This window comes from Callorhinus ursinus, unplaced genomic scaffold, assembly GCF_003265705.2.
Source record: "Callorhinus ursinus isolate GAN/ISIS: 27379988/994484 unplaced genomic scaffold, GSC_fseal_2.0 scaffold49, whole genome shotgun sequence".
Classification (NCBI taxonomy): domain Eukaryota; kingdom Metazoa; phylum Chordata; class Mammalia; order Carnivora; family Otariidae; genus Callorhinus; species Callorhinus ursinus.
In genome coordinates this window covers 4115829-4404186 of record NW_027397111.1, presented here as the reverse complement: position 1 = coordinate 4404186, position 288358 = coordinate 4115829, and the positions used below count along the sequence as shown (strand labels likewise).

General features: G+C 43.4%; 3 protein-coding genes and 1 long non-coding RNA gene across 19 annotated transcripts; 2 read left to right on the top strand and 2 right to left on the bottom strand.

Annotated features, from left to right (window-relative positions):
* The first annotated feature begins 7351 nt into the window (after positions 1–7351).
* LOC141370894 (uncharacterized) lies at positions 7352–46805 on the top strand. 2 transcript variants are annotated; one of them, XR_012375374.1, is made up of 3 exons: positions 7352–7803; positions 8840–9014; positions 46631–46805. It is a non-coding gene; the product is annotated as an uncharacterized lncRNA (long non-coding RNA). The 2 variants fall into 2 exon arrangements; XR_012375375.1 differs by lacking the exon at positions 46631–46805 and adding an exon at positions 44970–45179.
* Positions 46806–73469: 26664 nt separating this feature from the next.
* On the top strand, positions 73470–174315 carry BMAL1 (basic helix-loop-helix ARNT like 1). 9 transcript variants are annotated; one of them, XM_073882889.1, is made up of 24 exons: positions 73470–73608; positions 103333–103405; positions 103898–104019; positions 138762–138890; positions 141654–141778; positions 142652–142804; positions 143352–143372; positions 145093–145131; positions 145448–145489; positions 146804–146961; positions 148758–148837; positions 152755–152842; positions 153413–153477; positions 154825–154942; positions 156578–156727; positions 159186–159432; positions 160522–160628; positions 161956–162106; positions 162992–163080; positions 164597–164705; positions 167298–167391; positions 171005–171107; positions 171791–173012; positions 173053–174315. In XM_073882889.1, the coding sequence occupies exons 6-23, from the start codon at positions 142665–142667 to the stop codon at positions 171949–171951; spliced, it is 1962 nt and encodes a 653-aa protein (XP_073738990.1). In that variant the 5' UTR covers positions 73470–73608; positions 103333–103405; positions 103898–104019; positions 138762–138890; positions 141654–141778; positions 142652–142664; the 3' UTR covers positions 171952–173012; positions 173053–174315. The 9 variants fall into 9 exon arrangements, with proteins under 9 accessions (XP_073738990.1, XP_025749948.1, XP_025749946.1 ...); XM_025894163.2 differs by lacking the exons at positions 103898–104019; positions 152755–152842 and having other exon boundaries at positions 153385–153477; positions 159189–159432; XM_025894161.2 differs by lacking the exons at positions 103898–104019; positions 152755–152842 and having other exon boundaries at positions 153385–153477.
* BTBD10 (BTB domain containing 10) lies at positions 173248–251273 on the bottom strand. 7 transcript variants are annotated; one of them, XM_073882893.1, is made up of 10 exons: positions 250446–250628; positions 235359–235501; positions 227254–227411; positions 194329–194522; positions 191493–191778; positions 189142–189244; positions 187054–187174; positions 179823–180020; positions 177168–177278; positions 173248–174369 (listed from the first exon to the last, which is right to left on the bottom strand). In XM_073882893.1, exons 3-10 carry the CDS (start codon positions 227352–227354, stop codon positions 174059–174061), a joined length of 1425 nt encoding a protein of 474 aa, XP_073738994.1. In that variant the 5' UTR covers positions 227355–227411; positions 235359–235501; positions 250446–250628; the 3' UTR covers positions 173248–174058. The 7 variants fall into 7 exon arrangements, with proteins under 7 accessions (XP_073738994.1, XP_025749956.1, XP_025749957.1 ...); XM_025894171.2 differs by lacking the exon at positions 235359–235501 and adding an exon at positions 228061–228291; XM_025894172.2 differs by lacking the exon at positions 235359–235501.
* A 20874-nt stretch (positions 251274–272147) lies between these two features.
* On the bottom strand, positions 272148–281838 carry PTH (parathyroid hormone). The gene is made up of 3 exons (XM_073883029.1): positions 281772–281838; positions 272529–272619; positions 272148–272409 (listed from the first exon to the last, which is right to left on the bottom strand). The coding sequence occupies exons 2-3, from the start codon at positions 272612–272614 to the stop codon at positions 272148–272150; spliced, it is 348 nt and encodes a 115-aa protein (XP_073739130.1). The 5' UTR covers positions 272615–272619; positions 281772–281838.
* Between the last annotated feature and the right edge of the window lie 6520 nt (positions 281839–288358).

The window sequence follows — 288358 nt, the reverse complement described above, 5'->3', positions numbered from 1 at the left end:
TTAAGGGCTGAAGGCACCAGGCTGTAGAGAGGGAAGGAAAAAGAGTGGGAGGTTAGCGGTAATATTACCAGTGTCTGCTTCCCCTGAAATCCAGGAAAGAGTAAAAGGTGACTCCTTTGTTCCTCTTCCTGTGTTGACTATGGGGGCAATAAAATCACAGGAACTGTGTGACCCTGTAGCCATGCTTAAAACTGCCAGCATCTGTGAACACAGAGGCAAGAATATGCAATGCGGAAAAGTCTGTTCAACAAATGGTGCTGGGAAACTGGACAGCAAAATGCAGAAGAATGAAACCCGACCACTTTCTTACACCATACGCACACATAAACTCAAAATGGATTAAAGACCTAAAGGTGAGACCTGAAACCATAAAAACCCTGGAAGAAAACATAGGCAGTAATTTTTCTGACATGGGCTGTAGCAACATTTTCCTAGATATGTCTCCTGAGGCAAGGAAAACAGAAGCAAAAATGAACTATTGGGACTTCATCAAAATAAAAGTCTTCTGCACAGTGAAGGAAACAACAAACAAAACTAAAAGACAACCTACTGAATGGGAGAGGATATTTGCAAATGACATATCTGATAAATGGTTAGTATCCAAATTTATATAAAAAAAAACTTCTACAACTCAACAGCCAAAAAACAAATAATCCAATTTAAAAATGGGCAGAAGACATGAACAGACATTTCTCCAAAGACATGCAGATGACCAACAGACACATGAGAAGATGCTCAAAAAAAAAAAAAAAAAGATGCTTAACATCACTCAGCATCAGGGAAATGCAAATCTAAACTACAGTGAGAGATCACCTCACACCTGTCAGAATGGCTAAAATCAAAATCATAAGAAACAACAAGTGTTGGGGAGGATGTGGAGAAAGGGGAACACTCTTACACTGTTGGTGGGAATGCAAACTGATGCAGCCACTGTGGAAACAGTATGTATGGATTTCCCTTTAAAAGTTAAAAATAGGGGCACCTGGGTGGCTCAGTCATTAAGCGTCTGCCTTCGGCTCAGGTCGTGATCCCAGGGTCGTGGGATCGAGCCCCGCATCGGGCTCCCTGCCCGGCGGGAAGCCTACTTCTCCCTCTGCCTCTGCCCCTGCTTGTGTTCCCTCTCTCGCTGTGTCTCTCTCTGTCAAATAAATAAACAAAATACTTTTAAAAAAAAGTTAAAAATAGAACGACCCTACAATCCAGTAATCACACTATTGGGTATTTACCCAAAAAACACAAAAACACTAATTCGAAAGGATTATATGCACCCTTATGTTTATCGCAGCATTATTTACAATAGCCAAAATATGGAAGCAACCTAAATGTCCACCGATAGATGAATGGATAAAGGGGATATGGTATATATATATACACACACACATATATGGAATATTACTCCCTTATTCCATATATATATGGAATATATATATAAAATGGAATATTACTCAGCCATAAAAAAGAATGAAATCTTGCCATTTGCAACAACATGGATGGAGCTAGAGAGTATAATGCTAAGTGAAATAAGTCAGAGAAAGACAAATACCATATTTCACTCATATGTGGAAACTAAGAAACAAAACAAACGAGCATAGGAAAAGAAAGAGAGAAAGGAAAAAACCCAAGAAATAAACTCTTAACTGTAGAGAACAAACTGACGGTCATCAGAGGGGAGGGGGGGCCTGGGTGAAACAGGTGATGGGGGATTAAAGAGCACACTTATCTTGATGAGCACAGGGTAATGTATAGAACTGTTGAATCATTGTATTGTACCTGAAACTAATATAACAGGGTATGTTAACTACTCTGGAATTAAAAGACTTAATGAAATAAAATTTTTTAAAAATGAAGATAAAATTAATTTATTCATTAAAGAAAACCCCACCCTGCCAGCCTCTAGGCAGGCACATTCTATTTGCATTACTCTACACGCACATTGTGTGCAAGCAGCAGAGCTCCGCTGCCCTGCCCTTCCTGTTCTCAGGCTTCTTTGGCTAAATTTAAAAAAGGCTCTGGCAGAGACTGCTTGCGCACACCAGTATCCACACCCCCCTCTTCCTCCTGGGCATACACCAAAACTACACTTCCCAGCCTGCCTTGCAGTTAAGTGGGGACTTGTGACTTGCACAATGGAATGTGAGCAGAAGGGAGACCACTCACCGGTCCGACCCCTGAACCCTCCCCTACGTGATACTCACTCTCTTGCTCCATCTGCTGGCTGCACGAAGAGGATGCCAACAGCCCTGGCAGGTGCAGCCTTAGGATGAATATAGCCTGAATCACTCCAGAGGTCCCTTGCCCTGCCTATCGCTAGGTGAGAAATAAACGTGTTCATTATGTAAAATGTTTGGGGCTGTTTGTCGCTGCGTCTGTGTCTTTCCAGATCCTGGAGTCTCTTCCCAGTCTCCGCCTGGCTTTAGAACTCCAGGCTCTCCGACGCCTCCCATTTTCCTTCTGGCCCACTCAGGTAACTAATGGAGCATAAAATCTAGGGCGATGAGGTGAGATGAGAGTGGAAATCCGTTCCAGACATGTAAATGAGGCTTCCTGGCCTAGAAATTCTACTCATAGGAATTTTTCCTGAGAAGATTAATCAGCAGAAGCAAAAAGATGTTCATTGAAGCAGTAAGCATACTAACAAAATAATTAGAACCTGCCTAAATATTCAGCCATGGAGGAAAAGGTTAGTAAATTATGATCAATTCACTCAACTAAAGGTAATGAAGTAATTCAACGTGACGATTAGGAAGTCTGTATAACAAGATGGAAATTTTATTAACGCACTGTTAGGCCCAAAATGCAGATCATAAATTGTGTTTTCACAATAGTTAGAGCAAGAGTTAGTAATACATAAAATTACATATGCCTGTGGATAAGACAAGCAGGAACAAGAAAATCAAAACAACTTGATTTGTCAGGATGCTTCAAATACGGGTGTGCTTTTTCTTTAATTTCTGTAACTGGTAATGCATTTTTAATGGTCTTTATGCATAAAATTAAATTAAGCTTTTTCCCAAAAGGATATTAGTAATGGGTTGGATGAGATGGTTATCAAATCATAGTAATTCATGGAGCATTATTTTCCTAGTAGGTATTTACAGAAAGCCTGAGGATCTATCTTCAGATGGAGAGACCTGTTGGTTTCTGTTTTTACTTCCTGGAAATGAAGCACCATTTTAGGTCATTGGGGCAGAAATAAGGCTCAAGGATCATTCAGTTGCCTGAACTACTCAGTAACACAGGAAAAAAAAACCCAAAAAACTAAGTCCTAAGTTCTCAGTCCAGCCAATAAGACTTCTCAAGCTAGCCACTTCCTACTGGTCAGGGAACCAGAAACACCTTTCTGGATATTTTAAGCGGAAGGGATTCAGTCCAGAGAAGTTAGTGCTTGCGGAACAGTCGAAAGGGGCTGAAGGGGCAGAAGTCAGGGGAAGCCATGGCCGGCTCGGAGACTTCCTTCTGGGTCTCAGAAGCAGGAAATCACTGCAGACAAAGGAAACCAGCAATGATCCAGCTGGCTGCAGCCCCAGGGCCAGGGATCCCCAGAGGCAAACCCGGACCTCTGAAATGCCTCACATCTGCTCAAGCCACACACCTGCTCGTTACTGCCAGAGGAACAACACGATGGCCTCCACCTACTGTCCACATTCCAAATCTTGCACAAGTACCTCTGATGAGTGGAATCTGACACAGAACCCTGGCGAGAGATTCTGGAATATTCTAGTACCTAGGCTTCCAGCCCTCACACTACAGGGTAGAGTGGCTGAAATGGGGAACGGTGGTCGGCTGCCAATAGACAATCGAGCACAACTGTCCTGGCAGTAAGAAGAACTCAACCTCCAACCCCTCCGACCCAAGAATGGTGCAAAGAAAGCTTTCTTGACCTTCAGGACCTTAAAATAAAAGCCCTTTGCTTAGATCTCAGACAGAAAATAGGGTGTACCCTACCGTTTCCCTTCCCTCCTATTAGTGCAGGGCTAACCTTATGGTCAGAATTTCCACAGCTCTTGGGTCTTCCCATGAAGAAAAGAGTGGATGCAAAGACCGATGTTGTTCTGTGGACCCACCCTGGCTGGCCGGTCACCATGGGGTCACTGACCTCAGCTCAGGACTTGGATGAAAAAGCAAGGTTTGGTCTGACCCGTTCTCTCTGAGATGATTGGAAATGTCGACCACAATAACTCCACTCCTGGCTTTATTTGAACAAGTGGTTATTCATGGGAATCTGCACTTTTTTTAAATCGGAGATGGGAATAGGGGTGTATCTGGTTAGTCAGCACATAGCCCAGATCGTGCTCGGTGATGATGGCCACTGCCCCAGATTGTGCTTATGTTTGATTCCTTCTTAGAAATGCTCAGACAGGGCCGCCTGGGTGGCTCAGTCGTTAAGCATCTGCTCAGGTCACGATCCCAGGGTCCTGGGATTTAGTCCCGCATCGGGCTCCCTGCTCCGCGGGAAGCCTGCTTCTCCCTCTCCCACTCCCCCTGCATGTGTTCCCTCTCTCGCTGTGTCTCTCTCTGTCAAATAAATAAATAAAATCTTTAAAAAAAAAAAAAAAAGAAAGAAATGCTCAGACACTTTGTCCAGAAAAGTAAAGCAATACCATCATAGCTAATATCCCTGAAAGCTGACTTATGCAAGGTAAAGTGCTGAGTATTCTACGTGTGTTTTATCTCATTAATTTTGGAAACAACCTTAAGATAGGCACTATTGTCAGATCCGTTTGAGAATATGGACGCTTTCACCATTTGCCCACGATCCTACAGCAGGTGGAGTTTCACCGATCTCCTTTGAGTTTGTGCAACAGGATTTTGGGGCTTCTTTTCACTTCCCCCCATATATTTGCCTGACAGGGCGCTTTCCAAAGCCAATGGGAACTTAAGGTTCACTAACACTATCCACTGATACAGTCAGGAAAACAGTAATAGGTTACTAGCAGTAAGACGCATTTCTGTGCACAGTGAGGGAGGGGTAGGGTAGATCCTCAGTTCATCTCATCTTATTCTAGACTAGGAGCTCCAGGAGGGAGACAAGACCTGAGCCTCCATCCAGCTGAGGTTAAATACAAGAAGAAGATTGTGATAAACTTCATGCCGTCCAGACTCAACAGAATTCGAAAGTAATTCCTAGTGGGCTGGAAATGCAGGTGTTAGAACATGAAGTCTGCTCAACACAGTCCTTGATGTCCTGAAGCCCTCCACTGACCACGCAGGCACCATCAGGGGTGGGGTGGGGGGTGCGTATGTGGTGCTGCTGTATTCCTTTGCTCCTCTCCCCACATGCACATGCATATGTACTACCGCAGCCCTGATGGGGCCGGGCCCCAGCCCTTGGGGTGGAGAGGCTGCATTGCACCCTAGTCCATGGGCATGGTGTTCCCGTGAGTTGTGTAGTCCACAGCCTGGGGCTGCCAGGGTGGCTTCATTCAGGGAGGCGTCCAGATTGGCTAACCAGACCGGCAGCCACACACTGGCATCTGTCCTTCTCATCTGTCTAGGATAGTTCATCGTGGATGTGTCCAGAATCCTTCCTGGAGCTACACCCACAGAGAAGAAAAGCTCATTCCCAGGGAGAGCCCCACGCCAGCTGAAGAGAGGCTGGCTGATTCGATGTCCCAGGAGAAATGATGAAAGGCAACTTGGGAGTCTCCCCCTAACCAGGGGTGGAAGAACAAAAAATGGCATCCTCGCCCTCAGGTACAGCCGGAACCCCGTGGAAGCCACATGTGCGGATGGCCGATGTCTTTTCCTCCCAGGTCGGCGACCTGATGTGCTATTCATCATGGAGACAACTCCTCCTGGCTGCCCCGCGGTGACATTCATATTCGGACCTGGAATTGGGTTCTGTGCTTATAGAGGGGTGGGGTGCACCAGCAGTTAGAACCGGGGCGGGGGGGGGGTACTCAGGCCTAGAGCCATGACACTACAAGAAAGGGCGCAAGTTCCATGGTGCAGGGCCAAGCCTGGCCACGGCAGAGACACAGGGTGCAGACACTTGTCTCTTGCACCTCTGTCCCCAGCGCACGCTGCATTCAGCCCGAGCCCCGGTCTGAACACGCCATGCTCCCTCCTGCTTCCTCTTGGTGTTCTCCCGCCGAGTGCCTTTGCCTCCTGTCTGCCTGCTCAGCTGCTTCCAGCTCTGTGAAGGCTTTCCTGATACTTCCCCGCCCCACCCCAGCCCGGTAAGGGCTCTCCGCTCTGGGTCCCCACAGCACCAGCCACAGACCCCCTCACCAGCAGCTATCACATTGCTGTAATTATTTTAAATGCCTGTCTCCCCTGCTAATCTGCGAGCTCCCTGGGGCAAGGGCCGTGTTCTATTCATCTTTCCACCCTTTGCATGGAGCCTGACATAATAGGCGTTCAAAAAGTCAAGTGAATGAATTCAAGAAAAAATTTCCTTGGATTCAGCTGAAAAGGCAATTGCAATAATTTGAATTGTGCAATTTCCATTGTGTCGTCTTTGAAAAACAGTTTCACTTTTCCTCCTACTACAGATGACTCATTCCTGGGGCAGATAACGCGTTTCTGAGGCACAGAACTTCACTACCTCAGATCTTTTGAAAACCTGTTTATGAGTGTTCCTAAAGACAAGAACATGACGAGCTTTTGTACTCCTTCACCTTGGTGTTGAGTGATGGCATACTAGAGATGTTTTGGAACCCCTTTGACTCCTGCAAAACATCCAAAGAGGACTGGGTGGGTGGGTAATAAAAATAAACTCACATTAGTTACATATACTGAGTGCTGAGTTAATAAACGGTGGTGAGTGTTGGACACTTGGCGAAGTGACTGGTGTCCCTGAGCTCATTCAGTCCACACATAGAACCTGATGAGGTGGGCACGACGGGTCTCCCTCCAGACGAGGAAACTGAGAATCGGGAAATGTAGGTCACTCACAGGAAAGTGGCAGAGGCAGGGTTTGAGCTCAGGTCTGACTCCAGCATGGCGCTATTTACCAAGGACACCCCTTTTCCTTCTAGACTGAGTAGAGAAGGCACACACTGGACTTGGGCCACATAGCACTCCTGCCCAGGCATTCCTGGTAGACAGAGGTGAAGACAAACATCTGCCCCACATGAAACTCACGTGATAACCAGCCAGCTCCATCCAACCGCCCCTCTCTGGCCACACACAGGGGCATAAAGACCCTTTTCCGCTAGGAGCTAAGATTCTAGCTCGCTGCTTAATGACAACGTACTGCTCCTTGTCCCAGCAGCACCATGGCAACAAGTAACATTGGCTCAAGAATCGAATGGGAGAAGTGTTGCCTAGCAACAGAGTAGTAGAGAGAGCTTTAGGATTCTGGAGGCCTGAGTTCTAGTTCTGGTCCTCACTACCTGGGGCACTGTGGGCAAGACCCCAACTCCTCTGAGCTTTGGTTCATCATCATCTATAAAACGGGGACAATACCAGCAGTGTTAGAGGGTGGTGGCTATGGCCACGTAAAAAACAGATCACTCTATGCCTGTACGATCGTCAGGATCGTTCTTTTAGGGAACAAAACATGCACATGGATTAAACCAGACAGGGAAAGATTTGAGGGACTCACTAGCTTACATGACTTACGTAAGCTACTCTAAAAGGAGTATACATTGGTAGAAACATTTTAAAAAGTCATTAAGTAATGTCAGATAAAAGTTTAGGTGTAGTTACCCTTTGACTCAGCAACTTCCCTCCTAGGAAATCCCTGCACATGTCTATAAAGATAGACATACAAGGTGAAAAACTGCAAACCACCTCAAATGTCCACTAAAGAGGGATAGGATGGATCAACACAAACGAACACTGTGCAGAAGATAAAAGGTAGGTCTTGATTCACCAACATGGAGAGATGTCTAAAATACAATGTTTGGAGAAATGAAAGTAAGTCATAGACACACACGAATATCCATCCACAAATACACACAGAAAAAGGCATTTCAAAAATCCTGAAAGGGGACGCCTGGGTGGCTCAGTTGGTGAAGCGTCTGCCTTCTGCTCAGGTCATGATCCCGGGGTCCTGAGATGGAGCCCGGCATCAGGCTCCCTGCTCAGCGGGGAGCTTCTCCCACGGCCTGCCGCTCCCCCTGCTTGCACGGTCCCTCTCTCTCTGACAAATAAATAAAATCTTAAAAAAAAAAAAAACTAAAAGGATCTATAACAAACTGTTAATACTAGTTATCGACTTCTTGCTGCTCCCAGAACAGGCTGTAGATATTTGGCCTCCCCAGTTTTGCAACTTGCCAGGTTTTGTTTTTTCTGTTTTGTTTTGTTTAAGATTTATTTATTTTAGAAAGAGAGCGAGAGAGCAGGAGCAAGAGGGGCAGAGGAAGAGAGAGAGAATCGCGAGCAGACTCCATGCTGAGCGCAGTGCCCGACATGGACCTCGGTCTCCAGACCCAAGCGGAAGCCAAGAGTCAGGGGCTCCACCGGCTGCGCCACCCAAGTGCCCCTGCCGGTTTGGTCTGCCCCAATCAGTAATCTTTCGCACCTGCGAGCCTCCGCCCCTCGCTCAGAGCTCAGGTCCATCTCATCTCCTCTCTGAAAGCCCTCCGCATTCCATGGATTCCGTGGGGGCACTTTACCTTTCCCTGCGGTTCGTATTGTCTCTACCGTGACATTGGCATTTTAATTATTCGTTTGCCTGCCTGACACTCCCACTAGACTATGACATCCTTCGGGAGGAAAATCGCATCACATTCATCTTCGTAACCGCAGGGCCTGCTCAGAGCCTAACAGGGGGCTGAATTGAAACAATTACCTAAAATATTGTCAGAAATAAGAACAAGGGGTGGAAGCTCTGAGCCCGTTTTCCCAAAGGCAACGGGAAAGCTATGCCTTTGTTCCATCCGTATCTCAGAAGGTGTGCTGTTGGAGGAAAGGAGAAAGTCACGCACAGGGAGGAAACTGGGTAGAAATTGCTTGAAACAAAACTCCTCCGGAGGCATGGACGTCGGCAAGCCATTCCCCAACTTGGACAGCAGGTGGCGCAAGTGACCAAGATGTCTTCAACCACCTCCAAAGGAGGACGCAAGGTAAGGTTTTGGAGAATCTGGGAAGGTGGGAGTATTGACTTGAGCCTCTCTTTTCCCTGCTCTACTGTAGCACAAGACATAAAGGCAGGTATCAGTGGCCTCCTCTAGGATCTCAGCTCCTAGATATCTGGCTTTGCCGCCTCTGTGTTCCACCTTCCTCAAACTACCCCTCATTATGGCCACTTCTGTGCTTTGAAAACCCAGTCTTTGTTGGGGGGAAATGAACATTTCCATTTCCACCAGTGGCTGCGAATATTAGTAAAACCCTTTGGAAGGGCAATTTGGCAGTGCCTATGAAAAGGAGAACACATCCTGGAGGAGACAAGCAATAACTCAAGAGTTACTTAAAATATTACTCTGCAATTATGGATGGGATGTTTATCATTATCTGAAGTTCCTTTTCTGGAGGAAATTATTTTAATGGTAGATAAGCAAATAAACAAGTTACTGCTGAATAAAGTAAATTTTCAATTAATATCTTAATTAGGATAAGGTAGCTATTTTGGTGAATTTGGTGGTTATCACTATAATTTTATGTAGTGGATTTATTTATGGCAAATATAGGCATGCAAGTACATAATAGCTAGATGAGCTAATTGAATACCATACTGTTTCTGAGGAGGGTGGTTATTTTGTTATTGTGCAGAATACATTTATTCCTTCAACAAACATTTATTAAGCACTTAGTGTTTATGCAAAATACTGGTGGAGTGACCACCACATGCTAGGCACTGTATCAGGTGCTAGTAATAAAATATGTAACAAATTCTCTGCCCTTGTGGAACTTTCAATCTAGTAAATGAGAAACAAACAAATACATGTATGGCAAATGGTTATAACAGCTCTGTAAAAGAATCAGGCTATAAAAAATAGTGATTAAAGCTCTTATTTTAAATTGGGTGCTCCTGTTCTACATTATGTGCTAGAGATTTAATGTTGATCAAAATCAGACATGATTCCTTCCCCCGATGAAACTTTAATGAGAGTGGGAGAGAGCCACTACTCAAATCATGACACATATAACTGTCTATTGCTCTCAGTGCTATGAAGAAATACATGCATGATGTTATGAACCTTAAAAGGGAAATTTGCCCTTGTTGGGAGGTCAGGGGAGATTTCCCCCTGGAAGTGATGCCTGCACTAATGTGTGAAGTAGAAGCTAACTAAGCCAAGGGTATGGAGAATGTTCCAGACAAAGGGAACTGCTGTGCAAAGGCCCTGGGGCAAAGGAGAACAAGGGAGAATGGTGAAGGGAAAGAAGGCTAGAAGGAGAGAATGCATGAGATGAGGGGAAAGATGAAAGGGAACCTGTAGGCCACATTAATGATTTTGTCATTGTCCTAAAAAGATGGAAAGTCGTTGTGGATTTTAAGCAGAGGATGATGTAGACGACCATTTCACAAAGATGCATATAGGTGCTCTGTGAAGATGATTGGAGAGACTCGGACTAAATTTAGGAGAGCCCAAGCTGTAGCAATGGGCCTTGCAAATGGTACTGATGACTTGAACTAGGGCATTGAGTTGGAGATCAAGAGCAGTAGATGGATTTGAGAAACTTTGACAAGGGAAAAGAAATACTCCTTGGTGATGAATTGCAGATAGGGTGTGCAAGATAAGGAGATACCAAGAATGACTCTTAGGTTTCTGGCTTGTACACCTAGGTGGACAGTGGTGCTGCCCTCTAAGACAGAGAACACCAAAAAGGACCAGGCATTTTGGGGAGACAGGATTTGGCTTGGGGCCTGTTTAGGTTGCCCTGGAGACGTCCACGTAGAAATATCAGGTCAAGAGTTGGTTCTATGGGCCAGAGAAGAGGCTGGGGGTGGAGATAGAAATGTCCATGTTCTTCTCAGAGGGCTGAAGCTGTGGGCAAGGATGTGATCACCTAGGAAGAGACTGTAGATAGAGAAGGGGACAGGGACATCAGCACCTGATGGTGAGCATGAGAAGGGTAGACCTGCAGAGGATACAGGGAAACCAGGGGAGAAACCAGGAGAATAGTCTTGTCTTTAAAGCCAAGGGAAGGGTGTTTCCAGAAGGAGTGAACGGTCACCGGTGTCCGTTGCTGCTGAGAGGGCAAATAAGATGACGCTGGGCAGACGTCCCTTGGATTTGATGACACAGGGCTCACCAGTGACCGAAACTGGAGCTGCTTGGGTGGCAGGCAGGGCCAGCGTCCTGCATGGAATGGCTGAGGGGAGAGAGAGGAATAAGGGTAATGGAGAACGGTAAGGAGAGACAGCGCTTTGGAGGAGCTTAACTGGGAAGGACAAGAAACCCACGGATGGGGCCTCAGTGTTGGGTAAGCCATCCACAGATGCTGAAGTCAACCAGCTCGAACGCAGAGATGGCAGAGTAGAGGCAGGCAAAAAGGCAGGGGCCCACGTCTTCAGTGGATGAAAGGGAAGGTGGAAGCTGGAAGATGGTGGCAACATGGCGGGGAATCCCCGGATCAGTGATGCTCAACGGCACCGCCCTCAAAGGGCAGAGAAACAGTATTGTGAGAACAGCGTTTGGGAACAAGGACAGCGACAACAGCTTCCAGCCCTAGGACTGGGTGTGGAGGATGAACAACCGTGACTGGAGACAGGGGCAAGGCATGTGGTGTCCTCAGGGCAAGTCAGCCTGCGTTAGGAGGGACGGGGCGGGGGGGGGGGAGCGCTGGGGGAAAAAGTGGGAGCTCTCCTGTGGTTTGGTGGTTGTGACACAAGCGATTGCCGAGGGCTCAGGTGTAAGAGTTTGGGAGGTCAGGGGCTGAGTCAAAGGCAAGGAGTCTCAGGACACGGTAGAAAGAATGGAGCATTAGCAAAACGATGGCTGGATTACTGATACTTGGGCTACGGACTGAGTGAGAGAGGGATGACTAGCATGGAGGATTTTGTATCAGTGACCTTTTGGAGGAGAGTGGGCACAAGGTCTACTGAGTGCAGGTGGGCTGGTCTCTTACCCCCTGAAACTCTAGGAACATCAGGCCAGGTGGGCTACCAACAGCCACAGCATTGCTGACCACACACTGTGGTCAGGAGATGGATCTACAAGATAAAGAGCCTGCTCACACCGTTGTGAGAAAAAACTTCACCTCAAGCCTTTTCATCTCACAAATCACAGCCATTTCTTTCTTAGCTTGCCTTCCTGCCAGATTTGCACTGACTTTTTGTGTACCTGTAACGTACACATAGTTTGAGATTTTCGTGGTTTTTTTTTTTTTCCTTTTCACATTACATCAGGTATTTTCTGCGTTGTTCCATCTTGATCACAGTTAACCTTCAACCTGGTGGAAATAATTGCTGCTCTCACCTGGGGGTATTTTTTAGCATGAATATATAAAGCACCCTGCCCCCAACACACGCATGTGCCCACACACATACACATCCATAAATAATAAATTCCATGTGCAGACACACACCCCTCCCCATGCACCATGGACTAGCCACAGCCCACTAATGTACCTTGAGATCGGTTGACCCTTTCTCAATTTTTTTTTTTCTTTAACACTTGGAACAATTATCAGCAAGGCTACGTGCAACCCCACCCCTTTCTCATCTACTCTGGAAAACATGCAAGTGAATGAAAATGACATTGTTATAAGAATAACCTAAATCCGTTCCACTTTATAACAAAAGCAGCTCATTCGAAAACTTTGGTGCTTTTACTATTAATAGTGCAAATGACTTGCTACCCAGTTCAGGCCCCAGTGCAACACACCAGCGAGTCCTGTCCTGTGGTTGAGGGCTGCAGGCCTACTGGGGAAGACAGGCGCTAATTCAGGGTGACAGGGGCATGGTCGGCACCCCACAGAGAGCAGGGGTAGGGAAGTGGGCACTGAGAGGTTCTGGAAGACATTATGGGTCGTGGGTTGGGTCCAAGCGGTCAGCAGACAGCACCAGGCTGGAATCTGGATTTTCCATCTCCCACTGCTTCCGGCCCACTCGGCCCTCAGGAGTCTCTGGGCACGTGAGAAAAATCTCACCATAAAAGCTTCACTTTTCCGAATCCTTATTGCGGGCTGTATGCAATGTGCTTTAATCCCCATGACAGCCCTGAGAGGCAGAGTGCACGTCTCCTCTTAGGAAGTCGTGTTTGAACCAGCTCTTGAAGGAGGTTGCCATTCAGAGCAGGAGGGAAGGCCTTTCTCGGTAGAAGGAGTAACACCAACAAAGGCTTAGAGGCCTGAGTACTTCCTGCCTCGTCAGGGACATTCTGCAGTGGCTTTAATCTGGTGCCTGGAGGGAAACGCCATAGAAGGTTTATTGAGATATAATTGACAAAAATTGGATATATTTAAGCTGTGCAATGCGATGTTTTGATACACATTATGAAATGATCACCACAATCAAGCTAGTTAACATACCCATCTCCTCACTTAGTTACCTTTCTCTTTCCCTGCGGTGAGAACACTCGAGATCTACCCTCTTAAGAAATTTCAAGTGTACAATATAGAATCGTTAACCGTGGTCACCACAGTGTACATTAGATCTCCAGGACTTATTCTTCTTGTAACTGAAGGTTCGTCTTCTTTGACCCACATGGCCCCACACTGCCCCCACCTTCCTCCTTCCCCGCTCCCACCAAACCCCTGGCCACCACCACTCTACTCAGTGAGTCCCACTACTTCAGATTCCGCATCCAAGTGAGATCACACAGTATTTGTCTTTGTCTGCGTTAGTTGACTTAGCATAATGCCCTCCAGGTTCACCCATGGGGTCACAAATACCAGAATTCCCTTCTTTCTTCAGGCCGAATAGTAGTCCGTTGTATGTACATACCGCATTTCCTTTATCCATTCACCCATTGATGGATATTTGGATTGTTTCCATGTCTCGGCTGTTGTGAATAATAGACACGGGAGTGCAGATATCTCTTCAAGATTCTGATTGCATTTCCTTTGGATGTCTACCTCCTGAAATTGCTGGATTATATGGCAGTCTTTAAGCAGAAGATGATGCTATATGAGTCCACGTTGGTTTAGAAAGCTCCAGTAGAAAGATTGTGGGGGAGCAAGCACAGAGTGGAGAAGCTGAGGGCCAGGGTAGGGAGGGTGGGGCAGCTGGGAGTGAAGGAGCAGGTAGCCAGACAAACCTGGTAAGTGACTATTCTCTGCACTCAGAACATTGAAAGGCAGGCAAGCGCCTGATCTCCAGCTTTCTGTAGGATCTCTGTATCATCCAGGCTGGTCAAGCGGGTGACCGCACCCTGTCTGCAATTTGCAACACTGTGTCTGTCATCATATTACCAAAAATCACCCCATGACTGGGAACAGGGTCATGCAGTCCATGAGGTTTCCTAAAGTGAGGGGCTTGGGGAGGACTTTTTTTTTTTTTTTTGGAAATAATAAACAAAAACAATATGAGGAATAGAGATTCCTCCAAACAAGCCTCCTGCTTGGCTGGTTAATAGGATCACACAGACTCCAGTTTGAATTTGTGCTCTACCCCTCACCAGCTTTGTAACCTTGAGCAAATTACAAAACTTGCTTGACCCTCAGTTTCTTCTAGAAAGTGGATAATAGGGGCGCCTGGGTGGCTCAGTTGGTTAAGCGACTGCCTTCGGCTCAGGTCATGATCCTGGAGTCCCGGGATCGAGTCCCACATCGGGCTCCCTGCTCGGCTGGGAGTCTGCTTCTCCCTCTGACCCTCTTCCCTCTCGTGCTCTCTCTCTCTCTCTCTCATTCTCTCTCTCTCAAATAAATAAATAAAATCTTAAGAAAAAAGTGGATAATAATTCCTACCTTGGAGTACCATGGGGCAGATTCAGTAGGATAGAACATGAGGAGGCTTCTGCCACTGGGCCTTAGTAAACCTCCATCATATCCCTCCCTGCCCCCACCTCCTCACCCAGTGTGGCCCTGCACGGGTTAAGCGCACAGCCCAATAGCCACCAACCAGGAGCGGAAAAACAAGAGGCTTGGAGGAAGAAGCCAGTGGGTGTACTTCTAGGCAGAAAGGGAAGTAGGATGAGATGCTACCCATTAAAGCTGACTAATTCCACTGGAATTATGTGGCGGACAAAGGAGATTGATTCAGTAAAATCTCTGGAGTGCTTCAGAGACACCCTGTGTGTGCAGCGAGGCCCCTTCCAGGGCAGGGGTGGGATGGCTGTGGGTGTGACAAGGGGTTTCTCAACAATGTTCTGAATTCCAGTCAGCGGGAGCTGCTTCCCCAGGCACCGAGGGAAGGGCGGCCTGGACTGAGCAGGCTTCCTGCCGCGCTCCAGCTGCAGGCGGCAGCCCTGGGTCTGGGGAGGCTCCCCTTGTCCGTGGCCCCTCCGGATGGAGTGACAGCCCAGAGCTGACTCACGGCCCCCACCGATAGGCTGGCAGCTAGCGAGGAGCAGACCGGCCGGCGGCCCCAGGCTGAGCTCCCTGCCACAGGAATCGTGAGCCATGCCGTGTCACCGAGGCCCACCGTGTCTGTGGGGCAGGAGAGGCCCCATCCCTGCGGCTGCACCTTGCTCTCCTTAAAGACCACTGGCTCTGGGGGAAGGGGGCAAGGACCACTTGTTCCTGTATCCCTGGGTGGTCCTGACATCCTGCCATTTTACCTTCCATAAAGACAATTCATAAAATGGCTAATGACAGATGATGTCATTTTTGTGCCATGGTGAGAAGTTCACATGACTATGTTCATAAAGCAAAACTCAGTGCTCTGTCCAACGCTGTGACCCTGTGTAGGGTTTGGGAAAATATGGTTCCTATCAATATGCTAAACTGAGGAAGCTAGTCTGTGGTAGAAAAATCCACGAGGCATGGCCTGATTAACCTAAGAACAGTACCTCCAGCCAGCCTGCCTACCCTGCAGAAATTCTGTCCCTTCCTTTTTTTTTTTTTTCCTTAAGAAAGGCAGACTGCCACACGCAGTGTCTCATTTGGATGTGTCTGCAGTCTTGGAAGCTTGACTATCCTACATTCTCCTACAAATGAACCTTGAGAGCTTGTTTGGAGGTTCTAGCTGGGGAGCACAGCTACTCATCTACCCTTGACCGAAGAACAGTCCTCTATCGGGGAAGGCCGTCCTCTTCGACCAAGTGTCCAGCTTCTGGAGGGACTCACATGGAGCAGTGAGAGGCGAAGGGGGCACCCACCTGGCCAGCCAGATCGGCCGAATCAACCGTGGCGATCGATGGGGTGACAGATGTTGCAGCCAGTTCTCCCACACATCCCCTTCCTGAGGCACACAGCAATAGAGAAACCCAGAACACACACGCACACGCACACACACACACACACACACACGTGCGTGCAATGTCTATAAAACCAAATACCATCCTTCTGCAAAAAAGAAATCTATTTGAGTTCTCATTCATCTTGTTGGTCAATTTGGGTCATGGAGATTTTTGGTGTCCCTTACAAACAACCAAACACCAGGAAATATTTCAAAAGAAGGTACCTCTTGGGTGTGGGTGGTTTTGAGGAACCCATACTCATCACAGTTTGCTATTCCAAGGAAGAACGTCAGGACTTCGGGGAGTAAAGCCATCACTGGCTTACATACCTGGGCTCCAGGAAGCCCTTTCTACTCTCAAGGATTTCCTCATCAGTTTGTGCTGTTTTGGAGTTTCACATTCGTGAAGCTTCCTTTGATTTAGAGGTTTTACTCTCAGAGTCCTCTTTCAAAATATTTACATAATGTAATCTTTGCATTACCAGCACCAGCCAAGCTCACAAGATCGCCGATTGCTACATCTTGTTGGATTTATTTTCCTCTATTTCCCTCATGCCTTTCTTTCCTTTTTCCTCCCTTCATTTCTTTTCTTTTCTTTTCCTTCATTTCTTCTTCCATTCCTCCCTCCCTTCTTCCCTCCTTCTTCTACTTCAGCCATTTATTTATTCCATAAATATCTGATGAGCACACACCATGCGCTGGAAGGGAGTATGGAACCGTATCTGAGAGTCTGGGGACATGGGTCCAGGTCCTTTGCTTGCTTCCTCCATGACTTAGACATGGCTTAAAACCCAGTTCCCCGGAACACCCGGCTGGTTCAGTGAGAAGAGCATGTGACTCTTGATCTCGGGGTTGTGAGTTCAAGCTTCACATTGGATGCAGAGATCACCTAAAAATAAAAATAAAAATAATCTTAAAAAAACAAAAGCAATGGGTGGGGGGTGGGGTAACTAGTTCATGGGCATTATGGAGGGCACTTGTAATGAGCACTGGGTGTTATATACAACTGATGAATCACTAAACTCTACCTCTGAAACTAACAATACACTATATGTTAATTAAATTGAATTTAAGTACAAAATTTAAAAAGATAAAAATAAACAAAAACAAAAACCCAGTTTTGTCATCCGCCAAAAGGGAACAGTAGTGAGACCTACCTCAGTGTTGAGGGATTATATGACTTATTACATGTAAAATACGTTGCTCCATGTCTGGTTCTTCGCAAATGTCTCCTATATGTTATCATTGTTATGAAAATAATACAGAGTGTAGGCTGTGTGGCTCAACAACTCAGACTCGAATCTTGGCCCCTAGCTACCAGCAACATGATCCTGGGCAAGTAATGGCCCTGTGCTTTAGTCTCCTCATCTCTAAAACGGGGCTACTAGTAGATACCTACTTCATAGGGCTTTGAAAAGACTTCTTGAGATAACATTTGTAAGATACAAAAGAGAGTGTACTCGATAATATAATAATATATTAATTAATATTATTATTGCTGTTATTGGAGATTCCAGAAATATGAAAATGAGAAATAAGAAAGATACTCTAGCAGGAAAGCCAGGCATACAAATGAATGACAACATGGTGGGATTGGTAAAAAAGCAGAAGTTCATACGCGGCACAGGACTTAGGTTTAACTTTTAGAGAGAAGGATGAAAAAACTTCACCAAGAGGTGCTCAAACAAGAAGTGAATAGGACACGTGTAAAACCTCTTTAGAAGCCCCTTCCTTTACTTGCCTCATCTTCTCAAATTTATTCAGCAGTCCCATCTCAAGTCCGAGTACCTTGGGACCGTTTTCCAAGTTGTCTGTAATCGGGTCCAACTCTATTATTTTTGCATACTCTGATGTGGCAGCCCACCCCACCGTTGAACGTCCCCCTTATTGTCCTTCAGTCAGACCTTTTGACCTTTGACCCTGCCGTTCCCATTTCTAGAATGCCCTCCCTCTCCTGTCCACCCATGGATAAACCCTACCTGACCTTCAAAACCCACAAAACTCCACATTGGTGTGCTCTTCCCTTGCCTCCTCTGCACTTTCCAGAACCCCAACTTTGGCCTTGCCCCATCCCTCCACTGGATTTTCAGCCAGGCTTCTCATCTGCTTTCCACGGCTGATTCACTATTCATGGGATCTCCATTTCTGACACTTTGCACCCCACTCCTGCTCCTCAGTTCCAATCAACACCCAAGTCCTGCCCATTCCTCCTCCACAGTGACGTCACACCAGCTGCTTCTGTTCCTCCCTAAAAGCCAGCTCTCTCTCCTCACACCCTTCCAGGTTCTTCCACTGGCCTCTGAGCTGAGTGCCTGACTCCTGGTTCCTATTCCCAATCCCTCCCGCACACTCTTGCCTCCACAGAGACTAACTGGGGCCCAGGAAAGGGGAGAAAGACTTAATTTTCACTGTCTACTTTTTAGGATCTTTCAAAGTTTGCATTATGAGCACAAATTATCTATTCATAAAAGAACGCAAGAAATTTAAAAATAAATGAATAAATTGAAATTAAACCTATATTCTTCATCCATTTTGTCCCAGTTGAGTTGGCAACTCTTGGGAATCTCCCCAGCCTAGGATCCAGAGTCTCCTGGCTCTGCCGTGTAATGTTTTCCTTCTTGTAGGGCACAGACAAGGTGGCTCCTTGGCCATCTCAAGCAGGTCTATGTGCTCTCCCCAGAGAAGGGCTGCAGATAGGCCTTGAAAGAAGAGACCCGGTAATGACAGCAAATCCTCTGTTGGAAGTCCCTCTTTGTTTAGAAATCCTGTTTGCTTGACTTTTAAGTTTTTGAGAAACAGGAAGAAACGTTTTCATCCCTAGCCAGATAAGGCAAGAGAAAGCTGGGTCACTATGAGTTGGTGATTTCCACTCTTTACCAAGGAAGCCCTGCCAGGGCTGGGGTCCAAGCTGAGGGCGGGAAGCCGTGGGTAAGGCTGGGTGGTCGTTGGCAGGGATCTTCATAGGAGATATAGAGTGAGTGAGACCCTTCGACCCATCAGCTCCTTGATATTCACATTCCTGTTCCTTTGTGATCCAAAGGCTCCTGAGAGACAGCCACAGTTTTGCAGATCCTAAACACACTGCCTAAAGCAGGGACATAATTGGTAGCCCTTTATAAAACCTGCATGACATTAGACATTAAGCTCACAGTGACGGGACAGTAGACTCCCCACCCCCCCACCCCCACCCCCCGCCAACCCCTCCCCCCCGCCCCCCGCCGGGAGCGGACAGAGTGCTGAGATGCTTAATGGCACCCCACAGGCAGTACCCTGGTGCCGGCATGGGAGGCAAGGGGCCCCCTTCTGCCCCTAACTGAGGCCCGGCTCTTCCCAGGCGCCACTTCCCACCTCCAGCCACAGCAGAGCCCCAGGCTCACCTCTAACTTGGAGCCGTGTTCAAAACCCTGAGGCACGCTCCTGCCAAACTACAGGCAAGAGACGGAAGAGAGTGAACCGCGAGTCATGGGGAGGACAGAAAGGTCAGAGGCAGGCTGCAGGTCCAGGAAAAGATCAGAGGGTCCACAAGAGAGTAATCTGAGCAGCAACCAGCGGGGAAAATGTGCCTCTAACAAGTGCACGCCCCTCTGCCCCCAGTCGTTTGCAGCTGGTGGCTTACCTCCATTCTTCTCCCTGGACTTGCCATCTCACATCTGTCAGTCGGATTCCAGGTCAGAGACGTCAGCCAGTTACAAGCCATTATCCCTGCATTGAGGGAAGCTTTGATTCAATTAATGGGTCATTGGAAAGGGCCCTTTGGCTTCTAAACCAGGTTTTCTTTTCCCATTGCTGTATGCTGAAAATAATTTTTTACAACAAGTCCAAGTAGCAGTTCCCGTAGAAATGGGACTGAGTTGAAGAGGGCGGAGGGAGGGATGCCCTCTGTCCCGAGACCTCAGTGCTCACCACGTATCCGGGAACTCAGAGGTCAAAGGGCAGGAGCCAGGCTCCTTCAATGTGTCTGCGCACATCTTCTTCCCGAAGGCAAAAAAATTTCAAATTAGTGTTTGTTTTCTTTCTCAATCAAGGGCTTTGCTTTTTTAAGTGAAGTGCCTTCTACCAAGAGGAATTTTATAATCCAATTCAAGGGGATTTCAGTTCATGAAAAGAGGATTAGGAGCCACTGGGTAGATGACAAGTGCCAGCATATTTCCTATCAAGAGCCTCTTAAGATTTTTTCCCTGTCTGGGAGCTCTGCTCTCTTTGCTCTAAGAAGCTCCGAAGAGATACATTAGAGACTTAGGTAGCTTTCTCTCCAGAGCATCCCCTCCCCCTTCTCCTGCTCTTTGCCTCACATCATTTAGAAAGTCCCATGCTGCCTTTTTACACTGAGAGGAAAAGCAAAAATGTCTGGGAAATGAAGACCAAAATTATAACCAATCTTTGAGCCCCGGGGCACAGGTAGTACAATGAACAGGATCTGGATTTCTTCTGTTCAGATTGCTGTGTCTCTGCTGGGCCAGACCCCTCATCCAAGGAAAGGGCACGATGAGAGCATTCTTTGCCCTCAAACGGCAGCCGTGAGCTAGGCTGGCTCCTCAAGCAGGAGCTATGGAACGAGGTGAAAAGAGACCTCACCAGCAGGACCCAGGCAGCCACAGCCAGCTCCCAGGGAGCCTCCCGCCCCAGCCTGGCTTTCCCCCAGGGCTGAGGCTTCCATGGCATTCTTCTGTGAGATGTGTCAGCTGGGAGGAAGGGGGAGCAGACAGCCCTTCCCAACCTCCCTCTGACTCACAGGACAAAAGAGGGCTAATTGTTTTTCTCCTGGATGAGCATGCAGGCATTTCAGAAAGCCGCCTTTTGAATGGGAGAATTGGAACTTAGACTTGGCAACATCTGGGTCTTGCTTCTTGCTCCTCCACTTTGTAGTGTTCACACCCCCGCCCCCAAGCTTCCCATCTTCCACCTGTAATGGGGGAAGAGGACTAATACAAATTTAACTGGCCATTATCAGAATTAAAGGAAATATGGTACAGGATAGAGCCAGACCCAACACATGTCTGCTAAATGGGAATCATCAGTTATATTCAAATGGGCAGATTCAGGAATAACAAACCCAATTTGCACCATTCAGAGCCGCTTTTATTTCACTTTATTTTTATGGTTTCTAAATCCTTTGATATAGGATCGCATCAGGCCTTTCGCTGTCAGCCCTCACCCCCCCCCCCCAAACAGGCTCTGAGCTGAGGATGCTCAGGATAAAGTGCTCCTCCCTCCCGGTGCCCGGCCTGGAGCTCAGCTGCAAGCAGGATCTTTCTCTCCTTGTGCAGAAATTCTGAAGCAAGCCCCTCCCTCTGCCTGCAGCTGAGGTGGGAAATGTCCCAACGTTACCAGTGGAATGATTACATTTTTACTCACATGTTTTCCTCCCTGGTGTATGTCCACCAACGCTTTTTGAAAAGAACATTTTTTAAAAAATGCTTTTCTGCTGTAATTCCTTTGCCTCATCTTTCCTTCTCCCCTTGCCCCAGCTTTTTTGTTTGTTGGTTGGTTTGGTTTGGTTATGGTTCTAGTACAATAATAGTCCCAGTTACTAGAAGGGGTGTGAATGGGACATGCTTCCTTATTACCAGAACAAATCGTTAAAGAAGAAACTGTTTTTCATGTGTTTATTCTGGCACATTTACTAAGCTGTGACTGTCTTCAGGTTACTCTGCTCAGGAAAAGAAGATGAATATGGCACAGCCAGCTCCAAGGAGCCCAAAGGTTAGGGCAGAGCTCCCAGACAGGGTCAAAGCCCCTGGATTCAGGGGTAGTGGAGGGGAGGAGTGGATTCATAATGTCCGTGACTGTCTGAAATTATGGACAAAATTGTTTATGTATATGCACATGGTAAATTTTTCAGGGGGAGAATCCATAGCCCTTACCAGATTCTCAAAGGTATCCAGAATTTAAGCGAAGTGGGGGCGGGGAGGGGCAGCTAAGGACCACTGATCTAGAAGGAGGTAGTGAGTGGCATGTGAGTGGATCATTAAGATGCAGTTTTGCAATTTCTTGCAGTCTCCTTCGACTGACTGATTCTCTCTCCCCACATCCAATCTGTCAGGAAATCCTACCAGCTCTACCTTGAAAACATGTCACAAATTCATCCTTTCCTCACCACCGCATGGCTACTACCCTGGTCCCTGCCATCAAGTTCATCCACAGTGTTGCCTCGACCCCTGTCCCTACAGTCTATTCTCACCCCAGAAGCCAGCCCGATGCTTCTAAAGAACAAAGCAGATTATGTCACTCCTCTGCACAAAATGCATCAAACACTTCTCTGCCCATGCAGAATAATTCCAAAACCCTTATTCTGTTCCTGAAGAAGCAATATACTATGCCCTTCTCTCTGCTCCTTCTCTGACCTTGACTCTGACATGTTCCTTTTCATTCAGTCCTCCTCAGCCTCCTTCACTTCCTGCTACTCCTCATATATCCCTCATAAATGCCACAGGGCATTTGCATACCGCGTCCTCTGCCTACAACACTCCTCCCCCAGATGTCAGCCTGGCTTACTCCTGCACTTCATTCAAATCTCTGCTCAAAGGTCACTTGACCAAAAATGTCTTTCATGACCAACCTAGCTCAAGCAGCAGCCTGCTTTGTCTCAACCTTTATTTTCTCTTTCCTCTGACATTAAATTGTATGTTTATTTATATACTGGGTACACACACATAGAAAAGAATTTGAGCTCCTTGTCAGCAGGGACTTTGTCAGGTTCATCACTCTATCCCAGCCCCTAGCACAGTGGCTGGTGTATAGAAGCTGCTCAATAAGCATTTGCTGAATGAATAAATGAGTGAATTGTGCATAAGTGTAGAGACAGTGAAGTAGGTCATAATGGCTTTATCCACAGAACGCTACAGAAACACATGGAAGAAGAATCCACCAAATCTGATTTGAGCAGGTGGCTAGAGTCGGGGTGGGGCTCTAGATGGAGACCATCAGCCGGGTGGAAGGCACTGCAGAGGAGAGCTAAACAGCTCCCGCACACATGTGGAACTCCACTGCCCCGCATCTCCTTCCTTATCTCTGTCGTCCTCCGATCTGAGGATGGAGAGCACACTTGTCAGCCTCCAGCAGTCCTCCAAGCCTCCAGCCTCCAGCCCACAGGCCCCTGTTTGGGCCCCTTCTCTCCTCTCTAGCTTCATCATGTGTTCCTTGCCACCTCACAGTTTGGATTCCAGCCCCTCCCTATCACTTTATTCTTCCACTTTGCTCCACTCCTCTAGCTTGGTCCAGTTAATGCTTATTCATCTTTCAACTGCCAGATTAGGTGCTGCTTCCTCTGGGAAGCCTTCCCTGATGTCCTCCTATGGCCCTCTTGACTTCCACATCTTAGCATCACTGCAACCCATGGTGTTGTGTTACCTGGTGATCTCTGTCTCCTCCAAAAGTCTCCAGTAGCCTGTAAGCTCACAAAGGCAGGGGCCATGCATCGCATGCTTCTGCCTACAGAGTAGTCCTCTCTCCATACCTGTGGTTTCCCCCTCATTTCACAGGCAAGTGTTAAGCCCAACCTTGAAGCCTAGTGCCACCTCCCACATGCATCTGTAGGCATGTCCCCATCTGCCTGCCTCCCTACCAGGCACCTTTTGTCCGTCATGTCTCAGTTTGAGTTAAGGTGGAAGAAGATGAGCATGGGGAGTGGGAGAGGGTCCAAACCGCCTCTGGGTCACCAAACTTAAGAGGGCTGACACTCCCTCTCCACCTCCCAGGGGGAATAAGAGCAGATTGGCAGCTGTTAGATCTCTCCGATTTTATTTCCATGAATTGGAAATTCATCTTTCACTCATTGGGAAAGCAGAAATCATAGGATCTAACGTATGAAGCAGAGTCTGGGTTCTGCTTCATTCCTTGGGAGAGATTTGTTTCTTATGGTGGCTTTTCCAGATCTGAGATAACAGCATCTTCCATTTTATTCTTCCCGGGTCAGTCTCTAAGGGGTCCTACTGGGCAAATAGATAACCAAGAACACAGCTTCTGGGCCCTCCAGAGAACACCTCTCTCTAATTTTTGCAGGGAGGCATTTCATTATGAAGGGCTTGTTGGAGGAAAAGGTATGGGAGACCTTTTCCTAGGGATACAAGTACCTACAAAAGGTATGGGAGACCTAGGGATAGAGTACCTAGTGCATTTGGCACGCATTACATTTTAGCAGAAAATAGGAGCAAGGAAGATGCTGCTTTGGGCTGGGGGGGGATTTGGGGGAGAATGGGGGGGAGTAGGAGGGTACACAGAGACAATGACACAGAGGGCAAAGAAAAAGGAACTGGGTGGAGACTTCTGAGTCACTGAAATTATTGGGGGCCCTAAGAATCTAGCTGATCTTTACCTTTTGTATGTGTATCTTGGGTTAGACATTCATTCAACAAACACTACCTGAATGCCTACATTGTGCTGTGGACTGTGCCAGGTGCTGACAAGAGGCAACAGCAGCATCTATGGCTGGAGATCCTTATGGTACAGGCTGAGCACAGCACTTCCACTGGGAGCTCTGCTTAAAGAGCACAGAGGTTGCAATCTGAGAGATCCATGGGTTCAAACCATGGCTCTGCTACTTCGTGGCTACATGGTCCCGAGCCAGTTGGCAATCCCAGGTTCCTAACTTGTAAAAGGGAAATGGTAACCCTTATCTCAGCATGTTGCTGTGAAGCATAAACAAGGGGATAGCACTTAGGAGGCCTTCCACAAAAGCTTGCTTCTATTATGCATTCATTTTTTACTTAATAAATATTTATCAAGGACTTTATAACTTTTTACTGTTATTCTGCTCCATACTCTTGCTTGCTCTCAAAATTCCATCATCATTTGTCTCCATTATCTCAATATCTCCTTGAAGACAGGAAAGGACAGGAGAACATTGGCAATTTGGAATAACAACATATACTGACTCGTCTCAATAGGCATTCCACCTGCCAAATAGTTTGATTTTTTTCCCCCAAAAGGAGAAAATTTATCTCTCACTAAATCACTGGGCAGGATGCCTTCTTCCTCAACCGACAGCTGATGTTGCTCGCAGTGGTTCTCTGTGAATGGCTGGCAGGTGACCACCAAGGGCGGCCACAGCCCTGACGTGGTGGCCAGGCAGGCTTGGCCAGTGCCACCTGGCAGAGGCCACCCGGCCAGGCAAGGTCAAATGTCCAGACAAAACTCGGGTTTGTCCCATTGTCACCCAAGGCCCAAAGAGCTACAACACTGATCTGGCTTCATTGAAAAAGGATGCTCAGGGACAACCACACGTACACTTCAGCTATGTACATGTGAGCGTGCCTGCACGTGTGCACACACACACACTTACACACATGCACACAATCTCACCCAACATTTTTTTTCTAAGCACAGACACTGCAATGAACCTAGAGAGGATCCTGTTTTGTGTTTTTTTTTTTAAGTTGCTAGGGGCACGTGAGTGGCTCAGTTGGTTAGATGTCTGCCTTTGGCTCAGGTCATGATCCCAGGGTCCTGGGATTGAGCACCGCATTGAGCTCCCTGCCGAGCAGGGAGTCTGCTTCTCCCTCTCCCTCCGCCTGCCCTTCTCCCTGCTTAGGTACTCTCTCTCTCTCTCTTTCTCTCTGTCAAATAAATAAAATAAAAAATCTTTTTAAAAAAGATGCTATAAAAAGCATTCCTAATAAATTGACCATTGGAACATTTGAATATAGGTAATATGTTAGATGATATTAAACATTAAAGGTTAACCCACTTATGTGTAAAAAGGGTATTGTGGAAGGTTGGCCTCATTGGGAAGTGTTAGACTGAAGTATGCAGAAATAAAGTGTCATGGAGTCTAGAAATTAATTTCAAAAAGTATAGCAAGGTAGAAAAAATAGATGATAGATTATAGGTATAGATAGACAGGCAGACAGCTAAACCAGATAATGCAAATATGGCACAATGTTTATAATCATTGAATCCAAGTCCAGGGTTTACTGGTCTATTCTTTCAGCTTTTCCTTACATTTGAAAATTTTCATAATATGAAAGTGGGGTAAACAGAATCATAAGAATTAGCTGCAAAAATACTGAAAAGCTGGAATTTCTCATCATCTTGGTTTGTGCACAGGTTGTTAACATGAATATGGATAAGAAGAGCATAGAGAAATATTTAGGGGGCACTTTGCAGACAATAGGGGAAGGAGAGGGGCCACATAAAACAATATGGTGAACATCTTTAAGGAACTTTATCCTATTCAGGTTCTCCTCTTATATTTTCTCACTTAGGCTTTACAAATGGCCCAGTGAATGAAGTAGGTGTTATTATGCTCCAGTTTTTACAGTTAAGGACCTATAACTCAGAGAAATGGAAGTCAGTTACCTAAAGTCATGTGACATGTGACAGAGCCAGGACAAAGCCCAGGACTCCTACTTTTAAATCTTGTGCTCTTTTCTCGACATTGTGGACCTTACCGTAGGCTCTCCCAAAGCAGACCTTGAGACAGGGATGCGAGTAGAGTGGGTGTATTTGGGAGGTTCTGGGGCCAGTAGTGGGGGGGTGGGGAAGCGGCATAGCAAGGACAGGGGCAGCCCCCAGGGAGTGCATATCAAGCCAGCAACTTCCACAGGCAACTGGAGCTTCATTCCACAGGAAAAAAAATCCAGGAAACCATAGAAAACACATGCCTCATAAGTATCCCACCAAAGGAGGGAGGGAGCTGGGATATTTATGCCCCAGTTACCAAGAATCCTTGCTTGACAGTTGCTCCCAGGAGGGTTCATCTCCCGGCACTTCCAGCCTGCTGTTGTTCTGGGAAAGAAAAAAAAAAAGCCCTCAGATACACAGACACCGAGCGGTTGGCCCATGCACCCTGCCTCAGACAGATTGGATGGATGTAAATCACAGACGGACACTGTCTGCTACTCCATGCTTTAAGGGAGCCCAGCCTCAGCTGATGCCTTCCTCTCCTGACCAGCCAAGCCCAAGGCATGGATATCATCTGAGACTCCAACACAGCCCTCCCCAGCCCCTGTTCAGGGTGAGGTAAGATTCGACAGCACCATTGGTTCAGATGGAGTCACATTCGAGAATCCCACCCGAGGAGCGGTGGCAGCAGCTCCGGGCCCAGGGGGGCGGGGACATGCAGACACACGGCCCATGTACACAGCAGTGCTGGCTTTTAAGTCACTTCAAGCCATAGAAGACTAAGAATACACCACTCAGAGGGCGAAGTTCAGCAGCTGTTTACTGGAATGTAAAAGCCAACGAATGGGGCTCATTATACATTCAGACCCCACATCAAGCCCCTCATTATGCTCACTTAGTGTTTGAGGACAACCCAGAGATGGGTAATGGGCTGGAATGAATATGGGACCCAGTGGCATGAACCAGCATCCCGTTCACATTCATTGTTCACGCTGCACGCAGTGCTCTGAGCAACTGAAAACCGCTTACAAATGGGAAAATACTGGGCAACGAGGACTTATTTAAAATCTGTGTTTAAGATTTTTACAGCCATGAGAGCTCCAGTTACAGAACTCAAATATTTCACCCACAGTTCTGCAACCAGGCTGCTGTCATTTTTCCACGTTTCCTTCCAGAGCAATAGAATTCTCTCAGGGAACTAAAGCATAAAGACAATACATGTTACACGAAGGCCAGAGAGAGGCAGGTCACCCAAAGGACACAGGGTGTCCGCCGGCTTTGGGGAGGAACTGGTCAGCCTGGGAAGGGCAGACAAAGGACTGTGGTATAAGCAAGACACAGCCGCTCTGACCAGACCCCTGTAGGAGACACAGAGCTTTAGTCAATGGATTTTGAGTGTTTCCAGTTCTGCCCACAAAACAATGTCTGTGATGAAATCAGGATATCTTAGCTGGATACTAATGGATACATAATTTCTCTGACTCTTTTCTTCTGGTTCCATGTTTACAAACTAACCCTATGATTGACTGACTCCTTGTAGATCTGCCACACAAAGATAATGCTCCAACCCCAGTGAGTATTTCTGTTCTTCATAGTAACAATCTCTCAAAAGGAACCAAGAAAGTCACTTTTTTTTTTGCTAGCAGTTACGTAGGACTCACTATGTGCCCAGTTTTATTCTAAGACTAGGAAATTTACCTAGGTCTACTCATTGTAATCTTCGTGACAACTCTAGGAAGAAGTATTACCCATTTTGCAGGTGCCTAAGAGAGAGTATCAGTAATTTGCCCCATGACACATGGCTAGCAAAGAGGCAGAGGCAGATGTGAGCCCAGAGAGCTGAGCATCAGAGCCCATGTTCTCAACCCCCATGCTATATTTCCTCTCTTGTTAGATTTGGGTGTTTTATTCATTTGTTTTTGGTGATATATTTAATCAAAATGCACCATCTTAGCCCTTTTCAGCATCCAGCTCAGTGACATTAAGCACATTCACATTGTTGTGCAACCATCCCCACCATCCAGCTCCAGAACTTTCCCGTCCTCCCAAACTGACACTCTGGACCCGTTCAACAATAACTCCCTGTTCCCTCTCCCCACCAGCCCTTGGTACCCTCTATTCTACTTCGTATTTCTATGAATTTGCCTATTCTAAGTTCCTGTTGTAAATGGAATACTATGAGGTTTATCGTTTTGGGTCTGCTTTATTTCACTTAGCGTGTTTTCAAGGTTCATCCATGCTGTAGCATGAATCAGAATTCCACTCCTTCTTAAGGCTGAACAGTATTCCACGCCATGTATAGACCACATTCTGCTTGTTCATTCCTCTGTCGATGGACATTTGGGTTGTTTCTCTCATTAGGGCTTAAGGCTCCCTGTGATTTAGTCCATATCATGGCTCCTGATTCTGCGGTAGCTCCCTGTGCTCTTTACCTCTAGGAAGAGAGAGCATCACATGCTGGGACGGATATCTCTGTTCCACATGATATTTATATTTCTTTTAGTAAATCAGTACTTTGGCACTCTAGTGCCCACTTCAGGCTTTTGTTAATTTAGAGTAAGGACAGGTCTTCAGGGCCTGACACCCCCGAGCATTGACAGGACTGAGTCTCCAGGTCTTGAAACTGAAGAGCCACCAAGTCCACACTGAGACAAAAAGATATGCAATTCCAGATCCAGGGGTTCCCCGTGACAGACCGGTGTCTGTCTGCTTTCGTGGGCACCTTTTTGTTTATATCACATTCACTTCCAAAAGTGCAACATATTCTTTATATATTTCACTGCAATGTATTCAACACCTATCGTGTGTCAAGTACCATTATAGGGGCTTTTGAAATTTATCTGGCTTAATCTTGGCAACAAGCGTGCAATAATAAATATTGGTACCCCCATTTAATAGATAAGAGAGGTTAAATAATTTGCCTGAGATCACACAGCTAGTACCAGATAGCTATATGCCGCTCTGTCGGGTAGCTGAACAATAATTTAGTTAACTGTTGACTATTTTCATTGAATAACAGTTTCTGTTTAAGTAACTCCGTACAAAAAGATGTTTCTTCATCTTTGTACACATGGCTTTCACTTTCTTTGGTGCTCGTTCCTTAAGAAGTATTTCCAGAAGTAGGATTACCAAATCAAATAGTATGAATATTTTTGTGGGTCTCGATTGCTGAAATATTTTCCAAAAGACCAACAAAGATGGCTATCCCACAGTTTTATGCCAAGGATCCAGTGTTGGTGAAATTGCAGAGCAGGGAGGCAAATGTTGGAGCCTTTCCATCTCTGCTCTCTGGCTTTTAGTTTGTTTTGTTTTGTTTTTAATCCAACATCCTCAGTCTGACCTAACAGTTCTCTATCAGTTCCATGGCACCAAGTCCTACCTTCCTCTGGTAATGTCTTAGATCCCCAAGCCATTCCTTCTCCTGTCCTGTTCTTCTCCCTCACACACCCCCACCCTCACCTCCAACAAACCTCCTTTTTTGTCAGGGCTCATAACTGTTATAAAGAAAGGAGCCTTTGGGTGAATTCACACCAAGCAATTAAGGAGTGATTACAACACCCAGCGGTAATGAGTAATTTGTTTTTAAGACATAGCGCCCAGGGAATTTGTTTTAGGGAATAATGGGGCAGGGGCTCGGGAAGGGATGTATGAGGATGCTCCTGGAGGTGTCATCAGCATCAGCTGGTTAGGCAGCCTAAACATCCAACAACACTGGATTGTTCAATAAAGTATGATAAGCCTTACCAGAGAATACCATAGAACTACTACAAATGATGATGTACGCGTGCACTATTGGTTTGAAATGTTGATATTACATGGGGGGGGGGCAAATTACAAAACATTGAATATAATCATAGTTTGGTAAAGGAAGTAAACACATACATGTCAATACATATATGTACAGGTGTATAAATGTGTATATACATATGTCTATTTATGTGTGTATATATAATATCATATATATTATCAACAACCCCAAAAAACCCTGGAAGCATAGACACCAAAATGTTTTCTTTAGGAAAGTGGGAGTGAGGACAATTTTTTTTCCCTAAGCTTATTTTCTAATTAAGATGTATTATTTATGTCATCTTTAAAAAAACCCCACATTTTTGGGGAGTTTCTTAGAGTTGGCACTGCCTTGGTGAGAATGAGCATGTAAGGGCATATTTCAAGTGGTGTGGGAGGGAGAGAGGGTGGGGAGTGGGAGGTTGTCACGGTGTGTGGCGGGGGGTTGGGATGAGGGGACCGGAGGCTTGGGACCCTCCAATGCACAGCACTCAGTTTGGCATCTCTACCCGCTCTTCAGCCTGGCCTCTCCTTGGCGTGCACTGACGGAAGAAATGGCTTGCACTAATTTGCCCCTCTCTGAGTGGCTATAAAAAGCAAGTTGATTTAGGATTCCATGAATCTCTACCTACTCGAACATATGCTGAACATTTCTGTTGTGTGCTTTTGTTAAAAATGCTTTTTAAATGAGCTTGTGCCCATATGCCCCAGGAACCTAAAATGTGGCTAGGTAGGCTGGTACAAGTCATGTTTCTTTAATTCACTTCCGTGGGTTTCTAATGAGCTCAGTTAACTACAGCAGAGTTGTGCAGTCCCAACCACTGTGCAAACCAGGGAATGATGATCTTCTTTTATCTCCCCTGGACCCCCAGCCCCAGAGAAGGAAAGGGGGAATGGTGGAGGAGACTTACAGTGCTTATCCGGTTACTAAGCACTTGTTTTAAACATGGTTTCGGTTTTTGCATTTTTTGTTTTGTTGGTCTGTTTTTGCATATTCCAGAACATGCCAGGCATTGGTGCCAAGGGCATTTAGTACAGTATTAAAAACGTGGGCCCAAACTTACAGCTGAGTTTGAATCCCTGTCTTGTGACTCACCAGCTGGGTGGGATCTTGGACAATTTACTGAATTTATTCTGTCCTGTTTCCTCATCTGTAAAATGGGAATAATAACACCTATCTCATAGGGTCACTGTGGGGATTAAATAAGATAGTGCCTGAGAGACACCTCGCATAGCCCCAGGCATATAGTAAAAGCTCAATAAATATGACTGGTCTTGCTGTAGTTATTGACGTCTCAACAAAGAATTGCACCACAGTGAAATGAGTGTGTAGTGGAGGAAGGTAAGGTTTTGCAGTAAGATATGCCAGGCACCCTTGCTACAGACATGGGGGATTCGGGGAACACTTGCAGGAAGAAGTGACATCAAAGTTAGGATCTGAGGAATTGGTGGGCGAGGTCAGGTGAAAAGGAGGGGAACGGGGAGGAGAAAGGGCAAAGGTCACAGAAGTGCAAATGTTCAGACAGCAGCAAGTACATGCTCCTGAACTTATATTCATTTGCATCCACGCAGCAACCCTATGAAGCAGACATTATTGTTATTGCCAGTTTATCGAGGAGAACAGAGGCACAGAGAAGCTAATTCATTTTCCCCTTATCACCCTGCTGGCCAGTGATGGAGCCATTCTGCCTTAGTATGAAGAGACCCTCCAGCGCCTCTTCATACTAAGTATATCCCTGTAGCATCTGTGGGTATGGCCCTCATTCACCAATCTCCTTCATTTAAGAAGCATACCCTGGATTAGCCTCTGAGGACACAAAGATGATTACAGCTTGACCACTGTCCTTAGGGAGCCCACAACCCAACAAAGGAGGAAAACATCTGGATAAGCCCGAATGCCCGACAGACTCTGACAAGTAATAAGTAGAAACTAAGAAAATCTTCAAGGACTTCAAGGGTTAACCTACTTGAGGGAGAGGGATGATTTTTGAGAGCTTGAGAGTGGGTTGGAAGGATGGTCTGAGTGGAATGACTGGACCGAGGCGTTTGGGGGAGGGGGGTGTACACACACGGGCTGGGGTTGACCTGGCAGTATAGCGTTCTGGCTGAAGACTGTGAAGAGACAAATGGAGGGAAACGACATGCTAGAAAGGCAGTGTGGGGCCACATCATAGAGGGTCATGGATGCTAGATTAAGGAGGTGGGACTTTCTTCTGAAGCCAATGAGAGCCATTAAAGGTTGTTGAGGAAGCAGGGGCCTGATTTGTTCTGGATGCTAGGAAGCCTACAAACAGAGGGCTGGGGCTCATGAATGGAATGTGGAGGGCAGGTAGACAAGATATTCCCAAGGTACAGTGGTTAAGACTTTGGGATCGGATATGGAAGTGAGAGAGAGCAAGCTAAGGTGACCCGAGGCCTCTACTTCGTCTGTTTGTGTAGCATGGCGTCTGAACTCCATTTGTGTTCCAGGGGTAGATGTTCAATAGGCTTTTGGAAATTCTGCTCTGGATGCCAGACAAGGGGGTGAGGCTAAGGGTGAATGGGAAAATGGAAAGAGAACCACAGTCCTCTCCCTGCCACGCACCTAGTGCCCCATGCCCAGGGCCTGTCATCTCGGCTTCTTACACTCATTACTGTGCTTAGTTCTTGTGGAACAGAGAGCAGGTGGAAAGTGATTCATAATTACTATTTTCTGCACCAGGAGCATTATTCCCTTTGTACTCTGAGACACATGGCAACTTCCCAATAAATACTTTTTAATGGTTTAGTTGACTGGGTTATTGGTTGATGGAAGGGTCTAACAAATAATTTAGTTAACTCCTATGAATTTTTGCGGTCCCAGAATATTAACCCACCTGATAATCCTGCCTTAAAAACAAGTTTCCCTAGTCATCATTATAATGGCGTGAGAACACCCAGCTATTACTCTGAATACTCCCAGGCCAAAACCAGTAGATAAATAGAGATTTTGATGATTTGCTTAAGATCATAAAGTGAGATAAAAGCTACACCTTGTCCCATATCCAGGTTAGTGGGCTGCAACCCCCCACATACCATTCATCCTCCAAACTGCTGTCTGTATGACCTGAATTCCCACTGGGAAAAAAAGATTGTTAACGATGAGCATCTCTTCCCTAGAAAGGCTATGGAAACATCCTTAAAGCAGAAATTTTCCTTCTAAAGCTAACTTCTTAGATCACTCAGCGGTTCTTCCATTCCAATTTTATTCAAGAGGCACCCAAACAGGTTTTAAAACTGTCACTTCTTGATTAAATTGAAGAGCAGCCATTTCAATTCTAGTAATAATGGTTTGAGGAGCCAGAGAGAAGTATCTCTCCACCACCTTTCGGAGGGTCTATGTCATATCTTTCAGCAAGAGGTCTAAAGGAGTGCTTCTTAAACTTGAATGTGCCCAGGAGTCTCACTAAAAAGCAAATTCAGATTCAGTAAGTCTGCGTTGGGGCCTGAGCCTCTGCATTTCTAACAAGCTCCCGGGTGGTGGGCAAGGATAGAAAAGATGCACAGCCAATCACAGATGAGTCCCACACTGTCCTTACAGCTTTGTGGGGAACCACAGAGGCAGCTGGGTATCAGGGAACAGGACAAAAGCTTTAGAGCTGGACAAATTCAACTTCAGATCTCAGTTTCTCCATCCACTAGCTTCTCTGAATCTCAATTTCTTTCCTTCTCTCTCTCTCTCTCTCTCTCTCTCTCTCTCTTTATTTTTTTTTTTTTTGAGTTAAATTTAACAACACCCACAAAGAACGTAGTACGGTGCCTGACATGGAGGAATTGTCGAATGAATGGTAGCTGACGATACTGCTTTTGAAAAGAAGATCATCAGGAGGGGAAATCATATTTTCCCATTGATCCCCCTCTGGAATTTTGTGGAAAGGCGTCTGTGTGGTCACAGGGTGCCCACTATTGATTTTTTGAGCACCTGCTTCTCTAGCCTCCCCATCCCAAAAACGCCCACCCTGTGGCCCTTGGCTCAACAGCCCACGTGATCTCTGTCTGCTCTAGAGCAGTAACAGGTGCTGTCCAGACCCAAGCCCCAAAAGGGAGCAAGCTAAATATCGCAGGGGAGGGAACAGAGGCCTCTTGGAGCTGACACAGCTTCATGAACCCCCCTCTCCTCAGTCCTTCCCCAAAGGCCTGCCGCCCTGTACATGCGTCCCATGCGCATGTGATCTGGGGAAGAACAGAAACCACCCCTCAGCCACGGTTGCTTTCTGCCTTGTTCTTCCACCTCCGTGTCGTCCAATAAAGATGAAACCAAGTCACAGGACTGATCTGTGCTGTTTGCGCCCTCGAATGTCAGCTCCCTGAAGGCAAGACTTTGTGCTTACTTTTTCCCACAGCTATCTCACCAGAGCCTCGCAAAGTGCCACACAGTAGGTGCTCAGGAAATCGTTTTTAAACACTTGAGTGGGTGTTTTTCTGGAGAGGCAGCTGTGATAAAATGGCAGGAGCATGGAATATGGAACCAGACTGGTTTGCACCCCACCCCCACCATCCTCAGCGGACGTGACTCGAGTGTGTGCCACTCTGAGCGAATAGCTCATCTTGTGGAGCCTCAGTTGCTTCCCCTGAAGACTGAAAATAATGCCTACCCACCCCACAGTTAAGTAAATATTGGATATAAAAGTGCCCGACGCATGGCACGTGATCAGTTGCTGGAAGCTGAGTAGCCAGCCCTCCTCTGTATCATTTGATATTACCATGCTTTTAAATCACACAAACATTTAAAAATAGATGAAATGCAAAGATCTTTTGGAAGGTCTCCAAGCTAGAAAAATAGCCTTTGTTCCCTGGAGGTTTAAATTATGCCTATATATGTATAGACACCTAAGAATGCATATGAATGTGACACTGACAAATGCAGAGCATGTGGAAATGCCAAGCACTCTGTAATAAATCTGCTCTGGAGGAGGAGAGCGACGTTGGCTGGAGATTTTTATCCATTTGAAAATGTTACCATTCACCCAGGGAAAGCCAGCGAACGGCAGGGGGACGGTTGGATCCCAGTGCCCTGGCATTTCATTGCCGGCTGACACCATCAATGAATTTAGAGGCCAGAAGAGATGACCACGTTGATTCGTACAGTGCTGAATTAAGAAAATGGCATATTACAAAGAAGGAGAGAGCTGTCAAAGCCGAGGTTTCCGATATCTTTACCTTTGTCACAGACTGTTCCAGAATAAAGGTTAAACGTGGAAATACCAGCGGCGTGGAGCTCTGGTTGTGAAGAATCCACTTCACGATAATAGCTTAATGTCCACTTAGTGCTTTTCATGTGCCAAGCCTGGGCTAAGCACTCTGCTTGGAAAACCTTATCGAATCCCCATAAAATCCCTATGAGATAAAAGACCCTCCGCCTCGCAGATGAGCTAATGGAGTTGTAGAGGGGCGGAGTGACTTACCCAGGTCAGAGTCATCAAGAGGCAGAATGAGGGCTCCAGTCCAGGTCCACATGACAGCGGAGCCCAACCTGACATGGTTGGAAGGTTGAGGGGTGGAGCTGGACCCAGCAGGAGGATGGAAGCCTCCGCTTGAGCTGTGAGCTCTACAGAGTTAAGAGTTTCAGAATCAGACTACAGATGATATCTGTCACTTAGTAGCTCCCTGGTTTGGAGTATATTACCTACTTAGCCTTCCTCATCTGAAACATGAGGATTTTCATCTAATAGTAATAACTAACTTTATATTCTGTGTCAAGAACTCGCTGTTCAAATATGTGATACATAGTATTTCTTAAAGTGCTCACAACCACTCTTGTAAAGGAGGTACTATTATTACTCCCATTTTCCAGAAACAAACTAATAATGATGAGGCACAGGGGGCTTAGCATACAGTAAGTGCTCAATAAATGATGGTTATTACCAGGGTGCAGCACTGCCTTCCTGCTCACTTTGTGCAAGCTCTTCCTCATTAGGACTACACCTCCAAGCCCATCTGAACCGCTGATCTCCTCCCTCCCTTCCTTTCAAGGGTGCCTCTCCCACTGCAGAACAGGCCTGCCCCCGAAAATCAGAGATAAAATTTTGCCAATACTCCTTCTAGTGGTGGTCTTCTACCCACCCCTGCCCCTTCCTCAACTTATTTTATTTTCTAGAAACATCAAAATGTAATTCCTTAGCATTTACTCTGTAGAGGAAAGATTCCACCAACTGAGGAGTAAAATATACATGCTGATGATAAAATAAAGGCTGATCATAAGAATCGGTCTGCAAACACTGAAAGCATTCAAAGAAAGTTTCAGGGATTACTACTAATAACAGGTAACACCGAGAGCTTGCAGTATGCCAGACACCTTACTGAGTTTGACTTTTTTTAATCACTACAATCAATCTTAAATTAGACACAATGATTGCCTTACTTTACAGGGGTGGTGACTGAGACAGAGAGAGTAAATGACTTGCTCAAGGTCATAGTGTCAGAAGCTGGTGGAGCTGACACTGTAATTCAGTGCTCTGATTTCAGAGCCTGGACTCTGGGCTTTGTGTTCAAAGAACCCTGACTCCAGCAAGGCAAACTAGCTGGGTTCCGAGCCTGTTTACACCACGCTGCTAAAATAAGAGGTTGCAATTAATGATCTCTGAGAATCACAGATCTTTAGAGAGGTGGGTTCTCTTGTTTACCTCTTTACCTAGAAGGCTGAGATTATGACCTCTGATTTTACAGATTTGGAAACGAACACGCAGTTCTCCAAGGAAATAGAAGGCAGAGCCAGAACTTTCTCTGACCCCAAACTCGTCCTCTCCCCCAAAGAGGCTGCCTCTCCAAGTTCAGGATCAGGGCCATCTGTGATTCCAGTCATCATTCTTTATCCAACCCATCCATTTCTGGAATCTTTTTGAATTCGGGATGAATCTGGATTTCATCCTGGAATCATTTTGGTGATTCTAGTCATCCTTCTTCATCTAACTCACACATTTCTTTCCGGACTCTACTTCTGAGCTAGGCCTGTTCAGAAAACTGAAATCAAAATTTCTATATTTTTCTGCAGGAGCTGGGGTTTTATTTATTGGTTTCCAAGACTAGAAATCCACAGAAAAATGGCCTGGCTTTGGGTCAGCTTTCAGGATAGCTCATAGGTCAAAGAGAAGAATGTATTATTAAGAGATACATATTAGATGTGAACAATGGTCCTATGCATCACGTTGTCCCGATAATGTATTATTCTAAGGTTTGTGAATGACCTTTTTTTTTTAAGTAACTCAGTTCTTTTATGAACATTAACATAAACAAACAAAAGAGACTAGCAATCTCAAAATCCAACTTCTATGTCAAAAAAATACTGGGGTTTATTAAGAATAAACCCATATGATTGCTTGTATGTGGAATTTATGAGGATTTCTGGTTTATAAAAATATGAAAAATATCCAAATATTTGTATTTTTGTATGAAAGATTCCTTCCCTGTCTTTTTTCTGTTTAGGAAAGTTTCTTACTAGAAATAAATGTTGAATGCCTATTTAAAGGAAAAGAAAATTTGATGAAGAAACCAACCTTTAAATCCCAGCATGCTAACACAACTGTTTTAATGTTGGCACATTCTCTTTCTTTTTTTTTTTAAGATTTTATTTATTTATTTGACAGAGAGAGACAGAGCGAGAGAGGGAACACAGCAGGGGGGAGTGGGAGAGGGAGAAGCAGGCTTCCCGCTGAACAGGGAGCCCGTTGCGGGGCTCAATCCCAGGACCCTGGGACTATGACCTGAACCAAAGGCAGACGCTTAATTACTGAGCCACCCAGGTGCCCTGGCACATTCTCTTTCATTTGTGGTCTGCATTTAGACACATTTTAAATATCTACTAACCTAATATTTTGTATTCTTAGATTTTTTTTATACTTAACAAAGCACAAGCATTTTATATATTTCTATGTGGCTTTTATTATTACTGTTGGCAGTGACTTCATACAATTCCAGAGATTGATATACTATACTATACTTTTCTAAACCATTCTCCTCACTAATGGATATTTTCTAAATTCTGCTATTCTAGATCTATGCTATCCAATCGGTAACCCCTGGCCACATGTAACTATTGAGCACTTGAAATGTGTCTAGTCTGGGCTGAGATGTAATTTGAGTACCAAATACGCACCAGATTTCTAAGACTTAGGATAAGAAAAAGTAATGTAAATGTTTATATTGATTATTGATGCCAAAATTATGTTATTGAATATATTGTGTTAAAGAAAGCAAATTATTAACATTAATTTCATGTTAAAAAATCTTTAATATGATTCCTAGAAAATCTTATTTTTATTTTTTTAGAGAGAGAGAGAGAGAGAGAGAGAGCAAGAGCATGTGCGAGTGGTGTGGGGGTGGGGGTGGGGGGAGGGGCAGCGGGAGAGGGAGAGGCAGAGAGAATCCCAAGCAGGCCCCATCCCCAGAGTGGTGCCCGACATGGGGCTTGATCTCACGTCCCTGAGATCACGATTTGAGCTGAAATCAAGAGTCAGACGCTCAACCAACTGAGCCCCCCAGGCGCCCCGTTTCCTAGAAAATCTTAAATTACATATGTGGTTTGCATTACATTTATATTGGACAGGGCTGGGCTGGATTACAGTTAGGTGAACAACTGCCTTCCTAGAGATTTCTGCTTCTGTTGAATTATTTCCCCCAATCTACATGTCAGTGGGTGAGCTTATTAAACAAAAGTAGACTTTGTTCTGAGTTGAGCAAGTTATTAAACCTCTAGGGGCTTCAATTTCCTCACCTATGAAATGGAAATAGCACTGTCTCCTGAGGTGGTTTTCAGGATTAAATGAAGTTATATATGTTAAGTACTTAGTAAATATGAAGAACTGTAAAATTGTTACATGTTATTATGATGATAAAGATTATTTTAAACTGTAATTCTTTGATTACTACTCAGGAAAAATGTTTTCCAGGGTAAGTGTTTAGTATTTGTTTTTTTCTATGTAAATTTTTTCTTTGTGTCCTTAGGTTACTGATCTATTGAGATCTTGGTCTCTTTCCTTTAACATTTGACTACTTCTTCATATATATATCACTTCTTCATATATATATATCATATATATATCGCTTCAATATTTAATCATCTTTGGTACAAATATTTTTTCAGTTTGTTGTCTACCTTTTAATTTCATGTCACTATTTTTTTGTTTGTTTGTTTGGGGGTTTTAAAAAGATTTTATTTATTTATTTGAGAGAGAGAGACAGAGATAGTGAGAGACACAGTGAGAGAGAGCATGAGCAGGGAGGAGAGGGAGAAGCAGACTCCCCGCGGAGCAGGGAGCCTGATGCGGGTCTCTATCCCAGGACCCTGGGACCATGACCTGAGCCGAAGGCAGACGCTTAACCGACTGAGCCACCCAGGTGCCCCTCATGCCGCTGTTTTAAATAAGTTTCACATTTAATATAGTCCTTCATTTTTACTATTTTTTTAATTTTAATTTTTTTAAGAGAGATCATTTTTTAAAGATTTTATTTATTTATTTATTTATTTGCGAGAGAAGGAGTAAGATCACGGGTACAGAGGGAGAGGGAGAAGCAGACACCCTGCTGAGCAGAGAGCTCGACGCAGCGCATGATCCCAGGACGCTGAGATCATGACGCTTAACCAACGGAGCCACCGCGGCGCCTAATCCTTAATTTTTAAAAACTTTAATTCCTCCTTTACTTCATGACTGTGAAAGTTATCCCTCAGCAAGTGATATACCTTAGATATCTTTATCATCTGTTGGCTCTTTATACATTTTGAGGTTGATTAATTTGTTTAGCTGAGGTTGGATTTTACTAAGGTTTTAGACTTGGACATGGCAGAGGAAGCTCTTCCGTTTTGGGAGCGTTCCCAGGATGTTATGGTGACTTCATTTGGGGGGGGGGTGTCCTATGAAGACAGAATTGTTTGCTTCTATATTCAAATGGATCTGTGCTAAGCCCTTGCTGTGTGGAAAAGTGCCTACAGGTAAAACCAGGCAGCACTGGGTTCGAATTCTCACCACTTACCAGCTGTGTGTTTTGAGGCCAATCACTTAACCATCTGGGAGCCTCATTCTATATTACTGGAGATTAAATGCATATGAAAATGCTTAGCATAGAGCAGCCAAAAATCAAATTCAACTTTTAAATTCTTTATTTTAATGCAATATTCAAGATTATCTCATTTTTTTTAGTGAGTCAGAAAAGGGAGTGGTTCTATATTAAACTTTTCCTTGTTAATCACATTTGGCTCGATGTACCAGAAATTAGCAACCCCATAAAAGATGACTAGGATATGCCTGCTGTCTGTTTAGAAGGACAAAGTGGTGCTTTTCCTTCTGTTCCACGCCTTATATTAGGCTTTTACTTGCAGTAGTTCCTTAAAACAAATGAGGAAGACAGAGAAGTTTACTCTTTCCCCTCCCTCCCTTTCCCTCCCTCCCCTCCTCCCCCCCCCCCTTCCCCTCCCATCCCTTTCCTTGGAAAAGAAAACTGGGGCCCAGGAAGGTTTAGTAACTTGCCCAGTGTGGCAGAGCAGTTGTGTCTCTGACGAGGCAAAAGCCGTGTCCTGGTCCCACACACTTACCAATGCAACTTGCACCCTCTAGGTATACAACCGATTGAACTGGATAATTTCTGGTCCTTTCCCAGCCGATTAACATGGTTATTAAGATCTCAGGTTTTAGATTCCAAGAGACCTGGCTGGGTCCAAATCCCAACTCTGCCACTTATAAGCTGTGTGACCTTGTGCTGGTCAGTGAACCTCCCTCAACCTCAATTTTCTCATCTGTAGCATGGAGCTGATCATTTCACTGACTCACCAGGTTTCAGGGAGGATGAACAGACACGTGCCAGCAGAGCACGGAGCGCGGCACCTGGTGGGTGGTGAGTGCTCAAAGCTAATCAGCCGAAAAAGGGAAAACTGAACAATGTCTAGAAGTCATTGGGTTTAGAGGTCTGAACTCAAATTGGAGTTAGGGCATCCAAATGCTTGGCCCATGAACTAGTGTATAATATCATGGAGGCTTCTGGACGTTTTCCAGTGCTGTGTTTTTGGCCCTTGCTGGCATTTCAGACACACGGAGACATCCATGCCAACTCGGTGGGCAGGTGCTGTGTTCCTTACCTGACCCCACTCGAAAGAGCATGATGGGGTATAACGTGGGAGGTGATAGGAACTTCCCAGAGACATACAGTGTTGTTAGTTTATCTAGTGTAGGTATGCCTGAGGGGCGACTGCAAGGCACTAGAACTTGACTCTATCCTACTGTTCAACTATACAGTCAGCAAACTGCAAGTTGCTGATCCTCTCCCGCTGCTCCCTAGGCTGCTTTTGCCTCTTTTGCCTCGGTGTACCCAAAGGGCCTTCCTCATGGAACTTCTCACACTGGGTTGCAGTTATCTGTACCGATGTGCTTGGCCTCTTGGGGGCACCACTGCTCTCACCAACGACCTTGAGCCCAGACCCCACATTTTGTTTGGGGGGGTGGTATAAGGGAAGCCAACTCCAGCAGCAGTGAGCGTGAAGGGGACTCCATGAAGACCTTGTGGGAAGGCCGAGGAAAGGATTGCATCACACACCACAAAAAGGGGGATCTAAAGCTCAGCTTTGAAAACTCACTTGCCTGGCAAAGCTCTTTCCTCTGGGGGGGCTGACAGTCTGACCTCTTCTCTTCACACACCACCGGTTCCTTGTTGGTGTTCCCAGCAAGGCATTGCCTTGAATAGCCCACAAAAACTCAAGAGCTGGCTAAAAAGCACTTCAACCACCACATCTGTTCTTCTCCAATCATGCATCCAGCATCAAAGCCCCATCCTTGAGCATCTCATCAAAGCATCTACCAACAGATCTTGGGCCCTTCTACAGGCCAGCATGCAGATTCTATTAAGGAAATAGTGTTCGCTTGGTAATGACTCTCTTGATCTTCATGCTACTTCAAGCTTGCTTGACTGCGAGCTCTTTAATAGGAGCTGACATTTATCCCATGCTCACGATGCTAGATACTGCTCTGAGTGCTAGACAACGAGTTTTCCATTTGTTCTCATGACAAAACTGGATGATTAAAGTTTGTCGTTACCCTGGTCTTAGAGATGAAAACCCAAGGTGTGGTAAAGTTCAGTCACTTGTCTAAGGTCACACAGCAAGTGGCAGGCCTGGCTTTCCAACCCAGGTGGGCTGGCTCCAAGGCCCACCTTCTTAAGCAATATTCTGTGAGGGAAGAGGCTAGATTGTTCTCAGGGCCGTGTCCCCAGCCCCTTGGACAAGGAAGCTCCTCACAATGAAGTGGTGTTGACTGTTTGCCCAGGAGACAGATTTGGTCCATCTTACTTCCCTTCTTCTATTTCAGAATACCTGTTCCCCTCCATTCCATTCCATCACTTAATTTAACTATAAAAAATCACATATGCAATTATCTGTCATGTGCCGGGCACTGTGCACAGCAGGGTCCTGGCCCTTGTGTGTAAAGGTCCCTGCCAGCGAGCAGGACACAGAATCCCATCAAGTATAACACAACACAGAAAACGCATTGAGCGGCACTGGAATACAGAGGTGACCCCGCAGGTGAGGGAGCAGTCGGCTCTCCGGAGGGAGAGGCAAGAAGCAGTCCCTGGCGGGAACGAGAACTGGGCTAGATTGTGAAGGAGATGGGGATGCAAAAGAAAACAGCTCTAAGCTAGGAAGCTGCAGTGTTAGGGAAAGCCGAGTTCAGCTGCTCGCCAAGTGCTGGTTGGAAAGGAAGGCTGCTTTATTCAGGAGGCCAGCAACCCGAGGAGAGGGCGCACTGACGTGCAAAGACCATCTCTGAGATTTCAGGTTAAGGATGGGGGAGGGGTTAAAGGGGGAAATTCAGGGTAGGAGCTGACATGCATATTGATGAAAAGGGCGGGGGAAACATGACTATTCATGAGAAAAGGTGGAGCATGCGCATTGAGCAAACATAATGTAACGTACATCCCATGTTCACTTTGGGGTGGAGACAGCATCAGAAAGAGGCAAGATTCAGCCCCTGACGTCAGGAGGTTATCTCAGGACAAGGGGAAGGGGCTATGGGCAAGTTCTGAGAGCAGGTATAAACTAGATGTGGTTTTGGGCTCCTTATCTCAGGTAAGGAATGCAGGGCTTTGCTTGTTCCTAGGCTGGAACCGTATCAGTTGACCCCGAGTCCAGGCTTCTGCAAAGACAGCCAGTGGGTTTGTTAGTGAGGCCGGAAAAAAACACAATAGCTGATTGGAGGAAACAGTTCTCTGAAAAACAAGATTTACACTTTTCTGCTTCAGGACATCTGGGTGGCTCAGTGGGTTAAGTGTCTGCTTTCAGCTCAGGTCATGATCTCAGGGTCCTGGGATCGAGTCCCGCATCCGGCTCCCTGCTTGGCTGGGAGTCTGCTTCTCTCTCTGCCTGCTGCTCCCCCTGTTTGTGCATACTCTCTCTGACAAATAAATATATAACATCTAAAAACAAAAAAAACTTTCTGCTGGTTTCAACCATCGGTCCCCAGGCCTGTCCTGATGAATAATATATGTTGAGTGAAGCAAGTAGATCCGCAGTGGGTGGAACTCAGGAGGGGTTAGCTAAGAGCAGCCTTGATTCCCAGCTAACTGCCTGACACTCCCCCCGAGGGAGTCAGGGAGTCAGAGAGGAGCCGGGGTCCTTCTTTCCTTCTGGAGAGAGCAGACCAAGGACACCATGGAGAACAGATGGCTCAGCAGACCCATAGCTGGCAAACCCTTTGGGAGGCTCTTAGAATGGTCCATAAAAGGAAGAGACAGTGGTCTGGATTCAGGGAAGGGGAAAGCAAGTGTTTGAGGGTGTCTTAATGAGGTGTGGAAGTTTTGGCATCACAGATTCCACTCTGTTTTGGTGACAGCATTGTTGTTTAACCTCATTGATAGAGGTTTTCTTGGTTAATTCTCTCAATTCTCTTGACTTGAGCCAATACTCCCTGATTTGTCAAACTGAGGAATCCACTTTACTCTCTGGGTATATCACCTCCAGTCCAACCAGAAGTGAGAAGCCAGCGTGGTCCGCCGGTTACTGCTTTTCATCTGTCTTTTCCCAACCTGTTTCTCAGAAAGGCAGAATTCAGGAGCTCTGATCTCAGATTCACAATTCTGGGCTAAGATCTTAGAAAATGAAGTTTGAGAAAGCGTGGCACAACACGGTGATTATCCAGCAGGGCTGTCTTCACTGGACCATGTTCTCTGACAAGCTAATTACCTTCCACAAAGGCCAGGGATGCATCCAAACTAACCGTTGGGAAGCCCCGGCAACATGTGGGCATTGGGAGGGAATGGCATTGCTGTTTCCTTAAGTTCTGATCATATATAACCACACAGATGGGAGAGGGGATGTTGTATCCCCAACAGCCATGCAGCCCACTTACCGGTGGCCACTCAATAAATATTTGCCAGATGAATGAATGAATAAATGAAACGAAGAACAGAAGTGGGACAGCTTGTTTATGGCCAAATAAAGTTGAGCTTGCTTCAATTGTGTCCCTTCAAACTGGTCTCACCACACTGGGGACATTGAGACAACTAAGCCAGGCCATTACCCAGTCTTCTTAAAGAGAGATTCAGGTATTGGAACCACAGGCTGTAGCCCCAGGATCTGGTACCTGATAATGAGGATGTAAACCCTCGAAACTGAAGCTGTTAAAACTCCAAGTTCAGAGCTGAGTCTTCTCTCTGCCTTCCGTTTCCCCCCTAGAACAATCCACTGGAGTTACCATTCTAAAATAGAGATCTGGTTGAAACTGTGCCCTGCTGGAAACAACACCCTGTCGCCTGTCCAGGAAAAGGGCAACTAACACTCACCGAGAGCCTGCAGTGTGCTGTGACTGTGTCAGGAGTCTGCCCTTCACCTTGTTTCATCCTAACGACACCCCTGGGAGGGGGGCATTGTGTCCCCATCTTGCAAACGTGGGTGCTGGGACTCAGAGGTAGGGTAACTTGATCTCAGTCACGTAGCCAGTAAGTAATGGAACTTGGATTCAAAACCAGGTTTGACACACTCCAAACCCCCAGGTTTTTTCTCCAACTACTGCACAGCCAGAAATCTTTTCCACTGCACCAAGCTGTCCAGAAGCCATCGTTGTAGAGCCACAGGCCCTTTATGAGCTGACTCCAGCCACATTTCCAGCCTCATCTCCTCCACTCCATGCCCCTCTCTCCCTGAGCTCTTGCCACACCTAGCCACAAAGCATGGGAGTGGCTGTGTTCTCCCAGGTCACAGAACTTTCACAGGGCTCTTGGTCTCTCTTGTCGATATACCTTTCCCCTTTCTCCACCTGGCAAACCCCTGTTCATCTTTCAAGATCCAGCTCAAATATCCCCTCTCTGTGAAAGTTTCTCTGATCACTCTCCCCCAGCTAGGCAGGTGCTCCCATGGCCCTTTGTGCCCACATCTGTCAGTCAAGCAATTCTCCCATCCCTTCCTGTCTGACATCCCTGTGGCCAGGATTACATGTTTAAGAATCCACTGCAGGCAGATTCTGTGTGCTTCCAGCCCTCCAGCTAGGCAGATGCCACCCCCTCTCTGTGGAAAATGCTCGCACAGCATTCCCTACAATGAAATCAGGCAATTGTTTTAAAATGAAACCCTTCCTGTTTGGAATTAACTGTCAGGTGAGCTGTGGTTCTATTTACAGTGTGGAATGTGAGTGTGGGGTGGCTTTTCCGGTTTTGCACAAAGCACCACATTCATCTTTTATTATTATTATTATTATGACTAAGTGGAATCTGTGAAATGTATGGGCCATGGAACCCTGACATTAAATTAACCTCACGCTGTCCCTTCCCCTCCCACTCCTGTTCTATGAATAGTAGACTGTGCAGAGAGCAGGACAAATGGATCAAAAGTGACACCACCTTACCGGAGAGACCGAAGCTCAGGCTTATAGAATAACTGACTGCGGGCTTGTGAACTGCACACAAACCACTGCATCATTCATCTTCTGCTGATCTTGTTCTCTTGGCTAGAATACTCTGCTGCCATCTGCACACCCGAGTGAGCTGGTCACAAAGATCAAAGCTAGGATTGCCATGATAATAACAAATAGCTCTTGTTAATTGCTTTCTACGTTCCAGGAAATGTTCATATGTTTGTCCTGCTGCCCTCACCCCAAGCTTGCCAGTATACAGCTTTGTGGCTAAAAACAGGTTCTGGAATCGGACAGATGTGGGTTTAAATCCTGACTTTCCACTTCCGAGCTGGGTGACCCTGGGCAAGTCACTCGACCTCTCTAAGCTACATAATCCTCATGAATGTAAAACGAGGGTGCTGAACACATCCCTCCTTGAGTTGTTGTGAGAACTCACGGTACGGAGGAGCTAGTCGCCATTTATCATCTTACTGTCCCTATGATGCAGGGATAGACACTACGTGGTTCCACAGCTGGTAAGCGGTGACGCTGGGATTGGAGCTTGGATCTGTGTCTTCCAAATGCCACTCTCTCCAAAGCAGCTACTGCAACACTGAACAGTGGTTCAGAGCACAGCCGCCGGGGTTCAAATTCTGGCTCTACTACTCACGAAGATTTGTGATCTTAGGCAAGTGACTTACCCTCCTCTCTGTGTCTCGTCTCCCCGCTTGAATACTGGCTGAGACAGGTTTGTTGGGACCATTCAGTGCGTTGGCATAGGTACATCTCCTACCTTAGTATCTGAAATGCAGTAAATGCTATGTAAGCATTTGCTATTACAATGACTTTCTTCATCTTCCGAACATTGGGTCTGGTTGGACACTGATCGCAAACATCGGGGTGAGTGACGGTGGAAGCTGGGGCGGTTGCTCTGGATAACCTGCTTTTCTAAGATATTAGAAAGGTCCCTAAATCTAGGTTAAATCTAACCTGATAGGTCCCTAAGTCTCCTCCGGGATACACATTCCCAGTGACTTCAACTGCTCCTAAGGACACTGTTGTCAAAACCTCGACCCATGCTTTGGATGCTTCGTCCTTTGGAGCAGGGTTTCTCGAGCTTGGTGCTGTTGACATTTGGTCTGGGTAATTCTTTGTTGCAGAGAACGGGGGGCCATCCCGTGTAGTGTGGGATGTTTAGCAGCATCTCTGGATTCTACACTAGATGTCAGTAGCAGCTCCTCCCAGTGTGACAACCAAAAATGTCTCCAGACATTGCCAAATGTCTCCTGAAAGTCAACATCACCCCTGGCTGTGAATTGCTGCTCTAGCAGGTGGCCCCCAGAACTGACAAAATTCTCGGGCTAGAGTCTGGGAGCTGGTTGTGCAGCCCTGATCATCTTTTAAGGAAGCTGCTGATGACATTAGCTCCTTTGACAGGAAAGCGGCCCCATTCTCTCACTGAACTTGCTCCCTGCTAAGACCCTTGAGTCTTTTTCATGGGTGCTGCTGCCTGTGCAGGTGAATTTTTGGCCTTAAGTGCATCTCCTCCCTCAGAAATGTATTAGAGACATGTATTATGCCCCAGCCTGTGTACGATTATCGGGGAACCCTCTATAAAAACCTTCCTCCCCTCCTTCCCCTGGCCCAGAAGCAGTCACCATCACTGTTCTCCATCTTCACTTGCCTGCAAGGTCTGGTTCAAATGCCACAACCTTAGGAGGTTCTCTAGCTCCTTCATAAAAACCCTCTCTCCTAGCTCGGTCTCCACTGTGCTTCGTTTGCATCCTACGGGCTGTTTCTCCCAAAAGATGATCAGCTCTTTGAGAGCAAGGGTTTACTCAGTGAAGTGTACTTTTCCATTCATCATCTTAGTGCAAAATCTATCCCAGTGAATGTTCTCTGAATGGAGTTCTCTCCTGGCCTGCTCATAAACCCTCAACATCTCCTTGTGTCCTAAGTCATTAACATTCAACAATCCTCCTTGGCATTCAACACCTTCCACACATTAGTCTCCAACAAAACTCCAGATACATCCTCCAATGTAGTCAACACACTCTGCTTCCATCCAGGAACGAGTCTGCCTGATAGCCCACAAATAGCTACTTCCCTAACCCGAACCACCTACCTCATCTTCAAATCTTCGTCATCTGCTCTGGCATAGCTCAGCTCATATTTCACTGCTTCAAAGCCATTTGGGAATGAGGCAGGAGATAAAACGCAAACTATTTTCACTACAGAGACTTTCCAAAGGCAGAATACTAGAGTGATTGATACAGGCTAACCAATCGGATAGGCATGGGTTCAGATCCCACATCTGTAGATTTTGTAACAGTGTGACTTTGAGAAAACCACTCCACCTTGCTACCTCAGTCTCCTCGTCTGGAGGGGGCTATCATATCAGTGCGTAGGGGTATCAGTAGCACAGGGTGATGGAGAGGAGTGAGATAATGCAGGAAGGTGTTCAGCCTAGAGAGCCTAGCACGTGGCAAGCACCCCAGAGACATCAGCTGTTACCAGCTCTTCCCTGACCAATCCATCTTCTACAGATCACCCCTCTGCATCCCTACAGCCCATAGAGTGTGTTACCTGAGGTGTCCCTCCCATTTTATACAGTCTTATATTATTCATTTGGATGAACTTAGGACTTGGTTGTCTCTCCAAATAGATAGCTTAAATACTCTGGAGCCAGCAGTTCATTCATTTGACAAATGCCTGGGGTGTCTCCCCATGTGTATTGGACTGGGCAGTGTGGATGCAAAGTGCACTTGGACCCTGACCCCTGGAAATTTACAATTTCGTGAGAAAGATAAGATGTGTATAATAAAGAGTTATAGCCACATAGAGAGTGATTAGTGTCATTGGAAAAGTGTAAAAGTCCAAAGGCAGGAAGAATCCCCTTTGCCTGGGCCACCAGGAAAGATTCAGGAAGGCTGGGTCTTATAGAGATGGGGGATGGTGAGAGAATGCCTTTCGGGAAGATGGAACTGGTTGGGCAAAAGGTTGGAGGTGGGAAGGCAAGAAGCTTCCATGGGGAACTGAGTAGTGCAGTGACTTGAGCTTGGGCTATGTGAAAGGCAACAGTGGGAGATAAGGTGGGAAGGCAGGAGGGGGCCTTGAATCCAAGGCTAAAGAAGTTGTACTTCATTTGTATGGGGTGGGGAGCAACTGAAGGCTTGAGCAAAGGAAGGGCTTGCTCAGATGTGTGCAACTGGAAGAGAAATCCAGAAGGATGCAGAAAGATCATTAATGCAACCCCAGTGATCATTCAGGTATGAGAGGGAAGGGGTTAATTTAGGGCAGTAGCTGTGAGGATGGGGGAGGGGGATGGATGTGGGCAAAACCCTGTGAGTGTGGCAGGGACTCCGACGACTATGTGGCCTTCCCTTTGCCCCCACAGTCTATTATTCACATAGCACCAGGCGGATCCTCTGATCTTAATGTATCAGGTCACGTTACCTCTCTGAACAAAACCCTCTGAAGGCTTCTCACCTCACTTAGAACCAAATTCCAGTTCCCTTTTCGTACCTTTCAGCAGTATGCAGTTCATAAGTGCCGCCTCTCTGGCTTCATCTCTTTACTTTCAACCTGTCACTTGATGCATTCCAGCTACTGATCTTTTTGCCGCATTGCAAGCATGCTCCCACCTCTGGGCCTTTGCATTTGCTATTTCCCCTGCTCAAATCTACCTTCTCAAAAAGACCTTCTCTGGTGAAAATAAGCTGCGTTCCCACCCCATCACTTTCTATGTGCTTCACTTTTATTACAGCACTTATGATTTACCGACATTATGATATATATCGATGGTTTACTGTTGGTTGTTCCCATGGAATGCAAATTTCACCAGTGTTCCCTGCTCTATCCTCAGAATAAATGAATGAGTAAATGAGGGGAGGGGTAGTCAAGGAGACACACATGTTTCCAATCTGGGAAAATGGGGGTCCAGGGGAACTGCTATTGACCAAGATGGGAAACACAGGAGAAGGAAGGATTTTGGAAAGGAAAATGAGGTCAGTTTCCAACATTTATATATGTGGAACCAGCAAGACACCCTAGTAATAACCCTAGGCGGTAGCTGGGAAAAGGACTAGCATTCAGGTGGCTATTAGGATTCAGGAATAAGCCCTAGAGAGATGATTACTTAGCTATAAGACTGAATGAGCCAAGAGAAGGGCAGAGCACCAAAGACCCATCTACAGGGGGCATCCCAAGTGGGGAAACAAGCAGGGGAAGAGCGGTGGTCAATAGCTGCCCATTGCTCTTGGGAGCAATGGCTTGCCCATTGCCCTCCCCACGTGTCCATAAGACCCTGCATGACCTGCTTCTTTGTCCATGGTTTTGACCTCATCTCCCACCTTGCTGCCTGCACTCCAGCCTTCTTTTGATTTCTTGAATTTACTAAGCTCTTTCTAACCTCAGAGTCTTCCCGGTTTTTCTTCCTTTTCCTGGAAGCTACCCCTCCAAACTGTCCACTCCTCAGCCAGCTAGCACTTTTTCATCTTGCAGAGCTCAGCTTAAAAATCACTTCCTCAAGTTGTCTTTCCTTGACTTCCCCTCCCCACTCTCCCTCCCTGTTATTTGCTTTTGTAACACTCTGCAAATATGTAAATGCACACACACATGTACAACAGGTGGCTGATACAGAGAATATATATGACTGTCTCATGTCTGCCCTCTTAAACCATACACTTCAGGGGCCAGAGGTCCATGACGATGCCTGTGTTGTTCACCACTGTGTCCCCAGCACCTAGCACAGTTGTGGTACATAGCAGATGCTCAATAAAAACATGCTGAATGAATAAGCTGAAAGAGTAGCAAAGATGTGGGAGGAAGAGCAAAAACATAGAGTGGCATGAGGTCAAGGTGGCGTTTTCAAGCAGAAGCAGGGCATTGGCACCATCCAGGGCTGTGGCTGAGTGTGGTAGGCTGAGACCAAGGAGAGCTGAGAATCAAGGGCCTAGATTACCATGGCTTTAAGAATTCAATTTAAGTACACCCATGAGGGAGGGTGAGACCTAATAGCCAAGGGTGAAGGAGTCAGTGACTGTGCTAATTTTATTACTAGAAGAAATCAGGAAAATACTTGGTTATTTTAGGCTGAGGAAGTTCTGCAGCAAAACAAAACATAAAACTTACAAGCCATAAAGCAAAAGATGATCGTATTTACAAACATAAAAATGTGAACCTTAAAAAAAAGGAGCACCCTCCACGTGACAAGAGATGTTACAGTTAAAAGGCAAGCTAAAATTTTTGAAAAAATATGTTGAACCTCTATAACAAACAAAAGTTTATATGCATGCTATTTATTTATTTATTAGAGAGAGAGAGAGAGAGAGAGTGAGAGCAGGGGGAGGGGCAGGGGGAAGGGAGAATCTCAAGCAGACTCCCCACTGAGCATGGAGCCTGACTCAGGACTTGATCTCATGACCCATGAGATCATGACCTGAGCTGAAACCAAGAGTCAGAAGCTTAACCGAATGAGCCACCCAGGCGCCCCTATATGCATACTATTTTAAAAGCCAAGTAGTCATCAAATTCATAGAGACAGAAAAGAGAAGGGTGGTTGCCCGGGGCCGGGGCTTGTGGGAAAGGGAGAATTCGGTTTTGCAAGATGAAAAGAGCCCTGGAGCTAGATGGTGGGGATGGTTGCACAACGAAATGCATGCACTTAATACTGGAGCTGGACCCTTAAAACTGGTTAAGATGGCAAATTTTACTCTGTGCGTATTTTGCTATAATTTTTTTTTTAAAAAACCCACTAGAAATGAGTAAAAAATGAAATTGAACAGTCTAATCAGCAAATGAGCAAAGGATATAAACAATAGTGTATAGGTGAACGATGTGGTGCTTAAAATCTATTCTACTTCAACAGTTCAGGACAGGAAAAGTTTGACCAATAAGATAAGAAAGATAAAGCACAGAGACAATACCTAGGCATGGCTGTGAGATTCAGATATTCTCATGCACCACGCACGGGGCACTGCTTCTTTGGCAGACATTCGGGCTCTAGCTATCAAAAGACAAAATGGGAGGCCGTTCGATGCAACAATTCCACTCTTAGGAATATATTCCAAAGAAATAACCACTCAGATGTGTAAGGGGATTTATCTCAGGACTGCTTGTAATTCACAAAAATAGGAAGCACCTAAATAGTTGTGAAGAAACTGATTTTTTAAATGACAGTACAGGGGCGCCTGGGTGGCTCAGTCGGTTGGGCATCTGCCTTCGGCTCAGGTAATGATCCCGGGGTCCTGGGATCGAACCCCGTGTCAGGCTCCCTGCTCAGTAGGAGTCTGCTTCTCCCTCTCCCTCTGCCCCTTCCCCTGCTTGTGCTCTCTCTCTCCCTCAAATAAAATCTTAAAAAAAAAAAACACGTAAAATAAATGATAGGATAAGCACACGTGGGCCAACAGTCAGCCAATGAAAAATCCAGGCAGCTCTCTCTATTCTCATGTGGAAAGAAAAATAAGACATGGTCATTGAAAACTGTCATGACACAGTATTATTATATGATCTGTTTTTTACTTCCTAAAAGTTTACAATGGTCCCTTTGTTAAATTTCTTTAAAAGAAAAGATTTAATGTATGCTTATAAATGCAGGGAAAAGAACTCCATGGTACCAAAGTTCAACTGGAAACATGAGAAGAGGAAGGGAGGATTTCACTTTTGACTTTACACACCTCTATGATGTTTGCTCAAGGTTTTCTAAAAGTACCTTCAAGTTTTGGTAATAAAAAAGAAACCATTATGGGCAACTGTGGAAGAAAGTCCAAGTGTCTGGGGGACCCCAGAAGCAGGAGAGGGAGAGTGTCACAATGGAGGGGCATATGAAGAGGTGTTGGGAAGTGAGCAGGAATGTGTGAAGTGGAGAAGGTGATGAGGGAGGTGCGCTGCTGGGAAGCAAGTTGGGGGGAGGCCAGGAGGGGGGCAGGGAGTTGAGCGGGCAGGGAAAGGCACCCATTCAGGAAACCAACCAACTCCCTCTAGCTCCAAGTGGAACCTTGGCTTAGACTACCCTCACTCACCCAGAAGTATTTACTGAACCCCTACTCTGTGTTGTGGATACATTAATAATGAAAACCACGCGATTCCTCTTCCTTTCAGGTTGCTTCCAGTCTAGTAGGAGAAGCAGACATAAAATCATCCTCATCCTTATCCCCCTCCTCATCATCATCATCGGCAGGGGCTTGAGGAAAATACCAACAATGGGGAAAGGCAGAGCAGGAGGACATTGAGTCTAGGCACCTCTGAGGCCGTTCTGTTGAGGTTGACACCTGAAGGCGAAGGCACTTACTTAATGAAGGGGCTAGGGGTGAAGGGCAAAGCCTTTCTAGGCACAGAGAGCATCATGTGCAAACACCGAGGAGAGAAAAAGCTTGTTTCACAATGAAAGACAAGCCAGTGAGACTTTTCCACAATACCATCGTGCATTCGCCCACTGTGGCACCTAGCCTTGCCCAGGACCTGTTGTGCCTTCCTCTAAGCACCTATTAACCGATCAGCTTTCCATATTAAATGGCATTGAAAATTTTTATTATACACTGAATTTTGTATCATCAGCCTCCTTCACAGACTGTTAGGAATTTCTATCTCTGGGGGCTGTGTGTGTGTGTGAGGGGGGCGGAGACAGAGAGAGGGATTTGGAGTAGGATTTGCCATCTGTCCCTATCTTAAACAATTAAACACAGAAGTCAGTGCACCATGAAGCCATTACCCTCGAAAACTGAATACCATAAGTCTCAGCATGCAAGCCAAATGTTACTGGAAGTCAAACTGAAATTGCCAAAAGCTATAAGGAAGAAAAGCATGGAGCCTCACCATTGTTGGGCATGGCTTCTTTTAAACTTCTGATCATTCTCTGAAACAGCATAGAGTATAATAACTGACATGTAAAACTCATCTTGCTTCAGTGAGACATGGGTGATTTTTCAAGAGCCCAAGATGGAGGGAGCAGGTACAGTGCCTGTCCTCAGGGAGCTCACAGTCTATCAGGGAAGACGCACAGGGCACGATCCCCCACCAGCTAATCCCCCTCTGAAGAGAGCCCGCCCTTAGTGTGATAGAAACACAGGCTGGAAGCAATGAACTCGGGGAGTGGTGGGGATGGGAGCCTTCCTGCAAGCAGAGGGGATGCTGGGGGGCTGGGCAGGAAGTAGTCAGCAGGAGGACGGCATTCTAGGTGGAAGGAGAAAATCGAGCTGACAGCACACAGTAGGTTTAGGAACTAACTAATAGGTCAGCGTGGGAAGGCCTGGGAGGGACTGCCAATGAAGCCGGGCTAGGCAGGGAGTCAGGGAGTGAAGGGCCATGAATGGCTGTGAAGAATTGTGGAATTTCTCCTGGAGCTGTGTGGGTGGGGAGGGTTATCTCAGAGGTTTCTAGGAAGTGGGAAGTGATCTGGGCAGTGTTTGGGAAGGTCACTGACTGCTTGTGGAAGATGCATGCCTCCCCCGTCCCACAGCCCAGCCTGGCCTCTGTGGGTTTAACAAGGGATGAAGAAAAACACCTGTTAGTCCTTGCTCTTCCTCCAGCACACCCACCCTGCTGTTGTCTCTACAGATGACAGGCCTCGGACCCAGGGGCAGGGTCCTCGGGAGGCCGCACACATACCACTCCACCTCTGCTTCAGAGATGCCTCTAGGCCCTTTGCAGGCTCAGGCAGGGCCGAGACCTGGCTTCAGACCCCATCCTCGAGGGAGCAGGGAGGAGGCTTATTTTTTCTGTTCCCAGGAGAGAATGCAGCTTGGTGCTGGGTTATTTCCTAAGCTGATCTTTCTCAATTAATTTGTATTTCGACTGGGGGAAGGCTCTGTTCATTTAGGAGCTATTTTTCTGGCTGCAGATCAACAATGGCAAACATGGACACTGGGAACAGACCCAGGGTCCCAAAATGATTAATATCCTGTGTTGTGAAATGTCAAAACGCATGGCTAGCCAAAGCTTTTAGAGAGCCAGGAGGTGCCGTGTGATAGCAGTCAGCCCTTAGAGTCATTTGAGGGGAAGATGCTATGATTCCATACGCTAAGTCAATGAAATCGAATGAAGGATCTGAAGACAAATCTCCTGGTGAACATTCACTTTCAGGAAACGCTCTGAGCTGGTTTGCAGGGCTCCAGTCCTCCAGCACGTCTCTGGGGTAGCTTGGCCATCCCGGGTTTGCTTGTTGTCCTCTTGCTCTAGAACCCATCACTTACTTTGGCCAATTGCAACCCTGCCTCTCCACACTGTCACATATCAATTGCTTTGTTTATCTTATTGTCAGCCTGTTTTGGAAACACTCTCCTAGACTCCTGTCTGACTCATAGGTTAAGGAGCATGAGTAATTCTTCTGGAACTCACTTGGAACAGGAGGGAACCCTTCCCATTTGATTTCCGGTCCTAAAAAAAAAAAGAGAGAGAGAGAGAGAGAGAGACAAGATAATTCACACAGGATGCTAATTAGTTTTCCTATTCAACAGTTAGCATGGCCTAGCCCTGCTTGGAAAACTGCCTTCTGTCCGGTGGGGTTTCGAGATTTGAACACCTCCAGCTTTTATTCAGAATTACAAAAATGACACCAGACTATTATTCAGTGGTGATTTGTTTTCCTGCTGAAGTTGTGGTTTTTATGACAGAGGAAACCCACATGATCTCTGTTAATGAGACGTGAAAACTAGAAATGAAGAACCAGGTTTGGGCGCTGAATTCTTCTTGTTCGGTTGTGGGTGTAGGTAAGCTCTCATTGTTCTCTTCCTGCTATTTTTGGACTGTCCTTCGAAGCAGTGATAGAAACTGGCTGAAGTTCTTTTGACCCCCAGTGGGTGCGGCTCCTTTTTGAGCCAGAACAGTTTGGCGTCCCACTTCCTATAGCAGAGATGGTAAGAAAGTGTCTCCCAATCGCTTTGTCTCTACAGCAGCTTCCGGGAGGACCAGCCCCTTCACAGGACACGGTATTTGAGAGCTTTTCAGCATGGCCCATACGAACCGTTTCAGCATTTCTGGAGCAAAACCGCAAGGAAAGTTCAAAGTCACACCTTAGGGGCAGGATTATGGGGAGCTTTAACTTCCTGCTTTGTACAGCTTTGTACGATTTGAGGTTTCCACAAGGAGTATGGAAAAACAGCAATGAGAAAACAATCAAAGCCTTACCCTGTTCGCTCAAAAATGGTCTCTTCATTCTTTTTTTTGCCGTAACAACGATGTGACTTTGGGCAAGTTAATGAACCCCTCCGTCCTCACCTGTGAATTGAAGGTAATTATATACCCCTTCCAGTACTGTTGAGCATTAAAGCATACGATATATGTAAGTACTCCAATTGCGCACACAAAGTGACTGTCAATGAACTCTACTAATGTTGTTGTTGTTGATGATGTTGCTCATTACCAATGCCCAAACGCTCTCTCTCTGAAACATAGCGATTGAATGGTACGGAATGTAACTCCCACCCTTTTGATGGGAGGAAGAGTATCGGTCCTAATTAGAAGGACCTTCTATCAGGAAGACACTGGAAGGTAGAAGTAAGTCCACAGGCTTCTCCACTCCTCCAGTCCTTTCTCCAGAGAGCAGCTGAAAAGATCCATGTCCACTCCATACCTCCTCTAAGTGTCCCTTAGTCTGGGCCACCCCTCCATGAATCTTCCTGGAGGCTTCCACGGCCCTATGAGTGGAGTCAGATTCCTTACTTGTCCCCCTGGCCCCTCGTGGGGCTCCAATTCCTTGAGCTCCGGTCCCAACAATTGCCTCACCCCAACCTCCCATGCTCACTGCTCCTCACAGGTCTTGGCTTAAATGTTGCCTCCCCAAGAGGCCTTTCCTGGCTTCCCCCATCAACCATGCTCCCTAGTGCCCTATTTATTTATTTTACTGTCCTTATCACAAGCTACAGTTAGTTTATTTGCTTGCTTGTCGGCCTTCTCTCTCTCCTAGAATGTAGGCACCAGGAAGGGAAAGACAAGGCCTGGGCCTGCACAGAGCAAGTGCCCAATACCTACTTGTGGAAAGAGGAAGACGAGAGAAAGGGAAGGAAGGGACGTAGGGAGGGAGGGAGGAAGAGAGAGGCTACCAAGGAAGGGAGAGGTTAAGTACTCAAGCAGATCAGTTGAAAAGCCTGATGAGTGCTAGGATGTGGTGCCAAGGACAGAAACGGTAGCAGTTTGGGCGGAAGCACAGAGTTAGAGAAAAAATTGATGAGTTCAGTTCAAACACGCTGCACTTAAAGTGAACACCCAAGCGAAACTTCCAGCAGATAGATGCAGTAGTGGAGCTCAGGGCCAGGCCAGGGCTGGAGAGTCATGAAAATGTCACTGAAGCTCTCCGAAAGGAAGAAATCTCTAACGGGGAAAGCAGGAAGGAAAAAGAGAAGCCTCTTGTGGGAACCAGAGTCTCTGGGTTCCGGGGGCAGGGGTGGGGAATCTGATTACCAAGCTGCAGCTGAAAGGATTCACGTAGGGCAACAGCAGGAGTGGAGCCTACGCTGAATGGGACCCAGCCAGGGAGGCGTCCTCCAGCCCAGACACAGACAGGGTCAGGAAAGGTGGCCAAAAAGGCATATTCAGCCAGGAGAAGATGAGAGATGGTATGATGTCGTGGCCAGTGGAGGGGAAGAGGGTTCTGAAGATGACCAAGAATGGTACAGAATGCCTGAGAACCCATTCCTAACAGCTTAAAGCCTCTGCTTAGCTCAGCATCCTGAACAAACGTGTAGAGGTGGTGGTGATAATGCAGGGCAAAGTGGTTCATGGAGTTTGTCTTTCCCACTGGGGCTTTCTGCTTCCATTTGTCTGCTTCTTGGCTGCTGCTGCTGGTCTACAGAGGAGCCATGGAGAGGAGAAAGAGTCATGGCACTCGGTGCGTAGCACCCACCACCAGCTCTGTGCCTCTGGGAACATTGCCTCTCTGAACATCAGTTTCTAGTCTTTCAGGTGAAGACAATAAGAGACAATAACTCCTTCCTGGGGTCGCCGGGAGTTATTGGAAAGCCTCTGAAAAGCCCCCAGCACATAGGCAGTGCTGAACAAATGTTAATTCTCTTTCCCTACCAAGACCTCCCACATTCTGCTCCCTCCCATTCTGACCAGACATTTAAAATTCAGTGGAATTACATAAGCTCTTCTAAGGGTGTCAGCACTTGAAGCTTTCTATACGCTTGCGGAATTCATTTTGTAATTATTCATTCATTCTTTCTTTCCACAAACAATTTCTTGAACACCTACTCTGTGTCCAATGCTGGCCTAGATACCGAGTGTCCAAGGGTGAACAGAAGAGAGGCACCACACTTCCCAGCTCATTAGGGAACTCAGCTCTACCTTTTCTAAAGTAGAGAGAGGACAGTAAGGATACAGCGGTGGTTCCCAAACTCCAGCATGTGTCGGAATGACCAGGAGGGCTTGTGAAACCAGATTGCTGGGCCCACTCACAGAGTTTCTGAAGTGGTAGATCTGGAGTGGCGTCTAGGAATGTGCATTTTTTAAGTTTTTATTTAAATTCCAGTTAGTCAACGTACAGTGTAATATCAGTTTCAGGTATACAATGTAGTGATTCATCACTTACATATAACACCTGGTGCTCATCACAACATCTTTAATCCCCTTCAGCCATTTCATCCACCCACCCACCACCCTCCTCTCTGGTAACCATCAGTTTGTTCCTTATAGTTAAGAGTCTGTTTCTTGGTTTGTCTCTCTCTCTCTCTCTCTCTCTCTCTCTCTCTCTCTTTTGTGTGTGTGTGTGTGTGTCCCTTTGCTCATTTTTGTTTCTTAGGAATTTGCATTTCTAACAAATTCCCAGGTGCTACTGCTGGCCCAGGAACCCCACATTGAGAATAATTGGAATAGAGTGTTAAGGAGGAATGGGGATAGAGCATTGAAGGACTATTAAGTCAGAAGAATCTGATACCTCTTATTCCAGTTAAGTGCACTAAGTCCAGAGATTTCAGAGGGACCGAGGAGCCTGAAGGCATAGCAATATCACCTCCCAGATGCTGGAGCCCAGAGGCCCTTGAGCCTAGTCTGTCACTTCTCTGCCTGCAAACTGCTCTGTGCCCTTCAGGTCTCTCTTAAAATCAAAGCCATTTTCCGACGACTTTCTTCACTTCCCCAGGCAGATTTTGGCGATCCTACTCTTATGGCATTTCATACATCTCTATTAAAATGATTCCCCCATTGCGCTGTGCCATTGTTATTGCCCCTACTCTTATGGCATTTCATACATCTCTATTAAAATGACTCCCCCATTGCGCTGTGCCATTGTTATTGCCCCATACTCCCCAACACCCCATCAATGTCTTGATAGATGCAACTGTGTCTTTATCTTGGAATATTTTCTTTATTTTGGAATCTTAACACTTAAATGTTTATTGAGTGCCAGGCCAACTGATTGGATACATGCCTATGTGCAATGAGTATTTAAATGTATGTGCTGCCAGAAAAAAATGATCACAATTGATAGTGTGTGTGGATATTGAGAACTGGGAGCAAGTACTTTCTTGTCTAACAAAGATGGGTTCAGATCTTTGTTCCACTGTTAGCCATGTAATCTTGGATAAGTTACTTAACCAATCTGGGCCTCTCTTTCATCACTGGTAAAATAAGGATGATAATCTTAGCACGTATGTGAGGACTAAATGAAATAATATGTACCAAGTGTTTAACATGCTGCTTGGTGCCTGGACAATATTAAATACAATAAAATTCAATAGTTGATCAAATAAAGCAAAAAGAACAACGGAAAAATAAAAATGGATTGGGCTAGGAAAGGGTAACACTGTCAGTTAAAGCTCTCTACAGTGTTTGCTTAATATTTCTGTTTAATTACTAAGCAACAAAATACTATGTTGCCCATCACTTAATATATATCAAATCAACTTTGATAATTATTTTTCCAACATTAAACTTTGTTCATTTGTGTTGTTCTCAAGTCAAGGAGACTGAAGACAGGAAAAGCCATTTGACTTTAGGATATCATTCAGAAAAATGGGTCTCTAGGAAGATAAGGAAGAATTTTGAAGTGAAGAACAGGAGGCCACAAATATAGACAACTTCTTTTAAGAAGTGTGTCAACAAAATGAGGGAGAGAGAGAGAATAGCAATTTTCTGTTGGATAATGTGTCTATAGAAAGTAAATGTTTCCATTGACATCTGTGTGTGTATGTGTGTACATGTATACATATATGAAATGGTTTTGACGCAAAGTAGCAGGCATTCTTAAATCTGAAGTCCAACAATTTTTTTCTCTACATTCTGTGAAATAAATGTTCAACTACATGTATAGCTCATTTTAATGTTTCATTATAAGAGCGGTTCCTCTACCGAGGGATTCCCAAGCATCCTCTTTTTTTTTTTTTAAGATTTTATTTGATAGAGAGAAGCACAGCGAGAGAGGGAACACAAGCAGGGGGAGTGGGAGAGGGAGAAGCGGGGAGCCTGATGCGGGTCTCTATCCCAGGACCCTGGGATCATGACCTGAGCCAAAGGCAGACGCTTAACGGCCGAGCCACCCAGGTGCCCCCCCAAGCATCCTCTTTTAACCAGCACTTCAAATGTTTCTATTTTAAAGTTTGTAGCTGTTTTAAAGGGTAGGCCATTTTACTGTGCAGCACCTGTGAGAGGAAGGCCACTGTTCAGTAAATCGGGCTCTAATGACCTGGGCAGGAGAGAGAGCAAGCAGGACTGGCTTGTCGTTGGCTGAAATAGTCTCCAAACCAGTAATGCACAGGAAGTGGATGACAGCACATTTCAAAGCACAGCAAAAGCCTCATTAATGCTGAACATGGAAATTGCACTTCAGCTTAAAATTTGCTGAAACAGAAATAAAAACATATACAAGGCCCTTTGGGTCGTCATGTGTACAAAAAATATCAGTTATGTGTACAGGGTTCTATGATAATCAGGTTTGACTGCTTGTTTTTCAAGGAGCTTTTATCTTTAGATTCATTCTCGAGGCAAGCCCGTCTAGTGCAGTCTCCCAAGCATGTTCAAGTGTGCACCAAGGATTTTCCTGCAAACATAAACTTGGAGAGGGAATCTTAAAAAAAAAAAAAAAAAGCTTTCTGTTTTGCAGTTAATGGGCTCTTACTACCTGCTTTGCAGAGGAGAAGCATAGTTTAGAAGCATGGTTACTAACTGATCAAGGAAAAAATTAAAGGATTATTTATGTCTTTTGTTTTTATAGTCTTTGTTTCGTTTTAGAGAAAATGTATTTTGCTAGTTCAACCAACCTGGTAGGCCCTTAGCAGAATGAGAAACCAAGTGGAATATTTGTTTACCTTTCAAAAAGACTGTGGTGCCTAACATTTTAGAGTTGGATCTTATTTTCTAATCTTGATTAATCCCTAACTTGCAGATGTAATGAATGGGAACTAGACATTTTTAAGATGATCCTTTGGAATTTTGAAAATATTTCAAATGCGGGAAAAAAAGTTCTTTGTGATGACTGGATTTTCACACCAGCCCACACAAGTCTAGTTAGGCCATGATATACTTGAAAGGACAATAGGAATAAAAAGTATCGGGGCAGTGTTATTTTGGGGATGGAAAGAACACAGACATTAGAGCCAAAGAGACCGGAAGCCTGGGTTGAAATCTAGGTTAGCTGCTCACCAGTTTTGCAATATTAGGCAAATAACTTTACCTCCCCAAGCCTCAGTGGCCTCACCCATCAAGTGGGGGTAAGGCTCAGATGACAGGGATGCTGCTGTGAGGACAGCATGGAGACTGAGGTCAGAGACTGGAGCTGGACACCCAGTTTTAATTCTGGCTCTGCCATTTGCTCGCTAAGAGCCTTGGACAAGTTACTTAACCTCCCTATGCATCAATTTCCTCACCCATAAAATGAAGATTAAAAAAAGAAACTTACCTCTAGAGTTGTGTCAATTGTGTTGGCTTAAGTCAATATATAGAAACTCTAGAAAGCCCTGCAAAAGTGTTAGTTATTGTTATTATTAGGTATGCTTCCAGTCTATTCTTTAAAAAAATGTAGAGTAGCATTACTTTCCTAAGAAATTGATTTGGTTCATGGTAATTTACCACTATATGTGGAAAAGAAATTTCATTCCCCAGAAAGAGCAAATGAATAAATAGAGAAAAAGGAGGCTTGTGTCTGGCCAAAACCACAATTTCAGACACACCATTCACTTTGTTTTAGAAAAATGTCAAAAGTCACCTATTCTTCACCAGAAGGAAAACAAGCAACAAGTCTCTACAACCAGACATAGCAAGTATTGTTTTGAGAAAATAGAAGGGAGATCTCAGACATGCTTGGGCAAGATGATCATACCACTGCCTTTTAATTACAATTACCATGCTAAAAATAGTTTCATTGTACTTCATTCATTCATCATTATCAAAGAGCCCCATTTGTGGAATATGAAAATATTTAATGCCTTGCAAATGAACACAGCTGGATGCTTAAAACCTGGGTTGAAATATTAAATAGACTGAGAGTGTTAATGTATTCTTTTCCCCTGGTTACAATGAAATTGTTGTTTATCAGATATATCATTAAGTCCTAGGATTAGGCAGGGGTGGGGAAGGAAATGTGATTTTAACAGGGAGGTTGCCAACTCTTTTAGCTTCAACTACCTGGAAAGGTTAACTCCTAAATATTGTAATGAGCCAGGAGTTATGGCCAATCCTCCAAGATGCCAAAATGGCACCCGTGATAGGGGAAGAGAGTGGAGGAGTAAATGAGGTATGGTTTACATGAGTAGAGCTAGTCGCCTTCCTTTTCTAGAACCTGCTGTCCCTGGGAAGCATGAAGTCTCTGAGACCACAGCCTCTGGGAAAAAAATATAGCTTCTTCTTTAGGGCCTAGACTGGGACCCTTGGACAAGGTAATGACTTAGTGTGTGGGGTGTGGGGTTGTGGTCTTATAGTGTGGAGGTCCCTTAGCTCTTTAGCAGGTCCCTTAGTTCCTGCACAGCAGAGTGAATTCCCCAGAAGCAGAGGTTCAGGCTGGAGAATAGCTGCAAATAAAAATAATGCTAAGTACCACGAATATGCTGTAAGTTATTTTCAATTTCATCTTGGAACTGGAAATTCAAATGTGACTCTTGGTATTTTCCAGTTCATCTATTGAGACAAAAGGGGGGCTCCAAGACCTAAGAGCAGATCATGTTGGAATTTTCCAGGGATCCCAGCTCAGCCAGGGCAAGTTATCTCAAAGGCTGTACAATTTGGGTAACTGGTGAGTTTAAGGAGAGAAAACCAGAATAACATGAAATGGTGCCAGAGAACACATGAAGTGTTCTGGAACACTTGGCTCTCCTGGTTTCCTTTTAAAATCATTTTTATTATTATAAACAACTTTGCAGAAAGTTTGTCCCATAAACTCTTCAATAAAATTAGTGACATATATCTATGAACATTTGCAAATTTGTCCATATGTATACCTCTTCCTCACAACATTTTAGTTGCTCTGTATGTGATGGGGGCATCTCACTTTTCACGTGGCATTATTTATAACATTATTTTCTTGGGCTTTTTCACTGTATTTATTTTCTAACTTTGTACTTCACGTTTTAAAGGAGGGCACAATAGCTTATCCATGCAATAAAACAACATATCTTCTCAAAGGTGAATCAATTTCTTACCCCTTCTTGCTCGACTGACAAAAAAATAACACAATACAACACAAAAAACATTCCCCCTATAACTTTTAGAAAAGTTTATTGTTGTTTCTTTTTAAAAAAAAAAAAAAAGACTTATTTATCCATTTTAGAGAGAGTGAGAGAAAGAGAGTGGGAAGGGTGCGGGGGGGCAGAGGGAGAGGGAGAGAGAGAGAACTCAAGCAGTCTCCCTACTGAGTGTGGAGCCTGATGCGGGGCTCAATCCCACAACCCTGAGACCATGACCTGAGCTGAAATCAAGTCCGACTCTCAACCTACTGACCCACCCAGGAGCCCCATGCTATTGTTTCTTTTTATACTCCATGAAATACTTTGTTTGAATGTATTGTCAATTCACTGTTAGGTGATAGAACAAAAATTTTGGTAGTCACAACTGTAAAAATGGCTAATACACGGCAGGAACAGTGAACTGATTAAGTGAAAAAAAATGTGTTTATTTTTCTGTCCCTGCATTATAATGTAATGAATTTTACTGAAGTCCATGGCCACTCAGAGGCCACAATGACCCAGTAGGGCTACACTGTGGTATCTCACCCACTCATTTATTCATTCCATCATTCCTCCAACATTTATTAGAGACTCTTCTAGGTGTGGAAGAGAGAGCAGCAAAAATGCCCCTTCACTCACAGACCTCACTGCAGAGAACATACCATAATTAAGTACATAACAAAATGTCAGGTAGTGGTAAGTATTATTTAAAAAAAAAGGGGGCAGGAAGGTAAGGGGGAAGAGAAGGACCGGGCTGGGGTAAGATGGGACAGCTGCTATTTTGTATGTATTTTCGTACTGAAGGCTTGCTGACATACACAGTTATATTCATTTCAGGGGTACGACAGAGTGATTGGACACGTTTATACTTTATGCTAGGCTCACCGCAAGGGCAGGTGCCATCTGTCACCATACGACACTATTCCAATACCATTGACTCTGTTCCCTGCCCTGTGCCTTTCCTCCCTGTGACTTCTTCATGCCAGAACTGGAAGGAGGCCGCTATTTCAGAAAGGGTGGTCTGGGAAGTTTTCTTTGACGTGAGGGTGGTCACTGGAGGGAGTGATTCCTATGTCTACATTTGTCTGTGAAAGGACACGTGAGTGTGCATGGAAAAAATATGGCTCGCTTTTACATCTCTTCGTTATTGTTTACTCATTCATCCAAACAGTATTCATTTTTGCGAATGTGCTGCTACTTTGATAGCTATGGGAGAGATGAGTGAACCATAGAGGCATGGCATCTGGCTCACAGAGTCTTTGGGAAGACAAGAAATTATCACGAGTGTGATAGTGCTTTGAGAGAGGAAATACAGGGTGCTTTTTATGGCTGGGAGGTCAGGGAAGGCTTCCCGGAGGAAGTGACCTTTAAGCAGAGAAGCAGGTGTGAGCCAGATTAATGTGGACAAAGGTATTGAGAGTGAGAGAGATTTACAAGCACGGGGTCACTGTACAACTTTGTTTTGCTGGTGACTTTCAACTTTGCCACCTATCTAATCTCCCAAGGGCTAAGAAGAAACAGCACTTGATTATATTTCCTTGCCTTTCTCTGGCAGATGTACAAATGCACAGGGAAATTATTTAGCAGTAGAGGATTAAAGGGAAAGACACAGCACAAGGGAAAAAATAATCATACAATCAAAACTCAATGACTATTTGTACTCAAGATTTGGATATCTTTGTTTACAGTAAGTTTTATTGCAAATCAATCCTTTCGATAGCTGGAGTGCCCTGTGAAACACAGAATTGGGGTAATAAATTTCACAAAGACCACTTATCAAGCTATTGTCATTTCCAGTTTTGTTTTTAATTGGACTGCACATAAATTTTCTTGTGTCTTTAACATAAGATTTATGGCAGAAAGAGGAAGAAACAACAGCAGGAGGAGAAAACATGAAAACCATCAAGAAAAAATATGTAAGTTTTTTTCCTTGTCTATACTGATTGATTCTTTGAAACCTAGTATGATAATGATGTAGGGCAGGAAATCTGTGGGCCCATCTCATAAGCCTATAACCTACCCAAAACTGTTTATAATGAAGAACAATTAGAAATGAAGGTTTTGCATAATGGTGTATGATACCTCCATTCAGTGGAATATACCATAGCCGTTAGGACATCAGGTCATAGAAAGCTAATTGGCATGGGGGAATGTTCACCATAGATCAATTTAAGAAAGCAGGATGACAACAAAAATTACAGTGTGATAAAAATTAGGACACAATATAATTACGAAGAACACATGGCAAGGAAAATATATCAATATTTTAATAGGAGTTATATCCGGGCGCCTGGGTGGCTCAGATGGTTAAGCATCTGCCTTCGGCTCAGGTCATGATCCCAGGGTCCTGGGATCGAGTCCTGCATTGGGCTCACTGCTCAGCAGGGAGCCTGCTTCTCCCTCTGCTTCTCTCTCTCTCTCTGTCTCTCATGAATAAATAAATAAAATCTTTAAAAAAAATAGGAGTTATATCTGCTTAATGAGATTATAGATTATTTTCTTCTTCATGTTTTTTCTTCATGTGTTTTCCAAATTTTTTGTCACAAACATGTATTAGTTTTATAATCTGAAAACAAAAAATGTATGTTCTGTCTTTTTTTTTTTAATTGCAAAGAGAAAGGAGGGATTTAAGCAGCAATCATTCTTATAAGGCACACATATCCTTGTACAAATGAGAGTTATCCTCAGGTAGGTTTTGAATCAGTACCTTTTACATGAGTGAAGTAAAGGACCCAGAAACAGGCTTTGTTGCTTGGGATAGTGCTGGGGGGTTATATCTTTTATTTAAAAAACAACCACCAAAAAACCAAAAAGAGGGCTAAGGAAATAAAACTTCACAAGGAATAATGCTTTAAAAAGAGTAATTCTTGGGGTGCTTGGGTGGCTCAGTCGGTTAAGCGACCAACTCTTGATTTTTGGCTCAGGTCATGATCTCAGGATTTTGAGATTGAGCCCCGAGAAGGGCTCCACACTGGGTGTGGAGTCTGCTTAAGATTCTCTCTCTCCCTCTCTCCCTGCCCCTCTACAACCCCCCTCCCTCTCAAAAAAAAAAAAAAGAAAAAAGAAAAGACAGAGAGAGTAATTCTTACAAATGACAGGTTTAAATAATGCCCCTAGGGGCATTGCTTACATCTCATTACCCAACTTCTCACCTTTTAACTGGAATATGTATCATGCATTCTTTAATAGTGTGTTGTGGACCTGTTTGCTAGTTGTCCCTTTCTTTTGTTCATGGGGTGTGTGTGTGTGTGTGTGCATTTGTGTAATCCACCTTTATTTTTGTGGTCTCTGGATTTTGTGTTATGCTTAGAAAAATCTTTCAAGTTTGTAAAAAATTTACCCATATTTTCTTCCAGTGTTTTTATAGATTTCACTTTACATTTAAATCCTAAATAATGGTGGGTTACATTTTAGTGTAAGGATTAGGGTAGAGAGAAAACTTTATGTGTTTCCATATGGCTAGCTGGTTGTTTTAATAGCATTTATTGAAAACTTCACATTTTTTCTCAACAATTTAAGTCACCTTTATTTTCTACTCGATTTTCACGTCTGTTTCTAGATGCTATGCTTTTTCATTCACCTCTTGATCTGTTTCTTCTTCTTTTTTTAAGATTTTGTTTATTTATTTGAGAACGGGAGAGAGAGAAAGAGATTAAGCACACACCCGCGTGCATAAGCTGGGGCGGGGATGGTGGAAGAGGGAAAGGCAGACTCACCACTGAGCAGGGAGCCCCGACACCCTGGGATCCTGACCTGAGCCTAAGGCAGCCGCTTAACTGACTGAGCCACCCAGGCACCCCTCTTGATCTGCTTCTAAACCAGTACCAGACTATTTTAATTACCACGGTCTTATAGTATGCTTTGATAATATGTTAGGTCAAATCCCCCAATCCATCTCATTTTCTTTTTCAAAAGCATATTGTAATTTTTTTTAGTTAATGCATTTCTTAAATAATTTAACACTTCACTTTGCTTTACTAATGCAAATGGAGATATACATATATATATACACACACACATACATTCATATATACACACATATATATGCCATAAAATAATAAGAATAATATATATAATATACATGTATATATATTACCAGAGATTGAATTTTAGTGCTGTTCATTCTAGCAAAGTAGGACAAAAATTATGCCAGTTTTGGGGCACCTGGGTGGCTCAGTTGGTTGAGCGGCTGCCTTTGGCTCAGGTCATGATCCCAGGATCCTGGGATGGAGCCCCGCATCGGGCTCCCTGCTCAGCGGGGGGCCTGCTTCTCCCTCTCTCATTCACCCTGCTTGTGTTTCCTCTCTCACTGTCTCTCTCTCTCTGTCAAATAAATAAATAAAAATCTTTAAATTAAAAAAAATTATGCCAGTTTTTTGAAGACAATGTCTGTTTATTCTTCAGGGTTTCTGTTGAGAAGTGATGCGGTCACTGGTCTTTTGTCTCCCTCTAGCAAATACCCCTCAGCCAAATGGAAAAGCCCCTTTGACATTTGAGCACCAAGATCTCTGGAATCTTGGTCATGTCTGCAAGCAAGATCTAGCCTAAAGCCTAATTACACGGTCTAGGACACATTCCAAATGAGGTATTACTGCTCTCCCTTTCTGGGCTGCTATGACCATCCCATTCAAAAAAAAAGAGTCAAGGAAGGTCTTTTCAAAAGCAACTGAAAGAGTCATAAACACCAGTCAGCCCACTGATGCCTGATTTTTAGAAGTTCCATTTTTGTTTGCCCGGACAGTCAACCTTGGTTAAAAAAAATAAAACCATCCATACACACATATAAACATGAACCACCTTTAGTTGGGTCAGCTGCTAATAGATAGCTATGATTTTTTTTTCTAATTTCTCCTTAAATAACAAATGTCTTCAAAACGTGATCTGTACTCTCTAGCACCGTGTTGTCTTCACTCATTTCTGTCCATGATTTCCCTAATTTCCTATGGCAGATCTTCTGGCTCTAGAAGCAGTTTTAGTAAAACAGCTTTCTTACAGTCAACCTCTTTGGTATTCTAACCGAAACTTTTGTCTCAAGTGTAAGTTCCCCTGATCTTCTAAACTTGTGTGCTGAGACTTTTCTTATGAAGTCTCCCAAACCCAGCTGTTCACTTCTCCTTCTTTTGCTCTTCCTGCTCTATTTTCTCCTGTTCTGATTCTTCGTTCACTGCAGTAGGCACCTTTGGGGAATCTTGCTCAGCCCAGGCCCCAGACTTCAAGAATGACCTGTCTGAGCCTCTCCTATTCTCTCTTTCTCGCCCAGTGGTTGAAAGCATTCGTGAAGGGCCATGTACAATGGGGTGGAGGGTGAAGAGCTACAGAGCAAAAGAATCATAAAGCACATGGGCAGAGGGATGACAAGTCCAGAGGACACATGACCCTGGAGAGAGGAGGAGATTCGTGCCAATGGCACCTCAGTTCTGGTCCTTTCAGAGGGCTAGCTGTGCTTCTTACCACGAAATATTCTTGTTTCCTCCCAATAAACCTCTCCCTTTGGGCTTAAGTTTGTTGAAGAGGCTTCTATTTCTTGCATTCCCTTAATGTGAGGTGACACTCCTGAGCCTAAATCCGTGCCTCTAAATATGAAGTTTCTTCGTTTTCCAAAGGAATTGTCTAAAGGAAGAGGCAATTTAATGAAGTTAAGAGTGTGAGCACTGGGTTCAGATTGCCTAATTAGCTTGAGATCTCAGGACCTCTCTGCCTCAGTTTTCCCATCTGTAAAATAGGAATAATAAAAGTATCTACCTTATAGGGGTTTGTGAGAATTGAAGAGTTGATGCATATAAAGCTCTTAGAATAGCACTTGACACATTGTAAACCTGTAGTAAATATTGTTATTACTGTTATTTATAGCAACACATTCCTACCTGGCTTTCTGCAAGAACTTTAACATGTCCATTCCAGGACTTCCCAGCTTCCTCCCAAAGAGAACACAGCTACCTAACTTCCGGGTCCTGTCATTGGCTCCTCCATTCAATCCAGCACTCCTGAAATTTGACTTCATGTCTGTTTGACTTTGGGACCTCGGTTTATTCCATTAGACTAGCAGTTCCCAAATTGGACTGCCTCTCAGATACCAAAGATTTTGAATCAGAATCTTCCAAATTAGGACTTGGACATCTGTATTTAAAACAAAATAAAACAAAAAACTCCTCAGTGAATTCTGATGGACCTGACCATTGGATCAGAGTTTGGGGAACCACTGTGGATTACACTACTTTTATCCTCACTGACTTTATCTGTAAAGTCCGTGTGGTAAATACCTCTTTCATAGAATTGCTAACCTAGAATGTGTGCAGGTACCATGCCAAGGGCTTTCTATCCTTGTCTCATTTAACTCTCACCACAATCTTGTGAAGTGCACACTAGATTAACGCCAATTACAGATGAGGAAACTGTAGTTTTGCTTGGTAAAAGTCATTCAGCTAGCAAGTGTGGAGAGTGAGCTTATCAGCTGCTGGAGTGAATGAGAATAGTATATTAGATAATGTATTTCAAACATCTGATACACAGTAGGTGCTCAATAAATGTTCCCTTTCCCTTCCTTTTATCTATGTGATTTTATTCATGCCCAGTGAATTTTAGATTGAGGACAATACTTTGACCTTAACAGTGCCCAGAGAATTAAGAACCAGGATTCTAGAAGGTAGAAAATAAAAGGGAAGTGAGTACCAGTGGAAAACGGAGGTTGCTTGGGATCTTCAACAGGGAGAAACACAAGTATAATTACTTATGGAAGAACAGGCTCACATGAGGAGGAACAGTAGCTTGGTCACTGAGGGTAGGAAAAGTCAGGGTGATGAACTTTATTTAAAAGAGGAGAACCAAGGTATGAAGGTAAAACCACATCATCTCAGAGAGACAGGGTCCTAAAAGAACACCTATTCCAGGCCCCTTCCCACCACATGGTCATCCAATTCTTTTTTTTTTTCCATTTTATTTATTTATTTATTTATTTATTTATTTATTTATTTGAGAGAAAGAGAGAGTGAGAGAGCACACAAGCAGGGGGTGGGGAAAGGGAAAAGCAGGCTCTTTGCTAAGCAGGGAGCCCAAGGCAGCGCTCGATCCCAGGACCCCAGGACCATGACCTGAGCTGAAGGCAGACACTTAACTGACAGAGCCACCCAGGCACCCCTGGTCATCCAATTCTTATGTTGACACTTTCTGTGACAGGAAATTCAACTTATCAGGGCAGAGGAGGTTCTAGTTGTTAGAAAACTCTTCATATTGTTTCATTCTAGAGCTTCTACCTGCAGGTCCCCCTTCCGCCCTTTAGGGCCCTGAAGAACGAGTCTAATTTCTCTTCTATTTGACAGCCCTTCAAATATATGAAGACAGTTACCTTGTACCTCCTGGGGCAAAACCTTCTGCTTCCTTTAATCTTTCCTCATATGATGTAGTTCCCAGGCTCTTGACATCCTGGTCCCTCTCCTTGTGCATGTGTTTACTTTTCCTTTGCCAAGCCTTAACTGGAGACAATACTCTATGTGTGTAATGACCAACGCTGGGTGGTACTGTAACATCCAACTTGCTTTATAGGTCAGACTTTTATCAATGCAGCCTAAGACAGCATTCATTTATTTGGGCAGCCATACTGAGGACTCAGATTGAGTTGTCTGTTACCTGAGACCCTTTAGGTTTGCTCTCATATGCATCTGTTAAGATACCTCTGTGTTTCAGCAGTTAGTTTCCCAGGGTGGGACCTCCATATTTATCCCTGTAAGAGCTAGCCCACTGCTCCCACATTGCATTTGGCTTATGTTATATAATGGTATCTCTTCCCCTCCTGGTTTTGTGTCATCCTGAACGGTGATGCAAATCCTCTGGGCTTTCATTCAGAGCACTGATAAAAGTCCTGAAGTCGAAGCCCTGGAGAGAGCCTTCTATCATTCGGATGGTAACTGGCATGGTATGAAGGTTTTGAAGTCAAATAAACCTGGTTTGAATTATGGCTCTGCCACCTATTGGGTGACATTGGACTAGCTGGTTGAAGTTTTGAGTTTCAGTTTCTTCAACTGTAACATGGTGTTGTGAGGATTAAGGGAGAAGATTCAGGGAAAGCATTTAGCTCATAATTGATGAAGCACAAATATTGATTCCCCTCTACCCTTTCTTCAGGCCCACAGAGCTTCATTAATCAGGCATCTATAGGTTATGGTTACTTAACCAGTTATTGGTCCAATTAATTATACTAGAATCCAGGCCTAGATTTCTTCATCTTGTCCACAATATCTCGTGAAGTGCATTGCTATAATGCCACTCACATAGAGTGGTTTCCTTATGAAATCAGGGCAGGGACAAAGTAAACAGCAATGATTCCACGGGCATATAAATTTAGGAAAAATAGTAAGCTACCAATGAAGTTGGTCGACCTTGAGAACAGTCAGTATTCAGGCCACAAGTGCATATTGGGCAACCACGCTGTGCCTGGCAATGAGCTGTGGACAGCAAGGGATTTACCACGGTTAAAATGCAGTGTCTGTGTTCAAGAAAAGAGAGGAGAATTCTAGAATCTTAGGGGCTAGTCTGGGTCACAGAATTGAGTGAAGAGATTTCATTCCATTTGTTCATGTATCCAATCAACAAACACTTATCAAGCACTTGTTAGGTGTCAGGCTCCTGCCCCCACCCCTCCGTCTCACTCCCATTAGGCGCTTAAGGGGAGCGGGGTGAGTATGAGAAGAAAGAAGACCCCGCCCTCGCCCTCCTCTTCAGCGAGGTTGACATCTAGAAGGTTAAGAGATCTTTGTGCTAAAGGCCCTCTGCTAAGTGCTTGAGACACAAAAATAAGACAGATTCACTGTCTTCTCAGTACCTAAGATGTGCTCTGTCATGAAATATTTATTTTTTGTAATCTTTGTTTCCTTCCGTCTCACTCCCTGGGCAGCTTTTCGCGGCAGAGACCGTGGCCGCCGGGGACAGTGTCTGCCACCCAGTCGGTGGTCAAAACCCGGGCGCTAGAAGGAAATGGCAATGGAATCGCCGCAGGCTTGAGTTTTGTCTTTTCAACAGCGAGAATGACAGCTGCAACGGGACGCTTGGAGGTCAAGACGAACGAAAGGAACGTAAGAAACTTGGATGGGGAAGCCTTCTAGAAATACTAAGTATTCGTTCTCCCGTTTGGACTTTGGCAAGCCAGGCTGTTTTAGGAAGGGTCTGGCACTCTGTGTTCCTAAAATTGGTTTCCTAGATGGAGTTGGAGGGAGGCGAGTGAGGAAACGCTGCTTTTTGTCAGGGTGCCCGAGGGAAGAAGGGGAAGGAGGAGGGGTGAGACCGATGAGCCAGAAGCAAGCCAGGGACCCGGAGAAGAGGGACATCCCAGGCGACTGCAAGGAGTGCGGCGTCTGCACCCGCAGTGGCCACCGCGAGCGGGAGACCTGAGGCGAAGGGAGAGGGCAGGGGCGAGGAAATCCAGGGAAAGCGCGCCGATTGGTCCTCTCCTCGGGGCGTGCGCTTCTGTGCGCCCAGCGATTGGTGGCGAGAAAGTAGCAGGTAAACCGGCCCCCGCCGCCCCGCCATTGGTCAGCAGCCTCTCTAGCTGCTACATCACTGGCCAGAGGGTCGCCGAGCCGCGCGCGGATTGGCCGGGGACGACCGCCGAGACCGGCTCCCTTCGGGCGCTCGGATTGGCTGGTGGAAAGAGGCAGGTATCCGGGCTCTGGGGCTCCTCCATTGGTGGGCGGGAAAGGGGGGTTGGGCACAGCGATTGGTGGGCGGGGGGCCGGGCCTGGGCCGGCGGGGAGCGGATTGGTCGGAAAGTAGGTTAGTGGTGCGACATTTAGGGAAGGCAGAAAGTAGGTCAGGGACGGAGGTGCCTGTTTACCCGCGCCGGACTCACCGCCGCCGCCGCCGCGGGATCCGAGTGGGGGCGCGGACGCGGGCGCTCCCGCGAGCCACGGTGAGTGTCGGGCTTCCCGCGGCTGGCGGCGCGGCCCGGGGCACCCCGTCGGGGGCCGTTAGCACCCTGGCAGGCGCGGCGCCCCTGCCGCCGCCCGGGGCGCAGCCCGGCCGCCGGGGAACCCTGCCCGACGTGCCCGCTGCCGGCCTTAAAGGGCCCGTGCCCGCTCCCTGCCCCCACCCGAGCCGCGGGGAGGCTGCGCCCCTTAAAGGCGCCGCGCCCGGCCGCCCCCATCCTCTCTCGCGGGGGCTGGCGCTGCAGGGTAGGGCGGGCAGAGGTGCAGTAGGCGCCCTTAAAGGGACCGGGAAAGTGTCCCCGGGAGTACCCACCTCCCCTCCTCGGGCATCGCTACCTGACGGGGGGTGGGGGGAGGAAGCAGCCAGCTGCCTCTTAAAGGGACAGCTCCGCCCTTTGGGAGCAGTGATCCGGCTCAGGGCGAGTCCTAGGATGTATCCCTGGGAGCTGGGGGGAACCTCAAGAGGACCATTCTTGATGGCTGCACCCCAAGGGCGTTGGGCAGGCAATGCCTCTTCTGCCCTTCCTCCCCATCTCCTCCACTTCCCTTCGGGGAGCCTGCAGGGCTGGGAGGGGGCGGGAGGGCGTCTCCGTCCGGCTTGGGGAGTGCGAGTCGGCCAGCCCCTTCGACCCTGTTGCGGGGCCTTGGCGCTGCACCCGGGAATCCGGGGCCCGTAATGGGTCAGACCCCAGCTTGCGAACTTTCGTCCTGCCTGCGCCGTCTGGGTCCTCGGCCGCCCCGGGAGCATCCCCCGTGGGTCTTTGAGCAGGTGCCCGACGGCACGGGGATGTCGCCCGGCGTCCAGATGTGGGCCCGCCGCCCGCCCTAGAAGCCCCGGAACCCCGCGGAGGGTGCAGCAAGGCTGGCTCTAGCACCGGCTTTGACAGATGTCAGAAAAGAAAGGTTCCCGCTCGCGATTGCCGGGCGTTGACAGCCAAGAGAGCTCTCTTTTGCTCGGAGATAGAAGTGGAAGAGCAGAAATTAATGCCGACCTCGTGGGGCTTGAGTCAACGACCCCCGAGGGGTCTCGAGAAGCTGGCTGCGGAGCGCAGGCAGGTGTCGGAGGGTAGTCGCAGGGGAAGGAAGGGTTGCACTGGACATTGGCGTCGGTTGTCACTGTCGGTGCTGGCCGATGAGGGACCAGGCTGACACCCCTCGCCCCACATTCCCTATCCCCTTTTCCCTCCTCTGCTTCAGCCCCTTGGCCCCTTCCCGGTCCAATAGCGTTGTCTGGGCACTTTGGCGCTTGCTAGTCTCTTCTCCCTGCTCACAAGAGCTACTCCTCGGCATGGAATTATTAGCCAAGTTTTCTCACCCAGCTTCCAGAAATAAGATTCGGTATTTGTGAGGAAGCATTTCTTGAATGTACCTGTATTTCCAGAGTCTTCGTTTTTAAAAAAATCCATAAAAAAGCTGCCCATTAGATGCATCTCATTTCCCACAACGCTTGCTTGTCCTTCTGACATCTGCTGCTGTTCCCTGCTTTAATCTATTTTTATATGACAACTATTATTTTAATGCTTCTGGTCCCATTGATATCAGGATCTGTCAATTTGGGTTGGTGGAGTTTTTAATTAATGTACTGGTTGAATCATGAGCTTAAAATAGTCATTGCTGCTCCTGAGCAGTTTTGAATAATCTCATGCTCTTTGTGCTTGCAAGGGAAAGAAAAAAAGTCACTGCTGTTAAATTAAATTTCCATATCAATGAAACTCCAAAATATTTTTTAAAACACAAAATTGAATCTTTTGCTCCATGATCTGTTACTGAGTTCACTTTACTGATAAGTCTTTAAAACAGCTTCTTGAACCTATTTAGAAGGCTTTGAAATTGCCTGTATTATCTGATGCTGGAATCTGTGGAGGTATTTTGGTTTTGATGGTGGATGTAGCCAGTGAATAATAATAATAACTTAAACTATAGTTAAATTTGTGCCTTATTCCAACCCCTGAAGTTTAAAAATCGGGAGAGAGAAAGGAACAGGTGGTAGAAGAGCATTAGCCTGAGAGTTAGAACATGCTGGTTCTGGCCCAGACTTGGGTGTTCATGGCTGTGCCACCTGGGCGAGTCACTGAGCCTCTCTGGGTTCTGTTTGCCTCCGACGGAAAGAAAGGCAGTTGAGCTAGGTGATCTCAAAGGTTCTTTTTGCTCTAGAGTTCTCTGCATCTCTAAATATTTAATACATTTGAGTTCAGGTTGGTATTTACCTCCAGAACATCTGAGCCGAAGTCCTATTTTCATAGGAAACTTAAACAGTACAACAGATGGGGTTTTAAAGACTCCATTTCAAATGATTTATAAAATGATGACGACTCAGGAGTTTGCCTTCTGCAGAAGAGGTTTGCCTACCACACGAAGAAAAGGAAGTGGCCGTGTTTTCAGATTTTTCCTTCCACGCCAACCATCTTTGTGCAATTTATGTACTAAACAGTGAAGAGGCACTGTGGAAAGACTTGGTTATGTTAACAAAACTGCCTGAGAATCTATGGAAACTAAATATTTCATATCTTTCTTTGGTGTAAGAGTTGCTTTCCTTCTGTGAGCTTTCTTCCGGTGGTGACCACAGCATCAGCTCTGAGGGTGGTGATAAGAGAAAGTCAGTATCAGAGAAACAATTTCTGCCCCTTACCATGTTACAGTTACAGAGTGATTTTAGTTAGCATCATGGGAGATACTTGCAGGGAAGTAAAAAATCCTCTCTAGACCTTGAGGTTTAGTGAGGAACCCAGAAACACAGGCATGTCACCCTTCTGCAGTCTTTTCTCACCTCATTGCCACTTTGCCACTTTGTCACAACACCCGGACTTACCCCAAACACCCACCCTGGCTTTTCTCCTCTTTCTTTCTCAAAACAAGACCTGTTCGGACTTGAGCCCCCTCAGCATCTCTTCCTTCCTGCTCAGAATGTCCTGTCTTCTCCACCCTCCCACCCCCATGTCTCCTCCTCTTTTTCCAGTTCAGAAAAAGCAACTGGATCTGTCCTCTGTTTCTTTTCCTTGGACCTTCACTTTGGGCTGGAGCCTGGGACTCTGGTGGCAGGACCTGGGACTTGGGTTCTGATTAGACAAGTGCTTGATCCCTCTGACCACAGGCTCCTCATCTGTGGGGTCATGGCAGTGCCTGCCTCCCAGAGTCTGTGGGAGGATCCAGGGAGATGGTGCATGTGAAATGCCTGGCACACAGGAAGTCCTCCCTCAGGGCCTGCTACCACTCCCTCCCAGCGCTGCCAGGGTCCTGCCCCCTGAATATCCTCACCAACCCCTGAAAAGCCTTCATCTCGGTTTAGTAGAGGAAGGATGGAAGGGGAAAGACATAGCCCTTCTGTGGGCCTGCGATGGAGCAGGCAGCTTTCACCTGTCTGTACGTGGTACCCCTGAATCTGTATGTCTCTCTCTCCCCTCCCTGCCCCGCAGCCTCTCACAGGGCTGCGAACGTTCACCTCTTCAACTCTCTCATCTGCTCTGTCCCTAGCTCCCACCCTCTGGCTGCTCTCTCTACCACCCTTCTCTGTAGTTCGCAGAGATCTCCAAAAACTTTGTCTTGAATTCCAGGGGCCTGTCCTTAGTCCAGAATGGTTGTTCTTGGCCCCTGTGTTGCTGTTTCCCTACCTTTCTTTCCATCCTTCTTGAAATTGCCTCCTTCTTCAGCCTTTGGGTCACGATGCTCTCTTGGTTCTCTTCCTGCACACCCTAAAGGCAGGTTTTTGTCCTGGCCCAGTTTTCAGTCCTGATCTGTCTCTCCTTCTTCAGCTGCCAGTGGGTTCATCGTAGGCATTAATGGCAGCCTTGAGCCAGCATTCATGACCTTGGAGTCATAGGTTGCACACTGCTTGCAAGTACTGTCTCATTTCATCCTCGTAACACACTGGTGCCTGTGCCCCTTCACCGCCAGGCTGTCCTGAGACGCAGTTTGTTTGAGTGGTGACAAGTGCAGACTTTGGAGCAGATTGCACATCCCAACTGTTCCTTACCAACTTTATGATGTGTGGTCAAGTTGCTTTGCTCACTATGTCTTGGTATCCTCAATTATAAGACTGGGATCTCTGGAGTCCTTACCTCAGAGAGTTGTGGTGTAGATTAAATGAGTTAAAACTATTAAAAAATGCATGAAGCTATTCATGGCACATAATTCACATTCAGTGACTGTTAGCTCTTCGTACCTCTGCTCCTTCTCGCCTCTCCATATTCAGCCTGCCTGTCCATGTGCACGGGACTGTCTAGTCAAACTGAAAGGCTGTCTGTTGCACCTGCAAGGGACCAGCCCTTGATCCATTCCATGTTCCAACTTTCTCAGGTCAAAATCTTACTCTTCTCTAAGACCCAGATCAAATGCGTGGTCCTCCAGGAGCTATTTCTTCATTGTGTTTTTCTTCCTCCCCACACCTGGCAGCAGTGTCCCCCAGCCCTTGGTTTAGCTTGAATTCATAGCTACTGTTCCATCTATATTGTGTTGGGCTGTCTCTGGGAATATCTCCCCTTGCCTGCTCAGGCCAGGCACTTTGTGGGGAGTTCATCTTGGTTTCCCCAAATCACAGGCATAGGGAGCCTTTAGGATGTGCTTGTTCAATATAATCGATTAGTGATCTTTGAGGGGAAGGAGATGGAATGGGGTGCATCAGGGACACATGTTGGACATGGCTGTGAGTAGTTAGGTCTACAGGGAAGAGAGGTTTGAGTTTGGGACTTAATGTGGTAGAGGGGATGAGATTGGGTATGTTTTAGTCATCTTTGCTTTAGGGGAACGTTGAGTGCTGGCATATGATGAGAAATGATTTTTACGTTAGTACATGCTGTCCTTTTAAATAGTATAAACTCATGTTCATCCAGCCCAGTTAAAGAAGGGGATTGGAGGTCTGCCTGATTTCCTATTCTGGTTAATACTCTACCCATTGGATTTTGTATGTATGCCGGGTAAAACATTTACATATATTTTTGCCTTCAACTGCTGTTTGAAATGTGTGACCTGGGCCAATTAGTTAGCTTCTTTGAGTCTGACTTACCTCATTTGCAAAACAGAAATAATGGTACTGATGGCATTAGTGGCTAACATTTATTGAACTCTCTGTGTGCCAGCAAAGGTGTTAGTCGCCTTATGTTTATTAATGTGTTTAACCTTCATCACAACCCCATGAGGTAGGTACCGTGATTATCCTTTGTTTGCCCAAGTGAAGCGGTTTTGGAAACTGCCCGAGGTCACTCACCTGGTGTGGGGCAGGGCAGGAATTATGCCCAGAGGACTCCAGAGTCTGCTCTCTAAGCACTGTTGTCGGGGCCTGCTGTGTATGTGTGTGGGTGGGGGGTGGCGGCCACCACCTGAAACACTGTGTGTGCAGTGCCCAGCACCGGGCTGGGAGGCAGGCAGTCCTGTGGTGATGGCAACCCATCTTACTGTTGACAGATGTGGTCATGCACCTTCTCTTCAGCAGGACTGAAGTCCTTTGCGGCAGGACAGGATGCCCATTTAGATCTCACCCGAGCAGCAGTTCCAAGGGCTCGTGAGCATCCTTCTCACACCCTGTTGTGCACTTCTGTCTCTCTTGCTTCCTCATGCCTTTCTGGGCATCACTCTGACATGGGCCTCGTGAGGCTCAGCCAGCCCCTCCCCGGGCAGCTCTGGGCATCGGATGAACCTTCAAACAGAGCTCGGTGCCCCTTGCCCTCCTGTAGCCATCTGCAGAGCTCCTCACTGGGGAGGAGACCTTTTCAAGAGTCTCTCACCTTCTTCCTCCTCTCCCCAGCTTCTTAACCCAAAGGCAGGCATCAACAGCCTTGGTGTATATATACATATTTTAATGCCAGTTGTTTCCCCGAATACATTTAGATAGTAAGAGAAACATTGTCTTATGTCAAGAACCTGTTACATAAAAATGTGTTATATAATGTTCAAATATATACTGCACAGTGGAATTAGATACCACTTTTTTTTCTCCCCAAAGAATAGAAAGATAATAAACACAGGCTATACTGAATGTAATTAATCTTGGATTTGGAAGGCATAGAAGGACATGCTCTACCCTCAGAGCTATTGTTTGGAACTTCTGTTATCCTCCTTGAGTGCTGCAAGTGTAGGATGTATGGGAAGTTGACCTGAATCTGCCATGGAATGCTATTGTGAAATACTCTGGAAATTGTCTTTTTCGGTGGGGGGGGGAGGAATTCCTTGACATCTTGCTTACTTATGTTTTTCTCATATCCAAGCAGAGGGAAGAAGCTCTTTTTGCCCCTCATACTTAGACCAATGAGGTCATCTTCTAACCAGTTTTCTGTTCTACCCTCTACCTCCTTCAATTCTTCCCATACAACGGGGCCAACTTTGCCTTCCAGAAACAGCCCTGTGGCGAGCGGCCTGTGGTTCACACCCCATGTTCGGTGTTCCAGGCTCTCCAGAGTCAGATCCTGTTCCCCCTTGGTGGCCCTGCTCCTCCACCCCAACCCCCATTCCCAGACTGAGCTGGGCACTGGAGGTTCGGTGCTGCCCCGCTCTGCCCCCCCCTGCCTAGGCCGCCCCCATGCCATGCTCCTCCCCACTTGCTCCTGTCTCCCCCTTGACCTGAGGGGCCTGTCTCCTTTGTCTTAGCTTGCCTCAAATCGCACTTCTGGGTGAAGCCTCCTCTGGTGACATTTGCCCCCTTTACATACACACTCTGTCTCTCTTTGTCACTTTTGATTGCCAGCCATTTGTTCAGAAGCAGTGGTACTTCATAATTAGCAAATTATCACATTGTAGCTAATCAGGATGGCCAGTTCTCTCATTTTTTAATCATTTCATGAGTAAATATCTTGTCCTCACTTCCCATTCTCCACCTCTACTCATTTACCCCTTCAGTGTAGTGAGTGGATGCCTACTGTGTGCACAGCACTGTTACAGGCACTGGAGATACTGCAGTGAACAAAACAAGAGTCCCAGCCAGAGACAGATCGTGAACAGTTGAAGACGTTCACTTCTGGTAGTGATAAATAGGCAATCATATAAAGTAAAGCAATAGTGACGATGAATGGTGGGACGGGGGTTGCTTTAACTGGGTCCCTTGGGGAAGCCTTTCTGAAGAGGTGACATTTAAGCTCAGCTGCAGGAAGATCTGGGGGAAAGTGTCCCGGGAAGTGGGAACAAGTGCAAAGGCCCTGAGGTTGGAAGTAGCTTGTTTTTGAGGAAGGTAAAGGCCTGGTAACTGGATTATGCATTCCTTGTGTGCAGATATTTTATCCTCCCTGTAACCTTAGCCCAGTGCCGGAAAGCCCCTTAAATACTCACATACAGAACTGGAGCATTTGCCCTTAGTTATATATGGTACAAATAGCAGTTAACTAGACTCTGCACAGAAGGCTTTTAATAAAACTTTATATTGCACATAAATTGACAGTTCAAAGGGTTTTCTCATAAATGTACACCTAGCATGTATTGCTGTTTTCATTGTGTTTAGTGCAGAGCTTCAGCCCTCAGAATTCTGTTCTATATATGCAGCCATCTTATAAGCAGGTCTATTCCAAAAGTTCATTTGTAAGGCACTTGAAACCAGGGATGGATTTTTCTATAGAAAAAGATGAACCAACTGGTGGTTTAGTTCCCAGGTGAGCCCACAAACATCATTTCGTGCTGACTCTGGTTGAAGCCATACTGTTTAGTGCTAAAGTATCCTCAGCATTAATTAAGCCTGCTGCTGCAGCCAGACCCCCCTCATCTAGATGGCATTCTAGGTCATTTACTATTAACATCAAAGGGACCCATCTCCTACTATTTTTCCAGCCTGCCAAAAAAGTTTTATGAAAGGAATTCTTGCCCTTGTGCCTTTAAGATTTAGCTCCCCATGTTATAAACGAGCCCATGATGTGCAGAGTCGGGAGAGCCCTGCACTGGGAGCTGGGAGAGCCTGGGGCCCAGTGTCGGCCCCCCACTGGCTTGCTGAATAACTTCGAGTAAGCTGCCCTCACTGAGCTTTGATTTCTCAGATCCTTCTTAGATATAACACCCTGTTTTCTCACCACAATGGGAAAACATACATATATTTCATTGTTCCAACCTACCCTCAAATGGCTGCCTCCGGTTTCTGCTTGAAGAGGTAGATGTACTCAAATAATGCGTAACTCAGCAGTTACGCACTCCGTCTGCACCCTCATTTTGATCATCTATCTTTCTTAATGAGTGGAAAGAAATTTCGTCCTAGAACTTTTGGTCCAGATAAGATTCCTGTGTTCTTGGCCAACTTATCTTCCATATAATTATGTAAACTGGTTTTTCTTTTTAACTCTTAGGGATAAAAATGGTGACTATGGTTTGTTACTTATGAATTATACTTCTAAGTGCCCTTAGGGAATGGAATGAATTTGCAGGAGAGAGCAGAGCTGAAAGAGTGTGGGATCAAAAACAATTTTAAATGTTAAATGCAAAGCTATTTTCAGTATCCTGCTGGAGGAAAAAAAAAATTTTTTTAAGGCTTTCAATGATAGAAGAGGTTTCTGCTCCAAAGGAGAAAGGAGCCTCAGGTTTTGCAGTGGTGAAAACTAGCTAATGACCACCCCTCCCTTCCTCCTTTCCCCTCTCTGTGTTTCACTTTGGCGTCATGAGCCACATTTGCCATTTGACAAGTTTGCTGTTTAAAGGACTCTGGGACACAGGGTGTTAGGGAGTTAGAGCTCACATGGCCCAGGGTGCAGGGTGCTTTGCTGCAGACTTCCCCACCAGATTCAAGCAAGGGAAGCCTCCTTGGGATTTAAACAGCACTTTCAGCATGGCCTCTGTGTGGTCAGTTGTGAATGAGATGTTTTTTTGTTTTTTGTTTTTTTTCCTTACGAGAAGGCACAGCAAGGAGTTGGGGCAAGAAGTTTCTGCTGGATTTCACCTTGGACCTGGAAGGTGGCGTGATACCTAGCCTTCCTCCTTAGATGCTAGACTATGAGCAGAATTGTATCTGCTTTGTTCTTGGCTGTATCCCCAGCAACTAAGACAGTGTCCGCACAGAGTAGTCACTTAATAAATACTTATCAACTGAATGAATTCAGCCTGGGAAAACCTTAACTTTCCTTCCCTATCTAACCCTTGTGAGCTTGGTCTTGCAATGTACTTTGGAGTTTAGGTTACAACTTCCTTTTGACGTCTGTGTTTTTCTTAGTCTTCAGGCTGGTCAGATATCAGTATCTTTTATTGATGATCAGGGCTTAACTGGCTGTGGTTGTGCCTGCCTGGCTGATGTTCATCTTTATGTTACCTTTAATTGGCCTCAAAGTACAACAAATCAATAGCTGAGCTGCATGAACTAAAAGAAAACTTACTGTGTATTTCTTTGGCATAAGTACTACACATTTATTTATTTAGTCAACACATATCTGAGGGGCCAGATGCCAGACACTCAGGCTAGACCCAGAGGGAGAGCAGAAAGAGTTGTTGTAGGGGCACCTGGCTGGCTCAGTTAGTGGAGCATGTGACTCTTGATCTCGGGGTGGCAGGTTAGAGCCCCATGTTAGGTGTAGAGATTACTTAAAAAATAAAATATTTAAAAAAATTTTAAAAAAGAAAGAGTTGTTGTAGCCAAGGAGCCTGCAGTTTCATCTGTTGATGGACGATAATCCAAGGCCATGTATAATGCCAACTAAGTGGTCTAGACTCTTTTAAGTACTGCAGGAATTCAGAGACCAGGGAGATCTTTGTGAGTTGTCATGGGAGGGAGGAGGCCTCATGGAAATGATCAGGTTTAATCCAGACCTTTAAGAATGGGTAGGATTTAGATTCACAGACAAGGGGTAGCACAAGTATTTCCAGGGAGTAGATGGGCGGGAACATAGCACAATTAAAAGCACAGAGGTAGGAATGACCAACCTGTTTTCAGGAACAGAGACTTACCTAGAATGGAGGGTTCTCAAATAGTGGTGCAAATTTAAGTTTGGAAGATCAGTCAATGCCTAAACATGATGCACATCATTTCAGATGATAGTAATTACTAGTCTATAGAGAGTTCTTATGATGTCCTTAGCATTTCACAGGTATTATCTGATTTAATGCCTATAAAACCCCATGAAGGGGTATTATTATTAGCATCATTTTTAGAGATGAGGATCTTGCAGCACAGAGTGATCCATGACCTCCCTAAGGTCAATATAGCTAAAAAGCAGAGGATCCAAGCTTTAAAACCAGGCCATGGAAGCTCTTGACCATTGGACTCTGCTGTCTGCCAGTGTCCCCCACAAGCAGAATTTGGATTTGGCTGGGGTGTTAAGAGTCATGAGCTGCAAGTAGACAAGGCTCTATTTAGTCTACTCCTTCATTTTGTAGATTAGGAAACTCTGAGGTTAAGTGGCAGGTCAAAGTTTACCTGGTGAGGTAGAGACTGGTCAGCAGTGGCAGGAGAACCACTACAGTTGGTTTTACTGTGGTTGTGATTACTATTTCAGTGATGTGAAATAATTATCCCTAAAGCATCAGTGCGGTGTGAGTGTTTCAGTTGTACTGGAGCAGAGAGGGACTAGCTGCAGCAGGGACCTGATAGGAGGCTGCTAGCTGAATCCAGACAGAGAGTTAGAGGGAGCCAGAGCTGGGAATTGTCAATTATGTTAATTGGCATGGCTGTTTTCTGTCACCCTTTAGATTTCTGGAGTGCAGGGAACATCTGCCTGTGTGAGTGTCTTTCAAGTATGTGAATCTGCACTGTACTGTGACTGAGCTGCCTTGGTTAATGAATTCTCTAGAAGCAAAGCGCCATTATGAAAGTTGAATGTTTAAAAACAAATACCCACATTTTCTGGAAAGAGAACCAGATGAGGAACCAGATAACTTGCATTCTGGGCTGCTTCTGCTACTTAAGCACCAGATAGCCTGAGCCAAATTACTTAAATGTCTCAAACTGTGGCTGATTCCTTATCTGTGGAACAGGTGTAACAATTCTTGCCCAGCCCCTTACAGTGTGGTTCTGATGCTGTAATGAGATAAGGAACGAGTAAGGGTTTTGAAAGCTGTAACGTTGCTCCCGGGTTGAAGGGAGCCACTGTTGTAGTTTTCATAGTGAAGATGTACTGGCCTTGCAGGGATGGCCTGGAGGGCAATGCAGGAAGTTCTCCCACCTCCGCCTCCGCCTCCGGGCATGTTTAAGGATGCGGCGCTGTCCACCTAGTGGGTGCTGACGGGCCTCACTTTGCTGGGTAGGGCCATATTTTAAAGGTGATGATATATTTCACCCTTAGAGATGGGGAGCCACAGCCTGGGCATGGCTGGGAAGGTTAGGCATAGATACTCAAGTTAATCTGTTCTTCTCTGCACACACCTGTCAGGATAGTGATGGGCAGCTGTGAACCAGAAAAACAAGTGTCAGGATCTAGCCAGCTGGCCAGTTGGGTATGCTTGGATTTTTCACCTATCCTGGGGCATGAGGCAGAAATCCAGAAGAATCTTGATTAGCCTAGGGGCTAATGGGTGAGCCAGCACGCTGTCTAGGTAATACCTGATTCTAAAGCCTGTAGCAAAGTCTTGATTGGAGATGTGCCAAATCTTAATTTTTGTTAGTTTTGCATGGTTTATTTATTATTATTATTATTATTATTATTATTATTATTATTACCTAACCTTTGAGCATTTGCCATCTGCCAAGAACCGTGCAAAGTGCTTGCCTTTTCCCATTTAATACAGTAGCCCTGTGGGGTGGACACTGTCCGTCTCACTTTCTAACTAAGGAGACTGAGACCCAGAGATGCTTCAGATAACACGCAGGGTCCTGGGATTGAGCCACACATCGGGCTCCCTGCTCAGTGGGGAGTCTGCTTCTCCCTCTCCCTCTGCCCACCACCGCTCGCCCATATGCTGTCTCTCTCTCTCAAATAAATAGATAAAATCTTTAAAAAAAAAAAAAGAATTCCAAAGGCTTTAATAGATGATCAAACATGGAATTTATGTAATGTCTTTTAAAAGTTGACCATCGAGTTCTCGGTTAGGAACACAAGCTCCTGTTATCACATTGTTTCCATGGAGAAATTAGCTTTGGCTCACATCATTTCAGCTCTTGGTGCCTTTTCCAGGAATGGAGTGAGCCACTGTAGGAGAGAGGACTGGTCATGCTTATCACTTAGAGCTCTTTCCCCTCCTGTTATTGAAGGGGGCTGATTTGCTTCTTTGAGCTCACTCAATTTTTCCTGTGATCTGAACATAAATCATCTTTGAGGTCCTGGTAATTGTATTTTTTAGACGTTTTCCCTGAAATAAATCTGAATGGAACACTTTCTTATATAGTTTTGAACCTCCTCTTTAAAGTATTTAATTGGTGGCAAGGGGCTTTACTCAGAGAATGTAGAAGTGTTGTCACTCAAACCTTTTTAGTTGGGACATCAAGCAAGTTCCTATATTAAAGAAATCCACAGTCATAATGGCTAAAACTAGTCCATAGTAGGTAGTGGTCCAGGCCTTCTGTCTTCATCATGTGGTTTCCACTTGGTGGTTGAAGGGGGCAGCTTCTAATTTTACCATCTCCTGGGGGAAAGGGTCCGGGGGGCGCGGGGTCACATGTAGTCATTTTAAGATCAAGACCTGGCAGTAGCACATTCTTTTATCCTAGGGGCCAGAACTTAGTTATATGGCTACATCGAACTGCAAAAGAAGGCTGAGAAATATCTTTAGGTGGGACATCATGAGTCCAGCAAAATCTATTTTTAAGAGTGGAGAGGAGACTGAACATTAGGAGAAGCTTGCATAGTGCTGCCTTGCAGTACCAAGGGAAGGATTCAATAGAGTTTTGAAGCTCTCCTAAGAGCTGGGAAGATGCCTGAACCCAGGGTCAGAACCTAGGCAGGCACACAGAAATCAGGGCATATGCAGCCTTCTGGAAGTCAGGGCGACTCATGGCTCAGAAACTAGGCAGCCAGGTAGAACCAAGGTGCTAGAGGGAATATGAATAATCTGAAAGACTTCAGTTGTCTATTAGAGGAAATTCATCAGTGTAAGTGGTACAGTAGAAAGAGCACTGAGCTAGGAGTCAGAAGACCTAGGTTTGAGTTCAACCCCTTCTGCTTCATAACATGGGGCAAAAAATACTTAGAAGAACGTTTGCTTTATCATCTACAATATGGGAATAATGGTGATGGCCTTTCCTGTCTCCCAGACTTAGTGTGAGAGTAATGGAAGGGCACATGCTGTGCAAACTGCAGCTCCATGGAAACTGGCATAGCGTCTGTTACTCACCTGTGTCCCCAGCACCTGCTGTAAGGGCTGGCATGGACATACTCGTGGAATGAAGTGTCAGATGTGAGAGGTGGGAAAGAAAATGCATTGTGCAGAGATCTTGATCCAGGATGGTCTTCTCTGCTGGGCAGAGCGGTTCTTCTGCTCTCTACTGGCCAAGGTCTTGGGCCTACATGTATAACCAGGTACCCCACCAGGGCGCAGGCAGACATCAGGGCAGCTCCCAACCAGGTAGCACAAGACACATAATACGTCTTTGGCAAGGCCATTTGCTTACTCCACTGAGTAGGTGACAGAATCCAACAAAACAGGAGCTAGGACTTCCAGTTGGATGTCATGGTCCGTGAATGTGAACTGATCATTTTTAAGTAGTCTGGTCTACCTGCAGATTGGAAGATGAAGCCTTCCCAAGGCTGTCAGAACTTGACTTCTTGCTTGAAAGTAGTAAGATGTGGTTATAAAATTCCCCTGTTGAGGGCACCTGGGTGGCTCAGTTGGTTCAGCAACTGCCTTCGGCTCAGGTCATGATCCTGGAGTCCTAGGATTGAGTCCTGCATCAGGCTCCCTGCTCGGCGAGGAGCCTGCTTCTCCCTCTGACCCTCCCCCTCCTCAGGTACTCTCTCTCTCTCATTCTCGCTCTCTGAAATAAATAAATCTTTAAAATAAAATAAAATTCCCCTGTTGATTTGAAAAAAAAATTATGTGGCTTGTTCAAAACAATAAATGTTTACTGAAAATATGATAGAGGTAAGAGATTACAAAGATAAGCTTATGGTTTCTATCCTATGGGTGTGTTTCTATCCTGGCTAGAGTGATTTTTTTTTTTTTCTCTTGCTGGAGAAATGGGGGCTCAGTGGATAATCAAAAAATTTTTTTAACTTTGATTCATTTTGTTATTTAATTTGTTTATTCACTAAGGGTAACCTTCTTTCTTGGAACACAGTGGAGTATTTTTAAATGGACTTTATTGGAAAAAAGCAGGAATTGAACTTAACATTCACAGTATGCTCCTGACTCTGTTAAAGGCTCATGCATAGAAGGAGGGAAAAGCACCAAAACGTTAACAGTGGTTCTCATCTTGTAGAATTTGAGGTGATTTTTATTCTCATCTCCTTCTCTGTGGTTTTCTATTTTTCAACAGTGAGCATGTGTTACTCTTATAATCATAAACGGCTAGTTAAAAATGAGTCTCAAAAATTAATACCCTCCAGCCAAATGAAGAATTTTTATTTTTGGCAACCTGGCCTGGGCTATAAGCTGTCATGTTAACTCAGACCTAGCCAAGTTATTTTCTGACAAGTTAAGGGATTTATTAGAAGGAGGATGTTTTCCTTGTGGAAATCAACACAGAAAGCAATTGTTTTGTAATATGTCAGGAAAGAGGTCCTGAGGAACTCCGCTCCTGGAATTTGACCAGCCTGTATTAACAGTCACTTACGGAAGTGAACTTTGCAGCTTTCCCACTCACCATGGGACGGTTTCCCTTTCTCTTATATTCATGTGTTCCTCAGGGACCCCCAGACTCCATCTTCCTGGGACTGGGGGACCCTGTCCTTTGTTTTCTCAGGCCCTGCCACTTCCAATGTCCTCTGTGCATGTTCCCCTCCATCTGTCTGTGACTGTAGGTTTGGCTGTGGCTTCTTCCCACTGCCATGTTCGTAGACAGAAGAGAACTAGTTGTTGCTCTCTTCTCTATCATAAGTGTCCCTTGCCCCTTTCATTGCTCAGGTGAGTGGCCTGAGCTGTGCTCCTGGGACAGAATGAAGAGGAGGGGTCAGGACTGTAGGGAAAGGGTGGGGATACTGAGCTGGCTGTGGAACCTTGGAGAAGCCACTGGGCCATCTACCGAGCACTTGGCCCGTTCCTGGCAGGTCCTGCTCTGGCACAGCTCCTGCAGACAGCTGCTTGGTGTTTGAAGCCATGCGTTGATCTCTTGCTGTCTTGTTACGTGGCAGTCACTATTCTAGATGCTGTCAGGGGGCATAGTGATGAGCAAGGCAGACCTGCCCTCTGCTGTCACGGAGCTTTCATTCTCGTGGGAGAGAGAAATGGTTCGCAGGGAAATTAACAAAGCTCATTACGGATTGTAAGAATGGCATCAGAGATGGTTGCATGTGCCCTTTTGTAAGGAGCAGGAGGGCTGGGGTTGGGATGATTCCGAGGCCGGGCTCCTTCTGTGCCCCTGGTGCTTTCTGGTGGGGCGGGAGAAGATCAGGGAGGTCTCTCGGGAGAGCTGAGCTGCTTCTCCCATTCAGGCTGCCTGGGGCCAGGTCTGGACCTGCAGACTTGCAGAGAGAGCAAAAGCTGATGCGTGAGCCTGGGACTGGCCCTCTTGGTCATTCCACTTGCCCATTTCTGGGCTGCAGGTGCACATCCTCCTTTGAAGAGCGATGAGCCGTCCACACAAAGAAGTCCCAGTCTGTGCAGGCTGCAGGCCTGTCCGAGGCCAAGCTTGTGTTTTCTCCCTTATTTGCAACTTCTGATGAGGACCAGCCTCTCCGTGTCCCTCCAGCAGGATATCGGACTACTGTTCTTTCAGGGACAGGGTTTTCTGTTTTGTTGTTGGTGTTGTTGTTTTCGTTTTAATGAGCTCCTCCCTGCTGCCCCATCCTCCACCCACCTCCAGTCCTTTTTCCTGGTGGCTCAGAGTCTGGCCTTGTGTGGATTTAGGCCGTCTTGCTGTGACATCGCCCTTTCTGCAACTCTTGATCACCCACGCTTACAGGACCTTTGGGCCCCACTGTCTGCTTGGCTTTTGACTGCCCAGAAAAGGTGGAAGTTGGGTAGTTGTGAGTGATTTTCCTGAGCTTCCTTACTGAGTCTTCTTTTCTATTATACTTCGCCGTCAGATGGGCCATTTGTCCTGCTCTTTGTGCCCCATTTTTCTGAAAAACCAGGACAAACAGGACCCTCACTCCTGTGGAAACTCAGCACCCTTCCTCCTACAGACCTTAGTGACTGTGTTTTCTGACCCTTCTCCTCCCATCTTCCTCTTCAAAGAACAAAGCCTTTGAAGCTTGCCTCACGCTGGTTTGATGCAGTATGGGGAACTTCCAGTTACCTGCCTCCCAAAGGGGTCTGGGACTCACTTGGCTTCCAGAGCTCCCCTCACTGCTCTCCCACCCATGAGCTGTGACGTTTAACCAGGGAAGTCATTCACGCTTTGATCATTTAACACTCCTACCAGGGCTGACAGGAAGGTTCTGGTTACTAAATTAATTTTCTTGGGGAGTGGGGGAGCCTGTTACTATTCTCATCCTTTTGGTGTTGTTACCATTCCTTTAAAAATATATCCACGTAAATGCACGTGTGTGTATGTATGTTTATATAATTCTGCATACAGCAAAGGGCTTGGGAATGAAGGGGGCCCTCACAGGCCTTGATTTAAACCCCAGGCGGGGTCGTGAGCCTTTGGGCAATATATCCTTTTGTCCCAAATACCTACTGGCTGAAATTTGTAAAGTTTTGTTTCAACCTTCATTTCATAGTTTCCCCCAGTTTCTGGGGCGGCATTGGGGTTCACTGTTTGTAGCATCCAGTGTCACTGGATCTCCCCCTTAAAGACGCAGACTCAGTGAGGAGAGCCTTCCGTCGCCTGCCTCATGCCTGTCGCTCGGAGGCCTCCGGCGTCTCTTACACATCGTGCTCACCGAGGATGTTGTCGGGAGCTTTGAGGCGCCAGGGCCAAGCTTCCTGTTCGGAGTGCGCCTGTTGCAGTCAGGATGGCCAGGCTGTCTGCAGACCTCCTTGGCCCGAGCATGGTGGAGTGTGTCCAGGTTGCTTTGGAATAAGCAGTTTTATTTAAAATCCAGTTTAATCCAAAAGTTGCCTCTGAGGTGGTCTGAATGGCTACCCTCTCTGCTTGTGTGTTTCAACTGGTTAGTACAGTGGCCTGGCTTCGTCTGCCTGGCCACTTCTGGCTGGCAGGCCCCCCGACCCCTCAGCAGGGCTTTGCCTCCCTCCACTAAGGAGCACGCGGAGAAGGCATGCTTTCCCTTGGTCTGAAACAGGACCAGCCTGCTCAAGGCTGCAGGGATGAGGGAGCCATCTCTTCATTCACTGTTAATCGAGGGTCCTGTGTGTCTGATATGATGGGAAGCCACTGGAGCATTGAGAGCAAGAAAGTAATACATAATTTATGTGTTTTAAAGGTTCTCCTGCTGCCTGTGGGCTCAAGTGGGAAGGATGAACGTGGAGCAGAGGGATGGGTTAGGAGCTGGTGGTTCCGGTTCAGGTAGCCGGGCTGGCTTGGACGCTGCTGGGAGCAGACAGGGACGGACAGGCCTGCACTGGCTGCCATTGCCACTTGCCCTCAGGCTCTAGATTCCCTGCACCATGAGCCTGCCCTCAGTATGCCAGGCCCCGCTGAGCTCCTGCTTCATGGCTGGTGGTCTTCACTCCACCTGGAATGTTCTCTTCCCTTGCTTCCCAATCCTGGTGCTTCTGCCAAAGCTTCACCCAGTGACCTTGGGCAAGTTACCAGATCTCTCTTGAGCCTCAATTTCTTCATCTGTGAAAGAGTGATCATAGAACCACCTCATGGGATTGGGAGGGAAACACGATACGCACTGCAGGTCTCTGCCCTGGTCTCCTGCTTCCGACTTTGCCCTGCTCTGTGTGCTCTCTGCCCAGTGACCCGGTGAGGAGGGGTCCACTCGAGTCATACTCTGGCTCAGAACCTTCTTGACAGTAGCTTTCTGCCTCACTCAAAGCAAAAACCAAATCCTCAGCATGGACTGAAAGGCTGCCTGGTGCTCCTCTGGCCTCATCGCCCACCCCAGGGCCTGGTGGGTAACCAGGCAGGCTGAGTCGTGCCGAGCTCACGGTGGTGCATGTGGCTGGCGCCCCCCTGAGTTGTGCAGTGCACAACTCACGTGGCCGGACGCATGGATCCCGGCTGCCCCTCTCTTGTTCCACTCTGGCCACATGTTCTGCAAACATCCCAGGCCTGTTTTGGGCTCAGGCTCTTGCCTTTGATGGCTCCCTCTGCTTTGAATGTACTTTCTCCAGATTATCTATGTGGTGTGATCACTCACCTTCAGGTCTCTTCTCAGATGTCACCCTATTTAACATTGTACCATTCAGCCCACTGCCTCCCAGATGTTTCCCTGTTTCCCCTTTGATTTATTTTTCCTTTTGGCTCTTATTGTCATCTAACATGGTCTACATTCTACTTACTTATTTGGTTTATTGTCTCTTTTCTCAATAGAAGGTAAGCTGCGGGAGCAGAGACTAGTGTTTAGTTCATTCACTGCTGTCTCTCCAGTACCTCAGACAGTGCCTGGCAGGTAGCAGGGGCTCGCTATAGAAAGCATGACTGAGTTTGCACTAAAGCAAGTGAAGGGTTTCGTATGTTTTGCTGAGCACGTAGGAAGCACCCAGCGAGTGCCGGCCGCCATTGTTTCCATGGTTGGTGTTGATTATCCTTGGGGGACCAGCCCCGTCCGCAGGTTGAATTGCATCGTGGCCACCTCTGCTCCTCGCTGCCCTTCCCTCTGTGCCCTCTGCCTCTGTGGCATTTATCACACTGCATGTGTGGGACTTGTCTCACTCTTTTCCCTATATGAGCCCAAAGTCCTGTGGGCCAAAGACTGGCTTGTTGGGATTCGTATCCTAAGGACCCTGTACCCATGGGGGTCGGCGTGGAGTAGGCGCTCAGGAAGTGTCTACTGGTGGCAACCATGACAGGTGGAAGGGGCTCTGCAATCCCTTACCGGTGGGCCTGGCTCCAGCATCGCTGCCTCATGTGTGCGCCCCCCTCCCAAGGGGCGCCAAGAGAGAGTTTGACAACCACTTAAGTGATGAAATCTCTAATAGTATGTTTAGAACAAATTTGGGGGAGCAGAGGGCCTCCTGTGCCTAGTCCTTTGGATGACGGTGTCTGGGTGACTTGCCAGTTCCACACATGAGAGCCTGGCCCTTTGGCTGTTCCAGCCCCAAGAAGACAGTGTGATTCAGTTTACACTCATTCAGTGGGGAGCATGTGAGCAACACCAGTGTGTTTGGAGGAGGCCGGGGAGAAGCAGAGAGAGCTTGAGCTGGCCCCTAGGGAATTTGGGGTAGGAGAGGAGAGCATGGCTTCTGGAGAGTAGCCCCTGCCCAGTCCGGGGACAAGGGTGGGTTCCTTGGGAGACATGAGCAGGTAGGTGATTTGGGCCATATGAGGGAGGACCGTAAATGCGAGGGCAATGAGTTTGGCCTCTTATACTTGGCAGAACAGTCCAAATTAGGGATTCTGATGGGATAGGTATAAGAATCAAGGGGGTCAGGGGAGATGGGGAAGAGCTTTGGAGTCATTTGTCTCCTGTCTAGAGACAGTTGTCTTGTGAGACCCACAGGCGGCATACCAGTGCCAGAGGCCCTACCGTTAGGGACCAGCATTGGCACCCACAGGACAGTAGAGCTTTAGCTGAAACAACAGAGTGCAGGGGACTGAGGAGTTAGAAGTGGGGTTCAGCATAGACTGGGTGCAGGAGTGGGCTTTTTCTCCTCGAGGGGAACTGTTGGTGTCCCTGGGTCACTGGGATTTTCCTGCCCTGCTTTGGGTGGACTCACCAATTCATAAGCCACTGTTTCTCTGGAATCAGCCAGGTGTCTACACTTTGTGCTGGGCCAGTCAGCCTGACTCATCAAACAGTTTTGTACCAGAGTGCTCTTCAGGAGAGCTTTAAACCCAGAGACTGGCCAACTCAGGTTCAAGTGTCAGCACAGCCCATAACTCTCTGTGGGGCCTTGATCAAGACGCTCATTCTTTTGGGGGTTTGCCTTCTTTATCTGCCAGGTTAGCACCCCACTAAATCCCTGGGTGGTAAGCTAGAGCCTCTTAAATCCCTCCTGCCTTGGGTCAGAATTAGCTCTGGAGGCCTGGGTGGGGCTGAACCTTCAGGTGGGAGTCGTGGTGGCCACACTGTGGAGAGGACTAGGCTTGACATTGTCTTAGGGGTTTGAACATTGTTCTCTCACCCAGGGATTGATTTCTTCTGCAAAACTAAGGAGGGTTCTCTTCCCATTCCCCTTGCCTGCTTTTGGATGGAATTCCTGAAATGACCTTAGCTTCATGGGTCCTTTCCCACTTCTCGATGGGCTCTCCTAAACATGGTCGCTGCCCTATGCCCAGGGGCCTCATTCTTGTATAGCTACCACCTTTCTCTTTGGCCTCATTGCTTAAGCTTTCCTCTTACCTCTCTCCTATCTTCCTTTGCATCGGACTTCGAACTCCAGGCCTGATCTGCCCTGCTGGGGCAGCCTTGATGGCATCAACATATGCCTACATGTTTGTGCTCCCTTTACTCTTAAGATCATATCCTCAACCTGCGCCATGTGGCTCCCTCGTTTTTATCATGCTCATTTAAGATGGCTGCATAATATTCTATCAAGGGAGTGCCTTCAATAAGCCATGAGTTTGTTGTGGGGCATTTAGATTGCTTTTAATTTTTGTTCTTTCAGTTAATGCTACATTAACCATCTTTGTGTATTCCAGAATCATTTTATTAGGTTGGCATTTATCTAGCTAATGGCAATGGCCCAAGATCAGATAGAGAATCAGAATTTCTCTTTTCAAGAGAAATGTTGTGAAGATATATTTAAATTTTACTTTAAATGCTAGGAATGTTTTTGTTGTATTTTCCATGAACAAAGAAGCAGGGTAACAGCAACGTGAAATGAGACACAAGTGAAAGGCTGCATATTTACAAGTAATACATCTCTTGTTTGTTGCTACGTGTGGAGGTGAGCCAGTACATTCTCTTAAGGAGTAATTTATCTGCTCAAATTGAGGAATTCTGTATCCCTATAGCTTCGATGCTAGAATAAAATAAACAGTGATCCCTTCTTGACGATGTTTTTAAGAAATGCCCTAAAACAAGAAAAAGTAAATGGGATTTTTTAGAAACAAACAAACATGTCTCCTTGAGCAAGAGTGAGCCTGTCAGGAAGTGCTCTTAGCAGTGGGAGCAGGTTGCAAACTTGCTGAAAGGGTTTGGCTTTTTGTTGGTCATAAGGAAACAACCAGAATGAAACCGACAAACAAGCGTCACTGACGTGGTTCCTAGTGCTCTTTTTTGGCTGGAATCCGTGTGGTTTTGGGGTGGCGGGGAAGGCTTCCTGTGCCCTGCTGATCTCTTGTTGCCATTTCAAGTCTCTGGTTGATGATTGCGTGGACTGTTTCAACCTAATCCAGCAAATGTCAGCTGAGTCTTCACAGTGTGTAAGATTGCGGGGAAGAATACTTGGGGAAGAAAAACCCAATGCACCACCCTTGTTTCCGAGGAGCTCATGAACTAGGAGTGGGAAGGATAAAAGACGTCTAAACTGATGGTCCTTCAAGGGCAACTAAGAAGAGGGTGCTGGGGCAGTCAGCCCCACCCTGTTAGAGAAGGGCGGAATTCCATCTCCTCGGGAGGCTAGCGTGGGAATGCGGGTGGGGGTCAAGGAAGGTGTGATGGAGGAGTTGCTTTTGTGGACTGGCTGAGATGGGGACTGGACGTTGCCAGCAAAGCTAAAAGGCAGATAGAGGACATGGAGGTGGAAGTACAAGGGGATATGTCTAGGATTTGGCTAAAACATTGTGTATCAGATGCCAGGCATGGTTCTAAGCACTTCCTATATATTAGCTCATCTAATCTCTACAGAGACCCAAGGGAGGTGCTGTCATTGCCTCCATTTTACAGATAAAGAAATAGACATAAAGGAATTCATTAGCCGCCCAAGACCATACTGCCGTAGAGATTTGGCTCCAGAATCTCTGCTTCTAACCACAGAGCTGTCCTGCCTCTGATATAGGGGAAGAACAGACACTAGAACCAGAAGCTTGGCATGCCGGTGATCAGGGGTACACAGGTGGAAGAGGGGTCAGGGTGGAGGTGAGGAGGATTGCAGGGGTGGGGGTGGGGGAGTTTGCTGAGAGCCGAGAGGGGCCACAGGAAGAAAGAGCTTCAAGGCGCGGGTTTGTCAACAGGGCCCAGCACAGGGGCCAGCAGAGTTCTAGGAGGTGAGATTTAAGAGCAGGTCTGAGCCAAGGAGAGAGCTGGGCGGGCCTCCGGAGAGGGCAGCCAGGCTGCAGACGGTGAGGTGCTGTTCCTTCTGGATGATTCTGTGTTTTGAAGGTAGGGAAGTGGGCACAGGCATTGGGTATCATTGTCTGTGTCCTCCTGTCAGTAGAAATAGGTGAGCATGACAGAGGGGCCGGTGAGAGCCAGCACTGCTAATTTGGCAAACCCAGGGGCTTTTCTGCAGCCTAATGATTTTTGAAAGCTGTTGGCAATGCTGAGGCCCAAGTGTGACTCCCTTATCTGAATGCTGTAGCAATCGCTGTTTTTTCCTGGAAAATTGGGCCCATGTGGGCCCTGTGTGTGGTTTATTTGAGTTCCATTTTTATAACCTTATTACCTTGTCCCCATGATGCAAGAAGTCTCTCTTTTCTCGAGCTTTGCTGTGAAAATTGTTTCTTAAAAGGCACAAAGTGATCTCTCATCATTTGGGTGGTATTCTTCCCATAGTAGCTCTTTTCTGCAGACTCTGCACACACTTTTCATCACCCCTGACACCAGTTGTCATGTTTTTCTGATCGTTGGCAATTTACTGGGAACTTTTAGGCAGCTCTTAAATCTCACTGCTTAGGTGTTTGTCACGATTTCTCCCAGAAGAGTTTGTGCATGTACATATCCATTCAACTCCTACCAGTGACCTTGCTAGGGCCTGACACCCAGTCCTGTCTTCTTGAGTTGATAACAATGGCGATTAGCATTTATGGAGACTGAGCTGTTACCAGGCCCTGTAGTAAGGTATTTATATGTTCATGCTCTCAATTATTCCCAGTCTCTATAAAGAAAGTACTATTACTTCCCCCATTTTACAGATGAAGAAAATGAGTATTGAAGAGGTAGAATAGCTTGCCCCAGGTCACACAGCTACTAAATGGCAGAGTGGGGCTTCACCCAAGGCCTTTCTGACCTTGGAGCCCAAGTACTTCATTCATACATTCATATATTCATTCATTCAACATCAAGTCTACAACATGGCAAGCACTGTTCTAGACCCAGGGGATACAGCAAAGCGGAAAAAAAAAAAGCACAAAAATTTCCTGCCTTTGGCTCACGTTCAAAATTGGGGAGATGGAGGAAAAAAAATAAAATGTACATTACCCAATATGATAATAAGGACTATGGTGAGAAATAAAGCGAGGAGGTTGCCTAAGAAGCATTGGGAGAATTTTAGAGTAGTCAAAGAAGGTCTCATTGAGAAGGAGACCAAACTGTTAGGTGAATTAGCAAACAAAGCCCCAAATCTCAGCGTATCAACTCAAGAAAGCTTTATTTCTTAATTTACAGTGAAACTTTATTTCTTAGTACAGAAAGATTCCAGTGTGGCTGCTCCTTTCCCTTGTGCTTATTGAGGGACCCCCCTCTTTTTTTTTTTTTAAAGATTTTATTTATTTGAACAGAGAGAGACACAGTAAAGGAGGGAACACAAGCAGGGGGCGTGGGAGGGGGAGAGGCAGGCTTCCCGCTGAGCAGGCAGCCCGACGCGGGGCTCGATCCCAGGACCCTGGGATCATGACCTGAGCCGAAGGCAGACGCTCAACGACTGAGCCACCCAGGCGCCCTGAGGGACCCCCCTCTTATATCTTACGGCTCTGCCTTCTTCAAGGCCCTCAGATTGCTTCCCATTCAGCTGGAGGATGAGTAAAAAGAGAGAGGGTCTTGTGGGGGAGTTTTTACGCCCCATCTGGAAGAAGCCTGCGTCTCTCCCACCCATTGGTCAGAACTCAGGCCTGTGTTTGCTCCTTCTTGCGAGGGAGGCTGTTGGGAACTAGGGTCTAGCCATGTGCCCCTAAGAGAAAGGAAATGGGTTTTTGTGAACTTGTAGTGGAGTGTATGCCATAGTGAATGAAGGGAAGAAGTGAGTCGTGTGTGTACTGGGGAAAGAGCATCAGGGAGTGGGAACCGCAGTGTCAAGGTGGCCAGTGTGGCAGGAGTACGAGAGTGGCAGAAAGTGAGGGCAGGGGCGTCATGGGGGCTGGGCCATTGGGATCACTGTCAAGACTTGGTTGCCCTGGGAATGACCAAGGGGGGCCGGGAACATGGCAGGGTTTTTGAAAGAGGACTGACGTGGTTTGAGTTACATCTTGAAAAGATCACTCTGGCTACTGTGTTGAAAATCGACTGAGGGAAGGGAAGTTAGGGTCTGTTGGAGTTGCCCCGCTGAGTGATGAGAGTAGCCAGCTCCCGGGGCCCGGGGCGGGGGCAGGATTTGAGGTCTGTCCTGATGGTGGAACCACTGGGCTTGCTGTGGGCTTGGGGGGAGGTGTGAGACAGAGAGAGGAGTCAGGCTTGTTCTGAGGTTTTGGGCTTTCGCCTAATGACTGTTAGTCTCACTTTCTCCCCACAGAAGTAAGAGGGGAAAAGTTTTGGGGAGAAGATATCTGAATGCCTTCTGGGCCCTGACCTCTCTCACAGTAGGCTTTCCTCCTGCACAGTACTTTCTTTAGCACAGCCAAGCAATTCATAGTCTTTTTTTTTTTTTAAGATTTATTTATTTGTTTTAGAGAGAGAGAGTGCACACAAGCACGGGGGAGGGGCAGAAGGAGAGGGAGTGAGAGAATCTCCAGCAGACTCCTCGCCGAGCACGGAGCCCAGTGGTGGATCTCAGTGGGAGCATAAAGGGGGAGAAGTCTGTCTTAAACAGAGCAGGGCATGAGTCATGGCAACAAACGTTGCATGCCTACTAGGTGCTGGGCACTTGGCTAGGTATTTTGTTTTCACCGGAGAGCAAAACAGTACTGTTCCTGCCCTCGTGGCAGAGGTAAACCCATGTGGATAGACTGTAGAATGATTCATTGGAAGACATTATATTTATGCCTAAGTATTTCTTTTTAGCAATTGTGAATGGCATTGTATTTTTAATTTTGATGTCCATGTGTTCATTGCTAGTATATAGAAATAAAACTGATTTTTATAAATTTTTTTATCTTGTATCCTGCATCCTTGCTAAACTCACTAATTAGTTCTAGGAATGTCTTTTGTGTATTCTTCAGGATTTTCTACATAGGCAGTCATATCGTCTGCAAATGGAGATTTGTTTTATTTCTTCTTTGCTTTTTTTATTTCTCTTTGTTGTCCTTTGTGCTGACTAGGACCTCTAGTACCATGCTGAATAAGATTGGTAAGAGTGGACATCATTGTCTGTTCCTAGTCTTGAGGGGAAGGCAGTCTTCCACCATCAAGTAGATTGTTAACAAGAGGGATTTTTGCAGATGTCATTTGCATTTTGCTGGTATGGGCGGGGATGGAATAGGGTTTTCTGTAGTGCTTGGTTGCAATAGAGTGGTTACTATCTAAAAGTTTTCTGTCTTGCTAGAGGGCACAAGCTTTGTGTGTGTGCGCGTGCACACACACATGTGCCTTCTGCATTTCTAGATCGCTGGCTTCTTCAATTCCAAGTCTGGGATATATGAGGCAGACACACACACACACACACACACACACACACACACACACAAAAGTAAAAAGAAAGAAAGAAAATGCAGGGAACTCACCATGGTGTCATTCATTCCTGAGGTCCTGAGATCGCTAACTGGTCTGCCTTCTTCACTCTGCCTTTCAGACATTTCTTACGTTTGCATTACATATACTGTCCAGGAGTTTTTGTTGTACTCCATCTTCCTGGAAGTGGCAATGGTTGGGAGCAGCTAGAGAGTTTAGGTTGGAGCCAGTTTGGGGGGGGGGTGCTTAAGATCCCAGGGGTTTGATTGTGTAGCTGGTTGGAGAGCTATATCGTGGTGTGGAGGGTTGGGTGGGTGGGGGAGTGGCAGAGAAAATGGGAGGCTGTTACCTGGGTCCAGGTAGTAGATAATGGGGTCCCGTGCTGTGACAACAGACATGGTGCAGAAAGGAAGGAGAGGAAAGTCCCCAGGGCAACAAGGAAGTGCGAGGAGACTAGGGTGAGGGTGAGGTTTCTAGCTTGGGCCACCAGCTAAAATTGGGAAGGCCATGAGGCGTCTGATGCAGCAGAGTGGGCATATTCCAGGCATTGAGAGCACATCTGGGAAACCAGACTAATGGTGCTGCCCTTCAGGGAAGGCTCCATAGAGCTATAAGTCTGGCTGCTATGTGAAGATCCAAGGAGCATGCGCTCTGGGCAGAGGACACAATGTGGGAAAGACACAGGTACGGGTGATGGCGTGATGGGCCTGTCGGGACCCCCACTGGCTGACATGTAAGTGGGTCGCTATTGGTTCCGTAACTGGGCAGGACGCTGTAGGAGTTCACAAAAGGAAGATGTTCCAGAAAGGGAGCTGGTGTCACCAGGAGTCCGTATGGCCGCTTGTCTTCTGTTCTTTGTAGGTTGGTATCAGTCTTTCCTCCCGCAGACAGACCACCCTCCTCGTGGGGGCACCTCTGCTGACAGCCCCAGTTTAGCGACTGCAGTGAAGTGGCTGCATCTGTATATCAAGTCTAGACAAAGTCTCTGACTGGCTTAGGTTGGGTAGTGTGCTTATCCTCTACAGCTAATCACCGTTGCCAGGGAGTGGAGGACTCTAATCTGGGCTGGATCATTTGCCCACCCTTACTGGGGCATTCATGGTCTTTTTAAGAAGGTGGAAGAAAAGTGTCTATGGAAGATAAAAAAAGATTTACCCTGGCTTACTCTAATATGTTTTGAAGAATTTATAGTACAGCAATGTAGGAACGCTTTGGAGAATTTTAAGCAGGGGACTTGATCAAATTTAGGTTTTATTAAACTCATTCCAGACACTGTGTCTGGGATTGCGGTTGGAAATAAATAAGTGACTAGAGGTGGGGAGACTGGTTAGGAGGTTGTTGCTGGAGCTCCAGGGAGAGCTGACGAGGCCCGAACTAATTCAAGTCCTTAGTTGTTTCATTTGGACTTTACCTCCAGCCGCAGCACGGTAGAGAGGAGGGGTGGGATAAAGTTGAGACAATCAGGCAACCGGGGCTTGGTGACCAGCTGGAGGATGCAGGAAGAAGAGGGGCGTAAGGAGGGTCACCGCCCCCCACACCACCACCGAGGGGGTAATAACTCTTCTCTGGAAGGCTAGATTTATCTTTGGAAACTAGTTATTAAGTGGTGGCAGACTTGACATATCTTACTTGCTTCTTGAGAAATGTGAGTGTTGTTGGCTTCTTGCGGTGCCTTAACTGCAAAAGAAAGCTGATTGATTGTATTTCTCTCCCTTTAAAAAGTTTCCTTTCTTTATGAACTCAGATAATAGGAGCTGCAGCTGGGACTGCCAGTTGAGAGATGGTTGGGAGGAGGACCCTGGCCTGAAGACCCTTCCTCCCCGCGAGCCTGCCCCTGGGCCTGCAGGTCTACTTTAGAAACATTCATCCCTTGGCCATTGTCCTTGCTAGGAAGGCTTTTCAGGATTTTAAGCAAAGAAATGACCCGATCTGACTGATGTTATGACCAATTCCCTCCTGAACTGGGAATTGACCACGGATCGAGGGAGGAGTGACACCAAGAGCCAAAGCAGGGAAGTAGGCACACCCGTTGAGAGGCTCTTGCAATCATCTACATTGGTAATGGTGGAAGGAGTGAGAAAGGGTCATATTCTGAATGTATTTTGAAATAAAAACCAATGAAAGGGTCATATTCTGAATGTATTTTGAAATAAAAACCAATGTTGGTGGGGACTGGACTATGGCCTAAAAGAAAGGAGACGAGAATGGCTCTAACCTTTTGGCCTGGGCAACTGGAATAACGTTGTCTTAAACTGAGATGGGGAGGGCTTGGAGGAGCAGGCCTGGGGGAAGGCGAAGTGGTTAGGTTTGACACATTGAACATGACTTACACAGATCTCCTGTCTACATGACATCTTACTGGAAGCAGGCAGTTGGATATATCCTACTAGCCAGGAGTTGAGAGGAGAGGTCCAGGCTTGGAGAGAAATCTGGGCATCATCCTCAGCATACAGATAATACCTGAATCCCAGACACTAGGTGAGACCACCGGGAGGTGACTGGAGGTATACAGAGAAGCGATGAGAACAAGGCCTGAGCCCTGGGGCACTCTGATATTAAGAGGTAGGGAGATAAGGAAGAACCAGCAAAGGGAAAGAATAGCTAGTGAGGTGGGTGGAAAACCAAGAGTGCTATCCTGGACGCCAAGTGAGGAGGGTCGTCAAGTAAGAGGGAATGGTTTACTGGTACCAAAAGCCGTAAGACCAGGTCTGAGACTTGCTTATTGGATCCAGCAACGTGGAGGACAGGCCAAATGCCTGCTTTGGGACCCCAGCTTAACCTTTCAAATAAGTCACAGTTTCCCCACTAAAGAAAAATACAGTTGTGCAAAACAGATCATTTAAGATTGATTGAAATAAATCCAAGAAAGATGAAGACAGTGCCATGGGAGTCTAGGAGAAAGGGACAGTACTTCTGGCTTTTGTGGGGAGGGTTGAGGTCAGATTCATTCATGTCTTCATTCATCATTTATTCATTCCACAAAAACTTACTGGGTTTCAGAGACTTGTGGTGGGGAAGGGAGAAAGTGGAGTTAATTGTTTAATGGGTATAGAGTTTCAGTTTTGTGGAAAAGAGTTCTGGAGATGGATGGTGGTGATGGTTACACAACAACATGAATGTACTTAATACCACTGAGCTGTACACCCGAAAATGGTTACGATTATAAAGTTTACGTCATGTGTATTTTACCACACACACACACACACACACACACACACACACACACCCCAGAGGAAAAAAAGTATTGGCCCCATGATGAACTTGGTCTGGGATATAATGTTGGAAATGGATGGCATTTCAAGAGGAGATAATATGGAGAGAAGGGGAGAGACACATCCAACTGGAGGGAATGCAGAGAGGGAAGGGACCCGCTATCAGCTGTGTTTGTCTGGATAGTGGGGTCAGTAGGGGAGGCCGTGCAAGCTGAGGCTGTGGACTCAGGCCGGGCCGGTTGGTACAGGCCTGGCAGGCTGTTTACGGAGTTGGGCTTGCCTTCTTAGATTCTGGGAGCCTCTGAAGGCTCTCTGCCCAGGGGAGTGCCATTCCAAAGGTGTGCATTTAGAAGATTAATGTCATTAATCCTTCCTGCTAAACAATTGCTTTTAAAATCAGTGGGATTGAGGCATGCATTTCTCTAGGGAAAAATGTGGCCTAGCAGAATTTTCAACACCCAGCTACGTGTTAATGTATTGAGTGAGTTATTTGTCCACCCATTTTACAAATATTTCTTGACGACTATCTAAATGCCCACCATGTTCTAGGCGGTGGGGTAAGAGAAGGGGTAAATTTAATAGGTCTCTTCTCTTGAAAAGCCTATACTCTAGAGACCCCCATTCCTAAATAAGAAATTGTGCTCCCATATGTCATGTGTTACCATAAATGAGAGGAGGTGCCTGGCTTGCTGGGGGAAAGACTGTCCAGTGGATTGGAAAGATGAGCAGGATTTTCTAGACAAAGTAACAGAAATGGGCATCCTGAGAGGATGGTAAATCAAACTTATTGGGGGTTGTAAATTTAAAGACAGCGTGTAACTATTCTCTCTTAAGGCTAAACTCTTATCTCATTGGCTTTTAGGTGGTGCTGGCTAGAGTGCACACTTTTGGACCCAAACTTAAATTTTCAAATGTGGAATCCTAGGACTTCACTGGTAAGTTTGTTTGATGCCTCCTTACTGAATTATGCTACTGAGGATCGGTATTTGGAATAAAGGGCAAGGAAGTTATCATTGGCATGGCGCTGTGGAGGTTACCAAACCTAGACTCTAGAGAAGCCTATAGTACAGGCAGAAAGGACCCCCAGGAGAAGTGCAATTTCACTGTTTCTGCGATAGATGCAGAGGGGGGGCCAGAGGAGGGGCATCCGGGGTTGTAGGGGATGGACACAGCTGGCCTCATGGAGGGTGGGACTTTGGCTGTGTTTGGAAGGAAGAGTCCAAAAAGGAGTGAAGTAAGCTTTTTGGGTTCAAGAAGTTGGGTGTAAGATATAAAGAAAGTGGGCTCACAGCAGCAAACCCACAGGAGTAAGAGCTTTATCCAGAAGAGTCACGGGCAAGACCTTTGGCAGGATAGGATTACTCTAGACCAAGGTCAGCAAACATCTTCTGCAAAGGGTCAGATGGTAAATATTTTTGGCTTCACAGGCCATGTGGTCTCTGTCACAGCGACTCAGCCCTGCTGTTGGAGCATGAAAGCTGCCGCAGCTAATCTGTGAATGAATGGGCGTGGCTGGGTCCCCGGAAAGCTTTACTTACAGGAACAAGTGGTAGGTAGCATTTGGCCCGTGGGCTCCAGTTTGCAGACTCCATCTCTAGACCCTGAATGTCAGGCTGAGACATTTGGACTTTATCCTGGATGCAGTGGGAAGCCATTGAGGTTATTTTGGGCAAAGAATTGAAATGGCATAAGTGACATGCTAAGACCTTTCATCTGATAGCTAGACAAGAGGCCAGGGGCCTGTTCAAATGAGCAGCAGCAATCCGTGTGTGACATCATGTGGTTAGCAGTGGTTCAGGTGGGAGCGAAGGACCAATAGAAGAGATAGCAAAGGGAGAACCATAGGATTTATAGTCTTCTTGGACTTTAAAGACAGGAACCAAAGAAAACGAAAGTTTGGTAGTTCACAGTGGCACCATTGACAAATGTAGAGACTGGAGATGGAGAGGGGTGCCTGATGCATCTGGTTTTAGATACACCGAATTTAGGATGACAGTGGTTCATCCGCAGGAAACGTCCAGTAGACAGTTGGAGATGTAGGGCTGAAGCCTGGACTGAGGTTTGGTCCGGAGATGTAGAAGGGAAGCCATAGGATTAAATGACTTCTCCCCGTGATGAGCAGAGAGCCGAGCACTGGGGAGTGTGCATAGCTCTGGATGGAAGAAGAAGGTGGAAGAGGAGAGAGTCCCACAAAGGAAGGAGGAGGGAGCAGCAGAGACTCTGGAGAAGGACTTGAAGGAAGGCTGCTGACTTGGTGACCAGTGGGTTAGAGATGGCCTTGAGGAACGTGATCCCACAGAGAGGAATGGGGCTGAGGGCTCCACGCTGCACAGGGTCGCACATAAATGAGGGATAAAGCATCAGAGACATCAGTGAAAGAAAGAGGCCCCTCAGAGAGAGTCTGGTAAAAGAAGGGAGATGCACATATGATTTGGACATTTGCATGTCACAGTTACCTTTTCTTTAGCTTTGAGGCAGGCACAGCATGCCATGACCAGTCCTCATTTCCGTCTCTGGAGCCAAGCTTTTGTGGGGGTTTGTGGGTACATTGGGCTTGTGATTGTGTCCTTCTGCTCCCTTTGAGGTGTGGTGCTCATAGCTCTGTCACAACTTGCACCACGGGGCCCAGCCCATGTCTGGACTCTTGCCGTGAGACAAGATGTGATCTGTTGGGGAGATAGTTGCATTTGCCTAAATTGAGGGAGAAAAGAGGGTAGACCAAGAAACTGAGAAGAGGGCAGACCAAGGAACTTCTTACTGCCGAGTCTGCCCACATAGGGGACTTTGAGATAATTCTTCAAGCCCTCCAACAGATGTCAGTTTGTGCTCTGAGTATTTCGAGTGTCCATTCTTTGGGCTGAATTCTACGGTGTTTTTGGCTTAGTTGGTGTGAATATAGCAGTTTGAGATCTGGTCATAAAAGCAACAGGTGTAACTGCTTTCGAGCCACCGTTTATCGAACTCTCACTATGTACCAGGCTCGGTGCTGGGTGCTTGGTACGCATCATTTTATGTCATCTCTGCAACAATCCCTAACACAGGGAATTAGTATTACCACTTCAGCAGTAAGAAAATCAAATCATAAAGAGGTTGAGAAACCTACCCAAGGTCACAAGAGATTTGAACCCAGATCTGAACCCTGGTTTACACTGCTCCCTATTTTCTCTCGCTTGAGTCTGGAATTTCTCCTCCTACTTACGTAGAAGGACTAGAGAAAGATTGAGCTGTACAGGTTAAATATTCAGAGCCTGTAGTGGGTGTTTCCACCTCTTAGGAGTCTGTTGAAAGGGTGGAGGAAGCGTGGGATCTCCGAAAAAAACCGAGACCAAATCTCAAATACTTTAACTGTTTCCCCAGGTAAAATTTTCCTTAGTTGGAGAAGGCGACAGTCTTGGGTTTGGAAAGGAAATAGCACTAGAAGGCATGACAGTCAGATCCCAGGCCTCGCATGATGGCAGTTGTCATCTACTTTTTGTTTAAATATTTGGCATTTCTCTCTGCTCACCTCCAACTTTCAGCTCTGAGGGCAGGGTCCTGTTTTGTCTTGTTTACTGGCACTCCCCCCAGCATCTAGCATGGTTTTGCCATGTAGGATGTACTCAGTACATATTTGTTGTTTCTAAAGAGCCGGGAGGCTTGGGACAAGCCTCCTCTGTGTGCCAGGCACTGCTCTGGGCACTGTGGTTCTGGGGATGACAAAGGACAAGTTCTCTGTCCTCATGAGGCTACCCATGAGAATGTTTCTAGTAGGGGAGACAGAACAAATGTGTGAGATGTATAATGGCATGGTAATGCTCTGAAGTAAAATAAAGTGAGAGAAGGGGGTGGAGGGTGATGGGCCCAGTAGTTTAGTTAGGGTCATCGGGAAGGCCCCACCAAGAAATGAAGTGAGACAGAGTGGCTTTTGGGGACAAAGTCATAATTCTCTTTGAGGGTTCTACAGACGTCAGCTGAACTGTCAACTCTTCTTCCTAATTCTTTTGCTGGGCCACGGTGGCTACCAGCTAACTGAGTGCTCCCAGCAGTGCGGAGCCCCTGTCCAGGTCCCATGTTTGTGGCCTGCTGAGTGCTCCCTTCCCCTCCCTGGTAGGTGTGCAGTCTCCTTACCTGGCCTGCCTCTCCTGGTTCTCCTCCAGCCTCAGAGGCTTCGCCTCCACAGCCTGCTTTGCCACTTCTCTTTCCTTGGTCCTTACCCTTAATAAGGCTTTACTCGGTCTCTTTCTCATCGCTGCAAGGATCATCCCCGGGTGAGCCCCTGCACTGCTCACTTCCACCCTGCAGCCCCCCAGAACTTCAGAGCCAGCCCCGAACCTCCTCCCAGGCCACACCACTAGCTGCTGCCCGCAGGCGCCTGGTGCTCACCCCTGCCCTTGCCGCGAGTGCGTCTGTCTCCCCGTGCTGCCTGCCTTGCCTGCAACTGCAGCCCCAAGTTGTGTCTCCTGCACGAGCCATCCCTAGCTTTGTCCTTTCCCCCAACTGTCCTGTTCTGTTGGTTACCGCGTCCTCCTGAAGAGGACATCTTCTGATTTGTCCACTCGCTTCTCCTCCTTCCCTGCTCCTTCACTTAGGACTCATCCTTTGGATTCCTTTCAACAGCCTCCTAATTGGTCTTCCTGTGTCCATTTTTGTCCTTCCTCAGTCCACCCCCACACTCCTTATCAGCATGATGTTTATAACTCACTCATCTGATCATGGCTTGCTCCTGCTGCAGACTCTCCGAGGGCTCCTCATTGCTCGTAGGGTAAGGCCGAAGCCCCTTCGGTGGGCCTGCGGTCTTTCATGATCAGGCCTTGGGCCACATTCCTCATGCCCTACCCCCGATTTCTAACCTCAGCCCAGCCTCCCGCCAGCCATCCCCGCTGGACCCTTCTGGGAATGACCCGCCCCCTGCTCCCCGTTTCAGCAGCTCAGGACGGGTTTCCAGTCTTCTGGACACCTTCCTTCCCACGCTGCTCCTCTCTGTGTCCTGGACATGACCTTCCTGCCGGCTCCCAGAACACCCTGCCTTTATCTCTCCCAAAGCACTTATCAGCGTAACTGTTGACTTACCACTTGACATGCTCAGTAAACTGTGCTCCTTAAGGGTGGGGACGACACATGCGTGTGCATGCGTGTGCGTGCACGTGCACACACACACACACACACGCGTGCACGCATACACACTATCTCTGAGTTCTCGGAGACAGCACAGTACACCTGGCTCAGGAAGTGTTTGTTGAAGGAGGAGGGATAGCAAAGTCTGTTTGTGCAGCCAAACAACAGATCTATAATGTGATCAAATGTGTTTCGAATTGGCGGTTCGTTGGCCATTGCGTTCCGCGGGGCCGCCCCTCCCTCAGCTTTGAGTGCAAGACGCATTGCTGGGGGTTTGGGTTGGGCGCTACCTGTTGTGTCTCCTGGCAAACAGGCTTGAGGAATGTCACTTCTCTAAAGTCTTTTGCCCTGGACTTAAAAAAAAACAAAAAACAAAAAACAAACTCCTGTTGTTGCTGGAATGGTAATAGCAATTCAGAATGAAAAATAATCCATCAAGGAATGCTCAGGAATGAGGTCTACCCAGCTTCATCTTGGGTGAGTCGCACACTTCCTAAATTAGCCAAAATAATGATTCTTGCTCACTGCTGACAGCTTCCCTCCGCCATGGTCTAGCTGAGGATGCTTTTCTGGCTGGGGGAGGAGGACAGCTAGTGGTCCTTTGTGGAGATGCCCCCAGGGCTTCTTTATCTGCATTTGGAACCTTGTCCAGTCCTGGGTGAGCACTGAGGAATGGCAAACAGGAAGGGGCTCTGACCCGAGATGCCAGGGCAGTGTCTGTATCCCCCATGGGAGCTGGCACTGTGCACCTGGCCAGTCACCAGTATATGTGCTCCTGCTTCCCTGTGGGGCCGTCAGCTCCACGCTTGTTGCACCTTCTCCGTTTCCTAGTTCTGCCACAGGGAACTGGGAAATCGTACCGAGAATGCAGCTCTTGCGTGGGGGCTCACAGTAATCTGGGAGGGCTTCCTAGAGGAAGGAGCCATTCTTACCGCGGAGGTGCCCTGCTGACCAGGGTGCTCCAGCAGGCACTTGGAGCTGCTGTCCTCTCCCGGTAAGACGTAGAATGCTGCTTTCCCTTTCCGGGACTTTCCAGCAGCCGCTCCCGCTGCATGAAGGCATTTTCCTTCTGGTTTGCCTCGTCCGCGCCCATTCTCCCTGATTTGCCTCCTCCTAGGAAGCCTCCCCAGACCTCCAGGGTAAGAGACCTGGTCCTGTCGTCACTGTTACCACTATCATTATATACGGCCTACTGATTGCTAGCCAGGGGGCATGTGCGGGCACAGTGCTTGCTGGGCAGGCACTTGGTACCAGGGCCTTGGTGGGTGTTGGCTGTGCTGTCATCGTTAGTACCCCACAGACCCCCTTTAGGGGACTGAGGCCCAGGTAACGCAGGACAGGCGAGCACAGGTTTGCCGCAGGTGCCTGGGTTGTGGAGCACCGGGCTGCGCTCTGCCCCGTTCTTCCTGTGCCACCGTCCCTCTGCCACGCATGCGCGCAGCCCGCCCTCCCGCTCGTTCGCGGCGCTCGCCACAGGGGCCGGTCTCTTGTTTATTCGTGTGGTTGTAGATAAGCGTATGTTTGCTCTGCCCCCGCCCCCCCCGCCCGGCCCGGGCAGCCCAGTGAGCCCAGGACTGCAGGGACCTGCCTGCTAGGTAGGTGCTCCACACAGACTTGACCCACAGCCTGCCTGACCGCCCACTCTTTCTCTGTGCCCCCTGAACCGCAGGCGTCTGGGCCGGCAACCGCAGTGGGGCTCCCTGGGGGGCCCTGCGCGTGTTAGCCTCTGTCCTCACCTGTGTCCCCCGTCCCCGCCGCTGTGCTGAGGAAGCATCTGTACCTCAGCAGAGTCCCTTCCTCTCACACCCTCAGGCCCACTCCCTTTGTCCTTTTCTGCAACTTGTGTCCTTTCCTGCAGCTTCCTAAGGAAGTGGAGCCCATTCTCCCCCAAGGATGGAGCCAGCACCTTCCTCTGCTCCTCGGGCCCTGCACACACTCTGGGGATGGCCAGGACCCCCGAGGGCCCTCATGACCCGTGTGCCTGCCCTCCCCGTTCTTCCGGAGCCCCTGGGGGCCAGCCGGGGTGTGGTGTCTGTGGCAGGGCAGCACCTTGTAGAGTCAGGGCTGAGGGGTCTGCGGAAGCAGGTAAGGGAGGACAGAAGTCACTACCTTAAGAGCAGCTGCTGATGCAGTTTGTGTGTGCGTGTGCCTGTGTCGGTGAGCGTATGTGGGCGAAGGGGTGTGTGTACCTCTCGCTCCCTGTTTTTATTTGCATAATTTATCCTGGGGCACGTTACAGACTGTGTCTCCCTCATGGGTCTGATGCGGGGACCTTGAATAATAGATATTTCATAGCCACAGGCTAAATAAATAGTTTCTCCTCTCCCAAGCTGCAGGCGCCTCCCCTCCCCCCTCTCCCTCTTTGGAACCTCAGTGACCGCTTCACAGGGCTGTTGTGACTGTCAGCACCCGCTTCCCAGACCCCCTTCAGAGAGCAGTGCAGCGAAAGCCCCATCTAGACCCCAGCAGGCTGGGCTACCCTGCTGAGGCTGGAGGCAGGCAGGCTGTTCCCCCGTTGGGGGGGGGGGCACCTCACCAGGCCTCCAGGGCCCTCTGGGGCCAGGCTGGCTGAGCTCCGAGTGACTCAACCTGGCTTTGAGTGGGAAAAATAAAAATAAAATAAATGGCTTCTGACCAAATGGGGAAAGTGGGCATAGGGGAGGAGCCGCAGGAGGACGCTGGCCACGCCTTAGGTACATTTGCCCGCAGCAAACTGAGGTTTGCTTAAAGCCCAGACTCCACTTTTAAAGGGGACTCGCATGCTGGTCTCACGCCCTGGCCCTGGAATGTCAGACTCTGTGCCTGCGAGTGATGTGACTCGGACGACCCACCCAAGTTCTGTAGGCCTCAGTTTCCTCACCTGTAAAATGGGATGGTAATAATAGTAATCATCTCGATGAGGTTCTTGTGCGGGTGAAATGAAAATGTGCTGAGCCCCGGCATGTCAAAAATGCCAAGGATCTGTTATTGTTGTTCTTTAAAAGTCGTATTGTTAATAACAACTGTAAGACGACTTTAGACAAGATACAAAGTCTAAAATGCAGTTAAAGGCCCTGAGGAGCGAGATAAGGTATAGGAAAGGCACTTCGTGAACTGTGAATTACATGCAGATATTGTTATTAGCACAAATATATCTTGTTGTCTGGGCTTTGGAAAAAATGAGCACAATTTGATGATGTTAAGGCTAAATTCTTGGTTGTTTCGGCTTTTCATTTTGGAGGGAGATTTGTTAGGCCTTTCCTGGAATCTTGCCCAGAGGCTGTGTGGCCCACACTGGTGCTCCTGGGTGCCAAACGCCTAAGTAGCACCTGGCGCCAGGAACCTTTCTGTGCTTGCTGTTGTTATTTGAAATGTCTTAGGATATACAGCTAATGCATAGTAGTAGGCTAAGTTCTTGTAGGTTCACTGACAGCAAATTGTGGAAATTTGCTCTGGACCTGGGAAATTCTCACTCTCAAGTGTTTTTATGCCTAGGATAGCCGAGTAATTTTAAACAATGTCTTCACAATTTGGTATGGACAACTACCCTTGTTTTCTCAAGTACGTTAGAAATATATTGCTAGTATCAGCTGCTTGACTCTCATTCCATATTATTTCCCTGCCTCCTCCCATCCTTCTGAAAATAAAATTGAACGAAAATTACCCGTTAAAAAATGTAGATACTTTCGGGCAGAGGTTGGAAACTCGACTCACAGGCCCTATCCGGCCTGCAGGTGTATTTGGTTCAGTGTTCACGCTATTTTAAAACTTTACAGTTAGTGGCAATTGAAACTTGGTAGGTGTTGTCTAGAAATCTGGATTTCTAGCTCTGCATGAAAACCTGCAGGTCTGACAGCATGGGGTCCATCTTTCTTCATGGCAATGCTCAAAAGAGAGTGGTGGTCCCTCCTCCAGGCACTGGTCTCTCCATTTGGCCCCACCCTGCATCTTTACACAGCCTGCAGATCACTGAGCTGGCAGTCTCTGCTGAACGGAACCAATACCTCTTAGACACTGCAACAATTTATTTTCATGAGCAACTATGCCCATAGATAGGAAGGTTATTTCACCCCAGAAGTTGACATTTTTATGAGAACCCAAGCTTCATTGAGGCCCTTTTGGATTTAGGAGAGTCACCTTCTCTCCTCCCCGTGGGATTTCCTCATTAGCAGTTTTTAAGAACTCTTCAGCATGACTTAATAAGTCAACATAAAATATTGGATAATGCAGGATATAAATTTTGATTGCCCCTATTTAAGAGAGGTTGAAATCAAGTGAACTTTAATTCCGTAATTTATGATGTTGTAAATTTGAACAAGACACTTAATCCTTTTTATTAGCCATCTTGTTGACATGGTTGTAATTTGGCAGAATTCCTATTGAAATAGGGGAGGGGTTTGAGATTCTCAGTCCTGGAGGCCATCCCCACCTTTGGTCTTTTCTTGGGCAAGTCCAGGAGTGCACAGGGGACCGGTGGCCGCATGCAGAGATGGGAGAGGAGGTGGTTACTTTAGGGGACTCCTTGCAAACACTGAAACCTTAAAAAATTATTATTATTCTATGACCTTTTAGATCTAGTTTTTGTTTCTGTCATCAGGAAAGAGTATACACTTGTAACAAATGCAGACAACACTGAAGTGCATTCACATGAAGGAAGAAAGTCTTCATGACTTCCCCACCCCCGACTTTCTCCCAAAATAGGTACTTCTGAGACTTTATTGGGTATAGTCCTAGACTTTATTTGCTCGCTGTTCCCCCTCCCTCATTTGCCCTTATCCCCAATAATACGCATTTTTACTTCTTTTTTTAATTTTTTTTATTTATTTAATTGACAGAGAGAGAGCGAGAGAAGGAACACAAGCAGGGGGAATGGGAGAGAGAGAAGCAGGCTTCCCGCCGAGCAGGGAGCCCGATGCGGGGCTCGATTCCAGGACCCTGGGATCATGACCTGAGCCAAAAGCAGTCGCTTAACCAACTGAGCCACCCAGGCGCCCCCTGCATTTTTACTTCTGTTTTGTAAAAATGGAATTTCTCTCTTCGTACGTTCTGTGACTTTCAGTGGCCACCTGCCAGTTATTGTCATCTTTTCAAGTTGATATGTACAGGGAAATATGCCATATTATTTTTGCCAGCTGTACCCCATGGTATGGATACATTTCAGGTTTATTGCATCATTCCCATACTGGCAGACACCCAGGTTCCGATCTTTGGCCATTGTACCAAGTGCTGCTGCAGCCGTTGTTGTGCCCACTTGTGAACTTCTGCATGAGATTTTCTGTGGTATAGATACCAAGAAGTGGGACTTCTGGCTGAAATAGTTTGCATTGAAAATTTGAATCGGTATTGCCTAATTGCCCTTCCAAAAGGCTGGACCAATTCATGCTCCTCCCAAGAGTATCCAATTATGGTGTTAATAATCTAGCTTTTTTTGCTTGAGCACATAGAAGATAAGTAAACTTTAAAAAGTCATACATGTGCCATCTAAATGACACATTTGTCTTAGTCTATAGGTTTAATTAAATGAGTTTCATGTTTTGATTTTGGTGATGGTTATCATCCTACATGATGACAAAAACGCTCCTCAACCGTTGTAGCCAATTTAATTATTAAATACTTAACTTAAGGGGGGACCTGGATGGCTCAGTTGGTTAAGCATCTGCCTTCGGCTTGGGTCATGATTTCCAGGTCCTGGGATCGAACCCCGTGTCAGGCTCCCTGTTCAGTGGGGAGTCTGCTTCTCCCTCTCCCTCTGCTCCTCCCCCCTGCTTGTGCTCTCTCTCTCTCAAATAAATAAATAACCTTAAAAAATAAATATGTATTTAAGGATCATAGTTGTGCCAGGTAGCCTCTGGAAGAGTAACAGCTAAATCACAGCTTCCTTTTCCAGGGCTCTCCCAGGGCTGCTTGGGTTTTCCCCAGAGCCCTCAGTACAGAGGCTGGGTCAGCATTTACATGGGCTGCAGCAGGGAGTGCCAGGCCTTCGGCCCAGGAGACTTGAGGAGGGGGAGGCAGCAGGTGAGGTAGTGAGGTACCTGAGGTTCCCAGCACCCCTTCTTTACATCTGAACACCCTTTTACATGGACAGATTCTTCCCACATGTATTATCTCATAGCATCCCTCCCTACAACCTCTCTGTGAAGCCGGCATTCCCCTCTTCCCCCTCTTTATATCTGGGGACACTCAGGCCCAAAGAAGATCTGCTGTACTGAGTGTGGCACAGCTGGTAAGGAACAGTGCCTTGAACACAGTTCTTCTGACTCCAGAAGTGGTGGAGTCAGACCCCTGCGAGGCTGAGATATAGCTATTTGCCTAGAGCACATCATGGAAGTTTCCTTTACTGAGCTGGAGGTGGAAAAAAGAAAAGGAAGGGACATTTCCAGGCTTCTGTGGTCACTTATGCCCACAGCTTTCTCCTAGCAGTGCTAGGAGACGCTCACGATCATGTTCTTGAATGTTTCCCCAGCAATTGGGAAAGATCTGTGAATTCTCGACCAGGGGACTTAGCTGATCACACGTGGCTGAGAACCACTGACCCAGAATGTATCTCCTTCTCAGACAGGATGGGTCTGGGGAGATGGTCGACTCACCACGTGCTAACTGCATGCGAAATTTTGAATTCTGTCTTCTCCAGAGGCCTCCTCCCTGCCTCTCTGACCTGGTGTTTGGCTTTTGCTGCCAGGTTACCATGTGTTGGCCAGAGCTCCTTAGCACTCACCTTACTGATGAGCCTGCAGGGAGATTTGATGCCCACACCATTGGTCCCTTCCAGGATACCCTCAACTTCATTAGATCCATGCAGGGGGGCTGGTCTAGTGAAAACAGGGATCTGGAGTCTGATAGACCTGGGATCAAATCGTTGTCTCATCGCTTTTACTAGCAGTATGAAACTTTGGCTGTTGACCTCACCTCCCTGAGCCTCAGTGTCCCCTTCTACAAAATAGGGATAATAATTCTCTCATGGGGCATTTTGAGGAATACATAAATTAAGATTTAAAAGGTGCCTATGTTCAGCACAGAATGGATACTTATAAATGTGAGTCCTGGCTCTTTTTCCTGCTCTAGAGAGAAGGTTCTCCTCTGGCGATGCTCCAAACTGCAGGCTGCTGGCTGGGGATCCTGGGGCCAGAGGAGGGCCACCAAGATGACTCATATACAACGTGTACTCTCAGGAACTCACTATTAGGTAGGGGAACCCAATACGCAGACCCAATGTGATGTGTACATTGGTAAGAATCAATTAACAGAGCAGAGATTAATTAACCTGGGGCGAGGGGAAAGAAGTCATCAAACAAGTAGGGTATTGAAGATTGAATAGGAGTTTGATGGAGACAATAAGGCTATAGATAATGAACAGCCAACTCCGTTCATTAGCCATCAAGTTACATTATTTTGTATGTATATGTGTTAACTTCATTGATTCTTACCAATACACTGATATATTCATCCATCCTCTCTCTTTTCCTTTTTCCTCTCCTTCTGCCTCCTCACCTTCTCCCCACCCAGCCTTAAGATACTCAGCCACTCAAAATTTCTCAAAGAATTCCTTTATGCTTTGGTAAATCCTCAGAGGATTGATGCTCGTTTACTCTGCAAAGTTTTTACAGGAGCGCTGGTATAGCTCCCTTTTTTCCTACAGTATGAGTAAGCTCTTTTGCTTTCTCAGCAGGGAACCAACTACCAGCCATTTGATGCTCGCTGCGTCACTCCTGTATACCAGGGGCATGTGTCATCCCGTTTAGCAGCCAGAACAACTTTGTGAAACAGGGACTCTTTACAGATAAAGAAACGGAGGCTTGGAGAGGCTGATATGCTGATTATTACACGAGTCGGGGAGCCACGGTTCCACTGCGGGCTTCGTTCCCCTGGCCTCCACTGCTTTGTTCGGTGCCTGGCACACAGTAGGTGGGCAGCGAACATTTGTCCCAAGGAATGAGAGAACTGCTACCCACGCAGTTGGTCTTGTAACCCTCCTGGGGCAGTGACAGTGCTCCTCCCTTAGTGTCCCATTTATTAGTGGGGGTCCCAGAATCACACAGCAGTCATCATTGACACAAAAGACAATTTCCCATTCCCCTTGCGCTTATTTCTAGGGTATGTGTAAGCAGGTAGGTTAGACTGTTAAAGCTTTGTGTTTGGCTTTATCTCTCTGCCCTGTAAGAAATAACCTGGCAGAGTGCAGGTGCAGTGCTCCCAGAGCCCGGCCCGGGATTCAGAGGCTTGGATTCCAGCTTCTGTTCCACTGGTGACTCCCCAGTAACAGCGGGCACATCACACCCCTCTCCAGAGTTCCATTTCCTCGGCACGCTCTGGGGCTTCGTGGGTCCCTAAGGCTCCTGGCTGCTCCCCGAGCTGGTGTGATAGGGGGAGGCTATGGAGTGTGCGAGAAGGAACGTAGGCAGTGGTTTCGGGAAGACGTGACTGAATCCTGGCTCTGGTACTTCCCAGCCCTGTGACCTTGGGCAGATCACCTAACCTCTCTGATACTCATGGTTTTTATCTGTGAAAGAGCTCAAGGGGGACCTGCTTCCAGGCAGGCTCACTCTCGCGAGTACAGGAGGCCATGGAAACGAGGGCGGTTTCCTTCCCTCTGCGTCTGACTCCTGAGTGCTTTGTGTTTGGACTTGCTGGGTGTTTCTGCAGTGAGACCCGAGACACGTTTTCAGGTGCGGTGGTGTTCATGACACCTCGCAACACCCCGAGATGCTTCTCCTGAAGCTCTTTTGTCCTGTTAAGAAACTCCTGGAGGGCAGGCACCATTCTACCCCATTGAGCTGTGCTAGCGCCGCATGGGCAACAGCGGATTTTTCCCCTTTTCCCTCGCAGACAGCAGCCGCGGTGTGCGTTAATGCGCACGCATGTACTTTCTTGTGTGCCTCGTTACAGAGAGGAGGACTGTGTTCGTTTAGCAAATGTTTGCCATGCGCAGGCCTTATGTTAGGAGGGGATTGCAGGGAGGAATAGCCTCACGGTCACTACCCTCAAGGAGCTCACAAGGAGGAAAGGTGCGAATAGGGGTGACCCAAGGCCATCGGGGCATGCGCCGGGGCACCGCAGGAGAAGGGAGGGTTGAGGGCGGTCGGGAGGGCCTTTAGACAAGAGGTGACTTTTGAGCAAGTCTTAAGCGATGAGCAGGAGTCTACCCTACAGAAGTGCAGACAGAGCTTTCCTGGCAGGGGGAGCCACAGAGCGGAGGCCAGAGCCTAGAGGAGGTGACACCTGGGGGCGGGTCTGGAGCTGGGGCCAAGAGGTGGAGGACCTGGTGGTCATCCATACAGTGATGAGCTCAGACCTTTCTCCCGAGCTCCAACCCACATACCTGCTGCCCACTCCAGCATCCACACTTTGATGTTTCATGGGCATCCCAGACCCAACATAACTAAACACAGGTCTTGATAATTTTTCTTAAAAAGAAAAAAAAAAAGGCAAAGATATTATGACTCCTCCCCCATCTTCCCCATCTTACGTGGCAGGCCCATTTCCCTGGTTATGAGGGTCCAACACGCAAGTGTCGTCTTGGATCCTGCTCCTTCCCTGGCGCCTCACTGCTTGGGTTGTTGATAGCTGTTCCATCGGAGTGTATCTTGAAAGCCACCACATCTCCCTACCCTCGTCCAGATGTCGCCCATCCCGCAGCTAGTCTCCCTGTTTCTGTTCTGGCCCCACTGCTGTCAGTCTTCCACAGAATCAGGCAGAGTGACCTTTGAAAAAGTAAATCAGATTGTGTCATTTCCCTGCCAAAACTCTCCGATGGCTTCTTAGCATCCTTGGAATAGAAGCTGAACTCCTTGCCATGGGCTGCCAGCCCATCCTGCTTCTCTGGTCTCATCACTTAGCACTCTTTGCTCTGCTCACTTCATCCCAGCTGCTGTGTCTTTCTTGCTGTTCCTCTTTCTTGCCTCAGGGCCTTTGCACTTACTGTTCTCGGCCTGAATCAGTCTTCCCCAACATCCCTGCCTGGCTGACCTTCATTCCATTCTGGACTCTGTTCAAATGGGGGGGGGGCAGAAAAGAATGGACTTATGGTCGTTGTGTTCAGGGACTAAAAATGCACTGTCCCCTACTCCACCCCTGGCCCCATCACTTGGCCCGCTGACCTTGCTTTATTTCTCTTCATTAGCACTCACCACTGCCTGCCTTTATATGGTAGGCTTACCTGTCTTCCTTCCTGTTTGTCGTACCCGACTAGAGTGTGCGTTCCTGAGGCCGGGTGCTTCTCTCGCCCGTCTCATTCTCCGCCCCCTCTCCGGGGCATAAAACAGCCTGGCACCCAGGAGGTGGTCATCACACATTCGATTGGTGAGGGGGAAAAAAAACTGAATGAATTAATGCAAGCGAAGGCTCTGGCGTTTATTCTGTAGGCAGTGCAAATCTAGTAGACATCTTTCAGGAGGTGAGTGACGTGGTCAGCACTTTTATTTTAGAAAGCCAGCTGGTGGCAGTGTGGGGGCTGGACTGTAGGAGGAGGCAGCAGAACTAGTTAGAGGCAGTTAAAATGGTCCAGGAAATTGATGCCGAGTCCTGGGTAGGGCTGTGGGCATGGCGGAGAGGGGACTGATGACAGGGTGTGAAGGCCTTTGAGGATCTTTGGTTCCTGTTGGGATAACTTGGTACAGCAATTCCTCTATCAGAAATACAGGGGGTAAGCTCGTCTGGGAAGAGGCGAGCAGTCCTCTGTGGAGTTTTTTTCTCCAAGCAAATGTCAGCTCTGGGAGGCACGCTCTCTGCGGTGCCGTTGGCTTTCTGAGGAGCGACTCTGCTGCTCTGCAGAGTCCTCTGTTCAGACATTCGGTCACAGTGTAGTCAAGATGGCGGTATCAGTGAGACCGATTCTTCTTCCTGCAGACGTGCCCTTTGCTCTTATACACTATAACCCCACTAAGTCTTTGGTTCCTTCTTGCAACAAGTACTTTTCCTCATATTTAACTCCCAGGGAGACTTGCTCTAACAAATTCTCCTCTCTTTGAGAACGCCTCTGCTCCGCCCATGTCCCGGACAGGGTTTACCAGTAACTTGGGAGTTCGGCATCTCCCTTACCACAAACACACTTGGGGACTCTTCTCCCTCGGGTGTTAGAGAGTCAGGTTGTCGGTGGGCATATATTCGTAGCCCAGGAAGAGCCATGCTGTTTGGTACTGCAGCCTCTTGAAAACTTCCTTTTGGAGCTTGAATTATTCCTTCTTCCAGAAGTCCCCAGTCCTCTCCAGCTTGCAACGAAAAGCCTTCATCTCTGAGTAAATACATCCCTAGCCATCCTGCTGAGGTGTCCCCTCTCTGTTCCTCACTGAGAATATGCCAGCCCAGGCTCTGAAGCCTCGGTCCCAAGTTCCTAATCCTGGTTGTCGAGCCCTGTGAAGTGAATGCTGCACCATCTGTACTGCCAGATGCCTACCTCCCGCCGTCCTTCTCTGTCCCAAAGGTCCAGATGCCATGACATGACATGACATGACATGACGTTAATAGCTACGCTCTCGAGCTCCTGAGTGCCAGGTACTGTGTTAAACATTTCACGTGCATTCTGTCTCACCACTCCCACTCTGCCAGGGTGAGTATTAGTAACCTTTTTACAGATGAGGAAACTGAGCCTTGGCAGTGCAGTGGAGTTAAGAGCAGGGGCTTAGAGTCCAACAGGCCCAGGTTTGAATCCCCACTAACTGTGGACCTTGGGCATGCTACTGAAACTTTTTAACCTTCTTTTTCCACATCTAGAAGACAGAGAGAATCGAGAGAGGGGTCATGTGTCACTGTGAAAAGTAAACAACATGTGTTATCTCATAAGCCTAGGAACGTTTGTCTGCTATACTCTAGACTTTGTGCTGCCAGTAAGTAATAGCTCATCGTAGATATTATTGTCTCATTGTCGTGGTCCTCGCCATTGTCGTCATCTTCACCGTCATCACCATCATCCCTCAAGGCTCAAGTCTCAAGGCTACATGACTAGTACGTGGGTGGTGTCAGGATTGAACCTAGCCCTGCCTGGCTGCCAAGCCCTTGTTCCGTCTCCTGTCCCAGGCTGTTGCTCCCGAGTTCGTGCTGCCTAAGACTTTCTGTCCCTGAGGTTGCTCTCTTGGTCCTTTCTGGTTGTGCCTGGGCACTGGGCTCAACCTGGAGCTCAGAAGTTCCTCAGTGCCTTCTGGCCAGTCACCTCATTTCAGTCATTGACCTGAGCAGTCCCAGTGGCCGGGCTGTTCGGGCAAGAGCTTGGACAATTTTCCCTGATTGTCAATGTCATCTTGTCTACTCTGCAAGCCAGGGGGGCTCCGCATGTCATTATGTATGTCGCAGGATTGTCCAAGGAAAACAGGAGTGGCAGCAGAAAGGGCTGGTGGGTGTCCCTGCCTTTTGGGGTCACAGATCACTTTGTGAATCTAGTGACATTTATGGAGCCTCCCTCCAAAAAATGCACATGAGAGAGTCTCACAAGACCAACATTGTTCATGAGACATTTACTATGAAGCGCCCCCCCCCCAGGAATTCTCGCTCAGAAATTCAGAATCAGAAGGTTAGCTTATGGGCCCGTCTGTCATCTTACCCCTGTTCATTCACAATCAGGAAGGGCTTCCTGTGTCTGTAGGGTGTTTGTATTCATGGGTTATTAGGTCATCCTGGTAGCATTTGGAAAAACCTGTTTTATCGATACCATTTGCCATTTTCATTTCTTTCCCGTATTTGAGAAGTGTGTCTACACACTAGAATTGGTGGACCATTTTGATGAGACTGACCTGCTGACTTAATTCAAGCCATAGCCTGCATCTAGCAGACAGCCTGGGGAGGAGTTTTGGCCCCCACTATCAGACTAATAGGAATTGTACTGTGATGTACAGCTTGTAAAGGTGCATACGCTTAGCTTCAGCAGGGTTCAGTGTTCTAAATTCAGGTAAAATGTAAATCTCTACTTTTCAGTTTTAAGATTTTTGAAATTTCAATCTTAAAAAGTGTGCTTCCTTTCTTTTTTTTTTTTTTTTTATTCCAGTTTTCAAGGTGTGGGTATGGGGGAAGGCACATGCCAAGCCCACTTTATAGTCTTCTAACTTGCTCACAGGCCTCTCCTTGGAAACTTTCCAGCAAATTATGGAGTAAGCCAGCTGATTCTCACAGCAGTAGGAGTCACGGGTGTCCCTGCCAATGGCGTCTCCCCTCCCTGCCTGGCCTCCCGAGCTCCACAGAAGGGAAGGAAGGAACCCTCCATAATGGGGGCTCCAGAACCCTTCCTCCATTCTGGCTGTGCGTCTGTGGTGCCAATGCCCTCTACAGATAGAGGGGGGGCTGAGGTTTGGGGACACAGGAACCGAATCTGTCATATATTAGATCATTTGATGTAAAGCTTTTTCTGATATGTAGTTTTTCCTCTAAAGTTTTTCCCCTTTGCTTTTTCTAAATTATAAAAGCAACAGATGCTCACTTCAAAGCCAGGATTAGAACTTTTCGCGCCTGGCTTGGAATTCCAGCTCCATGAACTCATTAGATGTGCAGCCCTGGGAAAAACACACACCCTCTCTGAGCCTTGGTTTTCTCATTGTTACAGAAGAGGTAATGATTTCACCTCATCACATTGCCATGAGCACCGAGGGAGATTGGTCCATAGAATGCTCTTCTGGAGGTTTGGCATGGATCTGTTTCGTTTCCTCACGTGAATATTTGTTGAGCACCTATGGGCCAGTCACCATTCTAGTTGCTCTGGAAATATTCGAGAACAAGACAGAAGGGGTCTCTGCTGTCATGATGCTCACATTCTAATCCGAGGAGATGCAAAGAAATGAGACCATTTCAGAAATTAAGAAATGAGAACCCACAGGTGGTGGGTGAGTCACAGGAAGGGCCACTTTATTTTTACTTTTATTTATTTTTATTTTTTAAAGATTGATTTATTTTAGAGTGGGGGGAGAGACACAGAGAGAGAGAGAGAATCTTCGGCAGATTCCCCGCTGAGCGCAGACCCCCCCCCGCCCCCCAACATGGGGGCTCAGTCTCACAACCCTGAGATCGTGACCTGAGCCGACGTCAAGTAGGACGCTTAACTGAGCCACCCAGGTGCCCCAGGAAGGGCCACTTGAGACTGGACAGCCAGAGGAGACCTCTCTGACGAGGCTCCATGCTTTGTGACCCCCAAGTCCCAGGCTTTCCAGCTTTGAACAGCTCTCCCCCTTAAAGTATAGGTCCCAGTTTTGAATTTGGAAAATCTGACCACAGAGCACATATCCATTCTCTTTGGGGGCGGCCTTTGTTTACCATTGGCTCCACATTCAGAGCGTGAACTTCTGGGGCTGGAACTATGGCGCAGGGCCTTTTGCTCCAAGAGGAGCGCTAACCCAGTGGAGCTGACACTGAAGGGAGGAGGGGGGGGGGGTGATGAGTTTCTAGCCGGAGCCCATTTTGCTCCAGTGCTGCTTTGAGCATTCCGGTTTCTAAGGAACTGGAAGTAATTTCTCTCTCAGTGAGACTGTGGCGCTCTGCAATCTCCTGATTCTCTGCCTGCAGTGTTTTAAGGGCTGGTTGGGGTCACGGAAGCCGGACAGCCAGGGCCGCCTCAGCTCGTGCATTGGCATTTGAACCACAGAGCGTCAGCCTGACACCCAGTATCGTCCCTCCCGGGGGAGAATATGGATTTTTAAATGACTGGCTCAATCTGCTGCATTGAACAAGAGGGACCCAAACTGATTAGTGAGGAAAGGTGCTGAGCAGAAGGGCAGGCTGCTTGTGACTCACCTGTCATGTTCCCAGCTGACCTACTTTAATTTGACCTTGATCTGCTCGGTGCAGTTAGAGACACTGTCGTGAATGCACTTCTGCCGCCTGACTTAAGCCCAGCATGTGACGGCCCAGGATCTCCTACGTACACATGACCCAGGCAGATGGACAGATGGACAGGTGGTTAGTTTTTCATTTACCTCTGAATTGTAATTTGATCACAATGAAAGGGCTTAATTTCAAGAAAATGGAACAATTATTTCAGAGTAGATATGGTGCCAGAGCAGCAGGCCTTCCTCCTTGCTGCCTGGCGGCTTAATCAGGAGGTGGCCTAGATGGCGGCCTTTCAAGTGGGTCCTTGCAGTAGCTTGGCAACTGGTACAGGGTCATAATTGGAAGAATTTGGCTCTGAGTGTCTGTGGGTGTTTACAGTGCACTATAGGGCAGGGCTTCTTTTATTTATAGAATATTGTGAGCAACAAGCAGCAGAAGGCTGAAAAGCCACTAAATCTCGATTTATTTTTAACAAATTCCATTTTTCCCCTCATCCCAGAAGGAGAACTGAGTTATTAAAAAACAGTAAAAAATACATCATCACAGAGCATGCCATATCTAATTATGGGGTTGCCAGCGTCGGCCTGCAGCCACATTTTAAGGGCTTTGTAAATCAGCCATCCATTCAATCTGTGAACTTATATGACTCCTATTCTTCATTTAGATGTAGAGCGAAATTATTGGCAAGTGAGTGCTGATCAGAAAAAGTTCTACACTGTCTAAATTAGGAGATGGAATGTATAAATATAGAAGAGTGTACTTATGTTCTCAAAGGGAGATAAAATCACTCCTCCTTGTCCATTATGCTTAGCCATACAAGCACACATCCCATAGCACTGGATACCCGAGAGAGGTCCTCGATACCCGCAATGGCGGATCTGCGCCGCTCAGAGGAGCTGTCCTGTGATATCTCGCTGAGTGATTATTAGCCACACAAGCATGAAAGACACAAATCCAGTGCTTTGTGGCCTGCGTTCTCGTAGTGTCTGAGAGCTGGACAAGACTTCAGGGGCCCCCAGCTCAAGTATATCCTAGTCTAGGTGGGGAAGCTGAGGCCCAGAGAGAAGAGTGGCTTTCCCGGGGCCCCACAGCGGGTCAGGGCAGAGCGGGGCTGGGGCTGTGGTCCCTGTGCTGTCCCCTAACAGAGCCCTCCTGTGCCAAGCTCGGAGCCAGTGAACTAAACAGATCAGATTTCTGTCCTGCAGGGTTCACAGTCTCAGACAGGCATCAAGACAGTCCAGTAGTCACCATCTGCTTAAGTAGACAGGGTTGTGTGAATACAACAGCCGGCCAGACAAGTGGGGGAGATGGTGAGAGGGGGTCTTGGGAATCTGTGTCTTTGGACACTAAGGCAGAGGTCAAATCAGCTGCTCTCTGGCCCACTTGGAAAAGCTTTATGGATGCCGTAAAGTTTCTAAAGGAAGAAGGTGCAGCATGTTTGCTGAGTACTGGGGGAGGAAGAGTATGGTGGCGTGGCAGTGCCAGGGAAGGTGGGTGTGGAGGTCTGGGAGGAGCCCTGAAAGCGGATCACTGAGGAGCTCTCGTGGGAATACCAGTGGGAGCGCAAGCCTGGAGCACAGGCCAGGGACAGACGGGCCGGAGTGCTGCAGAGTGCTCTGGCCCAGACTGGGATGGCATGCAGGTGGCGCGGGCACAGCCATTCCCAGTCCTCGGGCTCCCAGTTACGGCTCATGGTGGCTTCTTTCCGACACTCAGAATCCTTTGTACAGCTCTCCAGGCAGCCAGTATCCACGGGCCAGAGCTGGCCCGGGAGCTGCACCCTGTCGCTGCCTTGCCCTGGGCTAATGGCCCCGCACGGTGCCTGGCCAGAGTGCGGCGCTCTTGGGGGTTAGGTCTCTTGTTGCGGCTGGGAGGAGGCAGAGGGAGTGAGAGAAACCTTTATGAGGAAGGATGGACTGTGGAAGCTTCTGGAAAAGTCACCTCTTGGCAGTGCTGGAGGCCAGTGGTTTTAGAGGATGTGAGTAGGCCCGGAGGGGGGTGCCCGGGACCTAAATTAAGGCTGCAGCAGTCAGCATGGAGAGTGGAGAGGAGAGCTTACAGAGAGGAAGCAGCAGTGGGGGTTAGCTGCAGACAGACAGCCAACCAGAGGGTGAAGGACAGCCACGGGCTGGGACAGGAACCCACTAGGCAGAGGAGGTTCGTGGTGGGGAGAGAGGAATGAGGGCCTTCCCGGCAGATCCAGCGAATTGGGGGCCTGAGTTAACTCAGGCTGGGGCCTGTGGAGTATTGAGAACCTTCTCTCTGAAAGGAGATGTTCTCTGTCTTCCTGCCCAATAAGTTCCTAACCGCTCCAGACAGTGGTTCTCAAAAATATTTGCAGGTGTTTCCAGGAGGTGCAAAGAATTGGAAGTCAGTACATAGGATGTCTCTGGTGTCATCTCCATAAATTGTTTTTCCTTAATCCTTTGATACCTCCAGCTGCTGATCTGCTTTTGAGTCCTCGGAGCTGGGCACCTATGAATTAGCAGTTAACAGTTGTACAGGAGATACCTGAGAAATAGCTGATGAGCTTTAGTCTCAGACTCATATTTTTTCTTGCATTTGTGTCATAGTTTTTATGCAGTCTGATAATTTTTCAATGACAAAATGTTTTCTACTCTTAAAAATTTTTCCATTTTTGTAGTTTATAAAGGTGATAACATTCATGTTGGAGGATACTTCCCGAATCGGTTTTCAGGGAGCAGATTAGCCCATTCCTCTCTCTAGATCCCTGCTCCTGGCTGTCTCTTCGTGTCCCAGCATCTCCTCCTGTGTGCAGCTCAGCGCAGGACACCAAGGACACCCAGGCCAAGGAGTTGTGTCAGTACAAGTTTCAGTGGTAAAGAACATTGAAACCTTGCCAGAGAGATGACTGGGAAGCTGCCTGTGAACTGCCTGTGGAGCTGGCCATCCTGATGACTTCGCACTGTGTGCCCCAAATCACATTGGCTTTAGCAATTGATGCTGTCTTTAAATTCTCCAAAGTAAAATTCTCCAAAGTAAGAAAATGTTGATAGTTTGTTGCCACAGCTGTGTCATCTCACACTTTCCGGGAATCACTTTGCTAGGCACCCAGCACGTGTTCAGGAAACACTGTTGAGTTTCATGGAGCCATTGCTGGTCACGGCCACCAAGCCCCCCAACCACCATGGTGTTCTGAGACAATGAAGTGAAAGTCCTGAAGGTTGTGTGCACGAAGACAGTCCGAAGTCCCTCCTCCTCCCTTCGGGCTGATGGGCCACACCCTGCCTGTCCGCACTTAACTTGCTCATTACGGGAGTGATAGAATGGTCCTGTGGGAAGGGGCGTCAGGGTCACTGCCCCTGGCCACTCTCCTGGGCACGAACACCCCATGTGTACTGTTCAGGACAGGAAGGCAGGCCCCTGACCCCCTCAGGAACCAGCACACCAGGCATCCTGCTCCCCCTTTGTGGACATGTCTGCCTGTTCGAAAATCCTTCTTTATTCTAATCCAAAGCTGCCTCTTGGCTCTGTTTCCTCATTGACCTAGGTCAGCCCTTTGTAGCAATACGGAACAAAGGCCCGCGGGCGTGGCATGGTTCCACTTTTGAAGTTTGGAAGTAGTGCTCATGGACCCCTTCCCCTCACTCCCCTCCCCCCCTTTATCTCCCTGCAGGGTTTATGTTCTGCGGGGCTCTCAGCTGTTCTTTCTGTGACAAGACAGTATTCATTTCAACCATAGGCAACCCTGAGTGCTCACCTTGGGTCAGGCACGGTTCTAAGCTCTTACATGAATGTCTCTGTTACTGCCTACAACCACTCTGTGAGGTGGCTACTGTCAATATCCTCCTTTTACTCATGGGGAAACTGAGGAACAGAGGTCCGATCCTGTCCAGAGCCGCACCAGTAAGCAGCAGGGCAAAGGTGGGGACCCAGGCAGTCTGGAGCTTGCGCTCCTGGCTGAGGGGCTATTCTGTCTCGCACCCCGAGGGCTCACAGTGAGCTTGTGGCACACGGGACTGGGGCTGCCCCTACTTTGACTTTTTTACAAGAACTCATTTGGCCGGAGCCCCAGTCGGGCCCTTTTCTGTGAAACCTCCTCAGAGATTGTGTGCACACAGCGGATGGCCGGGCAGAGGCCTGTGCACTGTCATCAACAAATGGGTTCATCCGAGCTCCGCCAGGCCCCATGGGGTGCATTTAGATCAGGGTGACAAATAGGGGCTATGTGTATTTGCTTTTCCTGAACATGAAGTCTGATGCAATGGGTTCCTTGTTCAAAGTGCTTAGTCACGGTTTTGTGGCCAGAAAGCAGAGGGAGAAAGGTGCCGAAGGACTGTGAGACAGGACCCCCTCTTCAAGCACCTGATCCAATGTTCAGTCCCACAGGACAGCCCTGGCAGTTACGGGGCAGAGGGTCGTGATGCCCACCTGCCCGCCAAAGCTGGATGGTAGGTGCCAAATACACATTTTTCTGAAATGCATATATCAGGAGGGGTTTTTAAATGTGCAGGAGAGAGGGAGGGGGTCAGGGCCAGTCTGGCCTGGGCTGGAGGGCTGGCCCTGCCCCTGACCAGCTGTGTAACAAGCTGCCGGTCACTTGTGGTCTTGGTTTCCTCTTCTGGAAGGTGGAAATAACACTGTCTTCTCAGAGGGATGATCTGGAGGGTAATTAAGCAGAAGCAGACATGCCATGAAGCTGTAGTGACTGTTCTGGAGTGTTCCCCACACCTGACACCCTAAAGTTTGGTGACCAAGCCCTCGCTCACTGTCTGGCCTTTCCTGCATTTGTGGTGTGGGCTCCAGCCCCTTGGCTGCCTGCCACCTTGTGGAGTGTGAAACGGACTGTGGAGGCATGGGCCTTCCGGGGCAGGAAGAGTCCCTGCGGTCACATTGGTTGTCCTGGCCTGACCCCTGGCAGGTCAGGCCGGGCTCCCGCAGGAGTCTATGACTTCATCAAGACTCTGCTTCCTGTGCTCAGGAACCGCTGGGCCCAGGCCACACATTGACTGAACCCGAAGGGCCAAGAAGCTGGGATTGAACCATCTTTCTTTTTGCTCATTGCTTTTCAGACAGCCTGCACCCCAGTTACTGTTTCCTAAAGATTGAAGTAGCAAAGTGAGGGACCTGGTCCCCCAGGTGTGGGCCCAGACACCTGGAGGGAGAGCAGCTTAAAGTAATAGAAAAAGGACTGGACAAAATCGAATTCTGTTGTTACTAAAAATGGGACCCTGAGCAAGGACCTAACTTCCCTGAAATGTGGTGTCTGTATCTGAAAATTGGGGATGGTAATAGAACTAATCCCTGAGGTTAGGAGGATTAGACGAGATACTGTGGGAGCCTAACAAAAGGCACCTGGCACAATGTCTAGCAATTAATAAATATGAATATTAGAATAATTTCCTTTCTCCTCCCCTGTCTGCTCCTTCTCCTCATCTAGTCCTGACTACTCTTGGTTTCCTATATGGCTTTGGGTAAATATCTTAACCTTTCTTTGCCCCTTCTCTTTGTAGAAAAGATAGAGTTGAACCAGCTACCGGTTCTGAATAAGTACGTAGCGCCCCCTATAGGACATCTTGGGCATGTGTAGGGCGATTTGGCTGTCCTGGGGATGCGGGACAGGGCTGTCTGGGGAGAAGCAGATTTGCTAGATGTAAACCATGGAGAACAAAGGACTGTCCAACTTCCTACACAACCTCCTAAAGTTCAGTGGGCATTCATGTACGTGGAACTCTGTTTACAAGTATCTGAGCCTGGAATCTGACTCTGCTTTAAACATAAACACACATAATTTTTGCATGTTTTTAATATATACTGAATTTTCCAGGAACAAAACTACCAAGCATCTGAGGTTTACCTGTTCGTTATAAATAGGACCTCATTACATCTTTCATCGTGTCTTCTAGAGTAGCTGTACCCAGCATTTGCATATTGACTCTGTATGTCGTATCTTATTTTAACTAACTTTCCTTTCTTCTTTGTATTTTAGTTAGGGTATTTTGTTGATTGTTTTTGAAATTATAAGTGTTGGTAGGTTATATTATTTACAAATTTCAAGAGGGTGAAAAGAATGTTAAAAATATTTGTATTGAGGGCGCCTGGGTGGCTCAGATGGTTAAGCGTCTGCCTTCGGCTCAGGTCATGATCCCGGGGTGCTGGGATCGAGTCCCGCATCGGGCTCCCTGCTCCTGGGGAGCCTGCTTCTCCCTCTGCCTCTCTCTCTCTCTCTGTCTGTCTCTCATGAATAAATAAATAAAATCTTAAAAAAATATATATATTTGTATTGAATCTTTGAAAGTATGAGAGAGGGTGTGTGCACGCGCACATGCACGTGTATGTATTAGCTTATAAATTAGCTGGAGAAACCGTAGAATGGACCTGAAATGAAAAGAACAAGTGGAAGGGGGACTTGGACAAATATAGGGAGATGAAGGGAGACATAGACAAACTTCGACAAATGGGTTAAATATATATACATACAGATTTTTTTTAATTTTAGAAAGGACAAGTAACAACTAAAGGAACCCAGAGAGGTATGCAACAAGGGAATGGGGTCAGAATATCCAACATGGCTCCTCTGAGCCTAGGATTTATGTGATCATAGTAACTATAAAAGCCGAATATTCATCTACCCCAAATAATTATGTAACTTTGTTGGCTGAATGGGAGGGTAGGTTCCTATGTGTGCCTATAATGACGGATATCATGGAAGAGAGGTGCCTTTCCCTCTCCCATGGTGAGAAGTGAGTAGATCCCGGTTGAGACTGGAATATCATTGAGTGGTACCATAAGCTGTTGTTCAGAAATGTGGAGGTGCCTTCCTTAACTGGTTGCCTCTGGAAATGGGTGGGTGGAGGAACGGGCAGGAGAACCTGGGGACAGATATTTTTCCAGTAGCCTTGTAGAACTTTATGAGTCTTTAAACTAGGCCCTAGGGGGGGCAAAACTTTAATAAAAAATAAAAATTGAATTTAATTTCTCTTAAAAATTGAATTCATTTCTCTTAAAATGTTCTTTTACGTAAGAATATGTAATGGAAGTCAGAATTTTTAGTAGCATCCTTTGTCAGAGAAATAAGGTATTTTGATGTTTCCCCTGTCCCTTTTAGAAAATATGTAATCTTAAAGAGTCTGAAACATGTTTTTCATCATCTTTCTTCATCTTTGCCGTTTCTGGGTTTGTTTTTTTTTCCTCACCACTCCCACCTGCACATACATTTTTTTCCTTTAACATCCATGTGCAGATTTTTAGAGAAAGGAGAACCAGCCAGCCTCCCTGCCCTTTACCATGTTGTTTTATGGCCTCTGTCTGCACGAATTAATTGTGTGAATTTTGTGAATTACCTCTTCTATTCTTTAGTTTTCCACTGAGGTATTTGTCTTTTTATTGTTTCACAGGAGGTTTTATTTTTGTTTGTTTTGTTTAATTAAGAAAGGATAATAGTCCTTCCCCGTCACAGAGCTTTCGAGTCAGACTGACCTGGGTTTGAATCCTGGCTTTCTCGCTCACGAGCTCAGAATTTCAGGCAATTTATTTAAGTCTCTGAGGATGAGTTACTTCTTTGAAAACTACATGAAACAACACTGACTGGAACAAAATCCAAGCCCAGTGTGTGGTTTCTGCTGCCACAGCTTTTGCGTTATTACTTTTCTTGTGATCCTTGCACTGAATATTTTCTCAAAAAAAGTACCTCAAGAACTCATGCTTTTTCAGATCCTTGGACACTTACCACTCCCTTGCTGTAACCAAAGCTCAGAAAAATGAAACTGAAATCACTGAAATAATTGTTTTATTCCTCACGTAGGAATGAAAGAAAACAAGTTGATTCCGTTTGAGCTAAAAGAGGAACTTGCAGGGTCATTCCTGGGGTCAGGAAATGCTCAGAACAACATCTGAGATCTGGGGCACTGGAGGAAGGCCTTGAGCTTCATCGCAAGATTAAATTGTCTTCCTCAAACTGTGCTCGCCAGGACGGGCAAATGCATTTGAGAAAGGTTTCCAGTTGCGAGTTGAAACAGAAAGGATCGTCTTTTAGACACACCGGCCATTCCCCCAGCACTCTGGTCGATTCTGGTCCTTGCCCCATGTTTTGACCGCCTGGCTTGTAGGAGGGGAGGTGGGAGGGGCACACGCTGGCCCCGCCCTGCTTCTCCTACGTGGGACAGAGCTTTTGCTTTTCTCTGCGGAGTCCCTGAAGACACCAAAGCATGTGTGGGGGCCCAGCTCTCGAGTTGGGCACATCGGGGTTGGGTCCCTGTTCCCCCTCCTGGCTGTGTGATCTCAGACAAGTGGCTATACCTCTCTGAGCCTCGGTGCCGTCTTACACTCGATGTTGATAATAATGCCCTTCCCGAAAGGTCATGAGCTAGCACCATCCTCAGCATGATTGACACTCAGTAGCTGGGGGGTAGTCTCTGCCCCAGATGGGTGGGCAGCAGGGACACAGCGCTTAGCCCTGCAGTCTGTGCTGTAACTTAGACGTCTTGTGTGCAGCTCCCCGACCAACAGCTCCTGGCTGCTAGGTGGACAGCAAGCGGGCCCTCTTCCTCCAGCTATCCCACAAGGGCATGCAGCCCGGCAAGTGGAGCTCAGGTTGGACTTCGACCCCCAGTGGCCCCCATAGCTGGGGGCCTTTGTGCAGTTCATGGACTGGCTGTTGCCCCTCGTGCCAGAAAAAATCAGGAAGTCCGGTTAGCTGTTCCTTCAGAATATGCCAGGAATTGACAGCAACTCACATGCATATATGTGCAGGTCCTCTCACACGTGCACGTGCACACTTGCTCTCACATGCACGTGCCAGCTCACGCGCAGGCAGGTGTGCACACTCAACACGTGCTTTTGCACACACACGCTGCCCCACTGCCCCCACATGCGCCTGCACACCCAGGTCCCCCTCCCCACAATCTCTTCGCAACCTGCAGCCAGGCTGAGCCCCAGGTGGGAGCCTGTCCTCCCCCATTCCTCTCAGAGTCAAAGCCAAGGCCCTTACAGGGGCCTGCCAGGCACCAATGTGGTCTGTGCCCACCCTGGTCCAGGGCTGGTCCTCTGACACCCCCTCGGCTCCCTCGCCTCCTTTGTGCCGGCTCTTCCTGGCCTGGAGTGCTCCTCCCTCCACGCCTCACCTCCTCAGATCCTGACCACCTCCATCTCCAGAGCTCCTCCTGCCCTGACTCTGACCTCTCTCCCCAGCACTCACTACCTCCCAGCGTCGTTTACTTATTTGTCTCCTTTGCTTGCCTTCCTCACCAGAATGTATACCAGATGAGGACAAGGACCTTTGTGTCTTCACCTCAGCCCTGTTGTGGACAACGGTGCCTGGCACTTGGATGCCCTCAGCAAATATTTGTTGAAAGAGTAATGAATGATTGTGGACCCACACACTAACAGTGTCTTCATCATTACAACATTGTCCTCGATTGAAATTTGACTGCCACATGCAATCGGTGGTGGAAATTTACTCAAATTCTCAACTCTTTCCTGGTACAAACGACCTGGCATATATGGGTGCTCAGGAAATTGCCTTGGATGGGTTGCTTTAGGGCCTTGGGCCCATGGTAACCATCTGGGGCCTCCGTACCTGTCAGCAAGACCTATGGTAGGTGGGTCGTAAGGGGGACATCGACCTCCCTGTCCCCCAACACTTCTCGGGTGTCGCTATTTCACCCAAGAGCACCCGGGCAGCCCAGCCCTGGGCAGTAGCTGTCAGCTGTGGTGTCCGTCTCTGTAGGGAAATCACTGTCCTGTGCTTTCTCCATCTCACCTTTCTGGGCAGCTTCAGAGTTTTGTTATTATCACCCATTGGCTTCATTTTCTCGTGACCCTATTCCCAGCTTTCTGTAGGAGGAGCTATTTCTCTGTATTTTGGTTTCATTCAAGTAAAACGGAGGGGCTGGACTCTTGAAATAACGCTCAGCTTTCCAACTGTCATGAGTCCTCAGTGTTTCCTGCTGCAAAATGCTGGCCTCTGGGCTGTTCTCTGGCCCCCCACCCCCACCCCAGCCCCAGGACCCTCTCTCCAGCCTTTCCCCAGCCCCCTCGTGGGCTCCCTCGTGGTCACCGGAGCCCACTGTCCTGGATCCCCTCAATGTTAAGTTCCTTTATGTCCACTGCTAGCACTCCACCACCAAGCCCACATCCTCTGTCTGCTCTTAGCATTTCTGAGCTCCTTCATTTCAAAATTTCTCGTCTACGTTTGCTTTCTTTGACATCAGAGCTTACCTTCCCACAGCCTTCTACCCCCCCTTTTCTCACCAGCGCGGGGTCATCCATCTCAAGCACAGTTAACCTGACGAGCATCCTGAGTGTTTTTCAGATACGGAGCTCATTCAGTCTGTGAGGAGGCAGCCTCCTCCTGTTACAGGTGAGACACTGCCGCTCCCAGAGGTCAGGGAACTGGCCCAGCACACACACCCTGTAGGTGGCAGAACTGGGATTTGAACCCGGGTTGTCCGGCTCCAGAGGCCCTGCCCTCACCACTGCCCTAGCCTCCCTTTTCACGCGTCCATCATTTTACCCTTTTGCCCAGACACCGCCTGCCCCTTGCCGGGGGAGAGCCACAGCCCTGCTCCTGCTTGCAGAGGTGCTGGGGGCCTCACAGGCCTGGTCCACCGGCTCTGGATAAGCGTCCACTCGGTCTTCTTCCCATTGTCTCTCAGCCTTGCCCCCATTCTCAAAGAAGGCATAGATCCCTTTTCTTCTCGGAGCCTCAGCCCCCCCTTGGGCCCACCCTGCTGCCTGTCCTAGCCTGCCTCCATCCACAGCCCAGACCTGAGGCTCAAAGCGCCTTCTGGGCCACCCCAGCCTTGACTCTGCTCTGCCTCACCCCAGTATCTTGCAGTTGACTATGAAATAACAGCAGCGCATCCTTTTGTTTCCTTTAGAACAAGATGCAGATGTTTTCCAGAACTTTCTTCAACTTCAGGCAGTAAGTCTTTTGGTGGACTGTGTTCCTCCCCTGAGTCTTTAGGGCCAGGCTCTCTTATTCTGTACATTAAAAAAAAGAAGAAAGGTTCTCCTTCCTATACCTCAGTGATAGACTTGGCAAAGGTATAAGACAGTGTCTCTTTTACACTCATGCAACCAACATTTACTAAGCACTGTGCTAGGGTTAGGTACATGCTGTGTGCCGTGACTCTTGATGACATCTCTAAATCCCTCTAACAGCCCTCAGTAGCCCCTGGAGACTGGAATTCTGTCGACTCTCCTCCATCGATGGTATTGGAAACCTTTTCCACAAGAACCAGCCTTGTTTTCCTTGACGAAGTACTGCAGGATTTACAGACCCTGCCCCCATGAGACCCTCTGAGCTGGCCCTCCAAGCCGCGTGCTTCCAAATGCAGCCTCCTTGCTTTGTGTTTGATTTCGGGATTCCCAAGCCTCTAGAGCTGCCAGGAGGGCCAGGTACACAAGGACCACGAACTGGGGTCCCCGGGGCCCCTGCCAGCCACTGCAAATGCTGCTCTCCTGGCTCAGAACGGACTCCCCACCACCCGGTCCACCAGGCAGACATCCACTTCAAGCCTCACCGCCTCGCTCGCTCTTTCTCCTCCCCTTACCCCTATCACACACACACCAGCTTATCAATAAGCTCATGATTTTCTCCTCCACGCTGCTCCTGTACCTTACCTATGCTTCATAGCCAAGAAAGGCCCTCCTTCCTCGAAACACTTGACTGCCACCTGCTGGGAATTTGTCGGAATGGCTCCACAAATCTCTGCCATTTAGCAAAAGCCGAGGCGCATCCTGTGCAAGGCACAGCTCACGCCACTGTAAGCACGGCCCTGCCTATGGCAGTGAGCATGCTGTCACGTCTGGATTTAGACCCTGTCTCTCCAACTAGGTTGAGGGAATCTTGAACATTAGGACTGCGGATTCCTCCCTGTGTCCCCAGTGCCCCAGAGGCTAGAGAAACGCTTGCTGAATGATCCCGATGCAAACACCTGTTACCCTAGGTGCAGGGCATCTGGTTTCCCTGGGTGAACATTCTCTAAATGCATCTGTTGCAAAGCAAGGCAGCTGAACTCCCCAGAGGCAGTCAGAGTAACCATGGCGGGCCAAGGTGGACTTGCCGAGGAGACAGAGCCCCTCTAGCCTCTTGCCTCTGCTTGAAGACCACCACCACCTGAACAGACCAGAGCAAGTCCTCCTCCATTCCCTCAGTAAATCTGGAGCCGGGCACCAGCACCACATAGTGGAGAATGTGGAGGAGGGGGCGGCCAAGGGCCACCTGCCATGGCTCTCGGGGCTGGGGAGGGAAAGTACTTCTGGAACACATCTGTGCCCAGGGCTAGTGGGATGCAGCAGTGGCCACACAGGAGCCCTTACTGGGGAGTTTGGGGCTGGGGGGAAGCAGATCAGTAAGCAGACAGCTAGTAGACAGGGTAATCAAGGATGCCCACTCACGAGCCTCCATATTTTCCAAACCGTGCCCTTTTATTAAGCTACCATCATCAACAGTCACTGTCCCAGTGACATCCTGGGGCTTCAAAAGCTGGCACACCTGAGGGGAGGGGCAAGAGGGGGGCAGCTTTTCACTGAGGTCCCATTTTAAAAGGGGAAGCACTCTATTCTTTCACAGGGCTGGTTTCCCCAGAGCCATTCGGCAGCACATCGCTCAGGTCCCCTTGAGAGAGCCTCCCTGCTCGGTCTGTCCCCGTGAAGTGATAGGATATGCTTCCCGGCGAGTGTGAGGGCTGAACATTTCCTTCTCCGCCCTGCGTGCCAGGAAGCCCGGAGACAACGTGGTTCAGGTTCTGTGGCTCTCCTGAACTAGGATTGCTTTTTTCTTCTTTCCCCTCATGCCTTCCCCAGGAAGGCTTGTTTTGGGGGGCGTTATATTTTACTTTGTGGGGGTGGTCTTGGAGGCAGGACTGGCAGTGGTGTGGTAGTCAGAAGAACCAATATGGGGCCAGGCACACTTGGGTTGCAGTCCCCACTTGCTAGCTGGGCCATCTTGAGCAAGACAGCTTTGCCTCCTCAATCCTTACATGGAAAACTGGGATGGTGAGCACAATTAAGGGATACGGGTTATCGTGAAGCTAAAACGAGTCCGGTGGGAACACCTCTGCCCCCTTTCCCTCTTCCTAGATCAGGGGCTCCTCCATCTGTGGTTCCTTCACCCCATCTGTGCGTTCTTCATCTTGCCTGTGTCAGTCAGCTCTGGATGAGGGATAGATACGGCCAGAGCCACTAGGTCACCGACTGGCCTGCTTTGTCTGGGACAAAGGGGTTTTCTGGGAGGCAGGATTTCCAGTGCTGAAGTGGGAAGTTCTGGGGCAGACAGAAGAGTCAGTCACCCTAGAATACACACCATCACCATCTCAGTAGCTGACAGGAGCAAAGGTTTATTTCTTCTCGTGCTGCTATCCAGCCGGGACCTCAGCAAAAGGAGGAGCATCTATCCAGGAAATTGCCAGTCTCGGCACAGACAAAGGAACTCGTGGTAAAAGTTCTGTTCAAGAGTTGGGACTGTCCCTTCCGCTCACATTCATCAGTCCAAGCCAGTCACATGGCCGGGCCCGAGCCTGGGGCATCCTGCAGGCTGTCCTTGCGGGGAGGGGCAGCTAAGAGTGTGAACCGCAAAGCAATCTACACGCCCCCTTCCCTTCTTGTAGCATTTTGGGGTGCTGGGGCAGGGAGGAGGGAAAGCAGAGAGAGATGCCCATCTGTGATCGGTGGTCTTCTGTGTGGTCATCCTGTAAATGACATGTGTGGGTTTCTCAGGGGCTGCTCAGTCTCACCCCGCTCTGCTCAGAGGAGCAGCTGTGTCTGCTGTGGGCGCCTAATAGTGGTTGACACCCTCACCTACCAAGGTGTCTCTGCAGGGGCAGCCGGGGCTGGGACGTCTCGTCTAGCCCCCGTGCTCCTCTGTGTGGAGCCCCGGAGATTCTTCTCCCTGAGCTCCAAGGAGAATGAGGGGACTGAGGGGGGACCAGGGGGATCACCAAGTTCTCCCCAAGCACACTGCACAAGTCCCTTCGTGCCTCGCTTCCTCTGACATCCGGGGAGCCTCCCCCCGCCTCCCTGCTTTGGAAGTCTCTAGCTCAGAAGTGGGCACACATGTGGCCTGCGATTCCAGAACCACAGGCCAGGCTCTCCCCAGAGAATCTTCACTCTGTGTCACTTGGATGGCAGCACCAAGGCTGGCCCTGAGCTCCCCTTGGCAAGGACCCCTCTCCCAGTTACCTGTGGTCTCTTGGAGCCCCCTCCCTGGGCTCAGTTCTCTTTTGGAAATAGCACAGAAAGAGGTTTTTTTTTTTTTTTTCCTCTCTTTTGTTGTTTCATTCATTGTCTTACATCTAAGAACACCTTCTTGGAGAGAAAACAGTTTTCCAGAAATACTTGTCACAGCTGATTCAACTTCCTTACTTGGTCTAAGCATATAAGAAAGGCCTTCTGATTTTTTTTTAAAGATTTTATTTATTTATTTGAGAGTGAGCAAGAGGGAGAGCACAAGCGGGGAGAGGGGAAGAGGGAGAGCAAACTGCCCACGAGCAGGGAGCCCAAAGCCAGGCAAGACCTTCTGATTTTTATTTTGCAAAATATAATGACAAAGTTTATGCCAGCATTCATTATTTCTATAAAGTAAATTTGAGTATTGGAACAATTGGTCCAGGTAAGAAATTGTATATAGAGTGTGGTACGGAGAAGGTTCTTCTAAGTTTCGGAGAAGTGGGGGAAAGTGAGTGAGGTATGGTACTGGGAGCCCCCCAACAGTGAGCTCACGGGGCGGAGGGGCCACAGGTGTGAGGAGAAGGACCAGAGCAGCACGGGCAGAGGCAGGAGGCTTCTCTGAGCAGGTGCTCCCTGAGAGCACTTGAAAGGAAAGCAGGAGTTCACCAGGTGGGTCAAGGGAGCCACACCTGCAAAACAGCATGGGCCCAGTGGAGGCCACGTGCTCTTGAGAACTTAAGTATTCCGGTGGCCTAGCGCTTTGGGCATCAGATGGGCAGAGCAGGGCAAGACAGGACAAGAAGCGAGCAAGCAAGCCCATTGTGGAGGTTTGATGTTTCCTGGCAGGGCGTTTCTGGAAGGCTCGGGGCAGAGCAGTAAAGCCACTGAAGTGTTTTAAACAAGGGGGTGTCCTGTCTGTGACCGGGGCGTGGAGGGGCGAGTGTAGGGAGGAGAGCAGCCTGGATGGAGGCAGTGGCCAGGGGACAGAGGGGAGCAGCTAGGGCTGCCCGTCAGAAGGCTAGTGGGGTGAGGGGAGGAGAGGGTGCCCACGTGGGTCCCGGATTGCTCATCCGGGGGCTGGAGAGGAGCATGGGACCTGGGTGGGGAATCAGACCGAGGTGGAAGGGCATACGGTAAGCGCTCCGGCAGCACTGCCCTGGGGACCTGGTGTCCGGGGGCTGCTCCACGGAGGCTTAGGGACTGGAAGCCCAAGATCCCGTCGTGCTCTTTGCACGTGTCCAGACTGGCTCCCAGAGTCAGAGGGCGAGGGTGTCTGAATCGGACAGCAAAGGGGAGTAACTTAGGAGGACAAGAGCAGCCCTGTTCCTGGACATGCATTTGAAGACCTCTGTCACGATCAAGCCCCAGGTAATCGGAGAGCTGCAAGAAGTAGCCAGCGGAAGGTGCAAGCCCAGGAGTTTCACTTCAGAAAGGTCCGGAAAGGCCCATTCACAGCCTGAGTCTTGCCGTCTCAAGGTGGAGCCGGGAGGGGGTAGGAGGGCAGGCGCAGCCGCCTGTGGAGCCGGTTCCTCGGAGATGCAGGGACCACAGGGCGGAGCGGAGACCCCCCCCCCCGCCGCCCCGCCCCGCCCCGCCCCCGCCCCCGCCAGCAGGAGAAGGCAGGGCCGCAGGCCGTCTGCTAACTCGGGCGCGCCTTCTCACCACTGACTCCCCTTCGCTTTGGGCGCCCGCACTGTGCTTGAGCTTCCCGGACAGGGTCTTTAAGCGTCTTGCCTTGCTTCCAGCGGTCTTAGAGATGGGCCTGTGCACATGTGTCCGGCCTAATGCCTCCTGGATGCTCGCTTGCCGTGGTCGCTGGTTGTCTGCCGGTGGGGCGGGCGCGCGGCTGTCCTTGGCGGTGATGCGGCTTCTGGAGCCCCTGCGCCCTCCCGCCGTGTGACCTTGGCGAGTGTCCTCCTTGAGTCTCTCTCTGCCTCCGTCTTCTCAACCAGTGAAAAAAACCAGAGTATCTACCTCAGAGAATTATTTTCAGGCCTCAGTAAGTGAGTCTACATAACACCGTCAGAACGGTGCCTGACGCCCAGCACACAGTCAATAAATGTTCGCTAGTAATTGTATTGCCTGACCCAGTGGGAGAACTGAAAAGTCCAATTATCTTCTTTCCCGTAAGGCCGCATCCAAGAATCCATGTTTAATCATTTCAAAAGCATTGTTTGTCCTCGAAGAGCTCTCCTGCCAGATTGCTTCACGTGTTCCCAGTTTGGCTGAGCAGGCGGCTGGAGGCTGCCCGCTGAGCCTCTCCCCTCACTGACGGGAGCTTGTTCCACGTACCCCCCGCCCCAAGTGACCTGTGTGGGTTTTCTTTTCTTGTGGGCCCTGCTGTAGGTTTCTGGAAGAAGTTGACTGCCTGAAAGGAAACGACAAAACATGAAAATCGCTTTGAGGTGACCCATAAGTCCAGTGGCCCCTTGCTCCTCCCAAGGTGGATCTGAGCTTTAAGAACTGTAATTTCAGGTAATAAAATCGCAACCCCAGCCCCCACCTACTGTCATGGGCAGCTTCCATGGTATTTCTTTCAGGAAGTGTGGTTTCTCCCTGCAGCCCAAAACTTGGGGGAGAGTCCACCTCGTGCAACAGTCTAGCTGTTCATAAAGAGGGAGTGGGGGCCAGAAGTGGCCCCCCCATGTCTGCCAGGCGGCCCAGAGGCTCACCAAGACCCTGAAGGAAGGACTCTGTACTCCTCCCTCATCTACTTCTCCTCATGTCCGTGATAATGATAACTTCTAGCAACTGCCCATCAGGGCCTTTGGTGTGATTAAATGACTGTAAAATGCTTCCCAAAGAGTAATTGGAATAACCAGGAAATTTCTGAAAATGAAAAGTCCTAAGAGGAAAAGGTTTTGTTCTACCTAATAGTAGAATGTATTATGAGGCCACTATAACAAATAGTGTGGTACTGGATTGGAAGTAACTAGATCAAAGGAACAGAATAGGAAGTCCAGAAATAGACAGTAAATCAATAAAGGTGGCATTCCAAATGATTGGTGAAGGAATGTCTGGTCTAGTAAATGGTGTTGGCACAGTTATCTATCCACTGGAGGGAAAGAAGTCTCCAACCTTAGGGAGTATACCAAAAGTTATTTCCAAATGGATTAAGTGCCAAATAAATAAAATTATAAAAATATTAGTAAAGAGGATATTTCTATTTTGGGGTGAAAAAGGCTGCTTTTTAAAACACGTCACTTTTAGTATCACAAATACTGCAAGCCAAGTTAAAAGGCAAAAAGGGGGTGGGTATTTATGACATCTGTGACAAACAAGGAATGAATATTCATAATGTGCAAACTTATTCATTCAACATCTGTTTATTGAGTACTTACTATATGCTAGAAAGTGTTGTAGGCTACTAGGGTGCAAGTAGTTAACTAAACAAAATCCCTGCTCCTCTGATGCTTATAGTCTAATGGAGAGGAAGTAAATAAGTTGATTATGGATAGGGGCCATGGAAAAAAAATGAAGCAAGGTTGGGGGGGGTGGTTAGGGTGGATTGGGGGGAGGTTGCAGTATATGGATATTCAGAGAAGTTTCACTGCCGAAGTGACCTTTGAGAAGAAATATGAAGGAGAAAGGAGAGAAGTGGTTAAATTTGGATGTCTTTGCAAATGTTGAGCTGCTGGGATTTTCTGACGGATTGGGTGCAGGTTGTAAAAGGAAGCAAGGAGTCAGGATGACAGGTTTGGGGCCTGAGCGTTCAGAAGTGTGAGCATCACTAAGGGGCTTGGCTTGGGGAGAACCAGGGGTTTGGTTTGATGTTTCAGTTAGGTCTCTGTTGTATATCCAAAGGGAGACCTCAGGGAAATGGTCCTCTAAGTTTGGAATTCAGGAGTGGTCCAGGCTGGAGGTGTAAGTTTGGGAGTTCTCAGAGCCTAGATCATATTGGAAGCAGCGGAGCTAGACCGATCTCTTAGGGAGTGGCTATAGACAGAGGAAGTCTGAGGACATCTGCAGGACTTTCATGTGGAGGCGAGGGAGGGGGACGAACCCACAAAAGAGACCAGCATGGAAAGAGTGGCCACCGAGATAGAAGGGGACAATGAGAAGGTGGCCTCTCCAAAGCCAAGAGACAGGAGGGACAGATCAGCTCTAGCAGATGTTGGAATGGCGCAAGTAGGAGGGAATGGAGAACCAGCCACTGGATTTAGCAATGAGCAGCTGGCCAGGGAACCTGACAGGGGCTGTTCTGTTGGAATGATGGGGACAAAAAGCCTGATTTGAGTTGCCTTGTACTGAGTAAGAGGAAAGGAATTGGAAACAGAAATGGGGTACTGACTAGAAGGGAATGGAGTTCAAAAAAATATGTGGTTTTTCCCCGAAATGAGAGTTGTTGTTTGTTTGTATCCAAACGAGAGTGATCCAGTAGGGTGGGGAAAGTGGACGGTGCAGGATGAGCGGCAGGGAGAGAATTGCAGGGTGCTGGTCTTCAGTAGCGAGAGACGATGGAGTGCCCACCCGTTGGGGGTGGCAGCGGCCGGCGGCGGGGGTTCCTAACCAGCAGCGTCTGGGTGGGCCAGTGGATGTGCTTCCTTTACTCAGTGGGGTAGAGAGCCAAGTATCTGCCGAGAGTGAGGGTGGGGAGCTGTCGGAGGCTTGCAGAGAAGAGAGAGGGTGTGACATTCTTGGTCCCGGGGGGGCGGGGGGCGCGGAGCAAATGGAGCAGGAGAGTCAAGGATCACCGGGCAGAGCTGGTGTTGGAGGTGTGAGAGGTTGTGGGTGGAAAGTGAGAGTGGCCAGTTCATTGTGTGCTTGTCTCCCCCCAGGCTCAGGTGCGCAGGTGCACATGAGTTAGGAGGCCCATCCATACTGAAGAAAATATGGTAGGAAGGACATGAGTGGGCACAAAGGAAACCAGAGAAACGCCTATAAACATAGGGACAGCATCCGTAATCATTTAAAAATGCAAGTAAAAACCAGTGGGGTTTTGTGCTTTCCTTCAGATTGACAGGAGCTCTTGTTGGGAATATAAATTATTGGAGCTCTTTGACAGCACGGTGTTCCAGAACGTACCAAGACATACCATGTGTGTTCCCTTTTGTCCTGCTTTTAGACATTTTAGACTGAGCGATAATAGCTCCAGGGCCTGGAGTTAGACCACAAAGATGCTCCCTCCGGCAGTGGTTGTGAAAGTGAAAAGTTAGCCCACACCCAACCCTGGTGCACTCATCTGTGGGCAGAACCGTAATCAGGAAACTGAACTCACAGTCCCCTCTTGCTTTGCAGATGAAGAAACTTGAGCCCAGAGAGAGGGAGTGACAGCCCCAGCCACGTGGTGTGGAGCTGGGACCCCGTCTGTGGGCAGTGCGTGGCCCTCTTCAACTTGGTTTGGAGTCGGAGTCCCTTGCAAGGTACTTGGCAGCCTCTTTTCTTGGGCCGGCTGACTCCACACTTATAAAACATAAATTCTCAAAATGTATTGCAAATTGGTCTACAATGTCTTTATATCCTGATGCAGGTTTTCCTGGCAGGTGTGAAGGCTAGTCAGGGAAGGCAGGACAGACTTTGCGTGGCCCACTGATAGACAGCGACCATATTTTCCCGGCTGCTGGGAGGGACCCATGGTCTGAGAAAGGATATTTTCTGCTTTCCTATGACTTTTACAAAAGTCACAAAAACACAAAGATAACCAGTAAATCATATTTATTTTATGGACTGGAAGTAAATAAAATTAGAACTGTCAGAGAATATCTGGTCCCCTCCATGGGAGGAGCCCTGGGCCCCAAGTCCTAGAGCCCTTGAGTTCTGGAGTTGTTCTTGCATGCCCTGGCACGGGGATGCAGGAGAAGCTAGCCACTTGCTCTGAACTTTGGATCTTCATCAGAAATATGAGCAGGGGGCGCCTGCGTGGCTCGGTTGGTTAAGCATCTGCCTTCGGCTCAGGTCATGATCCCAGAGTCCTGGGATCGAGCCCCGCATCGGGCTCCCTGCTCAGCAGGGTGTCTGCTTCTCCTTCTCCCTCTGCTGCTTCCCTTACTTGTGCTCTCTCTCTGTCAAATAAATAAAATCTTAAAAATATGTGAGCAGGTTAACCTGCATTATCTATGCTAACTCCTAAAGCATGCCCACCGTCCTCTCCGGCCCGCTGCGTCCCTGCCCCAGCTGGCCCTGGGGGAGCTGTGTTGGTGCAGTAGACCAGTCCCCAACCCTCCGCGGGACCACCCTGGCCCTCCGCCGCGGCAGAGAGAACGTGTAGAAATCACCTTTGTGCCTCCTTGTACCAGTCCCAGACCTCCAATGGCCGACCAGAGAATGGACATTTCTTCAACAATCAGTGACTTCATGTCCCCGGGCCCCACCGACCTGCTCTCCAGCCCCCTCGGCACAGGCAGCATGGATTGCAACCGCAAGCGGAAAGGCAGCTCTACCGACTACCAGTAAGGCCTTCTGGGACTCTTGGTGTCCGTTCCCTGCACATCGAGGGGCCAACTGCTGTTCCTCCTGGAAGAAGGGGTCCTCTTTGTGGAAAGGGATGGAAATGAAAGATCCAAGTCTAGGTGGCCCCACAGTGGGGTTTGTTTTTGTTTTGTTTTGTTTTTGCTTTTATCTTCCCCCTGGATTGCAAGCAGGAGGGAGCCTCCAGCCCTGCTGAGGCACCCCATCCCCCCTCCCCTCCCCAAACTGTTCCACATCAAGGGAAAAGGAAGAGCCTTAAAGCCAAGGTCTGCCTTTCACCCTTTTCCTTTGCCCTCCTTGGCTCCCTTGAGCAAGATGGCTAAGCCCCTGGATGTAATCTCAGTGGTTTCAAAGAGGACTTTGCCTGAGGCTCTCTCTGAGGAAGCCCTCAGTTGCTTAATTATGTTTGTGGAAGGAGTGAGTGCAGGTTGTCTCTGAAAGTTCTATAGGAACATTGGTATTGCCCTGAAACATTATTCAAATTAGTATGTACCTGTTTTATTAAATAGTATTTTTGTTTCTTTTTAGACTTGATGACTTTTCTTTTGAGTAAGTAAATTTGCACACTTACAGTCAACTCTATCTGTACAAACGCCCAGGGAATAGACTGCCGCATAGAACATTCAAAGGCACGTTTTGTTTTGTTGAGGCAACTGCGTGGAATCTTCTCTCCATGTCCACTTAAGAGGTTTTCTCTTGTTTAATGAGGGAAAAATCTCCAAGGAGGTATCTCCCCCACAGCAGATGTCCTTTCTGCTGAAGTTCACAGGTCGAATTTGGGGAGCACAGTGGCTGAAGGTCAGATGCCCACTAGGAGATGCTATGATTAATATGTAAGTGATCCCAGATGATTGAGCAAGCCAACGCCCAGGGGATGGAGAGTGGGTGTGCGGACTGAGAGGGTTCTTCTGGAGCAGTCCCTCCCCAACAGGGAGGCCAGGAGATGTTTTCCACGGACCACTTGTCTTGGGCGGATGGAGTCACTGGTGCCTTCTAAGACCTCTGCTATCTAAACCTGTGGTTTCCAACCTTGTCCCCACCCAAGAGCTCCAGGTTTCCCTCATGGACCCCGTTTACAAATCTTCTGTGATTCATGGAGACCCTATTAAGCACCCCTCATCCCTTTCCCTGTCATTTCATTGTGCTAAATGTGTCTGATCGGTCAGGCGGAACTCTCTTCACCTGGGATGATTATCCTGGCCTCAGTGACCAGATACAAGCCAAGACAAAAGGGGAGGGAGAGTTTTGGTTTTCCCCTGTGGCCTGCATCCTGTCTTCTGTGCTTTAGGACTAGCTAGACAAGCTCTCTGCCTGTGAGGCAGTCAAGGGCTCCTGGTTGGGAACCCCTGTTCTAGAATGCCCATGCTGTGATTCAGTGCTCCTGAGAAAAGTTGTTTTTGCCCTTGGGACTACACTGTTTGAAGGGCCATATGCCTCTCTTCTTCCAGCATAAAAGAGAAAGACAGGCCCAGGTGCCAGGCAGTGCCTTCCTGGTGATAAACTTAGGGGCTGGAGAAGGGTGTGAGCCGACCCCAGGGGGATTTGGAACCCCTTCCTTGGAGGATTCTAGTTTGTTTTCTACTAAACCGTGAGGTGCCATGAAACTTGGATCTCTGGAGTCTGTAAAAGGGGGGGTAGATCCCTGCTGTGACCCCAGGATCCTCTGCTGCCAACCAGGGCTCCACGCCCCTCAGCCCCACTCGTGCCCTGTCTCCCAGTTCCTCGGGCCTTGGGGGTTCCCACCTGGCTGAGAACCAGAACATTGTGTATCCGTGTCTTTGACAAGCTGCCTCAGGGCTCTGCTCAGTGCTTCTTTGTGGGTTCTTTGGTCTCCCCTCCTCACTTCACCCTCCCACCAAATATATATGTATGCACACGTATATTTGAGGCTTGGTATATTTTACAAATGAATAAACTCCATTTATCCAGAATGATGAGGGGAATAAGGTATTATAGTTATTTGGACACTCTGATTAAGAATTTCCATAAATGCTCTGTATTCCTGATTTCCAAAATATGGCATAAAATATGTTAACAGCATGCTCTGTTGATGGCCGTACGTCATTTTTGTTTGATCATCTGGAAAACCGGTCCTAGTTTGTAGGGGCAAGCTGTGTTTGTTTGACTAGTCTACGTCAATCATCAATACTGTGGATATTTGAACTCTCTGATTATTTGGTTTCTGGATAAATGAGAGCCTTCCATGTTGTAAGAAGCAGCTTTGTATGTGTTTATTGACAGATACTCATGTTCTCTCTTGTTTTTTCAGAGAAAGCATGGACACAGACAAAGACGACCCTCACGGAAGGTACCATGAACCTAGTCGTGACGTTCATCCTGCTATTTTCCTTGCATAATTACATGTTCTGTTACTTGGTGCAGGTCCCACCTGTGTCCTTGGATGGGGATAAGCAAGGAGGCTGGGAGCCTGGGAGCTCAAGATGCTCTCCTCTGGGCCCAGCCCCCAGTGTGGATAATAAGAGCCCTTGTGTGTTGAGAGAGATGACAGGGATTAAGCAGGGAAATGAATGAAGCTGGGAAGAAAAGAGAGATGTGTGACTTTGCCATTAGTCTCCCAGGGTTTGTGTCTGATCTTTTGCTTTTCTTTTCCCCTTCCCTTCCAGGTTAGAATACACAGAGCACCAAGGAAGGATCAAAAATGCAAGGTAAGCGCGGACCTGTCTATACACCGTCCTGGTTCTGGGCGCTCGGAGTGCCGCTGAGCCGGCTCTGTGTGTCTGGTCCCTGTCGGTCTAAGCATCCCTTCGGGGATTGGGGTGGGGGTGCCTTGGCTGTGGCCACCTGCCGCTTGTCCTCTCCATACTGAGTTGGCCTTCACTCTTGGCTACCTAAGCACGTTTAACCTGCAGGGGACTTTGGAAGTAGCAGAAAGCCCTACAAGGCTGAAGCTCTTCCCCAGCAGGTTGCTCCTTCCTGACTCGAGGGCCCTCCAGAGTAGACCTGGCTCAGTGGCTCCATTCTCGGGCCGGGCCTTGCCTCTCAGAGCGGTCCTTCTTGCCCAGCAAGGGAGGCATGGGGCTGCTTGCGCCCTTGAGTAGGTTCTCGAACTCGGTGCCTCCTGCCTCCAGCCACACTTGCTGACCCCATCCACGTGGGTCTGCCCTCCTGCCAGTGACTCCAGGGCCATCTGAGGCAGTCATGACACAGACCCAGGGCTGCAGAATTCGACTGGCCTGAGACTTCTAGCTTTCCCCGCACAGCCTAGCTGTGGTGGGAGGTCCCTCTTGGTGGCTCTGTTGCTATGGCAGCAAACGACATTTCCACTGGTGATGCACTCCATCGGGGACAATCACAAATGGCAGGTACAAACCAGTCAGGGAGAGCATGTGTGCCTGTGGATGCATCCTCCTGCCTTGACGGGCAGCCGCTCCTGGGAGGAAAGAGTGTGACACTCTTCAGAGGAAGCTCTTGGGGACAGACGGAGCATCTGCTGTGTCCTGGTGGAGTCATGGTTGATCCAAAGATGGCAGCACTAGTTACCTAGGGACTCAGTCGGGAGTCTCTGACAGGCCACACAGCGGGCTCCTCACAAACCTCAGAGATCTCTGCAGGACTACAGCCTCCCCCGCTCCCCCCGCAAAGCCATTCTGGATGCTTTGCTCTTTGCAGACTCTACCTCCCTTCCCTTTCCTTCCATGCCCATCTTAAATTCCAACTTTACAGAGGCTGAGAGGAAAAGAAAGGAGAAATTGCCAATCCAGTTTACTCTGAGCAGACAGTTTTTGTAGTATTTCTTCCTAATTCTAAGTATGAGGTAAGCATACAAACAATAATGACCCCGCGCAGTGAGGCCACTTTTTTTGGTGACTTTAGTAGAAAAGCCGAGTTCCAAGCCTTGCGCAGATTCTAAACGTTGCCCTGTCGGGGGAATGTCAGAAGCCGTGATAACTTATTTTTGTCATTGTCTCCTTGAGGCTCGACTTCATTTTCTAGAAATCATTTTTCCTGTTGTTGTGCAGGGAAGCTCACAGTCAGATTGAAAAGAGGCGTCGGGATAAAATGAACAGCTTCATTGATGAATTGGCTTCTTTGGTGCCCACGTGCAATGCCATGTCCAGGAAATTAGATAAACTTACTGTGCTGAGGATGGCCGTTCAGCACATGAAAACATTACGAGGTAAGACTTTATTGTTCTTGATGCCCTTGCCCACACATGTTCCCTCCCTTGCCTAGGGTGTGCCTGAGTCCCCAGGACCGTGTGTATTATTTGCCAGTGTGTAGCCTTGAGTAACTGTCCTTCCCGGCAGTAGACCTGATGCCAAATGAAGTGATTCCTGAGCTTATGTGGGTGTCCATTTGGGATTTTGCGGTCCTACATCCCCAGGGAGTAGAGGCTGTGGTCTGTGCGCGCGTCTGCACGTGTATGTGATAGGCAGGCTACGTGCATGTCGGGGAGGACCCACATCTTGCCTGTGTCTGTGCGCTGGGCCCCACCTGCCCAGTGATCACCATCAGACATGCAGGTGCCCTTGGTGACGCAGAGAAGTCTGTTGCTGTTTTTAAGGGGAAAATTCACCGTGGCTCCTTTAAAGAGTGAGTCACTGGTTGATGGTTCTTGCTGCGTTTTACTGTCAGGGATGAACACTGATGATATTTTCATGTTCCTGGAATTTTCCCAAACCAGATAGACTCTCTAAGAAGGAGGCAGTATTTTCCTTCTTTTCTGAGTGTGGGATGGGTGAGAACACAGAGGCAGAAATGTGGAAGCAACTTACCCAGGCCGCAGGGGAAAGCTGCAGTGTCGCAGGCACTCTAGTGAACGCTGGGCCTGGCATGTCCCATGGCCTGTCTTGGACCTTTGAGGAAATTGGAAAGTGGGCGCTCAGTCAGACCTCTGACCTGCGTGGTAAAAGAATTGCGTCTTTATGTTTCCACAAAGCCACCAGAAAGAAGGAGTAGCCGGTTTCGTCTGCCTTTTGATCACTGTTCAGACACATCAGCATCGTGTCCTGTGCTGTGAGGGTGGCATCTAAACATTACTATTAGGGAAGATTGTGGGGATTAAATTATTATAAGCTCATTTTTTATTAAATTGGAAGGAAACGAGGGACAAATCTCGAGTTATATAAAAAGCGGGGATGTGGCTCAGTGTGTGCCTTGGTAGTTGATAGGAAAGTCAGACACATTCTGTCAACCTCCTCCTTCGCCGTGGTACTGAGAATTGCTACAGATCTTTTCCATTTTATTTCTTCACTGTTCTAACCATTTTTGCAGATTCCAAGGTCATTTGCTGCCAGCATTTTTCCCTGTTACTATACGGTGTTCTCCTGTATGGTGTTCTCTCGTACGGTGTTTTTCCTATACGGTGTTCTCTATATGGTGCCAGACGGATGGCCTTTTAAGCATCTTGTCCCCTTTCAGCCCGAGGAGCCAGAGTTGTATTCACTGAAGTAATGCATTTCTCTGGGTTGCCAAGCTCATTTACCTCACCCTGATGAAGAAGCACTCCCACTAAATGCCTTCTACAGTATATTTATTTACTCAGAGCCTGGCCGCCTGGGTGATTTCCCAGGAAGGCTCAGCGTGGTCATTTGAGGGACTGCTAGACGACGCATTTAATGTCGGCCCTGGGAGGAGGGAACCCTCCCAGGAGCCTCTGCCGGTTGACTTCCAAAGCTGCCTTCTCTCTCTGAAGCAGATTTATACTTCCATCTATGACCTCTTGGCTCCCCTACAGTGACCAGAGCAAACCTGTTAGGTCCCCTGTGGGCAGCAGTGTTGTCTTTTCAATGGATCCTGTCCGAAGCCCGATCTAGCCCTGTGTCTGTTAAGGAAAAAGGAGAGAACGTTGAAGTCCCAGGTGGTAGGGACGAGGCCACATCTGGAAGGTCGGAGGCAGTGAAGTGCTATGAGCCATTCCCTGAATAGAAAGTGTACCAACTCTCTCTCTTTTTTTTTTTTTTCCTCCCTCAGGTGCCACCAACCCATACACAGAAGCAAACTACAAACCAACTTTTCTGTCAGATGATGAATTGAAACACCTCATTCTCAGGGTATGTCACAATTAGGAGCTTGTCTTATCCATGCTTACACATTTCAGTGTGAGGTACCAGAGTGTGGGAATTTGATGTCTAAACATTGGGCCTTTGGAGGCTGACTTCGTCTTTTCGGGTCTCCACAGCTGTCTGGACAGTCCCCACAGTCCTTCCACTCTTGCTTAGACAAAAATGGAAGGCCCAGGCTACTGTGATTTTTAAGTGGAAGGAGGCAGGATTTTGTACACATAGGTAGTTAAGAACCCCATTCCTGCGTGAAGGTTTTAGAAAGGGACAGGCACTGATAACAGCGGAGAATTTGTCTTCTCCTCACCTAACCGCTAGCACAAAAACATCCACATACATCTTGACACTAAAATCCCATCAAAGCAAGAAAGCTTCCAAAGACCTCTCTGCCCAAGGAGGAAAAGAAATGGGGGCGGTGAGGCTGTCCCCTCTGGACCAGCGCACTCGCTTGTCTTGCTCGTCTCTGTGGAGAGGTGGCACCACGAGAGCTTGGCTTCCATGTGGCATTAGGTCTGCCTCCGGGTGGAGCAAGACCAACTTGGAAACTGAAGGGAAAGAAACGGGATTCAGAAGCCTGCCCTCTGGCCAATTGTGAACAGAAAAACAGAAAAATGTCACCCGCCTCCGTCCCCCCACAGCCAGGGTGGACGTCGCTTGCTAAGCCCCTATGGCATCTGGGCACCTTGCTTTCAGCAGACATTTGCCAGGCCTCAGGCTCGAGGCCACTCTGTCGTCACCCTGACTTTCCTCTCTGCCTGTCTTCTGGTCCTCTGTAAGTCTGGCCCGTGTGCTCACTCCAGCATTCTCTGTCCATCCCCTCCTGACATGTTCTCTCAGTTGGAAAGCTTTCAGCTGCAAGGAACAGATGACCTGATGAACAGATAGGGTTTTGTTTCCCAAATACAGCCGGTCCTGCGGTAGGCCGGGAGGGGTTGGTGTGGTGGCTCAGTGAGGGTGGCCGGAGCCAGGCTCTGTCTGTCTTCGCGAACGGTCGTGCCGAGCTCGTGTGCAGCCTGCTTCCTCGGTGTAGCCACACCAGCCAGAAACAAGGGGCAGGGGAGGGTCCGGGCCAGCTGTCCCCTTTCTCAAGAAAGGATATGCCTTCCTAAAAGCCCGATAGTAGATGTCAGCTTCTCCGGAAGGTGTTAATTGATGACCACTAGCTTCAGGGCAAGGATTTAGATTTTTTCCAGCCTCCACAGTAGAGGCGGACAAGAGTCCCCCATCAGCATTGGCCACACACACTTTCCAGAGCCACGTCCATTTGCTAGATTTTTCCTTCAGAAGTGGCTCTCAGGACCCAGTGCAGAACTTCAGCTGTGGTCTGGTTGGCCTGGGGTTGAAAGGGCCTGGCTCCCTCCTTGCCGTAGAAGCCATCATATTAGTGCCACGTTTTGGACCACTGTAATACCGTCCCTCCCACTCTCTTAGGGATTATTGTGAGGCCAAGTTTTTTCCATCCTGTATAGGTGTGGTTTGCTTTTTTTGAACTTCTGTTTCTGTCAAAAAATATTTATTGGATGGTCTTACGTTCCAGTTAGTCATTAGTGATCCTTCAAGGCTTCTTGTGACTGGTACATCTGATAGGCATGCCTTCTATGTCTTTCGTTCACTAATGCCCCAGATATTTCTGAGACTTAGTTCTGTGTGCGTGGCACTGTTCTGGGTACATCCAAGTCAACAATAAACACGTTGTGGGGGGGCCGGGCATCCCAGCAAGTCTGTGATGGTCCCTGGGCTGCCTCCCTCAGGGCACAGCTCTGCACTCCTCTCTTCATCCCCCTTCATCAAGCCATCCCTATTCTCAGGGAGGACTTGCTGGAGTTAAGATACACACTGTGCCTGCAGCATCTCTGGAGAAACCGCCAGGGCCGGCTTCACGGGTGGCAGCCTCTGTAGCCACACAGGGCCACACCGGGAGTGTAATGCTCTGCTCTTGCCCTCTGGAAGGGCATCATGTCCTGGGCCCCACAAATCCTGTGGCTTGTCCTGATTGCCATACTGCTAATTTGATGTTTTTTTGTTTTTTAAAAATTTTATTTATTTGTCGGAGAGAGCGAGAGTGTGAGCACAAGCAGGGAGAGCAGCAGGGAGAGGGAGAAGCAGGCTTCCCGCCGAGCAGGGAGCCCAATGTGGGGCTCGATCCCAGGACCCCGGGATCATGACCTGAGGCGAAGGCAGATGCTTAACCGACTGAGCCACCCAGGCGCCCTCCACAAATGTGTTTTATTTTGAATATATATATATATATATATATAAGTATATGAAATTCCTATTATATATAACAGGTTTATATGTTTATATATATTTACATATAATAAATATAAACTTCTTTTGTAATGGCAAATGCTCAATAACTTTCTCCTTTTCTAAATTTCCTGTCCAATGCCCACACTTGTCAGGGTATGGAACAAGGATTTTCCTGCCATTTAAACTAAATACCTCATCTTGGGTTTGCCTTTCCTGTGCTTCCGTGTCCTCCAGCATCTGTAGGACACAGTGGTGATGTGTCTCTCCTGACGAAACTCTTCTGCCCTCCCTGGCGTGCGTCCGTGGTGACGAAGCACGGTCCAATCCCTCGCCACTTCCAGGTACCCAGTGCCCAGGAATTTGCTTCAACAGAAGGCAGGGTCCGCTCAGATGTTTGAGCGGTTCAGCCGCGGGAACTGGACTTCTGTGTTCCCTTCCCAGTGCACGTCTGACGGACCGCTTTCTCTACTGAGAGCTTTCCAAATGGCTTCCATGATGGTGTGTCAGGGAGCAGTCAGCCTGAGCAGTGGATGATGGCTGGGTACTCCACCTCCCCATCTTCTGATAACTAGGCGGACCCCGCCAGGGCTTCTGTGTCCCTTACTAAGCCTGTCCTTCCCCGAGAGGGAGCCTGTCCTGTCTCCATGTGGCCCCGTGGTGCTGGTGGCATTCTCCTAGTCTCTGCTCATCTGCTGTCCCCTGGGACCCAGCTCCTTCACCTGGTGGCGTTTATCTGCCTGAGGGAAACCGAGTCAGAACGTGTTGAGCCTCTCCTCCCTGATGATTCGCTGGCCTTTGGAGCCCTCTTGCTCTCCCTGGACGTGTTGAGACCCACTTTGTTGATGTCACAGGTTCAGGCCCAACTCTGCCCAGCATTCCCTCCAGGATGTCATCGGCAGCTTCTTCCGAGGCACCTTCTGTGCCACTTCACTTCATCCGTGAAAAGCCTCAAAACACTTCTGTGAGATGGGAGATTGCCTGCAAGGCGGTGCCGAAGTTATTAATACCCTAGCTCTTGACTGAATGAGGCTTCCAGCAGATGGTGCTTGGAAAGTCTCTTCTCCGCTGTCCTCCCCCGCCCCTGTGCTAGCTTAGGAGGAGCTCAGCCCCAGCTCCCTTCCGGCTGAGGGGCCTGGCGCGGTCTCGGCAGTGGTGGTTCGGTCCCTCCTGCCGCCTTCATGGCCGCCCTGGTGCGTGTGCCGTGGTTTTCCTCTGGCACATTAACTCATTTCTTACTTCTTTGAATTATAGTACATCCCCCAAGACCCTTTTGTGGGAAGGGGATTGGAGTTTCTCTAGATTCTTCCCAAGAAGAGACCAAGGACTGGTGAATAAAGATGTTGAATTAGAACTGTGGGAGCTGAGCATAAATGCAAGTGCGTGACTGAGTGTGGAGCCCCCTCCCCGCCGCTGGGAGGCCCCCAGCGGGAGCTGAGTGGTTGGCCATCTGCAGAGCTGTGGGCAGCATTCACACAGAGGCCACGGAGCCTAATACCTCAGGCGCTACAGCTCTGGTGTTTATCTGCTTCAGCCTGACGGCATCCTGTCTCAATATCCATATGCCTGTCTTGGGACTTTAGATTTTTACCTGTATTTAAGGTGAAGAGGGAAGGAGAATGTAGGAGAAATTTTTGCTTTGCTTTTCTTGTCTCCCTTAGGATATAAGCAGCCCAGCCCTGGATCCAGAAATGATAGTCAAGAACAGTAGTTCTCAATCCTTGTACATGAAAATCATTTGGAGTAGGGGTGAGAACAAGACTCCTGATCCAGCGCCCCCCCCCCCCCCCGACCAGGAGCATAAGAACAACAAACAACACACCACTCCCCATGCTGAGAAGCACTGTTCAAGAGCATGCTCTGTAAACGGAAGCGTTCAAGTTGAGGATAGATGGTGGTCAGGATACAGGAGAGGGGGTTTTGATCTTAAAGGTTCCTTTCAATCTCAGATTCTGTGATTCTACACAGTTATGATTAAAGCAATAAAATAGGACTTCTCCGGACCTTGATACTCTCAAAGGAAAAGTCTTAAAGTGAATTCACTGTTGTAACAGAAATTACTTCAGTTGGACCGTCCCCTGTAATCATTAGATGATCTATGTGTCTGGACCTGCCTGGGAGAGCATCTTACTCCTCTCCTGATGCATTAGTTGTGAGCATCCTGTGACTATCAATGAGTACAGTTCTGTGCTTTGGATACTTAGCAAACCAAGTCCTTATTTGCTATCAGAGTGATTACAAATCGTGTTTCCTAAAGTGTGATAAATTGATTATCCATTTCTCCTGATTAGGCAGCAGATGGATTTTTGTTTGTCGTAGGATGTGACCGAGGGAAGATCCTCTTTGTCTCCGAGTCTGTCTTCAAGATCCTCAACTACAGTCAGGTATGGCTCCTGTTTGGGTTGGTGGTGGGCAGGCTCCCAGCAGCCAGAAAGGTCGCCCCGCATTTTAGAATAATTATAATATACAAGTCACATGGAAGATGCTTGTACCGTCCTCCCACACACACCCAGTGCTTCTTCCAGAAAATTTGTCATTTCTTAACAGAGAAATGAATTTAAACCTAAAAAAAAAAAATCTTTTTTTTTTTTTTTTAAAGATTCATTTATTTTTGAGAGAGAGAGAGTGAGAGCATGTGTGCATGCGTGCATGGTGGGGAGGGGCAGAGGGAAAGAGAATCTTAAGCAGACCGTGCACTCAGTGCGGAGCCCAATGTAGGGCTCGATCTCACGACCCGGAGATCATGACCTGAGCTAAAATCAAGTGTCGGGCACTTAACCAACTGAGCCCCCCAGGGGCCCCTAGAAAAAGACTTTTGGATATGTTCCACGTTTCCCTCACAGGAAGGTTTAACTGATCTCATCAGCAGCTTTATACTTTCTTGTTGCTACCCAATGACTATGCCACAACTGAAGGGGGGTGGGAGGCGGGAGGGGCTATCTGACAGGGAAAGGCAGGTCAGAGAATACCCAGAGAATAAAACAATTGGGAATCCACCGATACTTTGTGATGATGTATCCCTTTTGAATTCTGTTGAACCGTGGCTTCCTCTAAAAAAAAAAAAAAAAAAAAAAAAAATGACCCTAATAACCCCTACCTTTTATGATTGTTCATAGGATCAAATAAGATAAACATTCCCAAAAGCTTCTAGAGCAGAGTTTTTCATTTACTCTGTCCCCAACATTTTTACTCATCCATTCATTCACTCACTCCTTCACCTACTGGTGTTTGCACGGGAAGTTGGTAAGGCAGCAGAATTGAAGAATCAAAAAAACGTGTATACATTTGAAGGGATGTAAGTTGAATGTGTCCACAGTGTCTTGCTCTTCTTGGTCTTCAAGCAAAGTTATGAAGGGGGTCGTGGCTGAAGAGCACGGAGCCTCGGGCTAGAGTCTGCACCCACGCCCTGTGTCCCTAGAAGGGCTTTCGTGGGCATCAGAAATCAGTCAAAGGGAACGTGTGCAGCTGAAAGATTCCTGCCTTCGAGGAGCATGAACTATTTATAGAAGTATCAATATAATTAAGCCCTTTTCCCCTCATGTGTTATCAAAAGCAAACTCCCAATGCCTCGTTCCCTGTGTCTATATCTCGGCAGAGTGATTGGATAGGTGTACGTGTTCACATGGGAAATCTTTTAAATTCTCCTGCTTAGAAAGACAAAGGCAAAGCACCCTGCTGGGTAGGTTCTGTTCCACGCGCCGTTGACGCGTTTCCGTGCTTCATCCCCTCAGAATGATCTGATCGGTCAGAGTTTGTTTGACTACCTGCACCCTAAAGACATCGCCAAAGTGAAGGAACAGCTCTCGTCCTCAGACACGGCGCCCCGGGAGCGGCTCATAGATGCAAAAAGTGAGTCCGGGAGAAGGCTGCGGCTGCGTCCTCGGGGCTCCCTCTGACCGCGAGCGAGGACAGCCGCTTGTGGCCCCCGCGCTCGGCCTCTGGCCCCCCTCCTCTCTGCCCTTTATCTGGGTCACAGGTGCTCTCTTTGGCTCAAGTCGGTCCTTCACCTTCCTTCCTGTTTGTTTGTTTTGTTTCACATAAAGAAGCAACAGCTCAATGTCCAAATCCACTGAGAGGAAAAACAGCTACTTTGATTCTTTCTGGTTTTTAGTCTTTTTTTCTCCCCCCGCCCATAATCTAGAACTTCCCACTTGTATGCTCCTGAGTTTCAAGGGCTCACGCCAGTTTGATTGGTTCCCCCCGAAAAAAATTCCCTCGGTTTACCTGAGTTACACACATGCAGCCTCCTAAGATAAAAGTAAGAAAACATGAAACATAAAAGTTTCTTTGGCCAAAGTGGTTCCTCGTTAGTCGGCTCCCCTTCCTGGCTTCCTTCTTTAGCCGGGGAACCACCGTTCAGGCCCTCCCCCACCCCACCCCGCCCTCCGTGCCTCCGGAGTGAGGCCCTGTAGCCCTCCTCCCATCAGTCCTGTGGCTCCAGCAGCTGAGAATGTGGTGGAGTCTGGAGGCAGATTGCCAGGCGCACTTCCTGGTTCCCTGATTTTTTTCTAGCTGTGTGACCTTGAGCAAGTTACTTAACCTCTCTGTGCCTCCGTTTCCTTATCTGCAAAATAGTACCTGTTTCACTGGGTAGTTATGAGGATTAAATATATTAACATACATAAAGCCCGCGGGGCAGTTCCTGGCACACAATAGGCACGATTGTCAGTATTGTGATATTTTCATTAAGTTCCTAAAAGTTCAACACAGCCCCTGGTACCTGTTGCCTTTTATAGTCTGGCCCTGGCAGTTTTTGGCAGGGACATGAGAAGAAGAAGGTGATGTTTGGTTCTTGCCTTTAAGGCTCTCACCATATAGTCAGGGAGACCAGGAGACAGCACCCTGCGTACTAGGTACTGCCCTAGAAATCGTACCAGGCATCGAGAACAGACGACTCATTCTCGTGTGGGTGCGAGGACAGGCATCCCCGAGTAGGTGACAGCTGGGGTGCGTCTGAAAGGGTGATTACTGTGTGCCAGGCCATGAAGAGATGAACAGAGCAGGGAAAACGATTTCTGGATGGACACACAGGTGTAGCACCCACTCTGTGGCTGGAGCAAACCGAGCAGGGGCAGGGACGGCGGGCCCGGGCGCATCCCGATCCCGGGGGTGGCTGTGGGAGGTAGGCCGGAGGGGGGACACCCAGCAGGAGCCCCGGGCAGCGGCCCCTCCTCTGATGGTCGCCCCCATGGTGGGCGTGTGTCATCCCTGGACCCGGTCTGTAGACCAGTAGCCCAGCGTTCATAGCAGGATTACGGTCCTGCTCCTCCTACCAGTAGCTGCATTCTCCGTGATCTGGAAACCTTTCCAGACGGACAGCCCACTTCCCCACGTTGCGTCTTTTATGGCCTACACTGAGGAGGAATGGTGTGGTCATTATAGAACAGTGAGGCAGGAAAGAAGAGGCTTTCTTCAAGGTCACACTCCCCCTCCTGACAGACAGTACTACTCTCAGTTTATCACATTTTGTGTATTGATTTGCAGCTGGACTTCCAGTTAAAACAGATATAACCCCTGGGCCATCTCGATTATGTTCTGGAGCACGACGTTCTTTCTTCTGTAGGATGAAGTGTAACAGGCCTTCAGTAAAGGTGGAAGACAAGGATTTCCCCTCTACCTGCTCAAAGAAAAAAGGTAACCACTTCACTTCTTTAAAATCTTAATACAGTGAGGCAGGGGGGCTCCTGGATGGCTCAGTCTGTGAAGCGTCCGACTCTGGGTTTCAGCTCAGGTCATGAGCTTTCGGTCGTGGGATCGAGCCCCACGTCGGGCTCTGGCGCTCAGAATGGAGTCAGCTTCAGAATCTCTCTCCCTGTCCCTCCTGTGCGTGCGCTCTCTCTCGCTCTCTCTCTCTCTCTCTCTCTCTCACAAATAAAATCTTTAAAAAAAAAAAAATAATAAAATCCTAATACAGGGGAGGCTGGCTTTGTGCACTGGGGGGCTCAGCAGGGCATGGGGTCGGTGGTCCCTTGCAGACCCCAGGACTGCAGCCAGTACCATTCTCCCCCTACAGGGTAGGGCCTTTGGGGAGCAGGAGAGATTGGGAAGCCCTGGTGGTTGTCACCCTGACAGCGATTCGTGGGAAAGCTTCCTCCGTGTAAATCCGGTCTGTTTTAAAGTGGCTGAGAAGGACTACCCTCAGCCCAGTGCCAGCCACTCCGAGCATCCCGCCCATCCACTGAAATGACTCTTGCTCAGTTCACCCAGGACTGTCACGTTGCTAGACACAACGGACACTTCATTTTTCTTCCATCTTAAAGTATTTTTTCCCCCAGGACTCCATGAAACCTCACTCTTCTCGTCTCTCCCAGCCTCTGCCACAGTAGGGCCCTCTCCCGACTTCCTTTTGCTGGCTCCTCATCTGTCCTGAGCCACCTTTCTATCCACACTTGACCCTTAGGTGGTGTCATCTGCTCCCTTAGCTTGCCGTTTCCCGTATATGCCAGTAACGCCCAAGTTTATATTTCTGGCCCAGACTTCTCCTTTGAGCTCCGGATCCGTAAACCCACTTCTTCTTACATCTGCCTGCTCCGCTATCCTCAGGGGCACCTCAAACATGATCTGTGTAAGAGTGACCACCCGAGCCCCTCCGCGCCGCCCAGTTGCACATACTGGAAGCTGGGGAGGCACCCTCAGCCCGATTCACTCTGTCTCCCACTCCGGTGACGAAGACTGTGTGTACCCACCTCCTTGTTTACCGTATCACTCGGACCCCGGCCCCCCCGTGCGCTCACCGCGGCTCCTCACACTTGCCATCTCCCCACACGACAGCCAGAATGATCTTTTTGAAGCACAGCTTTCTCTCGGCTCCCCGTGTAAAACCCTGCAGCGTTCCCCGCTGCTCTTGGAGAGAAGCTGAGAGTCCATGATGGTGCACCCTCCGCCCCCCGCCACTCCGTGTGCTCAGCTGTGCTGACTTCCTGTCCATGCCTCGCCCCCCTTTCTGCCCCAGGTCTCCGTCCGTCCATGCTGGCCCCGCCCCCCCCACCCCGCAGCTCCCTTCAGCCAGCTGGTCCTTTAGAGCTGGGCGTCCGGGGCTGCCGCTCACCCCCTCAGGTTACTTGTTTGACGTCTGTCTCCGCACAGGGGCTAGAAACTCCATGCTGGCGCGTCTGATGGGTTTCCCAGTTTCCCAGTAACTAGCACAGACCCGCCGCTTCATAAACACTCTGTAAGGATGCGTTTATTGTTGAAATCCACAGGTGGTTCCACACTGAATGTGTCCCCAAGTGAAATCCTCCCTCTTCTCTACAGCATACTCTCTGTTCTCTCTTCCCTGAGTCCGGGAGCAACGAGCATGCAATCCAAAAAAGTTGGGGGTCCCCTTCATTTTCTTTCGCGCCAAATGTTTTGATATCCATACCAAATCTCAAGAGTTCCCAGAAACTTGTCCCACGTGCCTCCCCGCTGCCTCGCCCTCTGCAGTACCAGAGCACAGCCCTCCTCATCTGTCGCCGTCCCCGCTCAGGCTTGTCTTCCTCCTGCTCCTTACCCATCCAGTTTCCCTAGCGCTCTGCTCCTGGAGTGTCCAAAGCACCATTTGCTTTCGCTGTTTCCCCACTTATGTGCCTTTGGAAGCTCCCCATTCCCTGTCTGAGAAACACACGTTTGTTAACAAATAGTCTAAGACCCCAGTCATCTGTGCCCACTCGCCTTTCCAGCTCTGTGTCCAGCCCCGCCCAGGCGCCCCCTTTCCACTTCAACCACGCCGAGCCCTCCGTTGTTTCTCGTACTGGATGCGCCTCCGCGCTTTGTACCTTCTCGACCTTCGCCCATTCTAGTCCCTTAGCCAGTGCTCATCCTTTTTGATCCACCTCCTGCCTGGTTTTCCTGGGCAGCCCTCCTCTCCCCAGGTAGACTGAGCTACTCCTTCCTTGGTATACGTGACGCTCTTGGCATGACCAGTCCAGCCCCGCACGCATGACACTGGATGATAGCGGCCCACTGCCGTGCCTTCCTCTCTCTCTCGAGTCCCCCGTCCGGAGAGCAAAGCTTCTTTATTGTTTGACTCCCTTCCCGCATCCCAGCCCACCCCAGGCTGGCGAGCCTGCTTGCCCCCAGCCTGACACTGACCGCGGACTTTGCTTTCTAGCAGATCGAAAGAGCTTCTGCACCATCCACAGCACAGGGTACCTGAAGAGCTGGCCGCCCACAAAGATGGGGCTGGACGAGGACAGCGAACCGGACAACGAGGGCTGTAACCTCAGCTGTCTCGTCGCCATCGGACGCCTGCATTCGCACGTGGTTCCGCAGCCGGTGAACGGGGAAATCAGGGTGAAGTCTATGGAGTATGTGTCTCGGCACGCGATAGACGGGAAGTTTGTTTTTGTAGACCAGAGGTGAGAGTCTGCGTGCTACCCGTGAACACTGACCGTTTAAGATTGTCACCTCTGAGTAAAGCAGAGCAGGCTGGGCCATCAGGGTAAAGAGAGAAGGAAGCGATGGGGATCTCTGCTAAAAAATGAGACCCTTCGGAATATCATCGTATATACAGAGATTTTGTCTTTAACACTCTTTGGCACGTAGAGACAGCTAAGTAGGTGACATCGTGGTTCGATGTCCGTGGCCAGGAGAGAAATGGTAGGCATAGGATGCTGCTGTCTGAATGTGTGTGGAACGTTCAGAAACATGGCTGTGATTGAAATTCTGGAACGTAGGACTTGGAAAAGATGACCTAGTCCTGAGCTGTCTGATGCAATGGTCTTTGGCTATGGTAATCTCATCCGGCTATTCAAGTCTTGGTTAAAACTAAGCTAGAAGTTCCTCCGGCTCACTAGCCATATTGCGGGTACTCTTTAGCAATGTGAGGCTAATGGCACAGATCGAGAACATCGCCATTGCAGAAAGCTCCGTTGGCAACACTGATCTAGTCTAGTCTCATTTTTCTGGGTGAGGACCTGGGGCCCCAACTGAAGACCGGCCGCCTCCCATTCACAGCACAGTGGTAGTAGACCTGAGCTTGAGGACCCTGATGTGCCCAGTTTGCCGTCTGTGGCCTCGTGGAGAATATTCACAGGCTGATAAGTTTTCTGGCTATTAGAAATAGTTGCTACATGCAGGAAAAGGGCGCCGCCACTTTTCAAGGCCCTTATGGCCCCCGCCACTGGAGCTTCTGATGTTTGGCCATTTGATTAAAAAAAAAAAAAAAAGTAATGGAGAAGCTTTGCCCTGAGGTTTGGGTTTCTATCACATTTTTATCTGACTACTATAGTTACCATTTTTAAGTCTCCTTTCTTGGGATAACGACTCCTTTGAGAGCCTTCTTTTCTTTCTCTTCCCTCTGTTTTTAGAGTGTTGGTAAAGTTCAGTTGCACGAAAAAAATACATCCACCCAGCTTGGACCTTGTTCTGATCAGCACATTGGGGTTCATCCACTGCAGAGATGCTGTTAATTGTCTGAATAACTTTCTTTTTTAAAAAAATTCTAGGGCAACAGCTATTTTGGCATATTTACCACAAGAACTTCTAGGCACATCATGTTATGAATATTTTCACCAAGATGACATAGGACATCTCGCAGAATGTCATAGGCAAGGTAAGCTGGGCGGGTACAAAAGGTCTTCACTTTAAGGTGTCCCCCTGCTTTGAAACTAGTCCACATAAAGGTTCCAGAGAAATCTGCCCCCAGTGATGTGGGAGTCAGCCAGGCCAGGAGTCTTCAGGCCAAAACATGTCTGAGAAGAGGCTGATGTTCCCGGGCCCCGTTTAGCCCCTCACAGTGAACCCACCTCAGACTGTCTAGCAGTTTCTTGTACGTAGGACAGCGCGGTTTCTGGAAAGCATCTCTTGTTCTTGTTACACGGACCCTGTAAAGATTTGGTGTGGCTCAAACAGATCTGATTCTCTTTTCCGTAAAATCCTGCCATGCTTCCTGTATTTCCCTCTTGACTTATGGCGCGGGCACATAACCAGCCTCCCGAGAGAGGAGCCAGTACTGAGCCCTTCCCTCGTTCATTCACCCAGACGTGCGTTTCCAAAGAGGCCCCTTCTTGCACCTCTGCTACCGCACCCCTAGTTCAGGCCCTTGTGCCCAGCCGGTAATTGTGAGAGACTCCTAGCAGGCCCCCTTCTGCCCCACCTTCCACCTTCCATGTTCCATAGTTGTCCTGTTTACACCCCAATGGATTAAGCTTGATAATGTCCCATCCTTCCTTAAACCTCCTGCCTTAAAACCTTTGACCAGCATTCAAGACCTTCCACCTCCTGACCCGGACCCCCCTTCCCAGCTTCACCTCCCCACCCCCCCACCCCCCGCTTGCAGAGGCATCGGGGACATCTCCTCACTTCCTGCCCCCACCAGGGCATGCCATGCGCCGGGCACTGCTGGGTCCTTCCCTCCCTCCTGTCCACACACCTGTACTCCTCCCTCGAGGCTCTGATCTCTTTCTCTGCATGGCTGCCTCTCACGTCCCTCTCCTGAGGGCAGGGGCCGCGTGCTGTCTCCCCTCTCTCTCCAGTGCCCGGCCCGTGAAAGGTGCCGGTTACATGTTTGTGACATGGAAGAATGAAGTTTGACTAGGTGGGTGACCCTCCCTGGATTCAGAAGTCCTAAAAATGCTGTTCCGCCATCAGGCTTTGTGATGGGGAAAGGACGCGGGCCCCCGGGACGTTTGTTGCTCCCTTCAAAGCTCGTCCCAGTCTGATGTCGATAGCCTTCGTTTCATACACTGAACAACAGCAAGCGACTCCCACATGAACCGAAAGGCTCCGAACGAAGCCCTCGGAAACAACCCATTCTCCGAGGGCCCGCGCCCCCGTCTGATGACACAGTGATGGCTCTGGAACCTTGGCACATTTAGGATTTGGCTGGTTTCGTATGTTGGCCTGCGGGAACCATGTTCATGGCTTCTTTGCATTTTCAGTTTTACAGACGAGAGAAAAGATTACGACTAACTGCTATAAGTTTAAAATCAAAGATGGTTCTTTCATCACACTGCGGAGTCGATGGTTCAGTTTCATGAACCCTTGGACCAAGGAAGTCGAATACATTGTCTCAACCAACACTGTTGTTTTGTAAGTGTTTTCCCCGTATCAGAAGCTCCCTTGCTTCAGAGATCTAGAAGCCTGGGGCTGTCTCCCTGGGAAAGTGGGCGCGGGCGGCAGCGAGTATCCCAGCCTTCACCACTAGCTTGCTGATACCCTCTGAAGCCTCAGGGTTGGCAGAAGCCCACAGGGTTGTTAACAAAGAACACGCTTCCACACGGAGACCGCGCAGGCCCCTGGCTTGTGGAGTTGCTCCCGGAGACAGCAGCGTTTCCTGCCCAGTACAGCAGTTAGCGTTTGAATCCCGGCGGCCCTGCACCCTGGGTGCCCCTGGTGCTGCCGTGGACGGAAGGGTTGACGGTCGGTGAGAGGCTCGCCCAGGTGCCCGTTCAGACCAGCCCGGGCTGCAGATGGCCGGGTGTCTGTGCCCGCCAGGCAGGCGGCCCCAGTGCTGGTGGCCAAAAGCCTGCCTCAGGCTCGGTCCCCTGCTAGGCGAGAAGGGAAGGACCTGCTCCTTGGCCAGAACTGCTCCGCACATCTCCTTCCCCGTGGTGTCCAGACCCAGCCCCCGTGGCTGGAGCCGAGTTGGGGGGGCGGGCAGGGCGTGGTGCCCCTGCAGACTGGTGGGGGTGGAGGCCTTGTAGCGAAGGCCGCGCGCGGCTGCAGTCCCCTTCTCTGCCGGACCGTGTGTCCCATACGGACCAGGAAGGCCCAGGCAGGCAGTGCGGCCCAAGGCCGGGATGCTGCCCGTCCCGTCCTGAAACAGTGAGGAGCCCTGCTGAGCCACTCAGACAGACACTTCCTTTTCTGGCCTGTCCAGGTCCAGAGTGGACACCGGACACCTTGGCCAAGGTGAAAGGTGCACGGTTCTGAGCAGGCCTGACTCATGTTTCCTTATTGCTGGGATGTTCACAGAGCCAACGTCCTGGAAGGCGGGGACCCAGCCTTCCCGCAGCTCACAGCGTCCCCCCACAGCATGGACAGCATGCTGCCCTCTGGAGAAGGTAACTATGGGCTGCAGGGGCATCGGGGCTTGCCCATGAGAAGCCGCTTGTGGCCAGCATACCCTGTCCCCAAGTAGCTGGTGTCCCCAGCCCCCATGTAAGAAAGGAGGCCCCAGGGGATGAGCACTAAGGACGTTGTCCTCTCATATTCTCTGCTGAGCCTGGAATACAGGGAGCTCAATTTTTGCTTTTCCTGAGGCTGCCTGGACCCTGGAAACCCTTGAAACAGCAAACTCCCTGCTCCTCTTGGGCCTTCCTCCATGTTGCCCAGTGACTGGGACGTGGTGCCTTTTGGTGACTGTCGCTGGCTCCAGTGGTGGGCGGAGGGTGTCCGTCAGCACTGGGCTATGTGCCATACGGAGCAGGGCTCCCTCCCGGCCCCAGCCCCTGCTCTCTGCACCTGACTCATCCTTCCACGGGACCACCTCTGCTTGCATGGCTTCCCTCAGTCCCGTCTCCACCAGGGACTCCTACATCCAGTCTCTGTCTCCAGAGCTCTAGGTCTGTCCCTCCAGCCACCTCCTGGACAGAGCCACCTGGAGTCTCAAAAGCACCTGAAATTCAGCCTCTCCAAACCCAGTCTCTGCGCTCCTCTGGTTGCTTAAGCCAGAAACCTTGACGACTCCTTCTCACCCGTTCTCTCTGAACACGAAATCCTGTCCCTTCTACCTGTTAGACTTCTCCGTTTCCCTCCCATCTGTCGCCTGGATCACTGCAGAGAGTTCTCTAACCCTAGCCTCACTCCCCCACCCAGCCCCCTTTCTCCACTGTCATTCATTCTCCGTGCAGTGGACTTTGCAGTAACCCAGTCTAAGTGCCTTTTCTGTGGGAAGTGCTTTGGCACCCCTTATCCTCGGGATCCTGCCCAAATCCGTTAGTACAGTATCCAGGGCCTTTCATGATCAGATGGGTAGCTCCTGCGGTGTCATCTGTCACTCCTTCCTCATTCACGAGGGATCTCTTGGGAGTAGTCTCCCAAGTTTCGTCCTCCCTCAGTGCTCTTGCATATATTGGCGGCTGTGGGTGGAATGCCTTCCCCTCCTCGCCTCTCTGCCAAGCTAATTTCTCATCCTCTCTCAAGACTCAGCTCAGAGTTAAACTTTCCCAGGAAGCTGCACCTGGCCCTGGAGGAGTTGGGTGCCTTGGGCTTACCGGTAAAGCTTACTGCACTTGGCTCCAGCCATTGTTCATCTTGTCTGTCTCCCTGTTAGACTGTGAGCTCCTTGAGGGCAGAGCTTGCTGACTTACCTCTGTGACCCTGGCTTGCATATGGTGGTGGTCAGGAAACAGATGTTGAGTGCAGGAGGGGAATTAGATGCTTTGCTTTGGTCTCTGATCCTGGACGCAGACTTGAGCCTTCTGCTGGAATGCCTTTTCCTGACGAGCTGCGCTGTTGCCCCTAAGGGCGTAACCCGAAGGTTGAACTTCAAGTGGATCACAAGATGAACTGGTTTTAACTCATAATAGCATTTCTTCCTCGGTTGCCCTTTCCCACTCTCAGATTCCTTTGTTGTAGGTGGCCCAAAGAGGACCCACCCCACTGTTCCAGGGATTCCAGGGGGAACCAGGGCTGGGGCAGGCAAAATAGGTCGAATGATTGCTGAAGAAATCATGGAGATCCACAGGCAAGTAACACCTTCTAGTTGCACCCTTAAACCAGTGGTTCTCTACCCAGGGCATTTTACCCCTCAAGGGATGTTTTGTAGTATCTGGAGACATTTGTGGTTGTCATACCGGGTAGGATGTTGCTGTTAAACATTCCAGTGGATAGAGACCAGGGATGCTGCTTGTTACACATCGTGTAGTACACAGGGCAGCCTCCCTCCCATTTCCCCCACCCCCAACAAAGAACTTTCCAGTCCAAAATGCCAGTAGTGCCGAGATTGAGAAATCTTGCTTTAAAGACTGAAACCCAAACAGGCCAGAGTTAAAGGGAATTCTTTGGGAGACTCACTTTTCTTATTACTTTGTTTTATGACTCAAGGAGCTAATGAGGATGGATGAACACTAACAATGCAGGACTGCAGGAGTGGTGACAGTGATCTGGGCCTTAACAAAGCATTAGCTGCTTCTAGTCAAAAAGCTGCCTGGCTTTAGTAATAGAGACCAAGCAGAAGCTCTCTTGAGAGGGCTTCTTTTCCATACGTAAGAGAGGGGAAGTAGTTTACTTGGGTTTGAGTTCTGGGCCTCTACTTGGCTGTGCTTAAGAGATTCACTTAACTTCTGGTCTCTGTTGAGTTAAGCCATAAAAGGCGGGTAATAACTATCTCTCAAGGATTGCTTTAGGAGTGTGAGAGGTCTCAGGAACATTTCTAGAACAGAAACTGACATATGGTGAGTGCTCAAAACTTGTTTAAATCTGAGTCTTTAAGAGTAGTGATTAAGAGGGAAGCAGTTACATGTTCATCTGAATTTGGGGGATGGAGAGGGTAGTAACCAGGCCCTTAGGAATGCACACTTAATGGAACATAATAAGAAAAGGGAAAAATTATTCCCTGCCGCCACTGGATTGATTCTCTCAGAATTGAAAGCTGCTCTTGTGTTCTACTTGGGCCATAGAGGGGCTCTTATCCCAGTAGACAGGACAGTTCTGTTCCAACCCTGTGGGAATGGTGGCTAGGACCCCTTGGTCTACTTCAGGAACATGTCAGGGCAGTGTGCAGTGATAATCAGATTCTTACTGGCCACTATAGACATACTCTGTGCCTTGCTTGAAACCATCCAAGAACGGTGTAAAACCATCCTTGACCTCAAGGATCTTACGATGGTTGAGAAGTCTGTTTTCTTTATGATAATAGAAAAAAGGGAGAGTGTGTGAGCTGAAGCAAGGAAGGGAGATTGCTAAGAATCCTAATAAAAAATGCTAAGAAGTTTAGACAGGAAAAAAATTGTAAGACCCCATTCATTGTAGGATGCTGAACAGATGTCCAAAATGTTAATAACATTATTATGTTAATGCTAATAAGCATATGGAAGTTGGATTGGAATAGGAAGAGATGAAGGTGAACATGCTTCGTAACCCAGGAATGAGGCCCATCCCTCAGTGATGATACTGTCGCAAAGAAAAATCAGTAATTGAAGGACTAGAAGATGAAGTAACAATGAAAAGGCAATGCCAAGATGGGAAACCCAGGAAAATAGTGGTTTCCTAGACATAAGTAAAGGAAGATGGGAGACAGCAATTTAGTAAGTGATTAGTACCCATCTGTGTGCGCTGAGAGTGCATGGCATATAGTTGTATCCTGCCTTTGAGGAGCTTATGATCCTGGAGAGAGAAAGCTTATTCACTCCCAAGTCTACAGAACCAGGCAGCAGAGGCCAATGGCCAGAGGACTGCTGAGCACTTGGGAGCGGGCCGCCTGGGGAACCCGGAAGCTGCATTCGTCCCTGTAGAAGCTAAGGGCCTGGTGGTCACACAGCTGCCACCGTACGCGGGCTTCCCCGCCAGGCCATTCCTTCCTTTCCTGAGCTCCCTCAGCCTGACGAGCGTGTGTGCGGGTTTACAGTTCTAAGACTTTCTCTGTTAATCTCCTATGCGGAGAAACCTACTAGCTGAGAGGGCCTGGACCCGCTGTTCATCGCCTGTTGCTTTCAAAGGCGGTGGAACAGTTGCCCTCCTCCTCCTCCTGCGAGGCTACTTTCCAGGTGTAGCTGAGCCACCCCAGCACCTTCCATTTCCTAAGAGTATTCACTAGTGGAAAAGTGTCTGTAGGGGATAGGGTAAATCACTTGCTGTGGTTTCTAGTTTATGGTCTCAAAGATAGAGGTTGAAGTTCTCAAGTCCCCTCCAACCCTGAGATCTGGATTCTGTAAGAATGAAACTGGCCACTTACTTGAAACTCAGTGACCTGAAATCCAAACCCGAAACCAAGGCTTTGCCAGTGAGATGCTGGACTCCAGGGACGGCAGTCTAGACCAGGTGCCTGTGGGATAAGTAACAGCTCCTCGCCTGTTTTTGTAAACATAACTTTATTGGAACACAGCTACACCCATTCATCTCCACATTGTCTGTGGCTGCTTTCAAGCTACAGTGGCAGAGCTGAGCAGTTGGGATCAAGACCTTCTGGCCTACAGAGCCTAGGCAGTTACTGCGTGGCCCTTTCCAGAAGGTTTGCCAGTCCCTATTCGAGTTCTTCATCCTTCTTTCCCACCCCCACCCCTAACACCCCACTGAAGAAAAGGAAAGCAATACAACTAACTCCTCTTTTCTCTGACAGAATAAGAGGGTCCTCACCTTCCAGTTGTGGCTCCAGCCCATTAAACATCACAAGTACACCTCCCCCTGATGCCTCTTCTCCAGGAGGCAAGAAGGTAAGGCTGATGACTCTTAGACTAAGGTCCTTCTTAATCCAGAGAGCCTCTTGCCCAAGTTCTGAAATGTTGGGGGTGGGAGTATGTGATTACCGTTGTGGTTGCTGAAACAAGTTGGACTCTTTTAAGTAAAGGCATCTGGGTGAGTTTAGGTATAAAGCATTTGGGTGGAGCTAGAGAGGCTTGCTGATATCCATAGTGGATTTATTCCATGTGAATAGGGGAAGGCAGAAAGAATGTTCTAAGGAATGGGGAGGCCATTGCATTGAGGGAGCAATTCAAGAGCTCCCATGAAGGAAGGATTAGTGAGTACCTCACAGAAAAAAACTATCTAGTTCGCTGCCAAGAATTTTCAAGGGAGAAAATATCACTAGTCTCTGGTGCAGGCATGGGAAATGGTAATACTAAGCAGGAGCACTTTGGTGCTTTGGAGGGCAAGCCATGCCTTCGCAGCTGCAGAATACGTGGGGGGTCTGCTGCCTGGGTTTCCTGTGATAGGACGGCACTGTGGACAAGGACTGTATCAGTCGCCAGCCCTCATGAAGAGTTGGCTAGAAGATTACACCATCAATAAGCTTAGAAACCACTCATCTGTTTTCATCTTTGCCAGAGAATATGCAAGTGTAGAGCCATGTTAATTGTAAATCATAAATCTGTAGTGCCTGATGGTAATACAGGTTAGAATGATCCAGAAATCTTTGGACATAGTCTTCCTTCCCCTACCTCCCAAAACATACAGAGAGAAAGAATATTGTAATTTACATAGACAGGACTCCTAGAACACAAATTGTATCAAAAGCAGGAAACTGCATTCCTCTGAGGCTCAGGTTACCAGGAGCTATGGTGCTACCAGGTAGGATGGGGCAAGGGTGGTTGGTGAGTAGAGAGGGCAAGGACTCCTGCTTCTCCCAGGGTGGCTCTATTATATACAGCAATCTGCTGTAAAAATTTCTATTTGAAAATAAGTTTTGATTCAACCCCCACTAAAGATTTCAAAGTCAATAAATTAATGGGTAAGAGTGATCAGTGAAAGATAGACCTAGGCTTGAAGCCTGGCCTTGCCATGACCCTGTATAATTATTTAGCCCTAGTTTTGTTTTATAACAGGGCTCCTATAGGTTAGGACACTCAGCATCTTTGCATATGAAGTCCTGTTATGAGGTAATATATGTGAAAGTGCCTGGCTTTTGGTAATGACTCAGAAGATAGCGCCAACAGATAAAAGCCTAGGCTTGGTACATCCCCAATCCCTGTTTACAGGTTTTTCTCTTAGGCCTGTTCTCCTGTTACATCCCTAGGTCCTTCCTCCATATTGGATCCACCATCTCCTTGGGGTGGTATCCCTTTCTCTGCTTCTCAGTTCAACTTTTAGGCACTTGACTTCCTGGTATTACCAAGAATCCCATTACTCTGTTTTGAAAGGTTATCACGCCAGTATAGTCCTTAAATATCACTCAGGGAACTTCTATGTACATTTTCTCATCTTAGCCTCACAACTTTATAGGTGGCAAAATCTAAGCTCCCAAATAGTAAATGCTGGGCTAATCATTTAACAAGTATAGCCCCAAACTTAAAGTCAGGTCTCTCTGACTTTTGATTCTTTCCACACCAACAACTTCAGAGATCTAATACTGTACTCTACGTCACAAAGCCCCAAGTATTTTTTAGGCATTAATGGAAAAATTTTTTTCTTGGGGCTTATAAAAATGGATCTGAGAGAAAAAAACTCTGAATACATTCTGACCCTCAGCAACAGGACTCGTAAGAGCAGCTTAAACGAGACAGGAGTTAGAAAGGACAGCAGCACATTGTACCAAAGCCAGGAGAGTAAAGGTGGCCCCATGCTTCCAGCCCTTCCAGTCACTTTTAAATTGAGCAGGTCCAAAAATGAGCCATGTAGCTTGACCGTTATTTCATTCAGGGTCAAGCTAAAAAAGTGAGGCTCTAAGTGCACCTCCTAGGTTCCAGGAGTCTGGACATCCAGAGGCACTAAGGCAGGTTCGGTTAAAGCAACAGTTCCCTGGTGTTGAGGGGGGCAAGATCCTTTCAGGGATCTGCAAGGTCAAAATTATTTTCATAATCTAAAAATTTTTTTTCTCTGTGTTGATACATGAACTAATAGTGCAAAAAGCAGCGTTGGGTAAAACTGCTGGTGCTTTGGGAAAAATCATGGCAGTGGCACCAACCAGGACTAGTAGTCCGTGTAGTCTTCCTCACCATATGCTCACAATAAAAAAAAAAATTTCAAGCCAGTTTCATTTAAGGATATCCTTAATAAGCAGTAAAAGTAGTTTATAAAAATCCTTGAGTAAATCTTTCTAACAAGGTTACAAAATGGGAAGTATGCGTAAAGCACTTGTGCTGCACACTGAAGTACAATGGTCGTCTCAAGGAAAAGTACCCGCGTGGCTAAGTTATGAGCTAAATGAACTGCTTCTGTCAAAGGACACCATTTTTACTATTGCAAACTATGGTTGTTCAGACTTGGGTATTTAGCATACTTTTTTTTTTTTCTTGAAAATGAATGAACTGGTGAGTTTAAGGAAGACAGCTGACAGAATTTGTTGCCCATGATAAAACTTAGCTTTCAAGCAAAAATTAGAATTTTTGGAAAACTTGTATCTTTGAACTCAACAGCTTCCCAAAACTTACTATTACCTCACCATCAGAAATAACTTTTAGCAATGGGGATGTTTTGAGTTATAATGAAATGTGTCAACATCAGCAAGTGTTTTCCAAATGACCACTGCAGCAAGATACTTCAAAATCATGCAAATGTATACCAATGGATTTTTATATAATAGAGTACAAGAATTTCATTGATAAGGTTTCCGATTCCACACTGCACCTTATCTTTAAGAAACTTCCATTTGTTGGGTTTTGATGTAATATCAAAGACTACCAAAGTTATTTGAGAAAGCTATTAAAAAGGACCTCCCTTTCCCAACTACATACCTGATTTCCTTCATATACTCCAATCAGACATCTAAATAGACCGAAGAAAATGAGAATCCTGTTAAATCCTATTAAGGCAGACATTTAATTTGCAAAAAAATTTTTTTTAAATGACATTTTTTTGCTATTTTAGAAAAGCTATTTTTCATTAAAGTGCTATTCATGTTAACATCTGTTTTAGATTTTAAAAATTATTAGTTTTAACTTCAAATATAGTAAATATTGATAAATACATATAAACAAAAGTTCTTTGGAGTTCTCAATTCTTAAAGGTTTCCCTACCAGAAAGCTGGACTGGGAAAACAAATTTGTAATGCCACCTACTGGCAAGATCTGAAATCACTGCCTCTCCTGAAATCGAATCAGCTCACCAAGGTAATTTAGTCCTTGGCCTTAATCATGTGAATAAGGTGATCCAAGGTAGTCGAATGCTCTAGGGATTTCATTCAGCCTTTAAAGTGCCTGTGTGGGCTGAATTATAGAGAATACTTTGGGAAGAGGTTTTTCTTACAGTGACCATTCCTAACAGTTTCTGGTTTGAAATCCTCCAATAGGAAACACTTTCCCCCTACCTTTCCAGCATGCTTCATTTTCTTGATGATCTTGAGTACAGTACTGGTTGAAACTGTTGATATGAAATCTTTACTTTTGTTTGTAGATTTTAAATGGAGGGACTCCAGACATTCCTTCCAGTGGCCTACTGCCCGGGCAGGCTCAGGAAAACCCGGGTTATCCATATTCTGATAGCTCCTCTATTCTTGGTGAGTAGCAGTATCCCTCCTTCCCACTACAATGAGCTTGCACAACGTCTGGCATAAAGTTAGTTTTAAGAACTGAATGAATAAAAACTAAGTTTAAAGGTTTAAAATCGGTTTAAATCTTCAGAGTTTAATGGTTGAGTTCGGGGGGAGGAGGGAGCCTCCAGGTTTGTCCCTGGAACTCAAAAGGAGACTCCAGCAGCCTAGATACGTACAGGCTCTTCCCCCCACCGGGGCCGTCAGCTCTTCACTGGGAGAGCTGCTGAAGGTTCAGAGAGAAAGCCTGGAAGGATGATCAGTAAGTATTTCAGCGGGTATTAGAAGTGGTAGAGTCGGCTTCTCCCATCTCACCCATCTTGTTTGCTATTTGTCTTTCTGGACTTTTTTTATCCCCCCCTAATCCCTACCTTCCTGTTTCTTTCCTTTCGAATCTCCCTCCTTGTAACTGGTTTTGTCAGAATATCAAAATGAGGTCAACTCCAATGCTTTTAATATTTATTGCATTTTAAGCACTTTGTTTCTAAAGAGAATATATTCTGGCAATGCAGCCCCAAAAGCATTCTCTCCCGCCATTCCCACCTTCCTGTTAAGAACATTGTACTTATTAAAAGTGTGCTTAGGAACTGCTTGCTAAAGTTAAACATGCTCTGGTATTCTGACCGACCGGTCTTCATCTCCCCCTGCAGGCGAGAATCCTCACATAGGCATAGACATGATAGAAAACGACCAAGGCTCAAGTAGCCCCAGTAATGACGAAGCAGCGATGGCTGTCATAATGAGTCTCTTGGAAGCAGATGCTGGGCTGGGTGGTCCTGTCGACTTCAGCGACTTGCCATGGCCGCTGTAAACACTACATGTTGCTTTGGCAACAGCTACAGTATCAAAGTGCATTACTGGTGGAGTTTTACAGTCTGTGAAGCTTACTGGATAAAGAGAGAACAGCTTTTATGTACTGTCTTCATAAGAGCCATCTCAGAGCCATTGATACAAGTCAATCTTATTATGTGTAACTTCAGACAAAGTGGAACTAAGCCTGCTCCAGTGTGTCTTCATCATCGATTATTGGGCTAGCTGTGGATAGCTTGCATTAATTGTATATTTTGAATTCTGTTTGTGTTGAATTTTTTAATCATCGTGCACAGAAGCATCATTGGTAGCTTTTATATGCAAATCGTCATTTCAGATGTATGGTGTTTTTACACTACAAAGAAGTCCCCCATGTGGATATTTCTTATACTAATTGTATCATAAAGCCGTTTATTCTTCCTTGTAAGAATCCTTTACTATAAATATGGGTTAAAGTATAATGTATTAGACAGTTAAATATTTTTAATAAATGTTTCCCTTGTTCTATAAATACTGTTCACATTTCAAATAGAAAAAAAAAATCCCTGTGCTGCAGGGCTGGACCAGTTTTCTACCATGGCTATTTCAGGACAATCCATGCCAGTAACATTTACAGTGCCTTTCTGGCCTTCGATAACCGTTCCAGGACTTAACATAATTTCCCTGTTAGCTTAGCTGTACTGTTAAAATAGTTATCCAAATTATTGCAATTTTATGTGAATACAGTGATGTTACTGCTTAACCACAAATTTCAAATCCTATGAAATTACAAATTCAAGATTAGTTCTAACAAATGGGCTTCTTTCCTACAACTCCTCTCTGCTCACGGTTGTGTGGCTTCACACATTAAGTGACCCTGGACCCAAAGCACCTAAGTACTTCCATCCACTTCCTTCTTGAGTTGGGCCACAGAGTATTTTTTTTTAAAAGCATTTGCACTAATAGTTTGCTTAGAAAAGCAGCACAGTATAATGCACAAAACACTGAACCAGTGTCAGAAATTGGTTCTGACACTTAAGGTTATCCTATAACCCAGTAAAGTTATTTCACCCTTCTTCTTAGGTTTGACTAGAAAATGTTCTTTTTTCACCCTTCTTCTTAGGTTTGACTAGAAAATGTTCTTTTTTCAAACACTGCTGTGGATTTGCAGGGAATCTAAGTGCTTCATCACACACAAACCAAATCGGGAGTTCCATGAGCTACTCGGTGGTTTCTAGTTATACTGATACCAACAAGACAGGGAACCTGCTAATTATGAGACTAAGGATCTGGTCAAGGTGTCTATAAAGCTGATCAGAAACATTAAAACAGTGGAATTTTATTTTGATGAAAAACTTGAGTTTACAATCATTTAGTAAATGAAGAGCAAACACTTCATTTTCCTATCCCATAACTCTTAAGGAAAAAAAATTAGTAAATAAATATCTGAACAGATTAAGGGTAAGGCAGACTGGATAATAAACCACCTCTGATGTTCACACTTCCTGCATGTGACTCACTCTAAAAGGGCAAAAACAGCATTGGAGAGAAATAAGATATGGGCATTGGGTCTCCTCCAAATCATTCAAATCAGCCCAATGATAAATACTCCTTTTTTTGCCCATCATGGGCAGCAAACTATACACATTTTACTGAAGGAATACTTTGATAGAAGCACTTATTTCAGTTATATTGTGCATCACAACTATAAAAATGGCTTGAACAGTTCCATTTAACCACCATTTATAAAGTGCAACTATGTAATATTCTACGTTTTATCTGGGGTGTGATGAGTATCAATCTAAGCTGAAAATACCCCAGCTGCCAATTTTCACCACTTCTGAAAGTATCGAGATGTGTGAAAAAGGACTGTTCCCCCATACAAAGAACCAATTTCACAAACCTACTGGTAAACAAATACATTTATATAACTGGAACCTCAGGATGCTAGAGTTGTACTCATTTAAAAAAACCATTCAGCTACCTTTGGTCTTTAAAAAAGCCTACACTGCAATATCCTAAACATTGGCATGTGCATCTCACGATGAAGAGAGCAGCCTTGCAGTGCAGAATGTGCAGAGTGCAGCGTCACCGTGAAGAGCATGCTATGGTTTCAAGGGACATCGGCATCACAGCATCGGATTCTGTGCATCAGGATCGAGGTCATTGTTGCCAGAAGGGGGATGGATAGGGAGAATATCCAGCTCATCCACTTGTGGAGTTGGGTGCATGACTACCAACTGGTCCTGGGGAATGTCTGCGGCAGCTGCTGCAAGATTGGTGATAGATTTACTCTTTACACACTGAAAGTCTACATGCCGACTCTTTCCTTCTTCCTTCTCCCAAGACATTCGAATAAAGGGTCTTTGGACATAGTTGTAAATCACTTCTGGGCGGCCCCCAGGCCTCTTCTTTACTTTTTCTTTGTAGGTAGGATAACCTGGAGGAGAGAAAAGTTTTAAAAACTGAGGATACACACATACATGAGTGTGCACACAGTCCTGCACACTTCTCACCCAAGTTAGCCTAAAGAGGGCTTTCCAGCTGTAGTTCCTGAACAAACAAAACAAAGAAAGGAAACCAATATTCCATCTCCTTGGTCATCAGTTCAACAGCCAGACACAGAAATCCTGCTGATGCAATTCACACAAGCTTCCACCATCCTCTCAGCCACTCAATACACCAACCACCAGAAAAATATTCTTGAAGTAAAAACATGGAGGGGATAGGTCCTAAATACAATGGTGGGTAGTCTGGTGCATCTTGGGCTCTATCTGTGTATCCTTAATATCCCTGAACCCTTCCCTTCACAGGATTATCTGGCCTCGAGGCCTGCAATTTATTGCTATATTAGCCTTCTAATTTCCTTAAACCTAAATCTCATCTTTATATTGCCTTGGGTTTTTTCTTTCTTTCTTTTGTTAAAAGATAAAGAGCTATAGAGTTCTCCAGCTTCACTGGTTCTAGGTATACTTCTGCACCTAGATCAGCAAAGCCAATATTTTAAGCCCTTTATCATTTTAACACTACTCCCAACAACCAAGCAGTTCATTCAGATTGGCAATTCCAAAGCTGCTTCCCCTGATTAATTATACCTTCCTCTTCTTGGATAATTACTGAAAAGTAACAATTAGTGAAGACAATTCTAGTTTGGGAAAAGTTTCAGTCATTTACCAGTAAGGCAATTTTTCCAACGATATATACTCCTTAGAAACTATTATAAGTCCCATCCGTCCCTCCTACTAGCAAGAATTGCTAGTTTAGACCAGGGATTGGCAAACATTTTCTGTAAAGGGCCAGATAGTAAATATTTCAGGCTCATTTTCAGCTTCTCTTGTAAACTATGCCACTGTAAAGTGAAATCAGCCACAGAAATACATAAATGAGTATGTCTATGTTCCAATAAAACTTTATAAAAAACAGGCAATGGTGGGGGGTGCAGGCAATGGGCTCATGGGCTACAGACTGTATTAGAATCAGAAAAAACTAGAAAGACCTGTATGTATGTGGTTCAGGTAAGGGGGCTCAGGGGCAAGCAGGGCTAAAAAGGTATTAAAGACCCTCTGTAGAATGTATTGTTTCACACTTCCAGTCAATTACCATCTGTAGGGCAGCACTAGAGACAGAAAGGTCTCCAGCTCCATTCCCTGGTCCTTGATTCCTCTTAGACTATTAGTCTTTTTTTTTTTTTTTAATTTTTTTAAATTTTTTTTTGAAGATTTTATTTGACAGACACAGAGAGGGAACACAAGCAGGGGGAGTGGGAGAGGGAAAAGCAGGCTTCCTGCGGAGCAGGAGCCCGATGCAGGGCTCAATCCCAGGACGCTGGGATCATGACCTGAACTTCAGGCAGACACTCCTCGACTATTAGTCTTTAAAATTCCCACCTCATCATAGTCCAATCTGTCCTCCACACAGAATCACCACTCTGATACAAGTGTAATCAATCGTATTACTTAAAATGCTTGAAAACTACCAATGGTTTCCTCATGCTTCAAGGGAAAGTCCAAAGTCCCTCACATAATGTATAAGGCTTTTTTACAAACTGGTTCCAACCTACTTGTCATCAAGCTTCAGCTCAAATACCTCTGCCTGAGAGAGGCCTTCCTCATCCTCCTAATCTGCAGTAGCTTCCAGGTGCCTTCTCTCTAGCTCTGACATCAAACAGCTAAATACCACTCTTTACAAAATGACACAAGACAACACACACTGGTGACGCTAATGTGTCAACAATTCCACTATGTTTTTAAACCCAAAGTCTCTTCCCCTTCCTGCCAAGATCCTATTTCTGTTCATTCTTTCTCCTATGTCTCAGCAGCCCATTACTGTGATCTCCCAACAGCTCAATTGGTCATTGATTAACACCACTGTCTTCATTATCAGCATCACAAACATATGTTGATAAATCACTATGTGACAGGCCCTGTTTTAAGTGTTTTTCATGTATTAGTTCATTCTGTCATAATAATCCTTATTCATGCTCCTGTTTTAGATGAGGAAACTGAGGCACAGAGAAGTTAAGTGCCCGGGCCAAGGTCATACAGTTATTCAGTCACAGGATTTGAACACAAGTTATGTGGCTCCAGAACCTTTAATCTTTACACTATGCCACGTTATGCCAAGGGAAATACTTTGTTCTTAGTAAGGACACTTTAAAATAAAAGAAGTATCTGACACGGCATATGGAAAAATCCATTTAAATCACAAAGTAAAAGTAATCTAAAAATGTATGCATTCAAAAAGTTGAAATTAAATTTGAAATCTGTATTTAAATTGAAAATTAGTTAATTTGAAACTAAGTATCTTAAGAACCAGTAAGCTATTAACATGCTTCTACATCCATTTTCAGATACTTTTAGCTCTGTTGGGCTTTGAGGAACACCAACAATCACTAATGGGCAAAGAGCCCTGCCAATCTCACGGGAATGTGTACACGTGTGCCCAAACACACTACCTGGGTTCAGGCAAAAATGCATCAGGTGATGACCTATGGCAGAAAAGACAAATTCACTTCTCCCTATTGTTAGGGGATCTTATGGAATAAATAATAATTTCTAATGGCTATCTTTTCAGATAAAGGAAGTTTTGTTATTTATAGGTCTACTGCATGCGCATTCATTCAGTCATCATTTGAGTTTTCACAAAGTATGCATTTCTCAAACTATATTCTAAATGGGATTTGATTTTTAATTTTTTTTTCCAAAAGAAAATTAACAGAAAATAATGAAAATGTCTTACCTTCTATTCCCAATCTAATCTTCTTAAGACCCCTCTCCTTCAAAACTGATTTGGCCACATCTCTGTTTTCAATGTACTTGAAAAATCTATATAATTTTGTGCTATAAATAACTGGAAACAAAAAGACAAAAATATTTTCTTATTAAAATCAAAGTACTTGGAGATGAACTTAAAATTACCTTGATCATCAAGGGGGCCTGACAACCCTAAAAGCCCAAATAATGGATGCAGTGATGTGAAAGGATGACTAGCCAACATGACAGGATAATTCAGTACAGTTAATGTATAAGCAAATGTCTACTTAAGTTGAAACAAAAAAGCTTTAATAATCAGGTAACCCAATCCATAGGAAGAATCTCCTTCTGAAAGATATATCATATACAAACTTATTGCAATAGGATCTGCCCCACTTTCTTCAAATAAGAGAACCAAAAGAAGATGGCAATATCACATCATTATCAAGCAGGCAAAGTAAAGGACTTTGCTGTGATGCCTACAAAGCCTCGGCTGGAAGGGGAAAAACTGCCGTGTCAGAGAGGACAAAACGGATACATCCTGTATTTCATGGATTGAGCAACTATTAATTCCCCCAAAAGGCAAAGACCCTCCCCACAAACTGTTTTCAATTCAGGCGAACAGACCCATTTAATACTGATGTTAAAAATGGCAGATTCGAGCATGTTCTGCCTCGGTTAGTCTGTTTAGAGCAAACTGGCTTTGCAAAGGACATTCCACTGACAACATGTTGAGTCTTCCAAATGTGCTGGGAACTTCAAGGACTTAGACTGATGGACCTTCCTCGCCTTCTCTCTTTCAGGTGGAGTTATCTCCCTTAAAAGGTGAACTGCAAAGGTTTTTTCAAAAAAAGAAAAACACACTCACAAACCAAACATGCTGGTTTAAGAGCCAATAAAAGGAAAATACGTATACAGATGCTACTCATGGGGTAAATTTGTGATTTACATCCTTAAGATTACTGATATTTTAAGATAAAGATTTGCTGACACCTCAGAATGGATGGTGTCATAATGTCACAGTTAGGAAAATCAGGCTGAAGAGGCTGTGTCTCCTCAAATGAATCTTCTTTAGGGTGAAACATCTTGGCAAGAAATGAAATATTTTTAGACAAATTCAGTAAAAATGTTTTCCGTCCTTTTTAAGCTTCAAAGCTTAAGATGAAAAAACAAGAAAACAAACCAAAAAACATAGACATGGAAAGTGCAACAACTGAAAAGGAAAAGCCAGGTTTACCATAATTCCTCTATCACTAGAATGTCATTTCTGTGTTCCATAGCTGGCACCACTTTCCTGGAGTCAAACTTTTTTGAAAACTAAATGCAATTTATTTTGGTTTGTTCATTCCTCTTTCTTAGTGGAAAATAATTTAGTGTATCTCTTTTAATTTTGGTTAGACTTTCATTTTTCCTGTGTTTTGTTTAACTTTTTATTCCACATATTATTACAGAAAACTGTCAGCAAAGAAGCTAGGAATGAAGAAATACAACAAAAATGTCTGCTACTACAAGTCCAAAGAAGAATCACAACACTCATTAAGTATATCATGCAAAGGAAACATCTCGATGTAAATTCTGAAAAGTGCTACCATAACTTACGTTAAAATAATCTTTTGAAAATCTTTAGAAGTCAAAAAGAAAATCCCTCGGAGTCTGCTTTGTTTTGATTTTAGACACGGATAAGTAAAATGAAAAAATGAGATATTGAGCATTCTGGAAACTTTCTATATTTCTATATTTTTTACTTAAACCCTATTCTTTACCAACTCAACACAGACTGGAGTACAGAACAAGATGCTGGCCTATTTTTACCTAGTTCCTCAAAGCATTCTTTTAACTCTATCTTCTCAAATCTATAAAACAGCTCAAAAATACTATACTGGGTTCATCAAGAAAAATAATATAAATTTTCTGAAAACCAAAAATTCAAAAGCTCTAATCAGAAAAGGTTTGCAAGTATAGTAAGGAAAAAGTCATTGTTGCTCAAGATAAGCTCTTTTGGTCAGAAATACCTAACTATAGTTCCACAAAGCTTTTCAAGAATACCTAACTATAGTTCCACAAAGCCTTCTGAAGGCTCACTATAGCCTCCAGGAACACACATACTAAAAAGGGAACATGTTAGAACTTAGAGTCACCCTAGAAATCAATGTGTTGAAGCTTCTCATTGGATATACAATTAACAATTCATCTAAAAAACCAGCTGATTGTTTATAATCTATTTACTCCAGGATCTACTTCCCTAGAAGACTTCTTTCTAAATGCAAAGAAAAAAACTCCATCAAGATCCAGATACTCAAAAAGAGCAAACCATTTCTGTGCGTGACAGGGATGGGCAAACTTTTTCTATAAAGGGCCAGAGAGTAAATATTTCAGGCTTTGCAAGCCATGCGGTCTCTGCTGCAACTACTCAACTCTGCCATTGTAGCGCAAAAGCAGCCACAGATAATACATAAAAGTTTATTTCTAAAAACAGACAAGAGGCTGGATTTTGACCCACAGGCCATAGTTTGCTGACTCTTGGCATAGGTAAGAGTTCAATGTACTCTCTTTATAAAAACTGTCCTGTGATCAGTATTCTAAAAGATAAAGACAGAATCTGTGATGATTCAAGAGACAGAAAACATGTCAGAGTACTTACTTTGTGAATACTCTTCTCCCATCTGTGGTGGATACTCTTCATCCCAATCAACCACATCATCATCTGTAAGGACTACTATGTGGCATTCTCTTTCCCCACTCTGGGCACTAGCTACCATGAGAGGCAGGATCATTTCTTCCAGGTAAAATTCAAACTGTCTACGAGCACCATCATTTGACAACTCATGCATTAGGGCACCTGAAATGAAACCCACAAAAATATCTCTTTTTTTTGATGACTGATGAGTAAAAGAGCAGAAGCAACACACACACAAAACATTAGATTATTTCAGCATCTACTGTGCAACCCTAGAGACAAAATACAGTGGTTATTCTTTAGTCAACAAAACTTTTCCTAGGAAGAGATTTTACAAACTGTAGAATCTTACAGGAAGAAGGGCCAATTAAAAGCATCTAACACAAGCTCCTTCATTATATACCTCAGGAAGTGATCTACCTAATGTTATAAAATAAATCTGCGAAATCAGAATTTAATTTACCACCCTCACCCTAGCCCAGGGTAGTTTACTATATCATGTTGTCTTCCATCAATATATGCAATTATATTTTAAAAGTATATCCTAAGGATGTTTTCAGATTGTCCATATGAACTAAAATAGCTCCCATAATTCCATCTCCCATGTTTTCTTTCTCAGAAAATTATTCACAAACAATATTAATATTTCAGCATAGGAAAAGAAGTGAACTGGGGGCTTTGGGATAAGGAAGGCAAAGGCCAAGCAAAATACAGCACAGTACAGGACTGATGTAGCAGTCCTGACCCTAGAAGTCAGAGGGGTATAAGATAATTTTGCTTTACCCTCAAGTATAGATATAACAAGTAACTTCAATTTCCCAAATACACGACCACAAAATCACCTGCATTGACCTAGTTTTTTTTTTCCTATGACAATGGCAGTGTCCTATCTCCTATTTAAGGCACTACTAGTTCAGGAACTAATGGGAAGGTTAGAACAGGAACTAGAATTCAATCTAATCTATAGTCTCCCAAGGGAGAGCATTTCCCCCTTAAAACAGGCTGCTAATTACATATTAATAATATACAGTGATATAGTAAGTGATTAAGTAATTCATGTCATTTTTAGCCATGCCTCTCTCTAGGCTGGCTACTTTCCATTGACTTCTTTTTCATTACCTTGATTGTCAAACTCCTGGATATATCAACACATTCTTTTTCCTTTAACTTTTGAACCAATTCCACACTCAGTACTCCTCAAAACTGCTCTCAATATATATTGTCTCCAAATGACCTTTAGATTGTTACAAATAATGAACACCTTTTGATCCTGTTATCTGACTTCAGGGTTGAATCTCTTCTAGGGACCACCACCCTCTTCCCAAAACACTCTCTTCCCTAAGAATCTCTGATGCCATTATCCCTGGTTTTCTTTCTCCTCTGGATGTTCTTCTTTGATCATCTTTGCCAAACCTTTCTCCTCTAGCTGTTAACTGAATACTGATGTTTCTCAAAACAATTTCCTTTTCCTCTCTTACCTTATGCTGGTAATTCCCAGATTTATTCCACTAATTCTTGGCTTCTATATTCTAGATGTATTATATTCAACTACCTTCTGAAAATCTCCACTGGGATGCTACTTCACAGGCACCTCAAACTCAATATATTCAGAAGTGAATTTAATCCTATCTACCTCTCCCTGCAGTGTTTTCCAAACCAGTAAATGCCATCATCATCCATTCATTTCTCAGAATCATCTCAAAGGAGTGCAGGCACATAGTAGGAACTTAAATACTTGTAGAACTAATATATGAAGCCTTGATTCCTCTTTCATCTCTTAATTCAACCATTCCCCAAGCCCCATCAAGTCCACCTCTCAAATGCACCTTGAATTGTGTCATTTCCTTTTCTGGAAGACTCTAACCAAAGAAAACTGCAGAATCTCTTATGCCACATGCTTTTCTGCAATGGGACATCTCCTCCCTGGAGGTGGCGTCTAATTCCCCTCCCCTTTAACCTAGACTGGTCATAGTGACTTGCTTATAACCAGGGGAGCATGGCAGAGGTGACAGTGCATGACTTGCGGTTTAGCTTTGGTCCTGGATAATGCTGACTCTCCAAGTGCTTCCCTGCTGAACCCAGTCTCCAGACTTGGAGATGCCCCAAGATGCATGCAGAGGCCACATGTAGTCCTAGCTGAACCCAGCCTTTGAGTCTTCCCAGTGCAAGCAGCAGACTTGTGAGTGAAGAAGCCTGCAGTCTTCTGCATTACCTCAGCCCTTCAATTATTCATAAGATGAGACCTCAGACATCGTGAAGCAGACACAAACCACCTCTGCTGTACCTTGTCTGAATTCTTGACACATAGAATAAAAATTACACTTTATGCTAAGTTTGGAATGGTTTGTTACATAGCAATACTTAACCAGAACACACTCCATCCTCAATGCCCCCACCAAGTCCAAGTCACCCTTAACTCTCACCCAAACTACTATAAAACCTAATTACATTCCCCCATTTACTTTTGCCCCTGTGTAATTCGTCTTTTCCACAGCACCCAAATTATGCATCTCCTCTAGTTTAAATCTTTTATGGCTTATACTATCCTTAAAATAGAAGTCCCAAATCCTCAACTTGGTCCACACACACACACACACACACACACGTACACCATACATATATACACATACATATATCCTGCACATAAATTTAGTCTGGCCCATATTTCTCTCCTGAACTTTAAACATGTATACCCAGTGCCTCACTAACCATTTCCACTTGGATGTCTAATAAGTATTTCAAATTTAACATGTCCCAAATCAAGCTTCTAAATTTCTGCTCCCCATGAAGTCTCCCGCATCTCACTTAATGGCAACTCCACATTTCCACTTAAAGTCCTCTCTCTCTTCCCCATCTCATAACTCAATCAACAGGCAAATCCTGACAACTCTGCCATCCAATATATCCAGAATTTGACACCTTCCCCTGCTTCCACCCTGGTTTAAGAGATATCTCTTACTTGAATTATGGCAATAGCTTCCTAAATATCCCTTTACTTTTACCTTAATTCCCCTCACAATCCATTTCCAACACAACAGCCAAGAGTAATTCTTTTAAACCACAGTCAGATCAGGACTACAGCACTGCACAACTCTATACTGAATTCTGTGTAAACAGCGCTCCCATGAAATGGTACAACCTCACAGATCATATCACTCCTCTGCTCAAAACACTCCAATGGCTTCCCACGTCACTCAGAGTAAAAACCAAAAGATTAAGGTCCTACATGACCTAGGTCCCCTCCTACCCTCCATCTCCTACTGCGGACACTCTTAACTTACTTCACTCCAACTCTTTGCTGCTCTCAAATGTGCCAGGCAAGCTGCCTCAACCCTTGCACTCATCATTACCCTCTGCTTGAAATTAAGCTTTCCTCTCCAGTTAAGGTTTCTCTGGCTGCTCTATGCCCCTTCCTTACTTTCCCCCCTCCTCAGCACTGATCACTAATATACCATATGTTATTTGTTCACCTGGTTTGTCTGTCTTCCCCAAGAGTGTAAGTTCCATTAGAACAGGAAGTTTTGCTACATCCCCAGAACTCAGAACACAGACTAGTAGAGAATGAACAGTCTTCAGATATTTATTCAGTTAACAAATTTTGTTTTCTCCCTACTTCTCTGGCCTTCCTTCTTACCACTCACACTCCATCCCTCCACTCTAGCCATACTTCCCCCTTCTTTCAGTGCCTTAAGCATGTCATATTCCTTCCAACCTGACGGCCTCTGCAAATACCTTTTCTGCTGCCTGGTACAGTCAGCATCTTATCCACTTGCCATTCCTTTAGGTCTCAGCCTTAATGTCACTTGATAATGACTTTCCACAGCCCCTTTACCATACACTTCTCATAGCATCTCATTTCTTCACCACATTTTTCGCGCTTTTCATTACTTGTCGAATGCCTCTCTTCTCTACTAGACTGTAAACTCCATAAAGGCAGGGACAAGGTCTGTCTTGTTCATCACTATATTTTACTATATTCATGGAACTCACAAAAAGCCTGAGTAAGAGTAAGAGGCAGGGGGGATTACAAGTTAAATAGTAAACTAGAAACACATAGCTGATACTTAAGAATTAGAGATAGAGTATTAAAAATCCACAGTGTATAGGGAGTGTTTGAAGACACAATGATGAATGGCATCACTTAGAATAAATGTATAGATTCTGAGAGAGAGGGGAGTTTAAGACAGAACACTTGGGAATGAATGACATTCAAGAGATCAAGGATCAAGGAACAAGTGAGAAGGATAAACAGAAGGCCTAAAAGAAGGATGTCAAGGAGCCAAAGGAAGAAAGAGTCAAGAAGAAAGGAGTGACGTAACAGTGACATCTAAAGAAAATGCCTTCAAAGACAGGGATGCCAGAATTACCACTGAATTTTTAAACATTATTCAAAATATTCCAGCCAATTCACTAGGACAAAAATATATATATAAAGTGTTATTTACAACAGAGCCAATTATCCACCAAGAATATATGAGAACCAATTGAAAAACTATTAGAAATAAAGAGAGTTCTGTTAGGTAGCTAAATTTACAAATATACAAAATTCAATAATTTTCTTATACGTTAGCAGTTAGAAAATTTAAACATACTCTACATACACTAAAAATACAAAGTATCAAAAAATAAACAAGATCAGAGCAGAAATAAAAGACATAAAAGAAAACTTTGTAAACAGAAAGACAGCAGTTGGAGGAGACAGTAAATATGTTAATCTTCTAAAATGTTAACTTCAAAGAATTCCAATGAAAACCTTAAAATATTTTAAATAATTTTTTTAATATCTACAACAGACATAGTCTGTTGTAGATTTGAGTCTGAGGCTGAGGATTACTCTATATAGAAGAAAGACTAATAATACTAGAGAAGATGACAACAATTAGAATGGGATCCTAAAAAAATGCGTGAGGGGATAAAATCATTCATTCATTCAGCAAATGTTTATTGAGTCCTTACAATGTAGCAGGCAGGCACTATGGAAACAAAGTTGAAAAGGTATAGTTCCTTGTATAATTTTAAGACACAAACAGACATCTTAGTGTAATATGCCATTCCAATAGTCAGCAAAGGCACATATTAACAGGAAACAATTCAGTTTGGGACTCACGTCTACACCTACAGTATCCTTCTATGTTTTTACAAGGCCATTCTGTCTCTTCAAATTCTACATAGTTTTGTTTTAATAAAGTCTATGAGAATTTCTGTATTTTTAAAAATATGTATTACAAGTATTCTAGAAACAGTTACAATTATTTAAAAGTCAAAAGTCTAGAAAAACCATTATTATACATATTTTACATAAAGACTTACTTTAATTTCACAACAAATAAATGAGACTTAACAGTGATGACAGGGTCTATGTCCAAAGGATTACAAAACCAAATCCACATTTTTTTTATCTGACAGTCCCCAAAATTCAACATCTAATTATATGAAATGAAATTAAAATGGTCCCATGAATTTAAAAAAAACCACAAAACTTGAACTCAAGGATCTACAATTAGAGTAATTAATGTTCATGGTTCAGTAAAAGCATTTTTTTAAGATGTGAAAAAACAGAAACTTTGTTCGAGTTTACATATGTATCCTCTACTTATTTGACTTTAAACTTTTAAATATCATTTATAGAGAAATGGACTCAGAGGCAGACCAGCCACTTTATCCTACCTATTGATATTTTTATGAAGACTTTAAAGAATGTTTGGCAATAATAAAGTAGTGCTTAGGGGAAGACTTAATAAGACCACACATTTTCAATGAGTTAGCTCTTAAATAAGCATGAAGAAAACAGCTATATTTAAGTATACAGTAGGTGCCTTAAAATTTTAAATAAAATTTCCCATTCACGGGGCACCTGAGTGGCTCAGTGGTTGAGTGTCTGCCTTCAGCTCAGGTCATGATCCCAGGGACCTGGGATCAAGCCCCACATCGGGCTCCCTGCTCAGCGGGAAGCCTGCTTCTCCCTCTCCCTCTGCCACTCCTCCTGCTTGTGCTCTCTCTCTCAAATAAATAAATAAAATCTTTTAAAAAATCATTTAAAATTTCCCATTCACAGTTTCTAACACACCAATCTTTGAGAAGGTATGCCAAGCTACAGGCGAGTTTAGGTTAATGAAGTAAAGATAACCTTAAGTCCGGGATTAACATAAGGCTATAACCACATGTAAGAAGCTTTTAAAATGACTTCCCACCATATATAGGATAAAACGTAAGAACATTAGTTTGGATCAAAGACCTTCCACAGTGTGGCCCACCTATTTATTCTCATCTCCTTCTGGTCCTGATATAAAGTCTCTGCACCAACTAGGTTCTTTCCAAAGTACATCTTTTCCATCTTTATTCCAAAAATCTCAGCTGTTAGAATCACCTCCTTACTCTACTCTTTCTAATCATTCCTATTTATTCTTTACTACCTGCCTCTTCTGAACTTTTCCACAATCCCTCTAGCACACAATGATCTCTCCTTCTGAACTTCTCCAACCACTGAGCATCCAAGTCAACATCTAAAAATTCTCTTATTCTGACTTTTCTGTGTATAATCACCTTTTTTTCCCTCAGGCATGGCAAAATGGTGAGAAGCAGGGGGTGCTGGGGAGGTGGTGAAGGGAAAATATTGATCAAAAAGTTAGGATTTCCAAAGTTCTAGACTTTACTCTGAGGCTAATTGCTGTTCTTAAGACAAAGTCACTTAACTCTTCGTATAAATGAGGGTTTGGTATTCAATCTTAGATCTTTATTGACAAATACTACCTTTGAGAATTATTCGTATCTTCCACAGTGGCTTAGGATATTATCTTACATGGAAGTACAAAAAAATTATAAATTTTTGGTTGATGTGATCTCAGGAGTGAAGCCAAATACCATACGTGACCAGGGCTCCCAAGCTGGGAGATAAAGACTGACAACAAATGACAGAGATGGAGTCAAGGAGGAAATCTGGGAGAGTCCATCAAAAATAAATACATACATATATACATACATATATATAAAATTTTTTTGAAGTTTTGGAAAATTGCACAAGGAGCAATTTTTATAAAAAAATTTCTACAGACTTCCATAAATCATCCTCATGGTATCACAATGCTTTATAAGCCAATTAAACAAATATTTGATGTCCACATAAATCACACTCTTTCAGGCTTTTCATTCCAATATATTGTAACTCACAAACCACTCACACACAAAACATACTTACTGAGATCTCTACATTTAATAGTACTATATTCAAAAGAAATACAAAGGTAGTCGCATGCTTCTCTCAGTTCAGGAATAGATATGCCATCAGGACAACGGATTATTCCCGTTTTGTAGTAATCCTAAAAAAAAAAAAAAAAAAAGTAAAGAATGTTTAAAACATCTAGAGCACAAGGTGGCCAAAACCATACTATTAAGGCTAAGCCGGCAGCATTTTCAAAAACAGTGGAGCTCTGGGGCGCCTCGGTGGCTCAGACGGTTAGGCGTCTGCCTTCGGCTCGGGTCATGATCCCAGGATCCTGGGATCGAGCCCCACTTCGGGCTCCCTGCTGAGCGAGGAGCCTGCTTCTCCCTCTCCCTCTGCCTGTCGCTCCCCCTGCTTGTACTCTCTCTCTCTCTCTGTCAAATAAAAAAATAAATAAATAAAAAATCTTTAAAAAAAATCTATTAAAAAAACGACAGAGTATCCCCATCATTTAAAAAAAAACAACAACAGTGGAGCTCTGAGATTTCTGAACTGTGGAATTTTACAGTTAGATGGGATCTCAGTTCACCTAACCACTTTTTCATTTTACCAATAAGAAAACATTGGCCCCAATGGGTTCATTTACTCACCCAAACAATTATTTATTAGCAGAGGAAAGATCAGAACCCAGGTCTCCCCGTTACTGATGTGTTTCTTCTCTCTACTGTATCATGCCAATTCATATGTATTTTCCGCTCTACAAGTTATTTTTCTACAGAACTACTATCAAATTTTAAAACTTTTTTTAAAAAAGAAAGTGATATATTTTAAGGTACCTTAAATATTACCTAGAGAACTGAGCAAAATTTATCGTTCTTAGTAAAGAACTTCAAAGTCATATCCAAGTATTAATATATGTAAACAGAATGCACAATTAGATATTCTTCTTCCAAATACTATTCTTTGGTGTGTCCCATATTACGAACAATAAATCGTGCTTGTTTCCAAAATCTACTTTAAAAATTGTTAAGGGCTAGCCCCCAAATTACAGCTGAGTCATATTTTTTTTTTTTTTACTTGTCAACTCCATTGGGGGTTAAATGAAGTATGGCTAGCTGAAAAAGCACTCCCCCCCACACTCCCAAAATGAAGATCTGCCTCAAGCTTGGTTCAGAGCCACAATAACATAATAAACTTGCTATACCAGTGCAAGCAAGATGTCTTCTGGTACTTGCCCAAGTACTAACAACCCAATCAAGATCAACTTCTATTCCTGTCTTGTACCCCAGGATCCTCCCTGCCCACTTTCCCCAAAATTATCTGAGGAAACCGTATTTTCAGACTGTGGCATAAATTGTCACACATTATAAATCAAACCTTTATTACTGATTTGAAATTACAAGTAGGGACTCTGTAATACTAATTCAAATAGTCCTCAAAATAAAAGGTTAAAACCTCAAAAAAAAAAAAAAAGGTTTAAAACAAAAATGCTAACAAATAACATTTTATTTATTTATTTATTTTTAAGATTTTATTTATTTATTTTGACAGAGAGAGACACAGCGAGAGAGGGAACACAAGCAGGGGGAGTGGGAGAGGGAGAAAGAGGCTCCCCGTGGAGCAGGAAGCCTGATGCCGGGCTGGATCCCAGGACCCTGGGATCATGACCTGAGCCTGAAGGCAGACGCTTAACGACTGAGCCACCCAGGTGCCCCTACAACAAATAACATTTTAGATGACTTTTAAGTGTTAACTGTCCACATTGCCAATTATATGCAATAAAATATTAGAATTCAAGTAATCACATTTATTCTCAGGTAGCAAAAATGATCAACTTATTGTATTTAAGAGAATTAGAGAAGGAGGAGTAACATGACTCCAGAAGTATTACCACTAAACCCTTTGAAAGAACCGCCTATTTATACTTAAGAGATGAATCATCCCCTGACCTATATTTGTATATTATCTTTATGTACTAAAATAAAAAATGAATAAAACGGTATTTTTTTAAAAAAAACAATATTCTGCATAGAGATATCCAAATAGAACTCTGCTTCCAATACAAGTACCTACCAAAAAGGAGTTCTATGATTAAGTCAATACACAGAAGAAATAAGCACTCACCAGAATAGCTCGAAACACGGTGGAGCCAATTCCCTCTGCCACTTCATACTCTCCCTTCTCATTGGGACGTGTAAAGTTATGTTCTCTGCCAGATCCAAACATCCTATGATATTAGTAAATAATTGAGAAATATAACAATAGGATACTTCTTTCAAAGGGAAAATTTATTTCATGTACAAAAGTAAAAAGGAATTATAATTTATTCATAAATTAGTTAAAAAATTCTTAATCAGCTATTCTGACAAATGTAATAAATGAAGGATTATTAAAAATACTTCCTTTCTGATGGGAGGGAATAGTAGTATAGATTCCCTATAAGCAAACAAAATCAGCTAATAAAGCTCAGAACTAAAGAACTTTTTAGCCCCTTCTTCTCAGGGGGAAAAAAAAAATCAATCAATCTAGGGGGAAAGGTGATTTTTATACTAATCTTACCAAAAAGGGGAAAAAAAGGAAAAGGGAAACCATGTTATTGGTACATTTTCCTTAAAACTGCTGCCCTCACTGCAAAGTTAATGCTATAGTGCAGCACATACAGTAAATGGAAAAAGATAGGCAGATTAGGTTGTTTCACTTTTCCAATTGTAACTATACATGTAAGAAATACACTCAAAATTCTTACACTTGCATCCTAGAACTGAAAAATTAGCAATCAAATGCTCGGGTAAAGAGGAATGGGGAAGTTAAGCGGTAAATCAAAAGTTTAAAAAAATGAATAAAAAGCTCTTAATATTAATTTCTACATAAGAAAATACAGATTTCTATTTTTTCCAGTAATGTTCTTGGCCCTTTAATAGTAAGTATTTTGAAAAGAGGAAACTTGCAGAGTATGTTCTTCAAAATCAAAAGTTTAATGCATTACTCCCAAGAAAATTTAAAAACTGTGGTTAAAGGAAGTTGAACCTCCGAATTAAATGATACCATCATTCTTAAGTATTCTACTCAACAATTCTCCAATTTAAATAGTTTCTTCTTTTGTTAGAACACAGAAATCTATAAAGAACAAAGCTTTTTTATTTCAAAGTTTCCAAAAGAATGCCAGCTGCTTTTTACAGTTCCCATGAATAATTAACTTTCATCCCCAAAGATATGCTTTACTAAATTGGCATGAAAAGATGACTTCACGGTTTAAAAAAAAAAAAAAGGCAAGAACTGTCTTTCAGGAATCAAATGTCATGCAATTTTCTCAAATACTTGAACTTTTTTTTATAAAAGGAGAATGCTATGCTTTTCAGATCAATATGAATACACACACACAAATATTTTGGGCTTTTTTTTTTTTTTTTAAGAAAATGTAGCCTAACGAAGCAAAATTTCAAATATCTACTTTTTAAGTGTGTTTCTTTAAAATTTAGGTAAAAATTAAAAGTATTCATAGTGTCAAGTCATCCTCCTGACACCTTCCATCAGTAATCTTCCTCTGTGCTACTAAAAATACACAAAAGCCATACTTGGTTTTTTTGCCTCAGAGATGTAAAGTCTAACTGCAATGTTAAAAGGAATATTTAACTATTCAAAATGTGTAATGTCATATGTTAGCTTTTATTCTGTAGGCAGAGAAATCACATGTACACACACAAAGGCATCCTAAATAGTTACTCATATGCAACCTAGGAAATAACCATAAGTTTTTTACATCATATAAACTTCTATTTCATTTCTATGCTCCTCCATTTTATATTAGAGTGAACAGAAAAAGATACTAATTTTATAATGAAAAGGTATTTGATCCTAGTTTTGGACACACTGAAAAATCAAGTCTAAAAGGCCTGTATCATTCTTAAGACTGCAGTTCTCTCAACTACAAACTTTACGTTAACCTCTACTCTAGACCAGCACAGATGAGATGACTATAAGTCTCTCCTTCATTCTCCTAACTACTTGCTAATAACATTCCTTTTTTTAAGTATCTATATCAAACTAACAATTCATGCAGACTTTTCAGCTAACCAAACTGTTTTTTTTTCTTTAAACAATGTTGATACCTGCTATATTTGGTGGTTGAATTTGGGATCCCCCAGGTGAAAAAAGCATATAACTGTTAAATTCACCTTGTTAGATACAATTTAAGGTTTCAACCTGTGGAGATCATTTAGGACCCTATCTTCATTAACTAGTATGTTTGTTTTTCCTGCTAATACAGCAAAGACTGTTAGAAATAAAACCAAGTTCAAGAACTGGCTCTACCATTTTCTGGCTATATTAACTCGAGCAAGTTACATTTAACCTCCAAAGCTCAGTTCATCTGTAAAACCAGAATACTACATTCCAACAGAGAATTTACTGTAAAGCTTAAGTAAAATAATGTGAAAGTGCTTTATAGTAATACAAAGAACTGCAATAATACCAACCTGCCCAACATTGTATTTGGCTGTGCAGTAAAAATGGATGGGTCTACAACAAATCTAGTGTTATCCACTATTAGTGTTACTCGTTCCGATGTTCTTACGTTCCGAGCTCCTTCTTTTGCATTTTCATATACAAATACCATCTCCCCAGATGTCTTGCAGCTACCATCTGAACTTGACTGACTACTGTTTCTGCTGCTGTTCCCAGCACTGCTACTGGAACCATTTGGAGATGCCTTTTGAGGACGAGGACTGCTTGGACGAGAGGAACTGTGATCTTTTTCTCGTTCTGAAATAAAGATGTTAAAGTTATGCAAATCATCCTTTAAAAAATTCAAAATCCACGTATATCTTTTAGAAATTCTGATGTAGAAAAGTTGATTTAAATCACAGCATTTCTGGGTGCCTGGGCAGCTCAGTTGGTTAAGTGTCTGCCTTCGGCTCAGGTCATGATCTCAGGGTCTTGGGATCAAGCCCCACGTTGGGTTCTCTGCTCAGCAGAGGCTGCTTCTCCCTCTGCCCTTCCCCCCCCAACCCCTGCTTGTGAATGCGCATGCACGTGCTCTCTCTAAAAAAAAAAAAAAAAATCAAATCAAATTCAATCAAAGCATTTCTGCTTTTTGATTTCAAGTCACATTTTCACAGAACACCATAAATATTATTTCCCAGGAATAAAACCTAAAACATCAAAATGTTTTCTAAATTAATTTTTCTAGATTTTTAAAAAGATGTACAGCTGACTAATGCTCACCCAGACTAAGATCAAAATTAAGGTAAATTTTATGCTATTATGCTATTTAAAAATATATGAAACCCAAGGAACAGAAGAGTCTTACAAGTTAAATAAGCACTTAAAGTAAGTAAAAGATTAATTAAAATACCAACTTTAACTGTCCTAAAAACTAAAAGTATTAGTACTACTCTGAGAACACAAAAGTACAAACTCTGGACTCTCACTATGTTAATTAGGCCATCCCCAAACTAGTAATTTATCTTACTAAAGCAAGGTCCCAAAGGAAGAAAAAAAAGTCACTAAGGACACAAAAGAGTATTTATTCTTTCAAATGACTTTTAATGTCTACCAAATAAAATGGCTTCAATAGCTGATGATACATTGGGCTTTTTTTTCAATCTCACTTTTGTTGGAATAAAAGCACTGCCACAAACTCTACAGGATCATACAATTACTATCCATAATTTTAATTAGGTAGGAAATACTGTTAAAATTCAGAAGATTTTCTTTGGGGTGCCTGGGTGGCTCTGTTGCTAAGCGTCTGCCTTCGGCTCAGGTCATGATCCCAGGGTCCTGGGATCAAGCCCCGCATCGGGCTCCCTGCTCCGTGGGAAGCCTGCTTGCCCCTTTCCCACTCCCCCTGCTTGTGTTCCTGCTCTTGCCATCGCTCTCTCTGCCAAATAAATAAATAAGATCTTAAAAAAAAAAAAAAAAAAGATTTCCTTTGGCTGTTCCAATATTCTATAAAGGGAAAATTAAAACTAAGATTCTGTGATAAGTTCCCTTTAGAGGCTAGATAACTACACTTTAAAGGTGACCTAAAAATGTACCTCCATCTCATCAGATTCATCAGCTTCTGCCAAATTCCTTCATGACTCAGGCTACTCAGAACACTCTGTACAGCTTTACTGATTATATAATTAGGTTTGCTATATCTCCAGAGATATTCTGACACCTCCATTTTATTGCCTGTTTCCAGAATGCTGGTAGCATCCCAAAAGCAAAATTTGCTGAATTAATAAAATCGTTTATTATATCTTCCTACTCTCTTCCCAGGGACTGAACTTAGCATATTAACAAACTGTCAACTCCTATTTATACTTACATGGATTTTTGGCTTATCAGTACTAGTTTGACTTTGAGGATCTACTTAGATACTGACAACCTCTCTGTATAATTAAGCCCTAAGGTAAATGATTTTGATTTATAACAATCAAAAACAACGTCAAATGATAAATCAAGGTATTAAATTTGCGCCTTCTCCAAGGGAAAATGAAAATCAGCAAGCTCATATTGCTAATGTACCTCTCCTTAGTCACACAATTCATTTATCTGAAATATAATAATGTTCATTTATACAAATGAGGAGAAAGGAAGAAAAAGACCTAACCTACTTGCCAAGAAAACGAAACACTTCACACCTTCCTTTTCATCTATTTTTTAAATTAAAAATACTGTCAAAATGCAAAATAAATTACACGGTTATTCTAGCTTTCACTTCCTTTTCTACCATGATATACCAAGAATTCCTATCAAAAGTTTACTACAAATTTTAAAAAATAAACCGCTTATGTATCACATAAGATAAAAATCAATTTGAAAGATTTAGGGGCACCTGGGTGGCTCAGTCGTTTAAGTGTCTGCCTTCGGCTCAGGTCATGATCCCTGGCTCCTAGGATGGAGCCCCACATTGGGCCTCTGCTCAGTGGGGAGCCTGCTTCTCCTTCTCCCTCTCCCTCCCCCCGCAGGCTCCCGACACTTGCCACTCCACTCGCCACTCATGCATACGCTCTCGCTCTCTCTCAAGTATTTTTAAAAATTAAAAAATAAAAGAAGATTTAAAATTTTCATATCACAGTTTTAAGGGCTTTTCAAATTACTTCTTTTATGAAACTGTCCTAGACTCAAAAACATTCACTTTTAAGTTTCATTTAATAAGTTGATTTTTTATAGCAAGAATGAAGCTAAGCTAAAATAGAAGCAACTGAATAGAACTAAAGTTAATTTTACTCTGAAGTACTAGGCACAATTCACTGTCATTACTGTTTTAAAAAGGTAACTGCACGCTTTTATAAACTGTCAGGAAGATTAGCTGATTTCACATACCAACATGGTGCTGTCGTGTTGGAGAAGTAACATTTCTAATACAAGGAGTGAGTTGAGATTCTGTTCTTTCATGAGATGAATCTCGTGATCTGTCACTTGATCTTCGTCTATCTCTTGATCGTTCATGTCCCCCGCTAGCACCATGTAGACTCATTTTGGTGTGGTCAACTCCTTTAGCAACACGTGAGGGAGTACTGGTAAGTCAAAAAAGAAAATTAACCATAAAAGTGGAACATGAGATCACAAATGCTTTTAAAGAAAAAAGCAATTAACATAAAACTACTACCATTTTGAAGTTAAGAATCAAATGCTACCTTACAATTCTGAAATGTAATTACCTTAAACTTACAGGTCTTACAAATGCTGGAACACAGTATCTTTAAAGATCATAAAATCCAACTCAGTTTTTTTTTAAGAATGAGAAAACTAAAGCCCAGAAATGTTAATTAACTTCTGAGTTAGTAGTAGTAGTAATAGTAGTAGTACTAGAGACCACCCAGATCTCCTAAATATTGCTCCAGTATTTTGCTCTCTTTGGTGGGGGGGTAGGTGGGGCGGAGAGAACACCAGCTTCCAGAACTCTTAAAAAATGAGCTATGGGGCAAAGTAACTGGTCTCCTTGCCAAATAAAATAAGTCTACATGCTTACTTTAATTAACTCATCTTGATTTTGATTGAACTTCAAAAATTTTTGAAAAAAAATTGTTTTGAAAGCATTTCTTTTTTAAAAAGCTTAATTAACTGCTGTGTAAAGTTACAGAATTTAAAATTTTAAAACATGTTATATAAATTTGCTTGTGAGAAGTGAATAACTGAGAATGATGATTAACTAGTCTAGTTGATAGAATTAAGTCACGCAATTATTTATAAAGTTATATGTACTATGTGTACAATGCTGTAAGAGAAGCTCCCTCAAGGAACTTATGTGTATCAGTATCAGTAACAGATGTGTATCAGTAATACATGAACATGTAGAAATTTAAACAATTCCAGAGTTATCCCAAATTTCAAATATAAAACTGCTAAATGTATCTCAAATAACTAATAAGTGCGAGATAATAAATGCTTTAATATCTCAGAGGAAGAAGACATCACTGTAGACTTGAGTTTATCACCGGTGAACCAGGTGCTGGCAACAAGATTTTTTTTTTTATATATTTTATTTATTTATTTATTTGACAGAGAGAGACAGTGAGAGAGGGAACACAAGCAGAGGGAGAGGGAGAGGTTCCCACTGAGCAGGGAGCCCAATGTGGGGCTGATCCCAGAGCCCTGGGATCATGACCTGAGCCGAAGGCAGACGCTTAATGACTGAGCCACCCAGGCGCCCCAACCAGATAAGATTTTAATAATCAAAATACACTGCAGGTAGGAAAACTGACAGGAACAAAAATGAGAGAGCCAGACCTAATATGTCTGGAAATTTACCATCTTATCATATACCATGGTGCATGGCTTAAAAATATTAGTGCTTTTTATAAGCAGAAACAGAAGAAAGTTCACGGCCTTAGAGAAATAAAGAAGTACAATACAAATTGTACTTTAATACTGAGTTGCTCAACATGTTGTATTACTTAATATTTTGGAACCTGTTTCCTCATCTGTAAAATATAGCTCTATTTACTTTGTAAGGTTAATATGAGGATTAAACGAAGAAATATAAGTACGCTAACCAACAATGTACCTAGCACAACAGAATCACCCATTAAGTACTAGTTTACTTAGTTATGACAGATGAAGATATTAAAGTTCAATTACAAGACTGCTCAGAGTCACACAGTATTTAGTGGATATGCTAACAATACTCTAACCGAAGCCTTCTGATTCATTCCAGTGCCCCCTCCATAATATTACTCTGCACTCCATCACTGAAACCACACTAGTTAAAATTTAAATCTTCTTGATTCAATTTTAAATCCCACAGTGCTTCTGGGACATCTCCTCTGTTGGCTTATTGTCTACAATTCTTTGTTATTTTAATGTTTTTTTTAATTAATGAAAATCAGTCATCACCTCATTATAACAGACTACAAAGATAAAAGATAAGGCTAACTTTGTATTTACCCTAAGAGTTACTTCTAGGGAAATAAAGGCAACCTATTAACCTTTATCAGTTGTCTTTCATAAACCTACAGAAAAAAAAAAAATTCTATTCCCACCTTCTTTCTAGTGAAAAAGATCAGAAGAGGATTGTATCCTTGGAACAAATTTTTTTCTTCTTATAGAAATGATCCTACTGCATTTATGTTAAAAACCTCAGAGTAGATGGGCGCCTGGGTGGCTCAGTTGGTTAAGCAACTGCCTTCGGCTCAGGTCATGATCCTGGAGTCCCGGGATAGAGTCCCACATCGGGCTCCCTGCTCAGCGGGGAGTCTGCTTCTCCCTCTGACCCTCCCCCCTCTCATGCTCTCTCTCTCTCTCTCATTCTCTCTCTCAAATAAATAAATAAAATCTTAAAAAAAAAAAAAAAAACCTCAGAGTAGAAACAATGGAATTTCTGGTTTGTGTCCTAAAGTAGGAAAAAGAAAACAATTCCACACAAATAGAAAAAGGCCTATATATTAAAAAAAATAACTCCTCAAATTATTCTAGCTGTTAAGTTTTAAATGTGCTTAAGTAAGAATCTGTTAATCTAATGGATAAGGTATAAACACAACTACAACTAAGGACAAATGTTCAGTTTGAGTAAGGGCCAAAGAGACTGACTGATTAACTAAAAAAGCATTTCTATCAGACACCTCTATAACTGAAACATTAAATGCTACTAAGCATTCATTCTGCTAAAATAATGGCTTCATCTCTAAACTGTTTAGATTTTAAATAAATGCAAAAGGTGTCATACTTCCATTCTTTCTTTTCATTCCCAAATGGAATGTACTCTGAATCAGACCTTCAAAATCAGATGTCATGGAAGACTAATTATGTCCTACTCTATTTAATTAAATAATTTTAGATCAGAAAAGCACTCTAAAGGCAAAAATAATTAATATGTGTAAAAGAAAATGAGGACAAGCAAGTTCAGAGGGGATAAGTCCGCTTCATGTTGCATTTTTTTTTTAAAGATTTTATTTATTTATTTGACAGAGAAAGACAACGCGAGAGAAGGAACACAAGCAGGGGGAGTGGGGGAGGGAGAAGCAGGCTTCCCGCTGAGTAGGGAGCCCGATGCAGGGCTTGATCCCAGGACCCTGGGATCCTGAACTGAGCCAAAGGCAGACGCTTAGCGACTGAGCCACTCAGGCGCCCCTCATGTTGCATTTAAAAGAGAGAGATCCATGAACTGAGGACAAGTAAGGAGATGAAGATTACATCAGCCCCAATATCTACTTCTAGTCAAGACAGAATAACAAGGACTGAACTGACTTTCCTAACTGAAAAAAAAAAACAAAACAAAAACCCCAAAATGGACAAAGTATATAAAACAATGGTTTGCAAGACAGTACATCAGCAAAGAAAGTGATCCCTGAAAGACGAAAAACAAATGAGATAAGCCCAACAACTGCTCCCAATTACTATTTTTTTCCCCAAATCACTATCTTAATAGAGTTTCCAGAGTAAACAGGGAGGTGAAACCCAGGCAGAACCTGGTAGATTCAGGTAAGCATACAGAGCTGGAGAGCTTGGGAATAGTAGGTGCCTAGAGTTCTCAGGGAAGAGTACCAGAGAAGGGAGAGCAGCACGGAGAAAACTTCAGAGATCTGCAGAGTCTTCTTGGAATACTGAGCTAAGTACTAATCAGCAAATACATCTGAGGAAACTACATAAGGCTGGGGAAAGAACCAACTCAAAGGACTAGAAAATGCAGTGACCAGGACTCATATAGGACCTACTTCTCCCGGGCAGGCTGGAAAACCTCATAATTCATAGGGCATTGGAGAAAGAATCTAAAGGGTCTTGGTTCTGAAATGGGAATTAAACCTAGACTGGGCACCGTGCTAGTCACATACAACAAATCTTAACAGCAAGACCTGAAAAGAATCAAACTGTTTCCAAGTAACTAAACTGAATCCTAAAACAAAGCTCAAGAATATTTATAGAAAAACAAAAATATCCAGCATCCAAACGAGGCAAAATTCACAATGTATGGCATCCAATAAAAGATTACCAAGCATGCAAATAAGAAGGAAAACATACCCTATAAGAGAAAAAACTCAATCAAAATCAACGTGGAACTGACATGTCTCACAATTGGAAACAAAGACATTAAAACAGTCATTATAATATTCCTCCAAAAGGTTATGTAGAACATATAGAAGATAAAAAAGATACAGATCAAACTTTCAGAGATAAAAATGGTATCTGAGATGAAAAACAGAGTGAATGGAATTAATGGAAGATTACATATTATAGAAGAAAAGATTTGTGAGGGCGCCTAGGTGGTTCAGCTGTTAAGCATCTGCCTTTGGCTGAGGTCATGATCCCAAGGTCCTGGGATCGAGCCTCACGTCGGGCTCCCTGCTCAGCGGGAAGCCTGCTTCTCCCTCTCCAACTCCCCCTGCTTGTGTTCCTGCTCTCGCTCTATCAAATAAATAAATAAAATCTTAAAAAAAAAAAAAGATTTGTGAATTTGAAGACACAGCCAGAGGAAATATCCAAAATAAATACAGTATTCCTTATAAAAAAATAAAATAAATGGAGCATGAGTAAGCTGCTGCAGGTCAATTTCAAATGCCCTGATATAAGTATAATGGAGTCCATAAAGGAAGAAAGGTAGAAAAAAGAAAAAAATATTTGAATGTCTTGAAATGTAAACTACATGTAACACACACAACAAATCCCACATTTTAAGAAAAAATAAAACACAAAACAAAAAACCCTGTGAACCTATGTTTGTTTTATCTAGTAGAAACCCTTCAAAAATAAAGAGGGAAATACATTTTCAGACACACATACAAAAAGATGGATGAATGAATTCATCATGAGCAGACTGGCATTATAAGAAGAGTTATAGGAAGCCCTTTAGTCAGAAGAAAAAGTAATGCCAGATGAAAATATGAATCTACACAAAGGGATGAAGAACACTGGAAATAGTAACTACATGGGAAGATAACATGTTTGTTTTTTTTAATGTTTAAATCTCTTTAAAAGATTTAAACAATAATTATAACAATACAGTATGGGGCTTATAACAAATACATATAACTAAAATAGCATAGTTTAGGATGAGAGACATAAAAGTACACTATTGTGGCTCTTAAACCATTTCTTGTGTCAAAGTAATATCACTTGAAGGCAGACTGATTAAAGATGTGTATTACAAGCCCTAAAGCAACTACTAAAGTAAGGAAACAAAGCAACAATTAAGCCAACAAAGAAGAGAAAATGAAATCATTTTAAAAAAAGATACAATTAATCCAAGAGGGCAAATGAAAAAGGGAGAGAATGAGAAAATAAGAACAAATGGGACAAACAGAAAATAAACAGCAAGATGATAGACTTAACCTTAACCATTATCTATTATAATCACATTAAATGTAAGTGGTCTAACCCATAAAAGGTAGAGATTACCAGACTAGAGATAAAAGTCAGACCTAACTATATACCGTTGCCTATGTGAAACACACTTCAAATAGAAAGGTACAAAGAGATTCAATATAAAAGGATAATGAAAGATCAACTATCTAACACTAGTCAAGAGAAAGCAAAAGTAGCAATATTAGTATCAGACAAAGTAGACCATAGAGCAAAGAATATTACCAAGGCATTTCACAAGGAAAAAAGGGATATATTCATTAAAAGCAGGTCCCAAAATTTCTTCTGCTTCATAACAGAGCTTCAAGAAACATGAAGCAAAAACTGATAAAATTACAAGAACTCCATAATTATACTCAGAAATTTTAATACCTCCTTGTAATACTTAATAGAGCAAAGAGAAAATCAGGAAAGATGAATAAAATTTGAACACTATCAACTGCCTTGACCTAACTGACATTTATAGAACATTTAACCCAATAAGAGCAAAAAACTCATTTGTTTCACATCCACACAAAACATTTACCAAGACAGATGATATTCTGAGTAACAAAACAAGTGCTCCAGGGACGCCTGGTTGGCTCAGATGGTTAAGCATCTGCCTTCGGCTCAGATCATGTTCCCAGGGTCCTGGGATCAAGTCCCACATCAGGCTCTTGGCTCAGCAGGGAGCCTGCTTCTGCCTCTCCCCCTGCTCATGCTCTCTCTCTCTCTCTATCTATTGTGTCTCAAATGAATAAATAAAATCTTAAAACAAACAAAAAAAAAGTCTCCATAAATTTAAAAGAATTCAAACATATAAAATTTGTCCTCTGATTACAATGGAATGAGATTAAGATTCAGTAACAAAAAGATATATGGAAATTTCCCAAATATTTGGAAATTAAATAACACCTTTTAAATAACTCATGGAGCAAAGAAAAAAGCAAAAGGGAAAATGGAAAATTTTCAAGTAAAAAAACCCAACATAATCAAAATGTGTAGAATGGCATGACATTATAGCAGTAGTTAGGGAGCAAATTATAGCATTAAATGCCTATGTTAGAAAAAAAGAAAGTTCTAAAAAATAACTTCAGTTTCCACCTTAAGAAACTAAGCAAAGACTAAATTAAACCCAAAGTGGAAAAATTAGTAACAAAGATCAGAGTGGAAATCAAAATAATAGAAAACAGGGGCACCTGGGTGGCTCAGTCATTAAGCATCTGCCTTCAGCTCAGGTCATGATCCCAGGGTCCTGGGATTGAGCCCCACATCAGGCTCCCTGCTCTGTGAGAAATCTGCTTCTCCTTCTCCCACTTCCCCTGCTTGTGTGTTCCCTCTCTCGCTGTCTCTCTGTCAAATAAATAAAATCTTTAAAAAAATAATAACAATCGGGGCGCCTGGGTGGCTCAGTCGTTAGGTGTCTGCCTTCGGCTCAGGTCATGATCCCAGGGTCCTGGGATTGAGTCCCACATCGGGCTCCCTGCTCAGTGAGAGGCCTGTTTCTCCCTCTCCCACTCCCCCTGCTTGTGTTCCTGCTCTCGCTGTCTCTCTCTGTCAAATAAATAAATAAAATCTTTTAAAAAATAAAATAAAAAAATAATAAAAATAATAAAAATAAATAATAGAAAACAGAAAAAAAGGGGAAAAAATCAATGAAAACAAAACCTAGTTTCTTTGAAAAAACCAATTATATTTATAAACCTCTAGCCAGAATGGTGAAAAAAAATTGAGAAGATACAAATTCCAATATTAGAAATGAGAAAATTGACATCACTACAATTAAAAGAGTAATAGAAGAGTATTTATTAACAACCTCATGCAAATAAGTTCATCAACTTAGAAAAACTGGACAAATTCCAAGCTACCAGAACTCACTCAAGAAGAAACAGATAAGGTGAATAGTTTTATTTTTTTAAGATTTTATTTATTTATTTGAGAGAGAGAGAAAGAGAACACATGCAGGGGGAGGCACAGAGGGAGAGGGAAAGGGACAAGCCAACTCCCTGCTGAGCTCGGAGTCTGACCAGGGGTTCCATCTCAGGACTGTGAGATCATGACCTGAGCTGAAGTCAGATGTTTAACCAACTAAGCCACCCAGGTGCCCCTGAATAGCTCTATTTCTATTAAAGAAACTGAATTTGTAGTTAAGAACTTTCCCTCTAAGAAAACTCCAGGCCCGGACAGCTTCACTGATGAACTCTACCAAGCACTTAAGAGGGATATAATATCAATTCTACATAAACTCCTTCAGAAAATTGAAGACAACATATTTCCTAACTCATTCTATGAGGCCAGTATTACCCAAGTACCAAAACCAATACAAGATAACTACAAACAGAGGCGCGTGGGTGGCTCAGTCGTTAAGCGTCTGAGGCTCAGGTCATGATCCCAGGGTCCTGGGATCAAGTCCCGCTTCGGGCTCCCTGCTCAGTGGTAAGCCTGCTTCTCCCTCTCCCACAAGCCTGCTTGTCTTCCCTCTCTCTCTCTGTCAAATAAAGAAATAAAATATTAGGGACGCCTGGGTGGCTCAGTTGGTTAAGCGACTGCCTTCAGCTCAGGTCATGATCCTGGAGTCCCGGGATCGAGTCCCACATCGGGCTCTCCGCTCAGCGGGGAGTCTGCTTCTGCCTCTGACCCTCCCCCCTCTCGTGTGCTCGCTTTCTCATTCTCTCTCAGATAAATAAAATCTTTAAAAAAATAAAAAAAATAAAAAAAATTTAAAAAAAGAAATAAAATATTTTAAAAAAAGGGTAACTACAAACAGACATCCCTCAGAATATGCATATTTTAAAAAAAATTTTAATCAAATAGAGCAGTAGATAAAAATGTCAATACATCATGATCTAATGAGATTTATCCTAAAAATGCGAGATTGGTTGAATACTCAAAAATCAATTACTATATGTCAATTATACTTCACTAAAAAAACTTTTTAATCAATATAATTCACAATATTAACAAATTAATGAAAAAAAACTATCTCAATATACATACGAAATACATTTGGCAAAATACAAAATCCATTCCTGATTTAAAAAAAAAAATAAAAAAACCTTAGCACAGTAGGAATACAATGGAATTTCACTAACTGGATAAAAGATATCTATGGAAAACCTACAGCCAGCATCATACATAGTGGTTAAAGACCAAACACTCTCCACCTAAAATCAAGAACAATACAAGGATGTCCACTCACCACTTTACTCACCAATGTACTAAAGATTCTAGCCAGAACAGTATGTCAAGAAAAAGATCTAGAAGATTTGAAAAGAAGTAAAACCATCCTTATCTGAAGACAATACAATCACTGATTGTAGACTCTAGTACAAAAAGGTACTAGAACTAATGACTTTAACAAGGTTACAGAATATAAGGATCAATCAATATTCAAAGTCAACCGTATTTTCATACAGTTGATTCTTGAACAACGCAGGAGTTGAGGAACCAACCCCTGCACAGTGAAAAATGTGCACATAACTTTTGACTCCCCCAAAACTTAACTATAATAACCTACTGTTCACCAGAAGCCTTAACTATAAACAGTTAATACACATTTCATATATTATATACTGTATTCTGACAATAAAGCTAGAGAAAAGAAAATGTTAAGAAACTCGTAAGTCACAGAAAATACACTTCACTACTATATGTATATTTATTGAAAAAAATCCACATATAAGTAAGTCCTGTGCAGTTCAGACCCATGTTGTTAAAGGGTCAACTATATTAGCAACAACAACAAAAACCAGAAATTAAAATTTTAAAAGAACACCATTTACAATAGCATCAAAAAATTGAAATATGTAAGCATAAATCTGACAAAAGATGTGGAAGATATGTATGCTAAAAACAAAACATTGCTGAGAGTAATTTAAAAAACCTAAATAAATGGAAAATTTTGCCATGTTCACAAGTCAAATGATTCATTATTAAACAGCAATTCTCCCCAAGTTGATCTATAGATACAATATAACTCCAGGGGCTCCTGGGTGGCTCAGTCAGTTGAGTATCTGACTTCGGCTCAGGTCATGATCTCGGGGTTCTGGAGTCACCCCACCTGGGGCTCTATGATCAGTGCAGCATCAGCTTGTCCTTCTGCCCCTTCCCCTGCCCATGCTCGCACTCTGCCTCTCTCTCATAAATAAAATCTTAAAAAAGAAAAACACAATATAATTCCAAAAAACTTAGGTTTCTTAGTCAAAAGTAACAAACTGATTCTAAAATTCATATAGAAGTGCAAAGGACCTAGAATAGCCTAAATAACTTTAAAAAGAACAGATATGGAACGTTAACACAACCTAATTTCAAGGCTGAAAAGATATAGGAATGAACACAGTGTGCTACTGACATAATGACAGACAACTAGATCAATAATCAGAAAAGGGCCCGCACACATATATACAGACAACTCATTTTCAACAAGGATTCAAAGTCAATTCAAGAGTGTTTTCATCAAATAGTGCTGAAACAAATGAATATACAATGTATACTTCACCTCCAGCACCTGGGGAGGGGGGAGTTGCAGGTGAGGGGAGGTGAGTTTGTGTCATATACAAAAGTGAAGTAAAAATGGATCACAATCCTAAATCTAAAACCTAAAATTACAGAAATTTGAGGAGAAAAAAAGAATTCATTAAAAAATAAACTGACGAGGGGTACCTGGGTGGCTCAGTTGGTAAAGCATCCAACTTGATTTTGGCTCAGGTCATGATCTCAGGGTTGTGAGACTGAACCCCACCTTGAGCTCCATGCTCGGTGTGGAGCCTGCTTAAGATTCTCTCTCCCTCCCTCCCTCTCCTCTCTAAAACTAAGTAAATAATAAATAAAAAAATAAGCTGATGTTTGATGAAATCAAAATTAAAAACTTTTCTTCGGGGCACCTGGGTGGCACAGTCAGTTAAGTGTCTGCCTTTGGCTCACGTCATAATCCCAGGTCCTGGGATGGAGTCCCACATTCTGGGCTCCCTGCTCAGCAGGGAGTCTGCTTCTCCCTCTCCCCGCCACTCCCCCTGCTTGTGTTTGCGCACGTGTGCACTCTCTCTCTCTCTCTCTCTCTGTCAAATAAATAAATAAATAAAATCTTTTTTAAAAATTAAAAACTTTTGCTCTTCAAAAGATATTTAGGAGAATTAAATCACATATCTGATAAAGGACATGTATCTAGAATATAAAGAACTCTCAATGTGCAAAAAATTTGAGATATAAAGATAAAAAAATAAGTACATGAAAAGATGCTGAACATCATCACTCATTAAGGAAATGCAAATCAAAACCACAATGTAACACCATTTCACATCTATTTGAATGGCTAAATAAAAAGAATGGTCGTATCAAGTATTGATGAATATGTGTATGAAATGAAACTGTCACATACTCCTGATGGTACCACCACTTTAAAAACTGTTTTGGAAAACAGTTTGAAAGTTTCTTAGGAAGTTAAATATATACCACCCATATGATCCAGCCATTCCATCTTATCTATTTACCCAAAAGAAATATAAGCATATGTGTATAAAAACATACAAACATTGTTGGTTGCTTTATTTGTAACACCTCCAAACTAGAAACAACCTAAATGTCTATGAACAGGTAATTTGATAAACAATTTGTGGTGTATACATACAGTGGAATACTACTCAACAAAAAAAGAGAAACGAACTATTTTTTTTTTTTAAAGATTTTATTTATTTCAGAGAGAGAGAGAATGAGAGATAGAGAGCACGAGAGGGAAGAGGGTCAGAGGGAGAAGCAGACTCCCCGCCGAGCAGGGAGCCCGATGCGGGACTCGATCCCGGGACTCCAGGATCATGACCTGAGCCGAAGGCAGTCGCTTAACCGACTGAGCCACCCAGGCGCCCGAGAAACGAACTATTAATACAAATTACAACATAGATCAAGTTCAAAATTATGCTGAGTGAAAGAAGCTAGACCCCTATACCACCCAAAAAAGGACACAGTAATATCAAGTTCTAGGAAACACAAAAACTACTGTACAGTGTCCGAAAATATACTGGTGCTTGTATGGGCATGGAATATGGGGGTTGAGAGAGGCAGAAGGAAAGAGTTACAAAGGACTCTAAGGAGAATTCTTTGAAAAGGCCAGAACTAGAAGAAAATTATGAAAGGAGAAAAATTTCATAGGTAAAAGCAAACATATAATTAAGGTGGTGGATTAATCACTTATAAAATCAGTATGGAGGTTGAAACACAGAAGTAGTAAAATCAATTATATCCACAAGTATCAGTCAAGGGATACACAAAATAAAAAGATGTAAATATGACATCACATACCTAAAATGTGGAGGGAGGAATAAAAATTTAGTGCTTTTAGAATGTGTTCAAACTTAAGTGACCATTAACTTAATATAAACTGCTATACACGTTATAATATGAACCTAATGGTAACCATAAGCCAAAAAACTATAATAGATGCACAAAAAATAAAGAGAAAGGAATCTAAGCAGAACACTAAAGAAAACCATCAAATCATGAAGGAAGAGAACAAGAGAAGGAACAAAGAACTACAAAAACAACCAGAAAACAATGAACAAAATGGCAATAAGGACATACCTATCAATAATTACTTTAAATATAAATGGACTAACAGTTCCAATCCAATGACTGAATAGATAAAAAAAACAAGACCCATTATATGCTGCCTACAAGAGACTCACTTCAAACCTAAACACATGTACAGATCAAAAGTGAAGGGCTGGAAAAACATACACTGTGCAAATGGAAGTAGAAAAAAAAAAAGCCAGGGTGGCAATACTTATACCAAACAAAAGAGACTTTAAAAAAGACTGTAGCAAAAAAAATAATAATAAAATAAAGTAAAAAATAGACAGTAGCAAGAGAGAAAGGGCACTACAAAATAATAAAGAGACCAATACAACAGTAGGGCATAACAATTGTAAATATCTATGCACCCAACATAGGATCACCTAAATGCATAAAGCAATTATTAACAGATATAGAGGGAGAAACTGAAAGTAATACAGTAATACCAGGGAACTTTAACACCCCACTTACATCAATAATAGATCATCCAGACAGAAAATCAACAAGAAAACAGTGACTGAATGACATATTAGACCAGATGGACATAACAGATATATACAGAACATTCCATTCAAAAACAGCAACATACACATTCTTTTCAAGTACACATGGAACATTCTGTAAGACAGATCATGTTAGTCCACAAAACCACTCACAATAAATTTAAGAAGACTAAAATCATATCAAGCATCTTTTCCAACCACAATGGTATAAAACTATAAATCAATCACAAGAAAGAATCTGGAAAGAACACAAATACATGGAGGCTAAACAATATACTACTAAAAGATGAATGGGTCAACCAAGAAAACAAAGAAGAAATAAAAAAATACATGGAGACAAATGAAAATGAAAACACAGTGGGGCCCATATTTTTGGGACACAGGAAAAGCAGTTCTAAGGGAGAAGTTTATAGCAACACGGGCCTACTTCAAGAAACAAGAAAAATCTCAAATAAACAACTAAACCTTACACCTAAAAGAGCTAGAAAAAGAACCACCAAAGTCCCAAGCTAGCAGAAGGAAGGAAATAATAAAGATTAGAACAGAAATAAATAGAGGATTAAAAAACAATAGGGAAGATCAATGAAACCAGTAGCTGATTCCTTAAAAAGATAAACACTGATAATAAGCTCTTAGCCAGAATCATCAAGAAAAGAGGAGAAAGGCTGAAATAAAATCAGAAATGAAGGAAAAATAACAACCAACACCATAGAAATACAAAGAATTATAAAAGAATATTATGAAAAACCGTACGCCAACAAATTGGAGAACCTAAGAGAAATGGATAAATTCCTAGAAACATACTATCTTCCAAAAACTTAACGAAAACTTAAGCAGATCAATTACTAGTAATGAAATTGAATCAGTAATCAAAAAACCCCCAACAAACAACAGTCTAAGACCAGATGGCTTCCAAGGTGAATTCTACCAAACATCAAGAGCTAATACCTATTTTTCTCCCAACTATTCCAAAAAACAGAAGAGAAAAAAAAACACCTGCCAAATTCATTCTACAAGACCAAAACTAGGCAAAAACACTGCAGAAAAAGAAAACTACAGGCCAAGATCTCTGATAAACATAGATGCGAAAATCTTCAACAAAGTATTAACAAACTGAATTCAACAAAACATTAAAAAGGTAATTCACCACAATCAAGTAAAGTTTATTCCATGGATGGAAGGGTGGTTTAATATTCGCAAATCAATCAATGTGATACATTACATTAAAAAAAAGAAAGGATAAAAACCATAAGATCTCAGAAAAAGCATCTGACAAAAAATACAACATCCATTCAGGATACAAATTCTCAACAAAGCAGGTTTAGAGGGAACAAACCTCAACATAATAAAAGCCATATGTGAAAAACCTACAGCTAACATCATATTCAATGATTAAAAAACTGAGAGCCTGTCCTCTAAGATCAGGAACAAGGATATCCATTCTCACCACTTACATTCAACATAGTACTGGAAATCCTAGCTGCAACAGTCAGACAAGAAAAAATATAAAAGGCATTCAAATTGGTAAAGACGAAGTAACTCATTATTTGTAGATAACATGATACTATATATATAATAAACCCTAAAGACTCCAAGAAACTATTAGAACTGAATAATGAATTCAGTAAAGCTGCAAGACAAAAATCAATATATAGAAATCTGTTCCATTTCTATGCACTAATAACAAAGTAGCAGAAAGAGAAATGAAGAAAACAATCCCATTTACAATTGCACCAAAAAGAATAAAATACCTAGGAATAAACTTAACCAAGGAGGTGAAAGACCTATACTCCGAGAACTATAAAACACTGATGGGAGAAACTGAAAGCAACACAAACAAATGGAAAGATATTCCATCCTCATGGATTGGAAGAATTAGTATCGTTAAAATGTCCATACTACCAAAAACAATCTACAAATTCAATGTAATCTCTTTCAAAATACCAACACCATTTTTCATAGAACCAGAACAAATAATACTAAAATTTGTATGGAACCACAAAAGACCCTGAGTAGCCAAAGCAATCTGAAAAAGAGTAACAAAGCTGGAGGTATCACAATCCCAGATTTCAAGATAAACTACAAAGCTATAGTAATCAAAACTATACGGTACTGACATAAAGACCAATGGAACAGAACTGATAGTCCAGAAATAAATTCATGCTTATGTGGTCAATTAATCTATAACAAAGAATATACAAGGGGGAAAAGACAGTCTCTTCAATAAATGGTGCTGGGAAAACTGGACAGCTACATGCAGAAGAATAAAACTGAACCATTTTCTTACATGATACACAAAAATAAACTCGACATGGATTAAAGACCTAAAGTGAGATGGGTTAAAAGAAAACACATCTCTTAGACATTGACCTTATTAGCAACAGATTTATGGATATGTCTCCTCAGGCAAGGGAAAAAAAGCAGAATTAAACTACTGAAACTACATCAAAATAAAAAGCTTTTGTACAGCAAAGGCAACCATGGAGAAAATATCTGCAAATGATATATCTGATAAGGCATTAATATCCAAAATATATGAAGACAAATGAATACCAAAAAGCCCTAAATAATCAGATTAAAAAACAGGCAGAAGATCTGAACAGACATTTTTTTCAAAAAAGACTACAGATGGTCAACAGACACATAAAAAGATGCTCAAATCACTAATCATCAGGGAAATGCAAATCCAAACCATGATGAGATATCACCTTACACCAGTCAGAACTGCTAAAATCAAAAAGAAATAACAAGTGTTGGTGAAAATGTGGAAAAAAAGGAACCCTCCTGCACAGTTGATGGAAATGTAATTTGGTGCAACCACTGTGCAAAACAGTGGTGAAAGTTACTCAAAAAATTAAAAATACAACCACATGACCCAGTAATCTCACTACTTATATTTACCCAAAGAAAACAAAAACACTAATTCAAAAAGATATATGCACACTTATGTTTACTGCAGCATTATTTACAACAGCCAAGATATGGAAGCACCCCAAGTATCCACTGATAGATGAATGGATAAAAAAAAAAAAATGTAGTATACATACTATAATTGAATATAGCTATAGGAAAGAATGAAATCTTGCCATTTGCAACAGCATGAATGAACCTAGGGAGTATAATGCTAAGTGAAATAAGTCAGAAAGAAAAAGACAAATACCACATGATTCCACTTATATGCAGAATCTAAAAAACAAAACAAATGAACAAGGAAAAAACAAAAACAAAAACAAGGGCACCTGCATGGCTCAGTCGTTAAGCATCTGCCTTCAGCTCAGGTCATGATCCCCAGGTGCTGGGATGGAGCCCCGTGTCGGGCTCCCTGCTCAGCGGGGAGCCTGTTTCTCCCTCTCCCACTCCCCCTGCTTGTGTTCCCTCTCTCACTGTGTCTCTCTGTCAAATAAATAAATAAAATCTTAAAAACAAACAAACAAAAAACAGATTCTGAAATACCGAGAAATGGTGGTTGCCAGAGGGAATGTTGTAGGCGGGAGGAGTGAAATAGATAATGGGGATTAAGAGGTACAAACTTCCAATTATAAAATAAATCCTAGAGATGGAAAGTACATTATAAGGAATATAGTCAATAATATTGTAGTAATAACGTTTGTCTGATGACTACACTTTTCCCGGTGAGCACTGAGTAATGTATAGAATTGTTGAATCAATATGTTTATACCTGAAACAAACATAACATTATATGTTAATTATACTTCAATATTAAAAAAAAAAAAAGGACTTCAAGGAAACTTTTGGGTGTGATGGGTATGTTCATCTCCTGATTGCAGTGAAGTTTCATGAGTGCATACCTTTATCAAAACTTATCAAACTCTACACCAGAACTGGCCTCTTGGCTAAAACATGGCTTACTTCTAAGGCTATCCTCCCAGGAAGTTTCTAGTCAGTCATTTCAATTACACTTAATAAAAGTCATGCCTTTCTTCTAATAAATCCTAAATTCTCCTTCACTAACCAACATAGATTTTTGCATTCCCTCTTATAACATGGTTCATGTTCTCATGAAATCAAAAGCCTTTTTACAATAAGATTAAAAAACAACTACCATCTCCAATTGATCACCACTTGAAAACTCACAGATCAATATTACCCAATAGTTACTACAGAAACCCAAATGAGAATCCTTAATCATGACTCCTCTAAAATCACAATTTTCATCAGTAAGAAATATTACTTATAGCACCTCTAGTTACGTAAATAAACCAACCTTAAACACAAATCCTACCAAAAGAAAACATTTCCATTTTTAAATCTTGGAACTTCATAAGCTAATAAGGCTTCTGATTTATCTTACACCAACTTTTCACTTAACTTCAAAATCATGCTTTGAAGCATGAGATCAACAGGCAGTTGACCAAAAATACTTAAATCTTACTAAAATGTTCACTCTCAGAAGCAAATATCTATTTACATCAAACTTCAAAATATTCATTTTGTATGAATTTCTGCTTATGACCTTGCCACCTCATTTGTTTAAAATTTCCAATTACGGGGGCCCCTGGGTGGCTCAGTCGTTAAGCGTCTGCCTTCGGCTCAGGTCATGATCCCAGGGTCCTGGGATCGAGCCCCACATCAGGCTCCCTGCTCAGTGGGAAGCCTGCTTCTCCCTCTCCCATTCCCCCTGCTTGTGTTCCCTCTCTCACTGTGTCTCTGTCAAATAAATAAAATCTTTAAAAAATATATAAATAAAAATAAATTAAAAAATTAAAAAATTAAATTTCCAATTACGGCAACAGATTCCAATGGCAGGCAGGTTCCTAAGAACTGAAGAGAAATTTAAGGGTCTCCTTCATTTTGTTCTGTGAAACAAAAAACTCCTACAGGGGGTGGAGGGGAATAAAGTAATATGTATAGAATTTTAAAAGTCCAACAGTATTGCAAAATATGTAACAAAAACCATGCCACTCTCTGAAAGGATAAACAAACTGTGGTACATCCATAGAATGGAGTAGTACTCAGAAATAAGAACTACTGATATGTACAACAATGTGAACGGATACAAGGGCATTATATGAAATGAAAAACCCAAACCCAAAAGTTTACACACTATCTGATTACATTTATATAATATTCTCAAAACGACAAAAATATAGTGATAGAGAACAAATCAGAGGTTGCCAGAGGTTAAAAGCGGTGGGGGGAAAGGATGTGATTCTAAAGAGACAGCATGAGGGAGTTTGCTTGTGGTGATGGCAACAGTTATGTATCCTGATTGTAGAGGTAGTTACAAAAATCTATATATTTGATAAAATATCACAGAATATATGCCAGGAAAAAAAGTTCATATAAAAACTGAGGTCTATAGTTTATAGTATTATATATTGTACCGATGTCAATCTCCTTGTTTGCTAATGTACTACACTTAAGTGACATGTTATTATTAAGGAAAGCTGGGTGAGAGTACCCAGGAACTCACAATTTTTGCAATTTCTTGTAAATCTAAAACTATTTCACAATAAGAAGTTTAATAAACATAAAAAAGGCAATAGACAGGGTGCGTGGGTGGCTCAGCCATTAAGCGTCTGCCTTCTGCTCAGGTCATGATCCCAGGGTCCTGGGATGGAGTCCCGTTGTCAGGCTTCCCACTCAGCGGGGAGTCTGCTTCTCCCTCTGCCTCTGCCTGCCGCTCTGCCTACTTGTGCTCTCTCTGTCAAATAAATAAAATCTTTAAAAAAAAAAAAAGGCAATAGACAATGTAGAGACAAAAAAAAGCAAAACTATAATTAATAAACCTAGTGATTTGAAAAGATATTACTTCCATAACACAAGGAGAGGAATACTGTTTTAAAAAAAGAGAATGAGAGTTCTTAGAAATTCAAAACACAATAGCAGAAGCTTTTAAAGCTTCTAGAGTTTACTAGACTTTAGAAGTAACTTCTAAAGTTACTAGAAGGGCTGAAAGATAAAGTTGGGAATAAAAGAAAGACAAAGAAAATAAGAGAGAAGGGCGCCTGGGTGGCTCAGTCGTTAAGCGTCTGCCTTCGGCTCAGGTCATGATCCCAGGGTCCTGGGATCGAGTCCCACACTGAGCTCCCTGCTCAGCGGGAAGCCTGCTTCTCCCCCTCCCACTCCCCTTGCTTGTGTTCCTGCTCTCGCTATCTCTGTCTCTGTCAAATAAATAAATAAACTCTTAAAAAGAAAAAGAAAAAGAAAAGAAGAGAGAAAGGATGAGAAAATTAGAAAAATAATGAATGAGGTCAACATTCAAATAATGTATGTTCAGAGAGAACAGAGAAAATGGAGAGAAATTACACATGAAAAATTTCCAGAAGTAACTGATATTAATAAGCACTGCTGCTATCAAATAGACACTAGTTGTAACAAATACACAAAAGTAAAATATCTACAAAGTGAATCATATGCACTTATATATGGTACCCTTATGTAGAATACACATGGTACAACCTTATATGGTAGCACTTTCCTAGTTTGAGGAATTATATTACTTATCTTTAAACACTTCCAGCAACCAACATCATAACCTGGTGCACCTTATTAATATTTGTTGAATTTAGCTGAAGTTACAGGGTATATATAATATCTAAGCATTTTCTCCTTCATCGGTTGTTTATTCCTTGTCAAACACTACTGTGTCTGTGTGTGTGTGTGTGTGTGTGTGTGTGTGTGTAGAGATATGGAGATATGGATATGATTTACAAGTTATTTTAAACATTTAATCAAGGTTTTAAGACCTACTTTTTTTTTTTTAAGATTTTATTATTTATTTAAGAGAGAATGAAAGCAAGAGAGCTCATAGAGGGAGAGGGAGGAGAGGCAGACTCCTGAGCAGGGAGACTGACATGGGGCTCGATCCCAGGACGCTGGGATCATGACTTGAGCCAAAGGCAGACACTTAACCAACTGAGCCACCCAGGTGCCCCAAGACCTACTTTTTCTTTAAAATGAGGTGAGCGGGCACCTGGGTGGCTCAGGTGGTTAAGCGACTGCCTTCAGCTCAGGTCATGATCCTGTAGTCCCAGGATCGAGTCCCACATTGGGCTCCCTGCTCAGCGAGGAGCCTGCTTCTCCCTCTAACCCTCCCACCTCTCATGTACTCTCTCTCTCTCATTCTCCCTCTCTCAAAATAAAAATAAATAAATCTTAAAAAAAAAAATGAGGTGAGCATCCTTATAAATTTTGCATTAGATGTTCCTATCCATTAGTCTGTCCTTAAAAAAGCAGTATTTTAAATTCCTGTTTTCATTTTGGGGAAAATTAAGCTGTTTTTATTAGTATAACAAGAATCACATCTTATGTTTTAGCTTTAACTAAGACTTTTAAATGATTTCATATTAATATATTGTTAAGCACTTAATTTGCATATGCTTTTTATAAGCATTTTTAAGGTGTTAAGAGATGCAAAACCATGGCTCATGGACCAAATGCAACCCATTACTTGATTTTGTAAATAAAGCTTTATTAAAACACAACATTGCCCATTCATTTATACATTGTTAATGGCTGTTTTCACTCTATAATGGCAAAAGTGAGTGGTTGCAACAAAGACTGTATAGTCCACAGAGCCAAAAATATTTACTATTCAACCCTTTACAGAAAATTTTTCCCATTCTTTTGTTAAGTGTCAGTAACTGTGACGATATAAGAAATGCTATCAAACTTCTAAATCTATTTTCAACAGATTTAATACAAATTTCTTTCATCTTTTCCCTTTTTTTATCAATTAGCCTTTCTATAAGCTTTTTGTTCTGCTTAATACATGATCAGTTCCCCAAGGAACAAAGGCTAATTACCAAAAAGGGCAGTTGCCAACTGAGGACTGAGCTATGCTCTCAAAAGTCAACTGTTAAGTATGTGGTTTGATCCGTTTTTTCCATAGAAATATTTTAAATGATACTTAAATCCCAGATTTCCCCACTAAAGACAACTATAGCAAGAAACATAGCCTAAGAATAGTCTTAATACTAGTCCTAAATCCTAACATCTTTCTCTTCTCCTTAAAAATTCCATTGTCAGATAAGTCATCAACTGAAGTAAGGCAGAAGCAGTGGCAGCAGCAAGAAAGTTCCACAGAAAAAAGAACCCTTTACACTGTTGGTGGGAATGTAAACTGGTGCAGCCACTGTGGAAAACAGTATGAAGGTTCCTCAAAAAATTAAAAATAGAATTACCCTATGATCCAGTAATTCCACTGCTGGGTATTTACCCAAAGAAAATGAAAACACTAATTCAAAACGATATATGCACCACTATGTTTATCGCAGTATTATTTACAATAGCCAAGATATGGAAGCAACACAAGTGTCCACTGATAGGTGAATGGATAAAGATGTGGTATATATATGGTATACACATACATACATACATACGAACAATGGAGTATTACTCGGTCATAAAAAAGAATGAAATCTTGCCATTTGCAACAACATGGATGAACCTAAAGGATATAATGCTAAGTGAAATTATTCAGAGAAAGACAAATACCGTATGATTTCACTCGTGGAATTTAGAAACAAAAAAAAAAAAAGAGAGAGAGAGAGAGAGACCAGAAAAAAAACCCACTCTTAAATACAGAGAACAAAACTGGTGGTTGCCAGAGGGGAGATGGGTAGGGGGAATGGGAGAAATAGATAAAGGAAAGTATCTTGATGAGCAATGAGAAATATATAGAATTGTTCAACCATTAGATTATACTTGAATAAAAAGAAAGTTCCATATACTGTTGCATGACCACTCTAAGAGCATCTTTTCCGTGAAGTCAAATGAAGACCTAGATACTAAAAATTCTGACAGACTTTTTGCCCTTAAGGGCAAAGCTTTAATGTTTTACTACCAGGGTAAAGTTTTCCCAATTGATAAAAACTAATTTCATGTCAACAGCAAAGGAGCTGAAGATTTCTTTAACTTTCAAAATGTCTATTACTTTGCTTCTAGTTTTTGAACTTTTTTCATAAAGGAAGATGTTGCTAGGCAAGCACCTCTCCAAACTGAGGAGTCTCTGAATTGAAGTTATAATATGTAAATGTTATACTAACTTTTTCAGTTCTAAAAAATAGCATAGTTATAATTCATCAATAGGTATCAGGTGCTTACAACATACAATGACAACTAAATCCTATAATAAGTGAAAGTACTCTTACCCTCCTATCCTTTATCTTAAAAATTTGTTTTAACACGCATTCAATCTACCAAATATTCACTGAACACAATTCATAGGCGATTTACTATTCTAGTCCTGATGGATATAACCAAAAAAGTCTGTGCCCTCAAAATTAATACAATCGAGGGAAGAAAAACAGAATATGTACAAATAAATACATTAAATATATGGTGATAGGTGCTATGAGGAAAAACGAAGCAGAGTGAAGAGATACTCGTTTTGAGGTATGAGGTTCTATCTTACATAGAGTGGTCAAGGGGGACTGTCTGAGGAGATGATGTCTGAGCAAAGATCTAAGGAAGAGAGAAACAAAACTATGAGAATATATGAGGGTACAAAGACCCTGTGCAAAGAGTAATCTTTGGCTTTTTCGTGGCATTCAAGAAGGCCAAGATAGCTGAAGCACAGAAAGCAAGACAATGTTAAAAGATGAGCTCAGGGGCACCTGGGTGGTACAATCAGTTAAGCATCCAACTTAGTCTCTTAGGCTGTGATCTCAGGTCATGGGATCAAGCCCCACATCAGGCTCTGTGCTCAGTGTGGAGTGTGCTTGTCCCTCTCCCTCTGCCCCTCCCCCTCACTCGTGTGCACACTCGCTCTCTCAAATAAATAAAATCTTTCTTAAAAACCTAAATAAATAAATGATTTTTGCTTTTGATCTGAGATATGGGTACCAGTGAAGTTTAAGTTACATAATCTAACTTATGTTAGATCAAGTGGACAATGGAAGAAAGGATGCAAATGTAAAATCAAATGACCAATTCAGAGGTTACTGCAAATAGTTCAGGTGAGAGCTAAAAGTGACTTGGACCAGAGTTGTAGCAGTGCACATGGCGAAGAGTGGACGATACATTTTGAAGAATAAGACTCTGAAATTTCAGAGATTAAATGTAGGAGAGAGAGGAGTCAAGGATGACTATTATTTTGGTCTGAGCAACTAAAAGAATGGAAGTTCCATTTACTGCATGAGAACGAGAGTGGGAAGATTAGGTTTGGAAAGTGTAGGTATATCTTAGATATTGTAAAGAATGAGAGGTTTATTCAACATCCAAATGCAGATCAAATAAAGAGTCAGACACACAAGTCTAAGTTCAGGGGAAAGGTCCAGGTTAGAGAGAAAAATTTGGGAATTGGAAATCACTATATACTTAACAGTCTCAAGCAACTCCCTACCATAGAAAATTATAAAGTAGTTTTAAAATATAGCTAACCACCAGGGGCGCCTGGGTGGCTCAGTCGGTTGAGCGTCCGGACTCTTGATTCAGGCTCAGGTCATGATCTCGTGGTTGTGGGATCAAGCCCCACGTCAGGCTCTGCACTCAGCACAGAATATGCTTGGGATTCTCTCTTTCCCTCCTCCTCTACCACCCACATGCGTGCTCTCTCTCTCTCTCTCTCTAAAATAATGAACTAATCTTTAATACACACACACACACACACACACACATATATATATATATATAGCTAACCACTATTAATAACTGCACAGATCTAAATTAATGGTCAGATATATTTTGTATCTACTAATTCGTCATTTATTCAACAAATATTTACTGAGTATTTTGTGCAAGTTACTGTTCACGATTGAGAATAATATTATAATGCATACATAATCACGTACATTTAAAGGTGCTTCAAAAAATTGTAATTACTTTCAAAAACCTTTTAGAGCAAGTATCCTACTTATTACTAAAGGGGGAAAATCAACCAGTGGAAAAAAGATATGAGGTACAAATACAAGATTTAATTTTAGAAATATATATCATTTGTCAGTATTTTTAACGAATTAGTTTCACAAAACATGTTTCTAGAGAAAAATAGCAATCCGACAGTCACTTGTATTTCCAAATGGCCTTTTGAAAACACAAACTGACTTATTCCATTAAATTCCCTCCTCTATTCTCATACTAAAGTTTTAAGCAATAAAACAATTAAAATTAAAAATCTAAACTACTCTTCTAAACTAAATTAGATTGATAAAGAATGAAAGAATTTGTATCAGAAACCCTTTGATACTGGTCATTCAATATACCTAAGTATCCCAAGAAATACTCATAGAAACACAGAATCTAAGTTTAGGAAAACCCTTTTAGAACATGTAATCCTAACACCTATCCAATTTCTGAATCTCATCTATCAAGTCCCCATGAATTGGCAGACCTATTGCTGTTAATGACAGGGAAGGGTAACTTGGTTTTTTTCTTTTTAACAGTTCTGTTCAATCTTTGGAAAGCTCTAACTCTTAAGACAATTTTTCTTAACATTAAAGCTTAATTAAACCGTGTCATCTGACCCTAGTTCAGGGTTTTGGACCAGTTAATTATTTGTTATGGGAAGCTGTCCTGTGCATTGTAGGATGTTTAGCAGCACCTCTGGCCTCCACCCACTAGATACTAGTAGTACTCTCTCCTCCCAGTCATTAACCAAAAATGTCCTGAGACATTGCCAAAGCCCAATGAGGGGCAAAAATCACACCTCTAGTTGAGAACCACTGCCTAGTTCTATCTGCTAGGGCCAAATAACAATAATAACAACAACACTAAGATCTGAGCATTTAATACATGCCAGGTACAATTCTGAGCATTTTACATATATTTTCATTTAATCCCCAAAACCATTCCCAGTTGAGAAAAACAGAAGCTTAGAGGCTAAGGAACTTGCCTAAAATCAGATAGCAAATTAAATGGCAGGTCTGAGATGTGAACTAAGTAGTTCAATTTCAGAGCTCATGCTTTCAACCTCAAACAAGTCTGACTCAAACCAAGTTTGGTGTCATTTCCAGAAGGTGACTCTTCACATATTTGAAGATGCCTCTTATAATGAGATTCCTTAATATCAATCAGAGCTGCCCCCAAGACCTCTAATCAGTTCCTTAAGCTTACAAGATTTCCAACTTCTTCAGGGCGCCTGGGTGGCTCAGTTGGTTAAGCGACTGCCTTCGGCTCAGGTCATGATCCTGGAGTCCCGGGATCGAGTCCCACATCGGGCTCCCTGCTCGGCGGGGAGTCTGCTTCTCCCTCTGACCCTCTTCCCTCTCATGCTATCTCTCATTCTCTCTCTCTAATAAATAAATAAAATCTTTAAAAAAAAAAAAAAAAGATTTCCAACTTCTTCACATCCTTCCTTTGAATATACACAGAACTAAAGACAATAATACTTTGGTGTACAGTAGAGTGGCTCTAGCCTTTTCCATTGTGATTTTTTTTTTTTTTAAAGCAGGGAGGGTGGGTGAGAAAATGGAATGATGGCAGCCATATTGTACTTTTGTTTTCTATCAAATTTACTGCCAAAAAACACCCCCAGCCAGGTCTTTTTCCTGTGTGATGTTGTAAAGCCATGCTAACTTAATGTATATTAGTGTTTTTCAGGCCTTATGTATCTCACAAAAAGTATTCATTTAAATTTAGTCCAACAATACAAACTCAGAGGTCATTTTAGATCATTTAGTTTATCATTTCCTATCCTTCTTTCTTCATTGTCCCCTATAAATTTAATAATTTGCCTTCTCCAGATGTGCAATGAGACAAAGCAAAGAACAAAGCCACCTTCCAAGAGCAATAATCTTTGGGTAGGGTCATTCAAAATCAAAACTGTGTTGGTTAACACAAACAACTTACCGTTAACTCATTTTTTCCTTCACCATACACCCAAGAATTTAAAAATAGACTTTACTAAAAACTAAGCTTAAGTCCAAATACATTATATTGCTACTAGTCTACCAATTGCATCAGAAAATGGCTCTGACAATCTATTTTTAGCAAACCCATTCTGGATCATTTTTAAACTATTTTTCTTCAAGTTAGTCATAAACTATCTTTTTCATTTTTTGTTCTAAAATCTATTTTTCTCAAAATCAGACCTAGAATCCTCCATCTTTAGTACTTCTGGTATTCTCCTAAAATCATTAGAAATCACAAATAATACCAGTAAGTTTAAAATTTTACAGGCAGTTCCTTTTATAAATGTAAGATGTTTCAACTGACCCAGAAGATAACTCATTTAACTATCTAGTTAATATCATCACTATACCCCTGTTGATTTTTATGTCCTTCACAGCAATGTTTGCTTTATTGTTATTATTGGTGGTGGTTTGCTCTTCCTCTCTAACAAAGAAGCTTCTAAGTAAGAGCTGAGGGATTTTTTTCTTCCTTCATTGTCAGGCATTATTATTCTTACACTTTCCTTGATTACCTTTTTAAATGTAATATAAGATACCCTTTTGGTTGGTCTTAGCATTTTTTAAAAGTCTCAGCTCATTGCTTTCCTAATTGTTATAAAGATTTCTTTTCTATATTTTATTATGGCGATCTTAGCTATTTGCTTTATTTTAAAAGTAGTGCATATCTTTAAAGAGTTTATTGTGTAGTCACACTAAGAATCCTCTGTCCGAAAAAATATCAAAATTACATTTTTACTTAACTCTCTAAGACATTCTTCCTTTTTTAGAGAAATGTATCCTGTGGAATCATGCTAATCTTTAAACAAAAATCAGGAAAACTCAAATTGGCAAATTACAAAATATATACACATAAAACACTACACAGTTCTTAAGAATTATGGTATAGAAGACTATTTCATGACAGGGGATGTTCATGATTAAGTGTAAAAAAATGGGTTATGTAACAGTACATACAGTAATAATATTTCAAAACCACTTTTAAATATATGTGTGATTTTATATTTTTATAGATACACAAAAAATAGGTTATATGCAAAAATATTTAAGCTATGATCAAAAGAAAAATACTTTAACATTTTTGTTTTCTTCTATGTGCTTTCTGTATTTATCAAATCCATAATGAATATGTATTACTTTTACAATAACACAGGCATTATTATTTTAAAAGAACCAGCAAAACCAGAGAAAAATATTCTATCAAGTATAAGACAAAAAGGTCGAGCTTGAGATTTCTGCTTTTATAACTCTATTACTAAAACAAGCTTAGAAAAACATTTCTGGACACCAAACCACAAAAAAAGCCAATACAAGATACCACTAGCTAGCCTAAACATATAAATAAGTTGTGACAACCATTAAGATGACCATTTGAACTTCTAGAAATTAAATGGGGGAAATCACAAGAACTTCCTGCCATTTCGAGGAAAGGCTCTTATGAACTATTTAAAAACATTAAAAATAAATTTTAAGATGTATATCCCCCCAAATCCCTACAAAATGAAGGGTCCATAGGACAGGAATAATGAAGACAAAAGAAAAAAAATAGCCGAGGTATTTAATATTCAGCTAAAATTTCCAAATAAAGTAAGCAATGCTACCTGTTAAGATTTAAGATCTCACAGCAAGAACAATTATCTTTATTTAGAAATTCTCCCTGGTTGAAAATCATTTTGCAATAATCCAAAAACTTATCTGATTTACTCTCTAGTTCAATGGCAGCATCCAGATCATCTATTCAGAGTCTATGTTCTAAGAGACTAGAAAAAAAGTCATTTTAACCAGTTAAAATTTATCATTCAAATATATTCAATTCTGTAAACTACTACTGCATATAACTGGTTCAGCTAATCATTAATTCATCCAAAAATAAAAATACATTTACCCTCTTTTTAGAAAATTATTTCAACGATTTCATTTGTCTATTTTGAATTTAATTTTCAAATATATTAAAAATATTTTAAATTATTCTTGCCTTGAATTGTTTATGATATTCATAAAAAACAATACCAAACATAATGCATTCTCAAGTTACATGAAGATTCTAAGACTTTAAATGAAATAAAAAACAAAGCATCAAACCCATGAAAACAATAAAAACACACTCCATTTATTTTAAATAACTTGCCATTTAGCTGACAATCAAGACATATGATCTTTTTCATCCAGAAAAGTAAATGATCATAATGAAACAAAGGCCAAACATCTTTCTCAATCTCTCTCATATTCATAGATGTATAGAATTATAACCCAGTGATATCATGTAATAAATGAATACACACCTTACTTTAGCATATGCCAAGGTAGACACACAAAAACAAGAAAAAAATTCTGAAATCAGAGTATAAAGGGACTCTGCTTTTTCAAACAATGCAGCACTGAAAGCCAGATCAGCATCCTTGGGCATTACTAGGAAACTTTAGCACATCTGATATTTCCATCATCTTCAAGATTCCTCTGAACAATCAGAAAATTTCCCAGTCTCCCCCTACCTCCCCTGTCCATAGACTTCCTCCAGCTTTCCTCCCTCTACTGTGTAATAATGCTATTGCGGTTATTTAGGCTGTAAATGTTCAGAGATACAACCCCCTCTATATATTAATTCAGTTCATTTTCTCACAGACACTGACTCAGCCGTGGGTTGTGCAGCACTGACGTTTCTAACCAAACAGCATCGTGTGAGCTGTGATCATCCCATTTCTCCATCTCTGTGCAGCGATTGGATATTGTAATTGATAGACAGGCTGAAGAAAACTCAGGAGATGAGGGCTTAGTGATATGTAGCTGTGTTGCCAAATGCCATCTGTAATGCTAATTCTAGCTATGCCAGCCTGCCAGGTTTTAGAAAACTAGGATACATCTAACTTTCTTTTTTTCCTTTCAATATTTTATTGTGTACCCATTCTAGGCAGTAAAGCTTCTCCTTAAAACCAAAGAAAAAAATATTGTACTTTAAGAATCCATTCAAGAACTATTCTTTAAAGCAACCAAACTTTTCTATTTCTAAACTACTGCTGGGACTACGGAGTGACTTAAAAAGGAAACTGTAAAGCTCAGTCTTCACGCAGTCTCAGAAGAAAGGAGCATGCGTACTTGTATGTGGGAATGAAACCTTGCGGCAAAGTCTGATATTGAATGTATGATGCGTTTATCTTTAGTAACCTAAGCAGACTGCAGATCTGAGTTTTAAATAGTTGTATTCAACCCAATTCAAATATTCAGGAGCTTTTAAGCATATTGTCAATCTAGCCATTTTGATGTTGTACAGAAAAGGTGCTTTCTTTTTCCCTTTTTAAGTAGCAAAAACTCTTATAATTTATAATTTAAAGAAAGTTGTTGCAATTCAGGCCGAACACACTTCAACCGAAATATTTAACCTCTTAGCAAACTACAAACTCCTCTATACAAGTATTAACTATACAACTACTTAGAAAGAAACAAGGTTCAGTAATTTTTTATTTATTTATTTATTTTTAAAGATTTTATTTATTTGACAGAGAGAGAGAGAGAAAGCGAGAGAGGGAACACAAGCAGAGGGAGTGGAGAGATGGAGAAGCAGGCTCCCCACCCAGCAGGGAGCCCGATGCGGGGCTCAATCCCAGGACCCTGGGACCATGACCTGAGCCAAAGGCAGACGCTTAACGACTGAGCCACCCCAGTGCCCCAGTTCAGTAATTTTTTAACTAATTTATTTGTATGCACTTGCTTATTAAGCCACAGGGAACATAGGCACTCTAAAGTCCATCCATGTTGAGATTAGCTTCCTTGTCTTGTTTTTTTATATCACAGTGCTATACATACCAAATCTACATTCAAAAGAAAATTCAGAAAAGTACCTTAAAGTTTATTAGATGGAAATGAAACGTTACCAATGCCCACCAAACCCTCAAACCTCAATGGTAAGCACACATATATAGTAACTATTATTATCATTTTTAGAATTCAAGAAATTGAGTTTTATCCTTGCCAGTAAGGAAAAGTGGGAGGAAAAAAAAAAAGAAAAAAATCTGAAAATGCAGGCAATTCTAAAATTTGAATAGAACAAAATATAAATTTATACAAGACAACTTTTTAAAATTATGCACAAAAACTGAACCAATAAAATATGCTTATCTCTTTACTGCTAAAGACTAAATGTCTGTGTCCTCCCCAAAATTCATATATTGAAATGTATTCCCCCAATGTGATGGTAGTTGGAGGTGAGGAGGTAATTAGGTCTTGAGGGCAAAGCCTTCACAAACTGGATTAGTACTTTATAGAAAAGACCCCAGAGAGATTGCTAGCCCCTTCACCATGTGAAGACACAGCAAAAAGACAGTTGTCTGAACAAGGAAGCAAGCCCTTACCAGATATCAAATGTGCCAGTACCCTGAACTTAGACTCTCTAGCCTCCAAAACCATGTTAAGTAATTTTGTTTATAAGCCACCCAATCTATGGTATTCTCTTATAGCAGCCTCAACAGATTGAGACATTTGCTTTTTATAAATTTAAATCCCTAACTCTGTTTGATGTGCCCACCTCATTTCTTAGCCTCTATGACCCGGAGAGGACCATATGACATGGTTCTAGCCAATGATGTACAAGCAGATGCCTGCTGGAAATTTCTGAGAAAATTTAATTCCCTAATATAAATGAAACCCCTTTCTCACTGTCCCCTTCTCCCTTCTACCTCATTCTTGTCTGGAAGGTGGACATGATGGCTGGAGCTACAGTAAGCCATCTTGCGACCATGAGAAAAAGCCAAGAAAATCAGAAATTTTTGATCCTAACAACCTTAAGCCACTAAATCCACATCCTGCATTACCTATCTGCGAACTTACATACAAGAAAAATAAACCTCTAACTTAAGCCAGTGTTTAGTCTGGCTTTCTTTTGCTCAAATATCCCTAAATAAAATACACAAGATCCAAAAAAAGGATGAGTAGGGAGAAGCACAGATGAAACACAACTAGCCGTGTGAGTTGATATAACTTAAGCTGAAAGATGGGTACAGAGGGGTTTATTATACCTGTTTTCTCTACTTTATTTGTATTTAAAATGTACCATAAACCAAAGTTATTGCAAATGTCAAAAATAAAAAGAATGAGAAACTTGTTTATAAATTTTAGGTTTCCCATTGAGAAATTGCATGGTCTTGGGCAAGTTTATTAACCTCATTTTTTTTCATATGTCAGTTGGGGAAAGTAATACTATTCATAGAGCTCCACCTTCAAATCTAGTCAAGGTTACCTCCAGAAAGTCCCTGGCAGGAATGTCCATCAATCTACCTAATCATTCAAGGATTAGCTCAAGTCTCATTATTACTCAGTTGATACTGATTCCTTCTTTGAACTCTAATTTTACTACAACTCTCTACCACAGTTTGGTGCCCTGTTGTCCTCTAATTGTTCCATAAGTGGATTTTAAGCATTCCATGATGGTACCCTGACAAAAACTTCTGAATCTCTCTTGAACTGAGCACAGTATCTCAACAATACTTGTTGGTTGTTAGTTTTTAAAACTTCCCAATTATTGGGCGCCTGGGTGGCTCAGTCGTTAAGCGTCTGCCTTCAGCTCTGGTCATGATCCCGGGGTCCTGGGATCGAGCCCCACATCGGGCTCCCTGCTCCGCGGGAAGCCTGCTTCTCCCTCTCCCACTCCTCCTGCTTGTGTTCCCTCTCTCGCTATCTCTCTCTCTGCCAAATAAATAAATAAAATCTTTAAAAAAATAAAATAAAACTTCCCAATTATTTTAGTATCAACTCAAAGAATACCATTTTTTAAAAGTCAAACTGCATATATTTTTAAAGTATGCTCAGTGCATAAGAACAAGAAGTCTCTAAAAATAAGCTATTTTCCCTTGGGCAGAATTTCCATGAATGAGGTTAAAATAAGCTCAAAGGCGGCGCCTGGGTGGCTCAGTCGGTTAAGCGGTTAAAGGTCTGCCTTCAGCTCAGGTCATGATGTCAGCATCCTGGGATCAATACTCATAGGGGGGCTCCCCTCTCTGCTCAGCAGGGAGCCGGCTTCTCCCACTCCCTCTGCCTTCCACTCCCCCCTGCTTGTGCTCTGTCAAATAAATAAAATAAAATAAAAAACTCAAAGGATTTCATGATCTTTCCATTAAAAACAAATAATATACTGGTATTTATTTTCTATTTCTCTTTAATATTTTTCACTTAAACAACCAATAGTGCTATAGTCTGCCTGAGAAGAGCACCAAAAAGTTACTGATGTTACAGATAGTAGGAAGAGCTATGATGTTTGTTATTTTTGAAATGAAACAACAGGAATGAAAAAGTACTATTAGTTTTCCTCATGGATGCATTTATCTTTCATAAAGCAAATAACAGCTTATTTTGACCTTTCATCTCTTCATTTATAATACAGTACTGTACATTGGCAGAAAAATATTAAGAACTAAGAAGGATAACAGAATTAGCCTGGAAAAATGTATACAACATAGCAGATAAAAATATCACACACTTAATGAGATAAAACTAGTATCTCTTTAATCTCAAAGACAAAATAATTATCCATATAATAAGCAGGATGGAGAAAAAGTACTAGAGCACCAGCTAAAGCACACATATACACACACCACAAAAATGAACAAATAAACCAAAAACACTCATATCATTGTTGTGTACTTATAATTAAGTCAACTTAACTTTTTCACTCTAGACCTCACCACATTAAAAGTCCACAATAAAGATAGACATCTTGTCAGGAGACTTAAAAAGTACCAGTTACTCATACTTTCTAGCTGTAGTATATAGTTTAAGAGCACCTGAATTATTTCTTTAAAATTACAAAAAGGATTTCAGTATCACAGCATGTTTTGTTTTGTTTTGTTTTGTTTTTTAAGAAATCTGGTAACAGTTATCGGTGATTAGGAGAATTTTACACTCAAATACGTTAAATGTTTGATAATATCCCCTAAGTAAATATTTACAAAAGCACAATACTCTATGAAAACATGCTTACATACCTGTAATGTGTAAGGTTTATGAGCTGCTAATTAACACCTTAAAATATCAAATCATAAAGCATTCTATATGAGGTATTCCTCACTAAGTCATGCAGTACAAAATGAAAGCTTTACACATAATATATAAATGGGCAGAAATTTTTGAGATGAATTTCATTTAATGCATCAAACTTTAAATGAACCAGCAGAATCACTGCAGAAAGACTGATTTTCCCATTAGTATTAGGATGACAAAACAATAGGACATAGCCTGTAAATTATGTATAATCTACACACACAATGTATTTAGAACACAAAAATTCTGATTAGAGAGTTTTAAATACAAAGAACTAACCTATCTTGCCAGAGTTCACAGTCTAATTACAGCATTTATTCATGGGGTCAACTAAGGAGATTTTAACATTATTTAGAAACAGAAACAAAAATTCAAATAAATACAAATATAAAAAGATTAAAAAGAAATGTTTCTATAAAAGTTTAAGGAGAAATGCAAACATCCATTATTTTTTGTAAACCAGCCCCCATCCTCTGACAGGACTTGCCACAACCAAATGCAGTTTGATTCTTTTATAAAAGTCAATTTTATCAGAACTTTGATATGTGAAATACATATTTTCTACCTACCTTGAATGTTTATAAAGTTTACGAGGTCTACTATGCAATTTCCGATCCCAATTCTCTGGATCACTGGAGTTACTGTCATAAGGATGAGGCCGTCCTGCCATCCCACTTCAAGCTTCCTCACACTACTGCTCTGAAAGCACATATGTAGCACCCATAACCTACATAAAAGAGTAGTGTTGACCTTTAAATCTATTCCACGCAAAATAAAATAGTCAAGAATTTTACATACTTTGGCATTACTGTGACATATTTTTAAAGTGATGAACAGGATTATAAAATGCTAGACATAAAAAATGCCACAAATGAGATTAAAATAAACACCAGAAGTCTTTTTAGGTACTTTTCATTTGATTCTTCTATTAAATCTGCTACTCTCTATGCATCAGTTTAATAGAGTGCCATTTATATTTAAATATCCTTAGCTGCCATCTGGGTATCCCATGCTTCCAAACATTAATATTGAAACAAAAAAGGCAAAACAATTCCACAGAATTATTCTTTCAGACAAAATTTCACCTGGAATACATTTAATTACTAAAAGTTTTTTAAGATGCTTAACAAAGCATCTAGTAAAACCAAGTAACAAAGTTGTTATTTCTTTAATCAAGTTAAAAGACCCTGAAGAGAAACTTAGTGTGGCCTTAAAAATAAACGACTGTAACATCATGATGTTTCCTTATGTTGTAATTACCACAAAAATATTGTATTGATCTGATTCATATACTTCATGACTTTTTATGAGACTTGTGACTGTTATTTCTATTATAGTCATAAAATTATAAGAAAACTAACAGCTTTACACAATACCTGAACTAAGTATTTTGAAGTATATTCCACTATCCAATTTAATCTTCACAATCACCACAAACAGAAAACAGTCTCAGTAGTTTAGTAACTTTGTCAATGGTCACAATGTTGGCAAATGGCAGGATTATAAAGAACAATGAGAATTTATAATACAGAATGAAGTCTTGATCTTGAAAAATGCTCAGGCTGGAATATTTTGTTTGGAAATAGATGAAATTTGATGTTCAGAGACTGCAAACACCAAAAGAAAAACCAAATGAGGTAAAACAATTAGAACAAAGTTCTATAATTTGTACCAGAGCCCAGGTTTCCTGACACCCATTCTGTATGCTTTCTATACACTTTTCTAAGATGGATTTGATAGAGGGAAGGGTGGGGGAGTTATGCATAAAAGTCAAAAGGAATCCAGAACTGGGAAAATTCTATACTTACTGAGTTTCATAAAAAATTCCAGTACAATCTCACAAAAAATGCCAAAGGTAAACTTATTAAAATTGTGAGTTTATCTCAGAGCTCATAAAAAAGAAATACTTCCATAAAGAACATAAAAAATAAAATATTTCCACTTTGGAGAAACTGTTTTGCTATCTGGTAATTTTTTCTTCATAGTTAATTAGTACTTTCTTTACAAAAACAACTGAAAATCTTACAATAGGGGCACCTGGGTGGCTCAGTCGTTAAGCATCTGCCTTCGGCTCAGGTCATGGTCCCAGGGTCCTGGCATCAAGCCCCCTATCAGGCTCCTTGCTCGGCGGGGAGCCTGCTTCTTCCTCTCCCACTCCCCCTGCTTGTGTTCCCTCTCTCGCTGCCTCTCTCCCCCTCTGTCAAATAAATAAAATCTTTAAAAAAAAAAAAAAAAAAGAAAATCTTACAATAAGTGAACACTTTAATATAATAAATATATAAATATATAAGATCAATGGTCTATCAAAATAATAGCAAAGGGGGGCACCTGGCTGGCTCAACTGGAAGAGCATGAGACTCTTGATCTCGGGGTCATGAGTTAGAGCCCCACACTGGGTTTAGAGATTACTTAAATAAATAAACTTAAAAAAAAAAAAAACAGAAAAGGGGAAGGGGGAGAATGGTACAATGGCTAACTCAAATAGCCAGCAAATGCCACACAGTTTATTTGCCGAATGCTCCTGGAAAAGGAGACCTGTTTCTTTAAGGATCACTGAGTAATTAAAATCAATCAGATATCAGATAAACATAAAACTATAAAATTATTTTAAAAACAAAAAATCTCAATCTCACTTCAGTTTTTAATTATACAAATTAAAATGTATTTACTAAAATAAGAAACTCTTCAGACGTCCGAGTCGGTGTGCCTGGGTGGCTCAGTTGGTTTAAGCGTCTGCCTTTGGCTCAGGTCATGATCCCAGGGTCCTGGGAAGGAGCCCTGCATCAGGCTCCCTGCTCAGTGGGAAGCCTGCTTCTCCCTCTCCCACTCCCCCTGCTTGTGTTCCCTCTCTTGCTGTCTCTCTCGCTCTCTGTCAAATAAATAAAAAAAAGAAAAATGTAGAGAGGCTTAGCACGTGTAGAATGAGATTTAGAACATTTTTTCCTTACTTTATAGGTCTTCCAATAAGCTATTTCAGGCATTAACATTTCTTTACAAGAGCATTTTATCTCCTCCTAACGCTTAACTATTATAAGACACACCCTCTATGGATATCCAAAGATGTCCACTGAGAGAAGAATGATCCTAAACCATAGGAGGAAGTGACTAAAAAAATACAACCACAAAGAATGCATAAGGTAAATTCAGATCCACATTTTCCAGCATTTTCCAGTGGGTACCATGTATCTAGCAGAAAGGAAATACCAGTATGGCTTACTAATCAATCCTATTAAAATTAATAAGCACGTATTTTACAGCTAGACACAAGAAAGTAAAGAATTTCAGATGAAAGCTATCAAAAAGGTCAACTGGAAAATCATATTTACATTTCATTTGTCATTAAAACTTGGGTATCACCATGTGAAAGATCTCTCCCCAATCCTTACTGCCAATAGTCATGGCTACAAACATGATAAAAACAAGTGAAATTCCACGTTTTGAGATACCTGGAAAAAATATTCCCGTGTTTGCCTATATGTGCTCCTATATTTTCAAATGTTATCAATAAGCTACAGATAAAACTACAAATAGATAAAAGGCAAATGTCACACATTATACACTATTTTGAAATGTCTAATAATTTTTTTTTGGTGCAATATGGTGGTTTTATTAAAGCATGGAGACAGGACCCATGGGCAGAAAGAGCTGCTCCTGAAATGTCTAATAATCTATCTTAACCAATCTCAGCACCATAGTTGGTGACATTATATTTTATTTCATTCATTCATTCAAGAACTTATGGAACACCAAATACAGTTACTAATCTATTTTAAGATGCTAAAGTAAGTTGGACATTGTTCCTGTGCTCCAAAACTCACCCTAGTAAGGCAAAAAAACTTCAATTAAAGGCTCCATATACCACTTACTCCTGTGTCTCTCTCCTACTTACATAGTTGTTGCACTATTACCCCAACTTTTCATGCCCATTAAAGTCTGGGTGTTCTTCAGGATTCCATCATCATTTGCTGGGTCCAGGGGGACAGAAGACAAAACCATGAGGACCAAACCGTTGGGAACACCAGGTTATATATACTACCTACACTCTGTTTTCATGATCTCTACCTGAATTCTTCAATAAGCACCCCAAATTCAACAATGTCAGACTCTATCTTGGCTTCCCACGTCAGCTAGTGTCATCTCTATTCACTAAGAACCCTGAAGTCATCCTTGACTTACTTCCCAACATCAAGTCTACTTCAAAACTTTCTTTTGATTCCTTCTCTCCCTTTTCTCTTTTTTTTTTAAGATTTTATTTACCCATTTGACAGAGAGAGCATAAGCAGGGGGAGCAGGAGAGGCAGGCTCCCCTGCCCAACAGGGAGCCGGATGTAGGGCTTGATCCCTGGACCCTGGGATCACCACCTGAGCCAAAGGCAGATGCTTAACCAACTGAGCCACCCAGGCGTCCCTCTCCCTTTTCATTCATAAGGCTGCTGCCTTCATTAAAACTTTAACATCTATCTGGGTGCCTGGGTGGCTCAGTTGTTAAGCGTCTGCCTTCGGCTCAGGTCATGATCCCAGGGTCCTGGGATCAAACCTCGTGTCAAGCTCCCTGCTCAGTGGGGAGTCTGTTTCTCCTTCTCCCTCTACCTCTCCACCTCCCTCCCCGCTTGTGTGTGCGCATGCATGCTTGTTCTCACTCTCTCAAATAAATAATCTTTAAAAATAAGATAAAATATGACTCTTGGCTCCCCAATGTCTACTTCATATAAGGCAAACTAAAGTTTATTATTGTATGGATCTTGTAATCATCAAAAAAATAATTACTGGATTACTGGAAACAAAAGTTCTTAGAAAACATGTCACAGTTCATTGCTATTTTTAGGTATGACAGAAATAACCTAAATTCTAAATAATTTAGAAATAATCTGTACAGAGGCTGGAACAACTTGGCCTATTGGCTAGGGACATGCATTCAGGAGACTGCCAAAAGCTAGGAAAAAGGCAATTGATAACTTCTCTTCTCTTGGATATTACCATATTAAAAAGCACAGATGGGGGAATAGAATCTTCAGGACTACAATAAATAAATAAGCGGCCTTTGGGATATTATTTCCAGGTAGTATTAATTAATGGCAATGATCCATAGGATTTTTTTTTTTTAAAGGGTAGCATACAGGGGAGCCTAGGTGGCTCAGTCGTTAAAGTGTCTGCCTTCGGCTCAGGTCGTGATCCCAGGGTCCTGGGATCGAGCCCCACACTGGGCTCCCTGCTCCGCGGGAAGCCTGCTTCTCCCTCTCCCTCTCCCCCAGCTTGTGTTCCTTCTCTCGCTATGTCTCTCTCTGTCAAATAAATAAATAAAATCTTTAAAAATTAATTAATTAATTAATTAAAGGGCAGCATATAGAAACTATTTATTCCGTCTTTACTATGTATCAATGAGCTAGGAAGTTTAATTTTCTCCTTTTTAAATCTCACAACAACCTAATATTATAATCTTGTTTCACAGATGAGGAGATTTTAGAGCTAAGATTAGAATCGTCTAACAGAAAGCCCATGTTCTTTCCAATGTAGCAAGCTAGGTACACAGAAATTCATATGTTTGCTCCTATTGCCAGCAGATTTCATTTTTTTTTTTTTAACTTCGGCCATCTTTGGCTTTGTCCATCCTATTGAGATCTCACTCTAACTAGTGTCATTATATGAGATCTTTCCTATTAACATGAAATTGTTTTTCTCTCTCAAACTTTGCAAACGAAGTAATTCAAGTGTGGTGGTTACTGGAGAGAAAGACCTGATAGGTAAGAGGGACAACAATGAAAAGAACAAAATCACAGAGTGATGCCAGGGCTAGGAGCCAAGGCCTGCCTTCAGCTGCAGAGAAAGCCAAATATGCAGAAGATATTTCAACTACATCAAGAAGTGGAGAGGCTGGAGAGAGTGAATACTCTACAGATAATTGTGAAAGAAAAAGAAGAGGTAGAAGCAACTTTCAAAAGAAAAGTACACCAGAGGGGCGAAAAGAAACCTCCTGCAAAGGCAGCCAAGTGAGTGATCATGTGAGCCCCTTGCAGATAACAATGATTTGTATCTGGATAAAATATTTTTAAACTACAGGTTAAAAGCACTGGCAAATGTCCCAAGCACAAAGTAGTGAAAGAAGAGTGTATTCTGAAAGGGAACAGAACTGTGAGTTCAGAGGGAAGTTTTTATGCTGAGTGCCCTTCCCATGCCCTACAAATATGGCGAAGGAAACCAGACAGCATACAGCTCAAAGTAGTAGAGAAAACACTTCAGAGCTGGAAGTGCAGCTGGAAATTTAAGTCAGACATACTGGGAATGAAAGAACCACACAGAGGTACTGACCCAAAACTGGAGCATAAAATCTGCTCAGCTAAATTACACGTGTATGAAAGGGAGACCCCAAGTAGCCTCTGCAATAAAATAGAGGCATTTACCCTTGAAAGCTGCAGGGCATAAGATCTATGAGTTTGATGTTTTTTAAACTGAGTGCATTCCCCAACCATTCAAAGCCCAAGCAGCAAAAGTTGAAGCCCTTACTAGCTTAGGGTCAGGGGCAGAGGAGCTAGAAATTAAGAGGGAATACCCAGAAGTAGAGGAACCACACAGAGGGTGAGCTCCAGAATCTGAATGTAATCTCAGCCCAAATTTTTGGCTAACCACCAAATTACACAGGTGGAAGAGAACTTTCCTCCACCCGCTCCCCAAGAGACCAAACTGAAAAACAAATAGCTGGAAGAAGTAAGAACTGAGCACAGATAATCAGCCAGTATACACTGCCTGAGAAAGAATGTTTGCAGATTGAGTCCAGGCAAGTTAATGGACCACTAGAACAAAAAAACCAATGCTCAGGAGAACACTACAATGCCCTGGTTTCAGCCAAAAATGATGAGATACAAAGAAATAATAAAGTAAAAGGCAATCAATAGAAAATGACTCCAAGTAGGTCCAGGTTTAGGATTTAGCAAATGATGACTTCAAACCTTATATGTAAACAATTAAGGGAATATATTCAAAGAACTAAAATAAGAAGCGGGGGGCGCCTGGGTGGCTCAGTCGTTAAGCGTCTGCCTTCAGCTCAGGTCATGATCCCAGAGTCCTGGGATCGAGCCCCGCATCATGCTCCCTGCTCCGCGAGAAGCCTGCTTCTCCCCCTCCCACTCCCCCTGCTTGTGTTCCCTCTCTCACTGTGTCTCTGTCAAATAAATAAATAAAATCTTTAAAAAAAATAAAAATAAAAAAATAAAATAAGAAGGGGGTCTTAGTGACTGGCAGACAGGGAATCCCAATAGAGAAGTGAAAAACTACCAAAAAATGAAAAATTCAGCTCTAGCTGAAAAGAGCAAGAACTAAAACGAAAATTGCAATTAGATGGGCACAATAGCAGACAAGATGAGAAAAAAAAATAAGGGACCTTGAAAATAGATTAGTAGAAATTATCCGATCCAAAGAACACAGAGAAAGACTGAGGGAAAAAAATGAACGAATCTGTAGACACAGGTAGGACAGCATCTAATGATACAACATTTAAGAAACTGGAGTTACTGATACACTCAACAAAATGCAATTTCAAAAGCGTTATGGTAAGCTAAAGAAGACAGTCTCAAAGGCTGCATACAGATGATTCCATTTCTATAACATCCTCAGAAAGATAGGGATATAGAACAGAACAGCCAAGGACAGCACAATTTAATTTTGGGGCGGGGGAGTTGATGGAACTGTTCTGTATCTGGATTGTGGTGGTGGTAGTTATGCAACTGTATGCCTTTGTCAAAATTTGTAAGACCTGGGGGCACCTTGGGTGGCTCAGTCAGTTAAGCATCCAACTCTTGATACCAACTCAGGTCTTAATCTCAGGGTTGTGAGTTAAAGAAAAAAATAATTCATAAGACCTATACACCAGAGAATTTTACTGGATGTAAATTTACAAAGAAATTTAAAAAGAAAAAAGAAAAACAAGTAGAGATGGTTAATACTTATAATTATCAAACATATTAGCATGACATACTTAAACCCATTTTTAATCAAAAAACGTAAATCATATTGCCCCCATTACCATCCCAAGGATACTTAATCAATAGGTATCTTCCCACTGCCATAAGATACACATAAACTTTTGATAATGAAAACTGGTGGGAACTTTTCTACTTCTGCCACAATAGTAAGTGATTAAGACAAAAAGGTTTTGGAATCAGATACAACTAGTTGTAATGACTTTGTATAAGCTTCTTAACCTCCAAGCCCTCAATTTCCTTAAATGTGAAGAAAACAACACAGTTCTCATTACCATTATTTTATCTATTACCTATAACTGCCAATCAAATTGTTTTAAAAAATAGATGGGTCAGGAAACCTTATATAATAACATAGTGCTGGGGACATTGCTGACTTTCTATTGTAGACTACTGAAAGCAAAATTTGCATAATATTTCATTAGCTCATTCATGACCTTCTATTTGCCTTTTGAGATCACAGAAGACAATGAGAACACCTAGGTAGTTGCTCAACATTTATTGAACACCTATAATGTGTTAGATGGTTGGAATAAAAAAGATGAATATGGTTATCATCCATGTCCTGGTTCCAAACAAACTCAAAATAATCACAACATATGAGCAGGGGATGAATGATTAGGGATATTTCTACTCATTTTGAATTTTCTTAATTTCTCCAGGGAACTGACCCTCCCTGTTCTACTTAGCATCAAAAATACCTTAGAAAGGGGTGCCTGGGTGGTGCAGTCAGTCCAACGCCCAACTCTTGACTTCGGGGCATGAGATTGAGCCTCCTGTAGGGCTCCAAGCTGGGCGTGAAGCCTACTTAAGATTCTCTCTCTCCCTCTGCCCCTCCCTCTCTCTCTCTAAAACACAAAACAAAACAAACAAACAAAACCCTTAGACTATTCAGGGTCATCAAAGAGCTATGTATTGACACAATTGCTGATAACAGTTTTAAGAGCTAAATCAAAACCTTATGTCTTTAAAGTACTTAAATGAAAACAATTATTTCATTGTTAGCTTAAAAGTAAATTTTAATGTATGGAAGAACCAATCATCCTAGTTTCTAAAGACTCTGTGAAAATTCCTTCAGTTATTTTTATCATAATATTCTTGCTGTATCCAAGCTTAAAATTTTTTAAATTTTCTCTCTTTTGGAGAGAAAAGCCTCCCTGCTACATAACAAATTACCACAAACCCAATGGCTTAAAACAACACACACATATTTTCTCAGTTTCTGTTGTCAGGAATCCGGCATAGTTTAGCTTGGTCCTCTGCAAGACCACAATGAAGGTGTCAACCATGACTAGATCTTCATATGGAGGCTCAACTAAAGATGCACTAACAAGCTTACTGAGATTGTAACAATTCATTTCCTCATGGTTGTAGGATTCAAAACTAATGATGGAGAGATAGCAAACAAGCTAGCAAAATGGAGTTTTACGCAATGTAATCAGGGAGCACCTCATTACCCTTCATATATTCTTTTTTTTTTTTTAAGATTTTGTTTATTTATTTGACAGAGAGAGAGCAAGAGAGGGAACACAAGCAAGGGGAGTGGGAGAGGGAGAAGCAGGACCCCCGCAGAGCAGGGAGCCCAATGCAGGGCTCGATCCCAGGACCCCGGGATCATGACCCGAGCCGAAGGCAGACACCCAACAACGGAGCCACCCAGGTGCCACCTAATACATTCTTTTGGTTAAAAGGAAATCACGGGACACCTGGGTGACTCAGTCAGTTAAGCGTCTGCCTTCGGCTCATCGAGTCCCACATGGGGCTCCTTGCTCAGCGGGGAGTCTGTTTCTCCCTCTCCCTCCCCCTGCTTGTGCGCTCTCTCTCTCAATCTCTTGCTCTCTCTCCCCCCGAAATAAACAAACAAATATATAAATAAATTCTTAAAAAAAGAAAATCACAATTTTGCTCATGCTCTGGGGTAGGGGATTACACAAAGGCATGAACACCAGCAGGCAGGGATGACAGGAACCACCTTAGAGTCTGTTTGCCACATTGTCCAATACATTCTATCTATGTGTTATGCTAAAACCTTAAGATTCTGCTCAGCCCTTGTTCTAATTATACACACTACTATACTAACACACACACATACACACAAGATGCATACATCTCTTTTATCTCCTTGACTTCACAGATTTGTCACAGCAAAAACCTAGAATCAATCTAAATATTCATCAAAAACAATTGGTTAGGGGTGCCTGGGTGGCTCAGTCAGTTAAGTGTCCAACTCTTGGTTTTGGCTCAGGTCATGATCTCATGGGTGGGGAGATCAAGGCCCACACGCAGAGGGGAGTCTGCTTGAAGATTCTCTCCCTCTGCCCGTCCCCACTCTCCCTCAAAAAAAATAAATAAATATTTAAAAAATTGGTTAAAAATCTGCACAATATCATGAAACCAGTAAAAATGAGATAGACAGTACATACACTAATAAGGAAAATATTCCAAGATATACTGTTATACTAAAAAGGTACAAATGTGCATTATGTATTTCAGTATTTTTTTTTTAAATATATACACAAACAGGACACCTGGCTGGCTCAGTCAGTAGAGCATACAACTCTTGATCTTGAGGTTGTGAGTTCAACCCCATGTTGAGCACAGAGCTTACTTTTAAAAATAAATAATCACCCACCCATGTGTGATCACCCATGTGTGCATATGTTTTTAAAATGGCTATAAATACCACATAAAACTTATGACTAGTTGCCTCTGCAGAAAGACTGGAATGAGAGACTTTTCATTGTATTCCTTATACTATTTGAATATAACACATGCTGTTTGCATAATGATAATATGGAGGGGAGATCTACAATAAAGTATTTGGAGGAAGCACTGTTAATAGAAATTTCTTCCCTGTTTAATTTTACTGCTTAAGTGTAGTTTTGTTTTTGGTTTCTTACTGCTTAAATATGGTCAATACATATTGTAGAAGAGGAAAAATACGTTTTTCCTCTGCTCTTCTAAGTTATCAACTGGGACCTTTGTAACAAAAGACAGATTAACAGAAGAAAGGCATATGACTAATTTAATGTAAGTTTTATATGACATGGGAGCCTTCATAAGGAAATGAAAACCTGAAGAAATGATTAAATCTGAGTGTTCTCTTGTTTTTATTTGATGAAGAGTAGAAAGCCTGGAAAGATGTAAGAGTATGAGCTAAGTGTAGCAAACTGAGGGAAACTTACTAGCAAGGCCTGTTCCTGTTCCTCAGATTCCTGTCTCTTCATCTTCAGAACTAAGGATGCTCCTTTCCCCAGGGTAAAGGGAGGACACCTCTCATAAGGGTTTTCTGACCTGCTTCAGGGGCAGGTCAGAAAGTCCATCCTGTCCATGCTGTTTCTCAAAATCCTTCAGCTTAAAGTATTCAATATGCCAAGGTGCCATATTTTCAGGTAGCATGTCCTAAACCCCATCATTATGCATTGGTAGAATGTTTCTGCTACATGTCTCCCATTAAACTGTAAGATCCTTGAGGACAAGAACAAAGTATAATTCATATTTGTGTTCCCACAGCTTAGTACAACTTGTATGTAAGCTTTTACAAAATCTTTTCAATTTCAATTAAATGAAGACGAAAGAAAGTGAAGGACATTTAACACAATCTACTAGTAGAGTGAAAATACAAATTATGAAGATTTTTGGACAGTCTTTAACTTAGTTGCTTGTCTTAAAAAAGAATAGTATATAATTATATCCATGTTTCAATTATGGTAAACAGCAGCAATCATGTGAATCCCACCCTCAAATGTGAAAAATTATAACAATTCAATTTCAAATGCCAATACTTGCTCTTAGGAAATATACACTAAGAAAGTGGGGTTAAAGGAGGGAAAGTATAAGAAACATCCTTGAAAACATTTTAAATAATATTATCAAATGACTTGTAAGTTTCCCCAAGATATTCCTCAAAGCTGCCTATCAATTTCACAGAAGACTATCAAGTGTCAAGGCTTGTCCTTTTCTGACTGGCTGAGGTAAAAGTAAGGCAAGTAAATAAAGTTGAGAACTTCATTCAGGATATTTTTATACTAGATTATATGTGACTAAATTTTGTGTAACTAGCTCCATGATATCAGATTTAATCGATTTATGTTTTTTTTTTAAGATTTTATTTATTTATTTGAGAGAGAGAGAATGAGAGAGAGCACGAGAGGGAAGAGGGTCAGAGGGAGAAGCAGACTCCCTGCTGAGCAGGGAGCCCCATGTGGGACCTGATCCCGGGACTTCAGGATCATGACCTGAGCCGAAGGCAGTCACTTAACCAACTGAGCCACCCAGGCGCCCCAATCGATTTATGTTTTTATTCAAAATCTATTCATTAATGGGGCGCCTCTGTGGCTCAGTCGTTAAGTGTCTGCCTCCAGCTCAGGTCATGATCCCTGGGTCCTGGGGTTGAGTTGGGCGCTCTGCTCAGCGGGAAGCCTCCTTCTCCCTCTCCCACTCCCCCTGCTTCTGTTCCCTCTCTCACCTCCTCTCTCTCTGTCAAATAAACAAATAAAATCTTAAAATAAGGGTGCCTGGGTGGCTCAGTTGGTTAAGCGACTGCCTTCGGCTCAGGTCATGATCCTGGAGTCCCGGGATCGAGTTCCGCATCGGGCTCCCTGCTCGGCAGGGAGTCTGCTTCTCCCTCTTACCTTCCTCCCTCTCATGCTCTCTACCATTCTCTCTCTCTCTCAATAAATAAATAAAAATCTTTTTAAAAAAAATCTATTCATTAAGTCCTTAGCACCTCTTCAGGCATTTTGCTAACTGCTAGAGATACTCACAGATTTAATAAAATTGCATGGAACTCCCATCAAAAGTAGGGAACTTTGTCTTTAAAGGGCTTCCTTATCTAATCCCACCAAAACCTAAGACTTCCAAAGTCAACTCACATTCAGCCCTTGATCTTCCAGAGATGACCCACAGATAAAATCTCTGAGATAACTAACTTTATAGAATTTCTATTCAAATTTTGCTGACTTCTTATTCAAGGCATTAACACTTCAAGAAATGTTTCATTTTTTTGTTTTATCCCATCTTAGATCAATAAATGTTTGAAAATCTTTCCATGTTACCCATTTTCTAATTACCTGCATTACATGGATAGCATTGTAAAGAATTAGATGCTGTTTACAGTATTAAATTCTTAAAACTCACTGAAAGACACGATTTTTATATTCTAAAAAACTCTTTTAAGTTTTGTTTTCTGTGCTTATGTTCCTTTTTCCTTTTCTTCTATGACCAAATTTTGCCTTCAAAACTGGAAGCATCTTAATTGAGACAAATCACCTTGAGATAAAATTTAATATAACGCAAATGTCCAATAAGTTGATGAAGTGCCTAAAACAAAGGAGATTACATTCAACTCCTAAGAACCAGCATCCTTTAAACAAAGTCAGACTCTTAAACAATGTTTTCTTTTTTCCTCCATTACCCCTTAAACAGAATTTTATTTTATTTTTAAAGATTTTATTTATTTATTTGACAAAGAGAGACACAGAGAAAGAGGAAACACAAGCAGGAGAGGGAGAAGCAGGCTTCCCGCGGAGCAGGGAGCCCAATGCGATGTGGGGCTTGATTCCAGGACCCTGGGATCATGACCTGAGCCGAAGGCAGACGCTTAACCAACTGAGCCACCCAGGCGCCCCTTAAACATAATTTTAAACAACGTTTTCTTTTTTTTTACTCTGTGAGGCTTTTAAAATAAGTTACATATTTTCTTTTTTTTTTTACATATTTTCTTTATATAACCTTTATTATGCTGTTCCATTTTGCCCTGTTCATTATTCCCATAACTTTCTATTCCTTTCAGATTTTTGCTTGTTTATCTGCCATCAATTCAAATAGGCCAGAAAAGACCCTAAGTATGATTCAAGTTCTAGACTACAGTGCTATCCAACAGAACTTTGCGTTATAATGAAAATGTTTTATTTTTGCACTGTCTGAAAAGTAGCCATTAGCCATATGTGGTTATTAAGCACTTAGAATGTACTACAACTGAGGAAATTTTTAATTTTCCATTTTAATTAATCTAAATTTAAAAGAGCAGTATGTAGCTCGTTAACTACCATATATGCCAGCACAGTTGGAAGCTGTGCTTCCTGTGATCAGCGCCTCCCCGCCCAAAAAAAGTTATTTTCCTCTAAATGGAATCTTTTATTAGATTAAGGAATCTAAAATTTGCCTTGAGACAAAATACCTGCACACACATACACACAATTTATCTTTGTGTCTAATATTACAGGTAGTGTTCAACTTTAATAAAATAAAAATTATTTTCATATATTCAGAGATCATTAAGGCTTATTTCAAAAACTAGATGTCAGTTGTACTGTCATATGAATAGACAAACCAACAGAAGAGAAGGTTCAGAAACAGATCCCTAAAACATAAGAAAATTTGATGTATGATAAAGAAGTAGTGTCTCAAATCACTTGAGGAAAAGACAGACACTAATAAGTGGTATCAGGACAAATGGATAAACAAACATTTGTGAAAACATAAAACTGAATCCACACCTCACAAATACTAGGATAAATTCCAAAAAATCAGCTATCTAAATGTAAAAGTTGAAATCATACAATATTGCAAAAAACAGCAGAAATAACAAAACTTAAATACTTTTTACTATATAAAGAACTCTTTAAAAAGAGAGAAAAAAAAAGATAAGCTCCCCCCTCCAAAATAGAGGATTCACAAAAGACGTGGGAAATTCTCAGAAAAATAAAGGCAAATGGCCTTAAACCTATGAAAGTATGTTCAACCCAACTCATAAAAAAAATGCAAGATATCACTTCCAATTTTGACCACTGTGGAAAACCAGATATTCTCTGCATTCTCATATACTGCTAATGAAAAACAATGATATAACCCCCATAGGGAATAATTTTGCAATATGTAAATTATACAAATGCTTACCAGCCCCACTTGTAAGAATCTATCCTGAAGATACAACTCCACAAATACTAATCAAAATATTCAAAATAAATTCACTGTGGCCTTATTTGTAATGGCAAAAGACTAAAAACAGTCTGAATGTGCATCAGCAAAGGCTAAATGAATAAAATGTGGTACATCTACACAATGCAATACTATACATATATAAAACAGAATAAGGGGGGGCGCCTGGGTGGCTCAGTGGTTAAATGTCTGCCTTCAGCTCAGGTCATGATCCCAGGGTCCTGGGACCAAGCCCCGCATCGTGCTCCCTGCTCTGCCATGCTCCCTGCTCCACAGGAAGCCGGCTTCTCCCTCTCCCACTCCCCCTGCTTGTTTTCCCTCTCCTGCTGTGTCTCTCTCTGTCAAATAAATAAATAAAATCTTTAAAAAATAAAAAAAATTTTAAAAATAAATAAAAATAAAAAAGAATAAGGGAGGGGCACCTGAGTGGCTCAGTCTGTTAAGCATCTGGCTCTTGGGGCGCCTGGGTGGCTCAGATGGTTAAGCGTCTGCCTTCGGCTCAGGTCGTGATCCCAGGGTCCTGGGATCGAGTCCCACATCGGGGTCCCTGCTAGGCGGGGAGCCTGCTTCTCCCTCTGCCTCTCTCTCTGACTCTCATGAATGAATGAATGAATGAATGAATGAATAAATAATTTTTTAAAAAAAGCATCTGGCTCTTGATTTTGGCTCAGGTCATGGTCTCAGGGTCATGAAAGTGAGCCCTGCTTCAGGCTCCAAGCTGGGCGTGGAGCCTGCTTAAGATTCTTTCTCTCTCCCTCTCCCACTGCCGGGGCCCTCCCCCCTCACTGGTGCACGCTATCTCTAAAAAAACAAAACAAAAAGAATAAGGGAGATTCCCATGTGCTCTTATGGATTAATATCCAAGATATATTGTTACGTGGGGGGGAAAAACGAGTGAAGAACAAGTAGTAACGGTTACCTTTTGTGAATAAATTAAATAAATATAAATATATGTACACACATAAATACAAATATAAATATATTTATTTTTGCAAGAATAATTCTAGAAGGATAACCGAGACACTAATAGAAATGGTTATCTACAGGGGCAGGATGAACGGTACATGGTTTGTTACCTTTTGTAAATAAAATAAATAAATATAAATATATACACACACATAAATACAAATATACATATATTTGTTTATTTTTGCAAAAATAATTCTAGAAGGATAACCAAAACACTAATAGAAATGGTTATCTATAGGGAATGGGGTGAAACCAATACAGATGTAAGCAAGACTTTTGAGTATTCTTTTTCTATAGTTTTGATATTTGAACCATGTATTTTATATATTCTAAATAAATAATTAAAAGGCCTACTACTACCATGTTCTAAAATGCACCATTTAATGTTTCTTTGGTTCTATTCAAATAAATGGTAGATGTCCATTATAAATGTAATTGCAGATTTAGTAGCAATAAAAAGGATTGCCATGTCACTCAAATTCATTCACCTCTTATTAAATACCTCCATCTAGAATAGTAAGTAATAACCAAAACATACCAAAATGGGTTCTTGAAAGAAAAAGACGAAGCCATCCTCCTTGGGGAAGTTTACCAGACCGGTGGTAGATTAAATATGTTTCAGCATTAAGTGAACTCTAGCAAAATATTTAGTGAGATTTTTCAAGTAGGATTGAGGCACAGGGTCTTCTAGATGCACCTAATTCAGGGAACCTTGGATAATAAGTTGGATTTTCATATATATTATCTATGCTAATCCACATATCAATCCTCTAAGACAAGAGGTGTCTTTTTAAAAAATTGAGAAATTGGCTTAGGCTTAAAGGGATTATGTTATTTACCTAACATCATATAATGAATAAATAAATCAAGACATAGACACCCATCTCTGTAGTCAAAATCAGTGTTTTTTCCACCATACTATACAGTCTCTCAAATTTAATATACAACCCATCAAAATGCTATCTATACCCAAAAAATAAAAGTGTTAGTGGTAGCATTTCAAATCACTAAGAGAAAGATAGCTGGGTTATAGACAGATTCAAGGTTAGATAGACAGGTTCCAAAACAATTAACTACTTTAACTATTTGAGAAGATCCTTTCCTCCTTCATGTTTTATCTCTCCCAAATTCCACATTAAAAACTTCACAGTACAACATAAAACCATAAAAAAAAATCAAGGAGAAAATATAAGTGAATAATTATCTGACTCTCAGAATAAGGAAGGAATTTCTAAGCCTCAAATCAAGGAAAAACACCATCAAGACAGACTGCTAGTCTGAGAAACAGGAATGTGCTGCCAGCCAATTTATGCTAACATGCTCAAGAAAAACTGGTGAAAACAACATTAGAGATCAGAATTAGGATTGTACACAGGCTTCAAAAAGCATTAGGTTAGACCACATAAAAATTCAAACAAATAAAATAGAAATGAAAAACTATAAGTTTTACAATACAAAATAAAGAATTAAAATCTTAAATACATAAGAATATTTATATATCCATATTAAAATACCTCAACACTATGGGCAAAGTTCATGAACTAGCAATTTATAAAAAAAAAAATACGAGTGGCCAAAAAAGCAGAAATATTCAACCTCAGTAGTAATATAAGAAACCCAAGTTAAATCTGAGATGTTTAACCTATCAAATTGTCAAAGGTTTGTTGATTGGTTGGTTTTAATGACAAACAGTGATGGCTAAAGTACAGAGAAAATGACTACTCAAGTTCGCGGGAATATAAATTGTAAAACTTGCAGGGTATCACACACTTTGGCACAGAACCCCTATTTTTAACTTTATCCTAAAAAATATGTTCATCAAAGCATTTCTGATGATAGAAGGGGAGTGAAAAGAGAAGGAAAGAAATGTTAATTTTTATATCTATGTATCTGTTCTATCATTCAAATTTTCTTTTACTTTCTCAAAATAAAAATTTAAAGTCACCACACACAGAATGATCCCAATTTGGGGGGGGGGGGCGGGGTAGGGGACGGAAGCAATTATCATTGGGCCATGGGATTACAGTGCCATTTTTTTTCTTCCTTGCTCTTTGCTTAATGTCCCAAATTGCATGCAATGCATTATAGTTTTATAGTCAGAAAGAAATTACTCCAAAAAATATATTTTTAGAAGTAATTTTCAAAGTACTCTTACAATTTCAAAACCAACAAGTGTTCAAGACTGCTGTTAAATATCATTCACTGATTGATGAATGATAAATGAAAGCAATGATCAAAGATGTCACACCACTTTTCTTCTAAAATATGACACTTTCTCCCTTAATGTTTTGAGTTCAACTAACTTAACAGTTGCATATATACATGTATATAAATAATGTATATATACTGTCTTACCAGTAATATATACTAAACAAAAAAAATGGTAATGAAAAAGGGATTATTTTAAATATATATAAATGGAAGTTCTATTTATTCCTTCAAATGGCACAACAAATAAGTTTTCCATACACTTCCAGAAGTACATACAGCCCATTAGGGAGATAACTGAAATAAACCACTCAAAATCAGGAGACTTGCAGATCTATATTCTATTTTCAGCTTCCCTACTACCAGCCAGTAACTTCTATCAAAATCAGGTAAGAGGGTTTAATCCACTCTTCCAAAAATTAGAGTATTAATGATTTAAAGTACTTTGTGTATTATGGTTTTATAATTCCACTACTTTCTAATAACTTGACTTTCTTTTTCAAAAGAGAAACTCAGGCAATGTGGAATACTCAATAAGAAGGAAACAATAGTGCTCCACAGTTACCATGTTACAGGAACTTCTTTAAGAAAACTCTAACAAATGAGGAACCAAAAGGACAGAGCAGATTGTGTTTGCTCTCTAGATGTAAGAAAAATCAAATTCAATCTTGCATTCCATAAAGCACACTGCCCTGAATGAAATAATTACCTTTAAAATAATACAGCACTATTTGTATGACCATTCAAGAATAAGAAAATTATAAAAATACTTGTTGCATAATTTTGCACCTGAAATCTCAGATTCATATTCTGAGGTATGTGAACTTTAAAGCTTATTTTTAAGGTGAGATTTAATGTAATCTACAAATAATAAACATAGGATAATATCCTACTCACCTGCTATAACAGTTAACAGTCAAAGAAACAAAAGGGAAACAATCCAAATAAAAATAATTTTACATTTAGAAGTAAACAACAGTATCCCAATAGATGATTTTTAAAAATGTGAAACCATCTCTCCAGTGTATTCTCCCTTCTCTTTTTGCTACTATTCTACCTGACATTCAAATTACATAGAATACCAGCTATTAGTCAATGGATGCCAACATGAAAAGCAAGAAAAAGAGCTTTCTATTGTTCAATGTTGACTAGAATAAAGAAAAAGAAAAAAACATTTCTAATTCCTAGTGGAAGTGTCATATGGCAAGGCTGTAAGTAGCCATTTGAACTTGTTTCCCTCCAAAAGAGATAGCTGGATATAGAAGTATCTGATGGTGTGTGTTTCAAGACATTACCTGATGGGTGTGTTTCAAGATCACTGGCTATTTTCTGAGCATAAACACAGAACAAAGTGCTAAGAAGTGATATTCACTTTACTATTTACATAGCACTTTTACATATTTTATTTCATTCTCAAACTCATGACAATTGTGCGCTCTCTCCGTTTTTCATGTAAGAAAACAAAGGTTCATAGAGGTTAAGTAACCTCATAGAGCTAACATTTGGCTTTAAATCCAGATCTAAATGATCCCAAATAGGGTACTACAAGCAGAGAAGTATGTTTACAATTTAAAATGACCTCAGGAAAGTGTTATTCATACTTTCTAATCAAGTACTTCAGTGATTGACTATGAGACTCATCCCCAGCCAAATACTAAATGTTAATTTCAATTTGTGACCAAAAATATTAATAGATAATTCATCTCAACTATAAAGACAAAAATAAGTGCCAGATATTTTACATTTTCAAACAGAAAAATATAAACTAGTAATTAAGGGCAAAGAAAGATGCTTTGACGGGCAAAGATATCTTTTAGCATCTTACTGATCTTTAGCAATCTACTGTGACATAAGGTCACGTATTCCACATAAAATCTTTCTTCTTTTATGATCAAGTTCATGCTGTTTCTAGTACTCAGCTCACTGTATTGCCATCACCTACGACTAACATCTACTAACCTCTTAATCCTCTCCCAGGGAGGATCTCTGAATTCTGATTGCCTTCCATCTCTGTGCTCTAGATTGCTACCTGCTTAGCAAGAAGTGGGTTTCAAGGATGCCAAAGTAAACCAGAGCAAGCCATAGGAGGAGAAATGTAACATCAGCTTGAACCCTAACAAACATTCTATCCAAAAGAAGAAAAAAAAAATCTTAAATAATTCTTCCTCCATTAATGAACACCTGTAAGTATCTCTTCCTCCCTTACTGTGGGTTCATAACCAAGCAAAGAAACAAAACACAGGAGTCAAACAAAGATAAAAACACAGCTAAAACCAGTGGCCAAAAAAGCTTCTATTACTTCAAATGTAAATTAAACTTACTTAGATTTGTAGATATTCCATTTCCTTTTCCCTCATAGGGCCCAGCCTGCTCAGATAAATCTACCATACAGACAAATAGAAAATGTACATCCTAAGAACTTGGAGTTCCAAAAACAGAACCAAAAAGCACTGAGCAAAAACACACTCAATCCCTTCTCCTCATTTCACCTAATGCTTTCTTGGGAAGGCACTTGGGGGTAAAAAAAAAAAAAAAGGCGGAGGGAGAGCTACTTCAAAGAGTAACTTTACAAGTCATGGTAGAAACATGGGGAGGGAAAAATGATGTTTCCCCCTTCAACAAACATAATCTCCACAAGTATACAACAGATTCTTCAGAATGATTCTAAAACTTTCAAACAGCAACACCTCACAAACATAATACATATCTCCTGTTTCACTTCCTATACTATAGAGAGGAGGAGGGATTGGATGAAGAGATAATAGACTAGTCTGACCTGAGAAGACTGGGTTAAAAGGAAGAAAATCAAGTCTGCAAACTACCCAAGAGGTCCGCATGAAAAACCAATATCCTCTGTAGTGTTTGTATGAGTTATGGTAAATTTGGCTGTAAAAGGTAGAGCTCTTTGTAAAACTGCACAGTAGATGAAAGGGTACTTCACCATTTTATCTTCCTTTTCAAAACTCTCTCCCTCACCTAGTCTCCTCTCTCACCCTCATCCCCTGCAAAGACTCCCCACCTTGCCTTCAATATGCCTAAGGTCCACTTCTTTCTTGGTCTGACCTCTAAACTTCCATCCCCCTCAGTCCAACTAAATATGAATCGGATTATGTGATTAAAGTATTTCCCACTAATGGGTAAATGTGCTTTAATCCAGGGGATTCAATTCTACAAATATCACTAAGCTCTATGTGTAATGCACCGTGTTTAGTCCAAATAACTATTCTTAACTAGTTAACTCAATTTTTTAATGTACAATGCAAAGAAGAGGAACATGAGTCTTCACATTACACTCTCCCCATCCCATTTCTTTTTATTTCTATACATCTTCCCTTCACCCCATCTGCCAGGAACAGAACCCAAGAAACTAATATTGCTTCCAGTGAAAGTCAATGACTGGGAAGACAATGTGGGATGGCAGAGCAACCAATAAACACTCAAAACTACAGATGACTTATAGAGGGTCTCCTGAATTTAATTTCACATATTAATTGCAAGTACAGTAAGGGGCCTCTTGGTGAATCAATTTCCTTACAAGATACCTATAAATTAGCTTTGCTCAGAACCCTTAGTTATTAAACCATAAATACTGAGAAGTTTCTTCTTTGTTTCCATAGTTAAAAGATTAAAAAAGTACCAATTCCATTTGCCATACTATACTTCAAAGCTGTTAAATTTGGCTATTAAGCTTACCTACTGTTTTCAATTTGACATTTTTCTCAAATCCTCCTAGGTTTGAAATTCCAAACTAATTGGCATATTTGCTTTAAATCTTTTTTCCAGTTGTAAAATTTATTCATTCTGACCTATAACAGAGGTCCAAAACTGGAAAGCAGGATACAACTACTGATAGGCTTGGGTTTGGTTAGGCCACATTAAGTTATTTTTAATTGTTTTAAGTAGTTGTCAATATTTTTAACAATCAAGAGACTACAAGTAAAAACCTAGATTTCCTGTGTTCTATTAAGAAGGCTGAAAACTAGGCCCACATTCATGTATGGCACTAATCAGGTGGAGGTGATAACCGGATGTCCCTCTAAGATAAAGCATAAACTCTCTAGTGCAGTTCACTCATTTTCATCTGCCTAGTACCTGAAGGCATGTGAATTTGCTATTCATAACATATTCCTATGAAAGGTGCATATTTTCCAGCTCACTCTCACACTTCACCAAGTCACCTAAACGTAAAAAACCACAAAGCAGATCTTGCTGGTTTGCAACTCAATAATAAAAATTTTTTACAAGGCTTAGAAGAAAGGGTAAGAAAGAAAAAAATTCAGACTGGTGAAGGGTGACATAAAGGTAAAAAGCCAATCTGAAAGCTTTTCTGGGAGTGAGAAAAAAAAGGTGAAAAAAACTCAAAAACACTGAGACACTAAAAACCTTCCTGACTGAGCACTATGTTAACTCCATGCTTCAGATTCTCCCCTCTTAACTTTCTCTTTATATATAACAATAGTAGATAGGTCAAACTCTGAGAAATTTTGGGAAATTTATAAAACATATTTACACCAAAAATAATTCTCACGCACTTTTTAGGTCTTAATCACCATCAAGTCTACCGCTTGATTTTCTACCGCTTTCGACTTTACATTCAAATGACAACTGCAGTCCTCATTTTTCAAGGCTTGGACTTCAGTCCTGGACCGTGTCTCCAGCACAGAAACTTTTTTTTAGTCCTTATGGTTGCATTCCTCCATTAGACCTCTTATTCCAATCTCTACAGTCTATTTCATTCAAAATTTATCTTTAACCCCCTTTCTAAAAATCCTTGGTTAAATTTGTGGGGGGGGGGAGTGGGGAATGCCTAATTGTCCAAATAAAATCGATATATTGGGTTGTTTCGTTGAGATTAATTTAAACAAAAAGCATGAAGACTCTTAAAGATTAAGAAATTTTAAATTAATTTTTATATGCTAAGTGCACCAAAAGACAAGTAAGTGAGGCTCTAGCTTTAGCAAGTGTGGATTAGTGACTTTTCATCATGGACTCTAAATACTGACAACTACTGTACGAAACCTACGAGACCCAAGGATGGTCTCCTTGCCCCCACACTAACAAATTACCAAATGATGTCTCGTCTTCCCGCACCCCGTTAACGAGAAAAAAGGGTGTTAGGAGATTTGCATCTGAAGAAGAAAAAAATAGGCAGCTTTTCTGCGCAGGTTTTGGGAAAACAAAGCTTTACAATACGTGATACTGCTACAGCATAAAACCACGCAGCACATGACTGGAGTCTCACTCTTCACCCAAAGGGAGACTACCTGCTACTCTATCCCTTATTGTGATGCGCCCTCCTGAGGAAGTCGTTAGCCCAGCGGTGACAGAAAAAGGGGCGGGGCAGGGGGTAGCTCAGTCCTGGGAAGGAGGGTTGAGGAGGGTAGTAGCGCCTTCATCCCCGAGGAAAGGCCTCCGGACTCCCAACCCAAAAACAGCATCCAGAAAACCCAAGTCCCACCCCTTCCTCTCCGAATCAGGTGCCGGCTGCAGGAGCCCAGAACCCCACCCACAGTCTCTTAGCAGGGTCTGGGACGCCCAGACCACCGCCACAGCAGCCCGGCGCTCAAGCCCAGATTCGCCCTCCGCCCCCTTCTTCCTTCGCCCAGCCAAGCCCAGCCTCCGGCGCCGCCCCCACCGAGTTCCCCAGCTGAGACCAGTCACCCTCGAACCTGCAGTGCCTCTTGAGTGTCCACGGAGGGCCTAGGCAAAGGCGGGGGCAAGGGACACCTCCGCTTCCTCCTCAATTGGATCCCTCCGGAGATGTCCGTGGCGGTGCTCACTGAAGCGGCCGCAACTAGCAGAGCCGCCCGGGCAGGTTACAGGCCGGCTCTTAAGCCTCTTCTCGCGAGAGCCCGGAGTCCGAAATGGCGAGGCTAGCCGTGTTCTCGCGAGAATGGCGGCTAGACGCCCGGGAGTGGGCGGGGCGCTAAGGGTGTGGGCAATTGAGGGAGCGGCGGTTCGGGCTAGGCTTTGTGCCTGGGGGCTGGGGTCTCGGAGTGCCCGGCGCCTACTCTCACAGACGTTAGCCTGGGGTTGAAAGGCGATCCTCAAGTCTGAGTAGCTGCGAGCAGAGTTACCCTCAAACCTTTGAGTCCCACGTTTTTCCTTCGACTTCCTGTCACCGTTAGAAAAAAACGGACAGCGTCTCCAGCCCAGAGTTGGAGAAATAGCTTTGAGACCCCGAGTGCTCAGGGAAAAGTTTTCCCTCAATTGAGCAAACTCCGAAATCGCCACTGCGGGCTCCGCTGGCGGGTATTAACCCACCTGGATGCGTGAAAGGCGGTAGTCCGGAGGCCGGGTGTCCGCGGCTGTTTGTTTTTAAAAGCTGGCTTGGCGGGAACCCGGGTGCCAGCTGAAACTCCAGCAGTTGGGCCGCCTGGCCCACGTCGAGAGGAACCTGGGTCGCATGTTGCTCCTGTGGGCAGAAGGTCGCCAATTAACAGAGTTTCAGTCATCCAACTTCACTGAGCCTACCATGTGTCAAACGCTGGACGATCCACCCGGGGTGGGGGGGGTTGCGGGGGAGGGGGAAGAGGCGGTCTCCGCTCTCCAAGCTCACACCTTGGGGCCGAGACCAGCCCGAAAATGTAAACCCACTATACTCGTAAAAACCGGGTTGCTCGCAGTGAACTGCAGGAGCAGAGAGGGAGCTCCGCCTGCCATGTTGAGGAAAGCCTCCACCAGCGGGTGACATTTGAGTTGAATCTAGGATGAGTAAGATTTCCCCAGTTTTGGGAAGAGTAGGTGGGGCGTTGCAAGCAGAGGACGCAAAGAGCAAGAGGACCTGGTTTGAATAATTTGGTATGAAAACAGATCTTGCGGAAAGAACTTTCTTGAAAAACTTGTAATCATTGTTTATTTCGGAAGAGAAAAAACTCTCAGTCTCCCACATGTGATAACCGAAGTGTTTTCCAAACCCAGGTTTATGCTAAGATGAGTTTTGCTGTACAGTACAGGATAGTGACTATTTTCTTCCTCCTCTAAGTACACTCACGTATCAGAGACGTAAGGGAAACAGAGGTTATTATCATAGTATGCCAAATTATTGCCAACATTCTGCCAAATTGGAAATTCCCAATAATCTTTGCGGATTTCTAAGAAGAGTGCTCTAACAGAATTTTTGTAATACAAGGACTCTCAGGGAGAAACTTCAAAAAAATCCTCAGGCAACAAAACAACAAAAACTTCACCAATCTTGATTTATTGTCAAAATTTTCTTCTGTAAGCTAAAATCAAATGAGGTAATTCTATGGTCCAAGGTAGATTTAGAGAGGTCTGTCAAACAGTAATCATTTCCCTATATCAAATTAGAAGCTATAATTTCCTACAGAAAGTCTCTGGTATTCTATAGAGTTTCCACCAATCTCCCTTTAGACACATTATTTTCGTATTTATTATATATATTTATATCTACAATAGTTTCATTTGGCTCACTCTATCCTGCCTACAAATAAGCCCAACACTTAATGGGAAAACAAACAGTAGTTCTTGCTGTGGGCCAATCAGGTCTTCTGCTTCATAAGTCCTAGTCCAAGTTCCAGAAAATCTCCAGGAAACATTGGAAGAATTATGTCAGCAAAGATTTTAGATGAAATATGGAAACTCTGTTCCATACTGGAATCAAAGCATTTTACCTTGATTTGAGAGGCCTATAGTTCATTTCATTCTGTTATTCGAAGGAAGGAAAGAAGGAAGGAAGGAGGGGAAGAAGCAAGGAAGTCTAAAAATCTAATAAAGCTATCACCATCATTTGCTTAAAAAAAGTTAACCTATCAAATATTACTATGGGGAGCATTGGTAGCATCTATATGTCTAAATAGGTAATGCCATTGATTCAGATCATCACAAACTGCACAATCATTTGTAAATGTTACCTGACTGAATGAGGTAAGATTCAGACCCCTAATGAAAATCTTCTACAATATCAATTGCGATACGCACCAAAAAGATTACAAATCAAGAGAAGTTTTATTTTTTTTTTTTTAAGATTTTATTTGTTTGAGAGGAGAGAGAGAGAGAACCTGAGCCAGGGTGGGTGGGGGGGGGAGATGCTGCAGAGGGAGGACAAAAAGACTCCTCACCAAGCAAGGAGCCTGATGCAGGGCTTGAACCCAGGACCCTGAGATCATGACCTGAGCCAAAGGCAGACACTTGACGGACTGTGCCACCCAGGTGCCCCGAGAGAAGTTTTATACAGAAGCAATGAACAAATAAGTTCCTTTGGTTGTATTATTTCACCTTGTAACGTGCTAAGACAAGATTATTTAGAGAAGAAGATAGACTTCTAGTTGAATACTTGCTCAACAAATATGATAAGCCACAGACCCAGAATCCTAATTAACTTTAAAGCGTGGGATTTCTTTGTACTATAAGGTTTGAGCACTGTCACCTGATGGCAGGAACAGAAAAATCACATTAACACCAAAAGAACTCTATCACTATGCAGCAAATATATTTATAGATTAAGACCTGTGTAAGAATACTGGGGGAGGTACGGGCATTATTAATATGCGGGTTCTACTGACTTTAATGAGATGTGTAAGTAATAAAGGGAAAGCAAACCAGGTCATAAGGAGATAGAGATAATGCGCTGTGGGAAGTCAGAGATAGGAAAGATTATTACTAAAGAGATGAAGAAGGTGCAGGAAAGGGGGAGGATGGCTGTTTGACCTGGGGCCTTGAAGAAGAGATAGGATCCATGCATGAAGAGATAATAGGAAAGGACTTTTTTTTTTTTTAAGTAAACTCATTGCCCAACATGGAGCTCAAATTCATAACCCAGAGACTGAGCCAGCTAGATGCCCCAGGAAAGGACATTCCTATGGAGAGATCAACAAAGGCATATAAATGGCCAAGCTGTGTATGTAGTAGGGGTGACAATGAGCCATTCAAAAGAATGAATAGGAAGTTTGTTTTTTGTTTTTTGTTTCTTAACACCAAGAAAATGTTTTAGACTACAGAAACAATGGTTATAGTACATAATATTCATGAGCAGAAAAATATGCCATACTATAAGTACTTACAAAGTTACAAACCATTTGCTCCCTTTACATTTTCCATATTTTCAGTTCATATATGAAGATGATCAGATTTACCATTTCGGGAAGAGGGGAGAAAACATGTATTTATCATCAGCTAGATGTACTCACTATATGCACTATATACATATGCATGTATATGCAAGGCCGGGTGACCAGAAGTGCCATTGTAGGAAGTAATGTAAGAAAAGTAGAATGGAATTGGGACATAAGGGCCTGGGATGTTAGGTTAAAGGAGGGGTCTGCAAACTCTGTAACTTGTGAGCTTGCAATACGATAAAATCTCAGAATTTTCACAGCTTTTGACAAATCCTATTAGGCTTTTTTTTTTGTAGAGACTGACATGGTGATCCAAAAATTTACATCCAAAGCAAAAGTCTTAGAATATGAATATGAGCATTCTTGCTAGCTATCTCTAAATACATAAATACTTCAAAAAAAAGTCCTAGACATGATACCAAAGACAAGTTATTAAAAAAATTGACAAATTTAATTACTAAATTTAATCAGTAAAATTTAAAATTCTTGAGCTTCAAAAGACAGCATTAAAAGAATTAAAAGACAAACCACAGATTGAAAGGCAATGTTTGAAATCATAGAAGGGACTTATATCCATAATATGTAAAGAATTCTTACAACTCAATAAGACAATCCAATTAAAAAACAGCAAAAGACTTGCATAGACATTTCTATGAAGATATAGAAATGGCTAATACACACAGGAAAAGGTGCTAAGTGTCATTAGTCATTAAGTAAATGTAAGTTAAAACCACAGTGATTTAAGATACCACCACATATCTGGAATGGCTATTATAAAAAATCAGACAATGACAAATGTAGATAAAGATAGCGATAAACTTGAACCTTCATACATTGCCAATGTGAACTTAAAATATTAAAACCATTTTGGAAAACAGTAGTTTTTTAAAGTTAAATATAAACTTACCATACTATCCAGCAACTTCAACCCTAGGAATCTACCCAAGAGAAATGAAAAAGTCTGTCCACACAAAAATTTATGTGTGCTGTTCATAGCAGCATTATCCATAGTAGCCAAAAACTAAAAATAATGAATTGGTGAATAGATAAATGTGCTATATTCATACAATGGAGTACCCTTTGGCAATAAAAAGGAATGACATACTAATATGTACTACAACATAGATAAATCTCAAAAACAGTGAAAAGTCAGATGCAAAAGACTATATATTGTATAATTTCATTGAGATGAATTGTCTAGAAGAGGCAAATTTATGAAAGACACAAAGCTGATCCATGATTGTGGGGGCTAGGAGTGGGAGCATGGATTGACTACAAATAAGCTCAAAGAAACTTACTGAAGTGATGGTAATCTTCTAAAATGGGATGGGTGATAGTTGCACAATTCTATAAATACTAAATATCACTGCATTCAATAGGTGGATTTTATGTAGGATATACCTTAATAAAGCTGTAAAAAGGAAAAAAGACTTTAATGCTATTGGATTGGATACCTCAATTAATTCTTTGGATCCCATTTTTTTGGTAATCACCCTGTTTTAGTTTTCTTTAAAAAAGACTTCTTTTTTTTTTTTTAAAGAATTTATTTATTTATTTGACAGGGAGAGACACAGCCAGAGAGGGAACACAAGCAGGGGGAGTGGGAGAGGGAGAAGCAGGCTTCCCTCTGAGCAGGGAGCCCGATGTGGGACTCGATCCCAGGACTCTGGGATCATGACCTGAGCCGAAGGCAGATGCTTAATGACTGAGCCACCCAGGCACCCTTTAAAAAAGACTTCTGAAACTCATACAATTTAATGGAAAAAGATATATAATCCAATTTAAAAATGGGCAAAGGACTTTAACAGACATTTTGCAAAAGGAAACCTACTTGGAGCAGCTGGGTGGCGCAGTCTGTTAAGCATCTGATCTTGGTTTTGGCTGAGGTTGTGATCTCAGGGTAGTGAGATTGAGCCCTGTGTGTGTTAGGCTCCACACTCACGCAGAGTTTGCTTAAGATTCTCTCTCCCTCTCCTGCTGCCCCTCTCCCTGCTTGCACTCTCTCTCTCTAATAAATAAATAAAACTTAAAAAAAAAAAAAGGGAGACCTGCCTTAGTATATACAGCTCACAGATATATGAAAAGGTGCTCAACATCAGGGGAGTGAATGAAAATCAAAACCACATTGAGATGTCACCTCACACCAGTTAGAATGGCTATTATCAAAAAGGCAGAAGGTAACAAGTGTTGGTGAGGATGTGGAGAAAAGGGAACTCTTGTACACTGTTGGTGGGAATGTAAATTGGTACAGCCACTGTGGAAAACAGTATGAAGGTTCCTCAAAAAATTAAAAATAGAACTACCATATGATCGAGCAATGCCCACTGCTAGGTGTATATTCAATGAAGTCAGGATCTTGAAGAGATATCTTCACTCACTCCCATGTTAGGTGCAGCATTTTCACAATAGCCAAGATATGGAAACAACTGAAATATCCATCAACAGAAAATAAAGAAAATATTATATATTACATATACACATACAATAGAATATTATACAGCCTTTAAAAAGAAGGAAATCCTGCCATTGTGACAACATGGATATATTTGTATGTCTATGTTATCTATAGACATACAGATATATCCATATAAGGAATTCCATATGTATGGAATTGTGGCAGAGATGTCTAGCTTGTCACCAAAAACCTGTGCTTTCCTAGTATAGTTGTCACTGAAAAGTATCTACCTAGCCAGAAACTACATTTTCCAACTTCCCTGTTCCACCCCACTTTACAATATTAGGTGTAGTTACGTGACTATGTTATAGTCAATGGGATGTGAAGAGATGATGTCACCTTTCCACTCCTAGCTGGTAAAAACTTCCCACATGACATTCCTACCTTTTTTACTTCCAGCTAACTGGAGACAACCCCAGCATTAACCATGGTAGAATTAGAGGCCCTAGCCACTATGTTGACCTGTTAACCTGCCTAGTAATATAATATTCCAGTAATGTTATATGAATAAGAAATAGATAGGAGTCCAAGATGGCAGAGGAGTAGGAGAACTTAATTTCATCTGGTCCCAGGAATTCAGCTGGATAGGGATCAAACAATCCTGAACACCAACGAACTCAACTGGAGATGGAAGAAAAGAATAGCAGCAACTCTACGAACAGAAAAGTGAGCACTTTCTGGAAGGTAGGACGTGCGGAGAAGTGAATCCAAGGCGATATTCGGGAAGATAGGGCGGCGGGAAGCCTCCATCAGCCGCTTCTGGCAAGTGATAGAGCAGCAGAGCACAAAATCGGAACTTTGAGAAGTCTGCTCCGCTGAGGGATGTCGCTCCAGTGGCTAAGCGGGGTGGGGGGGGTGGAACCCTCGCTGGGACAGTGTGGTCTCAGGACCCTCGGGGTCACAGAAAGACTGGGGATGCCTGAGTGCGGCAGAGTTCCCAGGTATCATAGCAGGGAACCGGCTACAAAGAGCTGAGGAGTTGGCTCTCAGCTCAGGGTTGCCATAAGCCGTGATCCACAGCACATCCCCTCTTCGAGCAGGGACCCAACAAGCGGCAGATCTGGGGAGACGGCCCCTTCCTCCCCTGGGAGGAGCGGCGTGGGAGCGCACCACAGGGATCTGCTGGGTTTGGAGACTCCACACCGAGTGGGGTGCCAGAGATAGAAACACTCGGTCACAGGCCGGGTGAGCACGGAGTGTCGCTGGAGACCAGGGAGACAGGAGTGACTGACTGCTTTTCTCTGGGGGCACACTGAGGAGCGGGGTCCCGGGTTCTCAGCTCCTCCAGGGCAGAGATTGGGAGGCCGCCATTTTCACTCTCGTCCTCCAAAGCTGAATGGAAAGCTTGCAGGGAACAAAAGCTCCCAAGAGCAAACCAGAGCAGATTACTGAGCCCAGACCAACAAGGGTGGGGCAATTCCGCCTCCGGCAAAAACATTTGGGAACCACGGCAACGGGTCCCTTCCCCAGAAGATCAGCAAGAACAGCCAGCCAAGACCAAGTTTACTGATCAATGAGAACGGCAGAACTCCAGCGCTGGGGGAATACAGCACATAGAATTCATGGCTTTTCCCCCCATGATTCTTTAGTCTCAACTTTAATTTTTGTTTTAATTTTTTTCCTTCCTTTTTCAACCAATTTCTTATTTTTTTAAAAAGATTTTATTTATTTATTTGATAGAGAGCTACAGAGAACACGAGTGGGGAGGAGAGGGAGAAGCAGGCTCCCCATCGAGCAGGGAGCCCAATATGGGACTTGATCCCAGGATCCTGGGATCACGATCTGAGCCAAAGGCAGATGCTTAACCAACTGAGCCACCCAGGTGCCCCAATTTCTTATTTTATCAATTCCTTATTTAAATCTTTTTTAATTTTCATTTTTACAGTTACATTCTATCCCTTCACTGTATTTAATCTTATTTTTGCATATATATAAGTTTTTCTGTGTTTACAATTTTGGGATGCAGTTTCTTCTAACAGACCAAAATACACACAAAATCTAGTGTATGGCTCTGTTCCAGTTACCTATCTGATCATATTCTCTCTTTTTTTTCTTCCTTTTTGTTTTTTGGGGCTTTTTGTTTGTTTGTTTGTTTTGTTAAAGTCTTTTTTAATTTTCATCTTTATAATTACATTCTATCCTTTCAATGTATTTAATTTAGTTTTGTATATATAAGTTTTTCTTTCTTCACAATTTTGAGTTGTATTTCATTCTAACAAACTAACCAAAATACACTCAGGAGATAATGTATTGCTCTGTTCTGTTTACCTGTCTGTTTATATCCCTTCCTTTTTGTTGTTGTTGTTGTTGTTGTTTCTCTTTTGTTTTTCCTTGTCTTTTAATTTCCATTTTTACAGTTACATTCTATCCTCTCACTGCATTTAATTTTATATTTGTACATATAAAAGTTTTTCTTTCTTTATAATTTTGGGGTCTAGTTTTCTAAAAAACAGACCAAAATATACACAGAATCCAGTGTATTGCTCTATTCTGCTCACATGTCTGATTATATTCTCTCTTTTTTTTCCTTTTTTTCCCCCGGTTTCAGGTCTCTTCTGATTTGTTTAGTGTATATTTCTCTGAGGTCATTGTTGTCATTTTAGTATTTTGTTCTCTTGTTCATCTATTTTTCTCAGACAGAATGACAAGATGGAAAAACTCACCTCAAAAAAGAGAACAAGAGGAAGTACTGACTGCCAGGGACCTAATCAGTATGGACATAAGTAAGATGTCAAAACTAGAGTTCAAAAGAATAATGATTATAAAGATACTAGCTGAGCTTGAAAAAAGCATAGAAGACACTAGAGAATCCCATTCTGAAGAAATAAAAGAACTAAAATCTAACCAAGTCGAAATCAAAAAGGCTATTAATGAGATGCAATAAAAAATGGAGTCTCACTGCTAGAATAAATGAAGTAGAAGAGAGAATTAGTGATATAGAAGACCAAATGATGGAGAATAAAAAAAGCTGAGGAAAAGAGAAATAAACAACTACTGGATCACAAGGAGAGAATTTGAGAGATAAGTGATACCATACAGGGAAACAACATTAGAATAATTGGGGTCCCAGAAGAAGAAGAAAGAGAGGGAGGGGCAGAAGGTATATCAGAGCAAATTATAGCAGAGAACTTCCCTAATCTAGGGAAGGAAACAAGCATCAAAATCCAGGAGGCACAGAGAAGCCCCCGCAAAATCAGTAAAAATAGGCCAACATCCTGACATCTAATAGTAAAACTTACAAATCTCAGAGACAAAGAGAAAATCATGAAAACAGTGTGGGACAAGAAGTCTGTAACCTATAAGAGTAGAAACATTAGATTGGCAGCAGACTATCTGCAGAGAACTGGCAGGCCAGAAAGGACTGGCGTGATATATTAAGGGTGCTAAATGAGAAAAATATGAAGCCAAGAATACTTTATCCAGCTAGGATGTCATTCAAAATAGGAGTGATAAAAAGTTTCCAGGACAAACAGAAACTAAATGAATTTGTGATTACCAAACCAGCCCTACAAGAAATATTAAAAGGAATCCTCTAAGGAAAGACAGAGCCCAAAAGTAACATAGACCAGAAAGGAATAGGGACAATATACAGTAAGTCACTTTACAGGTAGTACAATGGCACTAAATTCATATCTTTCACTAGTTACTCTGAATGTAAATGAGCTAAATGCCCCAATCAAAAAAACACAGGATATCAGATTGGATAAAAAAGCAAGACCCATCGATATGCTATCTGCAAGATACTCATTTTAGACCCAAAGACACCTCCAGATTTAAAGTGAGGGGGTGGAAAATCATTTATCATGCTAATGGAAATCAAAAGAAAGCTGGATGGCAATCCTTATATCGGACAAGTTAGATTTTTAAACCAAAGACTGTAATAAGGGACGAGGAAAGACACTATATCATAAAGCATCTATCCAACAAGAATATCTAACAACTGTAAATATTTATACCCCTAATATGGGAGCAGCCAATTATATAAGCCAGTTAATAACAAAATCAAAGAAACACATCAATAATAATAATACAATAATAGTGGGGGACTTTAACACCCCCTCACTGCAATGGACAGATCATCTAAGCAAAAGATCAACAAGGAAATAAGGGCTTTGAATGTCAGACTGGACCAGATGGACTTCACAGATATATTCAGAACATTCCATCCTAAAGCAACAGAGTACACATTCTTCTCGAGTGCACATGGAACATTCTCCAGAATAGATCCCATACTGATCGGGTCTCAACCGGTACCAAAAGATTGGGATCATTCCCTGCATATTTTTGGACCACAGTGCTTTGAAACTGGAACTCAATCACAAGAGGAAAGTTAGAAAGAACTCAAATACATGGAAGCTAAAGAGCATCCTACTAAGGAATGAATGAGTCAACCAGGAAATTAAAGAAGAATTTTAAAAATTCATGGAAACAAATGAAAATGAAAACATAACTGTTCAAAAATCTTTGGGATTGCAGCAAGGGCTGTCCTAAGAGGAAAGTATATAGCAATACAAGCCTTTCTCAAGAAACAAGAAAGGTCTCAAATACACAACCTAACCTTACACCTAAAGGAGCTGGAGAAAGAACAGCAAATAAAGCCTAAACCCAGCAGGAGAAGAGAAATAATAAAGATCAGAGCAGAAATCAATGAAATGGAAACCAAAAGAACAGGAGAACAGATCAACGAAACAAGGAACTGGTTCTTTGAAAGAATTAATAAGATTGATAAACACATGGCCAGATTTATCAAAAAGAAAAGAGAAAGGATCCAAATAAATAAAATCATGAATGAAAGAGGAAAGATCAGAACCAACACTGAAGAAATACAAACAATTATAAGAACATATTATGAACAACTGTATGCCAACAAATTAGGCAATGTGTAAGAAATGGATGCATTCCTAGAGATGTATAAACTACCAAAACTGAACCAGAAAGAAATAGAAAACATGAACAGACCCATAACCAGCAAGGAAATTGAAGCAGTAATTGAAAATCTCCCAAAAAACAAGAGCCCAGGGCCAGATGGCTTCCTAGGGGGATTTTACCAGACACTTAAAGAAGAATTAATACCTATTCTTCTGAAGCTGTTTCAAAAAAATCAAAATGGAAATAAAACTTCCAAACACTTTCTATGAGGCCAGCATTACCTTGATTCCCAAACCAGACAAAGACCCCACTAAAAAGGAGAATTACAGACCACTATCCCTGATGAACATGGATGCCAAATTTCTCACCAAAATACTAGCCAATAGGATCCAACAGTACATTAAATGGATTATTCACCACAACCAAGTGGGATTTATTCCTGGGCTGCAAGGGTGGTTCAACATTTGCAAATCAATCAATGTGATACACTACGTAAATAAAAGAAAGGACAATAACCATATGATCCTCTCGATAGACACAGAAAAAGCATTTGACAAAGTACAGCATCCTTTCTGGATTAAAACTCTTCATGGTGTAAGGCTAGAGGGACCATACCTCAATATCATAAAAGCCATCTATGAAAATCCCACAGTGAATATCATTCTCAATGGGGAAAAACTTTTCCCCTAAGGTCAGGAACACGGTAGGGATGTCCACTATCACCACTATTGTTCAACATAGTACTAGAAGTCCTAGCCTCAGCAATCAGACAACAAAAAGAAATAAAAGGCATCCAAATCAGCAAAGAAGAAGTCAAACTCTCACTCTTTGCAGATGACATGATACTCTATGTTGAAAGCCCAAAAGATTCCACCCCAAAATTTCTGGAACTCATACAGGAATTCAGCAGAGTGGCAGGATATAAAATCAATGCACAGAAATCATTTGCATTTCTATATACTAACAATGAGACAGAAGAAAGAGAAATTAAGGAGTCAATCCCATTTACAATTGCACCCAAAACCATAAGATACCTAGGAATAAACCTAACCAAAGAGGCAAAGGATTTGTATGCAAAAACTATAGAATACTCATGAAAGAAGTTGAGGAAGACACAAAGAAATGGGAAAAGGTTCCATGCTCACGGACTGGATGAACAAATATTATTAAAATGTCTATGCTACCTTGAGCAATCTACACATTCAATGCAATTCCTATCAAAATACCATCAACTTATTTCACAGAGCTGGAACAAATAATTCTAAAATTTGTATGGAACCAGAAAAGACCCCAAATAGCCAAAGAAATGTTGAAAGATAAAACCAAAACTGGTGGCATCACAATTCCAGACTTCAAGCTCTATTACAAAGCTGTAATCATCAAGACAGTATGGTACTGGCACAAAAGCAGACACATAGATCAATGCAACAGAATAGAGAACCCAGAATGGACCCTCAACTCTATGGTCAACTAATCTTCAATGAATCAGGAAAGAATATCCAATGGAAAAAAGACAGTCTCTTCAACAAATGGTGTTGGGAAAACTGGACAGCCACATGCAGAAGAATGAAACTGGACCATTTCCTTACACCATACACAAAAATAAACTCAAAATGGATGAAAGACCTAAATGTGAGACAGGAATCTATCAAAATCCTAGAGGAGAACACAGGCAACTTCTTTGACCTCAGCCGCAGCAACTTCTTGCTAGACACATCTCCAAAGGCAAGGGAAACAAAAGCAAAAATGAACTATTGGGACTGCATCAAGATAAAAAGCTTTTGCACAGCAAAGGAAACAGTTGACAAAACCAAAAGACAACCGGCAGAATGGGAGAAGATACTAGCAAATGTTTTATTAAATAAAGGGATAGTATACAAACTCTATAAAGAACTTATCAAATTCCACACCCAAAGAACAAATAATCCCATTAAGAAATGGGCAGAAGACATGAACAGACATTTCTGCAAGGAAGACATACAAATGGCCAACAGATACATGAGAAAATGCTCAACATCACTAGGCATCAGGGAAATACAAATCAAAACCACAATGAGATACCACCTCACACCAGTCAGAATGGCTAAAATTAACAAGTCAGGAAATGACAAATGTTGGCGAGGATGCGGAGAAAGGGGAATCCTCCTACACTGTTGGTGGGAATGCAAGCTGGTGCAGCCACTCTGGAAAACAGTATGGAGTTTCCTCAAAAAGTTGAAGACAGAGCTGCCCTATGATCCAGCAATTGCACTACTGGGTATTTACCCCAAAGATACAAATGTAGTGATCCGAAGGGTCACCTGCACCCCAATGTTTACAGCAGCAATGTCTACAATAGCCAAACTATGGAAAGAGCCCAGATGTCCATCGACAGATGAATGGATAAAGAAGATGTGGCATATATATACATATATATATATATAATGGAATATTATGCTTCCATCAAAAAAAAAATGAAATCTTGCCATTTGCAATGACGTGGATGAAACTAGAGGGTATTATCCTAAGCGAAATAAGTCAATCAGAGAAAGACAATTATCATATGATCTCACTGATATGTGGAATTTAAGAAATAAAACAGGATCTTAGGGGAAGAGAGGAAAAAATGAAACAAGATGAAACCAGAGAAGGAGACAAACCATAAGAGACTCTTAATCTTAGGAAACAAACTGAGGGTTGCTGGAGGGGAGGGGGATAGAGGGATGGACATTAAGGAGGGCGCATGATGTAATGAGCACTGGGTATTATATAAGACTGATGAATCACAGACCTGTACCTCTGAAACTAATAATACATTATATGTTAGTTAATTGAATTTAAATTAAAAAAATTTTTTAAGTATTTATTTATTTGACAGAGAGAGAGTGAGAGAGAGAGCACACACAAGCAGGGGGAGCAGCAGGGAGAGGGAGAGAGAGAAGCAGACTCCCTGCCAAGCAGGGAGCCCAATATGGGACTCGATCCCAGGACCCTGGGATCATGACCTGAGCCAAAGGCAGATGCTTAACCGACTGAGCCACCAGGCACCCTAAATTAAAAAATGTTTAAAAAATAGAAACTTCTATTTAATTTAGGTGGTTATACATTTGGGATCTATTTGTTACAGCAGTTTGCTCACCCTAACTAATTCAGAAATGAGTACCTTTAAATGACATGCTGACTAGCAAAAACCTAGAAATGTGGAGCAAGTTCTTAGCCATAGTAGATGGTAAGAAAATAGATTTCACAGGTTGGAAAGACAGAATCCATATTATGCAACAGCATGCATTTGAAAAAATATTAGACTATGCATCTAATCAAAGAATCTTTCTGTAAAGAAAAGCAAGGAAATAATGGTGAATATAAAAGTAAGGAGGTGATGATGAAGGGGGATGTGATTAGGAAGAGTTTATAAGGAATTTCCAGGGCATTGGCAATATTCTATTTCATAATCTGAGTAATGAATAATGGGTGTTTTATTTTATTTTATTTTATTTTTAATTTTTTTTAAAGATTTTATTTATTTATTTGAGAGAGAGTGAGCCAGAGAGAGCACAAGCCAGGGGAGTGGCAGAGGGAGGAGAAGCAAACTCCCGGCTCAGCAGGGAGCCTGATGTGGGACTTGATCCCAGGACCCCGGGATCGTGACCCAAGCTGAAGGTTGACACTTAACCAACTGAGCCACCCAGGCGTGCTGCTTTTTTAATTTTTTTCTTAAAAATCTACATATATATGTTTCTGAATATATAGTAAGTTTTACTATTTAAAAAGTAAAAACATATCAATATCAAGTAGATTTTTTTTCCTTGGCATGCAAAAATATTTCATTTTAATCACATTAATGAGCTAAAATTACCTATTTTTGGAGACATAGTATTTTATAAAGTTTAATACCCTTTTGTAATTTCAGAAGAACTCTTAGAAAACTAGTTATAGAAGGGAATGCCATCAGTTTCTTAAAGACCATTCTCTTGTTGAGAAATTAAAGACACTCCCACTAAAGTCAAGAACACAATAGGGAGGGCACCTGGGTGGCTCAGTTGGTTAAGCTTTCAACTTTTGGTTCTGGCTGTGGTCATGATCTCATGGTCGTGGGATAGAGCCCCATGTCGAGCTCTACACTCAGCTAGGAGTCTGCTTCTCTCCCTTTCCCTCTCCCTCTACCCTTCCCCTTGAGTGTGCTCGCTCTCTCTCTCAAACAAATAAATAAATCACTAAAAAAAGAAAACAATAAGGACGCCTACTATTATCATTCATTAACATGGTATTAGAGGGACTGGATAATACTGTAAGGAATGAAAAAGAAAAAAGACATGAGTAACCAGATGAAGAAGAGAAATAAGTGTTATTTTTTGAAATTATACGATCATCTACATAGAAAATCAAATGTAATCAAGAGACAAACCATTAGAATTAATAAGACAGTTCAGGAGGGTTGTTATATATAAGATAAAATTATGAAAATGAATAATGTTCCTCTACACCAAAAATAACCAACTAGTAAGTGTAATGAAAACATAGATATCTTTCACAATAGCTACAAAACTATATAGTATTTAGCAATTAACGAAGGATACATAAGATTTTTTCAGAGAAAATGTCTATAGACTCTATTTGTCATAAAAAGAAATCAGAATAGATGAAGAAGAATCTTACTATATTGATGATAGGATGATATAATAAAGATAACAATCCTTCCTAAAATTAATGTATAATTTTAGTATGATCTCAATCAAAATTGGAGCTGTATTTTTTTAGAAAAGAACTCAACAAGCTTCTAAAATTTGTATGGTAGAATACAGGTCTATAAAGAAGATGAGGGCGCCTAGGTGGCTCAGTTGGTTAAGCGACTGCCTTCGGCTCAGGTCATGATCCTGGAGTCCCGGGATCGAGTCCCGCATCGGGCTCCCGGCTCAGCAGGGAGTCTGCTTCTCCCTCTGACCCTTTCCCCTCTCATGCTCTCTCTCTATCTCATTCTCTCTCTCAAATAAATAAATAAAATCTTTTAAAAAATAAAATAAAATAAAGAAGATGAGTGTTTGTGTACTTTATATTGCAGGAATAAACAAATACATCAATAGAATAGAATGAACAGAGCTCAAAAATAAGCCTATGTTAATGACATCAGCAAGATGGTGGAATAGAAAGTCCTCAGCCCTCATCCCTTCACAGAAACACTGATTTAACCATGATATACAGAGCAAAATTTTTTTTTTCAAAGTTTTTTTTTTAAGATTTTATTTATTTATTTGACGGAGAGAGCACAAGCAGGGGGAGCAGTAGAGGGAGAAGCAGGCTTCCTGCTGAGCAAGGGGCCTGATGTGGGGCTCGATCCCAGGACCCCGGGATTATGACCTGAACCAAAGGCAGACGCTTAACCCACTGAGCCACCCAGGCACCCCCAGAGCAAAATGTCTTTATGAGAAGTCTGTATTCCAGTTAAGAAGTTGCAATACCCCAGAGAAACACAAAACCGAACACAGCCACATTGAAATGGGGGCCATGAAAAACTCAGAAAAGAATCAACATGTTCCATCATCATGCCCTGTGTTCCAAGATGCCTATCTGACATTCAGCAAAGAGCACTTCGGCTTCACCTGCTTCAAGCATTTGGAGAGGGAGAATCAGGACAGCCTTTTCACTTGGCCCCAGTGTCCTGACATCTCTTGGATCCGGAGAATCCAGACCAACATGGCCCTGGGGAAACTGGTGGCTGAAATCAAAGTGATGATGCCTCTGATAAGCAGGTGGTGCTGGATGCTGAGATTCTCTGTGAATATGATTCTGGATCTAGCCACAGCCAGTGATTCCTCATATTCTCTTAAAGACCTGCCGAATATGGGAGTTAGGTAGATCCAGATGAGACCACCAGAGTGCCAAAACATTCATCTCTGCTGTTTGTGTCCTGGGGTCCTCCTGCTTCACCTCTGGCTGCCACTACTGGGAGGTAGAAGTTGGAGAAACACTGGAATGGGCTGTGGGTGTTTGCAGGGCATCTGCTTATTATGAAGGGTCTTTCCTGGTATCCTCAGATCTGGGGTTCTGGGTTGTGAGCCTCAAGCAGGGACATGAAGCCACTGCCAACACAGACACTGAGACTGTTCTCCACATGAACCCAAACTTGCAGAGGTGGGGAATTTCCTGGATTGTAACCTGAAAGCCATTTCATTTTTCAGTGCCACTTACAGTTTCCATGTACGTGCCTTCATAAATATATCTTCCTCAGAACTTCTTCATCCACTTTTCTGACCTGGGATCCTAAGAGACTGTGAGAATGTACAACCCATGAAGATCTATGCCAAGGAAGCTACAGATGTTGCAATTTGGCCACAGTCCTCTCAAGGAGACATGATCCCTGTCTAAAAAGAAGACCATGTAGAATGAAACTGATAGATCATACACTCCTGAGCTCTTCTGTTAGTAGCAGGAGTTTATATGGTTGAGAAAACTATTCAATTTGTTTTACTGAAAAGGAAGCTTTAGGATAAGAATTGCAAAAATTAATCATTGATTTTAAAACCTGACTATTCGGGCGCCTGGGTGGCTCAGTCGGTTAAGCAACTGCCTTCGGTTTAGGTCATGATCCTGGGGTCCTGGGATCCAGTCCCACATCGGGCTTCCCCTGCTTGTGCTCTCTCTCTCTCTCTCTCTCTGTCAAATAAATAAATAAAATCTTTTAAAAAAAACCCTGACTATTCTAAATACTGGGCTTTGCTTGGGATGAAGTTGAACTAGACCCAACAGGCCCAGTTTAAGGGCAGGCTGTTTCTTTCTCCAGCATGTCCTTGGAGGGGCCACCTCCATGAACTGCTACTTTAAAACGGAACCAAGAACTTGTTTCTGTAGAGTTCTGTATAGTCTGTGTTGGATACTCACAGGCCCAATCCCTGAAGACTTGGGAAAGAAGATTTCCTGTGTATGGGCCACATGGGGAGGAGAATGATAGGGCTAGAGACATTCAGAGGGACACAATATCCAAGGATTAAGTTAAGGGATAAGACAAAGTCAGGGAAGAGTGACTTGTGGGCCCCCATCTGAGACTGACCTTTCAGGGACTGAAAGTTGATTCAAAGAGCATAGTAAAGCAATTTTTCACTCCCTAAGAGTAATAAACAAACAAACAAACAAACCCATATTTACATGGGAACTTAAGATATGATTTTTAAAATTATCTACAAAGCTATGGGGAAATAAAAATTGTTTGATAGATGGCATTTGGAACACTGTCCATAATAATAAAGTTGCAACATAACATTTTGTCATACACAAAGTTAGACTCCAGAACAATAAATACTTAAAAGTGAAAGGTAAACCTCTAATGCGGATGTAAGAGATAACTTTGTGACCTAGGATTGGGGAAAGACTTCTTCAATAAGACTCCAAAACACAAACAGTAAGTGAAAAATTGGTATATTTGTGTCCATCAAAATTAAGCATAGAGTTAGTAAATACATGATACACTGGGAGGAAATATTTATGACATTGAAAACCAACAAGGAATTTGTATTAGAATATGCAAAGAACTCAAAATTAACAGGGCCAGAAAACGAATTAAAAATTGGCAAAAGAGGGTGCCTGTGTGGCTCAGTTGTTAGGCGTCTGCCTTTGGCTCGGGTCATGATCCCAGGGACCTGGGATTGAGCCCCACATCGGGCTCCCTGCTCCACTGGGGGCCTGCTTCTCCCTCTCCCACTCCTCCTGCTTGTGTTCCCTCTCTCACTGTGTCTCTCTCTGTCAAATAAATGAATAAAATCTTTAAAAAAATTGGCAAAGGATATAAAAAAAAGTACACAGACAGGGAGGCCCAAGGGGCCAACATGTAGAGAGAAGTTCAGTCTCACTAGTAATCAGAGATAGGCAAATTAAAACAATAAGTTAACTACAAATGTAGGGATCCGAAGGGAGTACGTGCACCCCAATGTTTATAGCAGCAACGTCCACAATAGCCAAACTGTGGAAAGAGCCAAGATGTTCATGGACAGATGAATGGATAAAGAAGATGTGGTATATATATACAATGGAATATTATGCAGCCATCAAAAGGAATGAGACCTTGCCATTTGCAATGACGTGGATGGAATTGGAGGGTGTTATGCTGAGTGAAATAAGTCAATCAGAGAAAGACATGTATCATATGACATCGCTGATATGAGGAATTCTTAATCTCAGGAAACAAACTGAGGGTTGCTGGAGTGGGGTAGGTGGGAGGGATGGGGTGGCTGGGTGATAGACATTGGGGAGGGTATGTGCTATGGTGAGCGCTGTGATTTGTGCAAGACTGTTGAATCACAGATCTGTACTTCTGAAACAAATAATGCAATATATGTTAAGGAAAAAAAAAAGTAGACGATAGCAGGAGGGGAAGAATGAAGGGGGGGAAATCGGAGGGGGAGACGAACCATGAGAGATGATGGATTCTGAAAAACAAACTGAGGGTTCTAGAGGGGAGGGGGTTGGGAGGATGGGTTAGCCTGTTGGTGGTATTGGAGATGGCACATTCTACATGGAGCACTGGGTGTTACGCACAAACAATGAATCATGGAACACTACATCAAAAACTAATGATGTAATGTATGGTGATTAACATAACAATAAAATTTTTAAAAAACCAAAAAACAATAAGTTACCACTTACCATCAATGGGACAAAACTTTTTATAAATGCATATACTTCCAATTGTAGGTGGAAATAGGCAGAAATGCCTCATTCTTCTAGTGTGACTAGAAACTGTACATGTAATTTATAGGCAGTCTTGAGAAGCTTGTTTATGTATCAGGATTCTGCCCTTGGGTAAATATCCCAAGGAAATTCTCACACAGTTCCTTAAGGGGACATATTCAAGAATACTCACTGAGAGGGCACCTGGGTTGCTCAGTTAGTTAAGCGACTGACTCTTGGTCTCAGCTCAGGTCTTGATCTCAGGGTTTTGAGTTTGAGCCCCACATTGGGCTCCACGCCCAGCATGGAGTGCCTTGTGTGGGGCCCTGGCTGAGGGCCCCACACAAGGCACTTAAAAAAAAAAAAAAGAGTATCAGTGAGGCTTGACACTACCAAGGAGCTAGAGGCACCGTCCACACCACCTTCTAGTGCTTATTCTTGTATTAGACGGTAGGCAGGAAAGTTGAAAACTACATTCCCCAGACACCTCTGCAGCTAAGGTTCTAGAAGAAATTTAGGTTCGGTCAATCGTATGCACTCCTTTGAGGTTGGGCAGACCTAAGTAAGGTGATTCTTCTACTTCTCCCTTTCTGCTGGCAAGTACTGTTGTTGGGGGCAGAGGGGGCTGATTTTGTTGTGCTAGTGCTAGCAGATTCCAGCAACAAGGCACACTAGATGTCAAGAAGAAAAGTGCTTGCCATCTGTTTCCTCTGGGGTTGGTCATAGCAGGTACAGTTTGTTTCTGGAATAGCAGTAGGAAGCAGCTGCCTCCTGATCAGGGCAGTCTCAGGATAATATCAGTCAACTGCTGATATTAGAAGAGAACAACTCTCTTGGTGACTTTGTGAGTTTTTCCTCCAAGTTTAAAAAAGAGTCTATTTTCATCAGCATTCTCAATGATTGTGTAATGAATCCCTTTCCATTTAAACTAACTGAAGTAGATTTTGTTCTCTGCGTTTCAACCAAAGCCTGATGGATTCCACCAGGATGCCTGACATTTGTTAATATTCCTCTACATTTTGCAAAATTTACTTGCCATTTCAGTCCCATCTCAGTTATTCCCTACATCGGGAAGATCTGTTCCCTTCTCTGTGTATCACTGTGTTGTGCATTTCACATGTAATATTGTAAGTACTTGCTGACATCTCTGTCTTCCTCATTCGAACGTGAACTCTTTGAGGCCAGGATGGGGTCTTAGTCCTCGGTGACACAAGGCATACTTTATTTTTTTAAAAACATTTTTTAAAGTGTATTTATTTTTATTAGTAATCTGTCCACCCAATGTGGGGCTCAAACTCATAACCCTGAGATCAAGAGTCACGTGCTTTACTAAGACAGCCAAGGCCCCACACAAGGCACATTTTAATTGCACATGTAGACACTGTATTGGACAGCACAGAATCTAGAACATTCCCATCATCACAGAAAGTTCTTTTGGATAGCATTGATCTAAATAGAACAAGGCTCTGTGTTATACACTTCTGGAGTATCTTGTACTTTTCTTTCATAGTGTTTATCAAAACTAAGAATGAATTAATGTCTGTCTTTCCTACTAAATTGTAGGCCCCATTAAGATAGGAACAGTGTCCATTTTGCTTACCAGTATATGTCCAGTGTCTAATACAGTACATGACAAATAAAGGACAGTAAATCGATATTTGTCAAATGACAAGTGAATGAAATTCTATTCTAATAAATACAAAAATTCTGTTCTTTGAAATTTGGGATTCAGACTACTGTGTAGACAAATGCTTTTTCAAGTTTTGGACCACTTTCTGCCTTTCCTTGCTGAGCATTTCCTTTCCTGAAATGAAGACAATAGTATCTAGCTAGTGGGGATTTGAGGACCTAGTACTTTGGTAGTATTAAAAGGATGTCAAAATATGGGAATGCGAGACACATGATTAAAAAATCATCTTGCATTATTCTTCGACTCAAGATCAATTTAAACATTTTGGTATTACTCATAACCCCAGAAAGCATTCTTATAACAAGTGAGAAATACTCAACTTCATTTATTTAAAATCATGATCATTAAATTTTTTATTTTGCATCATAAGATGGGAGAGAGGTTAAAAGGGCAATTTTATTCTTTTATAAATTATGCAAAAACATAGTTTAAAAAGAATAAACAATAGAAATAGAATACTTAAAAGAGCTCTTAAATGAATTAAAGTAGAATCAAAATAATTAATTAAAATGTCAGCTATCAGGGCTAGCAATGGATTAGATGTAAATTTTGGTGTTTATTAATCTTAAGAGCTTGAAAATGTTAGCAGCATGTAATATTGTTGCCCAGTGCTGTTTATAGCAGTGCTCTGATATATCTGTCATCACTGGGATTTAGCTTTAGTTAATACATCCACATCAGCTTTGTCAGCTTCTCCGAGACTTTTCTGATGGTTCTCAACCAGGACATTGTCTTCCTTCTTCCGGGGCCTCTGGGACCCACCATCTCTGTGCACTATCGGAGCTCCAAGGGCAACAAAGTTGTGCACATCCTGCAGCTTCTTCCGAAGCCATTCCACCCTCTCCATGGAGCTCAGGTGTTTGCCCAGGTTATGCATAAACTGTATCTCACTCACAGATCTCTTCCTGGAGGGAACAGAAAGAGGGAGGATCACTCCATTAGCTCTCCTCTTCCAGATCATAAAGCCAACCTCAGAAAGCCAATTCCCATTCTCTCACCATGCAGAAGAGGTTACAATACTTACTTAACAGGTTTCCCATCTGATTTTGCAAGAAAACAAATTGCAAACATGACAATCATTACTTTAACCATGTCTTTTGCAGACAGCATCTTCACTAAAAGGAAAAGCAAAAAGAAAGTATTTAAAAATATTTTTAATATGCCAAAATGTACAATTAAATTTATAGTAGGTATCATTACAACCATACAACTGTGCAGAGAGTGTTACAACAACTAATTGAATTGGTTTTCATGAAAGACTTTATTTTACAGATACATTAGTATATATTTGTATATATTTTATACACACATAATTTGATTTAGGAATCAGATAGATTAGTTTGCTTTCTTAAGTATCTTTTTGAGAATTTTGGGCAAGTTTTAATACATGAATTTTAAGCCACATGAAGAATGGAAAGGCTTCCTTTTTAGAATTTCCTCCCACATTTTATGTTGGTTATGATTAAGTGCTTATAATTTGCTTGAAGATGGCTCTCTTTCTCTTTAAAGGTTTTATTTATTTATTTGACAAAGAGTGTACAAGTAGGGGGAACAGCAGAGGGAGAGGGAGAAGTAGGCTCCCCGCTGAGCAAAGAGCCTGATGCGGGGCTTGATCCCAGGACCCTGGGATCATGACCTGAGCCAAAGGCAGATGCTTAACCTACTGAGCCACCCAGGTGCCCTTGTAACCACGTAAATTACTAATACTGTTTATTTACTTAGCAAATTTCTTTTTTCATAAGTTAACTTCATTTCAGGCACTGCAATAATAACCATAAATACAAACTTAATGGGGTCTGATTTAGAGATTTTTAATGAATTAATGCACACCCCTATCATTAAAAAGAATGTGTGAAAGTATTTTAAAGTCATCTACTTAATTACTTGTTTACAGATATAGAGCCCTGACTCCATATGGAATGCTTGTCTGTCTTACTCAACTAATTTTATTAACAGTCTTGTTTGAGTATAATTTTTAGCACTTTCCTCTTTTGCTCGTAAGGCTTTCATCTCAAAATAGAATAGTCTTACCTTAATCTGCATTTCAGTAATTGCAAAGCCTATTATTACAGAAGTGCTTTTTCTTAATGCTTGACGTTCTCTATTTTAACATACATAGGAGGTCTGTGTACTCATATTTTAAAGGGAAATAGCGTCATTTAGAAGTCACATTAGAAACATTATAATCTACTATGTTTATTTTCACTCTGTAATATAAAGCTATTGATGGAGTTACAAATGAAGATTCTTTAGTGTTGGTTTATGCCAGGAAGAGGCACTATAGCTAGAGGATAGGAACATTGCTATCTAGTCCTGGCTTTGTCACGTTCACCTAGTAACTTAAGACATCTCTCCTTGGCTTCCTTGTTCTTAATAGAGAGAAGAGCTTCGTATAAGAATGCCATGAAAAAGCAAAAGAGCAGTTGTAAAACACGCTTAAAATTCACGTACAGTTTTCAAAATAGCAAATTTGGAAAGGCTTTATGTAAAGGGATTATCCAGCAGTAAAACTGCATTTTTCCAACTATAATACATAGATTTGAGCTTTCTATGAGTTATAAAACAAACAGTTTAGATAAAGATATCCTGAAGGACAAACGAATTTCAACACAACTTAATATTTGTATTGGTTATTTAAATCAGAATTACTCATTCTTTACTAGGCTGTTCTATTTCAAAATTTCAGAGCATATCATGCCAAATTTTAATTATTTTTGTTTAATTTCAGATGAATTTAGAAAAAGCAAGGCATCTTGAAAGACCTGAATCAAAAAAGTTATGATTAAGAGCATTTTAGCAGCATAAATTTATTTTGTACTGTGGCATTATATATTAAACAGAATTCAAACTGTCCCTTAATAATTTACCTTGACAGCATTTTTATAGAAAATAGTACACATTATATAATTGCTCAATTATGAAAAAAAATCTCAAGTAAAATTTAAAAGAGAAACTAAAGATTACTCACCACACTATGTCTTGTGACAAGATCTTTCAGGTGTATTGGCAGCTGATGCTTTCTCGAAGTTGAATCAACTTGTGAAGGCCGATGAACCGTAGACCCTCAAGTGTGACTTTTATATACAGGTATTCCACTCACCAAGAGAAGCTTTTTTATTGTCACAGATAATGTCACTCCCAGTTCTCTGGATTGTAACTATAGGTTCAAAGTCACACACACACCCTCATTGGGCGGTGCCCATCCCTCTCACATTTTAAATAATTGGATATTACAAGGAAAACAACGTGGGCCAGGAAAAAGAGTTTATGCAAAGATTTCTAACAAATATCGAATTATAATTCTGACTGGATTAATGAATTTATAATATAAGAAAGACTGATTTCAAAGGTTAATGGTAAAGTTATTGTACGAAAGTAAAATCTGAAAATAAGTGTATTGGTTAGAGCCACACTATTGGTATAATTATTGCGAGGATTATAAAGAATCACATTATGTTATTCTTTTTTTTAAGATTTTATTTATTATTTGACAGAGAGAGAGAGAGAGAGCACAAGCAGGGAGAACAGCAGGCAGAGGGAGAGGGAGAAGCAGGTAGCCCAATGCGGGACTCGATCCCAGGGCCCTGGGATCATGACCTGAGCTGAAGGCAGCCGCTCAGCCAACTGAGCCACCCAGGCACCCCATCATTATGTTATTCTTACTTTATAAGCCATTTTCAATCAATCCATATTATTCCTGGTCATCTTTCCAAAAAAAAAAATAGATATAGTGCTTTTCTTAAAGTGTTAAAAATATTTTGAGAAAATGCTTTGTATGTAATTAATTTTAAAGCTTTAAATGTGAAATTACTTTAAAATTCATTTAACTTAAATTTCATTTATATATTTTAATTTGCAAGGAAAACACTTGCTAAGCACTATCTGCCAGACTTCATGTGTATTATCCCATGAAGTAAGTCTTCATCGCCATCCTTTAAAGTAAATACTGTTATTAGCCCAACTTTCACATGAGGAAAACTAAGGATTGGAAAGTGGAGAAGACGGAGTTCAACAAAAGTCTTTATGACTCCAGAGCCATTCTGATTCTTACTATCTCAGTGTCTCCCTAGAAATGTAGCTCTTCTTTGCATTCCAGTCGTTAATTGGCCTAGCCTTTTGCAGCCTCCCGACTGAAGTCCCAGCACTGGATTCATTTTCTTAGGTCTGCTCCTATCCAGGTTGCAGGTTATGCCCTTTCCTGCTAACCATTGCCAAAGTTTGACTCTACACCAAGTACAAGCCAGTTCAAGTTTGGACAGTACCTATACAGAGTCTAGAATGAGCGATATGTATTAATCCTCTTCGCTGGGCAAACCTCATCTAGAGTGTATGTCCAGACTCCCTCTCAGAAGTGCTACAGACAAACTACAACGTGACTAGAGGATATGAACCACATTGCTGAAAATGTTGGAAGACCTGACATATGAGAAGCAGTTGAATGAAACTGGAAAAGTCTGGAAAAGACTTGGGGTGACCTGGGCACCTGGGTGGCTCAGATGGTTAAGCATCTGCCTTTGGCTCAGGTCATGATCCCAGGGTCCTGGGATCGAGTCCCGCATCGGGCTCCCTGCTCCTTGGGAGCCTCCTTCTCCCTCTGCCTGTCTCTCTCTCTCTCTCTCTCTGTCTTTCATGAATAAATAAATAAAATCTTAAAAAAAAAGACTTGGGGTGACCGTAAATAGCTGCTTTTAATTTTTTTTTTTAAAGATTTTATTTATTTGTCAGAGAGAGACAGAGCACAAGCAGGGGGAGAGGCAGAGGGAGAAGCAGGCTCCCCGCTGAGCAAGGAGCGCGATGTGGGACTCGATCCCAGGACCCTGGGGTCATGACCTGAGCCGAAGGCAGCCGTTTAACTGACTGAGCCACCCAGGCGTCCTGCTGCTTTTAATTTTTGATGGCACTATCACAAGGAAGGAATATTTACTGTGGTTTAAGGAAGAAAGGACTGAGTTTAATGGTTAAAGATTACAAGAAGGCAGATTTGAGTTGAACTTGGACATTTTAACTATTAAAATAAGGAATCAAGGGGTGCCTAGGGGGCTCAGTTGGTTAAGCATCTGACTCTTGATCTTAGGGTCATGAGTTCAAGCCCTTCATTGATCTCCACACAAAGAAAAGAAGGAATCAGGTACCTTCTTAGGTAGTGAGTTCTCCTACACTGCAAGTGTTCAAGTAGAAGCTTCATGAGCATTTGTCAGTATAGAGATTCATACATAGCAGAGGTTTGAACTAGGAAAAAAAATCTGTAAAAAAAATCTATTATTTGGTCTTTTTGAAGACCTCTTCTGATGCAAAGTCTACACGTGATGTTTGTGTACCATTTTTTGGTTATATACTGTTGAGAGGAAGGAGAATTGGAAATGCAAATGATTTTATAAACACATTTTCGTCATTATTATCATGCCATGTTTAACATTTTAATGTGTAGATTTTTCCCACTTCTTTGGGTAGGTTTGACATAATTGACAGCTTTCCAGGAGCAATGCTATTAGTGCTTTTACTGTGTTCCTCCTACAGCAAGTAAATAAGAATAAACTGTCTTATTAAAGACAACCACAGTGTTAAACTAGTTTTTCAGACAAATAAAGCAAACAATTTAAACAAGGTTCACTTGTTCAAAAAATGCATTGAGTATCTATATCAGCTAAGAGCTATGTTAAGCACTAGATGATTGAGACATGATCTCTGCTCTCAAGTTTAACACATAATTATAATATAATATGATAGGTATTATAATAGAGATATGAAGAAAGGCTTATACAAGCACAGATGAGGAAGTGGCTAAATTTCCAGAGTTGTTGGAAGCTATTTTACTGAGAAGCTGAAATGTTCTCCAGGATGAGTGAGTTTTCCTCCAGAGGTGAAAAAGAACAGCGCAAACAGCATACGCAGAGGCATGGAGGCAATGAAGACTGAATATATGCTGGTAGAAGAAGAAGCGAGATGAGCAATGATCCTATAGAAGATCCTTGGGTGCAAGCTGCAGAAGGCATTTGCAGTCCTTTCTAAATTCCTGCATGTTAGTAATATTTTTGTGTCTCTCAGATTTTTTAAAGGACTTTCTGACCTTCCCACCAAGAAGAGATACAGCTGCCAAGACTTGGCACATTGTTTATCTGAACCATCAGGGTCTGGGACTGCAGTCATTAGATAGAAGGACATCATTTAAGAAATAAGAAGGCTAGGGGCTATGTGGGCACAGGAGGCTGATGTCACATTGACAGAAAAGCTGAGCACAGCTTTTTGCTTTAAAAAGCTCAGCCTTTCTTAGTGCTCTCAAGTTCTCTGAAACCAGGATCAGACCATCTACTGTATTCCTCACATTTGGGAAAGATAAAAGGGCCATGTGTTTCCTCTTGCATTATGGGAGGTTTACTTTTAGACTGATACTTTTTCCTTCTGTTTGCACAGTAGGAATTAGTATGGCTTTGGGGACTTAGCATCAAGAAGAAACTTCCAGGGCTAGGAAATCCAGCTACAGTTCTCCTGATTCCAGACAGATTAGATGGTGTCTAAACAGTTGACTTACTCTTTTGTTTTAAGCTCCTCTAGGGATATTGAGCTACTGGGTTCTTTTTAAAATTTCTTTATTATTGAAGTGAACATACAGTGTTATATTAGTTTCAGGTGCCCAACATAGTGATTTGACAATTCTATTCATTATGCATTGCTCACCATGGTAAGTATAGTCACCATCTGTCACCCTACACCATTATTAGAATATTATTGACTATATTTTCTATGCTTTATTTTTCATTTCCATGACATATTTATTTTAAGAATTGGAAGTTTATATATTTTTTAAAGATTTATTTACTGAGAGAGAGTGTAAGTGCAGGGGGGAGAGGCAGAGGGAGAGGGAGAGAGAGAATCTCAAGCAGACTCCACACTGAGTGCTGAGTCCGACATGGGGCTCAGTCTCAAGACCCTGAGATCGTGACTTGAGCCAAAACCAAGAGTTGGGCGCTTAACCGACTGCTCCACCCAGGCACCCCAGAAGTTTATATTTCTTCATCCAGTTTCACCTATTTTACCCATTCCCTGCCCCTCTGGTAACTACCAGTTTGTTCTCTGTATTTATGAGTCAGTTTCTGTCTGTTTATTCATTTGTTCTGTTTTTTAGATTCCATATATATGTGAAATCATATATCTTTCTCTTACTTATTTCACTTAGTATAATATCCTCTATGTCCGTTCATTTTGTCCTAAACAGCAAGATATCATTCTCTCTCTCTTTTTTTAAAGATTTTATTTATTTATTTGACAGAGAGAGACACAGAGAGAGAGGGAACACAAGCAGGGGGAGTGGGAGAGGGAGAAGCAGGCTTCCTGCGGAGCAGGGAGCCCGATGCAGGGCTCGATCCCAGGACCCTGGGATCATGACCTGAGCCAAAGGCAGACACTTAATGACTGGGCCACCCAGGCACCCAAGATATCATTCTCTTTTATGGCCGAGTAATATTCCATTGTGTATATGCATGCATGAGTGTGTGTGTGTTTGTATTTGTGTGTGTGTGTGTGTGTGTGTGTACCACATCTTCTTTATCTATTCATCTATCAATGGACAATTAGGTTGCTTCCATATCATGGCTATTGTAAATAATGCTGCAGTACACACAGGGGTGCAAATATCTTTTTGAATTAGTGTTTTCCTTTCTTTTTATTTTTTTATTTTTTAAAGATTTTATTTATTTGACAGAGAGAGACACAGTGAGAGAGGGAACACAAGTAGGGGGAGTGGGAGAGGGAGAAGCAGGCTTCCCGCCGAGCAGGGTACCCGATGCGGGGCTTGATCCTGACCTTAGCCAAAGGCAGACGCTCAACAACTGAGCCACCCAGGCGCCCCAGTGTTTTCATTTCTTTAAATACCCAGTAGTGGAATTACTGGATCATACAGTAATTCTATTTTTAATTTTTGAGGAACCTCCATACTGTTTTCCACAGTGGCTGTACCAACTTACATTCCTACCAACAGTGTAAGAGGGTTCCCTTTTCTCCACATCCTCGCCAACACTTGTTACTACTTGTGTTTTTGATTTTAACCATTCTGACTGGTGGAGGTGATATCTCATTGTGGTTTTGATTGGCATAATGTTGGGTGATGTTTAGCATTTTTCATGTGTCTCTTGGCAATCTGGCTGTCTTCTTTGGAAAAAATGTCTATTCGGGTCCTCTGCCCATTTTTAATTGGATTATTTGGGGGTTTTTTTGGTGTTCATCTGTATAAATTCTTTATATTTTTTGAGTATTAACTCCTTATCAGATATATCATTCACAAATATCTTCTCCCATTCAGTAGGTTGCCTTTTTGTTTTGTTGATGGCTTCCTTCACTATGCAAAAGTTTTTTATTTTGGTATATTTTCAATGGTTTATTGCTACTTTTGTTTCCCTTGCTGGAGGAGGCATATCCAGAAATATGTTGCTAAGGTCACTGCCTATGTTTTCTTTTAGTTTTATGTTTTCAGGTCTCACATTTAGGCCTTTTTTTTTTTTTTTTTAAGTTACAGCATCTTAACTTTTCAGATCCCAATTTCTGCATCTCAAAGTAGAATACTACCCTCCCTCCTTTGAGTTATAAGCTTTCATATGAGCTATCATATGTGAAAGTGTTTTGCATATAATTGGCATTCAAAAAATGCGTGTTGAAACTAAATCTGAAGGGAAAGTGTTCCCTGCCCAGAGGGTCTACCTCACTCCAGGAGTTCCCAGTAATAAATGTGGAGTGTATTGAGCAGCTGGGCCCAATCTGTGCTCAGCCTCCAAGATCTGCCAGCCCCTGATGTGCAAAGAATTCTGAGGCAGTAGGCAGCTAGGATGTGGATAAAATGCACTCTGAATTTGCTAATTTCACAAGGAATTGTAAAATTTAAACTAATCATTTTTAGTTAGTTTAGATTAAGTTTCAGATTAGTTTAGTTTAGATTAAGATTAAGTTTAAGATTAGTTTAGATTAAGACTAATCATATATTTGCATTCTCGGTAACAAAATGTGCGGAATATAATTGGAGAGTGGGCCCCCACACAAGTTAACAAACTGACAGGTGGCCTCAGAAGGTACGTTCTCACACCAACCGAGCAGCACTGTGCAGTGGAAACGCTCAGGACCTGAGTAGGGAAGATGAGGGCAAAGATCCAAGCTCTGGCACTTACTAGCTGCACAACCCAGGACAAGTTATTTCATCGCAAAACCTTAATTTCCACACAAAAATAAATATAAATTACCCCCATAGAGTTATTGTGAGGATCAAATAGAATAATGCATATCCATACACTTTGTCAACTGCGTACATAGTCTTGATTAAAACCATGATTAACGAGGCGCCTGGGTGGCTCAGTCATTAAGCACCTGCCTTCAGCTCAGGTCGTGATCCCAGGGTCCTGGGATCGAGCCTCACATCGGGCTCCCTGTTCAGCGGGAAACCTGCTTCTCCCTCTCCCACTCCCCCTGCTTGTGTTCCCTCCCTCGCTATGTCTCTCTCTGTCAAATAAATAAATAAAATCTTTAAAAAAATAAAAAATAAAATGTATTTAAACCATAATTAACAATAATAACATTGTTTTCGTGAATCCTGTTGAAGTGACGTAATTCCAGTTTGGAGTTTTCTGTGTCCTTTCCGAGCTGAATGCAGTGCACTTTAAACATCACAGAGCTGCTGTAAAGGCTACACCTAGAATGCTATTGACTTCATCTTTCAACAATGAAGAGAATCTTCAGTATTGCCTAACTCAACAAACTGTCCAGAAGAATGCTCTAATGGGTGGGAAGAGAGGCACGAAGATGAGATTCCGTATTTTCCCTGCGGGGAAATTCTCCAGATGTCTACGGCACCAATAAAGTATTTAAAAAGTCACTGTGAGACTTAATTCCAAACATACTCATGCGGTTGGTTAGTTGGTGAAATCAACTAGAGGGAAGATCACAGTGGAAAGAGCAGCAGGGGTGCAGTCAAAAGACCCAAGTTCAGATCGTAGCATTACTAGGGTCACCAGATTCAGCACATAAAAACACAAGACCCCAGTCAATAATAACATATTGTATACTTAAAGTTTTATTAAGAGGATAGATCTCTTGTTAAATGTTCTTTACACAATTAAAAAAAAAGAATTTGAAAAATGCCACAGGACACCCAGTTAGATTTGAATTATTTCTAATTACCTGTGCATATGTACACTGAGATAAGAGAAAAATAGTGTATGGGACATACTTATACTAAAAAAGTATTTGTGTTTGTCCAAGATAAATTATAAGTATTTACAGTACATACCTCTTTAATTATATTTCCCTGAATATCGACTTTTTCTTACTGTTTCCTGTTTTGCAGAATTCTTAAATAAGGTTTCTTGCAGTGACAATTTATGCTCCAATTACATTGTAACATGGCTTCTACATCCAAATTATATTGTTCTTTTCTGCACTGAACATACAGTAATGAGAAAACATGCTCAACATTATCATATGAGCTGGTGTCCTGAACATCTACTGAAATAAACTCAACAACTCTGGGAACTGCTCTTCAATGTGATTTGTTAAAGCATACAATACCATCCATCTTTCCTGGCAGGAACTGCTTTGCCACTCTTCAGGATTACATTTCATCTCTTGATTAGTGACTTTTAAAATTGTTGTCCACTGGGGGAAAAAAAAACAAACATTGTTATCGATCATGATTCCCTTCTTCATCACGACATATACTGATTTCACTTGTTCCCACACTGGATGAGTGTTTAGGAATATCTATGTAAAGCAATAAAATTCTTCAAGGGGGGAATCCATTTGAAAAATAGCTCTGACAAGTGCCATAATCATTGTTCACTTGTCCACTTTGAGTGGGAATTCCTTTTCCTCTTCATAAAAAATGTTCCTTTTAAGAACAGGTACTTAAAGGGATCTAATTCTCATCAACTCTTTAATATATTCAATAAGTCCTTTTTAGCAATGGAGCACTTTAATAACACTGCTCTTTTTTAATTTGCATAATCTTACTGTTAAAGAAATATTGACAACCATGAACAAGAAATAAGCAGGCTTCATTCAATGGAGTATTTAAAAACTCAAGAATTTGGGGGAACTTTTCTTCAGAAAGTATAATTTCTTTTTTTTAAAGATTTTATTTATTTATTTGACAGAGAGAGACACAGCGAGAGAGGGAACACGAGCAGGGGGAGTGGGAGAGGGAGAAGCAGCCTTCCCGCGGAGCAGGGAGCCTGATGCGGGGCTCGATCCCAGGACCCTGGGACCATGACCTGAGCTGAAGGCATACGCTGAACGACTGAGCCACCCAGGCACCCCCAGAAAGTATAATTTCAACATGTCAGATAGACTGAGGATCCTCTTTGTTAAACAGAGTCAATGGCTTTTTAAATGTGAGAGAATTAAATAATACCAAATGCCAACAGAATAAAAAAAAAATTAATCATTATTTTGAACAGAATAAATACTGAAGGTTAGATGGTCATGTCTGTCCCAATCATGGTCATGAGGCTGGCTGTCCATTTAGCAGGGGCTGTGGATAGAGGCAACTTTTCTTTCTTTTTTTTTTTTTTAAGATTATTTATTTATTTATTTAACAGAGAGAGAGACACAGCGAGAGGAAACACAAGCAGGGGCAGTGGGAGAGGGAGAAGCCGGCCTCCCACGGAGCACGGAGCCCGATGCAGGGCTCGATCCCAGGACCCCGGGACCATGACCTGAGCCAAAGGCAGACGCCCTACGACTGAGCCACCCAGGTGCCCCAGAGGCAACTTTTCTTAAAAGGAGCTCTGGGCAAGGCAGTCAATAACATACATCTCTATCTTATAGAATCAACCCATGCATCAAAGTATTTGCTTTTAAAAATGTTTGAGAGAAGGAGCATATCTCCCCACTCCTTAAGTGTGGAGTGACTTCTTCCAAAGAATACAGTATAGAAAGGGGGAAAAAGAGTAGCTTTATAGTGAAGAAGCCTGAAGAACACTACCGGTGATCAAGGTCAACATCAACAGTGTAAGTCATGTTGATAGAATTTACCCTTGATATTATGTAATGAAAAATGGCATTTTTTCCTCTGTGATTTTGCATATCCCCAGTCTAATCATGAGGAAACATGAGGCAAATTCTAATTGAGGGGCATCCTACAATATACCTGACTAGTACTCCTCAACACTGTCAAGTCATCAAAACAAGGAACATCTGAGAAACTGTCACAGCCAAGAGGACCCTAAGGAGATATGATGACTAAATGTAATGTGGTGTCCTGGATGGGATCCTGGATCAGAAAAAAGGATATTAGGTAAAAACTAAGGAAATAATAATAGACCATGGTCTTTAGATAATTAAAATGTATTGATGTTGGCTCATTAATTATAACAAATTATCATACTAATGTAACATGTTAATAATGGGGGAAACTGGGCACCTGGGTGGCTCAGTTGTTTAGCGTCTGCCTTTGGCTCAGGTCATGATCCCAGGGTCCTGGGATCGAGCCCTGCATCGGGCTCCCTGCTCCGCGGGGAGCCTGCTTCTCCCTCTCCCACTCCCCCTGCTTGTGTTCCCTCTCTCGCTGTGTCTCTCTCTGTCAAATAAATAAATAAAATCTTAAAAAAAAAATAACAGGGGAAACCATGTGTGTGGGGGGTATAGTGGAACTCTCTGTGCTATCTGCTTAAATTTTCTGTAAATCTAAAACTCTTCTAAAAAATAAAGTCCATCAATTAAAAAAAATTCAAGGAGCTATAGCAGGCAAGATAAATAAATGAGTGTAACTGTCGGAAAAAAAGCTTACTAATTGAATTAAGAATTAAAGACACGACTTAATGCAGCAAAATTCAGAGTGAAAGATTTTTTTAAGTTATCTGTTGTCACTTTCCACCGCACTTTATGCTATACATTGTCTTATTTGGTTCTCAGTAAATACTGTTTCTGTCTTTAAGTGAAGCTTAGACTTATGAAGTTACTGGTTCAAGTTTACTCAACTAGTGAAGGGACATAGCCAGAATTTACGTCTGTGTCTCCTATATCCATGACTTTTTCCGCAATGTCATACTGCAGAGAATAAAGGTCAAAAGAATGAAAGCAGGGGTGGGGGATGGGTTAAATAGGTGGTGAGGAATAAGGAGTGCATTTGTTGTTATGAGCACCGAGTGTTGTATGGAAGTGTTGAATCACCAAATTGCACACCTGAAATTAGTATTACACTGTATGTTGACTAACTGGAATTTAAATAAAAACTTAAAAAAAGAAGAATGAAAGAGGAAATTCAACCCAAAACATATCTGCTGAGATCGAGGTCCTGTGTTGGAAGGTATGAGATTATAGAGAAGGTCAGTCATGGACCTGAACTTGAGGAATATACGCTCTAGTTGGGGAGATAGAAAAATATGATTTGCGATAATACATGGTCCACTAGAGTGGCGAGGGGAAGCAGACGTGGCTGTTTAACATGTACCCAAACTTATTCCTGCGGGTGCTAAGAAGTTTCAAGGTCAGACTCCTACACTTCTATGCAATCAGTGCAGATTAGAAGATTATTTCTTTTTACCTGAGGGAGCATTGAAGGATAGGCATCTTGGTTTCTTTCTGGCTGTAAATAAGATGACACACATAAATGATAAAGAGGACAATCTTCTATCTAGTATAAAGGTCTCTGTCTATAGTTTTTCAGCTATGAACACTTTCCTTGCCACTAAATAGTTTAGCTGACATTCTAATTTTAAGCTTAGATTCAGCAAAAGACTCCTATCTTTCATGAATTAGATTGCAATAATATAAAAACAGTTATAGAGCACTTACTAGATGGCAGGGACTATTCTAAGCACTTTATACACATTATCTCTTTATTTTTTTATTTTTTTTTCACATTATCTCTTTAATCTTTACAACAATCCTAAAGTGGGACCATTTTTTTTAAAGATTTTTTAAAATTTATTTATTTGACAGAGAGAGAGAGAGAGACAGTGAGAGAGGGAACACAAGCAGGGGGAGTGGGAGAGGGAGAAGCAGGCTTCCCGCCGAGCAGGGAGCCCGATGTGGGGCTCGATCCCAGGACCCCGGGATCATAACCTGGGCCGAAGGCAGACGCTTAACGACTGAGCTATCCAGGAGCCCTAAAGTGGGACTATTTTAACCCATATTTTGCAACTGAGAAATTTGAAACATAAATAAGTTTAAAAGTTGTCCAGGGTTACCCAACTATAGTGACAGAGACAAAATTTGAACAGAAGAATATGACCCCATAACCCATCTTATAATAATTATGGTATATTGCCCACCTGTGAACCCACCAAACACATGCACAGACACATAGACATAGACGCTAAAACAGTGTATTAAAGTGTGTTTACTATACTATAATTTATATGTGAGGAAATATAGTTTTTCTAATTTCTAAAATTATTTTGATCTTGGGTGCCTGGGTGGCTCGGTTGTTAAGCCTCTGCCTTCGGCTCAGGTCATGATCCCAGGGTCCTGGGATCGAGCCCTGCATCGGGCTCCCTGCTCCAAGGGAAGCCTGCTTCTCCCTCTCCCACTCCCCCTGCTTGTGTTCCTTTTCTCGCTGTCTCTCTCTGTCAAATAAATAAATAAAATCTTAAAAAATAAAAATAAATAAATAAATAAATAAATAAAATTATTTTGATCTTCTCAAGCTCCCCAAGAGCTATTTAGCAGGGGCATAAAAATTCTCAATTACATTTAGTTTAAAAGTGAGTTCAATTACACACCATCAGCAAGTGGGATTTATTTCTGGAATGCATAGTTGGTTCAACATACAAAAATCAATGTACTCTACCATATCTACAGATTAAAAAGTAAAAAATCACATGATGATCTCAAGTGGTGCAGAAAAAGCATTTAACAAAATTTGATACCCTTTCATGATAAAAAACACTCAACAAACTAGGATTGAAAGGAAACCACCTCAGGGCTACTGGATGGCACAGTCCGTTGGGAATCCAACTCTTGGTTTTGGCTCAGGTGGTGGTCTTGGGGTGTGGGATCAAGCCCTGCATCCAGCTCCATGCCCAGCATGGAGTCTGCTTGGGATTTTCTCTCCCTCTCCCTCTGCCCCTCCAGCTCATGCTCTCTCACTCTCAAATAAATAAATAATAATCTTCAAAAAAAAAAAAGGAAACCACCTCAACATAATAAAAGCCATATATGAAAAACACACAGCTGACATCATACTCAATGATGAAAGACTAAAAGCTTTTCCTTTGAGATCAGAAACAAGATAAGGATGTTTACTTTCATCACTTCTATTCAACATAGTATTGGAAGTCCTAGTCAGAGCCACTAGGCAAGCAAAAATAAATAAATAAATAAAAGCAGCATAATCAGACAGACAACATAATCATGTCTGTAGAAAATCCTAAAGATTACACACACACACACAAACATACATACACAGAACTAATAAATTCATCAACATTGCAGGATACACAGTCAACACACAAAAACCAGTTGCACTTATTTACACTCACAATGAACAATCCAAAAAGGAAATCAAGAAAACAATTTCATTTAACAGTAACATTAGAAGAATAAAATACATAAGAATAAATTTAACCATGAAGGTGAAAGACTAGCATGGTGATAACTACAAAACAATGCTGAAATTAAAGACACCAATAAATAGCAAGACATCCCATGGTCATGAATTGGAAGACTTAATATCGTTAAGATGTCAATACAACTCAATGCAATCCCTACCAAAAGTTCAATGACATTGTTTGCAGCAACAGAAATATCCTTCTAAAATTCATATGGAATCTCAAGGGATCTTGGATAGCCAAAATAATTTTGAAAAAGAAGAACACAGTTGGAAAACAACACTTTCTGATTTAAAAACTTACCACAGAGGTATGGTAATCAACTCTGTGTGGTACTGGGTAATGACAGATATGAAGACCAATGGAATAGAATAGAGAACACAGAAATAAATCCTTGCATACATGGGCAAATAACTTTTGACAAGGGTGCCAAGAGAATTCAATGGGGGAAAGGATAGTCTTTTCAACAAGTGGTGTTAGGAAAACTGGACATCCACATGCAAAAAACTAGAAGCTAGGTCTTTACTTTACACTATATATAAACTTTAACTCAAAATGGATCAAATATCTAAGCCTAAAAGCTAAAACTTCTAGAATTCTTAGAAGAAAACATAGGGAAAATCTTCATGACATTGGATTTGGTAATGATTTCTTGAATATGACACCCAAAGGATCTAGGGGTAGGGGTGGAGAGGGTGGAAAGAAAATTTTCTCGGAGGAGGTAACATTCTAGCTGGGTCTTAGAGCAAGGAATTATATTACTATGTAACTGTTTTACATGTATATTTTGTGACTACAACTAGATTAAAAGCAATTCATGGAAGGTAGCCTGAAAGAATCATAGTTTCAGATTTAAAAGGATCTTTATAGATTATTTAAACCAATATCTTCATTGTACTGCTGTAGACTGAATGTCTGCATCCCTTCCAAATTCATATGTTGAAACCTAATCCCCAGTGTAGTGGTATTTGGAGGCGGGACCCTTGGGAGGTAATTGAGTCATGAAGGTGGAGCCCTCATGAATTAGATTAGTGGATCTAGAAGAGGCTCCAGAGCTATCCTTTACCCCTTTCTGACATGTGGGGACTTAGAGAGAAGACAGCCATCTATGAGCCAGGAAGCCATTTTAGAAATAAATTTCTGTTGTTCATACGGCATCTCGTCTATGATAGTTTGTTAGTGCAGCCCAAACAGACGAAACTGCGGCTCTCAGAGGGGAAATAGCTTGCTCCGAGTTCTTTTTTCATTTTCTTCACAGTAGCTGTCACAGATTTAGTAGGTCTACATCTCCCCAGATCGGGCATATGAAATGATTTCTTTAATATTG

Coding starts and splice junctions, on each gene's coding strand:
- BMAL1 (XM_073882889.1), top strand. CDS start 142,665: ATGGCCGACCAGAGAATGGACATTTCTTCAACAATCAGTGACTTCATG. Junction 159,433..160,521: donor TTTGTTTTTGTAGACCAGAG/GTGAGAGTCTGC, acceptor AAAAAATTCTAG/GGCAACAGCTATTTTGGCAT. Junction 164,706..167,297: donor GAAATCATGGAGATCCACAG/GCAAGTAACACC, acceptor TTTCTCTGACAG/AATAAGAGGGTCCTCACCTT.
- BTBD10 (XM_025894175.2), bottom strand. CDS start 251,231: ATGACTGAAACTCTGTTAATTGGCGACCTTCTGCCCACAGGAGCAACA. Junction 189,245..191,492: donor CCAAATACAATGTTGGGCAG/GTTGGTATTATT, acceptor CTAATATCATAG/GATGTTTGGATCTGGCAGAG. Junction 180,021..187,053: donor TATTAAATGTAGAGATCTCA/GTAAGTATGTTT, acceptor GTTTCATTTCAG/GTGCCCTAATGCATGAGTTG.
- PTH (XM_073883029.1), bottom strand. CDS start 272,614: ATGCTGTCTGCAAAAGACATGGTTAAAGTAATGATTGTCATGTTTGCA. Junction 272,410..272,528: donor TCAGATGGGAAACCTGTTAA/GTAAGTATTGTA, acceptor TGTTCCCTCCAG/GAAGAGATCTGTGAGTGAGA.